The 263989-nt window shown below is 42.3% G+C and overlaps 1 protein-coding gene across 4 annotated transcripts; it reads right to left on the reverse strand.

Moving 5' to 3' along the window:
* Positions 1-1031: 1031 nt before the first annotated feature.
* On the reverse strand, positions 1032-110578 carry SYT9 (synaptotagmin 9). 4 transcript variants are annotated; one of them, XM_073347692.1, is made up of 7 exons: positions 110074-110578; positions 59702-60053; positions 55435-55981; positions 10176-10296; positions 8667-8838; positions 7764-7893; positions 1032-1715 (listed from the first exon to the last, which is right to left on the reverse strand). In XM_073347692.1, exons 1-7 carry the CDS (start codon positions 110495-110497, stop codon positions 1641-1643), a joined length of 1821 nt encoding a protein of 606 aa, XP_073203793.1. In that variant the 5' UTR covers positions 110498-110578; the 3' UTR covers positions 1032-1640. The 4 variants fall into 4 exon arrangements, with proteins under 4 accessions (XP_073203793.1, XP_073203794.1, XP_073203792.1 ...); XM_073347693.1 differs by having other exon boundaries at positions 1032-4931; XM_073347691.1 differs by having other exon boundaries at positions 1032-7218.
* Positions 110579-263989: the final 153411 nt, after the last annotated feature.

Genomic DNA, 263989 nt, shown 5'->3' on the forward strand with positions numbered 1-263989 from the left:
CGTTCTGGGGACTAGTCCATTAATGTAGTGGAAGCGGGTGGGTACAGATCTTCCAAATGAGTTAACGGTGAGCTTGCCCGATGGATTCTTGTTTAATCAGGTTCAACGCTGGGCCAGTCATGCATGTGTAGAACTCTCATTGTGGGGAATGGAACATCTGGTTCTTTGGGCTCCTGTCCTTGGCCCAGGCAGGGAGCAGAAGCTGCCGCCGCCTCCCCAGCTGGGCTCTCACAGGCAGCTGCTGTGCCACACAGAGCAGCAATCCAGAGCAGCCGACATGAGAAGCAGCTGGTCCTGCCCCTTCCACTCCCCGTCTGGGCCCGGCTGCCAGGGACAGGGGCCGAACGTGCCGGAGGCAGGTGCAGTGTGAGAAGGACAGAGCCCCTCTTCCCCCCTCCCCTGGCAGGCCAAGCAGAATTCTGGGGGGAGAAGGGGCACTTGCCCTTGCATGTCCCCTCTCTACATGTCGCCGATGCTGCTAGGTATAACTTACTTAGTCATGCCAGTTTCTTATTTCTATACACACTTTTCCATGTGTGTCTACTCTCTACCTCAGCACAGCTGCCAGTTTCCCTGGGCTGCCTGTCAAGCTCTGACAGGAAGAATACTGGTCTGGTTAATTTAAAGAAGAAAATCATACTTTGCCACTCTGAAAATTACATGAAAATCTGAAATATGGTGGATATAGCAAAGTCAGGAGGCTCTTAACTTGCGAGGAAATTATGCTTCACTCTGCAGAAAGCTTTCTGTAGCCATCTGATGTTCCTCTTTGAACACCCTATTTGTGTGATATTTTACTTCATCTACAAGGTGAGCTCCATGCCCATTTTGTTTTAAAAATGAATGTTCAGAACTGTACTAGAGAGGTTTTCCATTGCTTCCTGTTGATAAACACTGAATTAAAACATCTCTAAAATATTACCCGTGAGTTCTTTAAACATTCACTTAAACTTTAATATATAAATACAAAATAGGAATAAATAACAATTGCACAATGTCTTATTAAGAACAAAAGTATTTGTATAGACTAGCTCTATATAAATAAATCAAAGTACATTTTACTTGTGTTTTAGAAGAATGATAAACTTTTTATAAAATTAAGAAATTTTAAATTTATTTACTTTATCCCTCATACCCTTACTGCAAAGGAATCATGCATTATCTCTACTAAACAAAGATAAGATCCACCTAACTGAATGAGCCCTGATAAAGATGTGGCTCTACTTTCCAAAATTAGACATGAAACATAGACATACCAGGACTACTCATTGAACAAGAAATAGTAAAGTAGAATACAATGTTCATGTGTAGTAAAATCAAAGTTACTGTATATCAAAACTATGTCCCTTTACATACCTTTGTGATGAGTATTAAAAAAAAAAAAAATGACGACTGGCCAGCATGCAACTGACTAAAACATTCCAGTTTTAGGGATGTCTGAGTTTGGCCAAAGGAAAAAAAGAACTAAAAGAAACAGACAAAACAAACAAACATCCCAGATGCTTACAGTCCCTTTTGTGTTCTTCCTCTCTGTGCCAGGTCTGTTAATGCTTAGTTTGCAGCTGAGATGGGTGTTCCTGATGTTATTCTTCCTGTATGTGGTCCATCGTTGCAATTTGGAGCATAAATTTCATATGCCTTCATGGAGATGGTGGTCCTTTCAGAGAATTGCAGGACCCTGGAGTGCTTCCAACTGTAGTTCCTTGCCCAACCCACTGTATTAGAAATCACCTTTTAATGCAATTCTCGAAGACATTCAGCAATGTCCATAATTGTCACAGTTCCATTCACACAGTATTACTCACATTTACACAGCTTTGTTGACATGCTGTAAAGTTTCACTTCAGAACAGAATTATGATGCAAGCAAGGACCTTCATTAATTACAGCAGAAAGAGAGAGCTTTAAACATCTGTTACATATCCTGTTCTACTTCCCTTTTCACCTGCACAAGTGCTTCTAGTAAATTCTACTATACCATGGATTGCTCACTCTACATTTTTTTTCCTTATAATAATGCCATTTTTCCCCATTTGATTCTAAGGTGTAATTTTATAGTTTGATTCTAAGGTGTCGTCATTTTACAGTGAATTGTTCTAAACAGAAGGTAAGAACATTTAATTGAGAACAATTCTGTTGGTTTCAGCCTAGTTTAAGTTCTTCTGTCCCCCCTCCCCCCCAGTTGAAACACACAATGTTTTAACAATACACTAAATTGCACTGTATTTCTAATTGGGTCAAACAAACAAACAAAAAATTAAAAATCCTGATTATGTTTTTTAAATCAGTTGATATTTTAAGTTTTTAAGAGCATTTTCAGAAATTTTGTTTTTATAGCAAATAGGCCCCCTTATGTTTTAAAACTGCTGAGTGGTGTTGGTGTGAAATATCTCTCTTGTACCTCTTGGTTTATATCTTGTGTGATAATATGGGTCTATATAATCCTAGGTTTAAAACTCCTTCTAAATTCCCCTGAAGGAAATGTATCCTTTTTCAGTGATACCCACCCCTGAATGGGGAGTGACTCTCATCCACTCAGTCGTCTTGTAATTCTTTGGATCTCTCTCCTTTCATGCCTCTCTGAGATTGATCCAGCTTCTGCTGAAACCAGTGGGTCTCTGTTTTCTCCAGTGGGAGTTAGATCAGGCCCTTGTCTAACAGGCTGTCATTACCTTTTTCATGTTTACTGCTCTTAGCTGATCCATGGATCAGCTAGAAAGAATGCTGAAATGCACATGCACTGGTACCATCATCTTGAGACACGTGTGTCTCCTCAGCCACATGCTGGATTTCTGCTCTGGAAGCAACTGCTGCCCCAGCAGTGGAGTTCTATATGCACTCATTCACTGCCAGGTACTTTAGACCCACATTTACGGTTTGTTTAGGAAAAGAGGGGAAAAAGTTTATAAAACTATATAACAGAGAGGTTTTTTTGCTTTATAAGTTAGTGAAAAGAGAGGGTGTTTTTTTTTTTTTAATTTTAAAATTCATGTGCAGCAGCGATGTTGTGTCAATTTATTAACATGGAACTTCCACAAAAATTCCCTTCTAGTCCGCAACAACATGAGTGTCTTGGAAGGATTGAAATATTTATTCTTTTAATTTCCTCTTTAAACAAAAATGCTCTCTTCTACCAAGGAAGTGAGGCAATAGGTGCAAAACTCCCATGGACTTCAGTGGGACCAGGATTGCACCCATAATCTCTTGGTGATCAAATTTATGTTATGGAAGTGTTCCTGAAAACTATGCTGACTGTATAAAGTAGCATTGCACAAATGTACAGTGTAATCTGAAGTGGCAGTAAGGTGTTTGGGGAGGGAGTTTTCTCTCTTGAGGAAGTATTTTGGAAATTACTGTACCTTCCATTTGAAGCAATTTGTTCCATTCCAAGGTAAATATACAAAATTTTAAAAAGAGGGCCCTAGTGACAAGTTACCTCTGGGAGCAGTGTTTCAAAAAGAGGTTGACTGTCAGGTTCATGGGTAGTCACCCCAACTCTCCTGTTAGTTCAGTGGCAGAATTTAAACAGGATCTTTGGAGTACTCCACCCAGTATAATGCTGCCCTGCAGAGTTGGAACCCCAAACAAAATAGTATTGTGCTAATGGGAGAACCAGAACATGAAATTGACTGATCTAGTGGATTTCGTTGTCCAAGGGGGTCCAAGAGGTAAACAGAAATTATAAATGGTGTCACACCAGTTATGAAAAAGAAATAATGTTAATATTCACAGTATGGTGCTAACCTACTGTGAGCATCTTTTATATAGTACTGCCACCCCCAACTGTTCAGGCATCCTGAGTTGGGCACCAAAAAATCATGAGAGTTAAAATAAATAAATGTTGGTTTCTTTTTCTTTGCCTTCTGGTTTCTGAACCTTTTAGGGTGCACTCAGGTCAAGTTTCCAAGCACTTTCTCCATAACTGAGCCAGCTAGAAACACCTCCCCCCCCCAAATGAGACTGCATGCGAATCTCAGCTTTCTAGATCCCAGCAGCTGGGGCTGTAAGTGAAACACCAAATAGTGTGAAAATGGCGATAAAATAATGAGAGCAGGCAATACTGACTATATAACTTTTATGTCTCTAAAGGTGCCCCTTTAACATGCTGGAGATGCAGAAGCTGTGTGAGAACTTCCATATCTACCCTGAAAGTCAATCTCTCTCTCTCTCTCTCTCTCTCTCTCTCTGCAGTACAGGTGTTTCCCTTTCCACTGCAGCTACCAATCCTGGCACTACACTGGGGATAGTAGTTGCAGTGGGTAAGTACACACCTGTCTGCTTTGCATTCCAAGCAGGGATGCCGGCACTGACTTGTCCAGGGAATCAAAATGTTTTTGTTACAGGACCAAATTCATTGACCCCCATGGGAGTTTTTTGTTTGAATAAAGAGGAGATGCCTGAAATGAGGCTCATGCATGAGAGACTAGAATACTGTCACTGTGCCACAGTCTTGCTGATACCAAGGAGCTGCTCAGACAGCTTTTGTTGAAAGTAACAAGACAGAAACAGACTGACACTTTTTGCAAATTTTGGGCCAGCCTTGTAAGCATGTGCTCAAGACTACCTACTTGTATTTGCATGTGCTCAATTGTAAATCCAAAATGCCTAATGAACATGCAAGATGGTATGTGGACACAAAGGAAAGTCTGACTATGCATCAGGTATTTTGCTTTGACAAATGTATACAAGTTTGCATGTGTATGTTTTAACATTAGGGCTTTTACTAAATCCTTGAAATTAAACTATGCTGGAAAGGCTTTAGACAGTTAATTACATGCACAATTGAAGAAATAGTGAAAGTAGCTTTTTATCCCAGTGGCTCTTGTTCCTGGATGTGGATTTCTTAGTGTGGTACTGCCCAGTACAGTGATCACCTTTCAACATTTGTCAGCAGTTACCACACAGTGGCATCTAAGGTACTCCAGTTATTTCCTGTATAAATTATAGAGAAAGCTCCTATGCATTAACCATTCGTCAATTAATTTAAAATGACAACTGTGAGGGTGTTATGGGGCAGAGCCACCTCTGCCCTGCACCTATTTTTTACAGAGGTGAACAAATCTGTCTTATGCAATGTTACCTATATAACTGAGGCAGCTGTTGAAAACTGATCTGCAAAGAGCAATGAGGATTTACAGGCTACATAAAATACAAACACAAACCTACTTATTCTCCTTCTTGCTGAGGGAACATCGTGTCACTAAGGTTGCCGTACCTGTCTCATTCTTGCCCTACAGACAGTAGCTCCTTTTTTAATTTCTTAAAGTGTAAGGTCTTTGGGGCAGGAACCATGTTAACCTGGGTTTTTGTACAGAGTGAGGGGGGGACACCAATCCTTACTGGGACCTCAAGGCATGACCACAAGATAAAGGTATAATGACAATCAATCTTGAAGAAATGTATTTGCAAGAATATCCAGAAGAGCACTCTTTTTTTCGTTTGTTTGAAAAATATTGAATATATTAATCAAACTAGTTGCTGCACCCAGCTGCAAATCACACTGCTTGCAGATTTCCGTTGCTATCAGGCTTGCTGTTAAAACCAAACAGTTCCATGAATCTCTGGAAATGGGCATGAATTTGGCTTGCCATCTGAATTTGGGCAATAGTAGTGGCTGTACCAGTAATTTGTAGGTACCACCGAAACTTCTGGCTGTTACTGTTACTCGTGGATACCGTTAGACTATCTAAACAAACCACTCTTCACATAGTTGAAACATTTGTTTGAAAACTGAGGGTCCTATTCAGCAAATAGAGTCTTATGGCTCTGGCCACAGAGGCTCTAGAAGCTTCCAAAGCTCAGCTATCACTGAGCCTAATCCTGATTCAGGACCCAAAATTATACGTTGTTTGTATAAATATTTCTCTGCACAACTTGGATGCTTTGGGCACCCTCCCTCACTTGATTCTTGGGAATTACAGACATATGCTTCTTTGTAGCTCAGGTAGATGTAAAGTGACTCACATTAATGACCGCTGAAGGACTCAACTGAGCATGTGCTGAGAGAATAGTGATGTCAATTAGATTCTGACAGCCCTCTCTTTTCTATGAACAAGACTTCTGCAGCTCATTGCCCTCAAAAAAGGAAACACAGGTTTGATGTAAGGGCGTGCATAACCTCTGCTAACAGACATTGTCATGCTGGTTTATAATGCTCCATGAGTGTTCTGTCAAGCCACTCGTGTCATTGTTTGACTACAGTTAAGAGCAAGGTGCTCTGTTTTCCAAGCCCAGCTCAATCAGAGCAAAGCACAATTTTGGCTCTTGCATTGTCATGAAAAGGATAAAGTGCCCCTGGTCATGTCTTCAGCTTCTCAGTGAGCCCAGAGCTTTGTGTGCTGAACTTCACCACCTTGTTTGGACTATTTCCAGGTGCAGTCTTCCACTCCATTCATTCAAGCAGTTTGTGGGCACTCAGAGGTCCCAGACATGCGGACTGAACTGCAGTGGGACCCATTACTAAACATGATCAGTCAAGGAGATGCAGTCCCAGTAGGATACTGCTATCATTGTACAAGGGCTTCCTGGTACTTGCCAACTGTCTACTGAAGCCATCTATGGTTGATACCTATAACTTAGCAAAACTGCCATATCACTGTAAGCATCCCCAATTACATTCTAATCAATACGACACACATAGAGAGGCTGCCCACTAATCATATCTTTGGATAACTAATGGGCATTGTGGCTGCTGGCTAGAAATATCAATATGGCAGGCCTTCCCATCCTTCTGCGCTGAGGGTTAGCATGCTAGTTGTTAAACAGGCTACCATATTTCTATCCATAAGCCTCTGGAAATGGGTGTGAACATGCATTGCCATCTGAATTTAAACAATACATGTAACAATAAAAGTAATTCCTAGGTTACAGCAGAGACCACTATTATTGTTGTATGTGGATAACAGTACCTTTGCCTAGATTAGAGCTAAATGGTGGTAACTTTCAGAAATCAAGATATAGCTGTGTCTATGATTTTTTTTTTTTTTTGTCTCCTGAATCAGGATTAGTATTCCCTGGGGAGGGAAGGGAGTGAGGGGGAGGGGTTAGAAGGATGTCTCTACCCTCTGGACTCTCTGCGGAATGGCCCCTGAGGAAATGGCTAAGAAAGAGATCAACAGGAATGCCAAATTTCTGCTGAATAGGTTAAAAGGGTGAGGAAGCCTCTTCGGCAGCCATCCATGTGCAGAAGGCCTGCATAACATTTCTGCTGAATAGGGCCCTAAATGAAGACAAAAGAAACATAGGAAGCCAGTCGTAACTTGAAGAGCTTTTTCGATTGTGCCGTTCCTTATTTTTACATTTGCTAATATCCAAGGACATTTTATTATTTTTGGTGCAATTAGACATCCCTTTGGACATGCCAGTGGAATGGAAATAGAGTCATATTTTTATCTGATATATAAATGTAAAACAGCCTATTTAGTTAATTATTCCTTAACAGCTCTAGACAGATGGATACGGTTTAGCCAATATACAGTGAACTCAACATTTTATGTTATAAAAATCACCCTATATATAATGCCTGAGTTTTAAGTTTATATATATATATTTTAAAGTTTGAAGTAGTTTACATCCCACTAAAACTGAGAGGAGCTGCTATGTCAGGCTCACTTTAAAAACTGGAGTTTCAGTTTAGTCTTTTCTGGGTTTAGTCTACAAATGTGGATCCTGCTATTTTGTTCTCAAAGATTTTATCCATCTTCTAGTTTCTCATTTAAAGAGCTTTTACAATTAAAGTAAATACTCAGGAAATGGAAATCTTACCTCTGCAAGGGGATGCCAATGAGCAATCGGTTTCCGAGGGTACGAAAGCATTTCATTCCAGTGGTCCCGGCCTAGGCTCTCTGCATCGTTGCCTATTTGACACACTCCAATGACCTCATTGTGACCTACACTGTGAAAATGTGCCATAATATTTTTTTCTTAAAATTTTACATTTGGGAACAAATGCCATTTAAATTCTCTATGACAAATAATGATCTAGGATGCTGGGAAAACTTGATGAGCTACACAACACAGATTTGAGTTTCATCCCTATCTTTTTCATTAACCTAGATAATATACTAATAGTTTACTCTTTTCTATCATATTAGTTCACACCGTGTGTGTTGGTTTTCTACGGAGTAAATTGACAGTTGGACTTTTATTTGTCTACACTCCAATTTTAACCAACAGAAAAATTCATTAACATTTGCAAAAGAGAAAAATAACTATACATTATACGTGTTCTGACTCCAGCCCACCCAAAGCATCTGACATGTAAAGACTACTATGTGAAATGGAATATCTGAACAAGCAGGACATCTCTTCCAAAGCAATTATTTGCAAATAGAATATATAGTGGGCCACATTTTCAGAAGAAATCTGAGGAATTAATGTGATGGTGCACAAATGGCCGTTCAGAATGCAGACTGTTCATTGGGATAGGCAATCATTACAATTTGAGTAAATATGTATGCAAATTAGGCATACAAAGTTCTGGATGCAATTCTGTATCTCAAAAACTAAGAAGTAAATGCTGTGTGATGGTACAGAGAATTGTAGCCTGCTGCTGAGACCTGCACCACAAAACATTTTATGACAACTTGTGCCAGCTTTTTACAATCTCTTGCCTCATAAAATCTTGCATAGTAGATTTGTATTCAGTAGCAGCTACAGGTATCTCACCGGTCATAATCCATAACTGCTATTGACAAGTTAATTTGGTCAATGTTTTCCGGAGGGACATCGAAGACTATGGCTTCATTGTAAACGGGATTGAGGGTATTCCTCTTGGTGGATGTTTTCCTTTTCTTTAGCCGCCGTCCTTCGCACATTAAAGAAACCTTCACGTAGGGATCTGGGTGAATCATGATAAGCAATTTTGTTGATTTAAAAATAGACACAGATGGAAAGCAAATGGAGTAAGCTTAATTTATGCCTATATCTATATACATAATTTATTCACCGTTACCTACATTAGAATCTGAGCTCCTTCAATAATGACACGCGCTGGCAGTTAAAAGGTCTTCCTGGTTGAATGACTGTAATGAACCATTAGATGTTCATTTAGGAAGCTGGGTTTTTGTATTGTGTCTTCTCAAAGAATGTAAAAATTTCCATTAAGACACAATATGGATTCCCATGTTAGTAACAGTCTGCAGGGCCGGCCCACAACATTTTGGTACCCGAGGCGAGGAGCTCAAATGACACCTCCCATGCTCCCTTGCTTGGGCCAAAACTTTGAAACTCTGGGTTTTTGTGGTGCCCCCCCCCCCCCCCCCCCCGGCAGTCTGGCACCTGAGGTGACTGCCTCAGTTCGCCTCATGGTAAGGCCAGCCCTGATAGTCTTTGTAACTGATTACAGCTATAGCACAAGTAGAACCCGGACACAATCAGATAATGGGGTCAGCGCTAGTGTTTGCTGATATGGAACTAGTTATGTTAACACTTTAGAAGTATAATAGTTTGAGTGGTGTACAGTTACCGTTCTCTTTAGAAGTACGGTTAAAGCTGTGGGTGTAGTAGAAGACTGTCCTACGTGGGGCACCTGTTTCATTGTTGCTCCTTTCTGACAGTACTATTACCACCACCACCCCGCCCCTTTGCCAGTGGATTGAAACATGGCATCTCTGACCCCTTTGTAGCAAAATCCCAAACGGGTTTCATTTTGTTTTCAATACCAACCCTGAAAATGGTTGCTACAATGGACCAGTGAGCTTCATAATCTTGGCCCAAGCATCATTTGTATCACATTAATGGCTGTTGAGCCTCTCCATTGTCGGTGTTGGTTTGTATTGTACCCAACATATACCCCAACAAATAGCAGGCAGTGCAAAATTAAATTCTGTGGTTACCATCATAGGATGGCCACCTCCAAGTATTCAAAAGCCAGGCCCCCAAAATTATTGAGGTCTTTACGATGATAAACTTTGGGTTCTTTTAATTTGCCGTGTAGTTTTTGAGCCTTTAGAGTTCACATTTTTTTAAGCTTTTCTTTGCAACTAGCTAAAATCCTAAAATTTAGGATGGCTAAAATTATTTTTTAATGAAAGAATCTCCTATAATCAAATAACTGCAGAAACCAGGGCTTTAAAAAAACACCAAATATCAGAAGAGTTGGACACACTGTACCATTTCTTTAATTCAAGGGGGAGAAGATGAAATTGTAATGTTGGGCATGAGAGAAATTCCTACCTGATGCTCCTGTTATGTCCATTGCCTTTAAATTCCTAGCCTTTATTATGGTAATAGTTAATCTGCCAGCTGTTGGAAGGTAGCAGAGTGAGAACATCAAGTCACCAAGATCCACATTGTCCTGTAAAAAAAAACAAGTTTGTGAAACAGTAATAAAACTCTCTCTCTCTCCCTCTCTGTGCCTAGAAACGAATGATAGAGTATGTGTATTTAGGAGCGCTGGTTATTCCAGAGAACTTAATTCTCCCTTGCAGAGCACGTGGCAGGAAAAGTATGCACTGTATGCAGAGGTTTGCCCAAGCTGCTGAGTTTGTAGGCAGAGTTCTGAGTCCCATGAGCTGTAAACATCATTACAATTTTGTAGCAGTCAGTAGTGAGAGAGGAGCCATGTCCTAGTAGTAAGAACAGTGGTAGGTACCTGGAGATCTTTGTTCTACTACTGACTAGACAAGTCTCTGGAGCTCTTTGTGCCTCAGCCTCCCTATTTGCAGGGAATTTACCATAACGGGGTTCATGGGAGAAACCGCAAATTGACAAGGTAGGATGAGGTTTCATACAACTGCCCAGGATTTGTCAGGCCAAACATTGCAGTAGGGAAGGTCGGTGGAGGGAGCACCATCAGGGGTAAAGTAACCTGGAGCAGGAGGGAGTGCAACTCTCCCTTTCCGCCAAAAGCGGAATGAGAACTTTTCTCTCCCTGGTGTGCAGGAGCAGCTCTCCCCCTGCAGCCCTCCCTCCTCCTTAGCTGGTGCAGTGACTGCATCCCTTTTCTGTTTCAAGTCACTGGGTACCATCCGGGGTTCAGAAAGGTAGCTGAGGAGGAAGTCCACCGGATCCCAGATGTAGATATTAGGGAACAAACACAATTTTTTTCACCTGATCACAAAGGAAAAATGTTGGTAGATTTTTATTTTTTTTTTATCTAGCCACTTTGGACGAATCTGCCAGCTTCATCCACTTTGGACGAATCTGCCAGCATTAGAAGCCGTCCAGTAGGGATGATGCATTAGAGCAAGTTGTAAGGCACATCTGTTTACTCAGCTTTTGCCTTAAGGAGTGGGAAGAGATGGCTGAGTGATAGTTCTTTCCTGCAGTTGTTTTTTTGTTGTTGTTGTTGTTGAGGGGGGCATTCATTAATTGACAACATATTAATTTAGATGACCATTATTTGTGATAATAAGATGTTGGAGTTGTGATAGGTGAATTTTGTAATCTGTGGGGGGTGGGGAATAGATTTTTGGGAGAAAAGCAGGGATTTACTTTTTAATTCTTTGTAGTAGTTTGGATTTAAGGCAGTTTTCCCACAAGACAGAGTGGGGAAAATGCTCACTGTTTTTCTGAAAAAAATACAGTTGAGCATGAATTAATAAATATTTATTGACACCAGCAGATAAATATTTGTTTTGTAGCTGGAGCAGTATCTATGAAGTATTTCAGAAAGGACTCAACATTTTATTTATTACTTCCATTCTACCAAGTTTTTGATACATAGATACATAGATATTTAGGTCAGAAGGGACCATTATGATCATCTAGTCTGACCTCCTGCAGAACGCAGGCCACAGAATTTCACCCACCACTCCTACAAAAAAAAACAAAAAACCTCACACCTATATCTGTGCTATTGAAGTCCTCAAATCGTAGTTTAAAGACTTCAAGGAGCAGAGAATCCTCCAGCAAGTGACCCATGCCCCATGCTACAGAGGAAGGCGAAAAACCTCCAGGGCCTCTTCCAATCTGCCCTGGAGGAAAATTCCTTCCCGACCCCAAATATGGCGATCAGCTAAACCCTGAGCATATGGGCAAGATTCATCAGCCAAAAAATTCTTTCCTGGGTAACTCGGATCACACCCCATCTAATAGCCCATCACAGGCCATTGGGCCTATTTACCATTAATATTTAATTACCAAAACCATGTTATTCCATCATACCATCTCCTCCATAAACTTATCGAGTTTAATCTTAAAGCCAGATAGATCTTTTGCCCCCACTGCTTCCCTTGGAAGGCTGTTCCAAAACTTCACTCCTCTGATGGTTAAAAACCTTCGTCCAATTTCTAGTCTAATTTTCCTTGTGGCCAGTTTATATCCATTTGTTCTTGTGTTCATATTGGTACTGAGCTTAAATAATAATTTGAGTGAGTCTGGAGATGCTTTTTGTCCATTTTACAGTTTTGATATTAATGTAAGCAGATGAGAAACCTTGTTTATGGATGAAGAAAACTCTATTTATATTTTTGATAGATAACTGTGACTATCTGGCGGGGTGATTTTCTTTGGTTAATAATGTCTCCTAATTAAGCAGCCCTAGAGATCTTTCTCTTCATAGGTTACACACTTCTTCCTTTTGGATTTTCAAAGGAAACTTTTCTATTTATAAAAAGAAAAGGAGGACTTGTGGCACCTTAGAGACTAACAAATTTATTTGAGCAAAAGCTTTCGTGAGCTACAGCTCATGAAAGCTTATGCTCAAATAAATTTGTTAGTCTCTGAGATGCCACAAGTCCTTCTTTTCTTTTTGTGGATACAGACTAACACGGCTGCTACTGTGAAACCTTTCTATTTATACATACCTTTTTCTGTTAACAGTGTATGTGTTTAATCAGCTGAGGTAGTGCAGGTTCAGTGTCTCGTAATATTCCAAACCCGTTGTTTTTCCCCTTATTGTGATATAATTGTTACAGTAACACCTAAGCTTCAAGCAAGATCAGGGTCTCATTGTGCAAGGCAGTATGTAGGTATATGGTAAGAGACCATCCCTGACTGACAAACAGGACAAAGAATGGGAATGGAACAAGATGTGAAAGGACCTGCCCAAGGTTATACGTGGCAGTTCAGGTCTCCTGAATTCCAGTCCAATGTCCTATCCACTACTTATACTGTCCCTTTCTTTTTTTTTTTTCTTTTTGCTGTGACCCTGTCTTCCCCCTTAGCTTCTTAGCCCTTTAACTGGTTATAGCTGACCTTTCAAATTAAAAAGGTCATAGAGCAGTTTTTAAACTAAGGGCTGGGGGGGAAAGCCAACAGGTGCAGAGGAGCACGTGGTTTGGACAGCACCATCTCTTAGGGGAGGATCTATTAATGGAGATTCTCTGGGTCCTAATAAGGAGGAGAGAGTGGAAGATGGTAAAATACAGGTAGGATCTGATGAGAAACAGTCAAAGGAAAAAAAAAAGTCCCATTCAATTACATCATGTAATGGCAGACAGCTAAAAAGTGACAAGTTTTTCAAGGGCTTATATACATCAATACTAGAAGTCTAAATAATAAGATGGGTGAATTAGAGTGCCTCATATTAAATGAGGATGTTGATATAATAGGCATCACAGAAACTTGTTGGAGTGAGGATAATTAATGGGTCACAGTAATACCAGGGTACAAAATATATCAGAAGGACAGAACCAGTCGTGCTGGTGGGGGAGTGGCACTATACACAAAAGAAAGCATAGAATCAAATGAAGTAAAAATCTTAAATGAACCAAATTGTACCATAGAATCTCTATGGATAGTAATTCTATGCTCTAATAATAAGACTATAGCAGCAGGGATATATTACTGACCACCTAACCAGGATGGTGATCGTGACTGTGAAATGCTCAGGTAGATTAGAGAGGCTATTAAAATAAAAAACTCAATAATAATGGAGGATTTCAACTACCCCCATATTGAATGGGAACATGTCACCCCAGAATGGGATGCAGAGATAAAGTTTCTTGACACCTTAAATAACCGCTTCTTGGAGCAGCTAGTCCTGTAACCTGCAACAGGAGAGGCAATTCTTGATTTAGTCCTAAGTGGAGCACAGGATGTGGTCCAAGAGGTGACGATAGCTGGACTGCTTGGTAATAGTGACTATAAAATAATTAAATTTAACATCCCTGTGGCGGGGAAAACACCACAGTGGTCCAACACTATAGCATTTAATTTCAGAAAGGGGGACTACACAAAAATGAGGAGGTTAGTTAAACAGAAATTAAAAGGTACAGTGCCAAAAGCGAAATCCCTGCCAGCTGGATGGAAACTTTTTAAAGACACCAGAATAGAAGCTGAGCTTAAATGTATACCCCAAATTAAAAAACATAGTAAGAGAACCAAAAATGTACCACCATGGCTAAACAACAAAGTAAAAGAAGCAGTGAGAGACAGAAAGTCATCTTTTAAAAAGTGGAAGTTAAATCCTAGTGAGGAAAATAGAAAGGAGCATAAACTCTGGCAAATTAAATATAATTAGGAAGGCCAAAAAAGAATTTGAAGAACAGCTAGCCAAAGAGTCAAAAAGTAATAGGATTTTTTTTTTTTAAGTACACCAGAAGCAGGAAACCTGCTAAACAACCAGTGGGGCCACTGGACAATCAAGATGCTAAAGGAGCACTCAAGGACGATAACACCATTGCGGAGAAACTAAATAAATTCTTTGCATCGATCTTCATGGCTGAGGATGTGAAAGAGATTCCCAAACCTGAGCCATTCTTTTTAGGTGACAAATCTGAGGAACTGCCCCAGATTGAGGTGTCATTAGAGGAGGTTTTGGAACAAATTGATAAACTAAACAGTAATAAGTCACCAGGACCAGATGGTATTCACCCAAGAGTTCTGAAGGAACTCAAATGAGAAATTGCAGAACTACTAACTGTAATCTGTAACCTATCATTTAAATCAGCTTCTGTACCAAATGACTGGAGGATAGTTATTGTGATGCCAAGTTTTAAAAAAGGGCTCCAGAGCTGATCCCAGCAATTACAGGCCTGACTTTAGTACCAAGCGAGCTGATAGAAACTATAGTAAAGAACAAAATTGTCAGACACAGAGATGAACATAATTTGTTGGGAAACAGTCAACATAGTTTTTGTAAAGAGAAATCATGCCTCACCAATCTACTAAAATTCTTTGAGGGGGTTAACAAGCATGTGGACATGGAGGATCCAGTGGATATAGTGTACTTAGCTTTTCAGAAAGCCTTTGACGGCTCCCTCACCAAAGACTCTTAAGTAAAGTAAGCAGTCCTGGGATAAGCGGGAAGGTCTTCTCATGGATTGGTAACTGGTTAAAAGATAGGAAACAAAGGGTAGGAATAACTGGTCAGTGTTCAGAATGGAGAGAGGTAAATAGTGGTGTCCCCAAGGGGTCTGTACTGGGCCCAGTTCTATTCAATATATTAATAAATGATCTGGAAAAAGGGGTAAACAGTGAGGTGGCAAAATTTGCAGATGATACGAAATTGCTCAAGATAATTAAGTCCCAGGCAGACTGTGAAGAGCTACAAAAGGATCTCTCAGAACAGGGGGACTGGGCAACAAAATGGCAGATGAAATTCAATGTTGATAAATGCAAAGTAATGCACATTGGAAAACATAATCCCAACTATCCGTATAAAATGATGGGGTCGAAATTGGCTGTTACCACTCAAGAAGGAGATCTTAGAGTCCTTGTGGATAGTTCTCTTAAAACATGTGCAGCAGCAGTCAAAAAAGCAAACAGAATGTTGGGCATCATTAGGAAAGGGAAAGATAAGATGACAGAAAATATCATGTTGCCTCTACGTAAATCCATGGTATGCCCACCTCTTGAATACTGCGTGCAGCTGTGGTCGCCTCATCTCAAAAAAGATATACAGGAACTCCTCACTTAAAGTTGTCCTGGTTAACGTTGTTTCCTTGTTATGTTGCTGATCAATTAGGGAACGTGCTTGTTTAAAGATGCACGATGCGCCCTTATGTCATTTGGCAGCCGCCTGCTTTGTCCACTGCTTGCAGGGTTCTCTGGAAGAGCAGCCCTCCCCCCACCCTAGGGATTAGAAGCAGGGGGGACCAGCAGCCCCCCTTCCCCTATCAGCTTCCCTAAATTCCCTGTAAGGTATGTGGCTCGGTAGCTGCCCAGCAGTAGTTCAGGTGGCCCTTCCCTCACTGCCGTGTTGCTCCTGCCCTGCCCTCTGCCTTGGAGCTGCTCCTGGGAGTTTCCTGCTTGCTGGGGGAGCGGGATGCTGATGTCAGGATGTTCCCCTGTTCCTACCCCCCCCCCCGCTTCATACCCCCTCTCCACAAAGTGGAGGAGGGGACAGTCACAGGGCTCAGGGACAGAACGGCGGGGTCGGGGGTAGGGAGCTTGCAGGAAGCTGTTGCTTCCTGTCTGAACTGGCTGATCTGCTTAAAAGGGCAACATACTTGAAGTGATGTCAGCATATTTAAAGGGGCAATGCACATCTCTCTCTTTCTGTCTCACTCATGCACACACCCTCTTACTCCACCATCTCAACCAAGCTTTACAATCATTCATTGCTGTGTACACTATTAACTGGCAAAAAAAATTTCCTTGGAACCTAACCCCTCCCCCCCCCGCCATTTACATTAATTCTTATAGGGAAATTGGATTTGCTTAACATTGTTTCGCATAAAGTCGCATGAGTGACTTTAACATTAAGTGAGGAGTTCCTGTATTGGAATTGGAAAAGCTTCAGAAAAGGGCAACAAAAATGATGGGGCATGGAATGGTTGCCATATGAGGAGAGATTAATAAGACTGGAACTTTTCAGCTTGGAAAAGAGATGACTAGGGGGATATGTTAGAGGTCTATAAAATCATGACTGGTGTGGAGAAAGTAAATAAGGAAGTGTTATTTACTACTTCTCATAACATAAGAACTAGGGGGTACCAAATGAAATGATTAGGCAGCAGTTTAAAACAAACAAAAGGAAGTTTTTTTTGCACAACGCACAGTCAACCTGTGGAACTCCTTGCCAAAGGATGTTATGAAGGCCAAGACCATAACAGGGTTTAAAAAGAACTGTATAAGTTCATGGATGATAGGTCCATCAATGGCTATTAGCCAAGATGAGCAGGGATGGTGTCCCTAGCCTCTGTTTGCCAGAAGCTGGGAATGGGCGACAGGGGATGGATCACTGGATGATTGGCATTGGCCACTGTCAGAAGACAGGATACTGGGCTAGGTGGACCTCTGGTCTGACCCAGTATGGACGTTCTTATGTTCAGAAATAAAAAGTTGACATAGAAGAACTAATGAAGACACATTCTAGGTAGCACTCTAGGATCTTCTACTAATGGAATCCTCCTTACTCTTTTCATTAAACACTCCCATTGATAGCAGCAGTCCAGATGTCTTCACTTCTTGGCAGTAGAAGTGAACACTGTGGATAAGTTGTTTGTGGTGACTGCGAAGCAAACAATTAAAGGGTGTGACACTAGTGCAAGATGTCTGGGGTGACTCACCCTGTTTAATGTCTCTAAATAGTTCCCAGTGTGGAAATAGACTGCTGCCACACTGTGTGTCACTGACTCATTTGAACTGCTGGAAGATCAAAGTGGTGTTTGACAAGGTGATGCTTAAGAAGCCCTGAGGACTATAAGTGGTGTCACCACACTCAGAGGAAATACTCCTTTGCTAAAATCTGCATTCAGCTCTGGGTGAGGCATATCTGCTCTATCCGATTTCACTGATGAATACTGGACATGATTACTTTCTCACTGAGAAATTTTCCCTGAATGGTACATAAGTACTGTACTGCTGCCTCTTCTGATTCTGGGGGAAATGTTTCAAGAGATTGGCGGGAAGTTTCCCAGCTCCATAGGGATTCTGAGCTGTACAGTTTTCCCTCTTGTGATGCAAACTATGTAACTCTTTGGGGGTGACGGGGGGGCCGAGAATTCTATGGTCTATTTACAGTAGTTAGTGGCACCTTTTTGTGTCTGTATTCTTCAAGAACTTGTCCCCATGAACCAAAAAAATTGAGGAAAATTCCAAAGGAGGGATCATCCCTATCAAATTGCTCATGAGCTATTAGGAAAATCTGGCACACTAATGAAGCATGTAATTTGGCCTTAAACACCACAAAGAAGCCCCTTTACTTGTTTGTTTTAGTTGCAGATAGGATTTCCTATATTCTTTCAATCATAGCAGTGTCATTCTGTATTCATCCCTTGTGTTCTACTTATTGGCTATATAATTCATTGTTTTGTTACTGTCACTGGTTTATTGTTAACAACAACAAAAATCCCACCACCCTCAATTCCCCTATTTTCTCTAAACTTATTAGCCTGCCTGATGCTTTCAAAACTTCAAAACCTTTCAGCAATTCCTAGCCAGAAGAAAATATCATCTCAATGAGATACTGTGAAGTGGTTTTGAATTTGAGAACTTCCCAGAAAAGACATACTTTCCAATTCAGTATGCTCTATTTACAGTTGGCATAGATATTAATAATGGATCATTAGTTCTAGTGGACAAAAGCTGATTTCTGTAACTAAGTTATTAAATTAAATATATTTTCCTTTTGTGGTAAACGGAAGTCACAGTAGATAGAACTCGATAAATAAAAACAATGAATATGTTTCAGTGGTATTCATTACCTTTTAGATTTGTTTTCTACAAACATTTGTAAGAGCATCTTCGCTCACAAGAACATTCACAGAAAGTGAAATCCTCATGAGAATATGTTCTCTGGAGGCTTCAGGCCAGAAGAGTTCACCTTTAAATTTCTTTATACAGCAATCATGATTGAAACAATAATCAAATCAAGAAACGATACTGTCGCAGATTCAGGGTAACTGCATTGTTGACCCCCCTATATGGTCTGATCAAGGAATGCCATCTCAGGCCTCTAGCTGTCACCTGCCTCTGGGCAGCACTCCAGGTCCTTCTCTGTCCAGACCAGGGTTTTAGGCTGCAGCTGTCTGCAGTTGCCCTATGATTATCCAAAGTAGATTCTGACTGATGTCCAGCCTCTCTGCTTTGCTTGTCCTCTGAGAGCTATGACTAGGGAATGCCATAGCTTGCAAGTGATCACACAGCTCTTCCAAAGCAGAGTACATTTATTTAAGGACAAAAGCTACAGAGAGAACCTCGCAAAAGGTCTAAATGCATCAGATGTACCAGAAGTCACCCATCAGTCCTATGGGGATCCTGGCAGGTTCAAGTCCTCCAAACTCTTCTGGTGGGTTTGGCCCTCATTTGGACTAAAGGTCAAGTCCATTTACTGAATCAAACCAAAGTCCCCTGTGCTGTTCCCTCTGGCCCTTTATAGCCCAAGTTCTTTCTTTGTCTCCTGCATCTCTTGGAACACGGCCTGCACCAGCATATGTAACCCAGGCCACGGGTTGATACTTCTCAGAGCTGTTTATGTCCCCAGAGACTGCACTAATTACCCCCCACTGGTTTTAGTTTTTGGAGGAGCTGTGGTAACTCTCCCCTGTGGAGTAGAACACAATACCTGGCCCACAATGATAAATATAACATTCATAAAGTTAACACAATAGTCCCCAAATATATTGCATGTGGCTGCAATATCTCTCAGATACCATGTGACTTACCACATGGTACCAAGTGGCTGAACACACATCACAAATAGTAAAGGATACAGACGAAGTAAACAATCAATGAATAAACCTTAAAATGAAAATAGAACGTTAAATTATGAATGATCCATTGTTTGTGAGTGGTTCATGAAAAGAACAAAGGGGGTAAATTTAAAGAATAAATGATTGTCTGCAAATAGCTCTCAATTCTAAGAACAAAGAATTTTTAAGGTTTTTAGATTACAAATATGCTGAAGTAGGAGCACTGTTGAGAAGAACTGCAGGAGAAGAGATTAAGAAACTACCCTGAGTGTACTTCAGGAAATTATCCTATAAAACATTTATCTTCAAGCTTTGTAAACTTCCTCACATTTGAAAAGAGCTCTTAAACTATAAAATTATATATTTTGAATCAAACAGCCTCAGGAACAAATAGAGCTAGTTAAGATTTTTTCAAAATTGTGAAATTTCAATGATATATATATATATATTTAATGTTGACAAAAAACAGCAAAAAAATCAGCATTTTTACCTTGTGGTGCGGTATTTTTCAGACTGCTGTAGTAAAAAATACACTCCTCATCCCAAGTTCTTGCCATGCAGGAAACCTCATGCACAGTTACATGATAGACTTTCTTATTACTGTGAGAGGATTCCAAAAATAATTTGATGCTAAATGGTGGTAATTACAACAAAACTGTGCATTTTCTATAGAATCTTTTTCGTGTGAAGATCTCGGAGCAGTTTTACAAATGTTTATTAAGCCTTAGAATGGACTAATGTGTGTGTGCGCGCACAAGTCACCCACAACTCTCGTGATCTTTTCAAGCTTAAAGTGAAACAAGAATTTGAAATCTAGTCATTTAAAAAAAAAAAACAGCTAGTCATAGTTTCAAGTACTACTTCTGCCTCTGAGACAGCTTGCCAGTATATGTAAATATGTAAATATTTATATGTACATATGTATATGTAAATATACACAAATGTTTTCTCTCCCTTCTTGCTGTGTGAAAGACTGACATAAACAGGTGGAATATGAACTGTGGTTATAGGGGAGAAAGAAGTAAACTGACTCATTGGAACTCAACATAAAATGCTGTTAAATGCACAAAGTAAGCAAACTGAAAATAAAGAGAACATAGCGTTTCTTTTCTCTGATCTTTTTCAGTTCTAGTAATTTTAGAAGTTGTTTGTAATAATGGTGGTAAAAATTCCATGCAGAAAAGGTTATTTTTAAAAATATTGATGTTGTCTCTTTTAGTAGCACACAGTAACAATACATTACAGTTTAGCACATGGATTGAAGACTAGTACAATAACTACTTGAACCAACAGAGTCAATTAAGGTAGGCAGAATGTAACTGCTTGGAATTTGGCCAGGAAAACATGGTTATAATATGCAAATTCTAGTGAAAGAACCCTGACATCTTTAATAATCACAAGTGGTTAAAATCTGTTTTCTGTCACCTGAAAGATGGCTCCTCCAGTAGCATAGCGCTGTTCTGCAACACTGATTCAGTACTATTTCTGAAGGTACATAATGATTACCAGTCTACATCCTAGATGTTCTTCAGTCTTCTCCTCCTTAAGTACAGATTCATGCTAATCCTGATTTAGCTATGAGATCCCATGGAATCTCAGCGCACAAATGTGCTCACCAATCTTCCCAGTCTCATCAAGCACTTTTATTTTGGTGACCCTGGAGTTAAAATATTTCAGAGCACTGATTATCTGGGAAAGATTAAATTATTAATCTTGCTATTGAAATCTCAAAAGATAGTAAATTTCTGGTGTAGTAAGCCTCATAATCTCTTTCCCATTCCCACTGAGCGAACTGCTATTTATTTTTACTGCGGGGTGTTATATCTTATCATGTGAGAGTGCTGTTTCTATCTCAGTCCCAGATATGTTAAATTTGCTTTGAGGTTTTCAAGCCCTGACTGCTTATGAGACGATTCTCTTATACTGAACCAAAAAATGCAGAGAATGTCTAGAGCAGGAGTGGCCAACCTGAGCCTGAGAAGGAGCCAGAATTTACCAATGAACTTTGCCAGAGAGCCACAGTAATACGTCAGCAGCCCTCCATCCGCTACCCCCCTCCAGCGCCTCCTGCCCACCAGCAGCCCCGCCAATCAGTGCCTCCCCCTCCCTCCCCACGCCTCCTGCCCGCCGCAATCAGCTGTTTTGCAGTGCACAGGAGGCTCTGGTGGGGAGGGGGGAGGAGCGAGGGCATGGCAAGGTTGGGGGAAGGGCTGGAGTGGTGGCAGGACCTGGGCAGAGCAGGGGGTTGAGCAGCGAGCACCCCACAACATATTGGAAAGTTAGCATCTGTAGCTCCAGCCTCAAAATCAGCGCCTATGCAAGGAGCCGCATATTAACCTCTGAAGAGCCGCATGCGGCTCCGGAGCCAGAGGTTGGCCACCCCTGGTCTAGAGGATTATTGCATATCTTGGGTTGGTTTAATATCGCTGAGCCTTAGGGCTTTGTGCCATGTACCAGCACCCAATGTGTGCTGTAACTGTCTAGAAATGAACTGCATTTTCAGCTTAGAATTAACAAACTTAACTGGTAGGATTTTGAGTGAAGATTGTTTTCAGTATGACGTGGGTACTTCTATATTACTATGTATGCAAAACAAAAGATGGCTGTATAAATGGTATACTTTCAGGGCATTGTTTTATATTCTTGTTGTTAAAAATTACTCAATAAAATAACTCTTTTGGTTTGATCAATGAATGTATTTGTATGGCACTTCACAATGGGCAAACATTTATTTTGAAATAGCTGACATATGAGTTAATTTTGGATTCCTACTTGAAAATAGTTCTGCATCAGTTATTGCAAAAATAGCTACATACTTATTTGTACAGTGCCAGGACAGAGCTAGATGTTTGGAATGAAGTTATCCAATGGTCTAGCTATGTTGTTTATCCTGCCCATGTTTGTCGATAAGCACTGCTAGCTAGATCCAGCCAATTACTCCAGAGTTGGGGAGCCCGAAGTTCCTTTTCTGAAAGGTAGTTCTGAAAAGGTCTCCTCTGCTTTGCTAGCCCACCTGTGGAATTTAGATTTTCTAGGTTAAATACATCTGTTTGCTAGGGTAACTGCTGGCTGGAGAACTCTGGCAAGGGTTGCTGGGAACTGAGCACTAAAACCTTCACCATTCTGACTGGTGGCATTTCTAGTCTTACGTTATTCCAGATTTGTGGAGCTCTTTGCAGAGATACAGTTTTCAGGCAAGGACAAAAAATTCCGTTTTGCAAATACAAGGAAAACATTAATTTTTGCTATGGGTCAAGGGTTAAGAAATCTTATCTACATCCCCACCACCATTTCACACTCCATTTTTACAGCCAACATTTGATCTACCATCAGAATCAGTTTAGAAGCTATGCAAATGACTTGACCACTGGCAGTTTATTTCAGATGATTCTGATTTACCCAGAAATGTTTTCCTGATTTCCTTACGTAAAGCTAGTGTAGTGAGCACCCATCTTTAAATGTTGAATTTCACTGGTAATTCTAATACCTTGTTAGTTAATCTGTTTTTTCACACATTAAAATTATTAATTTTGTTGGATGTTAGCCTTCAGACTGAGTCATCCCCTAGTACTATGTCAACTGTCTTCGTACTGGCTCTAAGATGAGTATAGTTCAGCATTACAAACAGTGAAACGTGTGACCATAAAGAGAGCTGTGACAAATGTACTCCTTAATGGCTCCATTTCTGATTCCCTTGGGGCTGTGTTGAGTCAGATTTGTGCTCAGAAATCTGTAAATTACATAGGAGTAGGAGGTTTTTTGACAAAATGGAAATAGCATTGAGGATCAGGGGTCCCTGTAGATCAACTGCCCCCTCCTATGAAATCATTCATGTCTGGGTAGAGTGGATATGCAGAATGGGAAGAGACTGAAGTCAGCCTTCCTTCTCTGATAGTGTTTAAGGCCTCAGGGAAGGTGCACTGTGCTGTGAGGTGGGACACCACATGTTCTAATCTAGACTCACCTATTCCACAAGCTGCTTCTAATATTTCTATAGTTCACAATGCTTATCAAGCATTCTCTACATACGGTTGGTATATTGTTCTAACTACTTTGGTTAGGGCTTTGATTTGTGTGTGTATGCTGAAATAGTTGTACTGGTACAATTTCCCCCCTTAGTGTGGATGCAGTTTTATCAGTTAAAAGGTATCTTATACCATCGTAGCTTATTCCTTTTGCCATACAGGAGTAGCCATACCAATATAAGGCACCTTTATATTGATATTACCAGGAGGTTGTACTGCTTTGACTACACTGGTATAGTGAAATCTATATGACTTGTGTGCGTAGACAAGCATGTACCAAGGGAGGGCTTATATTCCTTCTGGGAATAGGAATACAACCAGAGTCTTATTCCCTTGGCCACATTGTCTTTCAGAACAAGCATGCCCAGGGTTCCTGACACCCAGCATTCCACTGCTGTTTCACCAAAGAGTTGTTTAATCCACAGGCAAATACTATGTTGCATCTGCCTTTAGGGCCTACTCTACTTAAAGCATAACAGCCAACACCTGTTACCTTTAGCTCAAGTAGTAGAACTGTTTTGTATTCAGCTGAAGGTCTTATAGTTCAAACTATTTATTAACAGAGGGTTATGGCTATGCTAATGAACCATGTGAGAAAAATGTGGTCACGTAATTAAAGACTGTGTCATAATCCATACACACAACTGCCTTAAGATTTGGCAATCAAGTTTGAAAAAGTCAGTCCATAATCTTCGATGCCTTAGAGCACTTATAATGTTTCTCTTGGAAATAGAACACCTTACTTTTTCTCCTAGCTGTTAAGATCTTATATTGCCCAGAATCTATTTCCAAGAGAAACGTAAGTGCTCTAAGGCATCGAAGATTATGGACTGACTTTTTCAAACTTGATTGCCAAATCTTAAGGCAGTTGTGTATATGGATTATGACACAGTCTTTAATTATGTGACCACATTTTTCTCACATGGTTCATTAGCATAGCCATAACCCTCTGTTAATAAATAGTTTGAACTATAGGACCTTCACCTGAATTTGCTATAGGCAACATAGAATCTTGGAATCGTTGGACTGAAAGGGACCTTAGGAAGTCATCTAGTCCAGTCCCCTCCACTCTTGGCAGAGCTAAGTATTATCTAGACCATCCCTGACAGATATTGACAGATACTGTCAATTCAGCTGGCATGCTTGTGCATCCATGCAAAGAAGCCAATATTAAAACTGATATGAGAGGACAGGATTGATTTCCTAGTGTTTTATCCATTGGTTTGGCTGTAGTACAGACAGCAATTATTACCCTCTGGGTAATAAAAAGGTAGTACCTTCTAATAAAATGCTAGACATGGAAGTTTCTTGTGTGACAGACATCACAAAATACATGGTTCAGCACAATGCATGTTTTGAAACGGCATGGAGCATCCTGGTACTCCAAAACAAATGCAGTACAGAATAGCAAGCACCTCTGATGTGTGACTCGTTCTTGGAAATGAACGAGTCACCCGAGGGAGCATGAGCATTTGAGTATGGAGATGATATGACATGGACAGACTCAGTGTTTATTGATCCAGTTTCTAATTACGCTCGGTGTGCATAAGAAGTACAAGTTTTGTGTCATTTTTGGTAATGTATATTTTTGTCCATTATATAACTGGCTAAAGAGCATTAGCAATGAAGGAATGAAAAACAGAGAAATGGCATGTGGACAATCCTTGATTATGGTGAGCAACAGAAGTTATTTCACAAAATTTCCATTCTATTTATACATGGGGAAAAAATACTTTCCGTCAGACAGAAAAAAGCTCTACCTCATTATTCAATACATTTTTCCAGAGTGAAAATACCTATTTTTAATTCAGAGTTTGTTTATCTAACAAAAAGATGATAATGTCGCACCTTTCAGCATCTTTCATCAGAGGGCCTCAAAGTGCTATATAGGCACTAAGGGATAAATTCTGTCCCCCATGCCAAGTCTGAATAGCTGAGCTTGATGTTGGGAGTTCCCAGGGGACTGGAGGAGGAAGGAATCCTTCCTGCAGACTGTGATAGTGGATCTGCACCATGGCTGCCCCCTCAGCTCTGGGACTCTCTCTTACCTTGCGGTTTAATACCCGTCACTCTAATATCTGAGCACCTTTGATGTAAAATCGATAGCAACAGCAAAGTCCCCAGTGGATTTCATGGAGTCTGTGGCACTTTTCCTTTTTTGGGGTCAAGATTTTACTTGGGGAAAGGCTCTTGCTGGCCTTGTGCTTCCTGTTCCTTTGGTGACTTTGGTTGGTGGATGTGCAGAGCACAGGATCTACTGGCCTCATTCCAGCTCCTTCCCCAGTCTGCCTGTGCCCCACCTCAAACCCAGCTGCATGGGAGCCCTCAAAGAGCAGTCTTCCAGAACATGCAAAGGATGCAGACCTTTGGGCAGGCTCCCCATATCCTTACCCTCCCTTCACTGTAGAACCTCCTGCATTCCACTGTGTTGAGGGTGAAGGAGCAGGACTAGGCCCTAACTGATTTTAGCCTCTGAACACCCCTCTGAAGTGGATATTTTTAAATAGTAGTATTCCCATAGTCCAGGATGGGAATCTGAGGCACAGACAATTAAGTGACTTTCTCAAAGCCACTCACTGAGTCAGTGAGAGAGGGGCAGGATAATTCCCTGCCATGCCCTTTCTCATTTGGTGTAAGAAGTACAATGGATTTAACCCACCTCTTTGTCCTCCAATGCTTTCAATTCTGGTGGCCTCCTTATTCCCACCAGAGCCCGCAGAACCGCCTCCTTCCTCAAAGGGTTTTTTTGTGTTTACACCCACCCATATCACGACCACTTTCCTTTAATAGGCAGCACCTTACAGCACAATATCAAAAATCCTCCAGTACAGAATTCCGTGACCTGTCATGGCTGGTCAACATAGAAACCTCAAGATTTCTGCAAGTGAGACCCAGGGATATGTTCTCGTAATGTATATACATTTGAGAACAAGTCCAGATAATACTTATGAGAATAATATGCACATAACCTGCACTTGCCATAATGTCATTCATAAATGAAAAACAAAGTTCCATTCTCAGAGCCACAAGATGGATCTTGATGCTGATATTCTTTTCTCTTGACATACACAAAACCTCCATTGTCATAAATTTATGTACTGTCAGAGAGCTGAATATTGCCTTTAGTGGTCCATCTGCACACCGTCTGGTTTTGTCATAGATCCAGCTAATATTCTGATAGCAAATTATTCTTCATTAAGGGCCTGATTCATAAAAGCATCCCTGTTCAGCAAAGCACTGAAGCACATGCTTAAATCCCATTGACTTTAATTGGACTTCAGGGTTGTGCGTGCTTTGGTGAGTCAGGGCCTAATAGTGGATTTTAATTGGTTACTTTGGAGCCATGAACAGAGATATATCTTGAGGTGTTACAAGGTAAAATGGTGAGTTGAGGAGCCAAAGCTTCCAGTGAACAATTCAATGCAAATTGGCAATCAGGTGTGAATAAAAAGATGGAATTATTCATTCTGTTTATGTGTGTCACACATCAGGTTATAAAGTGAGTCCACAGACATAACTGGTAATGGAGAATTCTGAAAACAAACTTCTGTAGAGATCTAATAGCTCTAAAGTAATCTTTATCTGCCTCCTGAACAAACCGAGATGTAAAGAAGGTTGGTGAGAAAACTAATTGTTTTGTAAGTTATTCCATGTATCACTGCTGAAGTCAGAAGGGGAGATCAGTTAAAAACAATGTGATTCAAAAAGGCTGATAAGTCTCTCACTGAATGACATCTATGTTGTGTTCAATGAGTCTTAAGGTGTTTTGCTTCCTTAAATTTCATGTTTTAGTCCCACATTTTGTTACTTGCTGCCTTCCTGCCAATAGTGTGCTGTGTTCGATTTTAAAAAAACAAAACAAAACACCCTCATTTTCCAGATACCACAATGATCCTTTGATCATTTTGGTTCTCTCTCAGGGGAAAAAGCAGAGAAAACTTTCAGGGGAAAACAAAGTGTCTACCTGGTTATACGATTCATTTAAAAATGAAAATGTCATGTTCTCGAAGACATGAATTAACAAGTGAGATTCTGGGGAGGGATAACTGCTCCTCCTTCTCTGCAAATATCTCTTGCTTCACATCCCTTCATAAATGCCTATATTTAAAGCTGTCCATTCTTTGGTATTGTACTTCACAAGCCTTTAAAATGGAACCACCGTGAGGGTGGATTAAGTGGTTTCATAATGCTAAACCTTTTAAAAGAGAGCACTTTTCATGCTGAAGTCACTGTAATATTTCTCTTTGTAGACATGAGTGTAATGCTTTAGAAATGTTGACAAACTGAAGAAGAAACTGCAGCTCACTTTGAAATGTTAAGTGTTCGAGTTTGGAAGAGATGTTTAGAGAACAACCATTTTCTTGTAAAGAAAATTTCAGATGGGAAGCATGAGGGTTTTGGTGTTAGGTCGGTAGAGATTGTGAGAGAATGCATGGGGCAAATGTATAGCTCCAGGTTCAGGTAGGCAATAGCTGCCTCCCAGATGTCAGTTCAGGTAAAAATTCCCAAGGGGGAGATCTGAAAGAGTATGGAATAGTTTCCCAAAACAAGTGGCGGTAGGTCCAAGGCTTGAGACATTTAAATTGGGTCAAGTACTGAGGAATATACAGTTGTGTACAGAATAGTTACACGTTGGTAGACACTTGGACAAGATGGCCTACTAAGTCCATCTCTAACTTCTATGAAATATTAAGCTTGAGAAAAGAGAGGTTACTTCGATTGTGGCACTAAATATCTTACAATACAAATTAGCAGCTGACCTATCATAGGTATCTTAAAAGAAAACTCTCAATGGTAGTCATACAGGTATAAGGAGAGAAGATTGTAAACTCCTGTGGTTTGAGGGCCAAATTCAGATCTGTTGTAATTAGTAAGGGCTTAATTTGAGTTTAAATTTTCACTATCACTAAGAGGACTGGAACTTGTTCAAAATAAAGCAGCAAAACCACCCTGTAGCTTAAAATCTACTTCTGCTATATATTCAGGTACATGTTGTTCTTTGCCAGTTCCTTCTCACTTCTGTTCTGGTACAAGGTGGAAGGAACTTTTGTTTCTCTCTGTATACTATTAATTATACAGCTAAGAAAAAACATGTAAAGGAGGAAAACGTTGGTGAAAATTAGTTTATCAACATTTGGTACTGATGAGCTAAACTGAAGATGCTGAGATCAGTTAAACTTGTATGTGGACAAATGCAGTGACCTATCACACCGCCCAAAGTTGAGTGGCTCTATATGAATGTACACACCTACCAAAAACTTCACACAGTGCTCTGCTTCCTAACCAGTCTCTACTAAGAAATGAAGGAACCTGGAGATAGAATTACCCTTTCACACCTGGGGATTGAGAGTGATCAGTTTTTATGTAGGGTGAAGTCTAATGGAATGGCAGAGATGTGTGGAAAAAGCTTATGTTAATACAGTTATGCTACTAAACCTGGATAAAACAGAAGCTGTGGGCTCCACTGTTGACAGTCACTTGCCTTTTGTTAGCATTGAATTGCTTCCTCTGTACTTGCCACCTGTGTTGAATAAAGCAGCCTACTTACCCTTATTCCATTTGTAAAAACCTAATTTGAATCAGATCACATTGAAAAGGATAGGAACTAAATACTTGCGTAGTACTGAGTGAGATGGAAAGAGAGGCAGCAGTGGAGAGGAATAGAGATGTCATTTTCAACCTTTAAAGGCAACTTTTGTAAGTGCTAAAGGATGTATTCATTATGCTTACATTAGGATAATTTCTTTTCCACTCAGACCTAGCACAGACTCAACTTTGAAGGGCTAATAAAGAGTGAATCCTTTGATAAATATAAAGTTCTCTTCAAAAGTAATAGAATTTGTACTGCATTTACACAGCTTGACAGGGAAGAGGTTGAGTAAGGGTCCAAAGTAATACAGAATTCTAAAGTTAAAACTAAAACTGCCCTCTTCCATTGCATTAAAAAGTCTAGACCATGTGCCATTCTCATTGTACCACAAAGAAAAGAAACTTTACTCTTAGGGTTTTGTTTTAAAAATGCAAGAATTACCAGACATCTCTCAGCAGATTTCATTCATCTGCTTTTTGATTCAGTCTGTATGCCAAATTTAAGGGAGGATATAGAGAACTAGGGTGCACTTACAAACTTTTCTGGGAAAGTACAGGATAACCATTTTGTTTGAAAATGGATGTGTCTGTAGTGAATTATCCCTGTTCTCTTTTCAAGTTACAGGCCAAAATCCTGGTCCTACTGCAGTTAATAGCAACAATCCCATTGACTTCAGCAACACCAGGATTTAGCCCATTGTGTTTAATCTCTCGTTGTTATTTTACCTTAGTAAATTGATGAGAGATCACTTCATTCGTTCTTTTCAGCTGAATAAATCCACAACACAGAGTCATATGCAGTATTTATAGTAATTATAACTGGTCAGTCAAGCAGTATTCTGCCTGGGTTTGGCATATCCTAATTGTGATGGCCCCCATCACAGACTGCTGCAGGAAATTTATTAATGAATAATGTACTGACACTTTTACAGGAAACGTGTATGTCTCATGTACGCTGTGGTCAGTTCATATCCTAGCTATGATACTCTGAAAGCAAAGTTACAGTAATACACAATCCCAGGACTTCCGATTTGAAAGCAGAAATACTATGAAGGTATAGAAAACTATATGTAGGTGTCTTGAAACTATGTAAATGTCCTGAAGCTACTCACTTGAAAGATCTGGCTAAATTCTGTATTTTGAAAAACATACATACAATAGGAGAGTTGGTATAGTGAGTAGAGCAGAGCATAAGTCTCAACATATCTTCAAGTAGAGGAAGAGTCTTGAGATGTGTCAAATGTTCAAAGCCATGCATACTTTCTTTCTGTTGTTGTGACTGTTTTAGCAGCTGCATTGAACATTTATTGCCACATCTTCCTTCTAGCTAGCATAATTAGGAAAGGGTAAAGAATGGGCACAATTAAAAAGTTTATATCTGATCTTTTTAATGGTAGGTAAGATATTGCTGCTTTGAACAGGTATTCCTTAAACAATAGAACCTCAGAGTTATGAACACCAGAGTTACTAATTGACTGGTCAACCACACACCTCCATTTAGAACCAGAAGTATGCAATCAGGTGGCAGCAGAGACTTCTCCCCCACCCCTCTAAAAAGCAAATACAGTACAGTACTGTGTTAAACGTAAATTACTAAAAAAAAAAAAAGGGGGGGGGTAAAAAATGTGACAAGTTAAGGAAACTCTTTGTGTTTGTTTCATTTAAATTTAAGATGGCTAAAAGCAGCATTTTTCTTCTGCTTAGTAAAGTTTCAAAGCTGTATTAAGTCATGTTCAGTTGTAAACTGTTGAAAGAACAACCATAGCATTTTGTTCAGAGTTACAAACATTTCAGAGTTATGAACAACCTCCATTCCCAAGGAGCTCGTAGCTCTGAAGTTCTACTGTGTTTACAATGGGAGATAACTCTAGAACCAGTCATTTCTCACCTACTGGGAAAAGGCACTTGGGGAATTTTAGCTATACCCACTGTATCCTCAAGGATTGTAAATGCATACAGTCATCTGACTTATACAACACATCTGTACTCTGTGGGTCCTTTAGCTACCCAGACCATATGTCTTGTACAATGATGGTGAAACTTAGGGCTCTTGTGTGTGCAGAGGCCACAAAGAACATCTGAGCACAGCCTCAAGTGACAAACATTGTCTGCTTCACATGGCACCTTCTCAGTTTCCTTTGTTCTTCCTTCTCACCTTCTGTTCCTTTCTCCACTTCTTTCTTTCCTAGTTCTGTCCATCTCCCCCTACTCCATTCTCTTCCATTTGCTCTCCCTAATTCATCCTTCTCACTGTCTGAGGCTTTTTCCACTCCCACCAAAACACACTCTTACGTTTTGGAATAGTGATGAGTCATGTCACATACATCATGCTGACCACTTTCCGAGACACAACCTTCAAATAGTCTTGAGCTTCATTCCCCACTACATTTGGGACAATGGATTACACACCAGGCACCAGTTTGAGCCTGAAGTTTGTTATTCCTGATCTAGGATTTTGCAGACTACACCTTTACTTGTAGAAGCCAAAACTGCTGCTCTCTTAGCTATTTCCACCATGATCAAAACATATCTAATCAATCTATTCATCTATGTTATTTAGTATGTGAGGGTTACCATAGTATCTAGGTTCAGAATTTGAAAAAAAAAATACAGGTGTTGTTCAGCTTTGATGTCAGTTCTACAAATACATTAGAAGCAGGAGGAAGACCAAGGACCGAGTAGGCCTGTTACTCAATTAGGGGGGGAAAGATAATAACAGAAAACGTTGACATGGCAGAGGTGCTTAATAACTTCTTTGTTTCGGTTTTCACCAGGAAGGTTGGTGGCGATTGGATGTCTAACATAGTGAATGCCAGTGATAAGGAGGTAGGATCAGAATATAAAATAGGGAAAGAACAAGTCAAAAATTACTTAGACAAGTTAGATGTCTTCAAATCATTAGGGCCTGATGAAATGCATCCTAGAATACTCAAGGATCTAACTGAGGCGATATCTGAGTCATTAGCAATTATCTTTGAAAAGTCATGGAAGATGGGAGAATTCCAGAAGACTGGAAAAGGGCAAATATAGTGCCCATCTATAAAAAGGGGAATAAGGACAACCTAGGGAATTACAGACCAGTCAGCATAACTTCTGTGCCCAGAAAGACAATGGAGCAAATAATTAAGCAAACACTTTGCAAACACCTAGAAGATAAGGTGATAAATAATAGTCAGCGTGAATTTGTCAAGAACAAATTGTGTCAAACTAACGTGATAGCTTTCTTTGACAGGATAACAAGCCTTGTAGATAGGGGGGAAGCGGTAGATGTGGTTATCTTGACATTAGTAAGGCTTTTGTTTTGACACTGTCTCGCATGACCTTCTCATAAACAAACTAGGGAAATACAACCTAGATGGAGCTACTATAAGGTGGGTGCATAACTCATTGGAAAATCGTTCCCAGAGAGTAGTTATCAGGAATGGTTCAAAGTCATGCTGGAAGGGCATAATGAGTGGGGTCCTGCAGAGATCAGTTCTGGGCCCAGTTCTGTTCAATATCTTCATCAATGATTTAGATAATGGCATACAGAGTATACTTATAAAGTTTGCGGATGATACCAAGCTGGGGGGGGGGGTTGCAAGTTCTTTGGAGGATAGGATTAAAATTCAAAAAGATCTGGACAAACTGGAGAAATGGTTTGAAGTAAATAGGATGAAATTCAATAAGAACAAATGCAAAGTTCTACTTAGTTCTACTCTACTTAGGAAGGAACAATCAGTTGCACACATACAAAATGAGGAATGACTGCCTAGGTAGGAGTACTGCGGAAAGGGATCTGGGGGTCATAGTGGTTGATCACAAGCTAAATATGAGTCAACAGTGTAATGCTGTTGTAAAAAAAAGCAAACATCATTTTGGGATGTATTAGCAAGAGCAAGACACAAGAAGTAATTCTTCTGCTCTACTCCATGCTGATTAGGCCTCAACTGGAGTATTGTGTCCAGTTCTGGGCACCTCATTTCAGGAAAGATGTGGACAAATTGGAGAAATGTCCAGAGAAGAGCAATAAAAATGATTAAAGGGCTAGAAAACATGACCTATGAGGGAAGATTGAAAAAATTGGGTTTAGTCTGGAGAAGAGAAGACTGAGAGGGGATATGGTAATAGTTTTCAAGTACATAAAAGGTTGTTACAAAGAGGAGGGAGAAAATTATTCTTCTTAACTTCTGAGGAAGGACAAGAAGCAATGGGCTTAAATTGCAGCAAGGGCGGTTTATGTTGAACATTAGGAAAAAAATCCTGTCAGAGTGGTTAAGCACTGGAATAAATTGCCTAGGGAGGTTGTGGAATCATAGAATATCAGGGTTGGAAGGGACCTTAGGAGGTCATCTAGTCCAAGCCCCTGCTCAAGGCAGGACCAATCCCCAATTTTTGGCCCAGATCCCTAAATGGCCCCCTCAAGGATTGAACTCACAATCCTGGGTTTAGCAGGCCAATGCTCAAACCACTGAGCTATCCCTCCCCCCATCATTGTGGATTTTTATGAGCAGGTTGGACACGGACGATCTAGATAATACTTAGTCCTACCTTTGGAGTGCAGGGGACTAGACTAGATGACCTCTCGAGGTCCCTTCCAGTTCTATGATTCTATGGTCTAACACCTTTGGCAAGTACTACTTTTGCGAGGGAGCTCTGATTATTTTGCCTGTTTAAGATGAGATTATCAGTCTAAAGAGTCTGTTTGTGAGAAACTGTCTGATACAAGTCCAGATTTCTTCACTTCCCTTTTAAAATTTAATTTTACTTTAGGTGCATGGCTCTCTGTCTAGATTCTACCTATCACCAGCACCTATCTGATCCCCTAACTAAAGCATCTATCAAATGTACACATAAGGATTATGGTTTGTTTCCTCCTCCCCCAACTCCCCTGTGCGTCTTTATCATTGTGGAAAAGCTAAGTGCAACGACCAGTGCATGGGTGGTCAGGTCTAGTGGTCAGAACTGACGACAGTGTCAGCTTCAAAGCAAAGATCAGAGCCACAGTCAGGTGCCAAGCCAGGGGTCAGAGCTGGAGACAGCGTCAGGGGCACGGTGTAGGGGCAGGGACCTGGAGTAAGGCAGGACAGCAGGGACTGGAAATAGATGGGAGTCTGGGAAAGGAGGACAGGAACCAGGAGCAGGTGGGGAGGCAGGAACCAGGAGCCGGCAGGAATGCAGGACTCAGGAGGGCTCCAGACCTAGAAGCCAGCCAGGGATTCCTCTAGTTGCTCAGACAACTTCCTGTGCTACTTTCCAATTTATACAGAGCTCCTCAGCCAGCTGGGGGGTTCTGGATGTTTTCTCCAATCAGGAGCTTGGGGGATGGAGCCCTCTGCACACTCGCTCTTGTCTGGTTCCCCTTCTCTGGTTACTCAAATGAGCCGCTGGGTGGCCTGAGCACTGCCCACGGACATGGGTGTGAGGCTCATGCTAAGTAAAATAGCTGTGTTTTCCATTCCTTCTTAAGATGGTGAGGTTCGTTGTCCTGATTTTCACAGACAGTGAGTTCTACATTTGTTGGCTGGCTGCTGAGGAAGCTGCCCTGCCTTGGCCATCAGTCTCTAGTCTTCTGCCACAATCATTTTCGCAGCACTGCACAGCTGAACTTGTTCTTTTTGATAGACTTGTCTCAAGTCACTCAGACTTAAAACCATTTCCTTGATAACAAATGCATGGATACAATTAAATGATACATTTGTAATGTTCTCTCTTGTTCTCTTGCCAATGTATTCAGGAAATATTTGTTCAATATTGTGGTTATCCTGGTCCTTGACGACTACATCCTGAATATTAAAATACCCATCCTGACAGAACTTATTTTGATTATGCTGGAAAGCTTTTGTTGAGGAGTGTTTGGCATCTTTAACTACTGCTACAATCAAAACCTCTTTGCATTTCTAATATTCCTCTTTGGCAACTGGGAATATATGCAAACACTTCATGCTAACCCTTCTATTTCAGCTGTTCAGAATGTTCTCCAACAAAACCCTTATGGGTTGAAATTCTCCATGTTTGGTCTCTTCTAAACTCAGGGGTGAGGGTTGTTTTTTAAGTTTTGCACAATCCATCTGGCCATTTTTGAGTTCTTCAACTCTAGAATATTTTGAGTTCTCAAAAACATGCTAATTTCAATGAAAAAACATTGCATTATGAATATTTTGCCCAGTTCTAGAAGATGCCTTGCATGCATTTCTCTTTCTCTCCCTCTCCCCTGCTCAATAAAATTCTGATCACTTTTATTGAGGTGAAAAGTTACAGAAGTGTTGCATAGCTAATAAGGCGCATTCAAGGCAGGTCTTGCAGTGGTAATGTATTTTTTCACACCACGTGTCCCTTTAGTTATTAGTACCCATTTCTCACTTGAGGCGAGGATGGTGATATTGTGTGTCTGTTTCTGTAGTCTTCTTCCAAGGTTATACAGAGATTTTATTCCTCATGTTTTAGTGGGAAACCTTTTATTCTTGAATAAGTATCTTTCATGTACTACCTTATATTTTATACAATAGAGGAGAAAGTGTCTCTCAGTTTAATCTCTCAGACCTTTGTTTGGTCTCCTTGGACACTCCCATGAACTGGTCTCAATCTTTCACAACTACTTTCCTGGCAACAAATAATTTCTTCCTAGAACCTTCTTTTTATTCCATTACATTTGAAATTGTTACTTACTTACTACGAAATGGACTCATCGAATGTGCCAGAGTTGGCTGATGACATGTTGTAAATGCTGGAACTTATAAGCAACAATACTGGTGCCACACCATACTTAATTAAATGTGCAATCCACTGAAAACTTCAGTAAAAGGGAGGAAACCATTACAGTTTAAAAACGTGTCTAGTAGCATTCCAGGCTTTCATTAGATTGTAAGCAGAATTAAATTGAACAACATTCATTTTATCAGCAAGATTTGTCTGTAAAATGACCCATTTTTAACAAAAGTAAAGCAATTTCCATCAGGATTTCATTTATTTTTTAAGTAATATGTTCATATAGAAAAGAAAATCTCAGTATTTCGAAGTTAGAATATAAGGGCTGGAAGGGACCTCAGGAGGTCATCTAGTCCAACCCCCTGCTCAAAGCAGGACCAATCCCCAATTTTTGGCCCAGATCCCAAAATGGCCCCCTCAAGGATTGAACTCACAACCCTGGGTTAAGCAGGCCAATGCTCAAATCACTGAGATATGACCAGCCTAAACGAATTACAATGATAGCAGTACTCAGTGAGTGGGTTATTGAGTTAAAAGTTGTGAATCTAACTATGAGATAATCAAAGAAATATAAAATGGAATGAACAACCAAATTATCAGTACACTAGGTGGAAGAAAAAGTCACAGAATCCAAGGCTAGTCATTATGTCCTACCAGATCAGGTTTGTTAAATGGCAAAATCCCAGATGCAACACTGAGATTCCAAAATACTGAAAGGAAAATCTCTTTCTGTTGAAATGTAAAAGGAACCAAAATAGCAAAAGTTAGAAAGGAGTGAGAATGAATTTAAAATCACTGACAAGGAGAGAGTCTCACTCCAAAAGTGCAAATAACAGGACTGATGAATTTCATCATAGAATTTAAGTTCCCATGGTATAAAAAAACATTACCACCTCAATTAGGAGAAAAAAAATTATTCTTCCTCTAACAGTTACTATAACTAATTTCATATGTAATTGTTATTAGCCTTTGTTTGCTGCATAAACATGCCCAGTACATGATGCCAAAACCTCTCATCAGTGCACACATCCCTTAACCCCTGAAAAAATGCCAGCATTTGTGGAACTTTCATCTGTGGTGGTTAACAAGCAATGGGTTAATTTAACCACTTGTCTGGGAGGGCGAGGAAATGACTTCAGTGATTCTACTGATATAAATAGGCTGGGCAGAATTTGATTTTTACTTTTGTCATAATTTTGATAATATCAATGTTTATTTTAAAGTATTTTTTAATTTCTATTGATTTTAAATTTTCACAATTGCAGGAAATTGGGGGGGGGACAGACAATAGTTATTGAGATTCAAAAAGTTAAAGTTTTATAGCCATTAAAACATAAATTGTCAACATCACATGGCAAAATATACAAAGTAAAATATCCTTCAATCAAACTCTAATAGCACTTTTCTTACTTTGCCTATCTGAAAATTTCAGTTCTTATAGGTGGAAATATTTTTGGGTCAGTTAGTGTGTGTATGGTGAAAGCAACATTTACTGACGTTTACCAATAAAAATCGAATCCTTCCAAGCCTAGATGTAAACAAGTCCAGGTTGGCGTCTTGACGTGGTGTTAACTGAAAGGCCAGGATCCTGGAAACTACACTGCTCTGCTGTTCTCAGAAGTGGTTCCTCCAAGTCAAAATTAAGTTACATTAAGCCACAGGAAGGGGAATTTTTGCTGCCACTGTGTGTGATGAACCTGATTTACAAATAAATAGACGACTTCACTCCCCAGGCACTGTACCAATCTAGCGCTAAATCCAGTTTAAAAACCTGTCAATAAAAAATATTTCAAAATAAAAAAATAAAGACTCTGAGGAACTTGCCAGGTGTGGGGGGGAGAAGAAAGAAATCTAAATAAGAAACTGCAATCAAGTGAATCACCAGCACGCTCCAGGTGTCTACAGCACAAGCAGGCGAAAATGTGATTATGTGGCGTGTGATAGCAGTTCTATTTCCATAATACTTATACCTTAACAGATGTACTTGTCTCCACATTATATTTAGGCATCTGTGGCTGGCAATTTTAGGATTATCTCAGCTGGTCAGCATTTTTCTTCCCTTACAGACCACACAAGAGGCTGTATAAGATGTGGGATAACAAGAGTGCACTTAACATAGGCAAAAGGATCTGATTGTTGTAGGTACCGAAAAATGAATCGAGCATTCTACATGTCAGAATGTTCTCTCTCAGAACAGGTTTTATCTTTGTGTACTTGACAGAGCCAAATTACCAGCCTGGGAGAGGGAGTGTTAAGAATTTTTACTGTTCTTCTAGGGGCAAGTGAGCAGACCTGTTCAGGTCATATTTTGTGGGAGCTGCTCGTGTTACTCCACTGTTTATATATAGAACAACTAGTTGTTGTTATGGATATGAGTTTGTCACAGTAAAATTAAGCAAAATTCAAGGAACAGTCATGGGATAAAAGGACAAAATCAGTCACGGTGGGGCTGAAGCCAAAGCTGGAACCCCACTGCCCGTGGCTGACAGCCGGAACCAAAGAAGTCACGGAAATCTGTTAAAGTCAGAGAATCCATGACCAAACCATATCCTTAATTATTATTTAAGTGCCCACTATGCTCAGCACTGTTCAAGAAATAAGGAAAATACAGGGTTACATTTTCAAAGTACCTATGTGATTTAAGAGTAGATCTGGGCAAAATTTTTGGCTGAAACATTTTTCAGGGCAAAATGCAAATTCAGTGACTCTGAAATGTTTTGCCAATTTGTGTTGGTTCGTAGATTCCTAGGTTCCAAGGTCAGAAGGGACCATTGTGATCATCTAGTCTGACCTCCTGTATAACACAGGCCGTAGAAATTCCTCAGAATAAGACCTAGAGAAATGTCCAATCTTCATTTAAAAGTTGCCAGTGATACAGCACGCGGGTGCGCACATTCAAGGATCTGCAGAGAAAGATACTACAGCCTCAGGCTGCAACCCCCCTTCCCTCCACTTCTGCTTGGGAACCTCTGGTAAAGGTTGGCCCAGGGGCAGCCACAGGATGTGAAAGCCTTGTCAACACAGCTCCACTGAAGCTGTACTCCCCGGGGAGAGGGAACCAGCACTTGGCACACACAGGGGCTCAGAGCTCTGGGGTACCCCGCGGCAGCTCGGCACTTCTGGGTGCCTCCGCCGCCCACAGTGGCTCAGAGTTCCAGGGCCAGCAGCTCAGAGCTACGGGGATCCCCTGCTTCCCACGGCAGCTGAGAGCTGCAGGGAGCCCCTATGGCAGCTGAGAACTGCCCCTGCCAGATGAGAGCTCCAGCCCCATCACCCCAGGGGTATGGCGGAAAATGTCAGAGGTCTCTGGAAGTCACAGAATCTGACCTCTGTGACATAGCTCCACTCTTACAATGATCAGCACCCCCTATAACACACCTTTCAAGATCCATAGATCCTGCACATGCCTATCACAACATGTGGTCTACCGCTCTGCAGTGCTCTAAATGTCCCAATAACTGCTATGTAGATGAAACCAGACAATCACTATGCTTTCAAATAAACTCACACAGGATAATGATAAAAGACAAAAACACCCTATCACCTGTGGGTGACACTTTTCACAAAGTGATCACTATATTTGACGTATCAGGCCTCATCCTCAAAGGAAATCTGCACAGCACTTTCAAAAGACAAGCCTGGGAGCTTAAATTCATTACTCTGCTAGACCCTAAAAATCAGGGACAGAAGAGAGACACTGGATTTATGACTTATTAGAATAATCTGTAACCCACTAACCACCTCTTTTTGTCCTATGACTGCAGAGGGGTTAACGGGCCACCCCACTTTGAATGGTCCCTTAAGATATGTGCTAACTACTTATACTAAACAATCTGTTCCACCTTACAATTAGAAATGACTCAGGGAGTGCCTTTCCCAGGCCTGAAGAAGAACTCTGTGTAGCTCGAAAGTTGGTCTCTCTCACCAACAGAAGCTGGGCCAATAAAAAATATGTACATGAGAAAGGATTACTTGCGTTAGTGAATTTAAAAGGATATTAACACCACAGGAGAGTTATTAATCTTGGGCCTGATAGTGTCCTCCCATTGAAAAACTGTGTGAGTCAGGCTAAGGGTGCATCTATCATTCCAATTGTTACTTCAGGCCAGCAGGTTTTCTGTGACCTCTCCCAGCAGAGCAGGCTCTGACTGTCCAGGGTCATCCACACAGAGGTACGGTGTCCCTGTCATGGTTCTGTGGTGCCCCCTCTCCCTGGGAATACAGCTTCAGTGCAGCTGTGTTGACAAGGCTTTCACATCCTGTGGCTGCCCCGGGCCAACCTTTACCAGAGGTTCCCAAGCAGAAGTGGAGGGAAGGGGGCTGAGGGGGGGTTGTTTGCAGCCTGAGGCTGTAGTATCTTTCTCTGCAGATCCTTGAATGTGCTAATGGGTTTTGGGGCACTGGGGAAAAGCTGTTGTGCAGGAGGCTGACCCTCCTATTGCGTGGGTTTGTGAGATTTTGCGTGGTCAGTCAGGCCCTGAGTTGCTTGCTGAATTTATAATTGGGTTTTAACTGACTGTGTTGAGTGACTGGTTAAATATGTTCAGCTCTGATTTATGTTAACCCTGTCTGCTCTCATTTCCCCTCTTTCAAAATTTGATTCAAAATACATTATCAGTTGCTAAAAGCCTCCTGGAAGAGAAGCTATAAATAGATGACACCTGATCAGAATTCCCTAACACTTGGCTGGGACAGCACGTTTCTCTTTCTACTGCTCCCCTCCCTGCTGTTTCCATTCTTTATCTCTGCTATCAAAGGCAGTATCCATTTAAGTGATGCTAAGGTGCCACTCTGCTGCAGTGTTCTTTACAATACCACCTCCTCAGCACCACCGCATGTTCCAGTTGCATGTCTTAGTTCACTGCATCCGATGAAGTGAGCTGTAGCTCACAAAAGCTTATGCTCAAATAAATTGGTTAGTCTCTAAGGTGCCACAAGTACTCCTTTTCTTTTTAGTTCACAGAGAGTCAGTTCAGCACTGAATCACTCCTTCCAAGATCCCTTCCACACACAGAACAAGCCCCCTTTGAGAGCCCATGAGCTTCTGCTTGGACCAGAGGGAGAGCTTGCTCTCATAGATTACTTGGTGAATTGTATGACCTCATCATAAGCACAGCACGCTCTGCAAGTTAGCCTATTAGCATGCCACCCTGGTTGCCAGTGTAATGGTTAGGGTTAAATAATTCCTTTCTGTATAGAGGTCCACAATGGACCAATTAGGCACGCATTGGCATCATGAATTGCTTAATTGTGAGATGCCTTATGCCCCCCTACAAGAGTGTAAAGAGGGGGAGTAAGGAGCTCCCTTATTCCTTTGCATGAGCCACCTGCTTGTTGGTGGGGAGAAGAGCCTCGCAGGGCTGCTACTCGCCTTCCTGTGCATATAAGCAGGCATGGAAAGTGGATGATGGAGCCAAGCCTCTGCACCACGCATCAAATTCACCAGCCAGTGCATCTGAGCTGGTGCACTGGGGAAGTAATCTGTGTCAATGATAGGATGACCGCAGTTAAGTCGCCTTCCCCATGCCCTGGAGCAAGGGAAGCACCAACCAGGAACCAGATTGCAAGTCAGTCTGTTTCCTGGTTGGTTTTTGGAACCTCCTGCTCAGAGCCACAGTAGAGCTCTGAATTAATAATACGTAACTAGAACAAAAATGTGCCCATTGCTCAGCATGTCTGTGAAAGCTAAGGAAGAGTCAAAGAAGAATAAAATTTGAAAACTGGAATAACCAGAGCATTGACTGTACACAGTAGATCTGAAATCCTAAATCTCTAAAGAAGTCTATTTAGTGGAGAAGGAAGACTGATGGCTCTGATATCTTGTAGGGATTAAAGATTAAAAATAGCTTGAGGCATTTCAGGTAAGTACAATATGTGCAATTCAATGGGAAGAATACATTCAAGTTTGGCCCCAGTTATTGAAACTGACTCTACAGAGCAGGTATCTTTCAGAAAATCTGATGAATTCTACGGCTATTTAAACAGTTTCCATAAGCTCAACTGAAAAGCAGCAGAGTCAGAAGTCTCCGAATTATTTAATAATTAAACAAATGTTGGTTTGAAGTGGCTTTTTTTCACCTGGCTAAATACATGTTTTAGGTTTTAAAGATATAACTTTGTGCAAATATTAATGCAACAAAATCTAGGTCTCTGAGTAACATAACAGCTGCCCACTGTGCAAAGTGACACCAGCTGAGGCTCCCTTAGCATAGCTGTTTTAGGGTCACAGCTAGGGGAGAAGCTCTTGCTTGGTTGGTAAAACTGCTGCCTATCAACTGCAAATTTTTTCCCCAGTTACACCTGTGCTGTATCATTAAAATCACTGGGATTGTATGGTGGAATTGAGGGTCAGGTATGACTTGTTACCATGCAATACTGGAGGGTGCCAGCAGATGGCATTTTGCTTCATTTCTGTATAGATTAGGGAAGGATTATGGAGAACAGGGTAAGGAGGAGGTGGGAGACAGAATGAGAGAAAAAGATGCTGACTACAGAATTAGCTACATCTTGTTTCTGTAAAATCTGGACCATCTAGTAGAGCACGGAACTAGAACTCAGTCTAACTTTATTATTTCTATTAATTTGTGACTGTATATGGTGTGAGGAGGGAAGTGTTTCTCTCATATCTTCACACACTGCCAGTTACAGGACTGCTCTATCAGAGAAATGTGTATGTACACATATGTAAATACCAAAGTGCCTGCCATAGATGGGCTCAAAAATATGCAGCATTGCTCCTGGGTAAAGCTGAATGGGAACTAGATTTTTCATTTTGTGGGAAATCCTGAGAATTAGAACAACAATACAAGAAATCTCTTCGAAAACAGAACTAAAAAAAGAAAAGAAAAGAATTTCCCCACAAAATAAAATTTTGGGGTTTTTTTTGTTTGGGTTTGATCAAAACATTTTGTTCTGATAAAATCAAAAACATGTTGTTCTGATTTTTATTTTTTATTATATATGATATTATATCATAAAATTTTAAAAGCATGAAAAATAATTTTGAAACAGAAAATTGGAACGGTCCATTCTGAAAAAGTCAAAATGGAATGTTTCGGCCTTCTCAAAATTATTTTTTCCCCCCAAACTGACTTTCATCAAAATTGTCACAGCTAAATATTTTGCTTTAGACAGATGGGCGTTTTCTGATGGAAAAAGTTCTGTCCAAAAATTTCTTACCAGCTCTATGCCTGTTTTTTTGTAAGACCAATAAAACTTCTTAACTTCTTAACAATGAGGTAAAACTTCTTAACAATGAGGTAAAAAAGAAAACACAAAACCAACAGACAAAATCCAATCTTGGAAAATGAGCCTGCTTAAAAACATGAAAACTGTAGAAAGAACACTTTGCAGTGCAATTAGCTGACAACGTGACAACTACTGTAGCTGCTGTGCTAAGCGTGAAGGCCAATTAAATGTTTTCCTATCCACACTGGGTTGATCCTTGAGAAATCTGGAGGATTCAAGCATCTCCAGTTTTTCAGACCTTTTTTACCCCTGACATGATATCACCTATTGCCCAAGGACTTTGTTTAACCTTTTTGGTACTTTTGATTAAGCAAGTATAGGCAGAAACAAACAGTCCCTCACAAATAAACAGTGATCACTGCAACTTGATTCTTATGGGGTGGATTTTTTTTTTTTACCTGAGTCTTTAAAGACAAAAGTGTAAATGAACATGAATACCCCATGATTTACTACCTGAAACTTATTTAAACACTTCCATTTCACAAGGATGTATATATGGTTGGACTGATTCTTGTCTCCAGTCTCTTCGGGGGTGTGGGTTCGAATCCCACTGCTAACACCAGTTGTCACAAAGTCCCCGGGCAATGCTCTGGAACTGCTCCCTACGAAGCCAGTCAGGAACTGGTGAAGCCGGTCTGGTGAACTCTCCTCTCTGTGAGACTGTCTTCAGGGCAAAAAGCTCACACAGCTTCCACCTTCCTGGGTCTGACCTCAGAGCATTCAGCATCCTCTGCCCCTCCTTGCGCTTCCCACAGCGAGTCCACTCAGGGGGGTCCTGGGGAAGCCAGAGGGTCCTTCACCTCAACTTCGCAGTCAGACGTGACTCTTAGCCAGCCAGTAAAACAGAGGTTTATTAGATGCCAGGAACACGGTCTAAAACAGAGCTTGTAGATACAGAGAACAGAACCCCTCAGCCGGGTCCATTTTGGGGGGCAGTGAGCCAGACAACCACGTCTGCACTTCACTCCATGTCCCCAGCCAGCCCCCAACTCACTCACCCTCCAGCCCCTCCTCCTATGAGCTTTGTTCCTCTCTCGGGCCAGGAGGTCACCTGATTCCTTTGTTCTGCAACCCCTTTAGCTATCACTTTAATATATACAGTTGTGGTTTGTTTTCTATGGCTGACATGCAGCAGGAATTATTTGGACAGTTTGAAAATTGTTACAGTGAGACTGAAAATATAATGCAGTTTAGTCCAAGTGAAACAAACTTATCTAACCAAGAAATAACTGGCAGTTTTCTTCTCAGCCTTCTGGCCCATTTTAAAAGTAGGTTGAACATAATGATTTACAAGTCTACCTTTTTACTAGCTGATTCACACCTGCAAATTGGATAGCTAAATGCCTATAAGTCCACTTCAATAACTGATTGCCCCAGTGACACTGACGGTTGGCTGGTTTTAAATGTGTCCCTAAATACAGTGTTGGTTTAATATTGGATATGTCCTCTGTCATGAGACCACTTCAATCTCTCTGGTCACGCGATTACAGACATGAAAGTTGCGATATTACAACAAAAAAACTTCAAATCCAGACCCCAGCGAGAAACTGTTGAATTGGAATTCATTTGCAAATTGGATATAATTAACTTAGGCTTGAATAGAGACTGGGAGTGGCTAAGTCATTATGCAAGCTAACCTATTTCCCCTTTTTTTTCCCAACCCCATCTCCCCCCAGACGTTCTTGTTAAACCCTGGATTTGTGCTGGAAATGGCCCACCTTGATTATCATACACATTGTAAGGAGACAGATTTCAGAGTAACAGCTGTGTTAGTCTGTATTCGCAAAAGGAAAAGGAATACTTGTGGCACCTTAGAGACTAACCAATTTATTTCAGCATAAGCTTTCGTGAGCTACAGCTCACTTCATCGGATGCATACTGTGGAAAATACAGAAGATGTTTGTTTTTATACACACAAATCATGAAAAAATGGGTGTTTATCACTACAAAAGGTTTTCTCTCCCCCCACCCCACTCTCCTGCTGGTAATAGCTTATGTAAAGTGATCACTCTCCTTATACACACAAATCATGAAAAAATGGGTGTTTATCACTACAAAAGGTAAGGAGAGTGATCAGTAGGTTTCCGGTATAGGGTGGTGTTTATGTGACCATCGTTTATTAGCACTGTAGTGTCCAGGAAGTGGATCTCTTGTGTGGACTGGACCAAACTGAGGTTGATGGTGGGATGGAAATTGTTGAAATCATGGTGGAATTCCTCAAGGGCTTCTTTTCCATGGGTCCAGATGATGAAGATGTCATCAATACAGCGCAAGTAGAGTAGGGGCGTTAGGGGACGAGAGCTGAGGAAGCGTTGTTCTAAGTCAGCCATAAAAATGTTGGCATACTGTGGGGCCATGCGGGTACCCATAGCAGTGCCGCTGATCTGAAGGTATGCATTGTCCCAAATGTAAAATAGTTATGGGTAAGGACAAAGTCACAAAGTTCAACCACCAGGTTAGCCGTGACATTATCGGGGATAGTGTTCTTGACGGCTTGTAGTCCATCTTTGTGTGGAAAGTTGGTGTAGAGGGCTTCTACATCCATAGTGGCCAGGATGGTGTTATCAGGAAGATCACCTGGATTGTAGTTTCCTCAGGAAGTCAGTGGTGTCTCGAAGGTAGCGGGGAGTGCTGGTAGCGTAGGGCCTGAGGAGGGCGTCTACATAGCCAGACAATCCTGCTGTCAGGGTGCCAATGCCTGAGATGATGGGGCGCCCAGGATTTCCAGGTTTATGGATCTTGGGGAGTAGATAGAATATCCCAGGTCGGGTTTCCAGGGGTGTGTCTGTGCGGATTTGATCTTGTGCTTTTTCAGGGAGTTTCTTGAGCAAATGCTGTAGTTTCTTTTGGTAACTCTCAGTGGGATCAGAGGGTAATGGCTTGTAGAAAGTGGTGTTGGAGAGCTGCCGAGCAGCCTCTTGTTCATATTCCAATCTATTCATGATGACAACAGCACCTCCTTTGTCAGCCTTTTTGATTATGATGTCAGAGTTGTTTCTGAGGCTGTGGATGGCATTGTGTTCTGCACGGCTGAGGTTATGGGGCAAGTGATGCTGCTTTCCCACAATTTCAGCCCGTGCACGTCGGCGGAAGCACTCTAGGTAGAAGTCCAGTCTGCTGTTTCGACCTTCAGGAGGAGTCCACCTAGAATCCCTCTTTCTGTAGTGTTGGTAGGGAGGTCTCTGTGGATTAGTATGTTGTTCAGAGGTATGTTGGAAATATTCCTTGAGTTGGAGACGTCGAAAATAAGATTCTAGGTCACCACAGAACTGTATCATGTTCGTGGGGGTGGAGAGGCAGAAGGAGAGGCCCCGAGATAGGGGACAGCTGCTTCTGCTGGGCTGAGAGTATAGTTGGATAGGTTAACAATATTGCTGGGTGGGTTGAGGGAACCATTGCTGTGGCCCCTTGTGGCATGTAGTAGTTTAGAAAGTTTAGTGTCCTTTTTCTTTTGTAGAGAAGCAAAGTGTGTGTTGTAAATGGCTTGTCTAGTTTTAGTAAAGCCAGCCACGAGGATGTTTGTGTGGAAGGTTGGTTTTTTATGAGAGTATCCATTTTTGAGAGCTCATTCTTAATCTTTCCCTGTTTGCTGTAGAGGATGTTGATCAGGTGATTCCGCAGTTTCTTTGAGAGCGTGTGGCACAAGCTGTCAGCATAGTCTGTGTGGTATGTAGATTGTAACGGATTTTTTACCTTCAGTCCTTTTGGTACGATGTCCATCTGTTTGCATTTGGAAAGGAAGATGATGTCTGTCTGTATCTGTACAAGTTTTTTCATGCAGTTGATAGATTTCCACTCCATACGGCTAAAGGCAGTGTCTTGCATAATCACAGGTTTCAGAGTAACAGCTGTGTTAGTCTGTATTCACAAAAAGAAAAGGAGTACTTGTGGCACCTTAGAGACTAACCAATTTATTTGAGCATAAGCTTTCGTGAGCTACAGCTCACTTCATCAGATGCATACTGTGGAAAGTGTAGAAGATCTTTTATACACACAAAGCATGAAAAAATACCTCCCCCCACCCCACTCTCCTGCTGGTAATAGCTTATCTAAAGTGATCACTCTCCTTACAATGTGTATGATAATCAAGTTGGGCCATTTCCAGCACAAATCCAGGTTTTCTCTATTTGTGTTTTCCATCTCTAATGGCTATGATTCTATAAAATAGAGAGAGGCTCAGATCTTAACTTCTCTGGGGTTTGAATTAAAATCTGGAATAAGAGACATATTTTGTTCCTGGTTTCTCTCAGTTTGTCAAACCAAAATCCCAGGCTCAACCATCCTAAACCTTGGGGCATTTAAAATCCAGATCTGAGATCTGCAGCTCAAGCCCATCATTTCTGTATACAACGCACTTGCCAAAACAGGAATTTTTTTTAAATGGGCTAAAATTTGATGCCACACTGAAGGTTTCTCTAACTACCATAGGTGGAGTTGGATGGTTTGCTGTCAGCATCGCTGTTTGTAAACTGAGGGAAAGAGGCAGTTATATAGTGGATTAAACCTGGCACTCGGAGCAGACACTCCCCAGTTCCAGTCTCACCTCTGCTACTAACTCACTATGCTGCCTTGGGCAATTTACTTATCCTCTCTGTATCTGTTTCCCTTTCTGTAAATTGGGGATAATATTTACTAACTTCCCTCAAATAATGTTTTGGATTAGTTCATGTTTGTACAGAGCTTTAAAAGTGTAAATGCCAAACATGTGAACCATAAAAGTCCCACATATTATTAGTTCTTTCTGGAAAGATTTGCTCCTCGGAAAGAGCTTGCTGTGTGTATCCCAGTGGGCTAATATTCTTCCCCAAAGTGCATGTTATTGGAGAAAATTAAATTTCTCATAGCATATGAGTAGGGCAGGTTTGTGGGGTAACCTTTAGAAAAGTCCCTTTTGTTTGGGAGGTGAATGCACTTTTGAATTTCAAGGAAGCCTGGCAGATTTCCGGTTACACTTCAAAAACTCACACCTGTAACTATTTTCCATAAATAGAACCCACTGACATAATTCAGATCTCAGTCCTTCCACATACAATGGAAGGAATCTGTAAATATATTGTTCTCACTTACCCTTAATTATAATTAAGGGGGGGGAGTAGCTCAGTGGTTTGAGCATTGGCCTGCTAAACCTAGGGTTGTGAGTTCAATCCTTGAGGGGGCCATTTAGGGATCTGGAACAAAAATTGCGGATTAGTCCTGCTTTGAGCAGGGGGTTGGACTAGATGACTTCCTGATGTCTCTTCCAACCCTGATATTCTATAATAATTATTATTATTTATATGTATTGTGATAGTGTCCAGGGGTTGTAATCATTAAAATGGACCCCAGTCCTAGACATAACTATATAAACACATAACAAAAGATAATACCTGCCCCACAGAGCTTACAATCTAAGAAGACCAGGGATACCAGGTGGATACAACCGACAGAGGGAGCACATGGTAACAATGAATTGATAAGCATGGTAAGCAGTGGTCACAGCACACCGGATGACTAATCACAGAGCAGAGTTTTAAGGAGGGATTAGAAGGACAAGGAGGAGGGGCTTTGTGGATGCTTATGAGGAACTCCTTCCATGTGTGGGAGTGGCATGGGTGAAAGTGCATAGGTGCTCATCCATACTAGAATTTTAAAATACATATATTAGTGTTGGGTTAACCACTCAGAATAGAAGAATCTTACAGACACTGAATATCTAACATCCAACTGCACTTACCATACCCAAATCTCAAAGATAACTATATTTGGAAGCTGAAAAGATACCGTCAGTGTCATGAGCTCTCTCTCTTGCCACAGCAATTTATTACATCATTTAGAAAAGATTTCTACGTCGAGGTGCAATTGGTGACAGTATTGGTTTATCAAATGGCTGTACCATGAAAAATATCTGGCATTTAACACTAAAGTAGGCAGATAGTGAAGAGGGAAGTAATGCTATTAGATCATACAAGAGACCATTCCTGTTGTGTTCTGTGCTCCTGGAGTTATTCTGTCTTCTTTTAGGATTTATCTGTCCAGTAGGAAAACTGCTTAACAAAGCCAAATAGGCAAGTGCATTGTAATACTTCACCATTGTACGTCCAGCACCTAACAACCACTAAATTGTTTATCAGACACGATACCTCTGTGTGACAGATAGGTATTTACTACTTTCATACCTGCTAAACTTGAAGCACCAAGAGTTTAAGGTAAGAATATTCAGACATGCCCACTAGTTTTGTGTGCCCATCTTGAAACACCTATGGCCTGAATTTCAGAGATATTGAGTGTCTGCTGCTCCCACTGATCTCAGTAGAAGATGTGGGTACTTGGCACATTTGAAAATCATGTCCTAGGTGTCTCAAGTTCGGCATCCAAAACCTCTTTTGAAAATGCTAGCAGAGCTGGGAGTAGAAGTGAGGAAGTCACAGCTCCCATTTATTCCCCTCCTTTAAGTGGAAATCATCACTCTCCAGTTCTAATTTTTGTTTTGTTCTTAAAGAAAGAAGCTAGTGGAAGTATCTGCTACACAGCAGGGTGACAGAGATAAAGCCGTTAGGTAACAAAAACAAGTCATTATGAAACAAAATGTTCACAGTAGAAACTGGTTCATCTAAGATTTGTAATCTTTCTGTCTGCCTGTGTAGCAGCATGGTCATGTTTAATAGGTTATTTCCTTGAAAAGAGTTTTTTTATTCTCTGATACATGGCATGTTAGTAAATGGGTATTTAGTATTTCATGGAGAAGGTGATTCTCATCTATCCAGAATGCTGTAACATGGGGTTTCATGTCTTGTGCAGATAAATTAATTATTTTATTTTATAGTTTAATATGTTTTCCCCCTTTTCCTGAGGCCCTATGCTACTCCTGAGGAAATATGAGTTTGAGGATAGCACTGTATGTGGGGAATGTGTGTGCATGTGGAGGGGGTAACAAACAATCATGCCCTCTTCAAAACATGCCACTGGTCTGTGAACATTTAAAGAAGTCTTTTGAATACAAACTTCAGAGGCTGCTGAGTGCATTAGTTTGACCTGTTAAACTCAGACCTAAAAATAGAGATGACAGCAACCCCTTCTCCTCCATCCTAACAGTCAGAAATCAGACTAACTTGCCCGATAGATGTACAAAAAGCAAATCAAACTTGATTTCACGTTCATCTAAGGCTGATCTACTTAATTACATCTTCCATTAAACAACCCCGCTGCTGGTGCCTGTAAGACAATCCCTTCTGCTTCTCTCTGGCTGGAAAAAGCAGTGTGACAGAAGATATTCAGTTTTATGCTCAGAGGGACTAAGATTAGAAGAACCGTCATTTGAATATCAGCTTGCTCTCTGCTTAGAGGCAGTGCTCACCATAGATTTTTTTTGTGTGTGCTATTGAGGTGCTTTAAGCTACCATATGCATATTCAACCCTGTTAACCTAATGGACACTAAGCTATTAGAAAAGAATCATACAGTCTGGGATTGTACTGCACTCTGGAAGAAGAATTGAAGCTGCTGTGCTTCAGTGGAATTGTAAGCCTTCCGCCTTGTTTGAGAATAGCAAGTAGACACATTGATGATGTGATCTCAGGGTGGATAAAAATCAATTATTTTTTTTATTTAAATTGGATTTTTTTGGGGTAAAATGCTTTTTGAGGAAAAAACCTATCTAAAGATAGTTTTAATTAAGATATATTATAGTTCAAAAATATCTCGTCATGGAATAGGGAATATAAATTCTAATTCTAAAGTATGAGACAATATAGTCATGTAATGTTTAAGAAAAGTTTTGTAAACGAGTTCCAACAGTTCATGGATCAGGGACCCAATTTTATGGGATTCCAGGGGCTTCTGATAGATTATTTAGGTTAATCTTTCTATCTACCCAAATGGGACTGAATGCTCAGTCTAGAAGATACCATCAGAGATGCTTAGTTTTGCAGTTCTCGAACTGTGGTTTTGTGTCTCCACAGATAACATGCTTGTTAACAGCAAAAATGTTTTTAAATAAATAAATAATATACAGAGGTGACAAATAACAGACCTCAACCCTATTGTCCCTCTACAAATTTGTGTACATAGAGTCAATCCCTTACGTCTCTCTAAAAGTGCAAAGTTTCAAAAAGTTCAATGAATAGAAGATTGTTGGGGCGCAGAATAAATCTGGACAAGGAGAAGAAGTCTGGAGATAAATGTGAGAAGGGAGGGATGGGCAGTAATAACAAAAATGAAACTGTTTGAGCAGCATATTCTAGAAGTCTTGAGGTCTTTCTGAGTGTAGCCTTCATTGATTTGAGATCTACCATATCATTCTCTCACTAGAAGGGAAAACCTATAATGGCAGCAGGCCACAAAAGATACCCAGTTGGGGAATAAGAACCATTCAAGAAATATTTGTTTGGTAATAATGTTTTAAAGAAAGTCACACCAATGAACTGGTGGAAGTCACTTAAGCACTTGGATTCAGAGACTGTTGAAATGATTATCTCACTTTTAATAGCAGTAGCTTCTTCTGCTGGTGTAGAAAAAATATTTTCTTCCTTTGGAATAATTCATTCCAAATTGAGAAATCGTTTGGGACCTGAAAAAGCAGGAAAGCTTGTTTTTCTTTTCCAGATTATGAACAAACAGGAAAATGAAGGTGAAGATGATTGAGTTAGCTGAAGAAGCCAATATTTTAAGTTTCTCATGTTGACCTGGCTGACATAGTCAATTTAATTTTTTTTTAATATTTCATTTATTTATTTTACTTAAAAACAATTTTAACAAAAACAAACATGATTTTAAAAAACTTGCATGTTTAACTAAATTCAAAAATTCATATGCTTGTTTTGTTAAAATATTATATATTTGCTGTTGAAGGAAAAAAAATCCAGAATACATAATGTTGTTGTTTTAGTTAAATAAAACAATTTAAATGTCTGTCTGGTGATGTTCTCCTGCTAATACAGCACGGCAAAATACAGCAAGAAAATCCTCCAAATATTAATAATTAACCTGTTGAATTGGAGATAGTTCACCTCCCATGACTTTATAAATATCTGCTTCAATTACCTTTGGTATATGAAATAACCAAACAATCATTCATTTTCTGATATAGCTGTAAAACTAATCTGAAAAGTTTTCAGAATAAATCTCTTTAAAAATGTATAGTGTGTACCTTCTAAAAATGAAACCTGTATCTATCTCTGAGTTGTGAAGAATATGTATTAAGGTTATAGCAACCAACAAGAATGCAATTTTATGTAGAAATCCATGATTAAATCGAGTCTTCCTGACTAGTGATTTAAATCAATTTGATTTAAATGAAATCCACCCTGCGTGGTCTAATGGGTGAATCGAATGGCTTTGTTTGTGGTGAAGCTGATTTATTTAATCTATAATCTGCAATATTCACTTGAAATAGACCATTTTGCTAGGTATTCAGTAAAGTCTGATTTGATGCGCTATGTTATAGTAATGTATCAAATTGGATTAGAATATAATAAAATAGGGAAGAATGTAGATAATGGGACATGAAATACTTGGCTATATAATGTCATGAGATGCATCAGGAACAGAAGTAGATGCAGTTTTGCTCAGATGCAATACCAGAACTGTGGGTAACTTGGCAGGTTTGGTTGTATAATGCTTACTTCTGCTCTTTGCTGGATTCTTTGATGATTTACACCCTCCGAAAGTCCACTGATTGCATTTGACAAAAGGCATTTGGTCCCTTTTAAGTTTGATGTTTGAAAAACCGAGAAACTCAAAGTTCAACTGCTGCCAAGGTTGATGCAATTCCTGCTCACAACCATTAATAAACTCAGGTTTATTTGTAACTCAGCCCAGTTTTGCTTCAAAGATTCATGAACCTTGTCCTGTGATCAGGTTTGTGATGAAATCAGGTGAGTTTTGTACAGCAATGTTGAATTCCCAGTAGGATTTGAGATTTTGCTGCCAGTCCATCTGGCAGCTAGGAGACGCAGATAAAAAGAGTTAACTCGGATTTGCTGCAACTCAGTGCAACTTCTTGAATTATGCTGGGTTAGTTTGTCAATATTTAATGTGCTAAATCTAACCGTTTGAATTTTTGGAAATGTTAATTGGGAGAATCAAGTTTATAATTTATCCGAACCCCTTATCTGGAAACAAACACTAACTGAAACTGGATTATGTTTCCTGCTGAGCATCATTTACATTGAAAAGTCCCTGTTTATCAGAATGAATTCCATGTCCTTTGTTCTGTTTGGATCAATGTATTCTACTGTACTCTGAAATGCACTTTGACTAAAACTCTGAGGACTATAGAAGGGCCCATACCTCAACCCCCATGCAGAACATGTGGAACTTAAGAGTTTTAAAAATTTGAACTCAAACACAAAAAGAAATATTGGGAGGGGACGAGGGGGGCACACATCTCCTTCACATAATTTGTGCATGCTTGTGGGGGAAGCAGAAGCAAGAGAAGGACCTACAGGGGCTGGAATGGGTCTGGGAGCAGGTAGGAACCCCCAGGACCCTCCTTCCCAGCCTGGAGCTAGCTGCTGCCCTCCAACCTTCCTGGGCAAACTTAATTCCCTCTCCTATTCTTGCACTCCACCATTTGGATGGAGCTTCTGTTCCACCCCATTCGCCCTGCCAGGGTAGCCAATGCCTACTATGAACTTCACAGATAAGAGAGTTTAAAATAATGACAGTCAGTGTGAATGCCAACATTTTCAAAACAAAATCAAGAAAAAAATGAATTTAGTCCTTTTTGCTCTATGGCCAGTAACATGGCACATTAGCAGGTTATAGTCTAGAAAGATTAAAGTGCTGACTCAGGAAAGAATCCCTGTTTAGAACAGCATTTAGCACATGCTTAACTTTAACTATGTGCGTAAGTCCCACCAAAGTCAAAAGGAACTTTTAAGGGGTGCTGGAACAATTTGTATAGTGGGGGTACTGAAAGCCATTGAACCAAACAGTAAACCCCTATGTGATGGGAACAGTCAACCTGTGAAACTCGTTGCCAGAGGATGTTGTGAAGGCCAAGACTATAACATGGTTCAAAAAAGAACTAGATAAATTAATGGAGGATAGGTCCCTCAATGGCTATTAGCCAGGATGGGCAGGAATGATGTCCTTAGCTTCTGTTTGCCAGAAGCTGGGAATGAGTAACAGGGAATGGATCACTTGATGATTACCTGTTCTGTTCATTCCCTCTGGGGCACCTGGCATTGGCCACTGTCGGAAGACAGGATACTGGGCTAGATGGATCTTTGGTTTGACCCAGTATGACTGTTCTTATGTTCTTAAACCACTTCAAACCAGGGGATACAGCATAGTTCCAGCACCTATGACTTTAAGCACATGCTTAAATGCTTTTTAGGATTGGGGCCTAAATGACTTACACTCTTTTGCTGTTATTGACTTGCTGACACTAAAAGGTGGAATCTGCAAGACTACAGTTCCATAAAACAAATGCAACCAAAACCAAATAAAAACAAATAAAACCAATATTTATTGGCTTCTGGAAGCAGTAGTTTCACTTTGTGGGCTCTGAAATGCATAGGGCTCTTTTTTTCTACTGGAGAATGCTGAAGTCCCATTAACACTAATGGGAGGTTTGCCTGTGCCATGAGAGAAGTATAAAGCCCCTGGCCTCTGAAAGTACTGTCTGTTTTGTAGCTGGTGCCCTGAGAGTGTTTCTATGTAGGCCCACATACCAAAGGCTGTCAAGACAGCAGGAATATTAGTAGATTATAGTAAAGATGTTCCCCTGCTTCTTTATTTAAAAAGTTTTGTTCAGAAAATGCCCCTAGCAGGACAGCACTACACAGATGTAGTACCTGCGACCTGCCTCCTGAAATGTAAACTGAGACGGTCCTTGTATGGATTTGAGTTTTCAAATCCTGCGTGACATCTTCAAACTTTTCTCTCATTTTAGGCTGTGGCTACTAACTGCTGGTGCTAGGTTTGAACTCACATATTCCCCTTGGTTGTAGGTGCAAGGTCAGCTGACTTTGTCAGAATGAGCTTCTATGGGAGGTTGACGGAAGCCATGCAAAAGTCTTCAATTTCCAAACTGAGGCCGATAGCATCCTAGAATACATGTGGAAAATAATGCAAACCACAGAAAAGTAGAGAGAGAAAAGAAAAAATAACATTCCCTGGGGTAAGTGAGGGATAGAGAACAGATTTTTGTGGCTTTCCTCCCCTACAAACAAGATAATGATTAACCTTCAGCATAAAGGACATTTCTAATGCTGTCCAATAAAGGTAAAATGATTGTGGATTGTGGTCAAATGCTGAGAGAGAGATAATTTTCTCCATAAATCTACCGTGGAGAACTTTTATCGCCAGTTAAAAAAAGGTAGAGGTTATAAACTATTAAATTACTGTATAAAATCTCAAAATGAAAAGGTGTCATACTCACATTGGTGACATACTCAATATCCCTCCAAATATTACTTTCCCTGGGAAAGTCTGCCAAATCTAAAAAATTATCCACTATCACTTGGCCAATCAAGTCATGCCTGGAGAATCTGTCAAAGTCATACACAGAGAAGTGGAGTTTCCTTGTGGTCAGATCATTGTACGGAACGGGAAATAAAAAAACCTCATCAAACACTGGGTTTAGGGTCTTTCTATGCACTTTAGTCTGTTGTTTTGTTTTTCTATCTGGAAGCAAATAGATCTTCACGTAAGGGTCTGAAGTTCCAGAAAAGTCCTTTGCTGGCAGGTTGACAGCTTTGTGAATTTTCACTATCAACTGCTCTAAATCACAATCATATTTCAGAATGAAGTTGAGTTTCCCACAGGCCTTGCTGTTATTCCTCCGGCCATCATCGGTATCCACTGATCTTTGCTTATACAACTCTGGCTTAATGCGTCCAATCCCTGTCAGCTGCTCCTGTTTTTGAAGCTGCTGGATGTTGAAGTCAGGGTTCGAGAGATTGAGCTGTCTTCGGATTGAATTGTGCCTTAAGGGAAAAATGACAGAAACTAAACTGATTATATTGTTAGGTGTTGTGTGATTCTGGTTTGTATAAAAGACCTATTATTTACTTTCATTTGTCTTTCCTTAGCCATGATTTTGGGTTGTATGGTGCCACAGGGTTTGATTTTTACTTCTTTACACCTATAAAGCACAGTATCCCTTTTAATGAGTAGAAGGATACTTATATTAGCCAGATGTTACTATAGTTCTTCTTCATCATTGGATTCATGGTGTTTGCATAATTTTCAGTTTCTATACCTCGAGCTGGCAATAAGTACTCTCCAAAATTGGTTGAAACTCATAACATCCCCTGTTAGATAGAACTCACAAGAATGCTGCAAAATCACTGACTCCCAAGAAAAGCTTAGAAGTGTATACTATTCAGTCCAACTACATATGTAGTCCATAAAGGAAATGGACCAAATTCATGCCTGGTGCAAATCCACAGAGATCAGTGGACTTAAGTACACCAGGTATGAATTTGTCCCACTGACTGTAATAATTATAATAAATACTAATACTTAGCACTTGCTTTATAGGGGCTTTATAAATACTGAGACGAATCCCATGAAATATAAGGGTGTAACACCAATGTAACTGAGAGCAGAATTGGTCCCATAAACTAAGTAATGGCTTACTTTGAACTTGCAGATATCTTGTATACAGTGACGGGAGGAGATATTTCCCAACATCTGTATTTACTGATGGAACCTACTACTTGGTTCACAGACTGGTTATTCTAATTTAAATGATTTTGCTGCTTGTTCCTATCAAGCTGGTTTGCCTCTCAGAACTCCTAGCTGATGTGATAAGCGCTGTAATACTTAGAATGAAAGACTGCTTTAGTTTCATTGCTCCTAGGAGAGAAAGTTACTTTTAGTTTCAGTCCAGTGAGATTTATTATCTAGACTTGGTTATTGTGATTGAAATTTCCACTCTACAAGAAGATTGCAGAAATCAAATTTGTAGTTCTTGTATGGGAGTGGGATGTGAAAGCTGGATTAGGTAAAACCTTAATCCTATACAAGTTGGATTTTACGTTTCCCCCCAATTAATATACAGCAATCATGCAACATATTGTAGAAACAAAATGAAGTGAACATGAAAAGTAAAACCTGGGAAAATCTTAGCATAGGATTCATTAAAAACTATGTTGAATATAATCAGCATTATTTTCTCTGCTGTTATCATTTCCTGAATGTGTGTGCATTAAAACAAAAGCATTGTCTCTTATAATCCATCTAATTTTTTCCCCTTACTGCACAATAAAAGCATAATTATGTTGTTGTGCATTAGTAATTTTCATGACAATATATTATACCACAAATAAGGAGTTATACAACTTAACCCCTAGCATTCTCTACAGATTGTCAAGATGCTGTAATAGAGACAGATAAGGGTTGTTGCTGGTGTGGGGGTTAATGTATTATCTACATTGTATAGGTGAGGAAAGTAAGGCATGGAGACTTGATGAAGGTCACACAGCAAGGGCCGTAACTGACCAAAGACTAGAATCTTGGTTCTCAGTTCTGTGCTTGCTAGACTGCATTGCCTCACATACAATATCTTATACAGCTTGCATATCTGGGAGCCCCCCCCCCAAAAAAGGTAGTAGGGGATCAAATTGCATGGAAGGATCAAATGAGTATCGTTCTTTTCTTGTACCCCACGCAGGGTTTATTTCCAAAATTGACTTAAGTGTGACAATGTTTCACCAATGGCAAAAAAAAAAAAAAAAAAAATTTAGTGATGATGATGATAGTAACATTAATCTCTCAATTTCCTCTTTTTACCTTTCCCTGGAGGATGTTGCCTCCTGCCCCTCCCCAGCCCTAAACTGTCTTTTATCGAGCACCAACAAGAGGCACTGATTTAGTTGGGTAAATTTCACTGCCTTCCTTTTTTGTGTGTTCCTGATATTTTCCCTTCTACCCATCCACTCCATTATTTGTCACTGATTTACCCCTCTCTCACTCCCTTTTGCTGTTCTTTTGCTCCTGCTTTATAACACTCCTCCATTTTACTGCTGTCCGAGAGATACTTTGGGATTAGACACTCCGCAGTGCTATAGCCATGTGCTTCCCTGCCATACTCCCTGTGCAATACTGTTGACTTCTGTGGCATTGTATGGCCTGTTAACCAGTACAGAGGTGGCCTTCTGATAGTGAATGTGAGGCCCTTTTCAGATCCAACATTTAATGCTAGTGGTATTGCTAGTGAACCACAGAACATGGGGCAAACTACTTTTACAGGGATTTGAAAACAGAACATTAGCTCCGTACCACAGCTTTCGACTACAATGCCAGTCTGAAATCAACCTTGCATGTGGCTGTGTGTGTGCAACATGGTGTCCAGCATCGACAGTTATGGCAATGCCCTCTCCACCAACTCCTAGAAAAGACTCTCAAGGAGCCTCCCTTACACTGATCGTACAGCCAGTGGAAAAAGATTAACAAAGTGTGTCCATGTACCTGGAGCCTTTGCTCTGTAGTATGTGTGGTGTTTGTTGGGCCTTCTGTTCATCTAGGCCTGGGGTGGCCAACCTGTGGCTCCGGAGCCGCCTGCGGCTCTTCAGAAGTTAATATGCGGCTTCTTGAAAAGGCACCGACTCTAGGTTTGGAGCTACAGGCGCTCACTCTTGCACGCCACAAAATAGCTGATTGGGAGGTGCGGGGAGGGAGGGGGAAGGTGCTGATTGGCAGGGCTGCCGGTGGGTGGGAGGCACTGGGAGTCAGGGGGAGGGTGAGCTGATGTGGCGCTGCTGAGGTATTACTGTGGCTCTTTGGCAATGTACAGTGGTAAATTCTGGCTCCTTCTCAGATTCAGGCTGGCCACACCTGATCTAGGCCAAGCCTTCTCACACCTAAACCTGGGTCTGTCAGCAATTATTCAGCTTTAACAGCTGTTACAGCACCTTATCTTAAAGCTTTTGCCAAACCCACTCCAGTCAAATGGCCAGACGAGTTATTGAGGAGCAATGGAGAGAGTGCTGTACCTTCTCCAGATCCAGTACATCTGCATTAGCTCAGAAATCCACTAATTGGCTGTTCACGTGCTGATCCTTTTCTGGCTGCATGCAGCCTAATCCTTTTATCACCTGCCCCTAAGCACTCTCACATTCTCCCCTTCTCCCTTTCCTGTTCCCTTATATGCTGGCACTCTGGTTCCTTTGCCATCATCTAATCTTGCTCATTCAGTTTCCCCCCACAGTCAAGGCTGTAGCTAAAACTTATCACCTTTAATTCTATTTCTAACTTTCAAAAGTGTTTCATTAGCCTGCCCTATTTTTCTCTTTTGATGGTTGTTGAAATCTTTGCGGAGCCCTCGGCATTGATGGTAAGTCCAAATGAATGTGATTTACAAGATCCAGTGTAGGCTGTTCTTTTGTTCTACGGGGCATTAACCTTCCTGGCTATTTCCCCAGCTTATAAGGGGAAGACACAGATGATGCTGTAGTTGTTCATGTTGGAAAACATGGATCGCCACTGTGGCTACTATGGAAGCACCTTCCTAATTTTAAAGCCATCCATCATCCAGTACACCCCAACATACAACTGATTTTCTATGATCATTAAAGTAAAAGAATGAGGCAGGTACAATATACATCTGCAGTCAGGCTCTGTGTTAACTAATAAAGTGTAACTCTCTTGGTCTCATCTCCATTCATAATGATTATCATTAGAAAGAAATTACAGCTACTGACCGAGCAGAAGAGGTTGGTTCTGTGATTTGGCGATGCATTCGGACATTGTGCACACAATTCTCCTTGGTCCCTGCCTGAGCATCTAATGGAATATCAGGGGAAGTGTGACTAATCTTCAGGGAGGACTCCGGGTAGGAAGTGGGCTGCCCCAGGTAATCCTCACTGTATTCATGGTCATTGGTCTCTGTGTCTGTATAGTTCAGCGATCCCTGCTTGTTGTCTTTGCTCCCAGAGGGCAGGCCACGTTCTCGCCAAGGGATCCAGCAAAGCTTCCAGGACACAAACAGAGACACACCAAAGAGAGCAAGTCCACAGGCTGTGACAACTAAGGACAGCAAGCTTACTGAGATATCTGCAAAGAAGAAAAATACAGAGACATGTCACATTTTTCCTCCTGTTCGGATATGGCTCTCTGCAGCTCCAAAGGGGCACACATTATGGAACTAATCGTTCATTACATAATGCTTTTCTACTGGATTGCAAAAATGAAGCACTGGTAGCTGCAGCATTCAGGTCACAGAAACAGAACAAAATGTGTTTCCTCCATTTCCCCCAGAAAAATTAACTTTCATTAATGTCTTGCTGTGAATAAAATATTAAAGAATTATAGTTTTGAAATGTATTATTAATATTGGACACAGGCTCTGTGACTTCTGGCCTTCACTAATGCTACAAGAGAGCATTAAACACCATTTAAAGTGATTTTCATCAGCCTCAACCACTCTCCATTCTATCCTGGTGGTAAATGCCATACGTGGGAAAACTTCTCTGTCTCACTCACAGAAGCGGGTCCAATACAAGATATTACCTCATCCACCTTGTCTCTCTAATATCCTGGGACCGGTACAGCTACAACAACGTTGCATACTTGGGAACATACATTGCTGTGGTCTTCCTGGCATAGACATAAGGGAAATGTACAATATTTAGACTTTTCAAAGGATGTCTTCCATTTTATCTACAGAGAGAGATTTTTTTTTAGAGAAATATCACTTAGAAGAGTAAAATGAAAAAAAAATCCTCTATTGCCTTTCAAAATGTTTTTATGTGTCAGTTGCCCCTACGGCAGGTGTTGAGCTTCATGTGCCCTCTTTGCCCTGGGAAGAGGTTCAGCAGCCCTCGTATGGGTTCATCATGAGGTAGTGTAGAGGTTGTGTTTGTGTTCTTTTCCTGCGTAAAGTTGGGGAGGGGGCATGGCTGGTGGAATGAGGAATCAAACTAGAGAAGGAAGAGGCGTGTTCAGTCATCTGTTCATCTTCCTGCCAGTGCAGGATTGTTCGCTACAATACACTTTCTGTTGCCTTGTTCAGTTCAGTTTCAAATGCCTCCTTCATTGGGGCTTTCACCACTTGCCTTGTGGAGAATATTCCACAGTTTAATGTATATAATACCTGTCAAGATATTTTCCCCAAAACTCACCAGAAATGTTTAGTATTTTAATTCTATTCCTTTTAATTCTAGCCTCTTTCTCTACTTTGTGCGTGTGCACTCTTCACATATGTTTACATGGTAATCTTGTGTCTCCCCCCAGTCATCATTTAACTATGGTACAACTACGTGTACAAGGTCAAGTGTCTTAATTTTTGTGCTCTTCTCTGAAACCCTTGCAGTTGGTCTATATCCTTCTGGTCCTCAGGGGATGTGGAGGTGGACTCTTTGCAAATCTTTCACAGATCTTAGCATTATCCTGTCCTATAGGTACTATTTGGAGGTTGGGTTTTTGTTTTTTAAATTGTACTTTGGGAAAATGACTGACTGAAACAGCTGTTTTGATGGTGATGGCATTTTCTAAATGAGTTTCATTAAGGGTTACACAATATACCGTGCCCTAAGCACAATTAACAGGGACTCCATTTCATTGCATCAAACTGCAACATAGCCTTATCACTGCAATTTTCCAGACTGTGTAAAAGCACTATATGTCACTGTAATCTCACCTCTCCAGTTTACTGTTAGAGTAAAGTTTGAAACAGCTGCACAAGATTTAGTCATACAGCTCCCAATACGAGTCACTTATGTAACTGTGTGTGACAATTCAGGTGAAACAAACCTCAGCCAACTCTAAAAGAGAATACTCTTCTCTTCCAAGGAGAACGCTAGAAGATACAGCCACTCCCAAAGGCTGGGCAGGTTAAATCTCTGCTGTTGCTGCAAAAGCCAGTCTCAGTCAGCCCTGGTCTATACTACAAACTTATGTCAGTATAACGAGCTCACTTAGGAAAATCCACACCCCCGAGTGATGCAGCTATACTGACCTAACCCGCAGCGTAGACAGGACTACGTTAACAGGCATTCTCCTGTCCACATAGCAACCATCTCTTGGGGAGGTGGAGTACCCACACTGCTGGGAGCAGTTCTGAACAACTCTGGTGATGACTTTGGGTAGAGCACAGTCAGCTAGAGAACCGAAATCAAGAGAAGTAAGTTATAGCAGTAATAACACTTTGCGCTTATTTAATACTTTTCATCTGAAGATCTTGAAGTGTTTTACAAGCACTTAATAAAAAAGCATCACAAGACGCCCGAGAGTAGATGGGTAATACATTTATACTCATATGACCTGAGGAATACACAAGTTAAGTGACTTGCCAAGGTGAGTCAGTGGAGAAACAGAACCTAGGAGTCCTGAGTTCCAGTTCCCTGCTCTGATCGTTAGGTTACACTCTCTACCAAATGTTCTGGCATCTTGAATTTAGTAGACATTGTCTGATACTGATGCATATTCTCTCTTTCTAAACAACTGTGGGTTTCTTCCTTGAGCCAAATCAGCTGGCTATTGACAAACCCAAGATGGGTCCCTGCATATGCTAGTTTCAAACTGCTGCCATGTGTTCAGGAAAAGCCCATCTTATACCAGGTGTTTCCCCAGCTATTTATTATTCAATGTGCGTTGGGAGGAGAATCCGTCAGAAAGCGAAAGCGCACAGCAGAATGAGGAGGTGTGAAAATCGCTTCCACTATCCTCCTTTTATATTCTACCTGCTCTCACTCATTCCTTATAATTTTGTTTTGTAGGGTTTTTTGGGGGTATGAAGATAGTTTCACACTTCCGTGAAGTTGCAGTGGGGCTAAATACTATGGCCAAGGCATTGAGTGACCCTAGACAGGAATTTGCAGGTAATCAATGCAGGTACTTAACAGTTGAGTAGCATATTTTCAAGTACGAGGCGGATCCAGTTCCTTTGGACAACTAGGGGTACTATAACCCCTGTGGTACTGTGAGCAGCTTCAGGGACTGTAGCCCCAAGTAATGAGTATTTCAGCTGCATCTTCCTTCTGATTGTAAGAGAGCGAGGCTCCCATGGAGGTGTTCTCATATTACTTACTATTTTGTACTGATTTTTCTCTAGTAACTTTTCCTCCATTTCTCCAGCTGTTCCTCCATTTTCCTGAGCCTATTTAGCGATATTCCCATGTGCTTTTGTTCTTCAGCCTGATATCAGTGGCTCACTCTGCTTTTTGATGAGAGCAGAAAGCATCCTCATTGTGTGTATTTGCAAAGATTACAGCCATGTAGTGCGAGCGAGTACCAGAATTGTGGTGACACTCAGGACCTCAGAGGCTAGTCTTTTCAGTTAGCTCAGCTTTCACAGGAATTACGGCAACATGTGTGTGACACTACTATTGGAGATAGGCCCAAACTGCAACTGCAAAACGGAGCTCTTCCAAGCATGGTAAACTGGGTTGTGGATTTACATACAAGCCTGAATTTGGTATTCGTGTGGAAGAGCACTGGATTGGATTGTAATTCACAAGGAACAATCCCTCTACCAGCTCATCAGCATGCAAAGATAGTGTGCATATTGCACCGTTCCTTTGGATAGTGGAGCCTGGTGCCTATTAGCTAGGGTCCTGCCTCCTTTGCACCCCCTTTGGGGTGATCTGCGCTCTTGGAGCTCGAGAATGGAGAAATCTCCTGAATGGATTGCTATTGTGCCTGAGTAGTAGAAATGGCAATGATAGGGGAAAAGACTTCTTTCACCCTTCCCTCTCCTGGTGCAACCATGCTTGAGCCAAGGATTCTGTGCTATACAGGAGGTCAGCCTAGATGATCACAATGGCTCCTTCTGGCTTTATAGTCTACACTGCAGAACAACATAGCCTGTAGCCCATTTCATCCTTTGTAGTCAGACAGGTTATTAACATCTTTATTTTCCTACCTTCTCTTTCTGAAAAAGATTTCAAACTAGACACAGCTTTTTAAAGCTGGATCTATTTGTTTGCAGTCTCGGCATGTGCCTAATAATTTTGCATGCAGCGTTTCCTGGAGTCAGTAACAGTAGGGAGCTAGAACTGTGCTATTTCTTCAGCAGGATTCTTCTGCATTTTAGTCTCATGTTTCTTTATTCCTGCTGATTGAAATCTTCTGTAAATCACCATTATTTTATTTTTTGGATCTAAGTTTTGGAACTTTAGTTAATTTATTCTAATTTTCCAATAGGACAATATTTTGACATAAGAGGATATAAGGGCCAGCTCCTGGCCCTGCTTTACATAGAAATAAGCCACACATTAATCCCTTTCTCACCACAGATACAATACTGTGCTAGGTTAATCAGGCCCAGTACAGCAGTGGAAGCAGAGAGGTTTCATGCTCACTCTCTGGTGAGGACCAGCAGATCTCCTCCACAGCATGTGAGCTCCTCATATCCAAGCAGCCATCCACAGAACTCTGTCCCCTTTCTCCCTACACTGGGCACACAGGGGTTAGTGTGAGCTGTGGAAAGGGGGTGGAGGCAGAAGGCAAATGAAATTACACCTCCAGACAATCCACACCCTCATAAAACACAGAAAAGGGACCTCTAGAGAGGGCCTGGGAGAGTGTTGGTAAGGATTTTTCTGTCTGCCCAGCTCTCAGTTGCCATTGGGTTTGTTAGCCCGAGATACCACTGCATTCACAGATGCAGTTCATCACTGTCTGCTGGGAGGTCCCTGTCTTAAGTCCAAAAGTTCATTTACTCTCCTTGCCTGATTAAGAGATAGAATTGAGGTGTGCACATCCTCAGTCCTTTCCTGACCTCACAGTCAGCTTGGGCCTGGGGAGGGCAGAGTCACTATGATTTATGGTCCTTGAGAATCTGATTAGTTCTCCATGGCTGCAGATAGTACTGGGATTTCACCGTAAACAATCTTTTGTAATACATAATGTTAAGGGACTTAGCTGTCCTTGGATCAGGAAGTTACAATAATAAAATTCAGGAACCACCTATATGCATTTCTTGTTTGATTTAAAACATATTCCAATCTAAATGAATTCTCAGATTCCTGTCATACATACACACGCAAACTGGCCTCTCTAAGGGATTTTCATGCATATTCCTCAAGGGACCGGTCGTTCCCCCACTGAAATCAATGACAAACTTCTGGCTGATTGTCGTAAAACTACCCCAGGCTTTCCGGAATACCACATTCAGTTCTGGACACCTGAACACTAAACAGAGACACACACACAGGAGGTAATTTAAGGGAAACTAAAATGAACAGATGCTTAAGGGTACTGTGTTTATTGTCTTACGAAAAAAGATTAAATGAGCCAGAGATGACAATTGGAAGAGCTAAGCAATGACTATGGATCTTATGGGGAAGGAGACTGGATAATAATCTGATAATATGTAAAGGGTGTAAACACCAAGGGCAGCATTCTGATTCAAATTATGTTTGTATGAAAAACAGGTCTCCTCAGACCTTGGGTCCAAGAGCATATTAATAAACAGGTCTTAGAATCATGGAATATCAGAGTTGGAAGGGACCTCAGGAGGTCCTCTAGTCCAACCCCCTGCTCAAAGCAAGACCAATCCCCAATTTTTGCCCCAGATCCCTAAATGGCTCCCTCAAGGCTTGAACTTACAACCCTGGCTTTAGCAAGCTAATGCTCAAACCACTGAGCTGTCTCCCCCCACAGTGTATTCCTTCCTGGAGCAAGTTGGTGGGAAATAACCCCTGTACTCATTGGCCAGGTTACCTGTGCCAGAGCATGGGCTGGACTGGGATGGGTATAGGCCAACAATAAATTATTACCCGCTGGGAGTGAGGAGCAAGCAGGGTAGGATTTGCCTCTACACAACCCCTGGCAACTCCTTTGAATGTAGCTCCAAGAAGAGAAAGGAACTGGTAATGGTGGGACAATGGGGTATGTAAATAGGAGATCGGGGTAATGGGAATACAGGTAAATTTGATAAAAATTGAGGCAGCAAATGAGAAAATACCACCTTCAAGTGATATGTTAAAAATGGGTGCTTTACTGATTGGGACATTTAAAACCAGACTGAACAATGCATTAGTGATGGACTCTAGGAGACACCCTGCACCCCAGACAGGTGACCTGGAGGAACTAACAGGGTTTTTTCCAGCTCTATTTTTTATTATTCTCTGACAAGATCAGCAGATCTGCTTCGCTCAGACCCCCTATGTTGCTCTCTCCCAGCCTGATGACCTTGCTTTTTGCAAAAATCCTCATTTATTCATTGGCTTTTAGGAGGCTTCAGCTGAGTGAGGTCATCTGCTCATTTTAGGGATCAGGAATATTTTTATCTACAAGTTTTTTTTTTAAATGTGGGGAAAACCTTTGGAAACTGAGTGAAAATGGAAACCTTTGAGACTTTTTCTTGTTAAGGTACAGCAGAGTGTTGCTGTCCTTGGGGGTTCAAGCGTGAATTTATAGCAGAAAGCTATTTTTTCCTTCGTGCATTATGAGAGAGGAGAAGTAGTATGCTGAAGGCTTCTGTAGACTGCTTCTGGAAGGTAATTTTGAAGATCTGGCCTTTGTATTTCATTTTCTCCTTTCCAAAGGGAGAAATGCTAAACAGATGTGAAAGGAGAGAGACTAAAAGACGCAAATAGATAAGATGGGGAAAAAGTCTGAAGAAGTGAGACATCTTAAAACTGTCAAAACCAAAGAATCTATTAGAACAAAACTGAACATTCAAGCCTCTGTGCTGCTCTTTTATGCTTCTGAACAGTAGTTGGCCTTTGTAAACCCATGATGCTGTCAGCCTCAGGCCTTCCCTAAATTTGGCAACTCAAAATGTAGAGAAGAACCTCAGCTTGCTTGCTTCCTTTTAGTAAAAGTAAGTTTCAAGCCCTTCCCATTGCCAAAATACACTTGAAAATGTAACCCGATCAGTAGAGTTGAAAGCGGTCAATGATTTTTCGTAAAGATTTTAGATTATTCACAGTTTGTAAAGGGCTACCTAGAACTCCTAAAGTCACAAATCCTTCTGGCAGGAGGAAGGCTAGTGGCTCCAAGAGAATACTAGCTTAGCTGGGGATTTCTTCTTTGTAATAGTTCTCTAAATTTTTGCAGCTGAAAACAGAACCCAGCACAAACAACTAGGCTCCTATTCTCTTGGAACAGGAATTAAGGGGAGTGGAGTGGGGGAAAAGAGAATTCAAATTTCTCCCCCCCACTGCTCCAGTCTCTCTCACACACACGTTACATAAATCATTCCTGTCAGGATGATGATAGCGCCGACAATGTGCTAGGTGTGTCCAAACTTACAGAAAGACAAAGCCTCCGCCCTGAAGAACTCACAACTTAAGAAAGTAAAACTCAAACAAAACAATGGGGAACGATGGGGAAGATGTCAGCTGTCCCCAATGGGCCCTTGATCTAGTCATTGATTGGCTAATATTTGGTTGGCACCTCTGTAGAAGTGGGTCTTGAGGAGAGGGCTCACTTATGAATTAGTTCAGGGCAGGTATTCCATGCATAAGGGAAGAAAGGGTGGAGACAGTTGTGGGAAAACAGTCATAGAGTGCCTGATGCAGGCATCATTGGTTTACATTTTCATGTCTTTTTTTCACAAAGGGTAGACATTTTTTAAAAGTGAAAGGCGAGAGTCCGCCTGACAGGGTCTTTTGGCCTGTGGTGCTAAATGTGGGCTCATATGACCCTCCCCCCCTACAAGCCCCTCCTGCCTGGAGTATGCAGGTGTTGGATCTCCAGGGTCTGTGGGGAGAAGAGGCTGTGTAGGCACAGCTCGAATCCAGCCATAGAAATGTTGTCCTATATAAGCAGATCACGTGGGACATGGAGGAGGGACCAGCAGCAGTGCCACATAAAAGCCAAGGAGCTGTGGCAGGTGTTCCAAAAGGCAAGGGAGGCTAACGATTGCTCTGGTGCAAAGCTGCAGACATGCCACTTTTACAAAGAACTGCATGCCATCCTCGGATGAGACCCCACCACCACCCCTTCCAAGAGCCCCGTGGATACTTCGGAGGAGTCTGAGTTGGAGGCCCCCCACCCTGAAGCATGAGGGGGAAGTGTTGGACAAGAAAGAGGAGCAGGAGCATGGGGGACAGGCAACGTGTCATGGGATCCAGGTGCACAGGAAGCCAGGACATGTTTTTTACTCCAGCGCAGTCCAGCCAGTCTGTACAGGCCAGCACGGGTGAGCCTTATGCAGGGGTAGGAACCTCCAGTAAGTATGCTGTTTGCTTTGAAATTACAGGGATGGAATCCCCAAAGTAGCAGAACATATCTGTTGATTTGCTCCTTTTTACTTATGCTAAAAGAGGCAGTGAAACAACCAGTAGAGGTGGAGTTCCTGTCTGCTTCCCATCCCACTCTAGAATTAGGCAGAGGGGGCCCCCGCAGAACACTGTTTATGTGCACTGGGATGTCTGGTGAATCCTGGTGCTGGTCCCTCCTCCATGCCCCGAGTAAGGGGTGGGTGGTTCCTGGCCAGTTGGCCACTGCGCAGCAGAGTTCACAATGGCGACCAGAGCGATCAGGGTGGTGCATTGTGGGGGACACCTCCAGGGGGCTGCGAACAGTCAATGCAAGTAACACACCATCTACACTGACACTGTGTTGACGTAACTACATCGACCTTGACTCTATGCCGGTTGTGGAGGTTGTGTTATTAAGTCAGGGTAACTGGGCAGTTATGTCCGTGGGAGTGAAATTGAAGTGTAGATGCATACACATCTACATCGACGTAAGCTGCCTGCATTGACTTACCTGTGTAGTGTAGACCAGGCCTCAATAAGGTTGCTATAATTTTGTACCTAAAATATTTAGATTTGTTTAGATTAGCTTTTAGATTATTAAAATAGTAAGTGATTCAGTCAGCCCACTGTACTGGGTTTACCTGGTACACCTATTTTCTCATCTTCATCTTAACAGTTTTATCCTTCAGACAGACTTTGGTGGATGGTATAGGCTGCATTTAGGCCATGATTCAGCAAAGCACTTAAGCATATACTGATTTAAATGGGACATAAGCACATCTTTAGAGTTAAATGTGTGCTTAAATATTTTACTGAAGAAGGATGGACTGAAGCAGTGCTGTGCTGAATTGGGGCCAAAATCTGGGTAATGTTTTGCCATGCTATATGAATACTTTTTTTATATACAGTCAGAAATTCAAAGCTGCCATTGTGGTTTTTGCTATTTATTATAAGGACTATTTTGTATATAATGTATTCCTTACCTGTGTTACAATTACTGTAAATTATTAAAACTGAAAGAATTTTAAAAATCTTTATTTTTCATTAGTATGGCTGTTTGCTATCTATAACTCCCTTGGCTTGAAAAATGAAACTAGATAATTCAGTTTCAGTTTTGCTTATAATCACATTTTAATCAATTTTACTTTCCAGTGCTCATCCCTAGCACATTATACCATGACATTCTTTTAGGCATCAGAACCATCTGAAGGATTCATGAAAGGAAATAGAAAAAAGTTTAAAACAAGCAGAACACACATTTTAATCAATAAAATACAGACAACTAAACAAAATATGCTGTAAGTGGTAGGAGTTTAACAAATATGGATTTCTTTTCCATGATGTAGCACTGTATGGTCAGTCATTAAAAGGAATCCTTAAAAAGAACCAACAGTAATTACTATCTTTTGCAATTTTCATATGAAGTTTACAACGTAATATTCAAATTTTTTCATTAAAAGGAGGGTGAAGCTAGATCATGGCAAGCTTGGGATTTTTTCTGTGATAGGACACTCCCTCATCCAGTTGATAGATAGGCTAACGAGGATTCCTGCTCAGCCAATGCCAATTAAGCACACCTGCAGAACATGCTCCACCTGGAGAAGAGGAGCTTAAAAGGGTGAAACTTGCAACAGAGAAGGGGGGAAGTTTGCCCAGGAGGGCAGGCTGCCAGGGACTGCTAGTGATATCCAGTAGCAAGGGAAGCCCAGCCTGAGGCAGTGGTTGGTGTTTCCTTCTCTTCCCCCGACTCATTTGGGGACAGACTAACACTACAAGTCTGATATGGGCGAGGGGCCCTGGAAGGCTGATCTCAGCCAGCAACCTATGGTAGGACCTGGGGAGTGCCACCAAAGACTACCAGCAATAGCAGTTGGACTCAGAAAAGACCCCATGAATGAGCTGAACTTCCCCCAGGAACAGACAGATTGCCCAGGAGAAGTGGATCTGATAGGGGACCCAGTGGCAAGAGACTTGGAGTGACTATGTCCAAGCCCCAGCTAAGGGTTGGACCACTACAACTGGTGGAGAATGTGGGCATGAAGCCTTATGCCTTATACAAGGCCCCAAGGCAGAAACAGAATCCACACCAGTCCGTTCAGAGGGTGCTTCTGCTGAGAGGGGCCCCAAACGCTAATGCAAGTAGATGGTGGAGTGGCAACAATAACAGGCCAACCAGCAACAGCACTTCCAGCAGCAGATGTTGTAGCAGGCCCAAGCCCAGGCAGCTGCAACAGCTGCTGAAGGAGGTTGTGTCCCAGCAGCAAGAACTCCAGAGAGTCTTTCTGCAACAGTTAAAACCCCTGGCCCCTGCCCAGGGAGACCTCAGAGTGGCCTTTACATCAGGGGACCTCTGTCACCCATGCTGGTGAAGTTCAATAAAATGGGCCCCGATGACAATCTGTTCCTCATCACCTTTGAGAGGGTGGAGCTGGTCTCTCAATGGTCTCTGGAGCCCTGGGCATTAGTTTTGTTCCCTGCCTGATGGGACAGGGACAGCTGGCCTAGAGTAACCTTGATCCAGAGCAGGCTAGAGACTACAGTTGGGCTGGATATCAGCAAAGAGACACATCAGCAGTGCTTCAGAGCAGAGATGTAGCCTTAGGGGGCATGCCCTCGGGTGGTGGCGCAACAATTAAGAGCATTGCTGGCAGTAGCATTGCCTGGAGGAGTACTTTGGGACCCAAGTTGCAGAGTTATTTCAAATGGAGCAGTTTGTGTCCATGTGGGCATTTCCCTGAGTTACTGTCAGACGCAGTACAGCTGATGGAGAATTTGCTCAAGGCCAATGGGCTGTGTCAAGCTTCCTTCCCCACTCTGAACTCTGGGGTACAGATGTGGGGACCTGCATGAAAAAAACCCCTAAGCTTATTTCTACCAGCTTAGGTTAAAACTTCCACAAGGTACAAACTATTTTACCTTTTTCCCCTGGACTTTATTGCTGCCACCACCAAGCGTCTAACAAATATATAACAGGGAAAGAGCCCGCTTGGAAACATCTTTCCTCCCAAAATCCTCCCAAACCCCACATCCCCTTTCCTGGGGAAGGCTTGATAAAAATCCTCACCAATTTGCATAGGTGAACACAGACCCAAACCCTTGGATCTTAAGAACAATGAAAAAGAAATCAGGTTCTTAAAAGAAGAATTTTAATGGAAGAAAAAGTAAAAGAATCACCTCTGTAAAATCAGGATGGTAAATACCTTACAGGGTAATCAGATTCAAAACATAGAGAATCCCTCTAGGCAAAACTTTAAGTTACAAAAAGACACAAAAACAGGAATATACATTCCATTCAGCACAACTTATTTTATCAACCATTTAAACAAAACAGAATGTAACGTATATCTAACTAGATTGTTTATTAGCCCTTTACAGGAGTTCTGACCTGCATTCCTGCTCTGGTCCCGGCAGAAGCATCACACAGACAGAGAGAACCCTTTGTTTCTCCCCCCTCCAGCTTTGAAAGTATCTTGTCTCCTCATTGGTCATTTTGGTCAGGTGCCAGCGAGGTTATCCTAGCTTCTTAACCCTTTACAGGTGAAAGGGTTTTTCCTCTGGCCAGCAGGGATTTAAAGGTGTTTACCCTTCCCTTTATATTTATGACAGGCTGCTAGACATGGGACATGTGTGGCCTCTGCCCATTTACCAGATATGGTCACCAATAGCGCCAGATGCCTGTCAGCACATGCCAAACCCTGGGCATGATGGAAAACATGTACAAAACCCACTGCAGAGACCCAAGCTATCTGCACAGAGATGGGAAGACTTTGGTGAGCCACGGGGCTGAGTTAGGATGATGTATTGCATGAATAAATACCCGGTGATGCAAACAACCAGGCTGAAGGCTTTGAGTTCAGACAAAGGTCCCCACATAATTTGAACCAGGAAGGAAATCAGGGGAATGAGCCTGGCAACCTGCTACTCCTGTGGGCAACAGGGACATATGAAGACAGGGTGCCCATTGAAGAAATGCCAATATACAGAGGGCTGAATGGCCGAAGAAAGAGTCTGTAGGAAGACTCCTGCCAGGTGATGGTTCCACTGTGGGTCCAGGGGAAGAAGGTATTGAGGCTTGTAGACTCGGTGTGTAGCCAAATGGTGATGCAAGCTTCCTAGTGGGCGAGATGATCAACCCAAAAGGAACGATTTGCTTGCAGCGTATACAAGGCCTGTGCGGAAGGTGATGTTCATGGATGGAGAGGCAGTGGACCCCCAGTGCATGGGACAGTACTCCCCACTTTGTCCAGGAGAGAGAGTGGCTGTATTACGTGGAAGGAAACCCACAGTTGGCAGTAATAAGAACTCAGCTCCTGGTGTCCTGTAACCATGGTCGGGCTGTAATCCAGCTGGCACATGAGATGCCTTGTGCAGGGCATATAGGGTGTGAGAAGACTCTGGAGCAGGAACTGGTTCAGTTTTTCTGGCTGGGGGTGCATCAGGAGGTAAGGGAGTATTGCTCTCCCTGTCCTGAGTGTCAGTATGTGGCAGCTAAGAACACCCCAAAGGATCCTTTGGTCCCAGTTCCATTTGTAGAAACCCCATTTGAGAGAATAGAAATAGATATGGTGGGGCCTTTGGAAAAGAACTCCTTGGGAAACCAATATATACTCATAGTGGCGGACTTTGCCACATGCTACCCTGAAGCCATCCCCTTGTGTTTGGCAAAGGCAATAGCAATCACTCCTGAGCTTTTGAGACACTTTGCCTGGGCTATGGTTCCCATGGGAAATACTGATTGATCAGGTCTTCAACTTCCTCTCTCAGGTGATGTGTGAGCTATGCTCTCTCCTTAAAAAAGGCCCTGAGAACACTGATGTGCCATTTGCCGTGTGGTAGGTAGGCAGGCCCTCAAGCCCACCTGACCCTCTGGGTCTGAGCTTGGATGACTAGCCTGAGTCTCTGCTGGAGCTGCAACAGCCACACCGCTATTTTTAGCATGCTAGCCCAAGCCAAGCCAGTGTGAACCCATCTACCAGGTTGGGAGGTTTGCTCTAAGCTGCAATGTGGACTTATCCAAAGGCCCTGCAACCCCATGACATTTTGAATCCCATCTCTCTTCCCTGTTGTCACTCTGAACTCAGAGAAATGAAGAAATGTCTAATTCAAATGTCTAATTGTGGCATTTTACACAAGTTCCATAATGGTACTATGTCCAGAGCCTTATCTCTGACTTGTAAATAGAAAAAAGACTATTCAATCCTGATGAGACGAAGAGGTAAGGAGAGCGGAATAGTGATTGTGACATCCACAGGACACTGGCCATGTCTCACTCTGTGAGCCTGATCCTCAGCTATGCCAGAGTTCTGTTCATTGCTGATGAGAGGGAGACACGGGTCAAATGTTGCATTAAACCACATCCCCACCATCAGTTCTTCGGAAAACTGGAGCCATCTCATCCCCTAGTGCTATGGTTCCCAAATGTTTCAGTACTGTGGCTCCCTTACAGATATTTTTTAAAACTTGGTGTCTCCCCACAACCATATACCCCTTTTAAAACAATTTAAAGCATTAAGATTCAAGAGGGACACAGAGTTCAGATGGTTTTGTGACTTTATTCAATTTTATACAGTTTGTTTAATTATACAATTGATCTAATTTGGCTTTTTAAAACTATAATTTGAAAATATGGATTTTTGGGGGGCATTTGGACATGCCAAGATCCCTCAACAAAAACCCAGAATTCCTGGTTTGTTAGATTTGAAAACTTGGTCTTCAGCATGTGATTCACTTGACAATTCTGAGAGATTTTCTTGAACTAGGTGAGATATTTAAGGGTGGAATGGAGTCAACTGTTATCTAGAACAGGTTTTGAATCCAGTTGGTAGCTGGGGAGTCATCTTCAGCAGCAGGAAAATATAATCAAAATGGGAATACAATCCAGAAAAAGAGTTAATATTTGGTGTTTAATAGCATTTTGAGCTCTTTTATTCTGTGTTTTAAAAAGTCTGATAACACTGGAAACATCTTGGTCACTTCCTTTTCAAAGTGGCATCTCCAAAAAGAGAGCTTCTTCATGAATCCCCTGATTTTCTATTTCATATCTAGTATATTTGTATTACCACCTTGAAGTGTTAGGTTCAGTGTATTCAATTTGCCATAAATGTCCACCAGGTAAGCTAACATAGTCAAGAAGTCCACATTGCACGTGTAATTTGCAAGATCTGTTTTCCCAAGGAGGAAATTTCTGATCTTATCATGCAATACAAAGACATGTTGTAATGCTTTCCCACATTACAACCACACGACTTCACTGTGAAACAGAGACAGAATGTGACCTGGGCCTATCTTTTCTCACAGCATACTAAAACAGAGTGGGTTCACTGCCTGGGATTTTATAAAATTAACAATTTTAATAACAATGTTGAGGCCCTCGTGTACTTTATATCACAACTTCTTTGATGCCAAAGCTTGGTGATAAATCACACAGTATGTTCATATTGCTGCTGGCACCACTTTCCTTACTTGTGTTGCAACCTCTCTGTTCTTTTCTGGTGGTGGGTGCTATGCCATCAGTGCAGAGCCACACACATAGCCACACAGTTTAGAGCCCCACACTTAAGACCTTCATCCACACTGAATTTATTGACGATCTTGAATATTTTCTCACCAGTTGCTCAGGTTAGGATTTTTTTGCAAAATAAAAGTTCTTCAACTATAATACTGCTTTGACAAATCTCACATAACACAGAAGTCGAGCCATGTTGACTATGTCTGTGCATTTATCAAGCTACATCTTCATCTTCATCATCTTAACTTGGTCTAAAGACTGGTCCTGGTCATTAATGTGTTGATGGATGATACTATTTGACATAGGAATGGTTTTCAGTGCCATGGCTGCTTTGTCTCCAATCATAATTCTACATGTCTATTGCTGCTGGAAGTAGAAGGGTCTTGCCAATGGTGTGTGCTTGTGTGCATTTTGCAATTTTTATAGCCACAACATAAGGTACTTCTGAGGCCTTTTGAGGAACAGTTGTTTCTTTGGACATGGCTTTTTTTCTGATTTAATTCTTCTTGTTTCGGAAGGAAAAAAATTGCAGCTCTCGTTTACAAATTCCAGGTGTTTGGTTTCTCAATGTCCCTGTGGTTTCCCAGACCTCAGGCTTTCATTTACTAACACTAGAAAGTGATGCATTGTAGCTGTGAATTTTCTGCAGTAATCAAACATAATATAAGTATCATTGTATTGTGTACTTTTCTTCCTTTTCTGTTTAACTTTATTAAAATCTTGATCTTCTTCAGCTGAATGTTTGCTACATGTAGGCGTAGCACTGGGTAAAAATCAATCTATTATAAAGAGCACCTGTCTCTTGCTCAGCACCCTTCCTCTATCCATTAGTACTGGTGCTGCTGTTGATGGCACTGGGAGCCTCTCATTGCCCTTTGCTCCACCAGGGGGCTTTGAGCCAAGAGACTCCCTGCTGAATGTTTCCCCCAGCAGGGAGTCTCCCTGCTGAAGTCTCCCTACAGGAGTGGAGGGCACAGAGGGGCTCCCCTCTCCAGCAGCAGCAGCAGCAGCACAAGATGCAGATCCATGGATAAGGCACAAGTGACTTTTAAGCCTAGTTTATTAGTCTCTTAATTAGAAAAACACAAAAATGGGCATGTTGATTAAAAACGTTTCCCAGACACTGGTGGCTCCCACATGAACCCTTTGTGGCTCCCTTGGGGAGCCACAGCTACAGCTCCCAGTTTGGGAAGCACTGTCATAGTACAAATTAAAGCAACCTCAGAGATGCATCAGGGGAATCTTCCTCAGATATCTGTCTTGGGTAGTTTTAAGGCTCCTTGTCACCACCACGGTGACCTTAGAACGGGCCAGAATCAGGCCATGTGTTTTATATAGGGATGAGTGTACTAGGAATATTCTGCAGCAAGTAATTAAGAATGAGAACAGAAACACCCGTGATAACATTACCTGACGCCTGAGTCAGAGAGAATTTTAAACAGAGGTTCAAATCCTTGTCCTTGCTTTCCAGAGTTCTGTATTTATAGACTATACCTTTCTGACACAAAATGTGACCTTTATTCTGTTCCTCTCTTGCTGTACCACCTGCCTTTCAATGGAAGAAAGGAAGAGACATTAAAAAAGAAGTAGTAGTAGACACATTTTCTCCAGTAACTTCCAATTTACCAGAAGGTCATTGTGAGCCTAACATGAAGGGAAAGCCAAATCTGGATTTCTGAGAGAAATCTACGAGCAATCATTTGTCAGAGCTTGAATCTCTATTTAGCAGCTTGCTGACCTCTGCTATATATAGGGCCAGAGTCTCCCATTGGATACATATACATTATTCTTATTGATGTCAGGAGGAGCTGCATTCACGGGAGTGCAGAATTTGGCCCATGGTACATAACTTTAAAGATCTTCTTGTTGCTGTCACTCCACAGATGATAATTCTCTGGCACTTCTATTAATTTCCTCAAAAGGTATTTTCTGGAGTCAAAATTTTGGTAACACTTTATTTAATATTCCCTTTATAACAACAGTATTACTTGGTAATAATGATAATATTTTTTGAATTTGTTACTAGATATGTTTCCTGTATTTGTTTATTATCCTAGTACCAAAACAATCTAGCACAAATAAGCAGACAGAGGCAGAAGGAGCATATTAGAGATGAAATAAAGATAGTTTTGGACATCACTGTAATTAGATATTAGGCCATAATTTCTACTGTTCAGGTTATTCCCACACCTGAATGGAAACGCAATTCTCCTCAGAACAAGTTCCATCCCTTAACCAGCAGATCACCTGAGATCAGCTTGAGGCCAGAAACTTCTGTATGGAGGCTGCTCGTCTCTCCACTGGCTACGTCCACACTGCAATTAAAAATCCCTTGGCTGGCCTGTGCCAATTCACTTGGGCTTGTGGGGCTCAAGCTAAGGGGCTGTTTAACTGCAGTGTAGATGTTCAGACTTGGGCTGGACCCTGGCTGTAGGACTCTGCAAGGTGGGCGGTTCCCAGAGCTCAGGCTGAGCCAGAACATCCACACAGCAATTAAACTGCCCCTTAGCCCAAATCCCGTGAGCCCAAGTCAGCTAGCACAAGCCAGCCCCAGTTGTCTAACTACAGTGTAGACAGACATACACTTAGACAACAAATGCTCAGCTAGCATGGCTCCTCTAAGAGTTTCTCTGACCACAGCTGCCCCTGGAACTATCCTAAATCCCTGTTCCAGCAGCAGCAGGGCAAGCAATTAAGTTAGTGCAAACTCTGTACAAGTAACTCTTTTTTTGAATATGTTGCAGCCACAGAGCCATCCTGTAGGACAGGGGTGGGCAAATATTTTGGCCCGAGGCCACATCTGGGAATAGAAATTGTATGGCAGGCCATGAATGCTCATAAAATTGTGGTTGAGGTGCGGGAGGGGGTGAGAACTCTGGTTGGGGGGTGTGGGCTCCAGGGTGGGGCCAGAAATGAGGAGTTCAGGGTGCAGAAGGGGACTCCAGGCTGGAGTGGGGGAGTAGGGTGTGGGGGGGGGGAAGGTGAGGGCTCCGGCTGGGGGTGCGGGTGCTGGGGTGGGGCTCGGGATGACGGGTTTGGGGTGAAGGAGAGTGCTCTGGGCTGGGATCGAGGGGTTCAGAGGGTGGGGGGGATCAGGGATGGGGCAAGGGGTTGGGGCATGGGGAGAGGCTCAGGGGTGCAGGCTCCAGGAGGCGCTTACCTCAAGCGGCTCCCGGAAGCAGCGGCATGTCCCTTCTCCAGCTCCTATGTGGAGGCATGGCCAGGCAGCTCTGCCTGCTGCCCTGTCCGCAGGCGCCACCCCTGCAGCTCCCATTGTCCACAGTTCCTAGCCAATGGGAGCTGTGGGGGCGGCGCTTAGGGTGGGGGCAGTGTGCAGAGTGGAGCCTCCTGGTTGCCCCTACGTGTAAGAGCTGGAGGAGGGCCATGCCGCTACTTCCGGGAGCCACGTAGAGCGGCCCCCGACCCTGCTCCCCAGCTGGAGCGCCAGAGCAGGGCAAGCCCCAGACCCCGCTCCCCAGAGGGAACTTGAGGGCCAGATTAAAATGGCTGGCGGGATGGATCCAGCCTGCGGGCTGTGGTTTGCCCACCTCTGCTATAGGAGCTGCATTGCCTGGCTGTACGTCAACGGAATCTTTCTGAGCAGTACTGACAGGTAACGTGTGCTGCTCTGTCAAGCACACCGTTCTGTGGATTGAGCATAGAAACAGCCACCCTTCCTAATCAGCCCTGAGTTCTTCTCTCCCTTTGGAAGCCAATCTTAAGCTTTGAAGCAGAAGGAAGGAGGGAGGATCAGTGTGGCTCTGTGGAAGCAGTATGGTCAGAGAGCAAGTTACCTTTGGCCTGCATAAATATCTAGAACCATTTCTACTTTAAAGCACAGAGTTTTCTAGTGGTAGGTTGCCTGAATTCCAGGAGCAGTGCCTCAATTTAATCACAAAGTACCCAGTATACTGGATCTAAACCCTAGCTGCCGAGAAGCAAGGTGAAGAGATTTGGAGAACCACCCAACCAGGGGCACTGGAATGGTGGCCCAGGAGGCCATGGTCCCATCACTTTTTACCTGCCTTAAGTGCAAGTGAGGGGAGACGGTAGAGAGGAGCAAGTAGGGGGCGGGGCCTCAGGGAAGAGGCAGAGCTGGGGCTGTGCCTCGCAGGAAAAGGCGAAGTGAGAGGGCAGGGCCATGGTTCGGGTGCTGGTGGTCCCTTCCCCACTTCCCCCAGGAGGAAGAAAGTGTGTGACTGTTTGCTGGGCAGAGCTAGAAAATCTGTATATCAATCTTACCATGCCTGTCCTGGCACAACCAAGATTACTCTGGCTCTCCCTAGAAAATCTTCCTCAAGACTTTGTAAATGAAAGAAACATAGGAGATACTTAGTGGAATCCCTTTCCCTAGTGCAACAGGAATGTGTCTGATATGAACTGAGGGTCCTTTCCTGCTTTGGAGACAAACCTTGTTCACTAATTGCTTTGACTTGTACCAAACAAATCCTTGTCTGGTGACCCCACTTGCCGGAAGTCAAGATGTGCCATTGATGGCTTGCGTGACCATCCCTGCTGATCTGTACTTTTTCCACCGTAGATCATTAGAGCCTGGGCTATTTGTACAATGCAGACAGTTACCCCATTCTGAATGTACCATCCTCTGCCTCCTGACATAATGGAGAGGACCAAGAAACCTGCTTGCCCCATATTCTGCGTGTCAGGTAATTTCAACCATATGGGCTATGAGAATCTGCAATAGTTGTCCTCTTGCTTTAAGGAAGAAAGGACTTGAGGACTGTTAATTAAATCACATATTAAACCTCAGTGGTTAAAATTTACGTAGATTATATGATCTTTGGGGACAGGGGACATCTTTCTGGGTTTGTACAGCGCCTAGCACAATGGAGTCCCAGTCCATGACTGGGGATCCTACATGCAACGGTAAGAGCAAAAGGAGTCCAAGGGGAGGCCATTGTCTGCTGCATTCTATTATGGAAGCACTATCTGTACAGACAATGGCCTCCTCTTGGGAGAGAGGGAGGGGGAAAAAAAGAAGAAAAACCTGAGGGCTGTTTTGTTGTTTCCTATATATGCATGTTAAAGAAAGCTGTTTGCTGAAGAGTGTTTTAGCATGTGCTGATAATGACTCCTCTCCTCCTCATCACCTTTAATCTTACTTACTTTCTAGTGGTATGAAATGTTAAGTATCATAAAAAATACCAATCCCAAACCTATGCAGATATTTCTGTAAGAAACCTTTATCATAATGAAGGTTGAAAATATGCAAATATCAAGAAAATGTAAAATGAGTTTACCATGCTAGCCTAGTCAAAGAGAAATTGCATTCTGAAATCTATCCACCTTCACATTAGAGAAGAAGCCTTTAATCCTCACTGGTGCTAGAATAGAAAAATGCATTATGTCCCCATGAACTGGATCAATGGGAATAGTTGACATTACTTATTCAGGAGACAACTTCTTCTGTCTTAGTTTTCTGAGCAAAAATGTGAATGAGCCAGAAGCTGGGAATAATATAAAGTAGACTAAAACAAAAAAGATTTTATAATTGATTAACCTTTTATGCATTCTGTGGATACACAACAATTGCTCCCTAAAGTAGCATGCTTACAGTTTTTATGGACATCCATCATTAGAACTGGCAGAATAATTCATAACATATAATTGATTTTCCCCTCTTTCTAGTTACGGAGTGTCTGTGAACCCTCCGCCATTTTCTCAAATGTATTGTTATGCAAATCTATTTAACATTTTCTGGTGTATGAATTTTGTTTCTTTTCTGGCTTGCTATTGGAATTCATTTTCTGAAATTTCAGTTATCTTTGATTAGTTGCAATTAGCAATGTTTCCATTCCTGATTTGATGAGTGTAATTCTTTAAATCAAGTAGCTGGAAAGAATTGTCTCAGAAATGGAATTTAAAATTCTGCACGTACATTGTGCAAGGATCTGAGATGCAAATTTTAAAAATTGGTAGTAAATCTCAATCTGACATTCATGGAAAGTGAACATGATGAAAAAGTATTTGTATTTGCAGAATTTTTTGTAGTGTGGTCCTACCTGTATCTGTCTGTTATGTAGCCTGAAGAACCGGGTCACTAAAATATCACAGTGATGAAACTATTTAACACTTATGGAACACATCCATAGATCTCAAAGGAATTACAGGTGGGTTAAGTATCATTTCCATTTCACAGATGTGGAATGGAAACTGAGATGCAGCACAAGGTCACAAAGCAAATCAGTGGCAAAGCTAGGAATGGAATCTGTGTCCCCTGACTCCCTAGATCATATCATATAACAGCACTTTCCTATTAAACACTCACACAGCTATATCTACTATGTTAGGAGAACAAAATGTGATTCAATGGAGCAGCATACATAGAAATGTGATAACACTGTTTAATGCATATCCATGTTTATTACCTTTAGGAGTTCACTCGTTGCTTTCCAATTGGGGGTGGTTTGTGTGTGTGTTAATGGGTTAACTTTAATATTCTAGTTTTTAGAGAAGTTGTTATCATGACTTTGCAAGAGGCATATTGGCACCACAGTTAAAGTACCAACTGACACAATAGATATAGGAAGAAAGAAACCAAAAACAATTGAGAAGTGATGTCATCACATACTGCAGTCAAAAGTGATTGCTGACTGTAAATTAGAAAGTTGTGAAATATAATTTGGCAGATTTCGGGAAGACTGAAATGAAGCACAAAAGAGATCATCTACTATAACTCATTAGCTACTGTAATAAAATATAGTACAGGACTCATTAAAGATACGCATGCTGCTAGCTGAAGAGCTCAGCAATAATATTTATCTAAAAACTCCTATCCTTCCTACCAACAAGCCAATAGAAAAGATTCCATTAAGAGGATCTAGTTTATATACTGTGTGTGTAAAGTTATGAGTCCCTTAAATACAGAATTTTGCAGGTTTCAAGCTTGCTGAGTTATCTTTCCTAAAACAAACTGTGCAGTAATCCCTTGTATTATTTAGGATTGCTCTACATGTGACATGAGAACATTAATCTGACAATTAAACGAATGGGGAATAGCAAAATAATTAACTGAATTAAAAGCTCCAAAACAGTTTAAATGTTCTTTAGCTCATCTCCCTATATATGTGTTCGGACTTGTCTATCTGCGTAAAGTGGGAACAACTAAGTAATAGCAACGAATTGAACAATTTCTTATCTTAAAGCATATGTTCTTTTGGAACATTTTTTAAATGTTTGGAAAATCTCAATATTTCCAACATGCATTCTCTGCTACTTTAGCGGAGTTAATTCACCCTGGTTTATGTCTCATGTTGGCAACAAACAGGAACTAGACTTGTTTCTTTAATTAAATTAATCTAGCTAGACCAGTAGCTTATCTACGGAAATTATTTTTACAGGAAAAAGAGTGTCTCATCCTCTGTGCTTAAGAAGTAAGAGGACGTTTATTATCTGCTATTCCCTGAACAGCCCAGTGAATGGAAAAAAAGGAATGCTCTCAACCTAAGCTTGGAAAACAGATCCATGCTCCAAAACCAAATTTATGGTGCGTCAGGTGACAATGTAGCTCTCCATTAACTGGTAGGGAAATTTGATAGATGCCTGTGCTCTTTCTGAGATTGTGCCAGAGTTTTCTTTGATTTCCCAGATAGTTTTGTGAGGAGCAGTCAGTCTCTTCTGTTGAGGTTTGTAGCCAGTCCAGAGTAGCCTTGGCTATATAAATGGCCAGATGAACTCATGTGAGCAATTTAGTGCTTCCTCCACTTTTTAAGCTATGATATTTTTGGAAAATATACTCCCTTCCAGGTGTACTGTGGAATTACTCATGCTGCACGTCTTCTTTGGCGACCCAGCCACATGCCTCTGTTGATTCATCTGGTGGATTGTATTCCATTTAATCATTTGCATTAGGAGAGATCATTTTGTGATAGGGAATTTCACTGGTGTTTAAGCAGTTATTCTATTGCTGGGAATTCTGAAACTACTTTAGATTGTTACACCCTTGCCCTGAAAGAGTGTACACTTCTAGAGTGTACATCCTTTATGTGGGCGGGTTCTATGGCCTTGTAAATTTTACTAATCCGATAAAAATAATCTTCCTTATGGCAACATCTAGCCGAAGAGCTATCAGCTTAGGAGGAGATCAGGAGATACGGGAGCATCCCAAGGCCTTAGTTCAGCAAAGCGCTTAAGCACGTGCTTAGCCTCAAGCATGTTGTTAAGCCTTCCTCTGTTCAGCAAAGCATTTTCACACATGTAGTTATCTTGAAGTCATTAGGATTTAAACATGTGTCGAAGGCGAACTGCTGTGCCAAACGGACGCCAAAGTGAGATGATGGCTACACTGGCACTTTTCAGCACTGCAACGTTCTCGCTCAGGGGTGTGAAAAAACACCCCCCAGAGAGCAGCAACTTACAGTGCTGTAAAGCGCCAGTGTAAACAGTGCCCCAGGGCTGGAAGCTGTGCTCCCAGCGGTCTAAGATAATCCCCTCGTGGAGGTGGAGTACCAGGAGCTCCCTCCCAATGCTTGCGCGCGACCACACTCGCAACTTCAAAGCGCTGCTGCGGGAGCACAGTTTCGAGGGCAGCCCTGGCCTGAGTGTGGTAGGTACAGCTGGCTGGGATTGTTAAAATTTTCAGTGAAATTTAAAAAAAAAAATCATGAAAAATATTTCCTGCTTGAGCAAGTTTATGGAATGGGTCATAACTTAGTTTTAAAAAAAATCAATTCTGATGAGAGTTTAAAAGAAATCATAAAAATATTTGCCATTTTCTAACCAGCTCTCTTACTAAGTAGCTTATCATTGTTCATGCTAGGAGAGTGTTAGGCCCTTCTGCCCATGGACTCTGGACAAAGTAACTGTTGAAGTGAAGGGAGTGACATCACCTGTTTGACTTCTGCCTATTCCAAATAGAGTGCAGGGCTCCCAACTCATACTTGGAGTGAGGCTCCCCAAACGAAGAGGCACCATGTTGAGAATGCATTTACCTCTGCTCTTCTATTTAGAAATTATTCATTCATTTTGTTCAAAGGGCAACACTCACTTCCCAGTGTTGGATGACAATATGGGCAGAATTTGTCTTAATATCTGTAGGCTCCAATTTTCCCTATGGTATCATGTCTTTGTGTGTAAGTAACTCCCTTTTAAGTACAGAAGGACTACAGGATTGGGCATTACATTTGTTTGTTTTTCATTCTTTTCTTCAAAATCTGAATATTTATCTAACTCGAAAAACACTCACACAAACAAGACTGCTCATTCGGAATAATTTTTACAAGCAGTTTACTCCTCAGTTTTATGAGTTCCCAGCAGAGGGATATTAACGTATCATGTACTTTTAGAATAGGTACAGTATAGCAATTACTGTTAATTGCAAGAGCTAGGAGGAAACAAAGGAAACAAGTTATTTAACAGACTGCAGTTTCAGTGCCAAAATCAGTTAAAGCATTCTGATTCCTGTACGAAGGGGAAAGTTAGTAGTAATTAATAAGATACATGTTAATGTGGATTCGTGATTTATTTCCAGCATGTTAACTGTCTTGCCATATTTACTATTAGAGAAGATTTACTTATTCAGTTTTTGTGCATACAATTTCCAATGTGCATTTTGGAACAGGGACCATGTCTTTATATGTGTATGCACAGCTCCTAGTGTAATTATGATTGGGCCTCTGGGTATTAATGGTAAAAACCTTAATAATAATAATTTTTAGTGCTAATCAGAATAGCAGGAATAGATTGAATGAGGATATATGAAATGAGCATGAAGGAGAACATGAAATGGAGCTTGGTATTCAAGTGACTCAGTACTAGCTTACTTTGCTTATGAGAGGATTAAAGGTTATTTTGTAGGAGACTTCAGCCAAATGTTGAGTGCCTTATTTCTTCTAAAACACATTTTAGAATGTATTATGCTCATTAAAGCCACAGGTAAGATAAAGAGGGTAGTATATATCACACCTTCTTTAAAGAGAAGCTCAGTGTAATCATCAAAAAGTGTATTTGGTCAGAGAATGAGGGCCTGATTAGGGTTGCCAACATTCTAATTGCACAAAACTGAACACCCTAGCCCTGCCCCTTCCATGAGGCCCTGAAGGCCCCACCCTCGCCTCGCTGTCCCCCAACCTCACTCACTTTCGCTGGGCTGGGGCAGGAGGTTGGCGTATGGGAGCGGGTGAAGGCTCTAACTGTGGGTGTGGGCTCCAGAGTGGGGCCAGAAATGAGGGGTTCAGGGTGCAGGAGGGGACTCCAGGCTGGGGTAGGGAGTTGCGGTGCAGGAGGGGGCTCCAGGCTGGGGTAGGGAGTTGCGGTGCAGGAGGGGGCTCCAGGCTGGGTGGGTGGGGTTGAGGGATTCTGAATGTGGGAGGGGGCTGTGGGTTGAGGCAGGGGGTTGGCATGTGGGAGGGGGCACGGGCTCTGGGCTGGGTATGTGGGCTCTGGGATGGAGCCAGGCATGAAGGGTTTGGGGTGCAGGAGCATAGGCCCGGGAAGTAGAGGTGGGGGGTGCTGCAGCAACTAACTTAGCCACTCCCACTTCCCAGCCACTAACTCAGAGCAAAAATGTGCGGGTGCTTCCTGCACCTCCGTCCGGTCCTCCACGCGCACTCTGCTCACCAACCCCTCACCTCACCTGGGGCTCATGTCCTGGCCGCCGGCCCCAACCCCCGGCCACTGGCCCGGGGCCCCGTGCCCAGCCCCACCCCCTGCTCCCAGCCCTCCGCTCCCAGGGCCCCTCCCCATTCCCGGGTCTGCTCCTGGGGCCCCGCCCACCAGCCCTGCTCCCCAGCCGCTGGCCCCGTGCCCTGCGCCTGGTTGCCCGCTGCCAGGGCTCCACTCCTGGGGCCACGCACCGGCCTCACCGCTGGGGCGCTGCTCTTGGCCCTGCACATGGGGTCCCGGCTGCTGGCCCCTGCCCAGAGCTCCGCTCCTGGCCCCACACCCGCCCCCAGCTGTGGCCCCAGCCCCCTTACCCTTGTCCAGGTCCCCCCTCCCAGAGACACAGCCCTGCTCCCAGCCTCAGCGAGGGAGGGGGGCGGACTGGGGTAAGGGGCCTGGCTTTCAGCACCCGCACTACTGTTATTGAGGGGCACCAGGAAAACAACATGGGGAGTTAGGCGAGAAATAACGCAAGCACATGGGCAGAGCAGTCTGCAGGGTATAATAAAATACCACATGTTCAACTTAACTTGCAATCAGCTTCACTATTTGCTAATAAAACACACAGCATGCTTCCCTTGAGCCTGTGGATGTCCTGCAGACAAACGACAGGATCTGGGCTCCCACAGGCGTGGCTGGGGAATAAGCATTCTCCAGCGTGCATCCTCAAAGCTATGGAGAATATGCAGTGTAAGAAACTGCTGGCTTTATCAGCATTGATGAGGAACTGAGGCAGCAGCCATCAATGAGGTCATAGAACCTTCACTCTCAAAAGCCATAATGCCCTGGACAAAGAAGTCTCCAGGAAATAGCACAGAAACATGGGCCTCTGTAAATGTGCCTGTCTTTTTCACAACCTTGATCTGCTGGAATACTTCACAGATCTGGAGGATTCCTTGGGTTCTGAGGAATTCCACGACTCCTCCCTGTTCTGAGGGAAGAGGGGCAATCCGCGGCAGGATAACCCCATGTAACCACAGTGAGCTGAAACTTGTCATTCCCTGGCCTCTTCATGATAGTTTCTTTGCATGGGGGAAAATACAAATGAAAACAGGTGGAATCTTTTTCTAGATCCCTGCAGTCATTGCAGTCAACAAACCTTCCTGGTGTTTGCCAGAAGCTGGGATTGGGTAACAGGGCATGGATCACTTGATGATAACTTTTGGGGCACCTGCCATTGGCCACTCAGAGAGGACAGGATACTGGGCTTTATGGACTTTTGGTCTGACCCGGTATGGCCGTTCTTATGTTATGTTCTTATTAACAAGAAGCTAATTTCAAAAAAACACTACATGAATCCCTGCCTAAACTGTCTCTGGTTTGGTTGCTCCTATACTTCCTTACCTCAGAACTTATCTGAGAGAACCCTTCTACCTCAGATCTCCTCCCACCTCTCTTATAGTCAGGGTGGTATTGAACAGGCCATCCCTGTCTCAGTGAGTCATTAGATTAACTTGCAGTTCCTTGTAGGATTCCACCATTTGCTTCTTCTTGGTGTATGTACAATGTGCCTCAGGTGGCATGTGACCAGGATTCATTATCGAATTTGGTCTGCTGATTGGATTATTAGCTTCCCTCGTCCGGGCCGGGTACTGATGGGGAGCGTGACATGAATGCTGATCCATGCCCCCCACCATCTTCTAAAAGGGCAGAGCAAGAGGAAAACCCTGCCACTCTGATATTGTAAAGGAAGAATTGTACATTCTTGTATTATTATTATTATTATTATTGTTTTTTTTATTTATGGTACACCTAGGAAAATGAGGGTGAATAGGGAGATAAAGATGATGACTCAGTGTAATCACACTGAGTGAACTACTTTTTATTTCTTTGGATTATCAGTAGCCAGTCTTTCCCTTTCTTGATTGTTGGCTGAATAGCAACCCAAGCAAAAACATCAGTGTGCCAGCTAGGGCACACACAACCATATGTATATAGCCATTGATACAGTAAGACGTGACAGGTCCTGACAGAGGTGAGAGGGTTATCTTATATAGAATTGGAGGCCAAATTCTGTTCACAGTTACACCTATGCAGCCTCATTGAAATTAATGGTCAGAAGAATCAGAAAAGAGAAACTTTCCAGACCCCATTCTGCTTTGTTACATTTGTGCTACTCTACTGAAGTCCATGTGACTGTGTCTTGTGTTGGGTTTTCACTTTCCTCTGTAAGGTAGTGGTGTGGAACACTAACAATGAGAGGTTTCAGAGTAGCAGCCATGTTAGTCTGTATCTGCAAAAAGAAAAGGAGTACCTGTGGCACCTTAGAGACTAACCAATTTATTTGAGCATAAGCTTTCGTGAGCTGATCCATCCAGTGAAGTGAGCTGTAGCTCACGAAAGCTTATGCTCAAATAAATTTGTTAGTCTCTAACATGCTACAAGTACTCCTTTTCTTTTTACTAATGATGAGGTTTGCTTATTTTAGGATTATTTTCACATAGCAATTTTAGGATAACTCTGTAGGATGCTTAATACGTACCATGAATCTATTCACACTGCTGTACTTGAGCAAGTCATTTCAACTCATCGCTAATAGAAACAATCAATGATTGTTCTTCTATACCCTTATATAATTTAAAGCTTGGATTTTCAAAGACACTTAAGGGAATTAGTATCCAGCTTCCATTGAATGTTAGTGAGATTTTGGGTGTTTAACTCCTATGAACATTTTGAAAATCCCAATCTAAAAGACACTTCTGAGTTAAAAAAATGGTGCCGTAGTCGAGAGGCCAGATTTAGTGGCCCCTGATATAAACTGATATGATGCCACTGAAGTAGAGTTACATCATGGTTGAATTTGTCCCAAAGAATAGATAAATTCAGAGAAGGACAAGCAGAGGAAATATCCCTTTGAATTACCAGACAAATGCAATTTAAGAGAGCAGAAAATGTCTTACTTGCTATCCTTCTCAATTAGGAAAATTGTAAGGATAAGATTTTATCCACTTTGATTAAAAAAATCTAATACAATTATATCATTAAACCCGATTAAACAAAAGAAACTTGAAGAGCTGCATGTTCTAAATTTCCAGAGATTTATGAAAGGAAGCCGGAGCATGAAGGAGCTTGCTCAGTCGAAAGCAAGTTACACTGCCATTCTGCAATTTTCCCACAAGAATTTCACATGAGGGAAGCTTGGTACATTTTAAACAGCTTATTCAAACATTACAGGGATATTGAGGCTTTTTGGTAGAGTTTAAAGACAAATATGTAACTTAAAGAGCAAATAAATCAAGACCAAAATAATTGGTGTGTGCCCATTTAGTTCGCAAGTGGTATGAGTCAAGCTATAGTTTGTTTGCTGAAATAAAAGGATTCCATATCTTGTGTCTCTTTATTCCCACAACTGGAACAATTTTGCAAAGATGATAACAGTCCTCTCAGTTTTTGCTTCAGCTTGGTTCATACAGGAAGTGTATTTACAATGGATGTTTGACAGCCTTAAACCTCACAAAAATAGGAAGCAATCTGCAAAATTAGTTGGGTATTTAGAGAATGAGTGAAAGCAAACCCAAATTCCTATTGTATAATCAAAAATAGGCCAGATTCTGAAGCAGAATGGTTCCTACAAAACATTCCATTTGGTTCTTTAAACACAGAGAGCACAACGTGCAAATACATGGGCACCTAAATTCCACAACCAAATCCACATCTGGACATTCAAACAAATACAGAGGCAGATAAATGCCTCTTTAAGTGCCTAGTTTTTTTTCAATGCCCAAACGTAGAAGTTGATGTCCTATTTAGTGCCCACATTTGAATATTGCATCCAACCTCCAAAGTGTATCCCACCAAAACTCTAAACCTTTGTTCAATTAGTACTTATTGCTAGGAATGCCAAACTCTGCATAATCAAAAAGGCTGACAAAGGAGGTGCTGTCGTCATCATGAATAGGTCAGAATATAAACAAGAGGCTGCTAGGTAGGTCTCCAACACCACTTTCTACAAGCCATTACCCTCTGATCCCACTGAGGGTTACCAAAAGAAACTACAGCATTTTCTCAAGAAACTCCCTGAAAAAGCACAAGAACAAATCCACACAGACACACCCCTGGAACCCCGACCAGGGGTATTCTATCTGCTACCCAAGATCCATAAACCTGGAAATCCTGGACACCCCATCATCTCAGGCATTGGCACCCTGACAGCAGGATTGTCTGGTTATGTAGACTCCCTCCTCAGGCCCTACCAGCACTCCCAGCTATCTTCGAGACACCACTGACTTCCTGAGGAAACTTCAATGCATCGGTGATCTTCCTGAAAACACCATCCTGCCCACTATGGATGTAGAAGCCCTCTACACCAACATTCCACACAAAGAGGGACTATAAGCCATCAGGAACAGTATCCCTGATAATGTCATAGCAAACCTGGTGGCTGAACTTTGTGACTTCGTCCTCACCCATAACTATTTCACATTTGGGGACAATATATACCTTCAAATCAGCGGCACTGCTATGGGTACCCGCATGGCCCCAGAGTATGCCAACATCTTTAAGGCTGACTTAGAGCAACTCTTCCTCAGCTCTCGTCCCCTAGCACCCCTCCTCTACTTGCGCTACATTGATGACATCTTTATCATCTGGACCCACAGGAAGGAGGCTCTTGAGGAATTCCACCATGATTTCATAGAATCATAGAATCATAGAATATCAGGGTTGGAAGGGACCCCAGAAGGTCATCTAGTCCAACCCCCTGCTCAAAGCAGGACCAATTCCCAGTTAAATAATCCCAGCCAGGGCTTTGTCAAGCCTGACCTTAAAAACCTCTAAGGAAGGAGATTCTACCACCTCCCTAGGTAACGCATTCCAGTGTTTCACCACCCTCTTAGTGAAAAAGTTTTTCCTAATATCCAATCTAAACCTCCCCCACTGCAACTTGAGACCATTACTCCTCGTTCTATCATCTGCTACCATTGAGAACAGTCTAGAGCCATCCTCTTTGGAACCCCCTTTCAGGTAGTTGAAAGCAGCTATCAAATCCCCCCTCATTCTTCTCTTCTGTAGGCTAAACAATCCCAGCTCCCTCAGCCTCTCCTCATAAATCATGTGTTCCAGTCCCCTAATCATTTTTGTTGCCCTTCGCTGGACTCTCTCCAATTTATCCACATCCTTCTTGAAGTGTGGGGCCCAAAACTGGACACAGTACTCCAGATGAGGCCTCACCAATGTCGAATAGAGGGGAACGATCACGTCCTTCGATCTGCTCGCTATGCCCCTACTTATACATCCCAAAATGCCATTGGCCTTCTTGGCAACAAGGGCACACTGCTGACTCATATCCAGCTTCTCGTCCACTGTCACCCCTAGGTCCTTTTCCGCAGAACTGCTGCCTAGCCATTCGGTCCCTAGTCTGTAGCTGTGCATTGGGTTCTTCCGTCCTAAGTGCAGGACCCTGCACTTATCCTTATTGAACCTCATCAGATTCCTTTTGGCCCAATCTTCCAATTGGTCTAGGTCCTTCTGTATCCTATCCCTCCCCTCCAGCGTATCTACCACTCCTCCCAGTTTAGTATCATCCGCAAATTTGCTGAGAGTGCAATCCACACCATCCTCCAGATCATTTATGAAGATATTGAATAAAACCGGCCCCAGGACCGACCCTTGGGGCACTCCACTTGATACCGGCTGCCAACTAGACATGGAGCCATTGATCACTACCCATTGAGCCCGACAATCTAGCCAGCTTTCTACCCACCTTATAGTGCATTCATCCAGCCCATACTTCCTTAACTTGCTGACAAGAATACTATGGGAGACCGTGTCAAAAGCTTTGCTAAAGTCAAGATACAATATATCCACTGCTTTCCCTTCATCCACAGAACCAGTAATCTCATCATAAAAGGCGATTAGATTAGTCAGGCATGACCTTCCCTTGGTGAATCCATGCTGGCTGTTCCTGATCACTTTCCTCTCATGCAAGTGCTTCAGGATTGATTCTTTGAGGACCTGCTCCATGATTTTTCCAGGGACTGAGGTGAGGCTGACTGGCCTGTAGTTCCCAGGATCTTCCTTCTTCCCTTTTTTAAAGATTGGCACTACATTAGCCTTTTTCCAGTCATCCGGGACTTCCCCGGTTCGCCACGAGTTTTCAAAGATAATGGCCAGTGGCTCTGCAATCACAGCCGCCAATTCCTTCAGCACTCTCGGATGCAACTCGTCCGGCCCCATGGACTTGTGCACGTCCAGCTTTTCTACAATTTCCACTCCACCATCAACCTCAGCCTGGACCAGTCCACACAAGAGATCCACTTCCTGGACACTATGGTGCTAATAAGCGATGGCCACATAAACACCACCCTATACCGGAAACCTACTGACCGCTATTCCTACCTACATGCCTCCAGCTTTCATCGAGACCACACCACACGATCCATTGTCTACAGCCAATCTCCAAGATACAACTGCATTTGCTCCAACCCCTCAGACAGAGACAAACACCTATAAGATCTCTATCAAGTGTTCTTACAACTACAATACCCACCTGATGAAGTGAAGAAACAGATTGACAGAGCCAGAAGAGTACCCAGAAGTCACCTACTACAGGACAGGCCCAACAAAGAAAATAACAGAATGCCACTAGCCATCACCTTCAGCCCCCAACTAAAACCTCTCCAACGTATCATCAAGGTTCTACAACCTATCCTGAAGGACGACCCATCAGTCTCACAGATCTTGGGAGACAGGCCAGTCCTTGCTTACAGACAGCTCCCAACCTGAAGCAAATATTCACCAGCAACCACACACCACACAACAGAACCACTACCCAGGAACCTATCCTTGCAACAAAGCCCGTTGCCAACTGTGTCCACATATCTATTCAGGGGACACCATCATAGGGCCTGATCACATCAGCCACGCTATCAGAGGCTTGTTTACCTGCACATCTACCAATGTGATATTGCCATCGTGTGCCAGCAATGCCCTTCTGCCATGTATATTGGTCAAACTGGACAGTCTCTACGTAAAAGAATAAATGGACACAAATTAGACGTCAAGAATTATAACATTCAAAAACCAGTGGGAGAACACTTCAATCTCTTTGGTCACTTGATTACAGACCCGAAAGTTGCAATTCTTCAACAAAGAAACGTCAAAAACAGACTCCAAAGAGAGTGCTGAATTGGAATTAATTTGGAAACTGGATACAATTAACTTAGGCTTGAATAGAGACTGGGAGTGGATGGGTCATTACACCAAGTAAAACTATTTCCCCATGTTTATTCCCCCCACCATCCCCCACTGTTCCTCAGATGTTCTTGTCAACTGCTGGAAATGGCCCACCTTGATTATCACTACAAAAGGTTCCCCCCCTCCTCCCCCGCCACTCTCCTGCTGGTAATAGCTCACCTTAAGTGATCACTCTCGTTACAGTGTGTATGGTAACACACATTGTTTCATGCTCTCTATGTATATAAATCTCCCCACTGTATTTTCCACTGAATGCATCCGATGAAGTGAGCTCTAGCTCACGAAAGCTTATGCTCAAATAAATTTGTTAGTCTCTAAGGTGCCACAAGTACTCCTTTTCTTTTTGTGAATACAAACTAACACGGCTGCTACTCTGAAACTAAAAGGTGTTATACCAACCCATTCTCTCCCCTGCAGGCACATGGGACAAATTATTATTCTTTTTATCTGTATTACACTAGTGCCTACATGTCAACCTGAGATCAGGGCCCCATTGTCCTAGGCACTGTGACAACAGATTGTGAGAGACAGTCCCTGTCCCAGCGAGCTTACAATCAGTACAAAGGGTGGACAGAGAAACAGCAGCATAGAGAGGTGAAGTGACTTGCCCAAGGTCACACACTTGGTGAGTGGCAAAGCTAGGAAAAGAACTCTGGTCTCCCAAGTCCAAGTCTACTGTCATAGCTACTAGACCATGCTGCCTCCATATAACCTCATTGAATCACTGGGTTTGCACCCACATAAGAGAGAGCAAAATTGATGTACAGGACATATCCAGCACACCTACAGTGTAATTTTGAACGTATAGCATTTAGAATTCCAAACTGCTTTCTGTATATCTTCCTTTTTCCTTAAACTAACCCTGTAATTTTCATCTCATTACTTCATCTTCTAAGCATGAGTCAGCAAACACCTTTGAGGAACTTTTCCAGTGGCTAACTGCTGGCAGGCAAATAAGAATAAGAATAAGCAGTGTTTAGGGTTTTTTAATCAAATACATTAATATTGCAATTAAGAAAACTACCCCTTTCTCTGTCTAATATCATTCACTGGGTACAATACATTGTGAATTTTTCTAAAAACAGTCTTATGAAAGTTGCCTGATAATCATTGGTTCGTTATACAGCAGTTTGTATGTACAGTGGTAATTAAATTCTCTTCCTGCTTTTAAAAAAAATTCTCTTATTGGTAGCAACAATCCCAGAGTCCTGTCCCAGCCTTGTGGTATACTGTTTATAGTGAAGTTGATACATGTAGCTTATGGTTTGGGAAAGTGATGACTTCTTCAACATGAAACATTCACACTAACTCTACTGTGCTTGAAATTATGGTTTATTTAATGCAGCCATGTTGCAGCATACTAGTGTAACCCACACATCTCCTGGGTATGGTGTTCTGTCCCAGCTAGTGGCACTGAGATCACTTAGAGAAAGAGAGATTAATGAGTTTGCTCTACAGCTTTAGCTAACAGCCAGTTGGCTTTGAGCTCATGCAGTAGAGGCTCATGCACTAAGCTCCAGAGGCCCCAGGTTCAATCCTGCCTGCCGATGACTGGGGTCTGTCAGCATTACCTTTATATGGGAATCCTAGTGTAAGAATGGTGAAAGGTGGCCCATCTGTTATAGCCTTGGGTACACTATAATGTGGGGAAATATCCACAGGAGACAGGACCGGCTGTACAGTTTTTGCCACCCCAAGCAGTGAAAAAAACTTCCGCTGCGAACGGCAAAAGAGAGGAGCTGCCGCTGATTTGCCGCCACGGCCAGTGGAACACAGAAGCTGCCGCCAAATTGCTGCCACCGCCAAAAAGCAGCCACCCCTTTCAAACTGCCGCCCCAAGCACCTGCTTGGAACGCCGGTGCCTGGAGCCGGCCCTGACAGGAGAGAGTTGTTTTTATTGCTTCTGGCCTGGTATGGTTGATTTTTCTTGCCGTCATATTTTATGTTGTGTTCTTTTAATAACTGGTCTTTCATATTTAGTTACACATAGCTTTCAGATAACATTTTAAGGCACTTATTTTACAGCTTTTTGATCTGTTTGGTTACTGAGAGAAGAAAGGGGATATCATATATGCATACAGTACAGATGGTGGCTGTTTGTCAGCAAGACCATATTAAGAGGAGAGACTGTCCCAGACCTAACTTGGTGGAAGGACCTGGTAAAGGGCAGTGCTGGCCAGTGGTTTGGGGAGAGCCTGATTCCCGCTACAGCTCCTTACAGTGGCCACTTCTTATGGCTTGATCTGCCCAGGCTAAGGGAAGAGCCCATCATGAGATTAGACCCTGAAATCTTTTTGGTGCAGGCACTGTCTTTATTTTGTGTCTTGTACAGCTCCAACCCCCAATGTGAGAGCTTAACCAATAATAAATATCATAGCCCTGGTTATGGAGAAGGGTCTCAAGGAGAAAGAAGAGGGATAGAGCAGGCAAAGGAGGACCACTGAATGAGTTTGGGGCTAAAGAAGGATTGAAGTGGGAATGAATAAAGGGGAAACATTCCAGAGCAGGAGTGATAGGAGGCAGAGATTTACAGACAAAGAAAGGAGTGAAAATGACAAGTTAACTGGCAGGAAAAGACACTGAAAAAGACTTAAAGGAGAATTCTAGATATGGGGAAAAAAAGAAACTGGAATGATGGAAGAGAGAGGGAAGAACAAAGTGTGAGATCTACATATTGTAGTTTATTGTAACGTTTTAGCTTTATGAAAAGTTGATTGTTGAAGCCTGTTAATATATATGCTAATAATGATACTGTGCAAATACATTGGCCTCACTTTCTATTTTGGTCAACCTCTGCTCAGCTCAGGAAGAGAGCCGGGATGGCTAGGAGCTAAAAGGGCTGTGAGCCACGTTTAGTCCCACCCCTTTCTTGGGCCCAGCCAACTATCTACTCAGAACTTGCCATAATTTAGAGCAGCCTCAGGTATGCTCTGTTTTGCACTAGGTTGCCCCTGGCCCCAAGAGGTCTTTTCAGCAGTTGAGGATTGATTTTGGTGGGAGTTAAATGCCTAAATACCTTTGAAGATCTGGGCCACAGTGCTGTGGCTATATCTCCTTCAGTGGGGCATATAAAGGATGTAGCAGAGTTCAAGTAGTGGGCTACACCATGTATATTCCCTGGTAGCCAGATCTACAGGTTTTATGATTCCTTTTTGCTGCTCCAGCAACATGAAGAGTCCAAAATGTAATGGATGGTCAAGCCTATTATATTTTATTTATGGTGGGACACATATGGTGGGAAGACAGTTGCAATAACTTGCCATTTATCTTGTTATATCCCAAATCTATCTGGGCGGAAAGATAAAAGAACTTTCTCTCTTTGACATGTAGAAAGGCTTTTTCTCTGCTACACATAGAAACATTAGACTGTAAGACTCTTGGTTTTGTTGATACCATTATCAGAGACAGTATATTGTCCCTTTTTTCTGGACATTCAGAATTCTCACTGGGATATTTCAGAGCAAGTTCTAATTAGTTTTAAGCTATGACAGATGTCAATAAAACATTTAATATGTTGTCTTATGAAACCTTAAATTAACCATTAATTCAATAGGCCAAACTCTCATATGAATTGAAAACTGACTCCAAAGGGTAATGATAAACAGAATTGAATATTGCTGAGGAGTGGTGTCTGGCGGGATAATGTAGGGAGTGGCGTAAGGTCTGGTCTTATCTGTCATCTTCAGTGATGGAAGAGGGATTCAACAGCACAGTAAAGAACTTCTTAGACAATGCTAACTTTGAAGGAGTTGCAAACAGCACTAACGACAAAGAAATAATACAAAGAGACCTACAGAGATTAGAACCATGTGTAGAAAATAATAAAATGAGCTATAGCTTGGACAAACACAAGCTCATGCATGTGGGGAAAATAATCTGAAACACAGATACACATACAAATCTGGCAAACCAATATGGGATGGTAAAGGATAGCATATTTGACATGTGTTTACAATGTGCTATAGCAGCAAACTAGGCCAATTCAAATTTGTGCTTCTCAAAGGCAATAGAGCAGGGAGGTAATAACCCCTTTCTATAAGGCTCTGCCTGGGCACCATATTACCAGAAAATTATTGGCAAACTGGAGGGAGTTGAGTGAACAGCCACAAAAATTATCTGGGAGCTAGGGGGATTGATTTACAAAGAGAAATTACAAGAGCGAAATATGTTGCGCTTAGCTAAGAGATGGCCAAGAGATGGTGGAGTCACACTAACCCGCTACACCCAGCTAGAAAGGCACACTGGCAGTGATATAGAATTAAATGTACTGACTGAGATTTATCACGCTGAAGAAACAGTCTCCCAAGGGAAGTCTTGAAAACCTCATTGCTTCGAACTTGTAAAGCAAAATTGGCTAAAATGCTAGAAAATATACTGTAGGGACCATCCCTCATCCCATCTCAAATGTCTTTTATTCTATTCATTCTTTGCATGTCTAAAATCTGGAATTATTAGTGCCACTGGATTTTTTTCTACCATGTGGGAATAAATAATAATAACCATCAATAATCCAAAAGGTTTTTCTGAGGGAGTTTATGCCCTTGAACCCCTTCTACCACCTACAGTCTGATATATCCCAGGTGCTGTATATTGGCTCAAGGCATACCTTTATGTGTCAGTTTTGGCTACATCCACTGCCTCCATGGATCCCTTTTAAGCATATCAAGCATATTCTATAAATCCTAGCTGTGGACCTGCTTGTCAGGGAAAGCAAAACTTCATTCTTCTTTCTTAACAAGTATTCAGTATGCTGCTAAACACAGTGAGCACCTAAAACACACTGATTTGGTGTGATTACAAAAGCCAGTGTTACAGATGTACACAGCACCAGCTGGTATGGAGAATGTTTTCTCTACTTCATCCATTTATTGGATAAGAACAAAACCCCCTGTACTTGCTTGTAATATATTCATTGTGGTCAATACTAAAGAATATGTAGATAATTATTTGTTTTGCAACAAACTCAGCGATCAAATACTTTATAAATTGTGATCAACAACGTTCTTTATAAAAAACATTTCTACGTTTAATTTTGCTGATGACCCAGTGAATGAAGGATTTGGCTTGTACGCTCACTTATTTTTTTTCTCCATTTGAAAGCAGGCACTGTCACAAACATAGCATCAGAGTAAAGCTTTAAACTAAAATAATCTCCCTCTATCTGTTCCGTCTAAATAAAGCCATAAAAGAGCTTAAATTAATGCTAAAGTACAGCAAAAACCCACAACATTATAGGAAAGTTCTTGACTACAGTTCTGTAACAAACCACCAACAATGTTCATTATCTCCCAAAGGAAAATTTAAAAAAAAAAAAATCAAAATGTGTGTTTACAAATGAAATATAAATTAAAGAACTCGTCGCAAAAATATAACGTTAGTTAGAAATATGAGCTAGCATTGGCGAAGCAATTATGAGTTGGTTCTGATTGCTTAGTAAGGACACAGTCATTATCCTGGTTACTCACCAGAGCAGTAGTGTGAGGTGTAGCCTTAAACCCCTGCCTGGGCTACCTCTATGGCTGGTATCAGCACAAAGCTGCCTTCCCTCCTGTGCAAATGGTGGGGAGTGCGTGGTGCAGCTTTGGCTTCACCTGCCCTACTCAAAGAAGCTGGTCATTGCAGCCACGACGGTGTGGAGGTAGAAGCAATCTTCACCCAGTGAAAGGTTGGCGCATCTTATTGCTCCCTGGAGCGTGTATGTGTGCCTCTTTGCGGGGGGTGGGGGGAAACTCAGAGACCAAACTGAGACTCTGAATCTCAGTTCAGACTCTGGCCTGCTTCTGGAACAGCACAACTATGTGCTGCTCCTTTGGCAGGGCTTGTGGCAAAGCCACTATTCAACAATAAATTTAAAGGCTACATCCAGGCCTACTTTGATAGTTCAGAGCTACTGTAAAGATCAGCCCCCTGAGGACTGCTCCTGCTTAGAGGAATAATCATGTACAGCTCCTGTGTCACCCCCATTTCCAGCCCAGGTGCAAGGGGCCTAGCTGGGAAAAAGGAAGCTGCACTGGAGCATCCCTAAGATCCCTCAGAGATGTCTGGGGGCCAGAGAGGTCCCTGAGGTCCATGGGCAGCAAGGTATAAGAGAGAACATCCCTGACATACACAGGGCTATGACTAAGAGTAATGGGATCAAATTAAAAAGGGAAAATACAGTCTTTTTTATGACATTCAGCCTATCTGACCACAAGAACAATTAGGCTGTAGAACACTCTCTCAAGGGAAGTAGTGAAAGCCTTATCACTTAAGGTTTTTAATACGGACTAGATAAAAGTTTTTCATATCTAATGCTGGAACACATTGAGTCTCATGGCAAACCATCATATTGGAGAGGTCACAGAATTATGCATTACTCCAGCAAGCCAATCAGTGCTGTGGGAAAAACATGTATGTTAAAATGTATTTTTACATTTACTGCCTCCCCACAGCCCTATCAGTGGTGCATTCAAGATATAAAACTGCACTTAAATCCATGTTCATTTAAGCTTTTCCATTCATATGCAATAACCTTGCAATGCCCAATAAAAAGAAAAATAGGACAATTACATATAGGAAGTCAAATCTGTAGAAGGGACCTCCTTTGTTTTTATAACTGAAATCAGTTGGGATTATACTTCTGATTCTGATTATTGGATGCAATCAAAGAATTAGATGTCTAAATGCAGACATCTGCATGCACTATTGATTCAGGAAATTAGAAGCCATTTTGTGGCGGGGGAAATGTGGCCTATTATTTGCACTTTGGTCACTCAAATTAGCACAAAACGTAACAATTTAGAACGCTAACATTACGTATCAACAGTACAATATGTTCACAAAAAGTTTTTACAAGGAACTAATAACCCATACAGCCATTAGAAATGAAGACCTCTACATAAGTGATTGGGGCTATGTGCCCTATAAATGTAAATGACTGCCTGTAGAAAATAAACTCATGAATATTTCTTAGAGACGTAATAAAGCAAATTCTGCCCTCAGTCAAGAATGTGCAAATCCCATTGAAAGAAAATGTTGTCACTACTAATGTGATGGTAAGGGCTCAGTGGGAATTACAAGCATATAAAGGTGAAAGCAGAATTTGATCCAATTTTTGAAATCTACAGAATATGCAAAGGCTTTTAAGGTTAGAGTCTTGGAGTAATAAAGAGGGATTGGACTGTAATTAATCCAGACTCCTGAAAATGTTGGTACTTCTTATATTTCTCTTTAGGTAATTTCCCCATCATCTGTATTTTTCCATTGATTATCCTAATTTTCTTTGACAGTGATAGTACATTATAAAAAACTTGCTTGAGTAGTTGGATGTTAGTGGACAAATAATTTCTGATTTGATTTTGTATATGATATGCTAATCCAATTTCCAAGAATGCTTCACAAACCTGCTCTCTAGAATATATTAAAAACACATATAAAATGACCTATATACAGGTCCCTCATATCCTTTCCCTCGAATGTTTCTGTAGGTTCCTAAGATGCATTATTAATGACAGTACTTGCTATTTATTTACTCTGGGTGTATTTCCAGGAATCAAACTCAGTTGCTTTCAAAGATACCATAGGATGAGGTTCTGTGCCCTCAGGAAAAATCTTTCATCATGGAGACCATTGGCATATTCCTCCAGCTCACTTAAAATAAACCTTGCGACCATATTTTCCAGTATATTGCAATGCTATAGTAATTCAGAATATAGACCAATATGCAGGTCCTAATTTTAAGCATGTGCGTAGTTCCATAGAAGTCAATGGGACTACTCATCCACCTAACTTCAGACATGGCTGAACAGGGACCGTATTTGGGAGAGAACTGAAAAACACTAGGGCAGGAACACTGGGTTTGTATTAATTTCTTTGTAAATTTTAAAAGCTCATAAATTCAAGGAGACCTTAAAGAATTTAAAGTAAACAGAGGAAGAATGAGTAAAATGGGTAGCAAAATATAAATAAAAAATAGGAAAAGAGAAGTTATAAAAGTGAGAGGAAAATAAGTGTTATATTTCTTTCATGTGCATGCCTTCTGTTAGAGCCCCCTAACTAAAAACCACAATGCCCCCTGAGAGAGGCAAGCATTTTTCTGATTTTACAGCTGGAGAAACTGAGGCACAGAGCGGGATATTGAAATAAGTGTAAGGATGTGTCATATCATATACTTATAAAAACATATGCTACGAAATGCAAAGATAACCTGGGGAGATGAGCTGTCTTAAGAAAACTAGTGCAAAGGGATCCAGTTGTGACTAGGTATGCGAAGACCTGGGGTTCATTTTGACTCAATGTGCATTTTTGCCTTGGTTGTTCGTGTCATAAAGCAACTCTAATTTTGCAAGTGAATTTCTTTATGTTTGTTATAATTTTAACAAGTCTGGCTGAAGTATCTCCTATTTAAATACAAACAGGGATCAGATGCAGTAATAAAAATGGGAAGTCATATGGGGAACTGATTGAACTAGCAATGGGAAGCTCTGATAAAGTGATTCTCTCTCAAGATTTGTGCTGGGATTTTATCAGGTCACTGCTAACAAATCAGAATGCTTAGCAGCTTATACCAATTGGAGCCTAAAATAATACTGTGGAAGACTGGATACATTTGTTTTCTCTCACAGAGTATTAAAAAAAAAACCCACCCCAAAAATGCAAACTGCAAATGTAGTTAGCAGCACCCTATACTGTACAGCACACCACTGTGTACTTTAAAGGACTACTTTGTAAACTGTGCAAGTCCGATGTAACTCCTGGGTAGTTCTAGGATTACTGCAAGGATAATTTTAATGAAGACATTTACAGCCCTGTCCCTCCCCTCTCCCTCTTTCTACTTTAAGAAAGTCACCTGGACTCCTTTGTAAGAATTTCTGCTTTTCACTTGCTACATTAAATATTTTTTCCCTATGGTCATTTGGTGGGTCCAACTTTTTACAGGTAATTCTCTGCAATCTTGCTGTTTTCTGAGCATGAAGAATTTACTTCAGGTTAATTTTTTAAGACCCTAAATCAACAATATGGGGACGGTTCTCAACAGCTCCGATCTCTTACCCAGCACAGGTGTGGGGAAGAAGGGGAAAGTGGCTAGGAGCCACCTTTACTCCTTCCTCTCTCCTGTGGCCAGCAAGGGGCCAACTGACCTCTCAGAGCAGCCACAGGGAACTAGTGGAAGGGGATGAGGGTGGAAATGCCAGGAGAGGCTGGAGTAAAGTCAGCCACACCAGCTTTTGCCAGCTCAGGATTCCTCAATTTGGAGGAATGCTCAGTTGACTCTTTTAGGGCAGTTTTAAGGTTGCTTATGCAACCCTGGCAGTGCACAGTGACCTTAGCTAGGCTGAGGATCTGGCCATACATGTCTGTACAACATCTACAACAACTAGGCTAAAATCTGAGACCTCTGGATCCCACTGTAATACATCCAATAACGACATCTGAAGCATCTATACATACACAGAATATTCATAAAAATACATTTCCCATAGTATAGGTCTGTAACGGACTGTACAGTTGTTATATTAAAGCAGAACCTTTGTTCAGAAAAAATAATATAGTAACTTGTACAATAATTGTCACCATCTTCTTTAGTTTGATTCACATTGTATCACTGGTTTTGTAAGGCAACAACTAAAGTCCCAAATCTTTGTTGGTAAGCCTACGTGTAGTCCTTCTTGTCTTAGCAGATACATGCTTTTTTGTTTCCTCTTTCTCAAAGCACATCATTTTTACAGTTATCTGTTGAACGCAGCATTTTTTCTCTCGTAACCTGAGTACTTAACCCTATTAGCATCAATGGAAAATCTCTGAACGCCGAGCCATTTACAGTAAATGTGCACTGACACCAATTAAAACAATACACCATCTCAGATGAAAGGGGAGCAGCAAATGTTTCTTTAAATCCCCAAAACTTGTGCCTGACTTTTCAAAAGAGGAAAACAGTGTTCAGCTCCCATTTAAAATATGTGATTAACACTCTATTTGAACAAAGTTTAAAACAATATTTTGGTTTCTGAAATTCAAAGGAATCTGAGCTGCAGTCTCCCTTGTTCATTTGCCGTAATGTCAGAGGACCTGGTTTACTGCTGCCTTACATTGTGTGGAGTGATTTATACTGATGGGAAATGTGTCAAAAACACCATCAGTTCAGAATTGTAGCATTTTACCTTTATTTGTACTGGTGTCACTGGCTACAAAATATGCAGGGCAATGGTGAATCTGGCCCAGAATGAGTAAAAAGCACAGCGACAATAAATGTACTATACCTTGAAAGGGTTATTCCCCTTTTTTTCACTTCATGACTGTGTAAATTGTTTTTTCCCCCTTGGCTGAAATTTCTCATGCTTAAACTAATCTTTTTCCCTGATACTTTTCATTTTTTGGAAGTTTGAACAAAATCAGTTGAGTCACTTTCATGTTATCCAAGCATGAAAAGTTAGATGTGTGCCTCTTAAGAAATTAAGCTACGTTTTTGAAGCCTGGTTTTTACCACCACCACTGAAACCAACCAAACAAAACGCACAAAAGTTTTTAGTTAATGTCAAACTTGCTGGGGACTTAGCCCTAGTAAAGGACAAAGGAATGACATGTTTGAAGAAACCTAAGCTGAGGTTTTCACAGAGGCCCAAAGGGGTGAGGACTCCAGCTCCCACTGAACCACAGCTCCTTTAGGTTCCTGTGAAAACCCAGGCCCAATTCACCAATTTTTTAAAAAAGTGATTTAATATAAGGGCTACAGTTTATTCAGAAAAATGCAAGCCCCCATGATGAGATTGGTTTTAAGATGAGGTCACAACATGTTATTAATCATAATATGGGGTAAAATGTATAGTCCATGTTGAAAAGATTTTCTGTGAGCAAGGGTGTGTCTAGACGAACAGTTAGCCTGTGGCAAGCTGGGGTGTGTATCTACAGCACACTAGCATGCCACATACTAAGTGGCAGTAGCAGGGTCCACACAGCCAGTTAGTGTGCCACAGGCTAGAGCATTGTAGATTTACACCCTGGCTTGCCAAAGATTTCATTTATACAAGTCCCAAGTTTGGCTTCTGTGCTCACGTGGTTGGCTGAATGCCAACCAGTCCAGACATCTTTGCTGTTTTCCACTTTTGTTTTTCCTATCGATAATTTATTATGCAGCTAAGCCACCTATATCTGGTGTAGAGGAATCAAGCAGAGTTAAAAATGCACTTAGTTAAGTAAAGTATTGATGAAGAGGACCGTTAGCTTCCACTGACATAAATGTAAATTGTACCCTTTCACACTGTTCCTTCAAAAACCATCACATTTCCATGGCCAGATTTCTTGGTTTCTTGATTGCAATCAACTATTTTTAATTTGATTAAATAATAAAGTCTGATTTTTCCATTACTGTATAAAATCCATCGCTTTTGCTCAAGATGTGTAGAGTTCTTCATGTCTAATGTCCATCACTAAACCACAATATTCACTGTTTATTCTATTTTAGCAGATAGTGATAATTTTAAAAGGACGTAATTAAGAATAACATCTGATCTTATTGGCTTATCCTCAAAATGTGCAATCCAATATGACAGTCAAGAATGGGCAACTTTATTTAGTATTTCTACTGTCATTATTCCACTCAGTGTGACATTAATGAAAATTCACCATGATTAATGGTCTAGCCCTTTTATATAACTCCCTTATCTGCATAAACGTTTCCTGATCATTCTTCTCATCCTCCTCCAAAGGTCCACAACAGCTTCCAATGACCTTTTTAAATTTTTTATTGTAAGTTTCTAGTGCTGGATCCTTTCACTCTTTTATCTACAGGAAGGGTGAAGAATCCAATCCAGAATGTGCTGTAGCGGCATAATGTCTTTTTTGACATAATCTCCAACATTTTATTGCAGAATTTCCTAGTCCTTTGACTAAACGCTTCATACTTATATTTCAGTAATTATCAACAAACTGGAAACCAGGCAGTGAGCACTCTGTGGCTGCAGGACATGCTCAGTGAGGAGCACATGGAGAGCAGAAGCTGTGGAAAAGGTGGGGGTAATCTGAGAAGGGTGAGACATGCCACACCAGAGGACCCTGCAGAAATGTGCAGAGACAGACACATCTACCAAAGAACTATGACAGACCAACCCTGCCAAATGACTGGTCCCTGGAGAATTCTCTGGCGTGTTGGACTCCAGCAAGAAAATGGGTGAAAAGATATACAAACAAAACAAAAAGCAGTGGCAAAAAAACCCGTAAAAATTGCCATCTGATGTACGGGACTTTGTCATCCAAAATATACATATTGTCCTATTTGTAACGGAAGTGCAAACCACAGTAATTTGCCACAAAATTCACCATTCTGAGAAAAGCAACATTGTCTCTAGTGGACAGAAGAAGACCACTATCACTTACCTTCGGTGCTAAACTGTTAACGGTCCTAAACCCAAAATCATAGTACACTTTTGACTGATCTTCTTACAAAACACCTGCTTCTCTGGCAATCCAGAGTCACATACCTGTGTGACAAAAGTATACAGCTGTTTCTACAGACTCCTAAGACATGCCCCACATCAGATGTTTGACTTGGGAAGTGATAAAGGACTGGGAGAGGGATCTACTAGAGGAAAAGTCCACAAAGAATCAGCACATACTTGCTGTTGCCCTGATTCCTCTACAGCAACCGAACACCCATTCCTCAACTGCAAAATTTTTGTTGGTTTTAATTAAACTCACTTTCCAGGTGACTATCTCAAAGACCCCATAACTCCACGTAAGATGGTTTTCACGTGCATATCTATCTAAGGTACTGATGTGGCCCTCATTACCATAGTATCTGAGCATCTCAGAAGTCTTTAATGTATTTATCCTCACAACACTCCTCTGCGGTAGGGAAGTGCTGTTACTACACCATTTTACAGGTGGGGAATTGAAACAGAGAGGCTAAGAGCCAGCTTGTTAATGGTATTTAGATGCCTAAAGATGCAGATAGGTGCATTTTTCAAAAGTGCCTTGGAACCTAACTCTCATTGAACAAATCCTAGTAGGTGCCTATCTGCATCTTTAGGTGCCTAAATACTTTGAAAATCTGGTCCTAAGTGACTTGCCCAAGTCATTTTACACATGAAGTCTGTGGTGGAGCAGTGAACTGAACCTGGATCTCTTAAGTCCCAGGTGTGTACCCTAACCAATAGACCATCCTTTCTTCCATATAGGGAAAATTATGTAACAAATAAAGATATTGTACATCACCATTTTTTCCAGGTTGAAGAGTTTAGGTAAGCATATAATTTACTGGGAAAATGCATCTGAGCATGGAGAAACTTTCTAAAAATAGCATTCACATATTTTTGTACAAGAACTGCCATAATGAAAACAGTAGCATTACTAACCATCAGCCACACACCACATATATTTTTCCTTTATAGCCACACTCTTGTCAGCTCTATTTACTAACAAATGTTTATGTATTTTTAAATGGTTTTCTTTTGTGTCTGGCTTGACAGGATTTTCTGCTATCTGAGAGGAACATAGTTTGGGTGGCTGATGTAAAACTTGCTTACATAGTAAAGAGAGTATGACACAATTAAGATGACTTCATGCTTATTTTTGCCCAGAAGAATCTGTCCCCAGCCCTATATTGTAGCCAACATCCTTCCAGTCCTTGAAAACTCATGAGTCTCTCTTCAGAGCCCATAAATTCCATTCCACCATTAATTCAATGGTATTTCTTATGTGAGTAAATCAAGCTGGATTTGGCCTGTCTGCTATTGAAGGGGTACTGTCTCCCTCTTTTGGGAGTTGAATGCACTGTCTTCTTACCATCCATGGATTTGACTGGGAAACCAAACTTTATGGGGAATTCATTTTCTTGACAATCCCACATTTGAACGATAGAAATGTGAGTTAAGTGCAAATTAACAGCTTCCTAACATAGTAGTTACTCTGTAAAAAGAAAAGGAGTACTTGTGGCACCTTAGAGACTAACCAATTTATTTGAGCATGCTCGGGGGTCGCATAACTAGTTATGCGACCCCCGAGCATGCTCAAATAAATTGGTTAGTCTCTAAGGTGCCACAAGTACTCCTTTTCTTTTTGCGAATACAGACTAACACGGCTGTTCCTCTGAAACCTAGTTACTCTGTGTAATAGATCAGGTTTGCAGCAAATACTGAAAACTCATCCTACCATAATGGTTTAAGAAATAATGAGCTAAAATAAGAAATACAGAAACAGTTTTCTTCATTATGGAAAGTAATACAAGAAGACTAAGAATCTCATATTCTTGCAGCGATGTATGCTCAATGTATATAACTTTACTGAGCACGGTATGTTTTTAAAATGTTCCCAGACAGAATGCCAGACATCATGTCTGCATGATACTTTCATGAATAGTCAGGTGTCTTCTACAAAAAATCTCAAAAATGCTTGTTATTCAAAGTGATTTAGGCTACCTCTTTACATATGGTTCAAATAACTCACAATTCTAAGTGATAATTGACTTAAGCAGCGGTCCTTGGGAATCATTACTTAGGATACAAGAATGTGATTGATACCTGAGTATATACAAACTAGAGAAACTAGAAATAGACACAATCACTTCTTGAATGCTTTTTGACAGAGAAGTGTCTGTCACACACAAAGTATTTATTTGAACCAAATTATTCTTAAAATTATTAAATGCATGTGTATAATATTTATTTGGTGAGTTATTCTACCTATCTTTTAGCAAATTTTAAAGTTCTTGTTACAAATGTCTGCAATCTTTTAAAATTAGAGTTGTTTTAAGTGAATGAAGTTATCACGGCTGAAAATAGATCTTAATACAAATAACCTAGACATATGAAAATTCTGCTTCGTTTATTTTACATGGAAGATTTTTTTACCTAACCAGTTTTATTCTCCTTATTGGATTGCTCAAGCTATCTTAGTTTACCCAAGTATTTGTCAGTAATTTACATCATGAAAGCTGTCTCATATTAATCAAGTTACTGCAAAATCTTTGTTTGAAAGCATTAGACATTGAAGAATAGACTGAAATTGGAATAACTGAACTAACTACTGTAAGAATAGTAAATACATCATTATTACTGTGCAGTGACGAGTAGCTGAACTGCCAGTACAATTTAGAGTACTGCAAATACTGTCCAGTTCTCAGTTATTTTAAATCTTTCTAAAAATGGTTCTGCTCATTTTAATTTTCCTTCACACCTGTGAAACCTTGATTTGACGCAGTATAGAAATTGAAATATAGTATTAGAAACGACAATATCCACCTGCTGAAGTGAAAAAACAGATTGACAGAGCCAGAAGAGTACCCAGAAGTCACCTACTACAGGACAGGCCCAACAAAGAAAATAACAGAATGCCACTAGCCATCACCTTCAGCCCCCAACTAAAACCTCTCCAATGCATCATCAAGAATCTACAACCTATCCTGAAGGACGACCCATCACTCTCACAGATCTTGGGAGACAGGCCAGTCCTTGCTTACAGACAGCTCCCAACCTGAAGCAAATACTCACCAGCAACCACACACCACACAACAGAACCACTACCCAGGAACCTATCCTTGCAACAAAGCCCGTTGCCAACTGTGTCCACATATTTATTCAAGTGACGCCATCATAGGACCTAATCACATTAGCCACGCCATCAGGGGCTCATTCACCTGCACATCTACCAATGTGATATATGCCATCATGTGCCAGCAATGCCCTTCTGCCATGTACATTGGCCAAACCAGACAGTCTCTACGCAAAAGAATAAATGGACATAAATCTGACATCAGGAATCATAACATTCAAAAACCGGTAGGATAACACGTCAGCCTCTCTGGTCACTCAGTAAAAGATTTAAAGGTGGCAATTTTGCAAAAGAAAAGCTTCTAAAACAGACTCCAACAAGAAACTGCTGAGTTTGAATTAATATGCAAACTAGATACTATTAACTTGGGTTTGAACAGAGACTGGGAGTGGCTGGGTCACTACACATATTGAATCTATTTCCCTATGTTAAGTATCCTCACACCTTCTTGTCAACTATCTAAATGGGCCATCTTGAGTATCACTACAAAAGTTTTTTTCTCCTGCTGATAATAGCTCATCTTAACTAATTAGCCTCTCACAGATTGTATGGTAACTTCCAACTTATCTGTATGTGTATGTGTATATATATATATATATATATTCCATTCTATGCATCTGATGAAGTGGGCTGTAGCCCACAAAAGCTTATGCTCTAATAAATTTGTTAGTCTCTAAAGTGCCACAAGTACAGATACAGACTAATACGGCTTCTACTCTGAAACCTGTCACTGAACACTGAGATTCTGGTTTGATTGAACTCAGTAAAGCTACTTATAGGTTCAAACTGCTATCTGGAAGCAAACATTCTTAAGCTTTAAAACAAATGAAAACACTGAACAACTAAGATGAGATAATTTAAAGTAGTGAATCTATGATTCCTGGTTTCAGACCAGCAGTCACAATTATATTTCACTGGAAATACTGTTGAAATTAAGATTTGCTAAAATTGATGTACATACATGCTTTTGTCCTAAATGAATCCAGTTTCAAGGGGAGGAATCTAATCATATGAATAGTGTAACCACCTGAAAGAATGGCTGGAAATTGATGACACCAGTTGTTGATTTCTTCAAAAATCCTAATGATTTAGGAACACATAAAACCCCATCGGGTTTTACCTTTTAGCAGCCTTCTACATTACTCTGCAGAAAAACACTTAGATCAGGTCGTTGCTTGAAACTAAAGAATAGATTCTGTGACTGAGTCCACTCCTGTCCTGAACAATCAGAGCTATTGCTTTTATCCTACGGGAATGTTTCCCCTCTGAAGTTAGAGCAGAAGGGGTGTATATGCCCTGGGGAGTGGGTATGAGGAGGGACACATTCTTCACCTCCCTTGTTGTTCAGTGGAGGTACCTAGGGGTAGGGTGAGGCTGTTGATTTAGCATCTCCCCAGGGCTGGGGTGTGATGGGAAGTATTGATTCCTCACCTCCCCATGGCTGGGTGTGATGGGGGTATTGATTCTGCGTCTCCCCATGGGTGGGGCGGGATGGGGGGTGTTGATTCTACGTCTCCCCATGGGTGGGGCAGGATGGGGGTGTTGATTCTGCGTCTCGCCATGGGTGGGGCGGGATGGGGGTGTTGATTCTGTATCTCCCCATGGGTGGGGTGGGATGCGGGGTATTGATTCTGTGTCTCCCCAGGGCTGGGGCGGGATGGGGGGGTGTTGATTCTGTATCTCCCCAGGGCTGGGGTGGGATGGGGGGTGTTGATTCTGCATCTCCTCATGGGTGGGGCGGGATGGGGGGTATTGATTCTGCATCTCCCCAGGGCTGGGGTGGGATGGGGGTATTGATTCTGCGTCTCTCCAGGGCTGGGGCGGGATGTGGGGGGTGTTGATTCTGTATCTCCCCATGGGTGGGGCGGGATGGGGATATTGATTCTGCGTCTCCCCATGGCTGGGGTGAGGAGCATTGATCCTGCGTCTCCCGGACTCCAGACACCGGGGAAGGCGTCTTGGGGGAGTGGGGTTTCGCCCCTTCCCAGTAAGTTAGCGACACAATGAGGGTGGGAAGGAACTAGGGAGTATTGTTTTCTCCGAGCATCCCCCGCCCTCCGGCCTGAGCAGCAGCGTGTACCTGAGTCCGTGAGCCGGGGCCGGGCTCTGTCCCGCAAGTAGTAGATGAAATCCAGGCAGTTCTCGTTCTCCACCGCCCCGCTGGAGCAGAGCTCGGCCAGCAGCTGCAGCGCTTTCTGGCAAATCTCGTCCTCCCTGCCGCCAGGCATCGCCCCCCAGCATCCTTGGGAATGGAGCCGAGCTCTCCGCTCACACTGCACGCGGCGGCTGCCTCTGCCCGCCGCCCGCCTGCAGCCGCCGATGCCACTGGGCAGCCGCCTGCATAGTTGGGAGCCAGCCGCAGCGGAGGTCCTCCCCCCCTTTGCAAGCCCCCGCGCCCCCTCTGCTCCGAACTGAGCCTTTCTTGGGGGCTGCCCTGCTGGCTCTGCTCTGGAGGGAGCACCAGGCTGCTCCTGGCAGCAGGAGGAGGATCCCACTAGTTGCATGCGGTGCGATAGGAGGCAGGGAAGCGGCCGGGGCTCTCTGAGCCTGTCCCCCGCCTGTGCTCCGAGCGGCGCGGGCACAGCTCTCCCCAGCGGCGGGAGCGCTCAGTGCACAAGCGCTGCCATCCTCCTCCCAGTCGTGGCCGAGGGGCGGGAAGGGGCCAGGGACCAGCCCAACGCCGGATAATGACACCCAGCCTCTGCTGGGCTGGGCTTAGCCTGCTCCCCTGGGGGCCTGCTCCGGAGAGCGTCCCACTCCGGCACAAACTTTCCCGCCCGTCTTCCAGGGGAGGAAACATGAACATACTTGTTGTGGCAAGTGATGGGCGCTGACACACGCTGCCTTGCTTGCGGCCAGATGAGGGGCGCGGGCCCACACACACGCACACTCCAGCACATATACTCAGTTACTGACATCCAGATCTCTCTCTCTCTGTCTCACACACACACACCCCTTCCCCACACGCAGCTCATAGGGGCCGCACCCCCTGGCTTGAAGTGGTTTCCATCATATACAGGGTTTACAGTTTGGTTCAGTGGCTCTCAGCACCCCCGCTATACAAATTGTTCCAGCACACAGAGGTGAAAGGGGCGGGGGTAGGGGGCGGCGGGAGCCCCCAGCCCTTTAAAATTGCAGCTAGAGCCCCAGGCAGCAGGGGCCAGGCAGTGTGGCTGGGCTGGCTGGCGGAGGCTGACCCCAGCCCTGCCCCCTTCCATGTGAGGCCCTGTCCATTCCAGGGGCCTGGAGCCAGGCCCCCATACAGGTAAGTCTTCTATGTTACTTTCACCCCTGCCAGCACTCCTCACACACGCACACACACACACACAAAATTATGTCCCACAAACCCCCCACCCTGACACACAGTTAAGTCCATCTCTCTCTCTCTCACACACAGAGGCATATATACTCAATTACTTAAGTCCAGATGTCACACTAACACAGACACTCAGTTACTTATGTCCTGGTCTCCCTCTCTCTCACACACACACACACACACTTGCTTATGTCCAGATAATGGACGCACGCACACACACACGTACACCTACTGATTATCTGCTTATTTCCAGATTTTAGGCAAACAGGAAACACACGCATACGTATATGGGGTCCATATACTCATTTGCTTATTTCAGTCGATGGACAAATACAAAATTCTGAGATTTGGATGTGTAAATTAATTCAGTGAAACCAAGAAGTGTAAATCACAAAGATGAAGCCATGATTAAGTGTGTTGAGCAGAGGGTGATGGGACAGAAGATCAGGAAGGAGGGAGAGCACAAAATGCAGGTGGGGAAGAGGAAGGAAAAAATGAGAGAAGAGCAGATAGGTACAAAAATACAAGGAGTAAGGGTGAAGAAGTGTCAACATGGGACAACGTCAAAAGCTCTGCAAAAATAGAGGGACAGGGAGAGAGGTGCAAAGTCCAGGAGTGGCAACAAGGTTAAAAAATGGGGGGAGGAGGAGCGGAGAAGGAAAGGAATAGGCAATAAAATGGAGGAGGGAGTAGTTCAAAGAGGCACAAAAAAGAGGAGGGATGTGAGGAGAAGCCCATAAAAATGATGGTAAGGAGGACAGAAAGAGTTCGGAAAAAAGGAGGGGGCAAAAATGAAGGCAGATATGAGGAGAAGGTGGCACAGGGATTTCAGGGGAGCATGAACAAGCCTTTTTCCTCAGGAGGCTGTACACAGGAAGAGAAGGGGTATATCAAATAAGAGAGAGATGGAGTGGAAATGTGGGAGGACAAGAAAAAAGCAGAGTGGTGCTAAGAGGCTGTAAATACTGCAGGCAATCCATCTCTTTGGGTAAACCTCATAGGAAAGCAAGGGATGCACTTTAAGAGAGTTCTGGGTCACATTTCATTGTATATCTGGGTTTTCTCTCTGGTTGGAAAGCCAAACCTGTCTTCTGTCAAAGACCTCAGCTTCTAAAGATTAACTAGAGAACAGAAACAGGAACACTTTGAAATCCTAAATCATAGTTCAGAGATGTCTGTATTGTAGGAAAACATCAGAAGTGATATAATGTGTAAAAATAAACCTTAAATGAAGGGCCTGATCAATATAATCTCTGGCAAACCCTTGGGAAAATTTCTTTTCTCTTCTTGTTCTTGATGAATCAAGTCTATGCTTCTTTTCACTGCCTTTAATTTTTATAAACAGTTTGTAAAATACCATATGCTTTTTGTGTCTCACTACCTACTCCCATTCAGAAATGATTACGTTCACTGAGCTAATTGTCTTGCAATTATTTTCTATAAATAATGCATGCACTTACTGTCTGGAACCAAGTGGTAGAGAAAATATTATAGTTTTATGACTGTATGGTGGGCCTATTTTCAGTTAGTTTAGAAGTATAGGCAAGAATGACTTTTCTGAAACTGCTGAATGTGAGTTAGGAGCAGATTTCATACTGTGCAACCCTTATTTTTCTCATTTCTGGTTCTGTAGTGCTTGCCACAAGCTTCCCATTGGAGATTTAACACTAGCCACAGTCCATAGTCTCCATTTAAAAAAAATTCCAGCATCTTTAATGGGCTAATGATAGGCTCGCCGTTTAAAGTTTAACAGTTGCTGTCATAAATATAAAGGGAAGGGTAAACCCCTTTGAAATCCCTCCTGGCCAGGGGAAAGCTCCTCTCACCTGTAAAGGGTTAAGAAGCTAAAGGTAACCTCGCTGGCACCTGACCAAAATGACCAATGAGGAGACAAGATACTTTCAAAAGCTGGGAGGAGGGAGAGAAACAAAGGGTCTGTGTCTGTCTGTAGTCGTCTTGGCCGGGGACAGAACAGGAATGGAGTCTTAGAACTTTTAGTAAGTAATCTAGCTAGGTATGTGTTAGATTATGATTTCTTTAAATGGCTGAGAAAAGAATTGTGCTGAATAGAATAACTATTTCTGTCTGTGTATCTTTTTTGTAACTTAAGGTTTTGCCTAGAGGGGTTCTCTATGTTTTTGAATCTAATTACCCTGTAAGATATATACCATCCTGATTTTACAGGGGGGATTTCTTTATTTCTATTTACTTCTATTTTTTATTAAAAGTCTTCTTGTAAAACACTGAATGCTTTTTCATTGTTCTCAGATCCAAGGGTTTGGGTTTGTGGTCACCTATGCAAATTGGTGAGGCTTTTTATCCAACATTTCCCAGGAAAGGGGGGGTGCAAGTGTTGGGAGGATTGTTCATTGTTCTTAAGATCCAAGGGTCTGGGTCTGTAGTCACCTAGACAAATTGGTGAGGCTTTTTACCAAACCTTGTCCAGGAAGTGGGGTGCAAGGTTTTGGGAAGTATTTTGGGGGGAAGGACGCGTCCAAACAGCTCTTCCCCAGTAACCAGTATTAGTTTGGTGGTGGTAGCGGCCTGTCCAAGGTGTAATATTTTGTACCTTGGGGAAGTTTTGACCTAAGCTGGTAAAGATAAGCTTAGGAGGTTTTTCATGCAGGTCCCCACATCTGTACCCTAGAGTTCAGAGTGGGGGAGGAACCTTGACATGGTGGCAGGGGTGGGATTAACCTGAAATCATTTTGAGATCCAGTTGAGATTTTTTGAACTAGAAATACAGATTTTAAAAAGGAATTTTTAGGAAGTCCAGAAGGCAGCTTTGAAACTGAAAGCAGCTTGGTTTCTCTCTGCTTTGTGGCCAAGCAGAGACAAAAGGGGATTATCTTGTGAATTGCAGGTTTTCTTTGCCTGGAGGCAGGGTACTTAACTCCTGCAGGGAAATTCAGTCTTCCAACCCAGAGGTTTTTTTTTTTTCTTTTCTTCCTAAAAGTAAATAGGGGGTGTGTGCTCTACCCATTTGCCTGGAGACAAAAGTGGCAGGGTTTTTTTTAGGATTTTGATTTTTTTTTTGTTTTACAAGGAGCACAGGTTTGAAAAGAAATTTTTTTTCTTCTTTGGGCTGGGTAAGCAGGTTTCCAAGTAGTTGGAGGTTTTTTGCTTTAATTTGGGCCCAGAGCAGAGACAAGGGAATTGTCTTTTTCTGTAGGCTGACAATCACTATCAGAGAATAGGTATTCTATTCCAGCACAGCAAAATTTTACAGCCAAGTTTTGTTTGTTTATTTCTAAACCTCGGGTGTAAAGTTAGTTAAAAACAGAGAGGTTAGAATGGCCAAATCCTCAGCTCGACTACAGCTGGAATTAGCCAAATTGCAGGCTGAGGAAAAACAAAGGGAACATGAAAGACAGATAGAACTCATGCGGCTGAAGGAGGAGGAGAAGGAAAAAGAGAGGAAGCATGTGGAGGAGATGGAGAGGATAAAGGCCCAGCAGAATATACCAACAAACCCTAGCAATCCTTCTCCAGGTACCACTTCCCATCCCAGAAAGTTCCCCACCTACAAGGCAGGTGATGATACTGAGGCCTTCTTAGAAAACTTCGAAAGGGCCTGCCTTGGGTACAACATCTCTACTGACCAATACATGGTAGAGCTGAGGCCGCAGCTCAGTGGACCCTTAGCTGAGGTGGCAGCTGAAATGCCTAAAGAACACATGAACAAGTATGAACTGTTTAAATCCAAGGCGAGAGTCAGAATGGGGATAACACCCGAGCAGTCTCGTCGGAGGTTCAGAGCCCTAAGGTGGAAACCAGACATGTCATTTACCCGACATGCCTACCACATTGTAAAACATTGGGATGCCTGGATATCAGGAGCAAGTGTTGAATCTCCAGTAAATTTGCCCTTCCTAATGCAAATGGAACAATTCTTAGAGGGTGTTCCTGAGGAAATAGAAAGATACATCCTAGATGGGAAACCCAAAACTGTAATTGAGGCAGGAGAGATTGGAGCCAGATGGGTGGAGGTGGCAGAGAAGAAGAAAACTGGTCGCAGTTGGAGCGGAGACCAGAAGGGACCACCCCAGACCACACCCTATTACCGGGGGCCGCCCAAAGCCCCACCTACCTCCCAAAGAACCCTCCAGACCCCTTATCGTCCCACCACCCCGTTCTCCAGCAACCCTCCTCGCCCCAGTGACCCGTCAGCTGGACGATGTTTTAAGTGTAACGAGCTGGGGCATGTAAAGGCCAACTGCCCCAAGAACCCCAACAGATTACAGTTCATTGCACCGGAATCACACCAGAGGTCCACAGGCCCAGATACCTCCCAGATACCCTTGGAGCGGAGGGAAACTGTGAGTGTGGGTGGGAAGAAGGTCACCGCGTGGAGGGACACCGGAGCACAAGTGTCAGCTATCCATGCTTCCTTAGTGGACCCCAATTTAATCAACCCAGAGATCCAAGTGACGATTCAACCCTTCAAGTCCAACTCTTTCAATTTGCCTACAGCCAAGTTGCCTGTCCAGTACAAGGGCTGGTCAGGAATGTGGACTTTTGCAGTCTATGATGATTATCCCATCCCCATGCTGTTGGGGGAAGACTTGGCCAATCATGTGAAGCAGGCCAAGAGGGTGGGAATGGTCACCCGCAACCAGGCTAAACAAGCCGTGAGGCCTAGCTCTGTTCCGGAAACTTCTATCAGGACCCAGTCAGAGGTGATGGACCTGGACCCCAGGCCAATGTCTGCAACAGCAGTAGTGGATCCAGTCCCAGAGACCCAGACGGAACCAGTCCCAGAACCGGAACCAGCCAAACAACCAACACCAGACCCCGTGTCAGCACTGAATCCAGTACTTGCAACCTCAACACCAGAGGGCCCCACCGAACCTGAACTGGCAGCAGCCGATAACCCTACACAAGAGGCTCAGCCGGAGCCTGAATCCCAACATAGTGCACCAGCGGAGAGCGGTTCACAGTCAACAGAAACAGCTCCATCCCCTATATCGCTTCCAGAGGGACCAAGCCTAGGTCCACAATCCCATGAGGAACTGATGTCTCCAGCATCAAGGGAACAGTTCCAGACCGAACAGGAAGCAGATGAAAGCCTCCAGAGAGCGTGGACGGCGGCACGGAGCAACCCACCGCCTCTCAGCTCTTCTAATCGATCCAGGTTTGTTGTAGAAAGAGGACTTTTATACAAGGAAACTCTTTCTGGGGGACACCAGGAAGACTGGCATCCTCAGAGACAGTTGGTAGTTCCAACTAAATACCGGGCCAAGCTCTTGAGCTTAGCCCATGATCACCCTAGTGGCCATGCTGGGGTGAACAGGACCAAAGACCGTTTGGGGGGGTCATTCCACTGGGAGGGAATGGGCAAGGATGTTTCTACCTATGTCCAGTCTTGTGAGGTGTGCCAAAGAGTGGGAAAACCCCAAGACCAGGTCAAAGCTCCTCTCCAGCCACTCCCCATCATTGAAGTTCCATTTCAGCGAGTAGCTGTGGATATTCTGGGTCCTTTTCCGAAAAAGACACCCAGAGGAAAGCAGTACATACTGACTTTCATGGATTTTGCCACCCGATGGCCGGAAGCAGTAGCTCTAAGCAACACCAGGGCTAAAAGTGTGTGCCAGGCACTAGCAGACATTTTTGCCAGGGTAGGTTGGCCCTCCGACATCCTCACAGATGCAGGGACTAATTTCCTGGCAGGAACTATGAAAAACCTTTGGGAAGCTCATGGGGTAAATCACTTGGTTGCCACTCCTTACCATCATCAAACAAATGGCATGGTGGAGAAGTTTAATGGAACTTTGGGGGCCATGATATGTAAATTCGTAAATGAGCACTCCAATGATTGGGACCTAGTATTGCAGCAGTTGCTCTTTGCCTACAGAGCTGTACCACATCCCAGTTTAGGGTTTTCCCCATTTGAACTTGTATATGGCCGTGAGGTTAAGGGGCCATTGCAGTTGGTGAAGCAGCAATGGGAGGGATTTACACCTTCTCCAGGAACTAATATTCTGGACTTTGTAACCAACCTCCAAAACACCCTCCGAACCTCTTTAGCCCTTGCTAAAGAAAACCTAAAGGATGCTCAAAAAGAGCAAAAAGCCTGGTATGATAAACATGCCAGAGAGCGTTCCTTCAAAGTAGGGGACCAGGTCATGGTCTTAAAGGCGCTCCAGGCCCATAAAATGGAAGCATCGTGGGAAGGACCATTCACGGTCCAGGAGTGCCTGGGAGCTGTTAATTATCTCATAGCATTCCCCACCTCCAACCGAAAGCCTAAGGTGTACCATATTAATTCTCTAAAGCCCTTTTATTCCAGAGAATTAAAGGTTTGTCAGTTTACAGCCCAGGGAGGAGACGACGCTGAGTGGCCTGAAGGTGTCTACTACGAAGGGAAATGTGCTGGTGGTGTGGAAGAGGTGAACCTCTCCATGACCCTTGGGCGTATGCAGCGACAGCAGATCCAGGAGCTGTGCACTAGCTACGCGCCAACGTTCTCAGCCACCCCAGGACTGACTGAACGGGCATACCACTCCATTGACACAGGTAATGCTCACCCAATTAGGGTCCAACCTTACCGGGTGTCTCCTCAAGCTAAAACTGCTATAGAACGGGAGATCCAGGATATGTTACAGATGGGTGTAATCCGCCCCTCTGAAAGTGCATGGGCATCTCCAGTGGTTCTAGTTCCCAAACCAGATGGGGAAATACGTTTTTGCGTGGACTACCGTAAGCTAAATGCTGTAACTCGCCCAGACAACTATCCCATGCCACGCACAGATGAACTATTAGAGAAACTGGGAAGGGCCCAGTTCATCTCTACCTTGGACTTAACCAAGGGGTACTGGCAGGTACCGCTAGATGAATCTGCCAAGGAAAGGTCAGCCTTCATCACACATCTCGGGCTGTATGAATTTAATGTACTCCCTTTCGGGCTGCGAAATGCACCCGCCACTTTCCAAAGACTTGTAGATGGTCTCCTAGCGGGATTAGGAGAATATGCAGTCGCCTACCTTGACGATGTGGCCATATTTTCGGATTCCTGGGCAGACCACCGGGAACATCTACAAAAAGTCCTTGAGCGCATAAGGGAGGCAGGACTAACTGTTAAGGCTAAGAAGTGTCAAATAGGCCTAAACAGAGTGACTTACCTTGGACACCAGGTGGGTCAAGGAACTATCAGCCCCCTACAGGCCAAAGTGGATGCTATCCAAAAGTGGCCTGTCCCAAAGTCAAAGAAACAGGTTCAATCCTTCTTAGGCTTGGCCGGTTATTACAGACGATTTGTACCGCACTACAGCCAAATCGCTGCCCCACTGACAGACCTAACCAAAAAGAAACAGCCAAATGCTGTTCAGTGGACCGGAAAGTGTCAGAAGGCCTTTAACAAGCTTAAAGCGACACTCATGTCTGACCCTGTACTAAGGGCCCCAGACTTTGACAAACCGTTCCTAGTAACCACAGATGCATCCGAGCGTGGTGTGGGAGCAGTTTTAATGCAGAAAGGACCTGATCAAGAATTCCACCCTGTAGTGTTTCTCAGCAAAAAACTGTCTGAGAGGGAAAGCAACTGGTCAGTCACTGAAAAAGAATGTTATGCCATTGTCTACGCTCTGGAAAAGCTACGCCCATATGTTTGGGGACGGCGTTTCCACCTGCAAACCGACCATGCTGCACTAAAGTGGCTTCACACCGTCAAAGAAACTAACAAAAAACTTCTTCGGTGGAGTTTAGCTCTCCAAGATTTTGATTTCGACATCCAACATATCTCAGGAGCTTCTAACAAAGTGGCTGATGCACTCTCCCGTGAAAGTTTCCCAGAATCAACTGGTTAAAATCGTCCTTGAGATGTGGAAAATATTGTTAGTCTTTATGTACTTGGTAGTATATTTAGAGATGCATGTGTCTTATTAACTCTGTTTTCCTAGAGCTCCAGGAAGAAATCCCAGCCAGTGTTTCACCCTAGCTGAGATTTGGGGGGCGTGTCATAAATATAAAGGGAAGGGTAAACCCCTTTGAAATCCCTCCTGGCCAGGGGAAAGCTCCTCTCACCTGTAAAGGGTTAAGAAGCTAAAGGTAACCTCGCTGGCACCTGACCAAAATGACCAATGAGGAGACAAGATACTTTCAAAAGCTGGGAGGAGGGAGAGAAACAAAGGGTCTGTGTCTGTCTGTAGTCGTCTTGGCCGGGGACAGAACAGGAATGGAGTCTTAGAACTTTTAGTAAGTAATCTAGCTAGGTATGTGTTAGATTATGATTTCTTTAAATGGCTGAGAAAAGAATTGTGCTGAATAGAATAACTATTTCTGTCTGTGTATCTTTTTTGTAACTTAAGGTTTTGCCTAGAGGGGTTCTCTATGTTTTTGAATCTAATTACCCTGTAAGATATATACCATCCTGATTTTACAGGGGGGATTTCTTTATTTCTATTTACTTCTATTTTTTATTAAAAGTCTTCTTGTAAAACACTGAATGCTTTTTCATTGTTCTCAGATCCAAGGGTTTGGGTTTGTGGTCACCTATGCAAATTGGTGAGGCTTTTTATCCAACATTTCCCAGGAAAGGGGGGGTGCAAGTGTTGGGAGGATTGTTCATTGTTCTTAAGATCCAAGGGTCTGGGTCTGTAGTCACCTAGACAAATTGGTGAGGCTTTTTACCAAACCTTGTCCAGGAAGTGGGGTGCAAGGTTTTGGGAAGTATTTTGGGGGGAAGGACGCGTCCAAACAGCTCTTCCCCAGTAACCAGTATTAGTTTGGTGGTGGTAGCGGCCTGTCCAAGGTGTAATATTTTGTACCTTGGGGAAGTTTTGACCTAAGCTGGTAAAGATAAGCTTAGGAGGTTTTTCATGCAGGTCCCCACATCTGTACCCTAGAGTTCAGAGTGGGGGAGGAACCTTGACAGTTGCCATCTAATTTCTGAAGAATAAGGATAAGCTTCTTATTCTCTAGACCTACTCAAGCAAGTGATCAGATACCAGGATGATGAGTGAACTATGAAAGCCTAAATCAGGATTCACACAAGAAGGCAGCTCTTTTATGCTGCCTTCTTGTTTTCCAGAGTCTAAGATATATTTTTTTAAAAATGAAGTCGCTAACTGTTACAATGGTTGCTGAGATACGCTCAGGTCACACTTTTGAGGGTAAGGGATGCTGTGACATCAGCCTGTGTTTGCAGAACCTGCAACAATAGTTCTGAGAGGTGTAATCTGACCCATTCATCTCAATGGGGACTGAGATGCCAGTGTTAGTACTTTAAATGTTAACATTGTTAACTCATTGCTCATCAGAGCATTTAAGAATGGAGAGGGAAGATAATGTTAGATGAAGACAATGAAGGTCTATTGTGCATGACAGCTTATTTTGGCCCCACCAAATATGACCACTTTTCTCTACAGCGCAATCAGAAAGGAGCAAAGTGCAAGGAACCCAGCAAATCCCAAGTTGGGCATCAGAGCCCCCTCGAGGGAGAGCCAAGCTCAGGAATCCCAGCAAGGCATGTGAGCCTTATGTAAGCTCCTTGGGGCAGGGACTGTCTTTTTGTTTTGTGTTTGTACTGTGCCTATGGATCCTGGGCTATGATTGGGATTCCTAGGCACTATGACAATACACATAAATAAGGCTAGTAATAAGGGAAGTGTGGGATAGAAAGAAATAATTTTAAATTGTTGGACGCCAAGTAATTTTATTTTAAAAATTACTAAAACAATTTAGTTTAGAGAATCAAGAAATGGTAGGCCAGCTCTTTCTAATTGTGTCTCTTATTGCCATCTTGGGGATGTAACTCTCACTATTTTAGTCACAGCGTTATTTTTTAAATTACCTTACAGAACACCATGATTGAGACCAAACAAAATAATCACAGCGATTAACCATGGCTATTTTATCATTCAGAAAAGGAAAAAAAACATTAAACGAAACAACACAAATGATAGAACACAATTGATAAACTGGTTACTTTGGTTACAATCTCTTCTTTATTTCTGTCTGTGAAGACATTTTAGCAGAGTTTACACCTTTGAGAAGGGACTAGCTAGGGGGCAGTCTTCATTTGGTAAGTTAAGACCAAAGTATATTGTTTCCCAAATTACTGTGAATTCAGTCTTAATATCTTATTAGATACTTTAAAACTGTTCATGTGGAGGCAAAATAATTTAAGGGCAAGTGAAACCTGTCCAGTTATTAATAATAATAATCAGTCAGTTTAGAGATGGACACAGGAAGCAATTGTAATTAAATCCTATGACACTGAAGGAGGTATATAAATCAGTACTTAGAAGAAGCCATTTAATGAACTGTCTTGAGACAGGCCAAACATGAATATTAAGAAATTTATATTCAATTAAATTCCACTGTTTTTTCTCTGTTTGCCAATGTTTAGCCTTGTCTCCTCTTCAGGACTATATAGTCTAACCATTTGGTGATTAAAATAAGAACTGTAAATATTTTAAGTTACAACAGCATTTCCATATCCCAACAAGATTATTACAAGCATTTTAAATCAAATTTCTTGGCAGTGTTTTAGCTAACTTTCTCTTACTGTAGCAGGTGAGCACCCACTCCAGCCCTGAAAGGATTGGAAAAGCCCTGCAGAGGGCTAGGGCTGGGGAAGGGAGTAAAACCCCAGCTGATTGGGGGAAGTGGTGGCCGCTGAGGGCCACGCCCCAATCAGGGCCCCGCTGGCTCTATAAAAGCTTTGAGCCAGCAGTTCTAGCAAAGATTCTCTTTAGCTTGGACAGAGAGGGACCTGGCTGTAAGGGCTGAGAAAGTACCTAGATTGGGAGCAGAGCTGGGGAGCTTGGGCCTAGGAAAGCCCTAGGCTGCAGGCCTGGGAAGGCCTATTAGGTACGGGGGTTGCGGGGGCAGCCACTGGTAGGCAGAGGCAGCAGGTCTAAACCCCCTTGCCTGTGATGAGTGGCTTATACTGCAGTCTGCCCCAGGGAGAGGGGGCTAGTTGGTGACTGGCAGTAGCCTAAGACTGAGGTGAGGTGGGGATAGTGGGTGGGGGTTCCCCTGGGAAGGGGAGACCCAGAACTGTGGGAGTACTGCCTGGGGGCCTGGGGTGGTGAGATACTGGCTGGAAGAGGGTGCTCTGGAGGCTGGATGCTAATTCCCTGAGATGACCAGCAGGAGGTGCTGCTGGGTAAGTCTGTGCCTGTGATACTTACCAATCCATGTTGAAGTATTGGAGAGGGTTTCTTGGGTTAGCATCTTCTTTAGTCTTGGCAGCTTGCTTGTAGACATAATCAGGATAAGTTGATGAGTGCTTTGTGCTTCCTGTTAATGCAGGTTGGCAGAAGGGGTGTATGTGTGTGAGTGGTGCTTGCGTTGGTGTGTGTTTTTTATACTTCCTTCCTATTTCCATGAAATTAGGAAAATACACTTCTTACAGGCTGGGTGATTCAAAGTTGGTTGCTGTCATTCTTTCATTGGCTCCATGCCTTTGGGGTTTGCTGAGGTGACACCTTTAGCTCCTGAAGATGAAATCTGCCTAATGCATATTCAACATTTAATTGTCTTTTTTCTACTTGTGCCAGGAAAGCATCAAATAATTTTTAAACTTAGTTTTAACTCTTTTTTATTAAACAATTTTCTGAGATAGTCTTTCAATTTCATTAGAATTTGATAGGAAACAAAATTCTGTTTTCCGAATGTCCAACTTCCTGTTCATGTAAAAGTTTTCAGTTTTTGAAGCAGTCTTTTAATATTCAATAATTTTTAAAGAAAGTCAGTAGTTTAAGTAGTTGTTGAAACTAAATGATCACTTTTGGAAGGATGATTCTTCCTGTGTTGGATTAGAGAGTTATTTGAGCAGTGCCAGTATTTAATTTTTTTTCCATTAATATAAATATTCTATACTTAAAATGGCTTCTTACATTAGTAATTAATTTAGCAAGGTCCTTAGAATCCATGTTGGAACATAAAAGCATTTTGTAATTTACATGGCAATGATATTAGGAGCTTTGCATTTAGCTAACATATTTGGAAGCATGCATTTCATAAAGACGTTTGCCATTTAAACATTTAAGAAATAAAGAAAAGGTTTAAAACATTCCAACAAATGTTTTCCCTCTAGAGGCTTAAAGACACAAGAAGCGATTTTTCTTGCAAAAGTGTGGAGGTTGATAGAGGCACAATTTACCTGTGGATTTATAACACAACTCTACATTCCTTTTTCCATCAGGTTTCAGAGTAACAGCCGTGTTAGTCTGTATTCGCAAAAAGAAAAGGAGTACTTGTGGCACCTTAGAGACTAACCAATTTATTTGAGCGTAAGCTTTCGTGAGCTACAGCTCACTTTGAGCTGTAGCTCACGAAAGCTTATGTTCAAATAAATTGGTTAGTCTCTAAGGTGCCACAAGTACTCCTTTTCTTTTTTCCATCAGGTCTTTCATGTTTTAGAGAATGTTTCACATGATTTGCTTTCTTGATATAAGGATTACATTTGGACTAGTTGGTATCTTATACATAGGGACAGGATCTGGTCTAGATAAGACACTGTTAGTGTTTGTCTCTTAATCCAAGCTCCTTAGCGTTACAATCTGTTATAGCAATTAAAATTTTATTAAATATTTTGTGCCAAGCCTACATTTCAGTAGCCAATATATCTTTTTAAACATAGGACAAAAGAAAATAGTATAAAATTAAAGCATGGTAAAGTGTAAAATGCAGCTTTTTCTAAACATGGTTTTATGGCTTTACAGCTAAGGAAGGAATATCTTCCTGACATTCGCTTATCCTTGGGGACAGAGTAGACACTTCCTGCCATTTCTTTAAGTAGCCTGAATATTTTATAACATAATTAACTAAAAAGATACACTGGTATTATATTTTCAAACATCCTGGCTACAACTTGTAGCTATATCTCATATTAAATTAAGATACAAACAGATTTGTAATTACCAACTATTAAAAGAATAAAAGTTGTATTAATATAATTTTGGTATCAATATTGTGTCTCTCCTCACAGGAGTCAAGCTTCAGGAGCCCAGCAGAACCCAGAGGTGCATTCAGACCACACTAAAGCACAGCTGTTTCTAGTCTTGTAAGTGGTATTTTGTGTGAATGAATGATGACCCAAAACCCAATTTTTTTTAAAGATGAGAGAGGCTCTGAAGTGTGTGTGTGAGAGAGATCATTTTGTGGGATGTTACAAAAACTTTATTGGTGCTCAATTGGGATGACCTCATAATTTACACATGGACAACCATTGTGTGTGTTCTGTATGCTTTACAGAAAGCTTTATACATTTTTACTGGGGTACCATTTTTTGTAACACTTTGTACTCTTTCTAGAAGCAGAAAACAGAGGAAAAATTATAACTGGTGCCACAAAAAACTCCAAAATCTCAAACAGTTTTACTATAATTAATATTGGGCTGTTATGATCTAATACCTCATCCTCTTCAATGAGATAGTGTAATTTGTTTCTATCTTTGTTAAAGGGGGATTCCCAGCTCTTTTTAGCCCTAATAATTCTTGAGATGTGGGACCTTAAGCCATCATTAGTCCAGAACTGGACATTGCATATCTATCTAGCTAGTTGAGATTCTTATACAACCTCCATTGCTGTAGTACCTGAGCACCTCACCATCTTTTATTTATCCTCACAATACCCATGTGAGGTAGGGAAGTACTACTTATGCCCATTCTATAGTTAGGAAACCAAGGCACAGAGATTCTACGTGACTTGTCCAAGAACACACAGGCATCTATGACAGAGCTCTGAAGTCCTAAGCTAGCACCCTAACCTCTGGTCATATCTTATAACACAAACTATTGTAATTTTATTGGTGGGGGAGGAGAACAGGGAAGAAAGAATTTCATCATTTGGCGGAAAGGAGGAGACTGTTTTATGGCAGCTCAATGAAGCTGATGAGAGGTTTGGAATGTTAGAGGTAGATCCAGTGGAGATGGATTAGCAAGCGGAGTGCAGATAAAGAATTAAAGGTACATGATCAGTGCAATTTATCATATTGTTCCACAATTGACCTCTTAGCTACCACCATTTTATTTAGGACACATTTAATGTGTGTATGTATATACATATATACACACAGAGGCTTTGCCTACACTAGCCTTTTTTTCCTAACACTATTAATATTTTAATGGTGCTAACACTGTAAAACTTTGCATTGCTTGTACCATGTCATGTAAACCTGGGCTTAAAATAGCTGTGACGGCCTGGAGCCTCATCTACATTAGTGCAGCACTAGGGGTTCAATGGTGGGAAATTTTTTCAGACAGAAGGCCAGGGGAGAAAAGACCATGAAATAGTTTGTTTAGAAGCCACAGCTTGTATTTAATGTAATAATGACTTTTCCCTGCTGCTTGCACAGAAAAAGTGAATTGTAAAGGTAATCCTACTAAACTAAGGCATCTGTTCTGAAAAGCTCTAAGTAGATTTTCAGTGTGCTGTCCACAATAATGCCCAGGCCTTTTTCCTGAAGGGGTATGTTAGAGTTGCCTGCAGAATCTGAGTAATGGAAGTTATTCCTTCTGATGTGCTTTACCTTGCATTGTGAACATTGAATTACATCTGCCACTGTGTTTTCCAATCACCTGTTTTTTTAGTCTTTTCTAGCCTTGACTAACCTAGTTTTGTGTCATCTACAGATTTTGCCACTTCACTGTCTTACTCACTTTTCAAGATGATTAACTGGGTTTTAAAGCACCACATAGATTATACAGTGCTTGCTACCTCTGAAAACACAATGTTTCCTGTGTGGTGACATTTGAGGGGTTTCTGCCCATGCACTGCTGGTTTGGGTCCCTGGTAAGAACATGGGGCCCCAGGATAGTGGGGAGGGGGCTGGAATGTCAAGGGACCATCAGGACACCGAGCCTGCACTGCCAGTTTCTGTCCCTCCATATGTGGTCTGCCATTGTACAGGGAGCAGCCCCCCCACCTACAAGAGGAACCCTCAGTTGTGACCCCATCACTTCCCTCCTGGAGGTTGAGGAGCACCTCCCTGCAGAGAAATCAGAGGTTCTAGAGATGGGGGTGAAGAACAGACTGACAAATTAGACTTATGTGAGACTATAAAAGGGCTAAGACTTTGGAGGCCCCTAAGCTGCTGGCAGTCGCTGATGATGGAGTGCTGTGCCCTGAGAAGGAGGATAGTGTTGTGCTGGGTGGTAGCTCCGTGTGAGGAGCTCCCAGTGGGGTACTGTCTTCCCAGAGCATGGTGAGTCCTCAAGCTCCTGATTCTGCATGCTGCAGTGATGACACTGGCTCCCAGCCTGGGGCTGCACTGCCTAGCACTCTTGGGAGCAACTGGCATATCCATATTCCCAATGAATTTCTGATTCATGAATGATGGGAATGTTACAGTGGTGGCTCAATGTTCTACTTAGTGGGTGGAGTCTGGGAGAGATGAAGAGGATGACTATGATCTCACTGGTCCCTGATGTCCCAGTCAGCTATATAGGAAGGCTGGGTACAGTGTGAAGGAGATTAAGGACTTTTTGGAGAGCACTAAAGGGAAGCGGAGACCTGAGGTCAAGGCCTATGTCCCTGTTTTACAGCACTTTGTTCATTCAGCTGCCCTTGTCTTGAGACATACCTCGGCTGATTGTAGGAAAAATTTCCTTCTCAAAGTTGTTGAGAAAGGTGAGGAACCTTGTGTGGATTTTTCAAGATCTGTAGACCTCCCAACAGCTCATTTTGTTCCAAGTACTTCTACTTTCCATTGCTTCTCTCTTCTGTTCAGCTCTCTCCTTCCAGTCTCTATGGTGCTGCTCAGTTTTGGCTCTGTATTAATGCATGTGGGGATGTCATAAAAGGGCACAACTCTTTGAATTTCTCGGACAAAACAGGTTGTCTCTTTGCAAGAGATGCACTCAAACCCTGACAATCGGGAGTTGGTTGAAGGAATGGGATGAGGAAGCTTTCTTGAGCCATGGCTTCAATGTCACTCCTGGGTTAGCAGTTCTTCTCTTCTCTTTCCCTCCCTCCTCCTTCCCCCTCCCCAAATTGCAGGGGCACAGATCTCCTCTGTGAAGGAAATTGTGTAAGGCCAGCTCCTCTGGGTAGAGACGCATACTGACGCTATTGTTTTTCATCTTTTTACTGTGAATGCTACTACTCTGGGATGAGATCATGTCTCTTTTCTGCAGACACTTGCACATGCTGTGCTTGGATGTGGCCCTGATACTATTATTGTCCTGGGAGGGAATTTCTATTGAACTGTAGATTGTTTTAGACAGGAATCATGAGGAGCCATATACTCAGACAAGGAACTGTCATCTCCTGCAAACCTTTGAGCTAGTAGATGTTTGAAGGTTCTTTCACCCCACTGTTAGGCAGTACTTTTGGCTGAAAGCTACTCCCAACCAGGCCTCAGGGGCTAGACAGGATCACTTTTATACCATGAAGGTCAGTGTGAATATATTTGTTCAGTCTTCCATGTCTCCTACTCGCTTCCATGTCTGATTATCATTGTTTGTCAGTGTGTCTCCCTCTTCCTGCCTGTATTTCCCACTGCCATTTAAAAACCAGATTATTACAGGACTTGAATTTCACCCAGATATTTGCTGTGTTTTGGGAGCTTTGGCAGTAGCACTAGCTGCTGCATGAGTCCCTGAGAAAGTGATGGGATGTTGAAAAGATCCAGATCTACCTGTTCTGCCAGTAGTATACCCAGGCTGCCACATGGTCCTTGTGCCCTGGAACAAGACATCTTGAGTCTCTGTGGCAACCTTGATATGGGAAACCCAGTGCAGATTCACCAAACCTTAACTGAGGTGCTTGTTGGAAGAGAATGTGCAAGGAGCCCTGGTTTAGGCCCATTTTATGCATTTTTCTGGGATGGAGAAAGTGCACAGACTGTCAGCAGATTTTTAGCCTCCAGCTGCCAGACGTTTTCTGAGGCTGATGCTGCTGAGATCTGGAAAGCAGCTGTTTCTTTTTACAGTACTCTGTACTTGCCTGTTGCCTGTGTTGTGCTGGCAATGGAGGCTCTGTACCAGGGGTTACCCATCTGACTGGTGAGGAACAGAGATGTCGCTGTGGGAGCTCTCTGATGCAGTCCAGAAGCTGTCTACAGGCCAGGCCCCAGTGAGTGATGGGCTGCCACCTGAATTCTACAAGCGTTTCTGGCATCTGATCAGTCCTGACTTTTTTTCTAGGGGTGCTGGAGTGTATCCAGGAGAAGGATCTGCCCTTCAATTACTGCAGAGCTGCGATCACCCTGCTGTACAACAAAGGGAACCTCTGTGACTTACATAACTTGAGACCTATTTCTCTTCTCTGTTCTGATTATAAGACTTTATCCACTGCCTTAGCCAATTGACTCCCGGACTGTTTGATACACCCGGATCAAACATTGTATTCCTAACTGCTCTGTTTTTGATCTGTTTTTAATTCATGATGTTTTTACTGTTAGCACACTTTGTAATCTGGGTGTGCAGTTTGTTTCAATGGACCAGGAGAAGGCCTTTGATAGCGTTAACCATGGTTATCTTTTAAAGAAGTTGGAAGGTTTTGGTATTGGGCCAGTCTTTTTGGTGCCCTAAAGATAATCGGGGTCTTAACCATTGCTTTCCAGTCTGCAGAGGCATTTGTCAGGGGCATCCTCTGTCTGGGAAGCTGTAGGCTCTTAGTTTGGAGCCATTCCTGCACCTTCTCTGAAGCTGTCTGGCTTTCTGTGTAAGGGTACGGGATGTTTTCCCAGTTCATTTGTCAGTCTAAGCTGAAATCAGTTTTTTATCACATCTGATGGTGACATGCAGGCACTCTGTGCTTATGTATACATAGGGCATCTTCTGCCTCCATTTACTGGGCTAAGAGCAATTTGATCTTATTGGGCTCTTGGCAGTGTAGGGGTCCCTCCCTTTGTTGCCCCAACAATTGCTATAGGGCACCTCTGGGATTAAAGTGTTGGGGGTTGTGATGAGATGTTGGCCCCACACAGGTGTAGGAAGGGTTAACCTTAGCAGGGACCAGTGGAGGGGAGTCCTTCCTGGCAGCCCAGAGAGGCTGTGTGAGGTCCAGCCAATCAGGGAGGAGTTGCAGGGAGCCACCAATGCAGGTCCGGCAGGCTCAGATAAGAGGAGGTGCAAGGCTGAGTAGGCTTAGTAGCAGCCTGGAGCCCAGGGAGTGAAGGCTGGCTCCCAGCAGGTGGAATGAGCACTAGCACCATGGACAGTGCAGTGCTTGAAGGCCCTCTGGTAAGGGCAAAGTAGGTGCAGCGAAAGAGGCCCAGGGAAAAGTGGTGGCCAGTTCCAAGGAGAGCATTATGAGGCTGCCATTGACACGGTCCCTGGATCAGGACCTGGGATAGTGGGCAGGCCCAGGTCCCCCTCACTCTCCACTGGGGAAGTGGCAAGTTTATTGGACTGCGATACTGACCCCTGGAAGGGGAAACATGGATGGTGACATGGCCGGAGGGCCCAGCCATGAAGAGGACGTGGTTCCTGAGGCTGCAAGAGGCAGAGACAGTGATTGTGTGCAAACTGTGGATGGATGGGGTGGGGTGTTGCCCTTGAGCTAATCCTCTGAGTGACCAGGAGGAGGTGCCAGACCAGTGGTGATTGATGTACCCTGTGACAGGGAACTTTTTTGGATCGGAACATTATATTCTAAGGAACTGGGAGGTGGCTGAGGAGAAGGTGTAAGGCTGCCTGCAGAAATGGCACTGGCTCCTTTCTAGAATCTTTCAGAGATGGGTTTTGATTGCTGACAATCTTGTGTCCTCAATGTTGTGGCACTGGCTAGTGTCTGGATACTCCCCTGGGCCTTTTGGGCCAGATTCAGAGGAATATTAACTATTTTTTTAAAACAGATACTACTGGTTGTCCCCTGCTTTGCTGTTTGTGCTAGTACATGAGGGTGGCCAGGACTTCATTGATTTAGTCAGCAGGATGGTGGCCTTTCCCTCCAGTCTGTTGAATAGTTTCTATATGCTGTTCCTTGCTAGCCTGGAAGTCCTTTGCTTTTTCTCTCTTCCTTCATGCTGCAGGGATTGGGCATTGACTCCGACCTATTTTTGTTGACAGCTGGTCAGTTACGGAGTCTAGATTTGCTTCCATTCTATAATGGTGTCTTTTAATGCCTGGCAACTTCTGTGAAGTGCATGGCCTTTAGCTGGGAACAACTCAGTAATGTCTTAGGGTGGCAGCTTCTTCAGAGTTGGCTATTATCTTTCACAGAATGTCTTAGGGATGGTTTTTAAGGGGAGAGGAATTAAGAAATGGATCTGCCTTTGGTTTGGGGCTCTTTACTCAATGTGCTACCTTCAACTGTCAAAAAGGTCAGATATAAATTGAGCTTAGTTAACTGAGACCCTTAAATAGTTATTCTCTGATATAATTAAAGAATTTTGCTATAGCAATGGGGAACCTGGATTTCATAGGTTCCCATTCCCAGGCCTGTGTTAAGGGGTGTACTGGGGGAGCTGCGAAGGGAATGACAGTCCATTTTTGTTTGTTGAATACTTAGCCTCCATTATGTGGAAGCAGGTGTCATTCATTACTATCATAGAATATCAGGGTTGGAAGGGACCTCAGGAGGTCATCTAGTCCAACCCCCTGCTCAAAGCAGGACCAATCCCCAACTAAATCATCCCAGCCAGGGCTTTGTCAAGCCTGACCTTAAAAATATCTAAGGAAGGAGATTCCACCACCTCCCTAGGTAACGCATTCCAGTGTTTCACCACCCTCCTAGTGAAAAAGTCTTTCCTAATATCCAGCCTAAACCTCTCCCACTGCAACTTGAGACCATTACTCCTTGTTCTGTCATCAGCTACCACTGAGAACAGTCTAGATCCATCCTCTTTGGAACCGCCTCTCAGGTAGTTGAAAGCAGCTATCAAATCCCCCCTCATTCTTCTCTTCTGCAGACTAAACAATCCCAGTTCCCTCAGCCTCTCCTCATAAGTCATGTGTTCCAGTCCCCTAATCACTTTTGTTGCCCTCCGCTGGACTCTTTCCAATTTTTCACATCCTTCTTGTAGTGTGGGGCCCAAAACGGGACACAGTACTCCATATGAGGCCTCACCAATGTCTAATAGAGGGGAACAATCACATCCCTCGATCTGCTGGCAATGCCCCTACATATACATCCCAAAATGCCATTGGCCTTCTTGGCAACAAGGGCACACTGTTGACTCATATCCAGCTTCTCGTCCACTGTCACCCCTAGGTCCTTTTCTGCAGAACTGCTGCCTAGCCATTCAGTCCCTAGTCTGTAGCAGTGCATTGGATTCTTCCATCCTAAGTGCAGGACTCTGCACTTGTCCTTGTTGAACCTCATCAGATTTCTTTTGACCAAATCCTCTAATTTGTCTAGGTCCTTCTGTATCCTATCCCTACCCTCCAGCGTATCTACCACTCCTCCCAGTTTAGTGTCATCTGCAAACTTTCTGAGGGTGCAATCCACACCATCCTCCAGATTATTTATGAAGGTATTGAACAAAACCGGCCCCAGGACCGACCCTTGGGGCACTCCACTTGATACCAGTTGCCAACTAGACATGGAGCCATTGATCACTACCCGTTGAGCCCGACAATCTAGCCAACTTTCTATCCACCTTATAGTCCATTCATCCAGCCCATACTTCTTTAACTTGCTGACAAGAATACTGTGGGAGACCATGTCAAAAGCTTTGCTAAAGTCAAGGAACACATCCACTTCTTTCCCCTCATCCACAGAGCCAGTTCTCTTCATAGAAGGCAATTAGATTAGTCAGGCATGACTTGCCCCTGGTGAATCCATGCTGACTGTTCCTGATCACTTTCCTCTCGTGTAAGTGCTTCAGAACTGATTCCTTGAGGACCTGCTCCATGATTTTTCCAGGGACTGAGGTGAGGCTGACTGGCCTGTAGTTCCCAGGATCCTCCTTCCGTTTTTTAAAGATGGGCACTACATTAGCCTTTTTCCAGTCGTCCGGGACTTCCCCCGATCGCCATGAGTTTTCAAAGATAATGGCCAATGGCTCTGCAATCACATCCACCAGCTCCTTTAGCACTCTCGGATGCAGCGCATCTGGACCCATGGACTTGTGCTTGTCATATAATATCAGGGTTAGAAGGGACCTCAGGAGGTCATCTAGTCCAACCCCCTGCTCAAAGCAGGACCAATCCCCCATTTTTGCCCCAGATCCCTAAATGGCCCCCTCAAGGATTGAACTCACAACCCTGGGTTTAGCAGGCCAATGCTGAAACCACTTGTCCGGCTTTTCTAAATAGTCCCGAACCACTTTTCTCCACAGAGGGCTGCTCACTTCCTCCCCATGCTGTGCTGCCCAGTGCAGTAGTCTGGGAGCTGACCTTGTTCATGAAGACAGAAGCAAAAACCTGTCAGGTTTCAAATATAATACATCAGGTTTTTAGAATAGCAAGGTTTGCAGTTTTCAGGATTTCACTCTGCAGGAGGGCTGTAATCTACTTGTGTGCCAGAATTAAATATCCTTTGTGGGGTTTTGCTCAGTGACTGATGACCAGGCTGCTCCATCACAGCAGGTCCTGAAGGAAGTGCAAAAGGGCTGTCCTGTATCAGGCAAAAAGGTACCAAAATCCCTTAAATGCTGCCAAGCATCACTGAAAACCCTGCTGTACTAGAGGTTTACGCATATTCACCTGATAGGCCATATCTTGGTATTGGGATTCAGCTACATTTCAGAAAATAATCCTAAAGAGGACTGGTAAAGAAACCAAATGACCTGAAGGAAGGTTATGAGGAAAATCCATGCAGCTTCTTGCCTAGGTCTAATAAAACTAGTCAGTGATTCAGGTCAAACCTCCCTGACCTGGGGCAAAGAAAAATACAGAATCCAAATCATTTAGAAGATTTTAAATGGCATAGTATGAATAGGTCATCTTTTACTCTCATGAAAGTATTCCAGGTGCTAGCTCATTTTCATAAACTCTTTACAGCTGGATAATTTTCTTTTTTTGATTCTCATGCATTTCCTCTGCCTAATGGAGAGGCCTCTGGGTGCTGTGGCTCACCCTCCTATGCTGTTTTCAGCTCCTGATACTGCCCTTAGGAAAGTCTATCAAAGCTGGAGAAATCGGGGGGGGGGGGGGGGGGAGGGAAGAGATTCTTACGTTTGACTAACTTTGTGTTTTTTGACTAATTTTGTGTTCTCTTCTTGGTGCATCTGGCACACACAGATTACTGCTGAAGAGTGCTGCTTGGGGAGCAGGGAAGCACTCAAATGCCCTGCTTCCCAAAGTCCATGTTCTTTTAGTCTTGAGCATCTGCAATGGAGAAAAGGATTTACATACAGTACTGTTTGGATCCTATCCACAAAGTCCTTCTCCTCTTTTCCCTTCTCAGTTCTGATGCTGTGCGCCCTGGGTTTGATCCATCTCCAGCCTACATCTGCATTCAGAATGTATGCATTACAATGCTCTCCCTGTTACCTTATTTAGCTCTGCTAGCTTCCACACCCAGAGCAGTTGGAATCACTGTTTTTAACCTCACTAACCATGAGTTTAACAAGTGCTTTCAGGCTTGCAATGAAAAGCAAGTCTTGGTGGAGAAAGAATAGCATGTTTGAACTCCGAGCTGCTTCACCAGTATTCTGTGCTTCAGTCAACAATTGATTGCATAATTCATATCCATAATACAAGCTAAGGCTACAGAAGGGAGTCTCTGGGACCTTACCCTGACGCTTCACAAGTTCTCTGTCTTCCTGCCTGCAGAGGGGTATGCCTTCATTCCCTTTCTCTGTCTTTACCTGGAAAAACTTATCATTGTGACAGTTTCCCAGTGAATTCACCTGTTATCTACAGAATCCTGTCTTATTTTTCTCCAATCTATGGAAAACGCTGCAATTAAGATTGTCATGATCTTCCATTCCAAGCACATCCATCTCCCTCTTTTAGCCCCTTCACTGGCTTCCTCTTCTCTTGTGAATCAAATTCTATCTCCTAGTCTTCACCTTGCTGCTCCCCCTCACACCAACATCTGAGTCCTCATTCCTTTTCTGCTCTCTCTGGGGTCTTACAGCCTGCTCAATCTCTTTTCCTTAAAGCTATTTTTGTCATGTTCTCCCACTCTTCATTTCATACCTTTTTCATGGAGAGCACTTTAGTTGGAACCAATTACCTCTTCCCTTCAAAAGGTGATCTCTATCTTCTCCCTGCTCCTTCAAATCTGTCCTTTTGCTTTCTGTCTCTGACCTCAAACTTTAAGGGCAGAAGTAGCTATCATGATCCTCTAGTCTCACCTACTGCACTTTGCAGGCCACAGAACCTTACCTGCCCACTCCTGAAATAGACCCCTAAACTCTGGCTGAGTTTGAAGTCCACAAATCTTAGTTTAAAGACTCAAGTTAGAGATGCCACCATTTACACTAGTTTAAATGCACAAGTGATCCATGCCCCTTGCTTCAGAGGAAGGTGACCAACCTCCATGGTCTCTGCCAATCTCACTGAGGGAGGGGAGGATTCCTTCCCAACCCCAAATATGGCAATTGGACTCTAAGCATGTGGGCAAGACCCACTAGCCAGACACCCTTCTGCCAACTGTCTGCTCTTGCTCTACAATTAAACACAAGAATCTATAGAGGGCCTGCAGGTACTGAGGGAGGCAGGGGTGGGCTGCAGCAGTAATGAGTCCCCTGAAAAGCCACAGCCAGAAAGGAACTTCTACACTGGGGGGAAAAATCCCACTGAAGCAAGTCTGAGCCCAGGTCAACTAACTTTAGTCCCATAGCAAGAGCTCCAAGTAGGAGCATAGACCTTTCCACTCAGGTTGGAGGCTGGGTTCTGAGACCCTCCCTCCCCGCTGGGTTTCACAGCTCAAGCTGGTCTACGCTGGGGGGTGGGCGGCAATCAATCTAAGTTAAGCAACTTCAGCTATGTGAATAACGTAGCTGAAGTCGATGTACTTAGATCTACTTACCATGGTGTCTTCACTGCAGTAAGTCAACAGCTGATGCTCCCCTGTTGACTCTGCCTGTGCCTCTTGCCCTGGTGGAGTACCAGAGTCAACGGGAGAGCACTCAGCGGTCAATTTATCACATCTAGACTAGAGGCAATAAATTGACCCCCCCCGGATCAACCGCTGACTGTTGATCCAGCAGGTAATGTAGTCAAGCCCTCAGACTCTAGTCTAGACATTTCCACTCAGGCTGCTGTTTTAGTCCTGTAATGTGAGCCCTGTGACTCCTCCCACCCCCAATCAGTTGACCTGGGCTGAGACTTGCTGCCCTAGTTTTTATTTTTTGTGTGAAGACATCCTTGTACACGTAACCCAAAACCAGAATTTCAGCCTATGTCTGTGCCTTTGAAAGAGTGACTGAATCAGCTGACTAGGTGTGGTTTTTTTTTCCCACCCTCAACCTCGCCTGGTTATCTCTTCCACCCAGACCATGCTATTTATGAAACTTTGCCCTACTGTTTGCCTGTCAATTGATGCCTCTTATTGCTCAACTTTCTTTAAAAAAAAATTCTTATGAATATACATGAAAAAGCTGGTAAACAATCTGAAAATGTAATTCAGTTTAAATTACATTTGTTTTGCTTTGTTCTGTAACCAAAAGTGCCGATAGCCAAATCATGTGTTTATGGGGTTTTTTGTGTGTTGTGTTTATGGGTCTATGGGTTTTTTATTGCTAGCATGTTTTGCAAATCACTTTTTGGGATTTTGAGTAACAACTGGGTTTCTACCTTTAGCAGATAATAAAAGTTTAAAAATAGTATTTGCTGTTGTATTTTAGCAGGGAAGATACATTATTCTATAGTAAGAGTAGAAATTAGAGATCTTTACAACAGTTTGTAATATGGCTTACTGACCTTTTATGCTGTCTCAGCTCCAGAGTGGGCCATTATTACTGCCTTTGCCCAGAGCTGAGGACTTGCAGTTCCTAGGAAGCATCAGAACTATAGTAGCAGGCTTTACTTACAGTCCTGCTCCCTTTAGGCTGAGAACAAACTCCCTTTCCTCAGGTTTCAGAGTAGCAGCCGTGTTAGTCTGTATCCGCAAAAAGAAAAGGAGGACTTGTGGCACCTTAGAGACTAACCAATTTATTTGAGCATAAGCTTTTGTGAACTACAGCTCACTTCATCGGATGCATGCACCTTTCCTCAGTGTGAAGGTGGTTGGAATTGCAATGGGGTGTCTAGCTGAGGGGGAAGGAACCTGTGAAAAGGCCAAAGAGGAGGTCTACAAGCAGGCAGAAGAATGAGGCACATTTTTCATTTGGTAAAGTGTGAGCCCTGTACTGAAGAATGAAGGCTTGTGTTCATGTACAGTGTCTGTTTTGCTGGGTTCTTGCTTATGCCAGTAAGTGGGTGAGTTTTTTTGGGTAGGGTAAGTTTAGCCCTTCAATCATGAGAGGGGAAACTGAGTCAGTGGCACCTCCCTCTACAAGGTAAGTGTCTGAGCCTAAATCCCTCAGTGCCAACTGACAGGGCTCACTGTTCTGTGACAGGAATGCCTGACAAACTTACTACACCCAGTACATTGTTTTCAAAGGGGGTCAAGTACAATATCTAATAACTTGGTATGCAGACCTTGGTATCACTCCAGATATCATCCTGTGCATAGGTGCCAAGTTTCTAATCTGCTTGGGGGTGCTCCCCCCAGTTCTGCCCTGCTTCTTCCCACCCCCACCCTGCCTCTTCCCTGCCCAGTTCTGCCCCCTCCCCCAAGCATGCTGCACCCTCATTCCTCCCCTGCCAGTGCCTCCTGAGGCTGTGAAACAGCTGATCTGAGGCCAGCAGTAGGTGCTGGGAGGGAGGGGAAGGCACTGATTGGTGGGGCCCACTGGTGGGCAGGAGGTGCTGGGGAGAGGGGGAGGTTCTGGTAGGGGGGCTGCCGGTGGGTGCACTGCACCCACCATTCTTTTCCCATGGGTGCTCCAGCCCCAGAGCACCCACTAAGTCACCACCTATGATCCTGCATATGGTTCAACTATATTACCCCTCTCGTTGGGATCTGGTCTCTCTCAGGAATCAGAAGCACATAATGTGGAGAAAGAAACAAGACCTCATAATCAACTAGGAATAAACAGCTCGGAGGAAAAGCTTCTTCCTAACACCAGTGGTTGGCTTATAAACCCTCATGATTCAGGGCAATAACCCTTAATCTTTTAGGTTAACAGCTACTTATGTTCTTATCTATAGATATGAATCCTACTAATTACATATTGAACACTGAAACTATCCTTACACAATTGCTTATGAGTAAAAACTTAAGGATAAGTGGTCCCCTTCATAGAGTATACAAAGGATTTGAAAGATGATTAATAGGGGGACTGACTTTCAACTTTTTGTCAAGTGGATTCTGACACCATGGATTACTGAAACCATGGGATGTACTCATTTTACAGTGTCAACAGACATGTGGCCCACAGTAAAGGTAGATATTTGGATTGTATGGTTAGGGGATGCATCTTGCCCACTGTGTGGCAGTCTCCTTAAAATGCATAGCAAGCAACTTCACACTAGGAAGTTTTATATGCAAATACAATTAGATGGTAAAACTCTACATATTCTATTTCATAGTCTTTTTTTTAAAAGACTATACATATATTGCATACTAATTCATCCAAACCATTGCAGAAATACTGTTATGCTGGCCATAAACAGCAATGAAGGATGTTACTGGCTGTAGTCAAGAGAAGTATTACTGGGTATAGTCAAGGGCAGCAGGGACCTGATCCGCTTGCTAATATACATACGGGCTCTGACTTTACTATGGCTTCTACTTACAGCATCTTAAGTGTTTTTACTCCCTATAGGAATAGATTGCTGGGGGTGGGAGAGTCAGGAAGCTGTGAATGGGACTGCTACCATCTAAGGATATAGGTGCACACTCTCATTTTACTGTGTCTGCATGCACCCATTTGGTTGAGCACCATAACTGTTTGCAGGTACCTTCCCTAAAGGAGGAGAGGACTGACTGTTTTGAGCCACAAAGACTCAGGGTAAGCATGTTCATAAGTGCATTATCAAATATATCTAATCTGTGCCTTTTCTCATACCTTCCATCCTGACTGATTGCTTACTAGTCATATCCATTGCTTGGGAGTGAAACTGGCAAATAAGCACATGAGTGACTACTCACAAAATTAAAGTAAAAGTAAAGTTAACATTAATGGGAAAAGTTATTTATGGGTGGGTATTTGCTGGATCAGGTCACTGGCTTGGAAGCTCTCTGGAACAGAAACCTCTCTTCCATGAAGTACCAAACACACACTTTAACTTTTTTTTTGTTCTATACCTAGTATAATTCCTATACCATTCAACTTAAGTAATCATAGAAGGAGCCTAAGTTCTCACAGGGGAAATGAGTTTAATAAATGTTAATGGGAAAGTACACCCTGTGGAAAAATGGAAAGGACGTTGGCATGTGGAAGGTGGCCAAATAGGTTTCTCTCTCAATGCTGAATTACACACCTAAAACCCATTGAATAGAGAATGTTACCCCCAGAATAGGACTTCCAACTCTAGAAATAACTTATCCTAGCATCACTGCAAAAATGAAAGTATAGCATTAGTATCTTTTACTAACAGTGGGACAATTCATATGAATTTAGGGCTTGTCTATGTGTTGACTTAGTGCACTGCAAGCTGGGGTGTAAATATACAGGGCACCAACCTGCCCCACACTAACTCATGTGGACCATGTTACTGCACACTCAAAGTTCCATAGTGGATTTTGATGTATCTACCTCTATTTAATGACTGGGCAAATGGGGGCCCTTGGAGTGATCTATTTGTTTACTTCTATTTAAGATGTCAGACTACTAAGAGCAAAAGATAAACACTGAATGTAATACATTAAAAGAATAAACACTTATTCAAACCGAGGTTGACCAGATGCCCTGATTTTATAGGGACATGTAGTGGGGTGCTCACCCTGCTCAGGTTTGGAAGGGGTTAAAAACAGCCCTGGGAAAGGGCTGCCCCAGGGAGCCAACCATGAGTGGGCTTGAGGCAGCCAATCAGGGCCTGGCAGGGCCAGTATAAGAAGAGCTCCTGGGGGTAAAGAAGGCAGTCTTCATTCTAGCAGCCTGGTAGAGACAGGGATACCTTGGACAGAGAAATACTAGGAAAAGGCAGGCTGAGCTGGGGAGCTCTGACCTGGCTACTTCCCAGGCTGAGGCCTTGTGTCAAAGGCCTGAGGAGGTACTAGGGCTGCAGGGAGGCAGCCAGGGCAAGAAAAGGCAGCAGGTCCAACCTCCTTGCCAGTGATGAGTGGCCATTCTAGACTGCAGTATTCTGCTGAGAGAAGGGGCTAGAAGATGACTGGCAGTAGTCACTGAGGCAAGGTGGGAATGGGGGGGGGTTGGGATTCCCCTGGGAGGGGAGACCCAGAATGTAGGGACGCTGCTGTAGGGCAGCACCCCAAGGTATGGGGCACTGTGGTCTGGGAGCGATGCAGGGCCTGAACTGGTGGAGAGGCAGGGGAGAAACTGGCCGGAGAAGCTCACTCCTAAGCTAGATGAGCTAATTCCTGGACTAACCAGCAGGAGGTGTTGTGCCAGTGAGTGCCCCACCCTCCTACAGAACAGTCCTGATATTCATAGCTTTTTCTTATATAGGTGCCTATCACCCTCCACTCCCTCTCCATATTTTTCACATTTGCTATCTGGTCACCCTATTCAAACTCAAAATGAAACTTAAGGGTAGCAACCTAAAAAAACTAAAAATACAGTACATAAAAGGTTTCTATGAATCTGATAACCAAATTGCTGGATTTGCTCCGCCATGCTAAATGGTAGCATCTTATTGGAATCTGAGTTGCTAACATCACACAGTAGTTTAAGAAACAAACACCAAAGCAACTTTACAGTAGTGGTGTTTTTTTCCCCCTCATTAAAGATTAAGGGACCAGGACATAGGTGGTTTGGTCTAGCAGTCAGAGCTGGCATCCACCAATCAAGGACAGTCACAAAGCAGTAGTCAGTGAGCAAGGAATCAGTAAGCAAGAGTTAGGTCAGGGTCAGAGAATGGAGATCAAAAGCTGTTACCAAGCTAGAACCAGGAGGCCAGAGATCAGGAAGCAAGTACAGTCTGGAATCATAATAGACCAAAAATCTGTGTGGTTTCCCAGACCAGTTCCTGGGGTATCTTCCAGGGTTAGATAGTTTGCTGGGCCTAGGGTGCTGTCACTCTAGACTCTTTGGGCCATATATCCTGCAGTGCCTGATCTCTACAGTGCTCCTTGACTAGAGTTCTACATAGTCCCACATCACCACTGGGACAGTATCAGGTATCCCTGGCTCTACAGACATGGGTGCTTGACCCATGGATTCTTACAAAAGAATTCACTGTTTAACCGGCACTTGCTGCTCTCCCTCCTTATGTTTTTATGATCAATGGGACCTAAAAATAAAATCCAGCAGGGATATTTATTATCTGCAAGGCACTAAAGTCCATACTAATTGAACAGTTGCATCTACTTCTATACATAGTGTACTTAAAATGATGATTTGGACAAACTGTAAGCATTTCACTTAAATGGTTACTATCCTAATGCCAAGTGGGTGCTTGGCACCTCATGGTGTCAGGCCTGTAGGTCTCTGCTGGCTAGGTTTCACAAAAAGAGTGATATAGCATCTCTATTCTTGCTTCAGGGTAAATCAGGAATATAAAGCATAGTACCAATGTGACACATCATTCAGCTGTGATATCAGCTGGGCAAATGTCTCCCTCTCAGCTTCAAAATCCATTCCTTCATGAGGATCAGGCAAATCCTTTACCTTTGACCACAAGTGATGTTGCATGTGTTTTAATGATTTTGCATTGGCTATAATAAAAGCAGAATTTGGTTTGTAGTCGCTTTCTATCGGGGGGGCATATTATAACATGATTATTTGTATATAGTAATGGGAAGCAGAACAAAATGCTCCAAAGCAAATGGGTTGCTTTAAATAAACTGGACAACTGAACTCTGGTTCCAGTGTCATGTCAAAACGTTTTTTTTTCCTTTTCACCCTCCACCTTCCCCATTGAACATGTACTCAGCCATTCCTAGTGAGCACATGCAGGATGTTAGTGCACTGGGGAAGGGAAGCATCACTGAGGAGCCTGCCCTTTGCATTTCACTTTTGACATGACAGTAGTATATTGGTTCTTGTGCTGGCTACTTCCCTAAGTATCCACATCTCCTTGTGATAGTTTCCCTAAGCATGCCTTCTACTCAATCTGTAACAATGGGTTGGGTCCATCACATTTCAGGATCAGCCTTGCCCCTCTTACTCATGTGGGTAGGCCCAAATTCAAGTAGGTACTTAAACATCTGCCTAACTTCAAGCACAATAATAATTCAATTGACATCACTGGGGCTACTCATCTGCCTAACTCTAAGTATATGCTGAAATATCTTCATAAAACAGGGCTGCTAAAAATACTAATGACTCCAGTAGGGCTAATGGTGTGAGCAACTTACTTACTTGGATGAATAAAGATTGTAGGATCAGGTTTTCAATATGCATTTGCCTGTTAGAGGAAGATTCCATTAACCCAGATCTGCAGGATGAAAGGCAAGCTGCAATGAAGATGGCTTAATTAGTCTGCAACTTTAACTCCTCTGGGAACTATCTGACCATACCGCAGATGGTACAGATCATCATTTCTTCCTTAATTGTTTGCACATTTGGGGAGGGGGGGAACGGGAGAGGCTGCCATCAGTGCTCCACCCCTCAGCAGCTAGCCCCATTGCTGGGATCCCACTGCCCTCCTGTTGTGCAAAGGTTAAGGGAGTTGTCCCATAGCTATACCAGATATGAGAAGCCCCAGCCCCATTCCTCTACCACTGCTGCCTTGGGGATCCTGGGATAGCCCTAGCTAGTCTTCACTGGGACCCTTGCTTTTGTGGGGATCCAGGATCCCCAATCTCACATGGTGGGGGTTGGCAGCTGCATGTAACCATGGCAGACCCCCCTCTCTTTGCAGCTGCTAGCTAGGTGTGAAATGGGGCTCAGGCTGGTGAGGGAGAGGGTTTATATACCTTTCCTTAGGTGCCTGGGGCCAATGGCTTACTGAGCTTCACTGACCTGGCCACTATCTCTGGTGATCTCAACCTCCACCCTACAGGGAAAGGGTACTCCTAAAGGAGTCACTACCATTTTTTTTTCTGCCTGTCCAGACAAAGCCTACCCCTCCCCACATCTTGATGTCATGGGGGTTGCATTGGTTGAGAAGTTTGATAATTATTTTTAGTTCAAAACCCCTGTGGAATAACTCTTTGTTCAAAAGCTTTTCTTCTTTATTGACTCCACTGGGGAAAAAGACAGATTAGGGAGCACCTAGTGAAGACTGGTCTTTGGTCAGTTGTAAATCACAGTGCCTAGACACCACGCTGGTGTCCATGACTGGACTCTATGAACATGCAGAATCAGAACAACCAGTGCTTAGCAGACAATTGCATAGTCTATTATTAATTATTTATTTTATTTTGGTCAGGACAACTCAGACAGGTGCTTTCTCAGCAGACTCACTAGCAAGTCATTTCTTTGTCTGTCTGAAGTTAAAACAAATCCCAGAGTATCAGATGAATGAATGAACTCTGCTGCTATGCTAAACAATAGGGGAAAGAGTAGAGTTGTTTCATACATTTAAACGTTTCATAGATTATCACTACAACACACATGAATAATTTAGCTTCAGATAGCTAAAAGCCATATCTCAACATAGAATTCTATATGCAGGGGCTTAGAAGGAATGCAGTGATGAACATTTTGATAAGAAGACTAGGTAGCTTGTTTACATCTACAGCACTGTTGAAAGCAATATACAATAAAGTATGTGAAAGTGGTGATAACAGCTCCAAGTTAAAAGAGCAAACTGTAACCACGCAAAACACTGCTTTTCCCTCTCTTCCCTCCTCCCCTATTGCCCCAAGCCAGCCAGATAATCTCCATTTCCTCTGACTTTAACAAGCCGCTGTGAGGATATCCTGTTGGGATTGATGCTGGGCCTGGACCAGCTGCCCTGCTCAGACCTTACACAACTTAGGGTTTCCTTGAGTTATACCTCCCAGATGTGTTGCCCCATGAATCCAGACATGCCTTGGAGCTGAATATTGAGATGTCAACATAAGAGAATTTTTCACTTGAAAACTTTGACAAAAACCCCTTTGTTAAAATAAAACATCTTGCAGGAAAAACTTCATTTTTCCCCAAGCATTTTGTTGTTTTACTTTTCTTCCTCTTGAATCACTTTGCATAAAGCTTATCACTTTCTGACCAGCTCTCATAGACATCCTGATGCTGATATCAGCATTTTGTGGCTCTGCATGAGGAGAAATGAGGGTAACTTATTGCAGCCTCAATTCAGCAATGCACTTAAGGATGTGCTTAAAGTTAAGTACATGCTTAAAGGCTTTGATTTGGGGTCTCCAACAGTTCTCAAACTTAAAGTTCACATTCAATTTGATTTCAGTCTAAGTTTTCCCTGGTTTTATTATTTTTGAATCAGTTTATCTTTCTAGAAATAATGTGCATAATTTTGTAGGAACTATATAATGGATGCATTATCACTCAACTTGGGCAAAAAAGATTCCAAAACTCAATTTCTGTAATACGTATTTGGAAAACATCCCATGCCAAGGTACTTGGGGTCTAATCCAAAGCCCACTGAAATCAATGGAAAGCCTCTCATTGAGTTCCAATGGGGTTTGCAGCAAGGCCATGCTGTGTTGTTCAACACATATGACAACCTGACCTCATAAAAGTCAAACAGGTAAAAAGCAAAGGAGTCTGTTAGCTGAAGTGGTTAGTCAAACCTTTTTTAGATTTGTTTCATCCTGCCTTCTCTTCTTCCCTGTTCTCTAAATCATTCTTATATCCCTTTCCAGACTATACTTCTGTCTTCATACGTCTCCTCAATTGACATTCCCTCTGACCAACAGACTTCCAGGGCTATCTACCTTTTCATACTCCATCTGTTATCAAACACTGATGATACTAGTGGGACACCCAAGGTCTGTTAGCATAGGTTTGCTGAGGGTCTCAGACTGTGACTGTATTCAGGTGTATTCCAGAGCTTCTCCAAGTACATGATGGGGAGAGGTCCAGACAGCAGGAGATCTGAACATAGCAACAGCCTGAAGACCTGGCAGATGCTCTACTATTCCATCTGGTCTCTTGTTTATGGCCTGATCCAAAGCCCACTGACTTCAACGGCAAGACTCCCATTAATTTCAAAGATCGTAGGGGAAACTGAGGATGGTAAATTAGAGGGCATGGGGGAGAGTCTGGCCATGTGGGCTCCCAGACAGGGAGGTGGGAAACTGCCTGAGAGGTTGCTTGATCCAACTCATTATGAAATGCTTGTGTGTGTTTGGGGAGAGGCATGATCATCAAGCCATTTTTAAAATGAGCAGGTTCACATATTTGTAAACAAAATTGTAACTGTAACCAGATTAGGAGATAGGCCTTTTTTGTTCTTCTTTCCAAACCACATTTTAAGATTAATTTTAATCACGTCTCTTTTTTTACTCTGATAAACATTAAAATATTCAAACAGTCAAAAAAAATTTAAAAAGCATATCTGCTTTCAATTTATACTCTATCAGAGTGCAGATGTAGGCAAACTAAGCCATGAGTGATCTGATTTCTTTGATGGCCATCCTTATTAAACTGACAGAGGCAATTTAGATTTATCCCTATTTTTTTTAAGTAAGGAGAATGCTAGTAATTTTGGTTGGTCTTGCAAGGCAAATATATTCAGCTGCTGTCCATAATAAGATTAAATCTCTATAGCCTTTGTTTCATAAAAAGGATCTGATCAAAGAACCTTTTGATTGGCAAAAAGTTAAGAATAACAGAATTCTTGTCGGATGAACATTAGTGAAACAAGTCTACACGGAAGGCGAAATCTCCATTAAAATATGTGAGAGCAGCATGTTTCCTCCAAGTGCATGTTCATATGTCACTGGAGCTCTCTGACATATGATCAAAGTGTCTAAAACTATATCATAGAGACCTTTAGTTATATCTCAGTTAACATTTAACTTATTTAACAAAACTTGGGTGAGTGTGAAACTGAAGAATTTCTATGTTACTTCTCAACTTGGATCTGAAGATCAAAGCTTTACAAATGCTAATTAACTTGCAGTCATGTCAACCTTTGAGAGTAGTTTGGTATAACTACCTACTATCTGGCCTGAAGTGACATACTATCCTACAGGCATCCAGACTTCTTGCTTTCACTTACATGGCTACAGCCTGTAAACCTGTGGCAGAGTTGGGAGTGGGACCTTTTGATTCTATTCCAAATCCTAGTCTCATGCCTTGCCTTCAAGATTCTTCTTTCTCACTTAGAACATATGACCTCCTTTGTGTTTATACATCTAATAAGGTTTACCTGGAGACATGATCAGTTTATCTGCATTCGTCAGGAGTTTTGAACTTTTAAATCACTGTATCCTTGCTGCTATTTGGTCAATAGGGCTGATCTGAGCCTGTTTTTATTCCTGGGTGGCTTCATTCCACATTACCTCACTACTCTTCCCTCAAGCAGCATGGAGAAGGAGTAATGAACCTTAGCCCACTACATCCTCTGTACTTTCCTACTGTGTTTCTGTTCATACTCAGACTTTTCAATTTTACAAAGCCATCTTTTAAGATTTCATGTAATTGTATCCTTCTGGGTCAAATGGACTACTTCTGTGCCAACTGCATCATTAAAGGGAAAAGATTAAAGCATTCACCCTGCTGCTTGCTTTCATGCCTACGAATCCCATTGCAGATGTAAAGGGATTAAGCATTCTAAAACATTAGCCAGACCAATGATTATTAATTCCATAAGTGCTGCTGATTATAGTAGAATTTTCAATTCCAAAATGCCCAGGAAAACTACTCTTTTTCGTAGGCATAACTATAACCAAATAATACATAACCACCTGGACCTTCTTCAGCATGACCTGATTTTGTTTTAGTACATACCGTGCCCATGCACCCACCTGCATAGCACATCAAACTTTTACCCCTGCTAAATTAAACTTAACTCCTCCTCTTACACTGTACCTGTTAGATCTAAAGCAACACAGTAAACACTTCCTGTTTGATTGAACTAACAACCAGACACCAGCAATGAAGAGCTTAGCAATGATTAGTAGTATCTCTTCTGTCAACATAGGGGCTCCTCTTTTTCCTCAGTAATAATTACCCTAGTGGGAGACCTCTGGGCCCTTTTCCACTCATACTGACTCAGTGACACTGCAGCCTGTGTAACACAACGGAATTTGGAGGAATGTCTTTGCTAGTTCTAAGGTCTTTTCTCTCTTCTAGCTAACATTCTGTGTGTCTTTCATACTAGCAGTGTGCCTCTTGCTTTGAGACTGTATTAGTCTGTCAGGAGCAGCTGGCTTTCACTCTGAAGTTCAGTATCATATTTCTATAGTAATTTCCTATTAAATGGATTGTGCTCTGTAAAATTATCGAGGCTTACCTTTCATACATTCATACTGCCAATGAGGAAAAAAGGGTTCACTTAGTGCTGCTCCATGGTGGAGGAACCATGTTATCTCAGCAACATTATTTTAAGGCCCCATGGGTCTAGAACCCAGTCCTGTAAAACTACCAGGCAGCTGACAGGTCCAAACTGGCACTAGGGTGACCAGATGTCCCGATTTTATAGGGACTGTCCCGATTTTTGGGTCTATTTCTTATATAGGCTTCTATTACCCCCCACCCCCGTCCCAATTTTTCACACTTGCTGTCTGGTCACCCTAACTGGTACCCAATGGCAGCTGTAATCAGCTTGTGCTCCACTTTCCATGACCCACAGTGGATACAGACCATAGGAAGTTCCACCTCAAGGTTTTGACAGACAGACTGCAGCCTCATGGCTCCCAGTTGGCTCCCTGCCCTATATATACCCAACTGGTATTCCAGGAAGTGTCTAGGCAACAGTGATTCTGTAGCTCTTATAGCCAGGCCCTGCTCCTGAATTTTTGGCTTGGTATCAACTTTGCCTCCTACTTGAACCCTGAAATCTGCCTTGGACGGTGACCCTTGGTATCAACCCTGCCCTAGAACCTGACTTTGAACTCCGCTGCTGTTCCCAGACTCAGGTTTGCCCTGCTCTGACCCTTGGTCCAGACTGCCCTTGTTGCTAATAAGCATGAGGATCCCATGTGTCTAGCATACTTTTCCTGACCAGTATGCACAGACTCCCACCATCCCCCAACCAAACCACATGCTGACCAATGCATATTTATGGAATATATTTGCACCATATATATTAGAATCATAGAATCATAGAATATCAGGGTTGGAAGGGACCTCAGGCGGTCATCTAGTCCAACCCCCTGCTCAAAGCAGGACCAATCCCCAACTAAATCATCCCAGCTAGGGCTTTGTCAAGCCTGACCTTAAAAACTTCTAAGGAAGGAGATTCTACCATCTCCCTAGGTAGCGCATTCCAGTGTTTCACCACCTTCCTAGTGAAAAAGTTTTTCCTAATATCCAACCTAAACCTCCCCCACTGCAACTTGAGACCATTACTCCTTGTTCTGTCATCTTCGACCACTGAGAATAGTCTAGAACCATCCTCTTTGGAACCGCCTCTCAGGTAGTTGAAAGCAGCTATCAAATCCCCCCTCATTCTTCTCTTCTGCAGACTAAACAATCCCAGTTCCCTCAGCCTCTCCTCATAAGTCATGTGTTCCAGACCCCTAATCATTTTTCTTGCCCTCTGCTGGACTCTCTCCAATTTTTCCACATCCTTCTTGTAGTGTGGGGCCCAAAACTGGACACAGTACTCCAGATGAGGCCTCACCAATGTCGAATAGAGGGGAACGATCACGTCCCTCGATCTGCTGGCAATGCCCCTACTTATACATCCCAAAATGCCATTGGCCTTCTTGGCAATGAGGACACACTGTTGACTCATATCCAGCTTCTCGTCCACTGTCACCCCTAGGTCCTTTTCTGCAGAACTGCTGCCTAGCCATTCGGTCCCTAGTCTGTAGCGGTGCATTGGATTCTTCCGTCCTAAGTGCAGGACCCTGCACTTATCCTTGTTGAACCTCATCAGATTTTTTTTGACCCAGTCCTCCAATTTGTCTAGATCCCTCTGTATCCTATCTCTACCTGCCACTGTATCTACCACTCCTCCTAGTTTAGTATCATCCGCAAATTTGCTGAGAGTGCAATCCACACCATCCTCCAGATCATTTATGAAGATATTGAACAAAACCGGCCCCAGGACCGACCCTTGGGGCACTCCACTTGATACCGGCTGCCATCTAGACATGGAGCCATTGATCACTACCCGTTGAGCCCGACAATCTAGCCAACTTTCTATCCACCTTATAGTGCATTCATCCAGCCCATACTTCTTTAACTTGCTGACAAGAATACTGTGGGAGACTGTGTCAAAAGTTTTGCTAAAGTCAAGAAACAATACATCCACTGCTTTCCCTTCATCCACAGAACCAGTAATCTCATCATAGAAGGAAATTAGATTAGTCAAGCATGACCTTCCCTTGGTGAATCCATGCTGACTGTTCATGATCACTTTCCTCTCGTGTAAGTGCTTCAGGATTGATTCCTTGAGGACCTGCTCCATGATTTTTCCGGGGACTGAGGTGAGGCTGACTGGCCTGTAGTTCCCAGGATCCTCCTTCTTCCCTTTTAGTATGCATTAAGCATGTAATAATGTTCTATATAGGCCACATTGGCCTATACCTTTGAAAATTCTGTTTACTTGTGCTAAGTATCCCATAATGACCTGCATTAGCTGAAGTAAGTTTTGGCTAAAGTAGATAGGAAACTGTCAGCATCAGAATGAGTGTTTTTTGCCATAGCAACAGGTAGGGAGTTACTCTCACAGGCCAGTACTAGAATGTCTGAAATTAAAAGGACAACACATATATATATATATATATGACTGTTCTACCCTGGTACAAACCTAGGAGGTGCTTTCGTGGACCAGTACCTGGAATGCTAGTGTCCAAAAGAAAGATAAGCAAAGAAACAGAACAGGAGCTGGGACCAGCTGATGGGTTAGATTTTAGTGACATGTAAAGAGATGTGTAACTTGTAAAATATCCTTAAATATTCTGTAGTACACCTTCTGTGTAAGGTGAATGTAACAACACTGCAGGGGACAGATTTTTGGAGACTGGTATCCCATTGAACCACTTTCCTGCACTATATGATTGGTTTTTAGTAATAAACCTGACTGATCTTGGTTATTTGGTTTCTTGAATATGTCTGATAATGAATCAAAATGTGGTCAAGCAACTGACTGTACAAGTGATCAACACATGCTACAGACTATTGAGCGATAGATGACTCTTTAGGTTGTATATAACATGATTTTATGAGGTTCTCAAATCTGGTCTACAGTGGTCAGAAAAGCCATGCTAGAGCCTTTCTTAAACCCACTGGAAGCTGGCATGGTCCCTGTGATGGGATGTACAAATTCCACAGTGGGCCATAGGGGTTAAAGGACAATGCTGGGCCCAAGTAGGCCCACCCCTCAAGACCAGCAGAGCATGCTCCAACTGGAGAAAAAGTTGAAAAGGGAGCAACTCAGCCCAGAAGGGGGAAGGCTGGGGAGGAAGACAGACCTACCTGGAGAGCTGTGGGACAAGCGTGCTGGAGAAGCCACTCTGAGAGGAATAAGACTATGTGCTGAGCCCAGTTGGGCTGAAGTTTTCTTTTTCTTTTTACCTTATATTGGACTTGGAGCTGCGGGAGGAAGTGGATGGTACGAAGTGACCCAGGTAGGCTAACTTAGAGGGCACTCTAGGGTGCCAGACACTGACCCTTTTAAGGTCCTGGGTTGGAGCTTGGTGCAGTGGGAAGGCCCAGGTTCCCCTATCAATGACCCCTGCTGCAAGAGGGGCATAAGCCTCATGCCCAACTTGCCTCCCCTCTGGTAAGAAGAGTGACTGGATGGAAAGACCTTCCAGCTGTGAGGTGGCACTACGTGCTCTACCCACTAGGCCATCTAGCCTGCTGATGACTCTGTTACAGTCCTGCTCCCAACAGACACCGTTCTGGTCCTGCTACTATTTCTCTGATCACTACTTTGATAGAAGTCCTGCAGGTGGTTGCAGCAGAAACCAAAGTAACTATTACAATGCTTCCAATCCAAATCAAGCATTCAACAATCAGGAGTCAGGCCCTTTTAAAAAAATTATGAGATTGGCTCTAAAATCATCAGATTTTAGAAAATAATAAATTAGGGATTATTTTATTTGCTTTCCTGGTGTTTTAAGGTTAAGATTTTCAAACTTTTTTCTGTTACCATGAGGACTAGGAACTCTTTCAAAGTGAAAACTAAGATTCCAGGAGCTAGGGCTTTAGGATAAACACCAAATATTGTGCAACTTCTGATGAAATCAGGGTTGACAACACAATTTTGTATATACCTCCCAGGGTACACGTTCACTGAAGAAAAAGGTGTGTTAACTCATATCAGTTTTCACAAGGTGAAATCCTAGTGGAAACAAGGTGGGTTTGTAATTTTCACATGGGTTAGCAGGTTGAGGTAAACATTAGGCCCTTTAGCAGGTTGAGGTAAGGACTATGAGCATGCCTAGGTTTACTTCAACCTGCTAACTCATGAAAACTACAGACTGCCTTATCTCCACTAGGATTTCACTTAATGTCACCTAACGTAAGAAAAGAAAACACTTTTTTTCCTAGTGAAGAAAAGATCACCCAGACAAAATGAGACTCAGGCCCTAGTGTAATCTGTGGCAATCACACTATGGAAACTGGCAGTGCCAGATTGCTACCAGCCAGTGGGAAGTCCCTTTGACGTGGGAAAATCCACTGTGGAGGCTACTTTGAAGCAAGCTTGCAGGGCCATTTCTCATCTCCTGTTACCCAGGCCTGTGACTCTCAGCAATGTGCAGGATATAATGGATGGCTTAGCTGCTATGGGGTTCCCAAACTATGGTGGAGCAATGGACAGCACTCACATCCCTATTTTGGCCCCAGAGCACCTTGCCGCAAAGTACATCAACAGAAAGGACTATTTTTTTCATGCTTATGCAATTGCTGGTGGATCACTGGGGATGCTTCACTGATATCCACGCTGGCTCATCAGGGAAGGTGCATGATGCTCACACCTTTGAGAACACAGGACAGTTCAAAAAGCTACAGGTGGGACCTTCTTTCCCAACCGGCACATTACCATTTAAATGCCAAGAGTCATCTTGGGGGATCCAGCTTACCCTTTACGCCCCAGCTTATGAAGCTGTGAACTGGCTACCTCAAGAGCACCAAGGAAAGATTTAGCTCAGTCTGAGCAGGTGCGGAATGAAGTTGAACGTGCTTATGGTAGACTCAGAGGGCGCTGGCATTGTTTGCTCACCAGATTGGATCTCCGTGCAGAAGATACCCCCAGAGGTTATAGTGGCCTGTTGTGTCCTGCATAACATTTGTGGCAAGATTTCACCCTTTGCTTCACAAGGGTGGAGGTAGAGAAGCTGTCTGCTGAATTTGAACTGGCAGATACTAGAGCTATCAGACAAGCGCAACAAGGAGCTAAGGGAGACTTTGAAAGAACACTTTAACAGCTAGCTGCAATAATGAGCTTTGTTGTACTGGGCTGAATCTTGGCACTGCAGCTTGGGGAGCCCGTTATGAATTATGGTGCTTGCTGCACATCTGTGCATATATCACTGACAGTGCACCTACTAATGTTGGGGTGCTTGCCATACATTTATGGTGACTACACTGTTTGGCACTGATCCAATAGGTTGTGTGTGTACAAGACCACTACTTTCACTGTCAGTAGGCATTACACACTAAGTGTTTGCAAACTGATAGATGAATAATTTTCGAAACAAGTTTTATTCACTTACAGGCACAACTCCAAAAAAGTCTGAAACTTAAAAGTAAATATGTTTTAACTTAATTCTTTAAAAGAAATCTTAAATAAAAGGAAGGAACACTGATGTCCATTATACCTACACATACATCAGCTGTGGCTCTCACAGGTCAGTGTAGGTGAAGCAGTGAATGTTCATGCTTTCCCCTGGTTTGGCATGGTAGGGATAGGTGTGCAGGCCTTGAGGTCATGTGCAATGCTGAGCGGAGGGAGCGTTATGCTGCAGTTTTACACAGATTCCAATGGGAGATGGGCATGGGATTGTTGAACCTGTAGGGCCACAAGAGGCTGCACCATCTGAATTTGCTGACAGAGAAGCTCCATTATGTCCACATGCATGTCCCGCTCCTTTTCCTCTGCCTTTCTCCTGTCTGCTCTTTCCCTCTCCATACAAACTGCACTATTGACCTTGCAGGCCCTTTTTCAGGATCTGATGCAGCACTAGCTTGCAGGATCTCACAGAACATGTCCTCCCGTGTCTTTTTATTTTTTTTAACTCATCTGGGTCAGACCCTCCTCTAGTGTGGAGGGCAAACCCCTCATGGCCAACACAATTATGGATAAAACACACAAAGGAACTATTGTCAGGATAGTAGGAATGGAAAGTGAAACTAAAATTTCACCTCCCCTCTTCTGCCTAAAGCAGTGGTGGGCAACCTGCGGCGCATAGGCTGCACACAGTCCGTCAGTGTAATCCGCTGGCGGGCCACAAGATAGTTTGTTTACATTGGCCGTCCACAGGCACGGCCGCCCTCAGCTCCCAGTGACCGCGGTTCGCCGTTCCCGGCCAATGGGAACTGCGGGAAGCAGCAGCCAGTACGTCCCTGAGGCCTGCACTGCTTCCCGCAGCTCCCATTGGCTGGGAACAGCAAACCGCAGTCACTGGGAGCTGTGGGTGGCTATGCCTGTGGACGGTCAATGTAAGCAAACTGTCTCGCGACCCGCCAGCGGATTACCCTGACAGGCTGCAGGTTGCCCACCACTGCCCTCAAGTGTTTAACAAGACATGCTTATTGACACTTGACCTTTGGAGTGCTTGTGCCCAGGGCCACTCACTCACCATGGCTTGAGCTGAATGGCCCACCAGGGATGAGGGAAAGGAGGAGGGAATTGCTCAGTTGCATGAAACTATGAGCAGAGGGCACTGGCATTGAATATTGGCATCATTTTCCACAGGCAGTGGTGATTCTAGCTAATATCTCATTCCTGAGGGTAACATAAGGCACAGAGACTACAGCTGCTGCTGGCATCCCAAAGCTGCCCAAGCCTGAGTGCTGCTAGCCTGTTCATGAAAATGGTGCCTGCCAAAGTTATTCCTTTCTGGTGTGGGAAAGTATTCTTCTGTGGCAAAAGAAACATGGCTGCCATCCCTAGAAACCTTCAGGAGGATTGCAGTGTACCTCCATGGAAGTTTCATTGAGATCTCAGGAGGATTCAAGGGACAACCCTGTGTACAACTCCCCTGCATGCCCCCCTTGCCTAGAGGGGAATCAAAAGCAAGTATCAACTTCACCTCTTTGTTGCACCACTACTTCTTGTTGTACGAGAAAATTAATTAGAAGTCAATAGTTGTGCCCTGCTTAGTTGGTGGCACCATTGCAGTAATGGGAAATTTATTTACACATTATCCAAGGTTCCTTCTCCTGCATCAGCCTCACCTGTGTTCAATTGCAGGGACTGGCTGGATTGTGGTGGAGTCAGTCCTGGCTCCTGGCACAACTGGATCCCCTGGTTGCCTATACCCCATACTCCTCATCCTTGCTGTTCATGGCAGGGGCCTGTGACTTGGACACCTCAGAGGTATCCATGATGGCATGTGGAGTGGTGTGATCTCCACCAAGTATGGGATGCAGCTGTTTGTAAAAGCAGCAGGTCTCTGGTTTGGTACTGGATTGATTGTTGGACTCCCTGGCCTTCTGGGGTACACAGTACCTTAACTTTCATGGGGCACTGCTGCTGTTCCCTGTTGTACCCCTTTTCCTGAATTCCCTGAGGAATCTGCTTGTTGATGTTGATGTTTCTATGGCTGGTTCAGCACAATGCCTGCACAGCCTCTTCTCCCCACAAGCTCAGGAGATCAAATATCTCCCATCTATTCCAGGCAGGAGCATGACTGGAGTGTGTAACCAGTATTGTTCGCTGGAAAGTTGCGCACAGTAGAGAGCAGCTAGCGGTGTGCTCATGAAGCTAGATAACCAGAGAAAGGAATTTCAAAAATTCACATGGTTTGTGTGTGACAGTCTGTACGCTATGCTCACCTCTTTTACAGGACTATGCAAATTTGTAGAAAATTATTTCTTGTAAGGTATCATTTGAAAATTCATAATTTGCTGATCATTATTGCACTGCTAAAATGTGTGTCAACATTGTAAGTAAAGTTAAGATTCTATTGTATGATATTACTAAGACATGTTTGAACTGAGGAGCAGTCACAAACCAATTCCCCCAGAGACAAAAGACTAGCCAATGCCTCAGCCAGGTGTCAACAAGATCAGATGGACCATCATCTGGTTAAGTGGCCATTCTTTGCCAGGAAAGAGGGTGTGAGTGAAAAATGTCTACATCTTGACAAAGAAACCTCCTGTCCACACAGATTTTGTCTCCTGAACCTCAGCTGGAAATGATTCTTGAGGAAGAGAAAGAACTATAAGAAACAAGAGCAGATGCACCAAAAGATCTCTCCTTTTTTAATCTACTCACGGCATCAACAACACCAGAAAGAACAAAGAAAACAGTTTTGGACTGGGGGAGGGATCCTGACTAAAAGAAATTCAGCCAGCAAGTCAGCTGAAACATGTGGTAAGAGAGACTTTGTTTTGAATTCACTTAGCTTGTTAAGTTAGACTTTAGTTGCAATTTACTTCTGTTTTCTTGTAACCAATTCTGACTTTTATGTCTCATTATTTGGAATCATTTAAAACCTATCCTTCTGTAGTTAAACTTGTCTTATTGTTTTATCTAAACCAGTGTGTTTGGATTGAAGTATTTGGAAAACTCCATTTGGGATTACAGGATTTGTGCATATCATGTTCTACTAATAAAATGACAGACTTTATATGAGCTTGAATTGTCTAGGAGAGAGATGGGCAATACAACACTCACATTGCTGGTGGAGGTCTGGGACCGGGAATTTGCTGGTGTTACTCTACAGTGTAATTCAGGAGTGCTTGGCTATAGTACTCATACAATATAACTGGGAGTAACTTACGTGCTGGAGGCTGTGTGAGAGCAGACCAGAAGTGATAGTTCTTACAGCAAAGCAATGTAAGAGTCCCCCCAATTCGGAGAACTGAGGGGACACAGCTGTTCATCAGTCCAGATTGTGCCTTGGGAAATGTCACAAGCTGGAAGCACCCATGGGACTCCAGGCAGTGGAGTTCACAACTGTGACCAGAGCAATCAGTGTCAGGCATTGTGGGACAGCTGCTGGAGGACTGTTAGATTTGACACAAGTAACTCAATATCTCCACTCATGCTGCATTGACCTCAGTACATTGATCTTGGCTCAATGCTGCTTAGTGAGCTGGTGTTACTCTGGCGTAAGGGGACCCTTACACCAGTGAGAAATGAATTTAAGTGTAGACACATGCACAACTAGGTTGACACAAAATGGCTTAGTCTCCCTGCTCTGCCCCCACCTCTGCTGCAGTGAGGTTGGAAAGCTCTTTTCAATTTCATTACTGAAACTGACAAAGACTTCTAAGCTGGTGGCTGGGAAGCCAAAAAATTCCCTTTTGGGTCTCCTGAAATGGAATTTTTCTTGAAAACCTGTCCTCTGGAAAAAAAAATGTAGTGGTTTTTACTATTGTCCCACTTTAGGATGATTATTTTTTTCAAAAATGCAAAATTTTTCATGGGAAGGGATTTCCATGTTCTGATCAGCTCTAATTAGAAGTTTACTTGCTGACAAGGACAGCATCATAAGTGATTCCTAATGCTCCCATACAATAGCTTGCTTAAGTGTCTGCTGCTGTATGAATTTTATTTTCTCATTAGAAAGAGCTTTAATGTGTTTTTAAAGAACACTGAATCTTTATAGCATGTTTTGTTATTATCAACTTTACTAACACATGAGGGATAGAACCATAACCATTAACCTGATTTAGCCAATTTAAAGCTAAATTGCTCTCAAGTCCCTTCCTGTACAAATGAATGAATCAATCATATTAATGTGTTCACAGCATCCTGAGATTTCAGGCAATTCTCCTGTAACATATGAGTGTTTGCTAATGTTAGTGCTTCTGAATAGCATTATTATCTTTTGTGCCTTAAAAAAGAAAAATGATTTAAACTATTTGTTTCTTCGGGGGGCAGGACTTATTCTTCTACCAACTCCTTGAGATTCCAGAACTTTTTTTTTTAGTAACTTTCACTAAGCCTACATTTCTGGGTGAGTCCTTCTTATTGTAAATCTGGTGATAAGACTGCTTTTACCTTCGTGGCTTGTGTACTACTTTTAATGTAGCTTTCTGCAAGATGAGGCAGCCTATTAAGGCTAATGATACTTTACCCTCCTTTTGTAAAGTGCTTTCAGATTCTCTTATCAAAGGTGCTGTAAGTACAGAATATTATTAGTAATAATAGTATTAATAATATTACTAGTAATTATTATTTACAGTAGTTTTGCCAGCTTGTTGCAATCCCTAATGGCAAACTTCTTTTGTCTCTGTCTCCTGTGGATAATGTCCTACTTCACCTGAGACACTCTCTAATTCTGGAATGTTTTCTTTTCCTCAAATCCTTTGAACATATTTTTAAATGTTGATGCTGCTTTACCAGTTTGTTCTTCCACAGCCCCCACCAGACACTTCATCATTCATTCATTCTTCATTCTGTTTATTGCCATTAGTAGGAATATGTGAGACTTCACCATGGGCATTTAAGCCCCAATCCTGAAAAGGTACTAAACCAGCGGTGGGCAATCTGTGGCCCGTCAGGGTAATCCACTGGTGGCCCACGAGACAGTTTTTTTGTTTACATTGACCTCCCGCAGCTCCCAGTGTCCGCGGTTCGCCATTCCTGGCCAATGGGAGCTGCTGGCAGCCGTGCCTGCGGACGGTCAATGTAAACAAACTGTCTCGTGGCCCACCAGCAGATTACCCTGATGGGCCGCAAGTTGCCCACCACTGGTTTAGAGTATATACTGTGTACCTTCAGAACATGGAAAAACCACCCACAGTCCAGTTGTGCTGCTGATGCTCTTTATAGTTTGACATACTGGTAATATTTCTAATTCTGTAACATCACTCTGCTTTGAGAAGCTGTTAGGGCCGAGAGCAGCATGTTGCTTGCTTGCCCTGGCAGGAGAGGAGAGTCCTTTGTGAGGACAGCATGACCGCTTTCAGTTCTGCACATAGTAAAACCTTTTATGACTTATCAGACCAAGAGGGGTGGCACCTTCTCCTCAGGTCGTGTGACTCATCTTCATAAAATTAGTTTTTGCCCTGGGCCTTCCACTGTCTCAGCTGACCCTGCTTCAGTAAGAGCGGTCACTCAGCTGAAGCTGCAGCAGGTACTGACACGTTCTATCTAGACATGTCGGCATCTACCAGTGTAGAAGTTTGCATGATAGTAGTATTGAATACCTACCACCCCGGGTACATTGTAAAATGTCCTGTCACCACAGAGTTTGTCCACCTGCCCTGTTTCCTGTCTTGGCTCTGTGAGGCTGCCACACACCTTTTTTGAGAGGCTGTGCTATATAGACATGACTGTGCTTGAGAAAGTAAGAAATAGTTCACTACCTTGGAAAGGAAAGGCCCTGCTTTAAGGAAAGATGTGGTCTCAGCATGTGACTGTGAGTCAGGAGCACTGATCCTTACCTTCCTCCCTGCAGAAACATTGCTGATCACAGGAAGACAAATTACTTAACATCTTAGGTTCAGGTTCCCCATCTGTGGAAGGAGAGTGTTATTTGCTTCTGTGATACTGTGCATAAGAAAGGTGACCATTTATATCACTGGTACACACTTTCCGTAAATCTTATACAAAGTATCATGTAAGGTGTAAATGGAAAAGTTATGATTTGCTAAGAATTATTTTGTGTTTATGTGCATGTATCATCTTTGTATTTGAAGTTATGAATAGTGGCTATGCTATGTACTTGTATCTTAAACCTGTGTTGTAGTCCTGGATGACACCCTCTATATCAGGGATCGGCAACCTTTGGCATAAAGAACAGGAGTACTTGTGGCACCTTAGAGACTAACAAATTTATTTGAGCATAAGCTTTCGTGAGCTACAGCTCACTTCATCGGATGCATTCAGTGGAAAATACAGTGGGGAGATTTTATATGCACAGAGAACATGAAACAATGGGTGTGACCATACACACTGTAACGAGAGTGATCAAGTAAGGTGAGCTGTTACCAGCAGGAGAGGAAAACCAGCTTACACTCAAATAAATTTATTCATCTCTAAGGTGCCACAAGTACTCTTTTTCTTTTTGCAGATACAGACTAACACGGCTGCTACTCTGAAACCTTTGGCATGCGGCCCATCAGGCTAGGAATGCTAAACTGCAGTTTGAGCAGCTCTATAGGTTCTTATGAAAGCCAGTTTCATTCAATAAAAATGGAATCCTCGCCTGTTACTTGCCAGCGTGTGGTACATGCTGGGGTCAGACTGGGAGGGAAATAGGGTGATACTCTTCTAAGTTCCTCCTGCAAAATAAACTATAACAACATGCCTTGCCAAAATGACACACTGCTTTCTGTGAAGATTTCAAAATAGGATGTATTCTTTAAGATTCATTAGGCTTCTTGAGCTTGGCTCTCTGGAGTTGAATAAGGCCACAGACTGTGCTAGGCTACATGGGCTTGGCTTCTTGACTGGTGGGGGAAGAGCAATAAGTTGGATCTCCCAAATGCCAAAATGAGATGTCTTCCCAGTTCCTCGCCTTTCTTACATGAAGACTGAAATAGCTCACAATAGTGACATCTAAATAATCACTGGGCACCTGAGAACAACTCAGAAGAGCATCCATATGAGGAGAGATTCAAAAGACTGAGACTGTTCAGCCTGAAAAAGAGATGACTAAGGGGGGGGTGGGGATAGAAGTATATTAAATCATGAATGGTGTGGAGATAGTGAATAGGCAAGTATTATTTATCCCTTTACATAACAGAAGAAGTAGAGGTCACCCAATGAAATTAATAGGCAGCATCTTTAAAACAAACAAAAGGAAGTATTTCTTCACACAATGTGGAACTCATTGCCAGGGAATGTGGTAAAGACCAAAAATATAACCGGGTTCAAAAAAGAATTAAACAAGTTTGTGGAGGTCCATCAATTGTATTAGCCAAAATAGAGACACAACCCCATGCCCTGAATGTCCCTAGCCTCTGACTGCCAGAAGCTAGAGCTGGACACTGGGGATGGATCTCTCGTTAGTGACCCTGTTCTGTTCCTTCCCTCTGAAGTATCTGGCATCAGCCACTGCCAAAGACAACATACTGAGCTATATGGACCATTGGTCTGACCGAATATGGCCATTCTTATGAGATAACACCACACTGGGACGAATGGGGCAGTTCACACTCTCAGAGTTATTGTTGCAGACTCTAGACACCTTTACATTGGTTAAACTGTGTTCACAATTTCGAGATTTTCTTTGCACCCATATCAGCTACAGACTTAAAAAAAAAGCTGAGATTTTGGAGAACAAGATCATATGAACTTCAGAAAATTGCTAATATATCATAAAGGTGCATGCTGGCCATTAAGGAGCCCTAAGCATGAGGAGAGAGAGACTCTCTCACACACACATCACTCCTCTTCCACAGCTCACAATCTGAGCCTTTATCTTTACATCAACTCTGTATGTGTGTGTAATTTCCTTTCTTGAAAGTGAAGAATTACAGAGTAAATAGCTCAAGCTTACTGCAATGAAAGATTTCTTAGAAGAAAGGCAGTGAATTCACTATCAACACTGTAGCTATAAGGATAAAATCCTTGAACTGTATGCTAACTCTCAGGATAAATTTTGTTGCAAAGAGTTGACCATCAGTAAATGTACCTAAGTATCTCCACTCACAGTTGGCAGAATGACCTCACTATAACATAGCGTGGTGCTGTCTTATTGTGGTTTTCATAGCTTTACTCAATGTGATTTGTCTTTGAAACACTTGTTAGGGGAAGCATATGCAGGGCACAGGTCTCCATGGAAACTAAAAGATAAAAATGACTCTGGCTGTATCTGTTGCCTGTATTCTGATATAAACAATTTTATATTTCCCAAGAGACTGCTATCCAGAGACTGACTGAAGCATTAACCATTTGTAACGATTTTCTGTCCTCTGAAGCAAGGAGACTTACAGTAGGAGAGCAACAATGCCCTTCCTAATTTAGCAGCTAGAATGTGCTATCTGACCTAAGCCTTTCACATTCTGATTAGAAATCAAAACTCCCTGCAAGGCGCTTCACTTTGCCTAATAGGGTGATAAGCTAAAGCTCCTAAGAGTCTGGGAGTTCCCTTCTTCTTGCACAGCTTCTGTGTTCCATGTAGCTCTATTTCTGCACAGGACTTTTAGGCAAAAACCTTGCAGAATGGCCCCCTCAATTTTTATAGGCTGCATATGATAAAGTAACCAACTTGAAATGTATCATGTAGGAAGCTGCTGGTCCTGTGGTAGGACAGAAAGTGAAGGAGTTACAAAGGTCTCCTTGTAAAAAGAATGAACCAGAAAGGTAAAGGTCTTGGTTACTTCATTAGATCTTAGAAATCAGAGACCGTTCTTTCATAGGCTAGATATACCACAAGTCAGTTGACTCTCAGTTGGATGTGTTACTAACTGATGGCAGTGGAGTAGTGTCCATCTGAGGCTTTGTCTACACTGGCACTTTTGTCGTTAAAATGTTTGTCCCTCAGGGGTGTGAAAAAACCACACCCCTAAATTACAAACGTTTTAATGATGAAAAGCTCCAGATTGCTTCGTCGGTGGGAGCCGCGCTATTGCTCCTTATTGGAGGTGGTTTTATTTTGTCACCAGGAGAGCCCTCTCCCAGTGATAAAGAGCGGCCACACTGCGTAACTTACAACAGCATGGCTGCAGCGGCGTTGCTGCACCGTTGTAAGGTGTGCAGTGTAGACATAGGCTAAATCAGGGGTTCTCAACCTTTTTCTTTCTGAGCTCCCCGCCCCCACCCCACAACATGCTATAAGAACTCCATGGCCCAGTTGTGCCCAAGAACTTGTTTTCTGCCTATAAAAGCCAGGGCCAGCGTGAAGGGGCAGCAAGCAGGTCAATTGCCTGGGGCCCTAGTGAAGCTACATTGCTCATGCTTCAGCTGCAATCCCAGGGGTTTCAGTCCCATGTAGTGGGGCTTCGGCTTTCTGCCCTGGGCCCAGCGAGTCTAACACTGGCCCTGCTTGGCAGACCACCTGAAATCTGCTCACGGCCGCCCAGGAGGCCCTGGACCCCTGGTTGACAACCACTGGGCTAAATGACAGCAGAATATACCTGTCTTTGGGAATTGTTCTACTCTGTTCACTCTGTATCCTTTACAGAATACTTGTCACTTTCAGTATCTAACGCAGAAAAAACAGACACCTCCAATGACCATAACTATCAGTGTCTGAATTATTTGATCCATTGTTATTCCTCTACTTTTTCACACGCTGTAGAAATAGAATACTTGCAGCTCTCCATTTAAATGCGGGACAAAGGCCCCAAATGACAGATATTATAAAAGAACAGAGGAAGGCTGGAATGAAGTAGGATTTGCTGGATTTCAAGGTGGGGAAAGGAATCATTCCTCTCATCCCTAAGCTGTGGAGCGGCAGCAGACCCACTATGCAGCTGCTCCTACAGCTTTCAAGTTGAGTCTGTTTGTTCTAAGTCTAGGATGGAGCGTCAGTGTTCGTTCTAACTTCGTCAGCTTCTCTGTAAATTGTTTTTTTTTTAAGCGTTTAGTCTCTTAGTTAGTTAGTTCTTAGTATAGTTATTTAGGAATTAGGGTAATAAGGGGCTGGTTCCTTATCTTGGAACTCCCCTCCGGGGCAGACAACCATTGCCATACACCACCCCACTCTTCTGACCCTCCTTGGTTGTGGGGATGCCAAGAATCCCTGACATTTTTAAAGCTTCAATATCTGCCACAAGTTGTTACTGGTCACAGACTGCCATGTCACCTGTCGGTACTGCCAGGGGAGGCATACATCCCTTCTTGGTGCAGTATCTGCAGGTTGTTCCCAAGTAGAACTGAGCAGTCCAGGGAGTTTTGGTTCTAAGTTACTCATGGAGGAAGCCATGAAGGCGGGAACAACTTCTGTCTGGGGAGACCCCCTGTATGCCAGCCTAAAGGTAGGAGTGGCCCCTTTTCTTCAGTCCGTGGTGGCTACAAGACCTCCATTTTCCCCACTCTGGCTCCAACAGATTCTGGACAACAGAGCCAGAACAAACAGAGAGGGAAGGGACACATAAGCATTCCTATAAAAGTAATGAGGTTCCACTGGAGTCCCTGTAAAAAGAGGCATAAATCCCTGTCCCACACAAGGCAATCGGGAGCCCAGTGCACTAAAGCAGGGCCACTGGATACTGGGGAGGACCAGAATGAGACTTTGAAGGGAAAAACCACAGCATCATCTGGCATTGGGACTGCTTCTTTGGCACCGAAACCATTGTGGAGGTTCAGGGTGCTGGATCCCACCGTATCAATGACCAGAGTTGTGAAAATGATGAGTGACTCTGGCTCACTACTTGACTCTAGAAAACCTTCTATTGCTTCCAGAACCAGGGTCATTTCTCTTTTCCAGACCTCAATGCGCAGCACCAGGACTTCATCCAGTACCAATATCATTATGGTAACTGTCTCCATCCCCGCCCATAAGAAGGTGTGAATCCAGATTGTCACTGGTACCATCGACACATAAAGGCCGGTTACCGTTACCTTCCTTGGTACTGAGGGATGCCCTCTCTGGATGTGGGATCAGTATCCTCCAAGTCAAAGAGGCCTATGACAGAAACCCAGTCCCAGATTATGCCCTGAGGGGGACAGCCCTCTGAGGGGATGGAGCACAGACAGAGCATCGAGATTTTCCAGGATATATTATCACTCCTGTATGAGAGACTATAATCCCTATACTCATTGGTATCATCTGTGGCTTCTGAGCATAGCCCACTAAGATACTGTGTAAGAGATTTGTGGCCAGTCAACACTATCAGTACACAGTTCTTCCCTTTGCACTCTCAACAGCACCAAGTGTGTTTACCAAACTACTGTCAATGGTAGCAACACACTTTCATTGACAAGGGGTGACAGTTTATCCTTACTTATATGACTGGCTCCTGAAGAGAGTATTTTACCAGGAAACATGGGAAGCAACCACTATGCTTCTACATCTGTTTGAAAGTCTGGGCCTCAAGGTGAACCTGGGGAAGTCCACCCTAGAACCATCACAATCTATAGAAATAATTGGGGCAAAGTTGGCAGCTGTTACAGTCAGCAGTTACTTACCTCTTCATCACCAGGCTCATCCAGTGAATCTGTTTGAGCCTCAGAATGTCCATATGATCCTGCCTGGCACTGTTGAGCCATACAGTCATGAGTACTTACATAACCCTGTTCATGAGGGTTCACTTCAGATCCTACAGGCTTTGTTATGGGCCACCTACACTCTGTAGCAAAGACAGTTTTGACCTGCTTGTTACAGTTCCCTGAAGAATCTCAGCCTCCCTTACTGGTAGGAGGACAGAAGGAAGTGTGTGTGTAGGGAGGGAGCTGGGGGGAGGGTACCATTCAACCCCTCACTTCCAACAAAGACTGTGCTCACAGATGTGCCCCTCTTAGATTGCCCACATAGAGGGACAGGTTGCCCAGGGGATTTGGTCCCCTCTCAAGTCTACACTTCACACCAATGTGTTGGAGCTGTCAGCAATCAGATTAGCCTGCAAACATTTCCTTCCTCACATCTGCAGCCAGTCAAACCAGGTATTATTGGACAACATGACAGCAGACAAACAAGGAGTAGCATCCTTTGACTCATAGCTCCGCATGGAAGCAATTGCTCGTTGGAAATGGATCATTCCCATACAGATTACCTTAACCACCATTCACCTGCCAGGGATCCAGAACACTCTGGCAGATTCTCTGAGCAGACACTTCACTACAGAACACAAATGGGAGTTGTATGACCTGGTTTTCTCTGGGAGGTCTCCCATCCTCCTCTCCTATGTGAACAATAACTACACAGAGTTCTTCTTCAGAGTGGGTCACAGCCAGGCTGTCTGGGTGACACATTTCTCATTTAGTGGCCAGGAGCCCTGTGATATGTATTCTCTGCTCCTCCCCCGCCCACCCCAATTCCCCCTGTTAAACCTCATATCATGAAAAAACTGATAGGACAAGGTACAACTCATCCTTATAGCACTGTGTTGGTATCCGATGCTTCTGCAACTATCTGCCTGACTTCCTCTCTGCCTTCCCCTAATACTTCAACCTTTAAGTCAGGGCAGATGGACTTGCCACCCCAACCCAGCCGCCTCCTTATAAAGACACTGCTTGTGACTTCACATAGGGGCAATCACTTGTAATTACCTTGTAGGTTACCTACCAGGAACTAGAGGTAGAGAAGGAACTAAGATGGTGGTGGTCTGGAAGCCCCATTTATTTTCTCAGTGGGGGGGTCACAAGGAGAGCATGGGTGCATACATGGATCCCGGTCCTGGGCGCATGGAGTGCATGTACATTCGGAAGTGCACTACACATAGGGACAACACATCTTTAGCTCCTGTTAATACAAGGTGAGCAGTAGCGCTGGAACTGGGGGTGCTAGGAGTGCTGCCGCAACCCCTGGCTTGAGGTAGGAATAACAAACATCAATAGGTGGTTTCTATCAGCATCCACTGAAGGTGAGTTACTTCTCTGTTTGTTTCTTCACCTCTGGAGGAGGCTGCAAGATTTGCCTTCTAGAGGTGGATGTTCGAGAGGGATAGAATGAGCAGATCATGTATTTAATATCTGCCACTGTCTGTGCTCCTGCATTGGTCTAAACTTCAGCCTATTCTGTTTCCCAATTTCAAGAGTTTTGATTAGGAGGCCCCTTTTTTCTGGAAAGCAGAAATGCTGGTGTCACAATTGCAACATAAAGCTGTGGAGTTGAGTTGTATAATATCTAAGGGTATGTCTACACTACGAAATTAGGCTGAATTTATAGAAGTCAATTTTTAGGAAACGATTTTATACAGTCGATTGTGTGTCCCCCCACTAAACGCATTAAGTCAGCGGAGTGCGCCCACAGTACCGTGGCTAGCGTTGACTTTCGGAGCGTTACACTGTGGGTAGCTATCCCACAGTTCCCGCAGTCTCCGCTGCCCATTCGAATTCTGGGTTGAGCTCCCAATGCCTGATGGGGCAAAAATATTGTTGCGGGTGGTTTTGGGTACATGTCATCAGTCGCCCCTCCCCCCATGAAAACAATGGCAGACAATCGTTTTGTTGTGCCTTTTTTCCGTGCAGACGCCATCCTGCTGTGAGCAGATGGTGCAGTAAGACTACTAACCATTGTCATCCACTGCTTCCGCTGCAACTCTGCTCTTCTAGTGCCATGAATCCAACTCGCAGGTCCTCTAGTTGTTCTGTATAAATATCTATTCTTGTGGCATCCGTCGTCATCCACCAGAGCTTCCTCTGCAGCTCTGCTCTTCTGCAGACACCATACCATGGCAAGCATGGAGCCCGCTCAGCTCACTGCTGCTGTTGTGAGCATTGTAAACACTTTGCGCATTATCCTGCAGTATGTGCAGAACCTGCAAAAGCTGGCGAGGAGGCGACGACAGCGCGATCACGATAGTGATGAAGACATGGACACAGACTTCTCTCAAAGCATAGGCCCTGGCAATTTGGACATCATGGTGGTAATGGGGCAGGTTCATGCCGTGGAACACTGATTCTGGGCCCAGGAAACAAGCACAGACTGGTGGGACTGCACAGTGTTGCAGGTCTGGGATGATTCCCAGTGGCTGCGAAACTTTTGCATGCGTAAGGGCACTTTCATGGAACTTTGTGACTTGCTTTCCCCTGCCCTGAAGCGCAAGAATACCAAGATGAGAGCAGCCCACACAGTTGAGAAGTGAGTGGGGATAGCCCTCTGGAAGCTTGCAATGCCAGACAGCTACCGGTCAGTCGGGAATCAATTTGGAGTGGGCAAATCTACTGTTGGGGCTGCTGTGATCCAAGTAGCCAATGCAATCTCTGAGCTGCTGCTATCAAGGGTAGTGACTCTGGGAAATGTGCAGGTCATAGTGGATGGCTTTGCTGCAATGGGGTTTCCTAACTGTGGTGGGACAATAGATGCAATGCATATCCCTATCCTGGGATCGGACCACCTTGGCAGCCAGTACATAAACCGCAAGGGGTACTTTTCAATAGTGCTGCAAGCACTGGTGGATCACAAGGGATGTTTCACTGACAACAACGTGGGATGGCTGGGAAAGGTGCATGACATTTTGCATCTTCAGGAACTCTGGTCTGTTTGAACAGCTGCAGGAAGGGACTTACCTCCCAGACCAGAAAACTACCGTTGGGGATGTTGAAATGCCAATAGTTATCCTTGGGGACCCAGCCTACCCTTTAATGCCATGGCTAATGAAGCCATACACAGGCACCTTGGACAGTAGTAAGGAGCAGTTCAACTATAGGCTGAGCAAGTGCAGAATGGTGGTAGAATGTGCATTTGGACATTTAAAAGCTCGCTGGTGCAGTTTACTGACTCGGTTAGACCTCAGCGAAACCAATATTCCCATTGTTATTGCTGCTTGCTGTGTGCTCCACAGTATCTGTGAGAGTAAGGGGGAGACGTTCATGGTGGGATGGGAGGTTGAGGCAAATCGCCTGGCGGCTGATTATGCACAACCAGACACCAGGGTGATTAGAAGAGCATGGCTGGGTGCCCTGTGCATCAGAGAAGCTTTGAAAATGAATTTCATGACTGGCCAGGCTACGGTATGACAGTTCTGTTTGTTTCTACTTGATGAAAACCCACCCCCTTGGTTGACTCTACTTCCCTGTAAGCCAACAGACCTCCCAGCTTTGATCACCACTTGCAGAGTCAGTAAAGTCATTATTGTTTCAAAATCATGCATTCTTTATTAATTCATCACACAAATAGGGGGAAAACTCACAAGGTAGCCCGGGATGGGTGGGTGAGGAGGGAAGCACTGGGTGGGGTGGTGGATGAGGGAAGGACAAGGCCACACTACAGTTCAAAACTTATTGAATGCCAGCTTTCTGTTGCTTGGGCAATCCTCTGGGGTGGAGTGGCTGGGTGCCTGTAGCCTCCCCCCACGTTCTTGGGCATCTAGGTGAGGAGGATATGGAACTAGGGGAGGAAGGCAGGCAGTTATACAGGAGCTCCAGTGGTGGTCTGTCCTCCTGCTGCCTTTCCTGCAGCTCCACCAGAGGCCTGAGCATGTCAGTTTGCTCCCCCATTAGCCTCAGCATTGCATGCTGCCTCTTCTCAGCGTGCTCCTCCCTCCTCTCATCGCGTTCATTTAATGCTTTCCTGGACTCTGCCATTGTTTGCCTTCACGCATTCTGCTGAGCTCTTTCAGTGTGGGAGGACTGCATGAGCTCTGAGAACATGTCATCGCGAGTGCATTTTTTTCACCTTCTAATCTGTGCTAGTCTCTGGGATGGAGATGTTAGGGGGAGCGTAGAAACATTTGCAGCTGCAGGAGGAAAAACAAGGGAGAGTAGTATTTAAAAAGATACATTTTAGAGAACAAAGAGAAGATTATTTCACACTGAATCAAGTGATTCACATTACATAGCACATGTGCTTTTGGTACAAGGTCGCATTTTGCTTCTTATATTACATGCCTGCCAGTTTGGTATGAGACATCACACACGCTCGGCTGGGCAACAGAATTCGGCTTGCAGGCAGCCATGGTAAGGCAAAGGGTTTTGGCTTCTTCAACCTTCATAACATGTGGGAACGGTTTCAAACAGCAGTGCCCTCCTTTACCATACCAAGCAAAGCCTGTTGGTTGGCCATTTAAAAGGAGGGGCTGCAGTTTTAGGGTGAATGTGCAGCACAATCCAACCCCTCCCCCCACCCAATTCTTTGGGATGATTGCTTCACACACCTCCACCACTGCATGGCTAGTATCAGGGAAGATCCCTGTCAGCCAAACGCGAACAGCTCAGCATGAACGGGCCTCCCCCCACCGCCTGGCTAACAGCGGGGATGATTTCTTTTCAGCCAAAGGCAAACAGCCTAGCAGGAACAGCCACCTCTGAATGTCCCCTTAAACAAATTTCCCGTATTTCAACCAGGTGACAATGAATGATATCACTCTCCTGAGGAAAGGAGTACTTGTGGCACCTTAGAGACTAACCAATTTATTTGAGCATGAGCTTTCGTGAGCTACAGCTCACTTCATCGGATGCATGCCGTGGAAACTGCAGCAGGCTTTATTTATACACAGAGAATATGAAAAAATACCTCCTCCCACCCCACTGTCCTGCTGGTAATAGCTTATCTAAAGTGATCATCAGGTGGGCCATTTCCAGCACAAATCCAGGTTTTCTCACTCTCCACCCCCCCACACAAATTCACTCTCCTGCTGGTGATAGCCCATCCAAAGTGACAACTCTTTACACAATGTGCATGATAATAAAGTTGGGCCATTTCCTGCACAAATCCAGGTTCTCTCACCCCCTCACCCCCCTCCCAAAAACCACACACACAAACTCACTCTCCTGCTGGTAATAGCTCATCCAAAGTGACCATTCTCTCTGCAATGTGCATAATTAAGGTGGGCCATTTCCAGCACAAATCCAGGTTTTCTCACATCCCCCCCACCCCCATACACACACAAACTCACTCTCCTGCTGGTAATACCTCATCCAAACTGACCACTCTCCAAGTTTAAATCCAAGTTAAACCAGAACATCTGGGGGGGGGGGTAGGAAAAAACAAGAGGAAATAGGCTACCTTGCATAATGACTTAGCCACTCCCAGTCTCTATTTAAGCCTAAATTAATAGTATCCAATTTGCAAATGAATTCCAATTCAGCAGTTTCTCGCTGGAGTCTGGATTTGAAGTTTTTTTGTTTTAAGATAGCGACCTTCATGTGTGTGATTGCGTGACCAGAGAGATTGAAGTGTTCTCCGACTGGTTTATGAATGTTATAATTCTTGACATCTGATTTGTGTCCATTTATTCTTTTACGTAGAGACTGTCCAGTTTGACCAATGTACATGGCAGAGGGGCATTGCTGGCACATGATGGCATATATCACATTGGTGGATGTGCAGGTATACGAGCCTCTGATAGTGTGGCTGATGTTATTAGGCCCTGTGATGGTGTCCCCTGAATAGATATGTGGGCACAATTGGCAACGGGCTTTGTTGCAAGGATAAGTTCCTGGGTTAGTGGTTCTGTTGTGTGGTATGTGGTTGTTGGTGAGTATTTGCTTCAGGTTGCGGGGCTGTCTGTAGGCAAGGACTGGCCTGTCTCCCAAGATTTGTGAGAGTGTTGGGTCATCCTTTAGGATAGGTTGTAGATCCTTAATAATGCGTTGGAGGGGTTTTAGTTGGGGGCTGAAGGTGACGGCTAGTGGCGTTCTGTTATTTTCTTTGTTAGGCCTGTCCTGTAGTAGGTAACTTCTGGGAACTCTTCTGGCTCTATCAATCTGTTTCTTTACTTCCGCAGGTGGGTATTGTAGTTGTAAGAAAGCTTGACAGAGATCTTGTAGGTGTTTGTCTCTGTCTGAGGGGTTGGAGCAAATGCGGTTGTATCGCAGAGCTTGGCTGTAGACGATGGATCGTGTGGTGTGGTCAGGGTGAAAGCTGGAGGCATGCAGGTAGGAATAGCGGTCAGTAGGTTTCCCGTATAGGGTGGTGTTTATGTGACCATTGTTTATTAGCACTGTAGTGTCCAGGAAGTGGATCTCTTGTGTGGACTGGACCAGGCTGAGGTTGGTGGTGGGATGGAAATTGTTGAAATCATGGTGGAATTCCTCAAGGGCTTCTTTTCCATGGGTCCAGATGATGAAGATGTCATCAATATAGCGCAAGTAGAGTAGGGGCTTTAGGGGATGAGAGCTGAGGAAGCGTTGTTCTAAATCAGCCATAAAAATGTTGGCATACTGTGGGGCCATGTGTATACATAAAGCCTGCTGCAGTTTCCACGGCATGCATCCGATGAAGTGAGCTGTAGCTCACGAAAGCTCATGCTCAAATAAATTGGTTAGTCTCTAAGGTGCCACAAGTACTCCTTTTCTTTTTGCGAATACAGACTAACACGGCTGTTACTCTGAAACTCTCCTGAGGCTAACACAGAGAGATAAAGAACTAATGTTGCTTCAATGCCATCAAAGCCCAGGCCCATTCACTGCAATGCTTTGTTCTGCAATGATTGCAGACTACTTGCTACTGGCTTGGCATGGTAAAGTGTCCTACCATGGAGGATGAAATAAGGCAGCCCTCCCCAGAAACCTTCTGCAAAGGCTTTTAGAGTACCTCCAGGAGAGCTTCATGGAAATGTCCCTGGAGGATTTCTGCTCCATCCCCAGACATGTTAACAGACTTTTCCAGTAGCTATACTGGCCATGAATGCATCCCAAGTCTTCCGGGCAAATGAATCATTAAACACACTTGCTTTTAAACCCTGTATTATATTTACAAAGGTACACTCACCAGAGGTGCCTTCTCCGGCTTCATGGTCTGGAAGCCTGCCTTGGGAGGTTGGGAGGGTATTGGCTCCAGGGTGGTGAACAGTTCCTGGCTGCCAGGGAGAAGGGATTCTCCGCTTGTGTGCTGTGCTCTATCCTCAACCTCCTCATCATCATCATCTTCCTCATCAACAAAATCCTCATCCCTGTAACGTGAGACTCCCCCCTTGCAGGTGTCCACAGACAGTGGTGGGGTAATGGTAGGGGTCCCCCACCCCCAGAGTTGCATACAGCTCATCATAGAAGTGGCATGTATGGGGCTCTGACCTGGAGCGACTGTTTGCATCCTTTGTTTTTTGGTAGGCTTGCCTCAGCTCCTTAACTTTCACGCGGCACTGCTGTGTGTTCCTGTTGTAGCCTCTGTCCATCATGCCCTTTGAGATTTTGGCAAATATATTGGCATTTCGTCTTTTGGAATGGAGTTCTGCCTGCACGGATTCTTCTCAGCGATCAGATCCAGTACTTCCCATTCTTTCCATGGTGGAGCTCTTTTGTGATTCTGGGACTCCATGGTCACCTGCGCTGATCAGCTCGCCATGCTGGCTAAACAGGAAATGAAATTCAAAAGTTCCCGGGGCTTTTCCTGTCTACCTGTCCAGTGCATCTGAGTTGAAGGTGCTGTCCAGAGGGGTCACAATGGAGCACTTTGGGATAGCTCCTGGAGGCCAATACCATCAAATTGTGTCCACACTAACCCAAATTCGACCTAGCGAGGTCGATTTTAGCACTAAACTCCTTGCCAGGAGGAGTACAGAAATCGATTTTAAGAGTCCTTTAAGTAGACAAAACAGGCTTGGTCTTGTGGATGGGTGCAGGGTTAAATCAACCTAACACTGCTAAATTTGACCTAGACTCGTAGTGTAGACCAGGGCTTAGATGCTGCACACTCCTTCTTTGGAACTGATACGCTTATAACCAGGTGCAGAGGTGTGAATAGGTGACTGAACTATCCCTCACCCTACCTACCACCTTCCAGAGAGAATTTTATTTGGTGGTTTATTTGAAACAACTAAACACACTTCTGGATGAAAAGAGCCAGAGTTTATTTCCCAAGAATGCTCCCTGCTCTGTTAGAATCCTGATTTCCCTATTAACTCTTAATTTTCCTTAGTATAATTTTATGAATAGATCAGCAATGACAGATTTGTACCACAGCAGCATTTAATCAGTGCAGGGAATCTAAACAAAGACTAAGTTATGCATGTTAGTGTAGGTTGGCACCTAGAGTTAAAATGTTACTACTTCTAAGATTGCTGTAAATTTCCTGATTGACAGTCTGCATAAGGTATAAATTTGGGTAGTACTTCATGCCAAAAAATGGTATAAAGCTAATTAACTTTGAAATGTTTGTTTTTTCTCTTTTTTCTAAGAAGTCAGATGAGCTTTGAGTATGTGTGTTTGAATCAAAACCTGCCATTTCATCTCATATAATACCATGGATATTCAAGAGTTTTATAGTGGATACTGATTTTAAAGGCATAGACAACTTGCATTTAATTTAAACTTTGTTATTATAAAATGTAATCCATTCCCCACATATACAGCTCCAGATTACTGTAAAGGACGAGCTGTACAAACTGGTATGAGATCTGATAGACACTGAGGTTAAAGTGCAATTTTACTGTGGAAAGTGACTACATAAAAAAAGGGATCATAGGGTTTCAAGCTTGTTTCTTAAAGACTCCATATCAAATATACTCAGTTCACAAGTGTAAAGATGTTCTAAGAGCCAGCCCTGAAAACTCAATCTGGGCTATGATACTCAAGCTGAGTATTTCCTTTATTAGTGTAACTAATTGGAACATTGAAATGTAAGTGATTTTTGTTTATCCACAAGCAGGTGCAGAATACAGCTCATTCCTTTCTAACTGAGTTGTCTCTACACGGGTAAAATTCAGTAACAACTCATTTTTTGTCACTAAATAAACAATTATAACTCCACATGCACACAGGGAGTAGATTAGTTGCATGATTAGATCATGTCATTTTTATAAAGTCACGCTTCAGACTAGAACTGCACTTCCACGCAAGATTCTGCTGCTGTTCATGCATCTTGGGATTGATCCTTCTTCAGTCCTTTTGGCCATATTCTGCTTGGCTTACTCATGTGAACAGTCAATTTCTAGCCTAACTTCTGCAAGTAAGATTTGGTCTTCTATCCTTAATCAGGAAAAAATACCACTGAAATCAACTGGAGTTCTATCTGGTTACAGACTGCAGTGTTGGACCGATAGTGAGTTCACATTCCACATTTAAGGACAGAAATGCAGTTCATTAGGGTAACATTGATTAACCACAGTTTTAGCAAGCTCCAAATTTCACTTTGATCTAGTTCTTCTCCAAGAGGTTCAGTGTATGACTAGGGGCCCTGCATACTCAAATACAACTTTAGTTTCAGTAAACTTCTACTTTATCTTTACTGTTAATATAAAACAAACTGAAATTCACTATTAAATCTCACTATTCTTGGTGGCTAGTTTTCATAGGCCCTGAATTATATTGTTTGCCTTGCACTGACGTATTTTTTGAGATGGCTGAATGAGTACTGATCCTCTTTAGACCATCCTGAAAAAGTGTCTGCTGCGGTTATCATTCAGTGACATTTTAAATGAGTACAATGAGTCATAAATACAGATGACTTGCATGATGCAGGGTGAAGGAGGATTTACAGAAGCTGCCAGGGGACTGTCAAAAGAGGCACTGTCCTCCTCCCCACCCCCAGCATATGGGGAAAAATAGCTTGGTGGCAATGATGTATACGTAGATAGATGTATCATAGCTCAGAAGGGCAACAGCATGCAACATCAACAGGAGCAGTGAATTGGAAGGTGGGAAGAGCCAATACATCTGTTACTCAGGACTTCCACTGTGCTTTATGCATTCTTCCACCTTACACACCAGTTTCCAACCAAAGGTTTATGCTCACAATATCCCTGTAAAGTAGGGAAGTATCATCCCACTTCTCAGATGGGCAGCTGTCACCTCTGGAGACCAGGGGTGGGAAATTCAAAAGTGATTCTTAATTAGGCCAATGACTCCAATGTGAGGAGAGTTAGTCCAACACTGAGTACTTTTGACATCCCATCCATAACTGATTTGCTCAAGGTCACATAGGCCAGAAATTGAACCCATGTCACAGTCTAATACTCTAAACACAAGCCCAAATTTCCTTGTTTGCATAACTACCCATCTCCTGCAATGTCTTAAGCTGGAGGGCATCATATGCCCCACTCCATCTCAGGGCCCTAGCATACAAGCCTAACATACAGAATTTGCAACAGAGAAATTCAAAACCAAAGACAAGGTTGAAGAAGCTGTGCTGAACTGGGACTATGTCTGTACAACTTATGAATTCTGGTTGATATTGTGCAGCTGTATTATGAAACACTGCTGCATCATGAGTGTCTGTGTATGTGGATCCACCATTGCTGACCATTCCTATAGCAGGTACACAATGTGGGGAGGGGTGCTAAGGACTCAACCACCCTATTGAGGTGCAAACATCTGAACAGTGAAAGAAGTGCATGCTTAGAAAACCAGTTTAGCTGACTCCTCTGAAGGGAGAGGGAATGAAGAATAAATGGAAAGTTACCCAAAAGATAGAACAAAGGAAGCCAGAAGGGTTTTAAAAGCAAGCCAGATGGAAAGAGACAGCATGGGGCAGGAGAGAGCAAGGTCACAAGGTGTGTAAGGGGCTCCTGAGGGAGAGACCATCCACTATATAAGAGGCTGGGGACACTCTGCCTGTCCGGCTTCCTGGACACTGATGGAAACCTAGGTACTCCCAAGGGAAGGGCGAGATAGGAAAGGGACTGTGTAATATTTCATTGTTTGTATCATCTGTACAGTCCTGTGCTTTACATGATTAAATATAAAAGAACATAAAGGTGTTGGACTTTTTGCTCTGTGTGTGTATGTAACTGCTTCACAACTGCTGCATGCCTTTGAGACAGTTAAACTGTAAACCAGAAGTTTAACACCTTTTGGAAAGCATTCTGGGACTGGGTGTGTGTAGGTACTGTGGAGTCTTCAAGTCTTCAGTGCTGCACCCTGAGGGGACTAGGCAGCTGGTCAGTGGGTTCCAGCTCTCAGATGGAGGTGCCATATGGAAAGTCTGTGACCTAAGAGTGCTAGGGACCCCAGACTGGGGCAGTGGCTGGACTTTGTTCAGACCCAGGGGATCTAGAGCACAGAGGCTTGAATTCCCTGCACAGTAGTCCTGTTGGGTGGCCAGTGGGATTTGTGACAGAACCTATTTCAATATTGAAGAAAACTGATAAATATAAATGTTTCCATCTAAGTAGCATCATACTGTTACTGAGATTTTCCTAAGGTGACATTAAATCAGCAAAATAGGTTTAAGAACTTTTGAAATCATAGAATTGCTCCTTAGCTGTAATAAACCAAAATTAAAACACAAGTTTCAATATCTTTCTTGTCAGGTTTATGGATTTTTAAGTGTCACTAGCCATTGTTCCATCTGTAACATAGGGTCTCTGAACACCATTTAATCAAAGATCAATACTGTTTAAATATCAGGAGTATAATATGAAAAAGACTGTTAATGAAGAAACATTTCACTGCTCTAGTTTGGCTTGCCTTGCAGTAAAAACAGAATTGTTTCTGTCACTAGCAGGAAGACTAAAGATTTCTCATCTGAATCAAACCATATGCTTTTATAACAGTACTGTAGCTGTTTTTGAACAAAATGTGAGTGTGCACTGGGGCTCAACTTTTCCTAGGCAGCAGAAACCAATTTATACCACTTCCCATTAGGAAAAACTCCCAAGCATCATCATCATCATTATTATTAATATTTTTAGGTCTTTGAACCAATGCAGCATGGAATTTGCAGTGTTCAGGGGGGTTTGATGCAATATGACTCACTTCTATGAGCGTAATTGATGTAGATACTTTGGAGATCTAAGGAAACAGTCACTTCCCCCATCCTTAAGCAGTGAAACTTTCTGCAAGCATGTCAACTTACATCTATACTCAAGCATGCTGGCTTTTAACAGAAATAAATGTATTGATATTCTCTGGAAAAAAACAAACATCAAGTAACTTTATTTCTTTCAATGGTTGTTCCTATTTTGTTCTGTTACCACATGTTTTTTATCATTCTCTATTTTGTATTTGTTTCATATGGCCGCACCCATTTCTCTTATGCTGGACATCCAGTTTTATCCAGAAGAGCTGGCAGTTATATTTAGAAGTGAGAGCATTGATCTGGGGGTTGGGATTCAGGACTTCTGGAGTCTCTATGAGTTTGTCATGCACTTGATTCCTATTGGAGAGGCAAGTTAATCACCTAGTGCCTCATTTCCCCATCTGTAAAATGAGAACAGTAATACCTACCTCTCTGCAAACCCACATGAACTCCATGGGAGTCTTTCCATGGACTTCAGTGATGTCTGGATCAGGCATTGAGACTTAATTAGTGCTCTTTGGGTGAGAAGAGTACTAACTGCAAACTATTTACATGACAATTTTCCTACATGCACCCCCCACACCCGTTCCCCCCAAAAAGACAGGGAGGGAACTCTGAAGCATCCTTCTTAGAAATGGTAGAATTAGGATGTTTAGCAGATTAAAATAAGGTGCAATTATCCTTGTGTACACTTTTTCAATCCCTCTGAGGGTGCTTGGGTGCAAGGATGCAAAATTTGGCCCACAGGCTTTTGTAAACATCCTATTTGTTATGTATATATTAGGAAGGCACCCAAACAAAAAGCCTGAAGGTGAATACCCTGTATTTGTGTGAGAGAATCTGGATCTAAATTTCAAATATTGCAACTGTCTTTTACACTCCCTTATGGAAAAGTCCTGTTGAATGCAATAGAAAATAATTACCAATCCATATGTCTTGAAACATAATAGAGAATGTGATTGGGAATTATTCCGTGCTATAGAATTCTACAGGGCGATGTAAAAATCCCTCTTGGAAGAATTTCCTTTTCCACTACATTCTATACATTTCAGTCAGTTCTATAAAATCTGTGTTTTCACCTGGGCTTTTCTATAAGGGATGGGCGTAGGTTGTTCAAAATCTGCATCCAGGACTGAATTTTTGGCTTAGCCTCTTTTTACTTATACTGAAGAGGTTTGGCTCAGATCCTCATTTAGGCTAGTGTTTGGGTTCAGATTTTGAAGGTGCTGAACTCTTGTGAGTTGTTCGTTCTAAGATCTCTTGTCATATTGCAGCTAAGAATTCATGAGACTGTTTGTTAGTTCTCATGGGACTTCAGTAGCATCCAAACCAGAACTGGAAAATAGCTCCTTTTCAGTTTTAGATCTAACCACAAAACAAAACAAAGTTTATATGTGGAGATCCAAGTGTGACCCCTTCATTATTGTAGAGGTTCAGATTAGATGTTCTGGTTTTGGCTCAACTGTCACTATACACATACTAATGCTTTGTGCAGTGATGTAAGCCCTTGAGGAATAATTATGCACTTGAGTTTCAGATCCTCTTTTTCCAAGCACACATGATACTGCATGATTCAGAATGTGTTTTTTTTGTTTTGCAGTGATAGGAAAGGAATGACAGGTCATACATCACATACTGCAAAGCTATATGTGCTATATGTTTAGGGTTGTACGAGAGCATGCGATTTTAGTTGCTTGGGAAGCTGTACAGAAACCTGGGATTTCATTATTAGAACAAGATTACTGCAAATACAACCAGAGGTCAAAACACAATCAGGATGGAGTTATAATAATGCAGTAGTGTTGTTGCAGTTACAGTGTGTTCAGCTCTTTTAAAAAAGACATTAAATTAATAAAAACCTTAAGGGAACTAACAGTAACTTGATACTGGAGCTGTGGAAGTACTTTGACTGATTTCACTTTAGTTTTAACTCACGAGAGACACTCCCCTCTTATGTCATGGATGACTGCAGTAGGAGTCTACAAACATTACTCATTGCCTCTGATATGCTTATGAATTTAAAGCATTCACTGTCCCACATCACATTGTCTTATTTAAAATAAACATAAATCTTAGAGAACAGGCTTCATTTTTAGATATTGAGAAAGGGAAGAGCAGTTAATAATCCCTGCCCTGCATTAGGATTGGCACCCATCTGATTATTTTATAATGTTATTTATTGCCAGACTACATTGCAAGATTCCACTAGTAAGATATGAAAGCAAAACATATAACTACACTCTCTTAAAAAGAATCAGTGGTTTTAGTAAACTTATTCCTGATGCAGGCCCTAAGAAGACTACATACACATCAATTATTTTGTCTTGCAACATATATTTAGGGCCTGATTCAATATTCATTAAAGTACGTGAGTGACAAATATCCCAGCACATTAGACTTGAGCAAAAAAAAGAAATAATGGTGAACTTCTAAATCTAAACTTTTCCTGCAGCTCCCATTGGCCAGGAATGGTGAAGCGCGGCCACTGAGAGCTGCAGGCGACCGTGCCTGTGGATGGTCAATGTAAACAAACTGTCTTGCGGCCCGCCAGCAGATTACCCTGATGGGCCATAGGTTGCCCACCACTATTTAAACAGAACTGAACGCACTAAGGCTGTGTCTACACTGCAGAGTTTTGTCGCTAAAAATTATGCTCTTTTAATTAAAGCACTTTAGTTAAACCACTGTTGCATGTCCACACTATGCTCCTTGAAAGCGGCAAAGAGTCCTGTGGCATCTTATAGACTAACAGACGTATTGGAGCATACGCTTTTGGGGGTGAATACCTAGTTCGTCAGATGCATGTAGTGGAAATTTCCAGAGGCAGGTATAAATATGCAAGCAAGAATCAGGCTAGGGATAACGAGGTTAGTTCAATCAGGGAGGATGAGGCCCTCTTCTAGCAGTTGAGGTGTGAACACCAAGGGAGGAGAAACTGCTTTTGTAGTTGGCTAGCCAGTCACAGTCTTTGTTTAATCCTGAGCTGATGGTGTCAAATTTGCAAATGAACGGAAGCTCAGCAGTTTCTCTTTGAAGTCTGGTCCTGAAATTTTTTTGCTGCAGAATGGCTACCTTTAAATCTGTTATTGTGTGTCCAGGAAGATTGAAGTGTTCTCCTACAGCTTTTTGTATATTGCCATTGCTAATATCTGATTTGTGTCCATTTATCCTTATAGGGACTGTCCAGTTTGGCTGATGTACATAGCTGAGAGTCATTGCTGGCACATGATGTCGTATATTATATTGGTGGACGTGTAGGTGAATGAACTGGTGATGGTGTGGCTGATCTGGTTAGGTCCTGTGATGGTGTCACTGGTGTAGATATGTGGGCAAGTTGGCATTGAGGTTTGTTGCATGGATTGGTTCCTGAGTTACTATGGTGCAGTGTGTCACTGCTGGTGAGAATATGCTTCAGGTTGGCGGGTTGTCTGTGGGCGAGGACTGGCCTGCCTCCCAAGGCCTGTGAAAGTGAGGGATCGTTGTCCAGGATGGGTTGTAGATCACCGATGATGCGTTGGAGAGGTTTTAGCTGAGGACTGTATGTGATGGCCAGTGGAGTTCTGTTGGTTTCTTTATTGGGCTTGTCTCGCAGCAGGAGGCTTCTGGGTACACGTCTGGCTCTGTTGATCTGTTTCCTTATTTCCTCGTGCGGGTATCGTAGTTTTGAGAATGCTTTGTGAAGATCTTGTCTGTATTGGTCTCTGTCTGAGGGGTTGGAGCAAATGCGGTTGTACCTCAGCACTTGGCTGTAGACAATGGATCGTGTGGTGTGTCCGGGATGGAAGCTGGAGGCATGAAGGTAGGCATAGCAGTCAGGGGTTTTCGGTATAGGGTGGTGTTAATGTGACCGTCACTTATTTGCACCGGGGTGTCTAGGAAGTGGACCTCCCATGTAGATTGGTCCAGGCTGAGGTTGATGGTGGGGTGGAAGCTGTTGAAATCGTGGTGGAATTCTTCCAGGGTTCCCTTCCCATGGGTCCAGATGATGAAGATGTCATCAATGTAGCATAGGTAGAGAAGGGGCGTGAGTGGACGAGAGCTGAGGAAGCGTTGTTCCAGGTCAGCCATAAAAATGTGGGCATATTGTGGGGCCATGCGGGTGCCCATAGCGGTGCCACTGGTCTGGAGGAATATATTGTCACCAAATTTGAAATTATTGTCCGTGAGGATAAAGTCACAGAGTTCAGCAACCAGTTGTGCTGTGGCATCATCAGGGATACTGTTCCTGACAGCTTGTATTCCATCTTGGGATGTTTGTGTAGAGAGCCTCTACATCCATGGGGGCTAGGATGGTGTTTTCTGGAAGATCACCAATGCATTGTAGTTTTCTCAGGAAATCAGTGGTGTCACGGAGATAGCTGGGAGTAATGGTGGCGTAGGGTCTGAGTAGAGAGTCCACATATCCGGACAGTCCTTCAGTGAGAACTATGCTCCTTGTGTCAGCAGAGCACATCCACATTAGCAGCTCTTGCATCGACACAGAGAATATTGCACGGTGGGTAGCTATCCCACTCTGCAACTGGCTGCAGGATGCTTTGGGAAGGATTTGCAATGCCTAATGGAGCAGGTACAGTGTCACATGATGCAAGTTTCTCAATCCCATTGTTCCATGGGCATCCTACTAGATTGCCATCTGCTTTTCAGCTGAAGTGTGGGGAGGAGCTGAGGGAAGTGTGTGACAGGGGACCAGAGAGTGTGTGTGGGGAGAGACAGAGTGTGGGTTAGGGGAATGTGTGTGCTGGGGGGAGAGTGAATGTGTCAGCATGGTGTCTCTTTTAAGTTCAGACAGCCACCAGAAGCAATCAGTCCTGAGGCAGGGGGAGAGGGACACCCCCGGCATCAGCCCCCGCTTCCCTGCCTGGCTCTGCACAGCACAGCAGTCTCTCTCTCTCTCTGTCACCCCCCTGCCCCTGCCTGCCTGCCTCCCTCTGTGTTCCTAGTGCAGAGAGAGCAGGAGCGTTCCGCTAATGGTTTGCTCTTTGTTGCCGGGAGCAGAGCAACACACTGCGCTGTCAGAACTTCAGGGAGCTTTGAAAGGAGAGAGACGCATGTCTGCAGGGCAGCCAAGTTCAAAACAGTGAGCAGAACGGTCAGGGCAGGCATAGTGGGATATTGGGAGAGGCCAGTTATGGCGACATAACAAACGGCAGTGTCTACACTGACACTTTGTTGCTTTAAGTTTGCTGCAAAAAGCTTTATGCCTCTCACCAAGGTGCTTTTCTTTTGTCACTGAAACTGAAAAGTTTTGTCACGAAAAGTGGCATTGCAGTGTGTACTCCTCCACTGTCTTGTCTCCAAAAGCTGCCTTTTGGTGACAAACTCTGCAGTGTAGACAAGGCCTTAGGAGAAGAGCTCCAAGGGAGAAGAACAAGGGGAGTTCCTTCTTTGGGAGGGGTTTGGGGCAGTCAGGCTAGAAGACCCACAGGGAGCAAGCTAAGCTCCTGTGGGGGAACCCTGAGACAGGGATTTCCCTGCTCTTTGCAAGCCCGAAGGGAAGCTGACACAGTCTCTGTGGATGAGAGACCATGGAAGGAAAACTTGCTTGGAGGAAGCAGCATAAGACAAGCTCTGCAGGGGTCAGGGAAATAGAAAGCCATGTGAAATGAAAAGATCAACAGGCTAATGTATGCTAAGCCTTAGAAAGGAGTTTTCACTCGTTAAGTATTGGCATTCAGAAATGCAAAAGCTGGACCAGATTCTGCTCAGTCATAACATAGCCCCATTGACTTCAGTGTGCAAAGTCTGCAAGGTCTGGTATGTGCTGTCACTCTTTTCAGGTTGTCCAGAAAAGAGGAGCAAGAGCCTTAAAGTATTTGTGTCTACTTTATGAAACATGAGAACCTCTCTTCAGCTCATCCATAGTAAATCCACTAGAGCTTCTGTACCAATTAAATTTTCTCCAGGGATGTTGGTGAGGATGCAAACTGAGATTTTTCAAAGGCACTTGTTCACCTGACTCTGCTTTTGTTACGGTCAAAGATAAAATTCCCATTGATATCAGTGGGAGCAGACCTAGGCCAACAAGTGCCTTTGAAAAATTTCAGTTTGCATTTTCTGTGAAAGTTATCCACTATTGATCTTATCCTTATTCCTTAGAGTAATTAATATGGGAAGAGCTCTGGTAAGGACCATAATTTAATTCTATCGAAGAATAATATCAGGTTTTTAATCTCACTAGGAGTAGCCCTCTCAATGGTCATAGCTCAGCCAATGTAACCACTGACTGAGACTGCGTAATAAAACATCTTTGTCTGTAGGGGAATGAGTGTTTTCTCAACTTCCATATACAACATCTTGTGCATGTTAATCAGTGTGGATTTTTGTCTACTGTAATTGAACTTCAAAGGGAGTGACAAGAGTATTCATCACTGTTTGTACAGAAACTAGATGTATTGTATAATGGAATGATAAAATTGTACTATAATGGAATAATTCTGAGAGAATTTATGCTTGGTATGAATTTAGGTATGCGTGGCAAAAAGTTTTGATCTATTTTAGTTATACTTTACAGTAGCAATGTCCGCATGAAGATGGATATGTTGGGCATCTTACTGCTCATGTCTATATCCTCAATGTCATGGAGAATCTGCTTTGCAGCTAAATGTAGTTCATGGAATGAATTTATTTTGATCTTTATGTGCTTATGGTTGACTACAAAAATAGATTGGTAACTAGATGTAGGCAGGCTGAAAAGATCTTATGCCAGATTATTACTGTGATCAGAGCTAGGCAAATAATTAATAATGAATTTTTTATTCAACTAATTGTGCTTATTTTTCTGTTCATGAATTGTCCAGACTTATTCTCTATCTTGCAGATAACTTCAGCAAATATTTCTCTCTCTCTCGTTTGCAAGCACTTAGCTGCAGCATTTAGATATCTGAAATATGAAATGTGATCTGCTTTTACTGGGATGCTACTTGTATTTGAAAATATTCTCCAATATTCACTTCAAATTTTGCTTTTTCAGCAAACTTTCTTGCCAGTAAACTCATTTGTCAGAACATTTGAGGAGAATGAAAGCAGTCAAAATAAAACCAAAACTTGAATATTTATGCAAAACTTTATTTACCATATTTATGCTCTAACTAGTCTATGATATCCTTACTCTCTGGGAGTGATACCTTACTCTGTATATAATTCCACTGCCTTCAGAGGAACTACTTGTGTAATAAAGGACTACTCCAGGTGAGTAAGGAGGCTTGAATCTGGCCATAACTGCCTTATACAGAGCTTCTCACATACTGGACATGAGTCACTTCACCTGCCACCTGAACATATCATTTGGTGCTGTAACATCTGCTAACTTGCATATAGTGTTGTCTACTGAAAAGTAGTGGGAGGAGAAGTCTTCTGCTGGCATTTGCAGCAGCTTTGGAACTCATGAACAAACCACAGACTTGCTTCACGATCCCTGCTACTTTTCAATAAAATAAATACATTGTTAGATCCTCTACACACTGGATGAATTTGTGACAAGATTCTGTAACTTGATGAAAGAGCTGGGAGAATCTATTATTCTAAGATATCACCCATTAAAAAAGGGGAAGTTTCTTATTCATTTAAAAGAAATGTAAATTAATCTCAGTGCTAAGTGGACATGGCTACTATCAGTCCTGCTGGGAAATGGCATCACAGAACTGTGAGTTTGAGTCAGGAAAGCCATTGCAAAAGCTCCACTTACTTTACTGTTCTAGGACTGGTAATGACCTGGTCTGTTGGCAGCAGCTCTGTGGAATGCAAGTGGCAAAACAACCACAAGTTGATAAGTGCTCAGATGTTCAGAATTAGCCAAACTTGTCTGAACTAATTCAACTAATCTGTTTTACTCTGACACCATCACCTGCATGCACTAACACGACACATCTGGAGTCACAGAAATAAAGAAAGGAAAAAAGGATATTTTGCTGGTCTGAAATAGTTATTTTAAAATATCATTATTTCAAAATGTTAGTTTATTTTTAGCTCTTTGTGGTTTCTTGTTCACATGCATTTTTATTCTATATAGAATAATAACAAATACTAGCAGTACCCAACTCTGCAACACTCCATTTTACACTACATGTATTCTTAAGGCTATTTATTGAGGGCTAGGTGGAGCCTTTGGGGTACATCCTGAGTATGGGACAGTGCAGAGGTGTGCCACTCAGAGAGGAGTCCTGGGAAGGAACTTGTGCCTCAATACACAATTCCTCCATAGGCTGACCTCTTATTTTGGAGGTGAGTGGGGTATTGAGGGGAATAAATCACTACACCCCTTCCAAGGTGCAGCATAACTTTTCACCATCCTGTCCCCCTTCTCCCCTCCCCCTGCCTGCCCAGCCATGGTTTCTCCCATGCCTTGCCCCTCCCTCCCTACTTATTTCCCACTGCAGACACTAGGTGTGCAGCCCCTATTCTCCCACTCTGTGCTCAGAGTTAGGCAAGTCCTCCATGGTCACAGTGGGAAGCAAGCTGAAGCCTTACTCCCATGCAAAGCTGGATAAAATCAAAGCACAACCTAGCCTTGGGTTAGAAGAAATGCTATATGCATTTTTGGCTTCTTCTTCTTCTTCTTTTTTTTTTTTTTGGCAATCCTCATGATCTCTGATTATTTATTGGGTCTGCTTTTTTTCATGATCAGTAAAGTATGTTGAGCCAACTTAAAATACAGTAAGGTTTAAACCTTCAAGGTTTATAATTTCTCTTGGATGTGACCTGAGTACATAGTAGAGTCAATCCAGAATTTACTAATTTCACGGGTTTCTGAAGTGTGTGATGGAATCAATGGATTGTTTCTTTGATTCATCCTGTCCCAATGAGAAGCAAACTGAGATTAGTCTTGAATGATAAATGCAACCATTTTGTAAAGTGATCTTGGGAAGAGCTCAGCAGTAATCAAATGTAGTTTAAGAAATTATTCCTATACATATTCACCATTTCTCTGGAGAATAATGTTATTCTTGAAAGGGCTATGCTAAACTGAAAACCTTCCTATGATTAAGGAATCCAAAGTGTTTTTTAAGTTTTCTAATGGTTTGTATTACATTTTAATAAACCAGAACATGTAGCAAAATTTAAGTGATATATATGCAATTTAAGCTACAGTAGTCTTAAATCATATTTCCCACTATTGAAATATGAATTAACAATAAAATAGGTTTTCCTCTTCTGATCTGTCATAGAAAACTTCAAGTTAGCAAGAATTGTTCAACCTAGCACTTAATCAAATAGTCTGAAATCAATGAATGCTAATGGAAACAAAGCATCACTTACAGCTTGTGATGGGCAAACAATTTGTAATACAACTTACTCAAAGCCATGTTCAGAGATCAATGAGATTACTCATGGAGAAAAGTACTAGTCAGCCTGACTAGGGCACAAACCCCAAACCGGTTGTGTTCTAGAATTTGATTGCACCAACCAAGTATCAAGCGTGAACTCCTCAAGCATTTTAATAGCCTTAACATGGAGTTGCAGACAGTCCCCTGGGGCACTCTGGTCTATCTTGCCACCTAGGCAAGCTTGCCTTCTGGTCAGGGATTTTTATTCCCTTCTCCCAGAGTTCAAATTGATGGAACAAGTGTCAGTTCCTGTCTCCTCTGAATGGTTGGGAGTAGGAGTGGGGGGCAATCAACAGTCTTTCTCCTTTGTTTCACAGAGGCTCATTTGGTTTCAGTGGGCATTCCTGTGTTCAGGACCAGCACTTTACATTAATTAATGCTGCTTTTCTGTTTGGTGAGTTATACAATTACAATGCAAACGCTCAATATAACTTTATACCAAGGAATACAGATGTTATAAGTGAGCTCAATACGTGTAGTATCATACAAACATCTCATCAAGTCTAAACATATTTTTATAAACTTAACATTCATCTTAGCAGTGCTAAAACATAGGTGAGCCAGAGGGCTTCTAATTATACATTTGTGAGTGTTCAGTGAGGCCTAGGAGCCTTGGCATGAGCTGGCACCTGGTCTCCCATGGTCGCACTGGCCATTGGTGACTTTCTTATTTGTGGATTGTCCATGAACAGATTATACCCCTCATACGTGGGGCATTACAACTGTCCATACATCAGCCCTACCACATATCCGAGCTTACATGTCAGCATTTGGCAAGCAAGTGGCAGAGGATGACCTCCCTCAAAGCTTAGCCCAGTGGTTAGGGTACTCATGGGAGACCTAGCTCAAGTCTTCCCTCCAGCTGGGGGGGAGAAATAATTTGAACAGGGATTGGCCACCTGGCAGGAGAGTACACCACCCACAGGTGCTGTAGGATGTTCTGATGTGGGGCTCCCTCACTTTCCCCTGTTGAAGCTGTTCCACTGTGGATAAATAATGAAAGAGGCACTGTATCAGAGAGAGAGAGAGTGATACTGTAGCCTGGTGGTTAGAGCACTCACCTTGGAGATGGAAGACCCAGGAGCCAGTTCTTGCTCCAATGGATTTTTTTAATCTATCAACAATGTAACAGCTTCATCAGGAGAGATTGAGGGAGCTCCCCCCCAACAGAATATCTGATAGCCCAGTAACTAGGGCACTCACCTGAGAGGTGACAGATCCCTGTTCAGATCCCTTCTGCCAGAGGGAGAACTTGACCCAGGGTATCCAAACCACTGGGCTGAAAGCTATGAGGGAGCTCCTCCTCTGTTCTGTGTAAGCTCATCCGTAAGGGCCTGATCTGGTAGGTGAGGTCTGAGTATGCTAGCCAGATCAGGCCCTGCAGGTGAGTTAGCTGGAGGCACACCCTTCTTCCCTTAGTTTGTGCATTGCTCTAGGTCTTGGGCGTCCAGACAGCTGGCATGGGGCTTCAGTTTGCATGCCCACAGGCAGAAACATAGGCACCTTGGGAACTTTTACTGCAAACATTTAGGTGCTGAGCAAGTTTAGGCACCTGTAGGGTTTGGCAATGGCTCAGCAGGGGCCTTGTGAATCCCAGGGGGGCCTGATTCTGAGGTCTAGGCACCTAAAGTGCCAGCTAAGCACCTCCGTCCTTTTGAGAATCTAGCCTTCAGTTTTTAAATCCAAATAAAACTGGAAATAACCTCATTCCAAATGACAGAGCAATATATTTATGCCCAGATTTCACTGGCACGTGATTTCATCCATTCTCAGTGGACGGTTTCACCAAGTGCAGATGCCGTGAGAGAAAAAGAAGTTGCCTGGGCTTTGAAAAATACTTTCAGACTGTCCAAGTGGCACCATGTGGCCCGCGCCCCAGTTCACTCCAGTAGCTCTCTTCGGAATGTGTCCTCCTGTTATTGTGAAATGGGCAAGAATTTGTTTTGCGGAAGCACTGACATAGATAAATCCGAAAACACTTTTTTCAAGATGTATGACCTTTGTGTGTTTTTTATTTAGCCAGTGCAATAAATATTTTATTTTTATCATATTCTCTACATATTGCTTAACTAAACGCAATTAAAAGTGTTCACTGTCGCAGAACATTAGAGCTAAAATTAACTAATGGCCAGTCTGCTGTCTGAAAAAAGGCAATGCTGCTCCAGCATCTACTCCACGGAAGTGCATCATCAGCTTCTCATACAGCTGGAGCTAAATCCAACTCTGCTGTACTGGTATGCCGAAGGGGATAGGGAACTTCTACCCTGGGGCCAGCACTGACATAGAATCCCTCAGTCTCTCTCCTGAGAGAGCTGGTTAGCTGATGTGCTAGCCCACAGTATCTCCAGAAGAGCATAGTGTGGGGGGTTGGTTAGGGAGAATTCCATCCATACCTCTCCTTGACTAGTGAACATGTTGCTGCCAGAAGCAGAGCTGATTGAAAAACAAACTAGTTGTCACTAAATCCTTTCCCCTAAAATAAATAATTGCAATCCACTCTAGTGGTCAGCAAGCACTAGCTGGCAGGAGCATGGTGTACTCCCTTCTGTAAAGACTGCAAGATGCCCTCTGAGGCATGTCCTCCCAGCTAGACTGGCTGAATATTATAAAACCTGTTCCTGTGATTCAAACCACTTAGAACTCATGCTCTTGGTGAGGACAGTAGATATTGTTGCCCTTTTTCCATCCAAGTGGCTAGCCAAAATTTGGAAACTGGTGATTTGGCAGTGAAAATTGGTGATAGGTATTTCTTTGATTTGATGCCATTTTCTTTATTTACAAAGAATGTCCGAAGTCCTGGGTCTCTGAATTCAGAAGGAATCAAACAGCAGGAAACAGCACCACAGTCACTCTTTTTTTCAGCCTATGGCCCAACCCAGAAACCTCTCTCCAGGTTTCTTTTAGGGACGAATACGAGGTTTTCAGCTGCTCCTTCCGTCTGCCTGTCTGAATTCTCCCCCCGCCCCTTCCCCAAACACTCTGGCCCAAAACAACACTCAGCAAAAAGCTGCTCCACCAACCCAGTCTATAATTCCTGGGCAGGTTCACAATCCCTTTAGGTGGGGGGCTCTGACTAACTCTTCCTGACAGTTATATTAACTGAACAGTGTGTTCACACCCAGTTTCAAAGAGGTTTGTGTACCGTGCACTTATCAGTACCTCTCAGTGTAACAGTATTGTAATTGGCATTAAGTTAGGTGGGGGACCTCTGCAGGGGAGCTGGGAGAACAGTGTCCCTGGTTCTTGTCCTTGCAAAGTGCTCAAGGAAGCAGTTCTGTTGGGGGGGGGATTGATTGGGGAAACACCAAATCCCCTTTTCTTCACCAACACCAAGCTGTATCTGCTTGGTTTTCATCCCTTCTGACTGCAGAGATTGAGAAAATAATTAAGTCTGTTAATGAGGGTCAAATCCAGCAGAAAATGCTGCTGCGTTTGGTCCTAAATCTGTCATAAATACTATTAAACTTTGCTTCCTGACTTCTGAAGTCTGTATCATTTTTTTCTATTAATCAATTCCAGTATTTTTATTTCAAGGAATGATTTTTTGATCACAATCAAGCATTTAGTAAAAAGAAATTGTGCTCAATCCTGATTCTTTCTCGGGCTCCCTTTGCTGCTCTGTTTAGTGCAAAGTTGCCTGGCAGCTGGCAGATCGTTCCAGCTGAGGATTGCCCTTTCTTGGGGAAATCACTGGGTGCCTGCCACATAGCTATAGGAAGCACGCCAAGAGAAGGGCATGGACAGAGTGCACTATTTAGGGTAATCCCCCGATGGCACACCAGCCACCTGGGACCATAGCTAGCCAGGCTGAAGTGTCAGCTGCACCCAGTGAACTAAGACCACTTTCTGGTATTCCTTTTTAGGCAGATTTATCTCAGTGATTGAATTAGTAATAGATGGGAGCCTTGTCCATTACTATGATTCATAGGTTTAATTTACAGTGGTAAGCTCCTGCTTAGAGCCAAGTTTATGGATCAGCTATTTCTCTTTTTGAAGTTTGCTCTCTTAATGCCAGAAAATATTAGCTGAAAAGGGGGCATGCAATGTAGATTTTTGTGTTTATTGTATTTGTAATATTGACCTTCTGAAACCTGGATGGATCTTCCAGTGCAGTCTTGTGTGACTGTGCTGTTATATAAACTATGTGGTTTTTCAAAAAGAAAATTATCTAAATGCATATAATACAGCATTGGGTCTGTCAGAGAAAGGAGTTTCCAAGGACATAGGCAATACTGTTCCTGGGCAGCTATAGAAAAGGTTCTGGAGCTTCAAACTAGGAAGTCTAAATTCAGACCCTTTAAAGGTTATTTAGAATGAGGCTGATCTTAGATTGCTGGAAATGCTGCTAGAAGAAAATCTTCAAGATTTTTCCGATCAATTAATCCTGGTACCCTGGATGGGTGTGATTTTTCAAATGTATGTAGCAGTGAGACTATGCTATGCACTTTGCAAACCGTACACAAGGATGTCATGGAGATTTTATAATTAATTGCCCCAGTTCTGCAAAACCCTCACTCCCATGAATATCAACTTCATCAGGGCCACTCAAATGAAGAGAAGTTTACAGGTCCTAATAAGATAAGTTGGGTTTTCTTCTTCAATTTATCTTCCTATAAATAGTGCATATTTACTACAACAGCATAGTAAGTTTACAAATAAATATCCGCAGTTATTCGGCAGGCCAAGTTATACAGCATATAAACATTATTAATAGCTCAGACCCTTGAATTATGGTCCTGGAGAAATTGGAGGTAATTAGCAGAAAAATCTTGTTTGCGTTTGAGAAGTAGAACTTGAATTGATTTGAGGATGGTGGAGAGACTCAGCCATAGTATGTGGAGTGACAGTGCTCCTTAAATAGTAACTTAGAAGAGCAACAAGCTACAAACAAGACAAGATAGCTTCCCCAAGAACATGCCTCTTCTGGTACTCAGTACAGAATGGATAGCTAGCAACCAACCAGCACAACTACAAGTGGTACTTATGGAAAGAGATGTAAAGAGTGTAGCTATTAAAGAGTGCACCTGGCTTTTAGCGTATCTTTCTCATTGTTCCATTCCTGATGAGAATGGAGCTTTGATGTATAACTGACTCAGCTAGTCTTCATACTAGAGAGGAGGCTCTGATTTCTTCCTCCTGTAGATGACTGCTTTGACCACCTAAATGGAACTCTGAATCCCTTTTCAATCACTACCAGATAACGTTAGTGTTGATAGCAAGGGTCTGGTGGTCTTGAAATCTCCAAAGTATACCTTTTCCCAACAGATGGGACAGTCTGCAAAATGCACTTATCAAAATAAGGGTTTTGAGGAAAAGGTTTAAAGTAACAAGCAAATAATTTCAGTTATGTAAATATTTATTTCTTTAATAGCTTCCCCCACACCCCAACATATCTTTTCACGGTCTGATAAGTGAACTATGTGTGTCATTGTGGGTTCCAGGTAAAGATTAAAGGCTGCAGAAAAAGATACAGTTGACAGAGGCTACTGATACAAAAGATAAGTGAGCATCTAGCCCTAGAAGAGAAGTAATATGGTTTGGAGGTGGCCTGTTCTTGATTGAAAGGTAACCAGATTGGAAGTGCATTTCTATTAAATAGAATCAGTGTAAAGATTTTTAAGTTCCAATTTTCCTTGTGTTATCCAGTATCATGAGACTTACAGTAGGTAAATATCCTTCTCATCCTGATAGCCAACAATACTACATTAGCCAGAGGACATGACCAGAGCTGAACAAATGGACTTTTTTTGGTTTGAGGACTAAGCTGGAAAATTTAGTTCAATTCAAACCTAAACAATTTTTCTCATCAACTCAAAACATTTCATTTTCGTTGTCTCAGTCATTTTTTTCCTGAGTTTTTCATTTCATTTCATTTGTGCGTGCTTAGTAAAAAATAACTTCAAAACTTAAAAATTGAAATGCTGTTTTGAATGGAAAAGTCAAAATGTTTTGACTCTTCTGAAGTTTTCTCCCACAACCAGATCTATTCGTCATATTCAACCCACATTTGGCAAATGGTTTTGGCCCTTGCAAAACAAATTAAAAAAATTGCCCATCTCTAGTCATGACTGTTGGCATGGTGTGTTAATATTCTATTATGATGTTTTTACAAGATGAAGTATATTTTTAACTGGATATGTTGTTTCTGTCAGGGTGGTTAAGCACTGGAATAAATTGCCTAGGGAGGTTATGGAATCTCCATCATTGGAGATTTTTAAGAGCAGATTAGACAAACATCTGCCAGGAATTGTCTAGATAATACTTAGTCCTGCCATGAGTGCAAGGGACTGGACTAAATGACCCTTCCAGTCCTATGATTCTATGATTCACTACATAGAACAGATTTTGTTTCAAGTTCCCATACATTAGGAAGAGCGTTACCTTAAAAACATCAGCATTATCCAAGAGAGTGTACATTTTTCCTGCTACATCCTAGTGGTTTTCATATTTTTACATTATTTATATCCCATGAATATTCTAATGCAAGGAGATCAAACATATTAGCATATACATGAGCAGTATGTCTGAAGGAAAGAAAAGCAAGGAATCTATACACTGCTTACTGCTGTATATAACTGAGAACGGTATTTTGTGGAGGGATGTCTTAAAATAGTTGTAAAAAACTTTGCAAAACCATGCAAAAGCAAATGGGTGGGTGGTTTCAGCTGAAAAGTAAAATATACAATTTTAAAATTAATATTCATTATAATTAATGGGGAGTAGGAACTGATTTTACTATTTCTTAGGTTCAAGCTGAACAAGCTAATAGTAGCCATTTGTATGTCTGATGTTGCTTCATTTAGGATCTGGGCAAGACAGACAAAGGAGAAGGAACTGAGACAGACTGACAATATCCAGATCAAACTTTATGGAATTAAGTTAAACCTTATTGAATTAGGGTTAATACCTTTGGGAGGCATATTAAAAATGCAATTTTATTCGGGTTGTGGCATTGTGTGTACCTTTTCTAATACAGAGGGGGGAGGCTAATGTACTTCCTTCATTATCTCCAGAGAGTGGCCTCAAAGGGTTGTTAGTTGCATATACTAGTTCAAACTAGATTCTCCAGGGATCAACTGACAAATAAATGCGTTTTGGATAAATAGCCTGGTTTTAAACTGTCTCAGGGCCTTCTTCGTGTTCCAGCAAATGGACAGGACATCTGGTTCATGGAGGGCTCCAATCCTGAGGTCTCAGAAGGCTGTGTACTTGATCTGAGCTGAAGCTGTGATGAACTGGTAACCACAAGAAATCCCCTTATGTGCGGGGATTGAAGGATGGCTCCTGCCAGCATTCATGTTAGGGTGATGTCTGGTAAGCTTATTAATGTGCATAAGTTCTTTTGTTGTTTTTAATATACCTTCTCTGTAGTGCTTTTTACCTCAAGGATAAAGTAGGCTTGCAAAGAAGTGCTGCCGTGGTACCTTATAAATGTAGCAATTACACCTGTTAACTGTCTCTGAAGAGAAAGCGAGCAGGTGTCTTAGGGCAACCTGAAGGCAGGGAATATGCAGCCTTGAAATACCCTTGTCAGAAGAGGGAGAGATACATGTCTCCACCTTAGAGAGACAATAGTTGGGGAGCTGGAAGCCTGAGAATCCATGGCCCTGCTGGACCACTGCGGGGAAATACAGGGGGAATATATCACTAAACTCAGTTGTGCATCATCTCATAGATGATAACCGAAGAAGTCTCTGTACTAATTGTTAAGCTTGATGTGGTTTTTTAAAAAATATTTTTATGAATATTTTTTGTTAGAAATATGCACTTTTCAGTAGAGTAAAACTATTCATGAATTCAGGTCAAATTCCGCAAAAGCAGTTTTGGTTGAATAAGAACTGGAGAGAAAAAAACCGGAAAAAGCTTTATATCATGGAGTCAAGTGAATACTTGAGGTGCTCAGCTTTCATTTTTCAAAAAAAATAAAAAGAATGAATTTCTAGCCTCCATGACTGAAGAGGAGAGTAAAAACGTGAAGACGAGGGCTGACTGAAAATTTTACATCAAAACTGTTTTTGACCAAAAACTGAATTTTCAGCTAAACAGATTTTTTTGGTGAAAATCATTTGCTTTCTGTGAAACTTCTGATTTCCCAAAAAAACTGAACACCAGAATGTTCTGGTTTTGGCCAAAACCCCAACATTTCATTCTGGATATGCCATCAATATGTCTCATGGGGGTTGTAGTTTGGTTGCATCCTGGCCTCTTCTCCTTTGAGGGTCAGGCTCCCCACCTGAATTTCTTCTCTCATGATGTACGATGGCCACGTGACTTCCATGGTACACGATGTCCCCTCACCAAGAAGAAAGATGGTGGATGGTACATGGGAGATGCAGTCTGACAAGTGAGCCTGGTCTGTGGAGAATAAAGGGAGCATGAGGCACTCAAACTACAACTCCTATGAGGCACTATGTTAGTCGATATTCGCAAAAAGAAAAGGAGGACTTGTGGCACCTTAGAGACTAACCACTTTATTTGAGCATAAGCTTTTGTGAGCTACAGCTCACTTCTTCAGAGCATTTTGGAATGTAGGTAATTCGGTTTACTGAATCTAAATATTTGCCCCAAAATTTGAAGTTTTCCATGGATCCTTCCCTTATCTTCTGCCCAGTTCTAGTGAACATTAAAGGCTCCAAAGCCAGAAGTAAAATAAAGTCAGTCCCGAATCTATTTTAAAAATCTTATGCCACTTCTGAGGCCTGACTCCTGACTTTTCCAATAATTGGGTTTGCCAACATTGCCTTCTGGCCCTTAAGCCCTGATCTGAAAAGCTACAGCCTGTCAGTGTACCTCTGTATGGGTGCAGGATTCTGCATGTGCAGAGCAGCTTGCAGCACTGGGGCATAAGTATGCAAAATGCCTTCTTGCTAGGCAGGGAGCACAGAACGGGGGAAAATATACTAGTAAAACTACCTGCTGCAAACTGTCTCACTGAAAATGTCAGCACTGAAGGACATGCCTAGTTCATGATATAACTGGTTACATTGATTTGTGCCACCACATACAGATTTTAAATATTTCATGACTGGTTTTGGATATACATCATTTTGATACCCATACTAGACAGTCAATAATTTCTTCCCCCAAAATCTTTCAAATGTAGACAGCATTTACAACTTCCTTGTTGTCTCTGCCCTGCACTCCTGTTATTGTCTGTTCCCTTCACTCTCACACAGGTAACTCCTCAACACTGTCACATGGCTTTCATGATACTAAGCTTGGCTAGTACAGTTGGGCCTGGGAGTTAACCCCTTTAGCTGCTCTGTAACACAAAGGAACTACTCAAAGGCTCAACTGTAACAAACATCACTGAAACCAGCTTCCCAGTCATGTAGTGAAGGATAACATGGGTAAATGGAGCTTACTCACATCTCCTTTTAGAAATAAGGTATTTACTCACTTCTGCTCTCCTGTGATAAGCAAATCCTGGATGCAGAACTGCCACAAATGACATGCATATCTAGTGGTTGGTTATGTTCTAACACATCAGTCGCAGAACTGGGATGTCACCCTAGCCTAAGCCCAACTCAAAATAAGGGCATCTCTACTCATGCATCTTGCAACTTCCTTTACACTCCATGCAGATGAGTGCTTACTGCCAAAACAATTCCTGAATGGACGTCTGGGTGTGGTTGCTTTAACCAATCCTTATGGAATCCTTTGGACAAGATTCTCTGGCCCTGATTTTCAGATGCTAGGGCTGCTTTGTGACAATGTGGCAGCACAAAGCAGACAGCAATGTTCAGCAAATGCTATGGGCACTTCCATAGTCTAAAAATATCATCACCTCATGTCAGAGTGAGAAATATGAAAACAGAAGGGGTAAAGAAAAAGGTACCCATCAACTGATCTGTCATTTGGTAATTGAAAGCAACAGTATATTAAAAACAAACAAAATAGCCCAATTAAATCAGTGCTATAAAAAGTGTTTTGGGAGTATGGACAGATGAAGCAAAAGCAAAAATAACTCAATGCATTTTGTAACATCTTGGGATGTCCAGAAGGCAGCAAGAGTCTTTTTTCTCTCAGTTATTACAGCATGGTAGAAAACATGCTTCAATGGCCACTATTTAAGAGACTTATTGAGCAGATCTCAATGTATCCATCCCACCTAGGGTTTGCTAAAGGAGGGAAGGATATGCAAAGCGATACAGAAGATGAAGAAGGTCCCATCCTCCGTATGTTATGGAATAAGTGAGAAGGATTTCAAGACATATCATGGACCTAGAAGAGAGGCAATGGAGTAAGAAAGGGCAGTGAGCCACATATGCATTAGATTGTGGCTTACCACCCCAGACTACACTGGATGTGAGAATGCAGTGGGGATGTGCTACCCTGTGGCACCCAGGAAGGAGTTCTGGTTGACTGAACCAGTAGTCCTCTGAAGACTGTAGCTTGCTTTGCAGTGACAGCTACACCATCTGTGAGAAGGTGCAGTTTGTCCTTTGCACTGTGGGTCACCTTCCCTGTGAAGCCAGTCTGTTTTGGATTAGTGCTGACACTAACCATGTTATACTCATCTGTGCAGATGGGTAAAGGCCATAACCTGACCCAAAATGCAGGGGCAGCTGGTCATCAGAAGCTGATTGGCTAAGCCCCAGCTGTCTGCCACACTGTTGACATTAGGCTTCATTTTTCTATTGACCTGCATCTTGTGGAGTCATTTACACCTGTGTCAACTGAGTGTAAGTCTCTGCCAAATCAGAATGGTAACATTTTACTGTCACTTGGCACAGGTGAACAAGACTCAACAAGGAAAAGGAAGTAGAGAATAGGGCCCATAATGTGGTATGCTGTACTGTAACAGTATGCAGTACCACCTATTACCGCCAGGGGACTCTCTGGAGGATGCAGTATTGGTTTCAGAATTTGGCTAGTGATGTCATCTACCTCTCAACACCTGGCTAATGTATGTGTCACTGAAATGAGTGGCAGCTTTGCTCCCTAGATAAAAAATGTTTATTCCCAAAAGTTCTTCACTTTTGTATTTGAATAGAAAAAGTGCTGATACAAAGCAATTTCTACCACTTCAATATATCAACCTTGAAAGTGGAACTTAAGAGCCTTATCTTCTCCGGATTATTCTCTTTGGACCTTGTACATCTTTAGAGCATTTTATAGCCTTTGTAGTCCGGTATATTGATGAAAACCCACGTAGGAAATATCAGTCAGACTCTGATGGTAACTTGTTTTTGTACTAATGCTATATAACTTAAAACACTTGACCCAAAATGCTAATTATAGGACACTGACAACTAATGTGTGTGAGATTACCACTCTGATTTCCAGTGCACACAATCGCCAAGCAGCCCACCTATTAAAAGGGTGCTGGTGTGCAATACATCTTGTTCCAATTTTGTTTTGGATTCAGTAGTTCAACTTACTTTCATCAATACATTTATCTCTCTTTGAGACTGATATGCACAAATAGGAAAGATAGTGCTAGTAAAGTCACTTAAACTTTAAAAACTGGATGAAATGCCAATGCACGTTTCACTATTGAGATTATTACATAGGAAGTGGGTTGGGTGCTGTAGGCAAGCAGAAATCAAATCAAATAACTTACATAACTCCATGGCTGGTGATTTCCCATATTAAAACCATTTTTGTCAGGATGCAAAGGCAGTTGGGTAAGCCCCGCAGGCAACAGTCTTGAAGAAGCAATCGCTGTCATTTTCCACAGTCTCCAAAAAGGGATTTATCATGAATTTTTAACGGTGTTACAAAAGGAAGAACAGTGGGATAAATCTGGCAAAACATTGATCAATTTATGTATCCTTATTACAGGAGATGATTTTTAATTAGGGAAGCGAAGCACAACTGAATTAAAAATTGTGCCATTTCTTGAGCTTCTAAACAGTTAGAAAAAGATTACAGTAGATTAAAAAAAAAATGGGGGAGGCATTTGTGAAAGACATTTTGCAGTATATAACATCTCTAGATCCTAAACTACCATTAGATTTATGACCTTCTGTTTGAACTATTGGTCTTTTCACTTCTGATAAAAATGTTTTGATCATATGCCCATTAAAGTAACTGCATAGAATAACATTTGGCAATGTCCTAAATAACTAATTTAGCTATGGGCCTGGTATCACTTTTATTATTTCATTTTGACAAGGCAACACAACTTCACTGATTTGCTCTAGTTCATAAACTGGGTTTTTAAGGATTATACTGCTGAACTGATATTCTCATTATATTTTTCTAATACTCTGGTTTAACAATATGTTCAATTACTTCATGCTCTTTTAAGTTACTAGAAATTTCATTTAGTTAGTAGGTTAATATGGCAGAATAGGAACAAGGGGAGCACTTAAACATTTTGTCACTTTATTTTACACCTTGAGAAAATCCATTAATAAGTTTTATCAGATGTGCTATGGGCTTCTCTGGTTTAATTAATGTTATAAATAATGTTAATGAAGTTCTGATTCAGTAGGAAGTGAGCTTATAAACTGAACAAGAAATAAATTCAGCAGGAATTAGTAAATTCAGCAGTTAAACTGAATTGGTTAATAATTATATTCTGCATTTCTAACACCTTCTCATGTGAGGATCATAAAACAATTTACTAGCATTAATTAATGTCTGTCAAACATATTTATAGGGCACCAGATCTTCACAACTCTCCACAAAGTAGGCAAGAATTGTTAGAGTAGAGTAAATGCTGAAAACTGCTAATGTTTTAAAACTGCTTCAGCCACACTTGTACTCCTGTTGTGAGATTTTTCTGTGAACATTTGAGCAATCAAATTTGAATGAAACAATGTTAGTAGAAAGTAAAGCTGGTCATTTTTTTTTATTTCCCATGGAAAATTTCAAGGAAAATAAGAAAAAATAATTTTCAACATCTTTTTCAGAAAACTTTTATAATAAACTTTAAAACTTTAAAACTTTAAAATAAAACCCCAAAACATTTTAAGCTAAAATCCAAAATGTTTTGCTTTGGAAATGTGACTGTGATACCTCATAGGTGGTATAATTTGGGTGCCTTGTACTCTCATTTTCCTCAATAAACGAAACTCAGTCGTTGGACTACATCTCCCATGATGCACCACAGTATCCCTTCTTGGTGGGGGAGGCAGTGAGTCACGTAAGTCCCATGGGAGTGTATCAGAGGAGACAAAGTGTGTCTGGAGGACCTGATCCATAAAGGAGAATCAAACTAAAATTCCCATGCAGTACTTATAGCGGCATATCCAAATCAAAATGTTTTGGTTTTGGCAAAATGTTTTCAGTTTGGCCAAAACCAAAGACTTGGGTTTTGGGGCTGTTGGTTTTTGATGAAAAATTGAAATTTTCCACAGAAAGTCATTCTCACTCAATGAATTTTTTGTCAAAAACCCAACTTTGCATCAAAATGAGTTTCAGTGGAAACTTTTCAACCAGCCCTTGTAGAAAGCAAATTTCAAAGTCATATGTGAACAGTTCTGAAATCACATTTTAAATTCACATTTCTGAGAAGTCACATCAGAAATTACTTGCTGAGGTCACTGAGAGACTAAGTGCCAGAGCTGGAAACAGAGTCCAAGACTCCTAGGCCCCTAGTTCCCTTCTCTAACCATAAAGTAGGCTCTTAAGAAAGACATGGTAATTATAGAACTACTTAAAAAAAATAAAATAAAGTACCATGGCTATAATCATTTGAAACTATATCAATATGCTCTTCCTATACTTTTGTAAGGTCTGAACACCTCAAATATCAGAAAGAAGTATTACAACATACGCTGTATGTAATAGAAATGATTAAGGATGAAAGCAGAATAAAGGCAAAAGTATTCCTGAAAGCTGCAAAGTTCACACTCTAGATTTCAGGTAGTTGGGCACAATCATAAATGTTTTTATATTTGACATGCTGATTTATGGAGAGAAAGAGAAAACCAGATAAATTAAAATCAATAGACTTGGATATGCAGAGTAGCACTAGACAGTTTTAGATGTGCACTGTGACTTGCAATAGAAGAAGCATTGATTTGGTAACTTAGAAAGCAAAACCTTGTAAAAACCAGTTGAGGCAGAAACTTGAAAATCTGTAATTCTTCAGAGAGTGCTACCTCAACCAGTATAAAAACTAGGCCACTACCACGACTTTGATGGATGGAATTTCAGATTATTTTAAATGTCATCCAATTTGTGCTAAGATTGCTAAATAGCATTCTTAGTGCTGGTTATACTGTACTAATGGAGAATGCAGGTATCATGAATTTGTCTCTGGCATATCTTAATTGGCGATATTTTTCTGTTAGCCTTCCTGTCCTTTTTCTTAGATATTTTCTTCAGCAAAGAAAACACTTTACTAAAATAATTATACCAAAAAAGTAACAAACATCAAAGTAAAGGCAACTATTAGGCAACAGAAAATACATGTAACTTGTAATTTATACGTTTTGAAGTGCAGACGAAACTGGTTTTTGAGAAACTGACAAAATACTGCCAATCTCCAATGAACAAGCCCAATTTTATTATTATAATTTTTTAAAAATGTGGTATTTTCCAAAGAATGTACTTAACTCTAGGCAATCTCGTTGTGTAGGGCCACCTTATTTAACATGCTTTTCAATATGATCCCTTTAAAGACATTAACAGTGACTGGAGCCTCGGGCATACAGAGTGAAAAAGCTCTCGGTGGGAAAGCTACCAATCAACTAGTTGGTATTCACTGTTCAGAAGATCAACTGGAAGTCACCTGCTGAATGGAATAACCAATCCCTAAATAGCTGAATCTAATCCATTTTGCTGACAAATATATTATTAAACAATCTACAAAAATCTCTACCTAGTATGAACAGATAAACTGCCAGTGGTCATTCATAATTGGTGTGAAATAGCGTCTCAATTTGCCAGTAGTGTATTTGCACTCAAACAGAAAACAAATTAACAGGACATGATTTTTTTTAAATACTGCACTCCAAATATGAGCGTATGTTTCTTGTATCTTATTACCTGCACATAATATTCTAATTGTCCTTAGTTTTACACAGTGGTGCAAGTAGAAATCATGTCTTGCCGGTACGCTGTACTCGTGGGAGGGACACAAATGAGGGGCACATGACCCCCCCATGTGACTTTTCCCCACCCTGCCCCCAGCTCGAGACACCCATGCCCTCCGTGTCCTCTCCCCATGATCTATATCCATCCCACATTACCTGTGGATGGGAGGGCTCTGTCCTCTTCCCACTGTGCCAGAGACGTCTGCTGTACAGACCCCAGGCAGGAGAACTCAGGAGACGCAGCTGCATGGAAGGGCTGGTCGCTGGGCTGCGTGCAGTCTCCTCCTGTGTCTTTCCAGTGTGCTGTACCAGCAACAAATATCTTACCGGAATGGTGTACCGGATTGTACCACCATACTTTCACCACTGGTTTTACATCTGGGCTCTCTACTTAAAGTAGTTGATTTTTTAATCAATGACTCACACATTCAAAACAGTGCAAAGATTTTTCACTTTAAATACATTTTTTACATGTATTATTTGTTGGACTTTTAGGGCCTCTCCTTTTCTGCTCTCTATCTTTTGATTATTACTAACTGCCTTAATGCTGGACAGATTGAAAAGTGGGAGGATTTGTCCTTGGGTGCTGTGAGCTGTGGTTTGTCTGTTACATGCTGAGGGTAAGTCTACACTGCAATTCAACACCCACAGTCAGCCCGTGCCAGCTGACTCAGACTTGCAGGATTCAGGCTAAAGGGCTGTTTAACTGCAATGTAGACATTTGGGCTTGGGCTGCAGCCTAAGCTCTGGGACCCTCCCCCCTCACAGGGTCCTAAAGTCCAGGCTCCAGCCTGAGCCCAACCATCTACACCACAGTTAAATTGCCCTTAGCCTGAGCCCCACAAGCCCAAGTCAGCTGGCATGGGCCAGTCATGGATTTTTAATTTCAGCATGGACATTCTTTTAGCAGGAGTGGCATGTGTCTTCACTGAGGGAAAAGAATGGATGTCAGTGCTTGTTGAAGAACTGACAGCGCTACTGGTAGAGGGAGAAGTTATGTCCCACTCTTCACACTGGCAGAAAGGAGGACGGGGACTTAAGGTGCTCCTTACACCAGTGTGCCATACTGTAATTTCATGTGCACAATGGAGAGCAGGCTCCACGTAGCCACTATGCCCAATACCTTATGAAGGTCGGGGGGAGCTTCACCTGGGGGTGAAGCTACATGAGCCTGTTGGGAGCATGTGCTGAGCTGGGTATAGACCTTCACAGTTTACTGTCACCCCAGAGTCTGAGTCACAGTCTCCCTCCATAGCTGCTGCAGGGGCAGTGCACGGGGGGCATGGATCAGTGATCATGTTGCACTCCTTCAGTATCTGGCCTGGGCCGGAGAAGCTAATTATCCAAATTCGGATCAAATTCGGTGATGAATTCTGGTCACATGGCGCCTGAGACACGTTGTGCATACACTAAGAAGAAGTGTAGCAACACACTGTCCCTTGCCTGGGGCTAGACTATAGTGCATGGTCTAGCCATTAGTGATTGGATTACGCTACTCCTAGACATCTCACTGTTACCTTGTGCTTCTCCATCAGTTGTGCTCACGTGTTGTCTCTCATCTTATACGTAGATCGTGAGCTCTTTGGGGCAGAGGCCAACTTTTCATTATATGTGTGGACAGTGCCTAGCACTAGTGGAGGAGTCTTGATCCTGACTGGGGTCTTTAGTTCCTACTGCAGTGCAGATAACAATGAAGAATGTGTCGAACGAAGGGATGGTAGGGAGGAGGGACTAAAAGGAAAAGAACCAGAAACATGATTTGTGATCTTGAAACAGCCACATTGGAGTGGATTGTTGACAGTGAAATAATTGGATATCCTAGGCCTCCACTGAGCCGAGGCTACCAGTTACTGTTAAACCTGCTGAGCTAGGGGATTGCATTATTTTCACATTAAAATACCAGTCACTTTAGTTGGATACTTAATTTCTTATCCTGCCCTCAAAAAATGTCTGTTGTTGATGGTTGCCATGTAAAACATCTAGGGCTATACATCTTTACTGTTGTCATTTTACTGCACTCCGAGCTATCTGAACCTTTACATCGGAGCCTTTCTTCACCTTGACACCTGCACTTTTGGACCCCTCTGTCTGATAATTGGCTATAGTCTTACAAAGGGCATCAACTGAACTTTTCTGTCTGGCTACTTCAAAGAGTATTTATTACATTAAAACATCTCTCTTCCTAATTGACAGCCTGCGTAAATGAACTGTCAGCCACGCAAAGGAGACAACTAGGGATCAGAGTGGATTCTGACAGAGGGGGTGCTCCTGGCTGAAGTAAAACCCTGCCCTAATCCTTGGTAAGAGGTTAACCCCATATTCAATGTTATCCATATCTAGATTAGCTGTGTGTTAAGATTAATTAGCTCCAAATTTGGGTTTTTGCCTGGAGATTTGTGTTCAAAATGTATTTCAGTTCATTATTCAATGTTTATGACTAAATCCATGGTATTTTCTAACTTGATGGCCATTGTTTGGTATGCCTACCTTGCATTCCTTTTTATTTCATTATGATACAATGTTGCAAGATCTGCCTAATCTCTCAGGCTTTGAGAAGAAAGAAGGCTTTGAGAAGAAAGAGGGCTAAGAATGATCGTGGCAATTTGTTGTCTTGATAAGTTGATGGGAAAGGAAATGCTTGTTTGTTTAGTACTATATTTTGTGTATTTATTGTGTCCATGCATAGAGAAAGAGAGAGGAAAAGGTATATTCTATGTGTCTGTTTGAACAGATGAAACCTGTGCTCTCCAATCTGCACTGGCTGCATATTGGTTTCTGGGTTGATTTTAAAATGTTGGGTTTTGACATATAAATGGCCTTGAGAGTTCTAAGACTTCCTCTCTTCCTGTAACCTACTACTACAGCTGTGGTCAGCAGAGGTGCTTGAGCTGAAACCCAGTTGGGATAAGAGAAGGCAGCTAGTTGAGTGTTCTCCATTAGAGATCTATGTTTTGGAACTTGTTTGTCAGAAACAGCCCTTGTTTGCTAACCTTGAGGGTGCAGTGCAGGGCCTGCCTTTTTTCCCTGGCCCATGAGATGGCTGTCTGGTAGTGGTGGAGTGAGGATTCTTTGGAGAGTTGGATTTTCTTTTTTATGTATGTTGTTGCTAGGTTATTTGATGTGATTGGAGGTAACTGATGGGTCTGTTTTAGTGATTGTCAAAGGCTCCCAGAGCATGAGATGGGTGCATTTTGGTTCCAGAGCTGTAAAAAAAAACAAAATAAATGTTTAAACACTGTACCATGGAATGTCTTCATCCCAGCATTTAAAAGACGGATGCCACATGGGCTGTGCAATGGCCAGATGGAAGAATGCAATGATTTCTGTCTAAATATCAAGTGTCATGAAAGGCAAAAGATACAGGGAATAAAACCTGGCCTGTTTTTTCCCCCTTTTGACACAGTGTTTGTCTTGCTGTATGGTTAAGGCTGAGGTGAGTTTTGTCCTTATCACAGGAATTCAACCTTTTTGTTTGCTGGAAAAATACACGGTATCCTCCCCAAATTTTAGCACGTATTTTCTGAGTTAAAATGCACTGAAATCTCATGTACTGGCTATATTTAAAGAAGCTTTTAAGGATTAATATTTTTGTATTTATTCCTTCCTAACTGAAAGTTTATGCTTTAGCATTTGCTGAAGAATAATGATCTAAAGAGAATTCCACAAAGAATGTCCTCTCTCAAAATGGCCACAATTGCCTATTGCTGTCAATGTGACCAGGGCAATAGCCTACCCTCAACTGAAGGTAATCTATAGCCTCAGTCATTTAGAAACTTTCAGATTAGAAGACAAGATCAGGAAGTGAGAGGCTTTACGTCCTATTGCCAGTTCAAAAAGCCTTCACAAGCAATGGACAGTCAGGCCTTCCTGTCCACATATCTTGATTTTTAAGGACTCCGTTAGGGTCACTGGTTTTATATTTTTGTTTTAGCTTTTCAAGACAGATGTTCATTCTCTTTCCCTCCCATCACCATTATTCTCTTTTGTGTCATGGTGCGTCTGAAAAAAGCCATCCTTCATCATCTAATGCTTCAGAGATAGTGGAGTCACACACATGATTTTTAAATCACCAAGATGTCAAAAGAAAAATTGCAAGGCAACTACAACAGTTTCCTGTATTAACTTGTCTAAGATTCTTCAGTGCCTGGAGGAAAGAATTATACTGATGGTCTTCAGGGGATCTCCACTTCAGCTCTCTCTAGTTTGTGGTTTCAGGTTAAAGGGGCTGGCAAATCTCCGTAGAGTTGTTATTTAGAGAGAGAAGCAAGAAAGAGAAATGTGCTGGGGTAGCTGATAAAAAGGTTGCATCATACAGGGAAAGCAAAAAAGGAATTAGAGTGTAAAAAAAGAAAATTAATAGCTCTAAGGGTAAATAGCTAAATTCTGAAATAAACGAGATAATGTAGGTAGCTGGAGAGAGGCTAAAAATAGAAATGTGGTAATAGTGTGAATAGGGAAAATATAAAACAGGGCAGAAATAAAAAATAAGGAAGTTAAAAATGAAAAGTAAAAATGTGATAAAAGAATCTAGAGGAGGGCAGGTTCAGTATATGCATTTTAAATAACCAGGTGGGAAGCGAGGTACATAACACCTTTGACACTAACAACAAAGCAGAGGAAGCTGAACCCCTCTCCCCCCCTCCCCCTTGAGTATGACAGTATAACACTGTAGAGGAAAAGATTTAAATAGCCATTTTGGATTTGTCTGTAAACTCTTCTGAGCCAACGGCCTCATTGCTTATACTTTCCTGTAAGCTCTTCCCGTTTAATGCAATGTTACTTACAATTCACTGAAAGAAAGAGGCCACATTTTGTTACACATTGTATACATTCTATAGTTTCCTTGTAATTGCAAGGTTTTTTTCTTTGTGGATTGCTTTTGTATTTACTAAATATAGCTTTGCTTTCCCTAAACTTATTTTGCTAGGCTGACACCCTATCAATAGTAACAAATATATTGGTACAAAGAGAAACCATCAAGACTCATAAAACCACTAATGAGCCTGTTTCCTGGCTTAAATGTAATGCAATGAAGGTACTGAAAGAACAAATGCTTCAGTCTTTAAAAAATATTTTGCTTTTAGTAATCCATTTTGCATTTGTGTTCCTAAAAACATTTAGTGTATGCTTAATTTGGTTTCAAAGGACTTATTTCACTATAAAAATTGCTATGATTCATCACTTCAGTTGAAATATTTCCCCTCTGTACAAAACAGGGGATTTAATTTAATGAGTCCAAATTAAAAGTTAGCAACAGAATTAATATATTTTAAATTTACATCTCATTTATATTCTTAGTGTAGAGAAGATCCATACAATTTTTATAAACTAAAGGTTGGCTAGTTATGAAAGTGGCAATGTACATATAATGTCCTGTTACGAAGTGCGCTTGGAGTGAGGGGTTCTTGGTTTGATCTGATTTTTATATCAGAGATCAAATTTCATTGAATCAAACAGTCTTTGGTGGAACATCTTAATTTTGATAACTCCATTTTAAACTCAGCTGATGAATTTTTGATCAGATCTGAGAAGGAATAAAACACTGTCTCCAATGTGATGTCACCTTGGAAGAGAAGTCCTGGACATGTCTTGAACTGAACTCTTATAAAGGCAACACATGAATATATTCTGATCTCTTGCAATGTGAAATTCCATATCAGCACACGCTTCCCTAAAAACCCCTGCTTGTCCTCCATTCTCATGAAACTCATCTTGGATACCTCTAGCTGCCTCATTTCCATTGATCTTGGTGGTTTTTTTTTGGTATCCTGAAGAAGGAGAGGTAAAGTTCACAGAAAAGCCACAAGTATAATTAAAGAATTAGAAAACATGTCTTATAGCATTAGATGCAAGGAGCTCAATCTGTTTAACTGAACAAAGAGAAGGTTAAGGGGTGACTAGATGACAGTCTAAAAAGTACCTAATGGGGAACAACTATTTAATAGCAGGCTCTTCAATCTAGCAGAGGAAGGTATAACATGACCGAGTGGCTGGAAGTGGAAGCTAGACAAATTCAGACTGGAAATAAAGGCATATATTTTTAAGACTGAAAGTGGACCAACTTCTCCATCAGTGATAATTTTTGAATCAAGACTAGATGTTTTTCTAAAAGATATACTCTAGGAATTATTTCTGGTGAAGTTCCATGGCCTGCGTTACAGAGGAGGTCAGACTGGATAATCACAATGATCCCTTCTGGTCTTGGAATCTCTGAATCTCTGATATTTATTACTAATGTCAGCAATTTTCTCCACAATTTCTCCATATACATGAAAACTGATGAAAAATATTTCCATCAATAATAATCTAAATTTACGGATAGTCAAAATAAGAAAAATGCTGCTTGAGAATTTATTAGAGTTTAACTTCAGAATGTTTATTCTGTATATTTTGACATGTGAGGTTGACAATTTGTGTTTAAACAGTTATAAAGCTTTAACTTTTGGAATCTGAACATCTGTCATTAAATAATTGTCCCAGTATTTGGTTTGCCCTGCCATAATTGCCTACAACTGTGAAATTTAAATAGATTTGAAAAAAAAAGCTTAAATATAAACATCAATAGAATCTGTCAAAATTATATATATAAAAAATTGATTCTGACAAGTTTACTCATAGTGATGAATGCAAGAGTAGTGGTGAGATGTGCTGTAAATAAAGAAAAGACGATCATAGTTCATGGTGTGAATCCAGGCCCTCGCTCAAGCCAGCTGGGAATTGCTTTAGCTGTCTCCCTGGCCTGGTTTTACTAGTGTTCAAGCACTGGTGGTCAATTCCCAAATTGGGCTATTGAATGTCTGGCAGCATGTAGCAATATTCAGAGCAGTGGTAGGCTCTCAAATCTGAAGCCTTACATTAAATGGGGCTTCTGAGTCTGAAATGATTCCTTCCCCTCTAGTTTTGGTTTTGTAAAATTAAAATGTGACTAAGATCTTGCAAACCTAAAGCCACCTTCAGTTTTGCCTATAATCCAAACCTACCTTCAGCACCAGGAGATTTTAAGTCTGCTCGTCTACCACTCTTGCCTTCTTGTTGACTTCAGCAGGCTTTGGATCAAGCCCTGAAAGCATTTTCTTTGTTTGAGGACTAAAACCTCTGCCTCTTGCCAAGATTGCTAATTAAAACTCTTAATCAGATACATGTATTTTCTTAGGAAAATATCATCATGAAGCAGGCCAACGACAACAACATTCTTACTATTGGCAAGGATGCACTTCAACAGGGTAAATAACTCAGATGCACTTTAAATTTAATTATGAAATTTTTTTACAAACTTCCTGCTGTAGCTTAATTTTTACTGACAGCTAATAACTGTAATCTAAGTTACACTGCCTGCTTTGATTTTTATTAACTTGCAGCAGATAAGAAGAATGGGCATATTATTACAACATCGCAAATATCTGAAAGTAAAGCAGTCTTCATAAAAATACTACAGCACGCTACAAGAATGGTCCAAACCACTGCTACTTATAGTAGTGAGTCCGCGTTATGGCTCAACGTGTTTTTAATGAAAATGCACATACTTTGCTCAGCAATCTGAATGTCTGAAAATCGAAAGAGCATATCTGTGCTAACCTGTGAAAAATTTGACATGCAATTTAGATTGAGACCTTAAAGTCTATGCATCTGAGTCAATGAGCTCAAGCTGGAATGATTGGAACTAGATTCAGATCACCCCAAAGTCTGAAGGTGTTCTTATTTGTGGATTTGGTTTGGCTTATTAGAGATGGATTAGCTGTGATATTTGGACCTGGCTCCAAATGTCCTCAAAACATAGGTATTTGGCTCCCTGTATTTGGTTTGAGCCCATTTCTACAGTTAGTGTTTCTGAGCCTTGTCCTAATGTCAGCCATCTTGCTGCACAGAGTGTGGTCATCTGTGACCCTGACAGTAGGGAAGACCAAAGAACAGCAAGAGCCTAATTTTTTGGAAGTGCTAACTACACAAATCCAGTTAACAACATCAGTGGAATCTGAGAATACTCAGCACCTCTGAAAATCTGGCCCAATGAGACTGAAATAAATTTCCCTTCTACTTCATATTGGTTTAGCAAACACTTCTTGTGTACTCTAATCTAGAGACACTTTCCGCTGGAGCAGAAACAAAGAAACAGGGCAGTCACAGTCTGCAGCTATACAGAGAAGAAGAAAGTTTATCTCATTTCTGTACATAGTTCTGTTAATAATAATAGGTTATCTTGACACCAGTCTGCTCAACAGTAAGATACCATGTGGCATCAGAAGTGGAAAGCATAGTGTGCTAGAAGACCGAGTAAGGGAGGTAACTTTGATATGGCTGCTACAGAGCTTGTGTAATTGGAAGTAACTCCCCCATCAGCCCTGAAAATAAGGGGAAATGCTGGAAAAGGTTCAAACAGCAATTTGAGCTGTATATGAAAGCTACAGGGTTAGCTGTAAATTGTAAATTGGAGGATGAACAAAAGATTGCTCTGCTCTTAGCAGTGGCAGATGCAGAAGCCCTACATATACACAAAACACTCCATACGGATGGTAGTGGAGAAAGAGAGAGAGAGAAAAAAACTTTGAAGACATAATGAAAATGTTTGAGGATCACTGTGTCCTTGGGAGGGTGGGGGGGAGAGTTACGAGAGAGAGAGAGAGAAGCTCAGGATGAGAATGCAGAATGAAGAGGAAATAATAGAAGAGTTTGTCACAGACTTAAAACTAAAAAGTCAGTCCTGTGAATATGCAATATTAAAACACATCCCCAGAACAATCTGGTTTTTAGAGGAGTAACAATAAAAAAAAGTCACTGAACGGCTACTAAGGTTATTAAGGAAGATGGATCTGACATGAAAGGGCAATTTGTATATGCCAAGCAGCAGAACAAACACACACAAATAAAAAGTCTAGTGCATGACTGGGCTTATGATAGCTAAACCAACAAGGGAAAAGTTCAAAGAAATTAAACTGGCCAAGGACAGAAACATGGAAACATGGAAAGCAGGAAACAATGCCGACAATGTGGCAACCAGCATGAGTATAGGAAATGCCCTGCATTCTGGCAAATCTGTAGAAACTTTAATAAGCCCAGCAATTATGCTAAAATGTGCAGAAAAAGCAGGAAGTGCTTGTATTAACTAAAGAAGGGGATTCTTCAAGTGAAGAAAAAGAGGTGTTCTTATGCACAATAATGGAGGAGGCTGAAAAGTGAAAAGATTGGTTAATTAAAATATACACAAATAGCACATGAGATATACAATATAGACACTGGGGCACAAGTAAATATAATTAAAACTGAACTAGACTGGTGTAAAGAGCACATAATTAGGGAAGAATAAAAGGTGCCTGTGAAAAACTATAATGGAGGAACAATCCCAGTGTTGGGAGCGTGCACACTGATGCTTAAATACAAAGGGAAAATGATAAACAAGAGTTTGTGCTACTATTCAGAGGCAAGCAATCAGTCATGGGTGTACCTATGTATGAGGTGCTTGGTCTCATTAAAAGGATGTCTATAACAAAGAGACAGAAAGCCAACATAGAACTAGAGATGAAAATATTATTAGTGTCATATGAAGATGTACCACAGGAAATGATGCCTTCCAGTGACATACAAGATATACTTAAGAGAAGATGCCAAACCTGTTGAACATGCTACAGTAAAAGTTCCACAAACCTTAAGAAAGAGGCTAGGAGAAGAGCTGCAAAACCTGACAGCAAATGGTTTCATCTGGAGAATAGAAAAATCACAACCGAGTATACTCCTTAGTAATTGTAGAGAAAAAAGAAAAGAGGGGGAGGGGAAACTACTCTTGTGTATGGACCCTAAGGAGCTGAACAAACACATAAAAAGAGAACACTTCCACTTGCCCACACAAAGTGAACCGTTGTCTGCGATGGCAGGATCCAAATTCTTCAGCAAATTAGATGCATTGGCAGGTTTTTGGCAGGTACCCTTAGACACTGAGAGCTCCAAGATGTGCACTTTCACCACACCATTTGGCAGATTCTGTTTCCTAAGACTGCATTTCAGAATGTTCAGCTCCAGAAGTCTTTCTTTGTACAATGAGCCAGATGCTTGAGGGTCTAGCAGGTGTGAAAGTGTGCATTTATGACATAGTAATCTGAGTCACCACTGGTACTGACCGTCAGGAATGACTGAAGAGAGTACTGGAAATCGTGAGAGCTAATAATCTTAAACTGAATAAGCAATGTCAATTTCAAACAATGGAAATAACATACTTGGGAGAGAGACTGACCTCCAAGGGGAATCTTGCCCAATGAATGAAAGGTTCAAGCAATACTGAACATGTCAAGACCTGAAGACAAAAAGGGAACTCGAAGGCTGCTAGATGTTTGGAATTATGTCTGCAAATTCCATTTTTCCATAAATCTTTCCATAAATTTCCATTTTTTACGATGAAAAGTGCTTTTTAATGTTTGGTCTTTCCCAATGCTGAGCTGAGTGAAACGGGCATAATTTTGTTAAAAGAAAATAAACTTTAATTTTTCTCTGACTTTTTCATACCATGAACTTTTATTGGATATCCTATTTTTAAAAAAAATTAAATGGAATTCTGAATAACTTCCTATCAAAACATTGAGCAACAAAATTAAAGGTTTTAGAGTTTGATAATTTTATAAAAGGTTTTGTGAAACCTAGAAATGTTAACTTTTTTCCCCACATACATTCTATATTGCAAAAATGGTAAATGCTAACAGCTTTTCTTCCAGTTGTCAAGGTATTGGATCATCCAAAATGGCATTATGATAGAAACATTTATTTCCAGTTTAAACTCCACTAAGGGATCAAAAATTATTAAGGCTTAAAGTGCAGTCCTGCTTTGAAAAGTGACTCTATCAATGGCATTGCATAGGTGCTATGTTTGTGTCTCAATGACTGCCAATACTTTATAACTAAAATATTACTTTAGTATCTGCCAGCCCTGCAAAATTCAGCCTGAGATCTGAAAGTGAAGCTGGGATCTTTCCAGTGCATCATTGCTATTAATAAATGTCAATTTGGGGTGTTAGTTATGCCTTTGCTAAACCAGTGGCCTTTCCTTGATTTGGCCTATGTGTAACAGATTCCATTCCTTCTTGTGCAGCATCAATGGAATTGTTTACTAAGACGATGTCTACACTCTGCGTCTAAATCAGCACCACTGCAATCAATGCAGTGGCATCGATTTAGTGGGTCTGGTGAAGACACGCTAGCTAAGGTCGTCTGTAATCCACCTCAATGAAAGGCAGAAGCTATGTCACCGGGAGAATGTCTCCTGTTGACACAGCATAGTGTGGACACTGCTGTAAGTCTATCTAAGGTACATTGACTTATGTTACTTACATAACTAATGTAACTTAGATCAAATACAGCAGGGGTTGCCAACCTTCGGCATGTGGCCCATCAGGGTAAGCCCCTGGCGGGCCACGAGACATTTTGTTTTCATTGACCGTCCGCAGGCACGGCCTCCCGCAGCTCCCAGTGCAAAATTAATGCAAAAATACTGTATATATTGTCATGTATCTATGCTTTGTTTCTGTGTGTCTTGTTATTGCTAATTAAATAATTACACAGATTTCCTTTCTTGCAACCGGAATTAATAGAACTTAAAGCAAAATATCAGACAATGTCTGCAAATTGAAATGGGTACTCAAACTGGCATAAGTTTTTCCTCCAATAAAGAATAAAGCTCTTGTCTTCCCTAAGTGCACTGCAAAGCTGTTAAGAACATAATAAAGTATTTAAAATTTCTACAGCATTTTATGAGCTGCATCCATTATTCAGAGTGGTAAAATGAATAAATAATAACTTATGCCAACAGATTGTACTTTTTTGCTGGCAAAGAGACTACGCTAATGGGGATTGCTGTTAGCATATGTTATGAAAACAAGTATGGCAACTTGAGTTGTGAATTAAAATTCAAGCACAAGATGGTCTGAAGTAAAGCAGTCTGAAAATTCTTTGAAATGACTTATTTAGGGCTGAGAGACAAAGTGGGCGAGGTAGTATCTTTTATTGGACCAACTTCTGTTGGTGAGAGAGACGAGCTTTTGAGCTTAAACAGTTCTGCTTCAAGTCTGGTTATTCAGGTCAGCTTGTTCAGGTTATTTAGGCTGCATGCTTTTTTCCCCTTTGAATACTTGTTACTATAGTAGTTCTATTTTAGAAGATCGGTGATTATTGTTTTGATCTAAATCAGTGTTTGACACTCAGTTTCTTTGTTGTTGTTATTATTAATATTATTTATTCCCCACTCCTTTGTGTATTCTACAGTACATTGTGGAACACAGAATTTTCATTCTTGTAACATTTTACAATTTCTATGGAGCTTTTGAAATAATTCAGAGCAATAATCTGGAGAAGTGTACAGGAATCTGCTCATTTAAAGGTCATATATATGGTTTTACCTTTATAATTTTCTAACTACCAATGAGATATGCCCAAGCAAATTAAAAGAGTGTTAGTTGCTTTAAACTCTTGAGCAATCCTAGACTCCTCAAGCATGAATGTCTTTTACACACAAAGATGCCAGTTGCTGAAAAAGCCTATTATATATAATAATGCAGACGAGATAGGAGCAAACCATGGTGATAAAAGGTTTAGAAAAACTGATCTATGAGGAAAGGTTAAAAAAACTGGGCATGTTTAGTCTTCAGAATAGAAGACTGAGTGGGGACCTGTTGGCAGTCTTCAAATATGTAAAGGGCTGATATAAAGAGGCTAGTGATCAATTGTTCTCCATGTCCACTGAAGGTAGGACATGAAGTAATTGGCTTAATTTGCAGCAAGGGAGATTTGGGTTCGATATTAGGAAAAACTTTCTAACTATATGGGCAGCTAAGCTCTGGAAGAGGCTTCTGAGGGAGGTTGTGGAATCCCCATCATTGGAGGTTTTTAAGAACAGGGATGGTCAGGGGTGGTCTAGGTTTGCTTGGGTCTGTCTCAGTGCAGTGGGGCTGGACTAGATGACCTCTGAAGGTCCATTGCAGCTGGACATATCTATGATTCTATTCTGTTTTTCACTGCCCAGTGGGAGTGGAATGCACACAGCAAACTGTTATAAATGCTAGAAAATACAACAGATGTTAAACATTAATTGAATTTTAATATTCTAAGCAGTGGCGGATTACTGTAGAGGTCTGTGGGGTCCATGCCCAGGGGCCCTGACCAATTGGGGGGCCCCTGCAGGCTGGAACTCTGGCCTGCCCCCTGCTCCTCCTCTCCCTCCCCCCGGGACCCTGCCACCCTACTCCTCCACTTCCTCCTTGAGGCCCTGCCCCCTTGCCAGGCTGGATGCAGGAGCTGTGTAGGGTGAGCACTGAGCATATTTCCCCTGTGCGGAGCTGGCTCCCCGCTCCTCCCTCTCCTTCCCGTGCGAAGCTGCCTCCTTCAGCCCCTCTTCTTCCCCCCATTTTACACAGTGACACACAGAGGTTAAGTGAATTGTCTACAGTCAAGTATCACTGCTAGTTAGAGAACTCAAGAGTCCTGACTCCCAGCCTCCAACGCTTACCAATAGATATTGTTTTAATAAAAAAAAAACCTTCATGTCTCAGCTGTTACAATGTTTGGCACTTAGGCAGAGTTCTCTGGCACAATGCTGTATTATGTGTACAGTCAGCCTCAGCTGTCCACACTCACTCACCTGAAACTACAGGATCCAAAACTACTGTCGCAAGTATCAGCAGGAAGAAAGGGAGTACTTGTGGCACCTTAGAGACTAACAAATTTATCAGCAGAGTTATTAATTCAAACCCAAAATTCAAAGCCAAATAATTTATTGACAAGATGATAACTTTAAGATAGCCACATTTTTAGTGCATTGAACCGTTTATTTTCATTCATATTTATTTCTATGCTGCCTATTTTATATTAGTGTTTGATTCTTTGACATGTAAAGAGACAAGGCTCCTGCCCTGAGCAGCTTACAATCTAGTATTTTTCCAATAAATGTGTAACTTATATTTAGTGTTTATAAACTTCAAGCTGCTTTATAAAAGCTAAATAATTAATTCTCACTCCTGCTGGGAGGTTAATAAGTAAAAATCATTTTATGATGTGGAAACTCATAAACAGTGCAAAGTTATGCAATTAGCAAAGATCATCTAGCGAGGAAGAGGACTCATTCTTCTGGCTCCACAGCCTATGCTCAGATGCTCTGACTACATCAGTTTCTCAAACCACTTAAAAAGGAAAATGTACATATCGTATGTAAGGTAAACAGGAATAATTGAAGTATTTTAAATCATAACATGTTTTTCTTTATTAAACCAGTTTCAATAAGATAGGCAGTTCTAACTCATTTAAAACAGTAAAGGCGGTAAAATAAAGTGCAGCAACTGTACACGGTTCCTTTGTTGTCTTCAATAAATAGCTGTTTTTTCCCCATAGCTGTTTTTTTAAAAAGACTTTTTCAGCCAGCCCAGTACATTATACGTAAGCTGTCTAGGCTTTTCGCTGCTCCCCTCTCACCCTCACTCAGATTCATTCCTTCCCTATTTGAATGGGCCTTTTAGACAGCCAAAATTTCCCCTCTCTTTAAACATATACACCGGGGTGGCCAACCTGAGCCTGAGAAGGACCCAGAATTTACCAGTGTACATGGCCAAAGAGCCACAGAAATATGTCAGCAGCCCCCACATCGGTTCCCCGCTCCCAGCGCCTCCCGCCCACTGGCAGCCCCACCGATCAGCGCCTCCCCCTCCATCCCCGCACCTCTCAATCAGCTGTTTCGTGGCATGCAGGAGGGTCGGGGGTGGGGGGAGAGGAGTGAGGGCATGGCAGGCTCAGGTGCAGGAAGGGGTGGAGTGGGGGTAGGGCCTGTGGCAGAGCCAAAGGTGGAGCAGTGAGTACCCCCCGGCACATTGGTAGCTCCAGCCCCGGTGTCGGTGCCTATATAAGGAGCCACATATTAACTTCTGAAGAGTTGTATCTGGCTCCGGAGCCACAGGTTGGCCACCCCTGATATACGCACTGCTCCTTTGCTCTCTGTATTTGTAAACAGACTTTCCCTTCTAGGGCCCCCTCAGAGCTCTCCCCGCACATGGAGCTGCAGCTGCCTGAGTCCCTTTTTGGCAAAACTGGGCATTTGTCCCGTTTGCTCTTGTCAACTGATGATGGACAAATGTCCAGTTTTGCCAAAAAAGTCACAATGTTTGGAGCAGGGCTTAAAAAGGGGACTGTCCTGACCAAAATAGGATGTATGGTCACTCTAGACTGTAGTAAGAGCCTCCCAGGCAGCTGTGAGGAGCGCCGGACCCACCACCTGTCCTGGGCGAGGAGCCCCTGGCCTGTGTCCCTAACCCCCCAGAGCATGCTGTCCAGGACAGGTGCAGAGTCCAGAGCTCCCCACAGCAGCCCAGGCTCCCTGGGCAGCTCTTACCATGGCCTAACGTCTGGCAAGGCCAGGAGACAGGGCCATGGGAGGACGGTTGGGGAGAGCAGGGGGCAAGGCCCCATTGTGTGTGTGTGTGTGTTGGGGGGAGGGCAATGTTCTTTGTGCCCAGGGCCCAAGTAAAACTTAATCTATCTCTGATTCTAAGTATTATTGCGAACACAGGGCAAAATCCCTATGTTTAATTTCAATAATTCTGCTCTCAGTGACAATCCTAACAACCAAAAGCTTCCCTAAGTGAGGACTGAATAATAATTTGAGATAATCTGTATGTATTGAATGAATGTAATGCAATATGGAAAGAATGTAACATAGAAAAGAATGAATTTCCTTTTCAACCTTACCCTCACAATAATAATATTACAGTGGTGTGTTCACCGTCATGAATAACACCCAATTCATAAGCCAGCATACCAGGGTTTTAGTTTTAGAAATGCTGTTTTATAGAGACATGAGCTTTCATTTAGGCCCTAATTCCACATCATTAAAGTTAATGGGAGCTAATGAGTGTATAGGATAAAGCCTGAAATCATGTTAAGTGTGCTAGTAAAAGATGTCAGTAGTTGTAGGGTATAAGTCATTATTTGTTTATTTTTTACTCAAACCTGTGAATATAGATCCTCAGAGTTTTCTCCTGGTATGGTGCACTATGAAGCTGATCTAGCTATGAATGGATAATGCATTTTTGTCCAGGGTAACTAATGTAAAATAAAATGATATTCCACAAACACTATACAATAAATAAGAGAGTGGAATGCAAGACACTACCACGCTCAGCATAATTGAATAGTGCTGTAAATGTCTGAACAGCTAAATATAATGAATAAGTGAGGAACATGTGTTGATTTGACGGCATTAAGACTGTTATTGATGCAGTACTGCTGGTAATATTTCTTAAGTTTGGCATTTATAAGCTCTGGATTTTAAATCACAGCAAGATAAATAAAACATGTGATGCAATTAGATATCGGTAACAAAGTCTAATACCATCCTGTCAGCTCAGCCACTCGGTGCCTTAATGAAACCTTTGGGGAAGAGAACAACATTTCTTTAATTATTTTCTATCAAGTGTATATATCTATATCTTGTAATGCAGTTTTGCCCTTTCTTGTAAGAGAGAAATAAACTTGTTCTCTTCAGTTAAGTGTTGCGTATTCATAATAGTACTTAGGTACTATAGTGATGAGTGCTGTAGTAAGCCATAAAATACATAGATAGACTGATATTCCAGTTCTAGTCCAACCACTGACTTTGTTCTGAAAAACTCATGTTACTTTGTATTCACTTGATCAAAATGGTTTTTGCTATTCCCTTTTCTGGATTTTAAGAAACAAATGTTTGTATTTTTTAAAAGAAATTGTAACATTTATTTACAGAAAACTGATTTTTTAAATTTTAATGTGAAGAATAGTACCTGCTCAGAACAGCCTTACCAGCTGGAACAGCAAGATGGGTCTGGGGTAGGTTATTATTCAGGATTAGTTGTTCCCAGATACAGTGATGGTGGGCATGTTAGAAATGAATAGATAGAACAGACAGATTAGAGAGGAAGGAGATTGTGCTTCATTTGCTGTTCACTGCAGTAGCATTTAGCCACACAGTTTTCAAGAATAGGGGATATAACAATTATTTGGTTCCATATGAGGATGGAAGTAGAAAAAAAGCCAGTTACTGAAACTAGGGAAGAATCACATTTGTATGAGTTCAGAACACACTATGGGACAAACTGTGTCCTTATTTACCATGCATAAGCCCCTCATATTCTCCCATGTGTAGTTAGTATATTGGTAAGTATTGTTCTCGCTCAATCATTAGCAATCCTTCTGGACAAATCTTGAGGTGCAGGATGACTGGAAGAGGGAAAATCTGGCTTCAAATAATTTTTAAAAAGAGACAAGAAACTTGATGCAAATACCCAGAGGATCCATTTGTAAGTATTGAGGGGTTTATTCAATATGAATATGTTTTGATAGCCACTGGTTCAACTTTCCTTGGCTTCGCAGCAACAGACAATATTTTATATTTCAAATTAAAAATGTCCAATTCTGGCTGTCATGGAGTTCTGCATGTTACCTGCTGGAGCTGCCACCTCTCAAGACAGTGTTTGACTCTGCCTACCCATAATCACAATCATGGCAATCGTGTTCATGAGAATGATGCCAATAAGTCAATGAGTACATGTGGATGCCGTAACACAAGGATGATTTCTTCCCTTACTGACTATTAAGAACAAGTGAAGCTATATCAATAACGTGCAGTTCAGCCTAACAAAATTCATGTCTCTGTCTAGCAAGATGCTGTGATCTATTTATCAAAAGCCACACTCAGATAGAACAGAATGTCAGACAGTATCAATAAATTAACAACCCTGTCTAAATCTCTGTAAGTGTTGTGAAAATGTCTGATGTCATCCTGACAGTCTTCAGAAACTTATTTCCAGCCATTACTATTAAGCCAAGATAATAGCAACTTTCAGTGCTGCTGCACATCACCTGCTGTCCGACTGTTACAGAGCTGAAATAACACGACTGCGTTTCATCCAAGACTCTCAAAGTGCCTTAAAAATATAAATTAAACCTCACAATTCCCCAAAGGGTACCATAGAAAATGTTATGCCAGTTTTGCTGATGGGTAAACCAAGCATAGAGAAATGACATTAGCAACTTGGCCATGGTCACAGGGCAAGTCAGTAAAAGAGCTAAGATTATCAGTTCTGACTCATGTTCCTCTGTTCTTTCCACAGGATCTGAGTGAAGTATCAGAAAGACACTACAATGTCTGCTAGTAAACTGCAGATAAATTCACACACAGCAGTTCTGCTAGGAAAGATTGCATATCGTCTGTTTGATTGCTATTACTCATCTGCCTAGGACATTTTCAATCAAAGTTCAATCATCTAAGGGTATGTCTACACTACGGAATTAGGTTGAATTTATAGAAGTTGATTTTTTAGAAATCGGTTTTATATATTCGAGTGTGTGTGTCCCCACAGAAAATGCTCTAAGTGCATTAAGTGCATTAACTTGGCGGAGTGCTTCCACAGTACCGAGGCAAGCATCGACTTCCGGAGTGTTGCACTGTGGGTAGCTATCCCACAGTTCCCGCAGTCTCCGCTGCCCATTGGAATTCTGGGTTGAGATCCCAATGCCTGATGGGGCTAAAACATTGTCGCGGGTGGTTCTGGGTACATATCGTCAGGCCCCTGTTCCCCCCCTCCCTCCGTGAAAGCAAGGGCAGACAATCGTTTCGTGCCTTTTTTCCTGAGTTACCTGTGCAGATGCCATACCACGGCAAGCATGGAGCCCGCTCAGGTAACCGTCACCATATGTCTCCTGGGTGCTGGCAGACGTGGTACTGCATTGCTACACAGTAGCAGCAACCGATTGCCTTCTGGCAGCAGACGGTGCAATACGACTGGTAGCCGTCATCGTCATGTCCGAGGTGCTTCTGACCACATCGGCCAGGAGTGCCTGGGCAGACATGGGCGCAGGGACTAAATTTGGAGTGACTTGACCAGGTCATTCTCTTTAGTTCTGCAGTCAGTTCTATTGAACCGTCTTATGGTGAGCAGGCAGGCAATACGGATTGCTAGCAGTCATACTGTACCATCTTCTGCCGGGCAGGCAAGAGATGAGGATGGCTAGCAGTCGTATTGCACCATCTTCTGCCGAGCAGCCATGAGATGTGGATGGCATGCAGTCCTTCTGCTACCAGCCAAAGATGTAAAAGATAGATGGAGTGGATCAAAACAAGAAATAGACCAGATTTGTTTTGTACTCATTTGCTTTCCCCCCTCCCCCTGTCTAGGAGACTCATTCCTCTAGGTCACACTGCAGTCACTCACAAAGAAGGTACAGCGAGGTAAATCTAGCCATGTATCAATCAGAGGCCAGACTAACCTCCTTGTTCCAATAAGAACAATAACTTAGGTACACCATTTCTTATTGGAACCCTCCGTGAAGTCCTGCCTGAAATATTCCTTGATGTAAAGACACCCCCTTTGTTGATTTTAGCTCCCTGAAGCCAACCCTGTAAGCCATGTCGTCAGTCGCCCCTCCCTCCGTCAGAGCAATGGCAGACAATTGTTCCGCGCCTTTTTTCTGTGCAGACGCCACACCACGGCAAGGATGGAGCCCGCTCAGATCACTTTGGCAATTAGGAGCACATTAAACACCACACGCATTATCCAGCAGTATATGCAGCACCAGAACCTGGCAGAGCGATACCGGGCGAGGAGGCGACATCAGCGCGGTCACGTGAGTGATCAGGACATGGACACAGATTTCTCTGAAAGCATGGGTCCTGCCAGTGCATACATCATGGTGCAAATGGGGCAGGTTCATGCTGTGGAACGCCGATTCTGGGCTCGGGAAACAAGCACAGACTGGTGGGACCGCATAGTGTTGCAGATCTGGGACGATTCCCAGTGGCTGTGAAACTTTCACATGTATAAGGGCACTTTCATGGAACTTTGTGACTTGCTTTCCCCTGCCCTGAAGCGCATGAATACCAAGATGAGAGCAGCCCTCACAGTTGAGAAGCGAGTGGCGATGGAAGCCACTGCCCTGTGGAAGCTTGCAACGCCAGACAGCTACCGGTCAGTTGGGAATCAATTTGGAGTGGGCAAATCTACTGTTGGGGCTGCTGTGATGCAAGTAGCCCACGCAATCAAAGATCTGCTGATATCAAGGGTAGTGACCCTGGGAAATGTGCAGGTCATAGTGGATGGCTTTGCTGCAATGGGATTCCCTAACTGTGGTGGGGCCATAGACGGAACCCATATCCCTATCTTGGCACCGGAGCACCAAGCCGGCGAGTACATAAACCGCAAGGGGTACTTTTCAATAGTGCTGCAAGCTCTGGCGGATTACAAGGGACGTTTCACCAACATCAGCGTGGGATAGCCGGAAAAGGTACATGACACTCGCATCTTCAGGAACTCTGGTCTGTTTCAAAAGCTGCAGGAAGGGACTTTATTCCCAGACCAGAAAATAACTGTTGGGGATGTTGAAATGTCTATATGTATCCTTGGGGACCCAGCCAACCCCTTAATGCCATGGCTTATGAAGCCGTACACAGGCAGCCTGGACAGTAGTCAGGAGCTGTTCAACTACAGGCTGAGTAAGTGCAGAATGGTGGTAGAATGTGCATTTGGACGTTTAAAGGTGCGCTGGCGCAGTTTACTGGCTCACTTAGACCTCAGCGAAACCAATATTCCCACTGTTATTACTGCTTGCTGTGTGCTCCACAATATCTGTGAGAGAAAGGGGGAGACGTTTATGGCGGGGTGGGAGGTTGAGGCAAATCGCCTGGCTGCTCGTTACGCGCAGCCAGACACCAGGGCGGTTAGAAGAGCACAGGAGGGCGCGGTACGCATCAGAGAAGCTTTGAAAACCAGTTTCATGACTGGCCAGGCTACGGTGTGAAAGTTCTCTTTGTTTTTCCTTGATGAAACCCCCCGCCCCTTGGTTCACTCTACTTCCCTGCAAGCTAACCACCCTCCCCTCCTCCCTTTAATCATTGCTTGCAGAGGCAATAAAGTCATTGTTGCTTCACATTCATGCATTCTTTATTCATTCATCACACAAATACGGGGACGACTACCAAGGTAGCCCAGGAGGGGTGGTGGAGGAGGGAAGGAAAATGCCACACAACACTTTAAAAGTTTACAACTTTAAAATTTATTGAATGCCAGCCTTCTTTTTTTGGGGCAATCCTCTGTGGCGGAGTGGCTGGTCGGCTGGTGGCCCCCCCACCGCGTTCTTGGGCGTCTGGTTGTGGAGGCTATGGAACTTGGGGAGGAGGGCGGTTGGTTACACAGGGGCTGTAGTGGCAGTCTGTGCTCCAGCTGCCTTTGCTGCAGCTCAGCCATACACTGGAGCATACTGGTTTGGTCCTCCAGCAGCCTCAGCATTGAATCCTGCCTCCTCTCATCATGCTGCCGCCACATTTGAGCTTCAGCCCTGTCTTCAGCCCGCCACTTACTCTCTTCAGCCCGCCACTTACTCTCTTCAGCCCGCCACCTCTCCTCCCGGTCATTTTGTGCTTTCCTGCACTCTGACATTATTTGCCTCCACGCATTCGTCTGTGCTCTGTCAGTGTGGGAGGACAGCATGAGCTCAGAGAACATTTCATCACGAGTGCGTTTTTTTTTCTTTCTAATCTTCACTAGCCTCTGGGAAGGAGAAGATCCTGTGATCATTGAAACACATGCAGCTGGTGGAGAAAAAAAAAGGGACAGCAGTATTTAAAAAGACACATTTTATAAAACAGTGGCTACAGTCTTTCAGGATAAACCTTGCTGTTAACATTACATACATAGCACATGTGCTTTCGTTACAAGGTCGCATTTTGCCTCCCCCCACCGCGTGGCTTCCCCCTCAACCCTCCCCCCTCCCCGTGGCTAACAGCGGGGAACATTTCTGTTCAGCCGCAGGCAAACAGCTCAGCAGGAACAGGCTCCTCTGAATGTCCCCTGAAGAAAAGCACCCTATTTCAACCAGGAGACCATGAATGATATCTCACTCTCCTGAGGATAACACAGAGAGATAAAGAACGGATGTTGTTTGAACGCCAGCAAACATACACTGCAATGCTTTGTTGTACAATGATTCCCGAGTACGTGTTACTGGCCTGGAGTGGTAAAGTGTCCTACCATGAAGGACGCAATAAGGCTGCCCTCCCCAGAAATCTTTTGCAAAGGCTTTGGGAGTACATCCAGGAGAGCTGCGAATGCCAGGGCAAATTAATCCTTTCACACACTTGCTTTTAAACCATGTATAGTATTTTAAAAGGTACGCTCACCGGAGGTCCCTTCTCCACCTGCTGGGTCCAGGAGGCAGCCTTGGGTGGGTTCGGGGGGTACTGGCTCCAGGTCCAGGGTGAGAAACAATTCCTGGCTGTCGGGAAAACCGGTTTCTCCGCTTGCTTGCTGTGAGCTATCTACAACCTCATCATCATCATCTTCTTCGTCCCCAAATCCTGCTTCCGTGTTGCCTCCATCTCCATTGAAGGAGTCAAACAACACGGCTGGGGTAGTGGTGGCTGAACCCCCTAAAATGGCATGCAGCTCATCATAGAAGCAGCATGTTTGGGGCTCTGACCCGGAGCGGCCGTTCGCCCCTCTGGTTTTCTGGTAGGCTTGCCTCAGCACCTTAAGCTTCATGCGGCACTGCTTCGGGTCCCTGTTATGGCCTCTGTCCTTCATGCCCTGAGAGATTTTGACAAATGTTTTGGCATTTCGAAAACTGGAACGGAGTTCTGATAGCACGGATTCCTCTCCCCATACAGCGATCAGATCCTGTACCTCCCGTTCAGTCCATGCTGGAGCTCTTTTGCGATTCTGGGACTCCATCATGGTCACCTCTGCTGATGAGCTCTGCATGGTCACCTGCAGCTTGCCACGCTGGCCAAACAGGAAATGAGATTCAAAAGTTCGCAGTTCTTTTCCTGTCTACCTGGCCAGTTAAACTCTGCAGCTCTGCACTGTCTGTAGCAGTTCATTGAAGGCCCAAATTGCTATGTACAAATGCATATTACGAGACAGTTCCTGTCCTGCAGAGATTAAAATCTAAATAGATGTGACTCTTGATGATTAGGAGAAAGGAAGTACTATTAGCCCCATTTTACACATGGGGAGCTGAAGCGCAGGGAGTCTATGGTGGAGCTGGGAACCGAATAGAGATCGCCAAAGTCCCAGTCCAGTCCCGTAACTACAAGACCATAATTCTTTTCCACTGCACTTTCTGTATAATTAATCTGAAAATGTTTTTAGTGGAAAAAAATTGATAGTTCATTTTTGTTGAAATTTTCAGCAAAAGAAATAGTCTTCTCTTGGGGAAAAACAAAAACAAAATAATTTGACAACTGAAAACAGGTAATAGAATTTGCTTTTATCTTTTTCCATTAAAAATGGAGGCAATAATATTTTTATGTAGTTTTTTGAAAATGTAATTTAGGTTGCAATGCCAGACTTATAGTTGCCAATGCAACTTTAATTCTGCACCTTTGTATGTACGCTTTATGTATATTACATGATCATTTACATTTTATTACATGATCACATACATTTTTTTCCACTGGGCCTCTGTTCATTCATAGCAAAATTGTGAAGTGAGATCATTGGTCCAGAGATTGAAGCTGAAGGAGGTGAGTAACAGGTGCTGAGAGGGCAGTAATGGCAGATTGATTGTTGATGTAGGGATTCAAGTATCCAAAGATGAAAGTGGGAGACTGTGAGGAGATCCACGTGTCAAAGGTGAATGTGGAGGGAAAATCAGAGGGCAGACGATGATCACCTTTAAGGAGAAGAAACAAACAACGTATACAGTACTATTATTGGTTTCCCAGACACCCCTCCTCCTTACAGGCTGTCAGGGAGGAGATTTTGGCTCTCTGATATGCTGTCCTACCCTGGCCCAAGATGCAGGTTTGAGCATAAGCTGTGGGGCTGCAATAATATTTAGAAAAGCTGGACGTGCACAAGTCCATGGGGCCGGACGAGTTGCATCCGAGAGTGCTGAAGGAATTGGCGGCTGTGATTGCAGAGCCACTGGCCATTATCTTTGAAAACTCGTGGCGAACCGGGGAAGTCCCGGATGACTGGAAAAAGGCTAATGTAGTGCCAATCTTTAAAAAAGGGAAGAAGGAAGATCCTGGGAACTACAGGCCAGTCAGCCTCACCTCAGTCCCTGGAAAAATCATGGAGCAGGTCCTCAAAGAATCAATCCTGAAGCACTTGCATGAGAGGAAAGTGATCAGGAACAGCCAGCATGGATTCACCAAGGGAAGGTCATGCCTGACTAATCTAATCGCCTTTTATGATGAGATTACTGGTTCTGTGGATGAAGGGAAAGCAGTGGATGTATTGTTTCTTGACTTTAGCAAAGCTTTTGACACGGTCTCCCATAGTATTCTTGTCAGCAAGTTAAGGAAGTATGGGCTGGATGAATGCACTATAAGGTGGGTAGAAAGCTGGCTAGATTGTCGGGCTCAACGGGTAGTGATCAATGGCTCCATGTCTAGTTGGCAGCCGGTATCAAGTGGAGTGCCCCAAGGGTCGGTCCTGGGGCCGGTTTTATTCAATATCTTCATAAATGATCTGGAGGATGGTGTGGATTGCACTCTCAGCAAATTTGCGGATGATATTAAACTGGGAGGAGTGGTAGATACGCTGGAGGGGAGGGATAGGATACAGAAGGACCTAGACCAATTGGAAGATTGGGCCAAAAGGAATCTGATGAGGTTCAATAAGGATAAGTGCAGGGTCCTGCACTTAGGACGGAAGAACCCAATGCACAGCTACAGACTAGGGACCGAATGGCTAGGCAGCAGTTCTGCGGAAAAGGACCTAGGGGTGACAGTGGACGAGAAGCTGGATATGAGTCAGCAGTGTGCCCTTGTTGCCAAGAAGGCCAATGGCATTTTGGGATGTATAAGTAGGGGCATAGCAAGCAGATCGAGGGACGTGATCGTTCCCCTCTATTCGACATTGGTGAGGCCTCATCTGGAGTACTGTGTCCAGTTTTGGGCCCCACACTTCAAGAAGGATGTGGATAAATTGGAGAGAGTCCAGCGAAGGGCAACAAAAATGATTAGGGGTCTAGAACACATGACTTATGAGGAGAGGCTGAGGGAGCTGGGATTGTTTAGCCTGCAGAAGAGAAGAATGAGGGGGGATTTGATAGCTGCTTTCAACTACCTGAAAGGGGGTTCCAAAGAGGATGGCTCTAGACTGTTCTCAATGGTAGCAGATGACAGAACGAGGAGTAATGGTCTCAAGTTGCAGTGGGGGAGGTTTAGATTGGATATTAGGAAAAAACTTTTTCACTAAGAGGGTGGTGAAACACTGGAATGAGTTACCTAGGGAGGTGGTAGAATCTCCTTCCTTAGAGGTTTTTAAGGTCAGACTTGACAAAGCCCTGGCTGGGATGATTTAACTGGGAATTGGTCCTGCTTTGAGCAGGGGGTTGGACTAGATGACCTTCTGGGGTCCCTTCCAACCCTGATATTCCATGATTCTAATATGTATCATTTGGCAACAGTCCCCAAAAGTCCATCTGCCAGCTGAGGATAGCCAGAGGCATGCTTTCTCCCCTCCTCCAACATTCCCTTGCACTAGGGCTTGTGGGGAAGGTGGCAAGGTACCTGATTCTGCCAGTTCTATGGCTGCTTGGGTCTCTTCAACACTTTGGGTACAGGTGCTGCCAGTCTCCTCTTCCTTTACAGGGCCCACGTGGCACAAAGGTGCTTGAAGGAGGGGTGGAGAAATTGCACAAGTTATCTTTAATAAAATGCACCTCATGTTCCTTTGTACAGGGGAAGAGGGGGACGGGAAGAAGATTCAAATGAGGCAAGTGGGTAAAGAAATTTCAAAAACCAGGACTATTAAAGCATTCTCCTCCTCCTCCTGATGAAGTTAATAGCAAAACTTCCATGACTTCAATGGAGCAGAAGCAGGCATAGGAAACGATATCCTTTTAAAATGTTTTACGTGGTTTGAACAAATTTTTTTTTTAAATTGCTAGAATTGTTCAAGCCCTGACCTTGCAGATTCAATAGTGGTCTCCCATATTCTGTCTAGACATTTACAATCCTGCCATTTAAAAGAAAAAAGACACAGAAAGGAATGACTTTGAAAGTATACCAGAAATATAAAGACATGAGTCCAGACTCTGACTAGGTATCCCACAGAGTACAGAAATTCTGAAGCCATTTCTATGGTATTTCTTTGTTCCAAGATTTGTTTAATTCACAAGTGCAGAGGCAGATTCATACTGTGAAGAGTAACTGTTTGATTTCCACACTGTGCTGGTGTAAAACATCAAATTTCAAGGACACTTATGTATATCCCTATGAGCCCTTGTAATAGAATCAGAAGGTACAGTGGGTGTAGAGTGTGGGAACCTTGATTGTTACAGATCTGATTCCTGAGAATTTCATTTTGTTGTTCTTGTTATAGCTTTAATACATTTCATATATGCAAAATACAGTTTTCTCACCAATTAATTTTGCCATATTCAGTTTTCCCATTTGTATCCAAGTAATGCACATTACTGGAGTGTGGCAGTCTGTGGAGTCTCTTGATGTCATCCGCTGCTCTTGATTATGGACAGGTGAGAAACTTCCTAATCTGCTTTTGTGCTCTTCTGAGTTAGTTTCTGTTACTGTTCATTCTGATTTGAATGTTGTGGGTTAGAAATGACTCCTGAAAAAAATAAGTTGTCAGAACCTCTCCAGCAGAAGCCACGGATAGCCTCTCTTAACTTCAAACTTGAGGTATAGTCCTGTGGTTCTCAAAGTGTGGTCAGTGGACCACTAATGGGTCTATCTGGTCACATAGAGAGCTATATTTCTAGCTGCTAGTTTGCCATAAAAGATCACTAAAACAGAGAAACACTTTTCCATTTAAGCAATTACAGGGGTGTTATTCAATAGCAAATGGAAAAAAAGGCGAGGCACATGGTTGTAAATTGGAGGGATGATGCTTTATATAACAACAATTTGTCTAAGTTGTGGTCCATGCTATAAAAATGTTTATGTACTCCTGATATAGGAGGTACTTGAGAGAGAGCAAGTCAAAAATTACATTTTACCTGCTTGTCACTTTCCTGTTAGCAGCCATACTGATAAGATATAAGATCCCGATTTAGGGAAAGGGGTTTTGGCTGAGATTATCAAAGGCCAAACCTTTTGGGTTTTGGTTTGCAAGAGAGATCTGAAGATCTGGATTTTACTAATAACACTCAAGCTCTTTTAGGAACTATTCCAGGAACAAAATTCAACCTACCATTATTGGTGAAGAAAATCTGTCTTCACTTGGGCCCAGCTACATGGTCATTTCCATGATCATGATCCTTTACAGTTAATTACATGATCATATGCCATTGTTTCCACAGGACTCCTGTCTCGTTCAATGCAGGTTATTGTTGTTGTTGGTGGGGCGGTCATTAGTCCAGAGTTCCAGGTGCTCTTGCTGAGCCAGAATTGTCCTTTGTAGTGTGTGACCCAGCAACCTCTTGGTGCCAAGCTGGAGATGCAGAGCTGTACCTAGGCATTTTAACACCTGGGGTGAGCAAGCGTGTTTGTGCCCCCTACTGTTTTTTTCATTATTTTTCTGCCCTTGTGGCTTTGTGCCCTGGGTGGCTGCCCCACTCACCCCACACTGGTTATGGCCCTGGACAGAGGGCACTAGAGGTGCATAGAGTTTTTAAAGGATTTCCTAGGTCAGATATTGCATAATAATTCACTAAAGGGTGGCATATGACTTCTCTACTGAGAGCCAGTAGCCTACTGGTCATCATAATCATTGTGATGTGTGTACGGATAATTTTTAAGGAATTGTATCTATACTAAAAATACATTTTTAAGGCAGGTAACCTTTAGGAGATGATGGATCTTGGACAAGTTCCCTTCAGGCAGGGAGTAATGGGGATCTCCCTGTGTAGTCATATGTAAAGTGGGTATTGTCTGCTTCAAAATGTATGCCTATTTGCATACTTAGCCTGAGGACAATCAGGAGATTGCAAAATCAACAGGAGAGGAAAGCCACAGGAAAAAACAACCAGAAAGGGAGATCCTGTTTATGAATAAGGACATTGTTTGCACCCCCAGATATATCAGAACAGTCCAGACACTCTGACTCTTCCACAGAAGAGGCAAGTTGACAATATGAATTGTCTCATGCATGGAATATCACCGCCAAGCTTGGCTGTAAAACACTGGAAGGACTTTGGGTGAGCATAGCTTTATAAAACATGCAAATAACTAGTTAAGTAAGTCTAGGTTCTAGAAATGTTATGATTTTATTTTATATGTAACCATTTGATTCCAATACTTCTATTTGCTATCACTTGAATCTCTATACTTTGTTAAATAAACCTTTACTTTAAACCTGTCTGTGCGCTATGTGCTAAGTGACAGTGATATGAGGTGCAACTGGTAAGCTGAGCTGTACTGCTTCTTTGGGAGCAGCGAATCTGTGAATACTGCATGTGTCCAGTGGAACAGAGTCTGGACACTTCAGGGAGATGCTCGGAGGTCTCTGGGATTGGAGTGTGCCTACTGCTAACCTGTAGAGAGAGAATGGGACCTGTGAGGTCTAGAGGGAAGCGCTTCTGTTGCCCATGGTGGGTGGAGTTGGGGAGCTGACCCCTGGCAGGCATACACAAGGCTTTCCCATGCTAAGGACAGGTGGTAGTGATGTGCCTCATAACCCAGGGTACCTCTGGGAAGCATCACATTATATTTTACACTTATTTATTTGATATCTATCATTGATAGAGATGTGTAATGACTCAAAAGAAAACTAAGAAAAAGGTCACTTATAAAGGGAAATACATACATGTGTTTCCAACAGGCTCTTGCATAGCTCAGTTCTAACACATACAAAATTGATTTTTCTGTTGTTTTGACTGATGTAACTCTTCTGCCCGTCAGAGTTGGCAGCAACAAGGGCTGGGTTCAGTATCTAGGGGTTTCATTCCAATAACACAATGCAAAGCGGCTCGAGCCCCCACCCAGTGACCTGGGACAAATATATACCACCCCCGCTGGGTGCCTCCAAGAGGCAATACTTCTCCTCTCGCAAGCACAGAGTCTGAATGTAGCAAAAAAAGCCTTTTAATAACAGAGAGAAACAATGTGGCATTATGTTGGGGAAACACCACCAACAGAATTCATAACACAACCCATGAGCAAATTGGTGCGTGTCCTTTCCCTTTGGTTCTTGAGTCCAGCAACCCAAAATCATCCAAAGTCCCAAAAGTCCAACATCCCAAAAGTCTCTGTCCCTGGTCAGGGCAGCTCCAGAGTTCGAAAGTTTATCTGTAGAGTTTTACCTCCCAATCTGGGTGGAGATTTGAGGGGCAGGATTTAAGGGGCACCTTACGTGGTCCAAAGCTGGTTGCCCCACCTCTCCATGCAGCTCTGCTCTGCCAGCCACCCCAATGAGCTGCTCCAGGCATCCAACAAACTGCTCTGCTCCGCCAGCCATCCTGCAAACTGCTCTGCTCCACCAGCCATCCCGCAAACTGCTCCACCGTATATCTTCAGGCTCCCCCACTACTTAACACAACACTCAGTGATTTCAGCTCTTAGTAAGTTTAGCTCTTTTGTGATTTCAGCTTGTAGGGGAGCCTTAGTTCTGGTACACCATTAGCCCAAAGTCAGTTCAGCTCAGCAGCCTGTAACTAGACTCCTAATAGAATCAAAATTAGCTCTGATATTCTACAGAAGAGAAAGAGGAGGAAATGCATTTAGCATATAAGGCCCTCACCAACGGGGCCATGTCACCAAGTATTAATACCTATCCCCAGGCTCTCTCCCTCCACTAGCTTTTGGAACCCATGACCCTTGCCTAGCGAGGGCTGCTTAGTTGATGGTGAGTCTCTCCATCATAACAAAAGGCCAAGTACAGTTCCACTGTCCTTGATTCACATAATCAGAATAATAACAGTTTATTCCTGCCCCAATAACAGAGAAACTGGGACTCCTACAGCAGCCAAAGTGACCATTTGGCAGTGTGGGTGTGCCTATGCAAATGAGATCAGCCCCTGAAGTTCTTTTCCACAACCCACCATGACTCACTACCAGATGTCAGGGTAGAGCTCATCCTGACTCTGCTTACATCAACAATTGATCTATTTTCTTTGACTATAATGAAGCCAAGATATTTGTGGATCTGAACATTTTAGCCTCCTAGGAACGAGAAGTTGATGAGAAATCTGGGGCCAACTCTTCAGATTTTATCCTAAGAAATGTATGTTTCTGGAGTTTTGGTGTGTAATGCCTGGTATTTTTTTAACATAACTTTCTCTCTTGGTAACTTTTTCACATTCAGGTTCTGATTAATCACTCAACTACTCCAGTTTTATGGCAGTGTAACTTAATTGACTTCATTGGAAACTGAGTTACACCAGTTTTATACCATAGTAAGAGGGTGGGAAATATAAAATATATTGTTAGGACATGTGCTGAATTGTTTTTTACAGTAATTGAGAATGTTTGAAATGTTACTGAAATATTTGAAATTCTCCAGTTTTTTTTTTTTTTGAAGATTATAATATTTTCCTGCACCTACGGTAGAAAACTGAAGGCCAAAAATTGGTGAGGGATTGAGACTATTAATTTTGTTCAGTGCAGGATATATTTCTGTGCACAGAATTATTACTCTTATAATTTTATTTATTTATTTATTTGCAACCCAAAATAAGAAAACCATCAGTGAGAACAAAAATAACAGGCAAGATGATGTAATGGGTTTTGGTTCATTTCCCAGGCACTTTCTGCAAGCCTGCAGCTGCCCTCTAGTATATTATTAATGAGCTTCACAAACAGTAGGTAATGGTTACAATCAAATTGCTGAGAGTTGCACTCTGGTTAAGAATTTATGAATAGTCCAGACCAAAATGGTTAAGTGTTTAATCCTTATTCAATCTGTTCTAAAGGCCTGATCCTATAATTTGCTCAGTTATCATAATCATCATTGTCATCATGGAAAATCCCAAAGGGACATGGCCTCTTTGCATATTGAACACCACGTGGCTCAATCTCTGTCTTCATTCTTAAGGTTATATCTGGCTGGATATTTAATATGCTCAGTAGAGCATTTTAATTCCCATTTACTGCAATGTGTTATGTTTCATGGCATACAAACAGAGACGTAGACAAAACCAAGATTGCAACATAATGCTGCTTCATTTCTGAGAATTCAGACCAACAACACAGCGAGAAAAACAGACTGCTCCCTGAAACAGAGGCACAATCACCACACCTTGCTTTAAATTGGCAGTCTGCTAACTGACTGCAATTGCATGCTTTATTACAGAGCCACCTACTCTGCAAGCAGGACCAGGGAACACCCCAGCCTTCTTATAAAGTGATAGCTTGCAATTCCATGCCGTCCTCAATACACCACATAATGTTTGAGCCAAACCTCTCATCTGAGCATTTGACAACACCCCTGTAATACACAATTATTCCCATTTTACAGATGGGAACGGAGCCACAGAGAGGATAAAGGACTTGCCGAAGTCTGTGGCAGTGAAGGAAATTGAAACCAGATTTCCAGAAGCCCAGGCTTGTGCTCTATCTAGCAGACCTTCTTCCCTAATATAATATAAACATAAGCCTTCCTTGGCTAAGCCAGAATGAACTATGGTAAGCTTGTTCAGCTGGAAGTTGTTTGTGACATAAATTGTTCACTTGTGTTAAACTTAAACATTAATTATACTTTTCCATATTAATGTTTAATAAATGTCACTACTTTAAAAGTGAGGATGAAAGTTGTAGTTAGGAAAATAACAATCCCGTTGTCTTCAAGCACATTTAAAGAAGTATGGTTGTACATGTTTGCTGTTCAGTGAAATTGTAAATTACAGCAGTTCTGTGGCAATATGGATTTACGTCTTCCATTCAGATGAATGAAGCAAGACTTAGCCGTGAAGGAGGAGTCATCCTATGCAAAATAACACACTCAGCCATAATTCTGAAATTCAGTGCTGGGAAGGGAGAAGATGTGGTACTCTGACTGTACCACATGCTACTTCAGTCTGCTGGAATACTAAGAGCAGCAAACAGAAAGTTTATGACTGCAGTGTTCTGAACTCCTGCAGTTTTATGGAGTTTCTTAATTGCCTAGCTTCTGGAGTCATGTGATTAAAGACTCATTTTTCATTTAAAATAAACAGTTAGTTTCTAGAGCTTCTGATTATGGAGAAAAGTTCAAACTCTAAAGGCCCAGAAAGAAGGAAATAAAACAATTTTTTTTAAAAAAGAAACTTACGATTTTTTTAATGTTTGGGGATGGCAATACTGCTCTTGGGAGTCCAATTTACTCATCATTTATGAAAGTAACTTTATTTTAACTATATATTCTATGTGATTTAGTACAGTTATTTAAAGTCATTATACTACCCTTATGTTCTTGAAATCTTTGGCAAAATTTACAGTAAAGATGCAATGCAAAAGCAAATGTTGGTTATGTTATCCAAGAAAATAACCTACAGCGGAGAATGTGGATTCTGAGCCAACACTGTTCCATGGAAAGTCTATATAGTAAAAGCATATTTTACCTCATGCTAGGTGAATATAATGGGATATGCAGTCATCAGCAGCAACACCCTCTAAAATTGTTCACCATTTTCTGATCTAAGTTTGGCTAAAAATGTACTCATTATTAATTATTATTATTACCTGATCACTAATTTTTTTAATTCTGACAATGTTTCACACTGCAGAAACATACACACACACACACACCCCCCTGCCATAAAATACAGACATTTAGACTGAAGAGCTTACAATCTAAATAAGATAGAATAGATAGGAATGAAAAGTCCAAAGGAGAAAGCAGTTGTTTAAAGTATGTGCAGAGAGTTGATCACTAGATTATATAGCTTTTTCCAAAAATGGGCAAGTTTCATCACTATGAAGTGTATATGTGTGTGTGTATATATAATATGTGTGTATGTATATACACTTAATCAAAACCAACCAACCAAAACCCCCAACTCCTACAAGGTTTTACTGAGGGTAGGGGTCCTGTGGGGAAAAATAGTACATGACAGTGTTATTAAAAACTGTATCATAATTAGGGTTGGCAGAATTTCATTTTTATTTTTTACAATTTTGATGGATAATAGCAATGTATATTTTAAGAATTTTATTTTCATCGGTTTTAGTTTTCACAGTTGGGGGAAATTATGGTGGGTGGGTAGCATATCAGCAAATAAGGCTGAGGTTCAAAAAGTTAAAGCTTAACTGTGAAAACACACATTATCAGCATCACATGTCCAAACATATACAATAAATATCCTTAAATCAAACTCTACTCAGTTGGTGAGAGAGAAAGAAGCTTTTGAGCTACACAGACCTCTTCTTCAGGTCTGGGGCAGGTACTTCGAATGGCACCACTAAATTAGGGCCTGCAGCAGAGCTGGACCCCAGATAGCCTCAGCAGTACAGCTGGCCTGCAGCAGGGGGCCTGATTGGCCATGCCACCTGAGTAGGGTGACTAGATAGCAAGGGTGAAAAATCGGGATGAGGGTGAGGGGTAAATGGCACCTATATAAGACAAAGCCCCAAATATCGGGACTGTCCCTATAAAATCAGGACGTCTGGTCACCCTACACCTGAGTGGCTGCAGAGGCCAGCAGGCTGCAGCTTGCTTGCTTCTTAATGCTCATACTCACCACTGTGCCTGCTCCTGTGTTACTTTGTTCTTGCCTTCCGTCCAGCCTTGCCTCTGTCCTACCCCCGCTTTGAAGACTTCCTTATCTGATATCCTGCTTGCTCCAAGTCCTGCCCTCTGGTTTGACCATTGGCTCTGGCTTCTGACTATGGATTCCGGCTCAACCTTAGGCTCTGATAATCCAGTTTGACCCTTGGTTTTGGCTCCTGACTATTGACTGTGGTTCTGTCCCTAGTCCTGGGGGGCCTGATGACTGCTCCAACTACTGGACTAGTCTGCTCTCATCCGAGTCAGCTGATGTTTGCTCTCAGTTCTGGTGTCCAGAACCAAAGTGGCCTGCAACTGCAGCATGCTCAGTGCAAATAGAAACTCTGGAGAATTTAGCTGCCAAACTCTAACAAGTCTCAATGAGCATACGCAAACTGAGATTTTGGAAAGTTTTATAACTTTGCTAAACTTGGGCAGTTTTTCACAAGAGCAGAAAAAAGGTACCCATTGACATTAGCATCACCTTCCTGCCAAACTTCAATTCCTGCTCCAAAGCACGGAGGAACTAGAGCTCCTCAACAAAATGGTTATAAGAATTTTATTAACATAGGTGAAACAATGCATTTCCCCCAACCTCTTTTTCAGAAATAGCTGAACCATTTTTGCTGAAAATTTCCAAAAATATTCTGCCTGAGGTAGGCACCTAGCATGGAAAATTACAGCCAGACAATTAAAATGTAGCAAAGTTGTAAGACCCTGTTTTCAGTGGCTTATTAAACAGGAAGTGTCAGGCAATCTTTACTATTAGCAGTGGTACCAGCTCTGCCTATAATATATGGTGAATTTGTTTACCCTATTGAAGTCAATAGCAAAATTCCTGAAAACATAAATGAGGCCAGAATTTCAATCACCATATTTAAAACAGAACAAGATCTAACTGGTACAAAACCCAATGCTGTATCTTAGGTATTTATATGGCCCCCCATTATTGTAGTATTTGAGCTCCTCACAATCTTTATATCCCTATGAAGTAGGGATGTATTGACATCCCTATTTTACGGATAGGAAACTGAGGCACAAAGACTAATTTGATTTGCCCAAAGTGTCACAGGAACTATATATGGCAGAGCAGGAATTCAGGTTCACTGAATCCTGGGCTGGCTCCCTAACTAATGGACCCTTCTTCCTGTCCCGTAGCCTGTGAACATCCCTTCGGAAATGGCATCTGTCACTCCAGTTAGCCAGACCCCAAACATGATAGTTTTGCTCCTGATGATGATTCAGGGTACTTACTGAGTATGCAGTTCTTCTGACCGATGTTGACAGCAGCGACTGAAGCTCTTATTCTTTTGCTTTTTGTAGCAGGCGGAACTTCCCCTTGAAGCTATCCGACTGCCACAGAGACAGCATTCATGGCCCTCTCTAGTATGTTCTATGTTACGGTGCCACAGAGCTGTTCTGTTGGATCAGGCCTGTATCAAAAGAACGGCATGACCTGAATTTTATTCCAAGTGTCGCTGGCTTTGTGGAGGAAGGGTTACGCATGTGGCAGATGTTGTGCTGCTTTTGATCAGCAGCAAGGTTTCTCTTCCTGAAAGCATTTCTGGAGGTTCCAAAGGGATCAGACCAGAGACAAAGAATCCAACTGGCAAACGAAAGAGGATGTAAATGACAGGAACACAATTTTTGTTTTCAACCTCTCATTTTCCAAAATAAACCACAAACATATGGGAATAAGGCAAATAAATACAATTATATAAAAGTATCAAGATGTGGCTTACTAATGAGGTTCCAGAGAGATGTCTTGTCTTCCTGAAGAGTATTCTGTAATTTCTAAATCTGTTATACATTTGACTTGTGTGCTCCAGAAGGAATTTGACAGATGGCTGCATTCATGTCAGGGGAATAAGTTGGAATTAAATGTGTCTAAAAATAGTGCAGTGGTTTGGGATTCCTCTAAAGTTTAGAACTGAACTGTAATTCATTTAAAATGAAGAATCGCCTAGGACAGTGCTTGGCCAGTACAGATGCGTGTAAATACTGAAGTTTATGGACTGTCTTAAATTTGAGAAATATCAGCTGCTTGTTATGCAGGGATCACCAGATGACACTGCATAACATAATATCTGCTGCAGTTTCCACGGTATTCATCCGATGAAGTGAGCTGTAGCTCACGAAAGCTCATGCTCAAATAAATTGGTTAGTCTCTAAGGTGCCACAAGTACTCCTTTTCTTTTTCCAGATGACACTGTTACGCATTATCTTGCAAGTTCTGTTTCTTATTGTGCAAGTGAGCTTTTAGTCTTGGAAGAGATGCTGTGATCCTGATTATACTGTTGTGGGAGATGTGCCTAGCAACAAGGGAGTTTGCTGTCTACCTATCTAACTAGAGCCAATTCTTGAGGCAGAGTTGCTGCCTGGGAATCACACATGAGTGTTTGGCTTAGATCCCTGAAAGAGGGATGGCTTGCATACTGTTTGACCATCTTTATTCCAGGAATGGTGTGTTTGGGTATTTTCTTAGTGCAACTTTTTATTGGCAGACTGCTTATCGCTGATGTGTCCTTCAACAAAAACTTGACCTGCAAACTCCCAACATTTGCTGTCATTTGACTGAGAAGTGACAGTATGTATCTATGGGTATGTCTACACTGGAATAAAAGTCCCATGGCATTTCTGCAGCTGGCTCAGGTCAGCTGACTCAGACTTGCAGGGCTTGGGCTGCAGGGCTAAAAATTGCTGTGTAGACATTTGGGCTGGAGCCTGGGCTCTGGGACTCTCCCACCTTGTGGGAGCCTTGAGCTCACGTTCCAGCCTAAACCTGAATGTCTGCACAGCAATTTTGCAGCACCACAGTGTGAGCCCTGCGAGCCTGAGTCAACTGACTTGGACCAGCTGCAGATGTTTAATTCTGTGTAGATGTAACCTATAAGGTGTAACCTGAAGTAAGCAGGGCTGATACTCACCAGTACACACTCATTCTTTAGGCCCCCAATTCAGAAAGGTACTACAGCAAGCACCTACCTTTTAAGTATGTGAAAAGTCCTACTGACTTACATGGGACAAATCCTGTGCTTAAAGTCTCATGCTTCAGTACTTTGCTACAGAACAGTCTAGGATTGCAGAGGCAGGAAAATCACACACATAAGACAGGGTGAGAACAATAGACTGAGTCACATTGAAAAGATTCAGAAGCATGGGACCCAGTCCTGCAAAGTCTTACACAAAGAAAGATAAGCTCGTGACTAGTCTTGTTGACTTTAGTGAAACTACTTGTATGCATACTGTTTGCTGGTCTTTGCAGGATCAGGACCCTTTTTTAATGAAAGCTTAAGTTTGGAAGAATCTGGGAGTACCACAAGGCTTAGAAGAAACAACCAATTTTACCCTTGCAAAAATGTTAAATTATATTGATTTCATTTGTTCTTTTTTCCCTTCATGAAGAAAATAATGGATTAGAACAAATACAGGGAACCAATTTTCTAGTGCTAACCTTTGTTATTGAACTACATGGACTATCCATCAGGTGTATTCCAGACCCATTACACTAAGTCTTTCACACTAATTGACAATATTCCATTAATTTCTGCTGCTGAAAGGGATTGCAGTATTCCTTAATGGTGATATTTTCCTTTGCAACTCATCCACCACTGCATCCCTTTCAGGCTGTTTTTGTATCATTCTCTTCCAGTTTTAGGAAACATACATCACAGGATAGTAATTTATCATTTATTTAGCTACCTGCCTGCATCAGGACATCTAGTTTTACTCTGATCAGAGCAATATCTTGGTTATTTCTTCCATTAGCACTATGCCCCAAAACCAATGTGTCATCTTTTCATATTTCTGAAGATGAAGGTTATGACATTATCAGTTTTATAATATCTGCTTGGTTGATAACACCTGCCAACTATGTGTGTGTGCAGAACACCCTCCATGCATGAATCTTCACTTCCGGTGTGGAAGGGTGTCAACTACCTCTATTTTCATTACTGTGATCCTGAAATGCTGTTCTGCCTAAGAATGGCTATTCCTGGGAACACTATGTTGTAGAAAGTAAAGGCTAAAGGGAAACTGCCTGGATGTTTGGAGTAGAGAGGTGCTAGGCTGGACAGAGGGAGGATGATCTGCCAAAAAGGGATGAGTATTCACAGAAATCATCTTTTTGAGTTTTCCGGTAACACTTCTTTCTTATGTAAAAGCATGGGCAGGAAGCTTCTTTTTCTGAAACGCTGCTCTTTGTAAACAAAAATAGAAAAGTGTTAAACAAGGCAGAAGAAAGACATTTGAGTCCTGAGTTTTGGTATGAAAGAGATACAAGTGCAGTCTAATAGCTGTCACATGATTTATGAATTCTCAACTATGCCTCCTAAAACTTGAACATTAATTTAGCTTCTTGAACAGTTTGGAAAGCTCCGAGATTTCAATTTGCTGTTGAGCTCTAAGGAAAGTTACAAGAAAAACTATAACAGCTTCATTTGGAGTCTGCCAGGGATTCGACTGATGCCTTAAGAATACAGCATAAACATTTATAAAATGTCTCCCTGCCTTCACACACTTCATAGCCAGCCACCCAAAGGCATAGGGTGTCAGTTAGCAGTATCCACCAACCCAGTAAAACACAATGGCAGCTTGATGTCTGCCTTTGTCGGGGATAGACCAGGAATGCAATCTTAGAACTTTTAGTCAGTAATCTAGCTAGGTACGTGTTAGATTATGATTTCTTTAAATGGCTGAGAAAAGAACTGTGCTGAATAGAATAACTATTTCTGTCTGTGTATCTTTTTTGTAACTTAATGTTTTGCCTAGAGGGGTTCTCTATGTTTTGAATCTAATTACCCTGTAAGGTATCTACCATCCTGATTTTACAGGGGGGATTTCTTTATTTCTATTTACTTCTATTTTTATTAAAAGTCTTCTTGTAAGAAAACTGAATGCTTTTTCATTGTTCTCAGATCCAAGGGTTTGGGTCTGTGGTCACCTATGCAAATTGGTGAGGCTTTTTATCCAACATTTCCCAGGAAAGGGGGGGCGGGGTGCAAGTGTTGGGAGGATTGTTCATTGTTCTTAAGATCCAAGGGTCTGGGTCTGTAGTCACCTAGGCAAATTGGTGAGGCTTTTTACCAAACCTTGTCCAGGAAGTGGGGTGCAAGGTTTTGGGAAGTATTTTGGGGGGAAAGACGTGTCCAAACAGCTCTTCCCCAGTAACCAGTATTAGTTTGGTGGTGGTAGCGGCCAATCCAAGGACAAAGGGTGGAATATTTTGTACCTTGGGGAAGTTTTGACCTAAGCTGGTAAAGATAAGCTTAGGAGGTTTTTCATGCAGGTCCCCACATCTGTACCCTAGAGTTCAGAGTGGGGGAGGAACCTTGACATGGTGGCATAGTGGTGGGATTAACCTGAAATCATTTTGAGATCCAGTCGAGATTTTTTGAACTAGAAATACAGATTTTAAAAAGGAATTTTTTTTTCCTTTGGAGCTGCTGGAAAAGCAGCTTGTTTTCTCTGTGCTTTGGAGCCAGAGCTGAGACAAAAGGGGATTATCTTTGTGAATTGCAGGTTTTCTTTGCCTGGACTCAGGGTACTTAACTCCTGCAGGGAAATTCATAGTCTTCCAACCCAGAGATTTTTTTTTTCCCTAAAAGTAAATAGGGAGGGGGGTGTTCTACCCATTTGCCTGGAGACAAAAGTGGCAGGGGTTTTTTTTTAGGATTTTGATTTTTTTGTTTTACAAGGAGCACAGGTTTGAAAAGGAATTTTTTTTCCGTTGGGCTGCTGGTAAGCAGGTTTCCAAGTAGTTGGAGGTTTTTTGCTTTGATTTGGGCCCAGAGCAGAGACAAGGGAATTGTCTTTTTCTGTAGGCTGACAATCACTATCAAAGAATAGGTATTCTATTCCAGCACAGCAAAATTTTACAGCCAAGTTTTGTTTATTTCTAAACCTTGGGTGTAAAGTTAGTTAAAACAGAGAGGTTAGAATGACAAAATCCACGGCTCGACACAAGCTGGAATTAGCCAGATTTCAGGCTGCGGAAAGACAAAGGGAACATGAAAGACAGATAGAACTCATGCGGCTGAAGAAGGAACAAGCGAGAGAGGCAGAACAACACCAAGCGGCTGCTCACAGGAGAGCTATGGAAGCAAGGGACAAAGAACTGGAGGAGAAGGAAAGAGAGAGGAAGTATGTGGAGGAGATGGAGAAGATAAAGGCTCAGCAGAATATCCCAACAAACCCTAGTAATTCTTCTCCAAGTACCACTTCCCATCCCAGAAAGTTCCCCACCTACAAGGCAGGCGATGATACTGAGGTCTTCCTAGAAAACTTCGAAAGGGCCTGCCTTGGGTACAACATCTCTACTGACCAATACATGGTAGAGCTGAGGCCGCAGCTCAGTGGACCCTTAGCTGAGGTGGCAGCTGAAATGCCTAAAGAACACATGAACAAGTATGAACTGTTTAAATCCAAGGTGAGAGTCAGAATGGGGATAACACCCGAGCAGTCTCATCGGAGGTTCAGAGCCCTAAGGTGGAAACCAGACGTGTCATTTACCCGACATGCCTACCACATTGTGAAACATTGGGATGCCTGGATATCAGGAGCAAGTGTTGAATCTCCAGTAAATTTTCCCTTCCTAATGCAAATGGAACAATTCTTAGAAGGTGTTCCTGAGAAAATAGAAAGATACATCCTAAACGGGAAGCCCAAAACTGTAATCGAGGCAGGAGAGATTGGAGCCAGATGGGTGGAGGTGGCAGAGAAGAAGAAAACTGGTCGCAGTTGGAGCGGAGACCAGAAGGGACAACCCCAGACCACACCCTATTACCGGGGGCTGCCCAAGGCCCCACCTACCTCCCAAAGAACCCTCCAGACCCCTTATCGTCCCACCACTCCATTCTCCAGCAACCCACCTCACCCCAGTGACCCGTCAGCTGGACGATGTTTTAAATGTAACGAGCTGGGATATTTGGTTATCAACAGTGAAAATACTTGTAATCTGGGGTTGGGGGAGAATAAACCTCCACTCATATATGGAAATTGAGTTTTGTTAGACTCCAAAGTAATTTGGCTATCAAAATTAATTTGTAATCAATTGTTAGTGTTATTTAAAACTCATTACTAGAGAAGCCTGCCAGGGGCAATAATCTCAGTTGAGCAGATAATTCCTAATTTGTATTTTATGTGGCCTATTTTCTTCCTCCCTGTTTGCAAATGTCTGTGGGCACAGATGGCAATTTTATTTAGTCACTAAACTTTATTTTTCTTAGAGTAAATGAAATTCAAGTCTGGCTATTTGATACTTAACATTAGAGCTGTGTATCTTGTCATAGAACAATAGCGTTAGAAGGATAGCAAGGATCATCTAGTCTAACCCCCTGCCAAGATACAGGATTTACTGGGTGTAACCAGTGGTTCTCAAACTGTGGGTCGGGACCCCATTTTAACCCCCTACCAAGATACAGGATTTGTTGTGTCAAACCATCCTAGCCAGCCTCCTTTTAAAAACCTCCAGTGAAGGAGCTTCCACAACCTCCCTAGGCAGTCTGTTCCATTGTCCTACTGTTCTTACAGTTAGGAAGTTTTTCCTGAGATTCAATCTAAATCTGTTATGCATTGCCTCTTGTCCTTCCTTCTGTGGCATGAGAACAACTTTTCTCCATCTTTTTTACGGCCGCCTTTCTAGGATTTAAAGACCACTATCATGTCCTTCCTTCATCTCCTCTTTTCCAAACTAAACATACCCAGTTCTTTCAGCCTTTGCTCATATGGCTTGTATTCCATCTCTTTGATCATCTTTGTTGCTTGCCTCTGGATCCTTTCCAGTTTCTCCACATCCTTTCTATACATTGATGAACAAAATTGGACACAGTACTTCAGCTGAGGCCTAACCAGTGCCAGGTAGAGTGGTACTATCACCTCCCATGACTTGCATGCTATGCCTCTGTTAATGCAGCTTAAAATTGTATTTGTTTGTTTTTGGGGTTTTTTTGCAATAGCATCACATTGCTGACTTACGTTGAGGTTGTGATCCACCACAACTCCTATATCCTTCTCAGCAGTGCTGCTGCCAAGCCACTTATTTCGCATTCTGTATTTGTGCATTTGGTTTTACTTCCCTAAGTGTAGCACCTTATACTTGTCTTTGTTGAATTTCATTCTGTTGTCTATAGCCCAGTTCTCCAATCTATCACGATCCCTTTGAATTTTAGCTCTATCTTCACTTAGCTTTGTTTCTGTTCCCTTTATTTGGTTAATGTAACTCTTTAATGATGTTTCTGACATGAATGGCTATAGAAAGGAAAACTTAAAATTCCCTTCGTGTATTTGAGACCGAAAGCTTAACCTTTTTTTTTTTTTCAGTACTGATTGCAAAAAAAAAAAGCCAACACCTAGGAGTGTGAACATGGCAAATGAAAATTTTCATTTAAACTTACACTAATCAGTGGATTATGTGTTGCACTATTTCTCACCTCTTCTAATTCAGACACCAGAGCTGTTTTTAAGAATCAGAAATTAAGTCGGTGATGTATGGTGACAAGGGTAAAATATCACAGTCTCTTAACACTGAGCAAGGAACCCTGTTTCACTGTAGATTCTGCCTAGAACCTTCCCCAGCTGCCTGGCTTCAGACTGCAGATTTTAAGAAACACACACATTCCTCTCATTTCACTAGCCCCCAGTTCATACACCAGTCTTCCATAGAAAAAGCCTTTAACAAGACTTAATATTTAACCACAAACTGTAGATTCAGATGAGTTACTGGCTTTAGTACATTTTAAAGAAAGAGATGGGAAATTTGATCCCTATTTCTGTCTATTTTAATCTCTATTTAGATGCTCCTACTGTGATCACCTCTGAGCACTGGTCTGATATATATTTGGTAAGGTTAATAACGGGAATATGTTACTTATGGGGTTTTTAAAAGATTTTGAGGGGTATATTTCCATTTTAATTCTATCCTTTTTTTCTTTAAAATGTGAATGGAAACAAGACCCCCCCTAAAAAGCTGCTTTTTAAAAAAGCAAAACCCTTTCCTTCAAAAAATGATTAAACCCCTGCCCCTAAACAAACAACCTTTACCCAAAAAGAAAAGGAGTACTTGTGCCACTTTAGAGACTAACAAATTTATTTGAGCATAAGCTTTCGTGAGCTACAGCTATAGCTCACGAAAGCTTATGCTCAAATAAATTTGTTAGTCTCTAAGGTGGCACAAGTACTCCTTTTCTTTTTGTGAATACAGACTAACATGGCTGCTACTCTGAAACCAACCTTTACACAGTTTGTGAAAGAATGACGCAGAGGGGATCCTGTCACCTAGTGCTGAAGCACTAAGCCATTAGTGCCATGTTGCTGTTGTCAATCCTGTCCATCCAGTACAGGCAGAAACATGCCCCATGATAGCTTGCTCAGTGCTAATATTAGAAGGGAAGAGAAGTATGTCATAATAGAACTGGAAGATTGAATGCTGCCAAAACCACCATAGTGCTATATATGAGGCTAACAGAGTTTCAGCTAGCCGATGGGTTTAATATGGGGCAGCTGCTATGGCTGAACTGTTTTAGTGAGTTGCCGGTGCCCTACAAAATGAAATGAATCTTTTCCCCCCTTAGTAATATAGTGGTAGGTATTTTGTCAAAGGGCATGCTAGGTAGTGTTTTTTAATGAGGGGCCACAGGCAGACACGCTATGTAGTTTGTCCCATATGATCTTTCCTAATTATCGTAGTCTGAAAAGCAGTCTCAAAATACTCACAGATTTCCAGGTATGGTGCTACCTCAAATTAACTAAACATGGTGAGAGACATTGAATAAGACTGGATCACTAAGGGACTCTTCAATGTAATTGATAGACCTAAATCATAACAGACATGACCCTATTTCAGATGGAAGGGAATTTGGGTTAATAGAGGGTTGGATAATTGGGGTAATAGTTATATTACAGCAGTGCAGCAGACTGCAATTAAGTTGAAGATTTGGGAATATTACAAAACAGTGTTATAATGTTTAATCCTAGAATAGCTTGTTCTCAGTCTATCATCTGTGACGCCCGTATTTGATCTGAAAAATAGCACAAGATAAGCTACAACAGTCCTGATTCTCTTATACTTATCCATCTTGAGTAGTACTACAGTAGTCCCATAACTGCCAGATGAGACTACTTGCAGAGTAAGGCAATACTCCACATGTGTAAACACAGCAGACTTGGAGCCAGAAGGTATATCTCAAAGCTTTAGTTTATAATGAGTGGAACATGAATTTCTGAAATAATACTGAATGTTGCAAGATGTATGAACCAAAGCCTGAACTCCTCCATTGAAGACTGATTAAGGACTCCAGGATTTAACCCTATATATGGCTAATGCTTTCTGTCATTTTACTTAAAATTATTTCTGCAAAGCACAGTAACTCTGTTTTTGTGTGAGAATTGGCAGGAAAATTTAAACATTTTTAATTTAGGGCTGCATTCTAACCTTTATGTTGACTAATACCTTACTCCACAAGTGGACCCATTGACATCAGAGTAAGGGTATGTGAATAAAGATGTTGGAATCTGCTTTTTAAACTATTCAGCATGCAAGTAATCACATCTCTTAGTGTAAATTAGCTTTTAGAGAATGGGATTCTTCAGACTACTGATATCTTTTATGAGAGTGGATTTCAGTCTTTTTTTTTCCATGTTATAAATAAATCTTCATAATAAGCTTAAACTTTCAAAAATGATTTAGGGATAGATTTAAGGGACTCCAGACAAGTAGATTAACATCTTTGCATTAAAGAGGCGAGGGAGTGAAATGAGGTAACTGATTATATGAGTATTTGTCTTGTGTTTTTTGTTTTGTTTTCCCCCCAGGAAAACTTAAAAAAAGCTGAGCGACCCAAAGCCAGAGTCGATGGTACAAAACCAAAATTTATTCTTGTTTGTGCTAAGGTACACTGATCCATTCCAGAGGTGCCTCAGCCTGCTTACAGCTTGGAGGGCAGAATTAGACCTGTCAGTAACCAGCAACTGAAGTTCCCTCCAGTTTTTTTCTGCCTCCTCAGCAGCTGGTGGCTCAACCAGCCCTCCCTCCTGCAAAGCTTCTTTGATGAAAATTCCAAACTTTAGTTCCTATTTTTATGTAATCCTTCTGCCCCATGTTGTGGACACCAACAACGGCTGGGTTCTTATGTCTAGGGCTTCCTCTTAAAATTAACCAACACCGCCAGCTGAAGTCCCCACCCAAAAACCTGGGGAAATGAAATACCTTCCCCGGGTGTCTTTATGTTCCCTGTTCTCAAGCACTGCATCTGCATATAAAACAAAGGAAAGACCTTATTAGGGGACACAGTGCCACCTTGGGAAAACACAACAACTATATTTATAATATACAATGAATAATAAGTAAAACGTGGTAGGTTTGGCAACAATCCTTTAACTGGGACTATCCCACCCTTACTATTGACCCTCTGAAGGAAGTGTCATTATACTTCCTATTCATTAGAGTAGGCTTCCCAATGGCTACTATCTGCAGTAGAATGAATGTTATTTGAAGTTAGGAGTTTTCTCTAATGAGACCCAGTATTACACATTTAAGACAGACAGGTTGTCCTCATAACTGCCATAGCATTCATTCCCTAAGTAAATTCAAGAAATGTTCCTCATTTGGTTAATGATCAGAGTTCAATCCTTAGGCGCACTGACAACTTCAGGGCAAAGTAGTCATATGTCCTGTATTGAGATCTGCTAGAAAGTCATTAGTTCTCCAAATTCTGCATATTGGTTATCCAGGCTTAGATCTTTTGGCAGAAGACTTTACCACCCCTTAGAATATGTCTACACAGCGAAGCAAAACCCAGGGCTGGCCCATGCTAGCTGACTCGGGCTCGTGGGGCTCAGGTTGTGGGGCTGTTTAATTGCTGAGTAGACTTCTGTCTTGGGCTGGAGTCTGGGCTCTAGGACCCTCCCACCTTGCAAGCCACCTGTGAGTGTCTAGTTACTATGTAGACATACCCTTCGTGCCCAAGTGAAGATGGAAGAGATATGTATACATAATCTACTTCATTTTGGATGTCTGTCCTTAAAAGATGATCCTGCTTCCTACACTGGAGGCACATTACTGTGAAAATTTCTTTGTAACAGATCTGTGGCCCTTAGCCTAAAGAAAAGGAAAATTTGCCTGTATTTTATCTGAAAAATTCCTTTCTTTCAGATTGAAGTCCACAGATCAGGCCCACTCTGGAGACAAATGGATCATCCAGAATAGAGATGGAAACTGACATCAAAGGATTTGGGTTTGTTGTAATTAGGTATAATCTATCATGTTCTGCAGTAGGAAAAATGTGCTTTTTCTCTAAGTATATTTAACACGATCTGTAATTTAAGAAAGCAGATTTGAATTATGCTGGTGATAGATGTTATCTCAACTGGAAGGAATTTTGGGAGGCAGTGCATTCTCATGCTGCCAGTGACATGACAGGTCTGGTTCTGTCTCCAAACTCAAGCAGGCTGATGCATCATTGTGATGGATCTGGGGACCTTATTTCTTAAAGAAAGGAAATTTTCAGATAAGCGTGGATACCTTTTCCTATTCTTTATGAGGGCTTTTGTAAGCAGGGTATTTATGGAAATTTATAGGATTGCAGAAGGAAGAAATCTCCAAGTGAAATAGAGTGCTCTCAGAGAAGGTCATTGATGGCCTGTGAAGGTCCCATGCTTGTCATCGATGCTTTCCTAGTTAGATAACACAGAAAGTTACATTTTTATATTACACACTTTACCCTGATGTCTTTATTTTCTTGTATGTACATATGGTACTGCTTTGAAACATATCAAATTATCAGGAATTATTGTGTCAGAGTAACTTAATGTGATGTTTCATTGAGTAGCAATCAAAATTGGGGCATCTGGCATTGGCCACTGTCGGAAGACAGGATACTGGGCTAGATGGATCTTTGGTCAGATCCAGTATGGCTCTTCTTATGTTCTTATGTTCAATATGGCATTGGAATGCTGAAACATTATGAAGTAAAGTTGTCTTTCACAGAAGTATATAGCTGTAATAAAATCTGAGCATTAAAAGAGTGAACGCATTTGGATGGTGGTAAAATCAAGGTATATATATTCAGTAGGCCACTTTTTGAGGATCCAAATGCTTTGAGATCCATGGAAAAACTTACATTGACCTCATTGGTTTTTGGATCAGACCTAACATTTCTATATACAATTCTAGAGCTTTAAAATTGCACCTGGCTTGTGGAAAGGGATTTTTTTTTAAAGGAACTCAGTGGAATTCATGCTGCAGAGCAGAAAATAAGGAATGATAGGAATTTAAGACTCCAGGACAGTACACACATTTCTGCTTTGAGTGCATTACTTTTCCAGTAAAAAGGAGTGTATAATCTGCCACTTGTTTTTATTGTCATCCGCTAAATTACTCCTACATATGCAGGCATCCCTTTAAAAATGTGGCAGACTCTGGGCTCTGTGATGCAAGTTCCTGCAGCTGTTCCTTGCAGTTGCCATTTAGTGCATGTACCCCAAAGTGTAAGTTCTAAGCCTCATTTCAGTGGTTTATTATAAAACAGAGGTCGGCAACCTGTGGCACGCGTACCAAAGGCGGCACGCGAACCGATTTTTACTGGCACGCTGCTGCCAGCTGGGATCCCGGCCGCTGGCCCCACTCAGCCTGCTGCCTGCCTGGATGAACGGAACTGAGGGGGCTGAGCGGGGCCGGCGGCCGGGACCCTAGCTGGCAGGAGCCAGTGGACGGAACCCCAGACCGGTGGTGGGCTGAGCCGCTCAGCCCGCTGCCGGCCCCACTCAGCCCACCACTGGTCTGGGGTTCTGTCTGCTGGCCCTGCTCAGCCCACTGCCAGTCTGGAGTTTTGGCCACTGGCCCCTTGCCAGCTGGGGTCCCAGCCATTGGCCCCGCTCATCCCACTGCCAGCCTGGGTGAACGGAACCCCCGGCCGGCAGTGGGCTGTGTGGGGCCAGCAGCCAGGACCCTGGCTGGCAGGAGCCGGCGGAACCCCAGACCGGCGGCGGGTGAGCTGCTGCCGGTCTGGGGTTCTGTCCACCAGCTTGCTCAGCCCACTGATGGTCTGTGGTTCCGGCCGCCGGCCCCTGGCCAGCAGGGGTCCCGGCCATCAGCCCCGCTCAGTCTGCTGCCGGCCTGGGATACCAGCTACTAGCCCAGCTCGCCTCGCTGCTGATCTGAGGTTCCAGCTGCCCGGCCCCCTGCCAGCCGGGGCCCTGGCCACCAGCCCCGCTTAGCCCACTGCCATTCTGGGGGTTCTGTCAGGGGCTCCTGTAAATGTAAAATTTATTACTGACATGCAAAACCTTAAGTTAATGAAGATTTAGCATGCCACTTCTCAAAGGTTGCCAACCCCTGTTATAAAAAGAGTTTTAGAGCAGTGTCTATGTGCAGAAAGCACCTGAAAACAACACAGAGCTTTAAAGACTACAATTGCAGATTCCCTCGCAGAAGATGGTCCAAGCTAGCATAATCCCATGGGACACTGTAAAATCCAGCAGTTTGCTTTGCAGATTTTTAAAACGAGCTCACACTGTTGAACACAGATTAAGAAGAAATAAGCTCAGGATCAGGTTGTGCAATGTATGATTATGTGGTACTTTTCATGATATTATATATGGAGAAGGCACACATACCCTTACACATTCCAAACAACTCCTTATTCTAATTCATAGATACATGCTTCAGATGCTGAAGAAAGATTGGAACATGGAAGTATATTAATTCCAAGAGAATGCTATTCTTGGCATCAGGCTTATGTCAATGCCCTAATCTTTATATGATGACTATTTTACCTCTCCATTATCTCGTTTCTGTATACTTATGCACAAACACATGGCACCACCACCGTATCAGCTTCAGTGTTCTCCCTTCCTTTGCAACCCTTGTCTATTGATTGGGATTCTTTGTGCCTTGACTACCATGCCATACAACTGTCTGTCCTCCTGATTCTTACCTCATCCCGGACCAGTCCATCCAGAATACAGCCGCTAAAACAATTTCTCTCTCCAGTTACCCAGGCTAAGTTGCTCTCCTTTTCAAAATCCTTAATTAGCTGTGCAGTGCCTTCTGCCTCAAATTCAGGTTTGTGGTCTGTGATGGGTGTATAAACTCTATCCTGCCTCAGTCGCTGAGGGGTTAAGATACAGATTAGATACCTCCTTAGCTATGGTTAATTGGGCAGACCATGTACAGCTGGGTTAAGAGCCTGCAGAGCAAGCAGATGGGCTTTTCTGACAGGCGACTCTGTATCAGCTACAAACTGGTAGAAAGTGGGTCAAAGGAGCTGGAACCTCCAGGGACAAAGCACTGGAATGGGTTGCTCTGTTAAAGGAGCCGGAAGCAGATGGAGGTAGGACGTGGCACAGAGAAGCAGCAGCAGCAGCATGTCTGACATAGCAGGCTGTAGCTGCTGAGTTCCTACTGTGGTAGCTGGGGAAATGGTGGGCCTAGGCTGGAACCGAGCATAGGGGGTGGGCCTGGATTTTCCTACTGGCCTACCAAGAAAAGAGGTGGAAAAGCCCCTATGAAAGCAGGCAAGGACTCTTGAGCCCAGGGAAGAGCTGGAGACTTTAGGTGCTTTTTGACTCTTTATTACCCTGAGAGGGGTGGGAACTATAAATGAACCATGAGAAGGGGCAAACCCCATCAGGGTCTGAGTGGCTGTAGAAAGGGGGTGCTAGAGCTGATGAAGCTGCCACGCGTGGCCACAAGGACAGTGCCTGTGGCCAGTGAATGACCCCCACCCCCTTCTTTCCATCCTTACCTCCAAGGCACTGTGCAAACCTGCTTATGCCTAAATCTTTAATAGCTACTATTCCTTTTTTACGTGTAAGGCTGAGCGTCTAACTCGGGGTGGCAAACCTGAGCCTGAGAAGGAGCCAGAATTTACCGATGTACATTGCCAAAGAGCCACAGTAATATGTCAGCAGCCCCCCATCAGCTCCCAGCACCTCCCGCCCACCGGCAGCTCTGCCAATCAGCGCCTCCCCCTCCCTCACTGCACCTCCTAATCAGCTGTTTCCTGGAGTGCAGGAGGCTCTTGGAGGAAGGGAGGAGGAGTGAGGGCATGGCAGGCTCAGGTGAGGGAGTAGGAAGGGGTGGAGTGGGGGCAGGGCCTGTGGCAGAGACGGGGTTGAGCAGTGAGCACCCCCCGGTACACTGGAAAGTTGGCACCTGTAGCTCCAGCCCCAGAGTCGGTGCCTAGACAAGGAGCCGCATATTAACTTCTGAAGAGCCACATGTGACTCCGGAGCCACAGGTTGGTCACCCCTGGTCTAACTTGTCCTATCCTCCCTTAGTCCCCCGCTTGTTACCTGTATTGCATATAGCAGCATGGAGGGAAGAGTGTGAGGGCACTTGCGCCAAGTGATACTCGGACTACACTCAGGCTATGTCCGAGCCTTAAATAACAATACAATCAAATATGCGAACAAAGGCGAATTCCAGAAGAAAGTATTTGCAGTCTGTTACCTTATATTAGTTCCTCACTGTTGTATAAAATCGAGAGATTATAACCAAGCTACACATCCCAAAAATAAAGAACAGAGCTGCAGCATAATCAATGTTACTTTTTGTAACATGCTTTGCTTCACATTCTTCTCTCTGTGCAGCTGCATCTCTTTATCTCACTCAAATCCTGTAATCGCAAGGCTCACAAGCATCAGACCAAGCCATCATTCAGCAAGAGTTAATGTCAAGAGTGAGGTGGGTGTGTTTCACATAAATAATTTCTGTCTATCATCAAATGATCCCAATACATTTCCCACTAACACTTTATTATGGACACATATTGTCACATTGCCCAGCTGTTACATGGGTATAATCAAACTTAGTTGCCTTACAGGAGTGTTCTGAAGATGTTTTTCTTGCTTGTTTGTAAATGTTTTGAGAGCTTCACATAAAATGCTATATGTAAGTGAGGAGTATTGTAAATAAAATCATCGTTCTAAAGACTGTCTTATACTGTAGAGGTAGCTTGTTACATGGAACATTATTAACTAGTGCCTTTTTAAGGGTAGTATTCAATGGGATGAAATGAATCCGTCTTCTATTGAAGTCAGTGTCCAAATTCTTTAATTGGGAGCTGGACTGAGCCCTTCCATAAGAAAAATTCTCAAGGAATAGAAATACATTCTGCTCATGGGCATATCTAATAATTGTGTATGCTCTAATCAGATCATGTCTCTGAGGTATTTATCCCCAAGTGAGGGCTAATATTTATATAATTGTAATTTATTGCTTAAAGATTCTCTAAAGGCACAGAAAAATATCAAAGAACTTCATATCCTCAGGTCCCTGAATTATCTCTGGCTTCACATACCAATGCATGGTGGAAGCATTTTTTGTCACCAATTAGAAAGGGGAAAACTGAGCAAACAATATTTAAAATTTTATAGGCAGTGTTAGTGACTTTTAATGAATACAATTAACATTTTATGATGAGGACTTATTAATCCTATTGCTGGGCACAATATGCAAGTTTTCTGGAGTTTTTGGTTCAATGAACTTGATCTGATTAAAGTAATTGGTTACATGTTTGAGCAGGTTGTTTCTTCTAGTCTTTTATTCAAAAGCTTACTCTTATGCAGTGGTGTTTTCCTCAATGTTTTACTTCAGTGAATAAGCTACTGTGCTGTAATATCAATAGCCAAACCACAGGAGCAGCTAGATTGTTTGTATCCTTAAGCTATTTAACTTGTAGCAAGACATTTTTCTTCATATTTTAGAATTATTTCTCTTGTGAGTACACATACTGCATCCACTGTAAATTAATCTACTTTTTTCAGTCTGACTCATGCAATGGTTTAATTTGAATACATATGCTTTGTAAGTACAGTTATACTTCACATTTATATAGTGTCTGTTATCTAAGGGTCTCAGAGTAATTTAAGGCTTAAATGAATTAACTTCTCTATAGCACTGTGGTGAGGTAGAGAACTATTATCTTCACTTGAGGTATGGAAAGACTAAGGGAATTGTCTAAGCTCATAAAATAAATCAGTGGAAGAGCCCGAAAGAGGACCCAGGAGTTCTGATTCTCAGTCCTCTGATAGCCATTAGACAAGGAGTTCTCAAATGTGTTTTCCATAGCGTGTGAGCCTCATCTTAATAAAGAGATTGTCTCATAGACCCACCTCCCCTCCTGTTTGCAATTACATGACATCCTGTGGTAAGTACAGGAACTGCTTATCTGAAAAAGTTTTATATAGGAAAGTATGTCAGGAATAGTATTTTCAGTTGTCTTATAATGGCATAGCAGGTGGACGTTAGGAAGAAACCCAGCATTATGGGATGACCCAATTCCTGAAAATCACTAGCAAGTGTTCTGCACCTTGCTGCTGACCTACATATCAGGCTGATACCCTCTGCACTAGGTCATTTTTAATAGAGTTCATGTTAAACACATCTCCAAAAAGGCTGACAGTTGACATTTTATTTTTAACTCAAATAGACATTAAAATATCATTAGACCAATCCTCCTGTGCTTACCGGTCCTTACTCAAGCAAGTCTCACAGTGACTTCAGTGGCTTTGACAGAGGACAGTATAAACTAAGGGTTGTGGGATTTTGGCCTGTTGTATGTAACACATGAATATTAATAAATCTAGAATTAGGCCCCAGTTTAGGAAAGCACTTAAGCATACATCAAATCTGTCCCTGTTCACAAAAATCACTTAAGCACATGTTTAAGTCCGATTGACTTCAGATTAACGTTAGAACATGCTTAAGTGCTTTCCTGAGTGCAGGAGTAGTGTCTTGAATCTGCATCTCAGACATTACTGAAATTGACCAATTGAGCCCCCCTAAAGAATTAGCTACCATCTGTATGATTTTTCACCTTCATACACTCAACTACACTTTGAGAACGTAACTTAAACTAGTTTTTACAGATGACATTGCTAATGGAAAAATATTACTACAGAACAAATACTCCAAAATGTTTCTGCAGATATTTGTTTAAAATTTTAAACAAATATCTTCAGCCAAATTTATGCACCAGAGACCCTGATTATTAAAATTCTGCTCTTCCAGTCAAGGAGCAGAAACACTACTATTGACTGACTGACTTGGGTTTGGTTGGCAATATATCACCAGTTAAAATTTCAAATTCTGAAGAGAAAGCTTTAGAGAAAATGTAAAATAATAAATACAGCTGAGGACAAATGTGATCTCTTTTCTGACAATCTATGAACAGAAAAACTGAATTAAGAATTAATTTCTCAATCAAACTAAATAAAAATACTGTACATACAAGATGGCTTTTTCTGAAGTTTGAGTCCAGGGTCTTAAAGTCAACGTCAGAAGTCTTAATGGTTTTAATGGGAATAGACTTAGCTCTGTATTATTATTGTCAGTAACAAAGTTCTATGCAAGGAACATCAGTCAGATGCTTTCAAAGAACATCTGTCAGGTGGATTCCTTTAACCAGTACAGTCACTGATGCTGCAAAGAACTTAGAAATATGAGAAGAGGAAATGCAAAAGTTACTAACAGAACAGCTGAAAGTGATAAAAGGCTCACTTGAACTAGCTCAGAGCAAGGTGCAGTACATTGTTACTCTGCCCTATGAGCAGCTTGGAAGGGAGATTGTGATTCAGAGAATTAATCTCTCTATCAGTTACCTTCCTCTGCTGGGAAGGAAGTAAACTTAGTTTACACCCAGCACAGCTACATTGGGCAGTTCTCACCCCTGTTCACGCTTTCTTACCCATCTGCAAAAAGGAGGGGATGTTGCAGCTTTGCAGAGCTTACTTTCCTCCTGTGATGCTGGCAAAGGGATCATGGGGCTCCTCGTTACCACTTATGCCATTGTGCTAGTTGGGCCAGAATTTGGTCCTAAACTTTCACAGTGAAATTCTTGTTTTATTGATGTTAATGGGAGTCTTGCCACTGACTTTATTAGGGCCAGAATTGCACCCTGTATTATGTTGTTTGTTCATTGCCTTTGAAGAGAAGTCAATAAGCAGCATAGATATGGTGAGGATTTCTTGTGTAAAATTAAATATTGTGCATAGTAAGATCAAGATCTTTGCTTTATAGACTGAGTATATTTCCTCCTTTGTTTCTGTTTATTAATAGGAATAATATAGGCATGTTGTGGAGAATGACTAAAGCCCCAAAATGGTCTGGTTGTGTTTAGTTTTGAAGATTTGTATTTGTACTTTCAATGAATTTCATATTGCAGTAATCACTTCCCAGTGCTGAAATTTTTACACAGATTTAGTATCTAAAAAATTAACTTATAGTGACCCATCCTTAGACTAGGTCCCAAATATCTACTGAAGCATCTAGCTTTCAAAATTTAATTACTTCTGTAGTTATAGTATTTTACAGAAGTAATTAAATACTGTAACTTCCATTTTTTTTTAAAAAGTGAAAATACTATATGCCAATTTCCTATTAGCATGCATGTCACTGTAATTGTAAATAATGAAATTCATTATGTGCCTGATAACTCCTATTGAAGTCAATGGAAAGAGGCCCTTTGATTTCAATGCATGGTGGATTTGGGCCTAAAATGTGTGTCTCATTACTAACTTTGTCATATAAGTTTTACTCCTGGGGGGATTCTGTGCCAAAAAATTAAAAATTTTGCATATTTTATTTGTACCAATTTCAATTGTTTTGGTAATTTATTTAAACTATAATACAGAAAAAAATCACAACTATTCAGCATTTCCTAAACACATGAAAGTTAAGTTACAAACACTTGGTAACTAATACCCTGCATTCCAGTTATAATCCTGGATTTTCATTTAAATTACATTACAGAACACCAAACAGCAAAAATTAAAAAAAAAAAAAATAGAATGTCATTTTAAATTGCTCAGGCTTTCACAAATGAAAGTTTTCCAGTTTTGCTAATCTTTGTTCTGGACCTGGCTGGGTACTTTGGGAAGTGCTTGCTTCTGATTGTCCTGACATTTTATTGACTGCTTGGCAAATATTTTATTTGCCTTCAAAGTCTTTTTTTTTTAAGGGGTAAGTAAAATAAATCCTGAGCTGCAATCTAAACCATTGTGCCACTTTGGCACAGGAAAAAAGTGAGAAATCACGTAGATCTTCCTAGCTCAGGGGTTCTCAAACTTCATTGCACCACACCCCCTTCTGACAAAAAAGTTATCATATGACCCCGGGGATGAGGGGGCCACAGCCCAAGCCCTGCCACCGCAGGTGAGGGTGGAGCAAGTCTAATGCTTACCCTGGCAACCCCGTTAAAATTGGGTCACAACCCACTTTGGGATCCCAACCCACAGTTTGAAAATCACTGTCCTAGGTGATTTCCTTACTGTCATTTATAAGACTTTACATCACTCTGGCAATGGAGGGGCCTTAAAACTGTTACAGGTGTTATGCTCCTGGGGGAATTGACTGAGAATGGGAACAGTTAACTAACAATAGGAACATTAACAACGTTACTATTCAGGCAGGCTGCTACATTTCTGCCTCAGAGAATGAAATCAATTAACTAGCAGGCAGGTAGCTACATTTCTGCCTGAGGGACAGAGCCTTTCTCATTCGTAATAAATAGACTTCCCCCTCTATGAGTCTCTCTCGTTTGTTGACAGGCACACCCAGCCCCTCTCCCACTGCAGTGATTTGCATCTCAGAGACTTCTCCGGGAACGCTGGACAGACATGCTACCTGGGCTGCCAGGGAAGAGGCATGTCCCCCCGGCCCGCCCCGCAGATTTCTTTTGTATTTTTATGTACGGAGGACACACAGATATGCAGGCCACATGGATTCTGCACCCCTGCAGGGGCACACAATTCTGTCAGGAGTAAAGTTTGTTTATAGATCTATTAGAATCTATAGTATGCATCTGTATGCAGAATCTATATGCAACTGTTCAAATTCTGCATTAGAAAACAGGAGTTATGTATAACAACTTACAAAGTATCCCAGAACTTACCCAAGTATCCTTTGCAGAAAGGAGCCAACAATTGTCAGGCATCAAAAACCTGAGAACAATATCTAGCTTTTATGGCCAAATCTTGGGGAAAGAGGGCCCAACCAAGGTAAATAGCCTGATCACTCAGAAGTAATAGGACTGAGGGGCAGAGTATGACGTGAGGTTTGGGTCCAGGGTAGCTAGTGTGTTCCATAGGCAAAGCTGTTGCTGTATGGTGCTGAGAGAATAGCAGATGCAGCATGGTATGTTTCCTACTTCCCTCCTCCAGTGCAGAGGTGTGACTCAATGGAGCTGTGCTGTTCATTCACTCACTACTCACACAGGCTAACACTCTCCTGGCCTTCTCACAATCCCCTACCAGGGCTCAGAGTTTGGCTGTGCACTGCATAGGTGGACTGAAACTCACTCCTTTACAGAGGGCCAGCACAGGGCCTATGTACCACTTAGTTACTGCTAGTTGAAACTTTATCATTTTTCCCCCCATCAATTTCAAAAGCTTTACCAGGAAACAGAGTTTTTAAAAAATGGAAAAGAAAATTTTAGCCAAGCTTTTGTTCCTACTTTCTGACTAACTCTACGCTTCAGTGCTAGTATGATGATATGAGTGGTGCCTTGATCTTGTACAGGGGGTGAATTTCACCCAGCCAGAGTCCCCATCCATAGCTGTCCTCTAACTGACTGCCCCCACACAACATGCAAACATGTCCACTGCATTTTAAACCTTATGTTTCCCTACATATTGGAGGGCAGATGGGATGTGGGTACCGGTGGGGGCATTTCCCCTTCTATTTGCAAGATATATGGTTATTTCAGTCTCTCTTTTTTGCTTTAACATCTATTTTTGCTGATCCACTATCTATCTGTCACTTATATCTTTGTCTCCTGACCCTTTCCATTTACCGTAAGCTCTACTGAATATGCTTTTTTTTTTTCAAATTAGAACTAAGGCAGTGCAATCCTGTTGGTTTTAGAAACCATGTTACTGTTGTGTTTTTCCCACCTGCTGTACTTCCTTGCTTTGTGTCAACACTTCAAGGGTGTTTTTCAGTAAGCCCACTATGTGAGATGTGGCTGCCATGGATACGAGGAACAGAAGCTGGGAAGAAAATTGAATGATTCTGGATTTAAGCAACAGAAATAATAGGTGAATGTCCTATTTAGCTGGAGCATGAACTGTAACGGTGAAGCTTATGTAGACCAGGCAGACATCAGCAATTAATTTTCATGGTCCTCCAGCTGTAGTTTTATGTACATGCCATTGAATAACCTGGTTTGTTATTCATGGGAAGTAGAAATGTTTCAAGTAATGATTCTCTTTGACACTAATTTGCTTAACTACAGAACTGGTAAGTCATTGAGAATAAAGACTTTGAATCAACAGTGGCGCCAGTTAGTTTATATATAATGTAACCTTTCTGCCAGGCCAAGTTGATAGCAGCAAGGGCCGGGTTCAGTACACAGGGGTTCCCGAGTCTCGGTGTAGTAGAGAATCTTTAATAACATGAGGTAAACAACATCCGCATTAAATTGGGGAAACACCACAACTAATGTTCATTAACCAAACCATGAGCAAAGACCCACCCCAGAAAATTGGGCCACATCCTTTCCCTTGGGTTCTTGAGTCCCAGAACCCAAATGTCTCTTGAGTCCAGCAATCCACAAATCACCCAAAGTCCAAAAAGTCCAGCCCCAGAGTTCAAAAGTTCATCTGCAGAGTGTTACTCCCCAGTCTGGCTAAAATGTGCCTGTGTGTGGGGAAAGAGGTAAGGGGCACCTTACGTGTCCTGAAGCTGACTGCCCCACAGGGCTCTGCTCTGCTACGCTGTCTCACGAACAGCTCCGCTCCACCAGGACCGGCTCCACTCTGCACAGTTCGCCGTCTCACGAACACTCCGCCAGCCTATCCACAAACAGCACCGCTGCACTCTAGATCTTCTGGCTCCCCACTACTTGACACAGTGCTCAGTGATTTCAGCTCATAGTAGTGGGAGCCTTAGTGCTGGTGCACCATAAGGCCAAAGTGAATGCAGCACAGTACCTGTAGCAAGACTCTTAATAGACCCAAAATTAGCTCTGACATTCCACAGTGGAGAGAGACAGAGATGCAATTGGTGCTTCAGGCCCTCACAAAGGGGCCCACACCACCAGATACTAATACCTGTCTCAAGTCTCTCTCAATTCACAGAGTTTTGGAACCCATGTCCCTTGCCTAGCGAGTGCTACTCAGTTGATGGTGAGTCCCTCCATCATAACAAAAGGCCAAGTACAGTTCCAAGCACAGTTCCCACAATCAGGGTAATAACAATTTATTCTTCCAGCCCCAATAACAGAGACACTGGGGATCCCACAACAGCCAAAGTGACCATTTGGGCAGTTATGGCCTCATTCTAGGTGGGGTGGGTGTGCCTATGCAAATGAGATCAGCCCCTGAAGTTCTTTTCCACAACTTGCCACACCTCACCACCAGATGTCAGGGTGGAGCCCATCCTGACTCTGCTTACATCATGTAATTAATTGATGAACTGTGGAACATATAATATTCAGTTTCTAGGAAAGGAACAAGTAAACAGGCAAACACATTTTTAAGGGGAATAAAAAACTCAGTATTTTGGGCAACATTGTTAAAAGTACAAGTTGCACAATATACCAGTGCTGTGCTAGGTGATGAAGGAGTCAACACAATTAATTGCTGAGTCAATGGCTGAGAACAGCAACAAGATTACTGAGGCAATATGCCACATGCCCACAGCAGCACGCCTGATTTCCTTGGCAAACATACATCAATAAGAGAGTAACTAGACTATATCCTAAGGTGATGGGAGGGAAAAGGAAAATATCTGTGAACAATATGTCAGGATAGTCCATTCTGTAAGATAAATCAGAGTGCGATAAAAATAATTTGATTTACCTCAATCCATTCTCACAGCAGAAGTAATCTTGCAAGATCCAAATTCTGCCAACTTTTCTCACTGGGAGTAGTCCCTTGCTCCAAATTGTCTATTGGTTTCAGTGCGATTCTAAGGTATTACTCAGAATGCATAAAGGTTCTGGCTCTAAATGCTTCCCATGTTCTTCTGTTTTTTTAAATAATAGTAGTTTATGTAGTAAAATAGACTTGACCTTCTCAGGCAATAGGTTCGTTAGCACTTAGGCATTTTGTTTTGTATTTTTTCCCTTTAGACATGCTCTCATTACTATTTATTTTTAATGGTTTATGGCTTGCCTGACAAATTTGTACTGAATGGATCTGCAGCACTCTGCCAAGCATATCAGTATGACAGTGTGAAACTACTCATTTTGGCTTTGCAATTATTTGTAATCCAAAAACCCCTGAAGTTTCAGTGGTGAATTCACATGAATTTGAACATTTGATCCAAGGAGAAATTTAATTATTTCTGCCAGCACACAGAGCTCTTGAAAATTGCTAATTTTCCCAAGAGAGAAATTACACTATTTTTTACAAAGAAATTCTGACATTTCACAGCAAAACAGGGTCTTTGCTTGGCAGGCTGAAGCTTTTCTTTTGTCAAAACTGTCTCTTACTTTTTCAGAAACCAAGACAAATTCCAGGCAAGACCATAAGTGTTCTGTGATTTTTGTCAATGATGAAAGATTATTTTTGGACATAGCTCTTATGTTTGGGACCAACTAAAGTTCCTGCTCCATCTTCAGTGAATCTCACAGAAACTGTCATATGAGTGATTTTCAGTAGCAGTGATTTTTTGCTCCATGAACATTTGGTTGTACTAAATCAGAGGGTCTTTAGTTGCACCAATTGTTGCGATATCTCTGAAATGTGAGATTAGATATTGGCATATTGTAAATGGATCCCTCGATTACACAACAATGCAAATATGGCCATTTGTGGAAATTTTAAACTAATTAGCTTACTCCTCATCCCATAGGAAGTCTGTGGCCTTGATTAAAACCTAGTCTTTCCTGGAGATAATTCCAGTGTGTTAGATTCAAGTTCAAGCCTTATTCACTATACACTTTCCAACTTCTGCACTAAGGCCCTGATTCAGGAAACCATCTTTATTCAAGACACTTAAAGTGAAGTATGTGTTTAAGTGTTTTCCTGAATTGAGGTCTCTTTGAGGCAGGGGTCGGTCGTATGGGGGAAAAATATGTGATGGTAGAACCAGAAAAAAATACCGAGTTCTATTAGACTGTGGAGTGCCCTGCCCAGGGGAGTGATGGAAGCCTCCTCATTTCTCATTTTATAAACAAATTAGCCAAAGACCTACAGCAATATTTAGTAAACATTGCAGAAGTGACAGTGAGCTGGATAAGATGGATCTAATACTGCCTCTTCCATTCTGGCTTCTGCCAGGGGCTTTGCTAATGTTTGAATAATGTTATCCTGATCTATGAAGAAAATATTTGATGTAAATACCTGAAGGAATTCAAACATTTCAGTATTCAGATAAAATCTGTTACGTGATGTAGTTTCTATGAATGGTAATGCCTTTTTTGGCACTCTTTGGCAATCTAGGTCCACAGAGATTAATGGGCATGTTTTTAATCTTCCTTGCCTTTGCTTATATTTGAATTTGAAATCACTTCTGAAGCACGATTCCCAGCAGCATGAGCAGGGAGAGTTTGGAGGTTCAGATTCTGTGGTCTGGCCAAGAGATTTCAGGGGGGAGAAGTCTGCATTCCCTTGATCCTGGGTTCAGTCCCTCAGGCGACCTGATACAATTTAGCTGCATATGGCGCTCTGGGGCCATTTTGTCAGCTGGAGATTGCATGGCATAGAGATGTCCTAATCACCCTCCCTTTCACCCAAGAATGCCCCTTACACTGCAAAGAATGCCCCTATGTGGGGCTGGGAATTCTGAGGTTGCTATTTAAGCTACCTTCACAGTCCCTCTGCATTGTTAGTTTTACAGTGCTACGTGGCCGTAGCAGAGCCAAGAATCTGACTCCGTAAAGACTTTGGGTTGTTATCCTGTAAGAATAATTTCCTTTTCACTTGTGCCAACACTTTGAAAACCTGGGTGCCTTAAATTTGGTATCTAAATCTAAATTCAGATACCTAAATAAGTAGATTTCCCATTAATCACTTATTTAAGTGCCCCAATGTGGATTTAGCTGCCTAACATAAGATGCTCAAGTAGATGATCTTAAAGATCAGGATTTATTTAAATTATTCCTGGATGCATAAGCTTTGTCCTTATAAAGCCAAAAATGGGTGTAACCCCCCATTGCCTCAAATGTGAAGCCATGGCTTTTGCATAATGTTCCTTATGCAAGACCATTTTTACAGTTCATATAACTCCCCCTGAATTGTGAGGTGGATATTGACCACTCCAGCACTGAACCAGGACTCAGGAAACCTGAGTTCTACTCCTGTCTTTTCCACTGACCTGCTATTATAACCTGGGCAAGTCCATTTCAGTTCTCTGTGCCTCAGTTTCCCCTCTGACCTTTCATCTGTGTTGTCAATTTATACATAAACTCTCTGGGACAGAGGCTGCCTCTTATGTGTTCATACAATATTTAGCACAACTTGAGCCCAGTCTCAGTGGGGACCTGTAGGCTCAACTGTAATACCAATAATAATATGTTGGAGAAGCACTAGACGTTTCACAAGGTTAGGTCCTAAGTGTGTATTGAAGAGACATGCAGCAACATCTGTTGGATTGTAAGTAATGGGTCAGTGGGAAATTTTTAAACCTTATTGAATTGCTGCAAGAATGCTTTCAGAAACCCTAAGTCTCAGTGCATCCTAAAATATCCAAAAAACACACTCATATGCTTTAATTTGAAATGAGGCCCAACAGAAATGCAATGACATTTTTTTCCTATACCTTCATGTAAAAGACCTATGACTGGCTGAGCAGACAGTCTTTCCCAGATATATTGCTGGTTCCATTCCAGTCTAGGATGTTAGTGACAAAGGCCCACATTTTCACAATTACACATCCACAATAACAACGAGGAGTCCAATGCGTCTGCATAACTTGTACATTAGGTTGCTGTGATTGCACATGCAATTACATTAATTACACATGCAAGTGACCAGTTTGTCTAATTTGTCATTTGCATACACAACTGCAATAAGTGGGTGCAGTAAGCGTGATCTCAAAGACCAGGATTAAAATGGCCTGGAAGGTGAAGCAGCTTCTCACTTTGTTGTGTCCTTTCAAGTCCGGACTGAGGTGAACTGTGGGAAAGCTTGCTCTGCTGCCTATGCTCTTCAGGATATTATGACCACAATCGCTACGTTTTCAGAGTGACCGATGGTGTTTCAGAACGTGCCTCCCCTTAAAGGACTCCACTGTAATGTTACAGTCTGCCCCAAGTAAAGAGCAGCGTGTAGCTGTACTGCCCCAGGAGGATACTAGAGACTGTGTTGTGACTCAGAGCCACAGTTCAGTCCCTTGTTTCCCTTTGCTGCAGAGGGCAAGTAATCTGTGCCAGCACTTCTCCAAGGTGCAGATTATTTTCAACCACTGTAACTGCTAAACTGTGCTAGCTAGTGCACTCCTGGGTGAGGGGAATTGGCACAGTAGAATCAAAGCTACCCAATCCCCACCACTCACTTCCCACTCATTTGCACAGAAAGTCACTACCCTGCTACTATGACAAGTGAACCTGTACAGGAGAGTAAGGGGGCATTTGACAAATGATAATCTTGCCACGTGTGAATCAAAACAGTGTGGCTAACATCCAAACTGCTGCTTTGAGAAATAGTGGAAATGTTTTCCTGGTAGATCAAAGTAAATATATCAAAGCTATAGTCTGTTTTCTTAAGCATTATACTCAACAGCTTTAATGTTACTGGGTAAAACCCACAGTAGCCTGTATCTTGTGTAACTCTGTCCTTTACATGGCAGCCTCAGCATTTAGAGCAACACAAATAGCAATAAACAAGTTATTTTATTACATGTGTCCTTAGTCTGTGTAAAAATGTATTGACCGTATTATTTTAATACTATTTCCGTACTTCTAAGTTTTATGTAGAATAAAAGATTATCCAAGAATACACATGAAGTTTTAATGGGAAAGAAGCATACAGGGAAGCTGCTGCAGAAATGGATTAGTAATATAGATATGATTTTGACCATAGTAGTTTTCTTTTCATTTTCTGGCTCACTTTCCTATTTGGAAGAACTGTGCTGTCTAAACATCACTGCTTTAAAATACAAAGCCACTACTTTGCTAATATGACACTGATAACAAGTGGTCTTTGCCATTGAAATGAAAGCCTCCTGTCAGCTAGGATCTTTGGAACTTTAGTATGCAGAGAATTCATTTCATAAACTTGAAACATACTAGCTCACTGTACTGTAGCCATGATATAAAACAGTATGTTGTGGACCTTACTTCATTTCCATACAGTTGAACATACTTCCCAGTTGTTAGTGTTCTCTCTCTCTCCCATTGCTCACAGTTCCTCCATTAGATCTGAAAAATGAATACAGAGAAGTGGCTCACAATTTACTGATGAAACAAGATGCACAATAATCTGCTAGAGAACTGAATAGTGCCAAAGCCACTAACTGTGAGAAACTCTTGCTGTTCAGAATGGTGGCTGCAAGAAAACGGCCAAAAAATACTTAGTATCACGAATCAGTCAAGCTCATTATGCATTTCCATGTGTATTGTTAAATGGCCAGGTAGAGATGCTGCAGCTGGGTTTTGTGCAAGAACCTTGGAGGTGTGTGTGTGGTAAGTATGACACCATGAAATTGCTGAGAAGATGGAGCAGCGAATAGTTTATTTTAAACAAACAGGGCCTGATCCTCAGCTGGTGTGATGTTCAGTGGAGCTATGCCAGTTTACACCAGTTGAGGGCGGAGACTGTTACATAAAACTCTTTGATATGCACACTAAATCAGCTGATGCACTGGTGGGCAAATTTATCCAGAAGTGTGCTTGCCACAATTAGCACATTTTCTTGGTTTGCATATAAATACTTTGTGTTCTATCAGGTGTGACATTAAAATAACTCTGAATTTTCTTATGCAAAAATCATGTTGCATAAAGCTAAAATTGGAGAAGGAATGTGTGATGGGTTGGACCCGTTGGGAAGCAACCTGGTGTGCTGAGATACCACTGAGTCCACCTGTTCTGCTAGCATGGGCCCCCTTCAACCTGTCTTGCTGAGCCAGGCTCTGAAATCCTCCTCTAACACACATACAGGCAGGGCCACACCCAGCTGCAGATCAGCTCTGGGAAGACTCAGTTTAAGGGATTTGTTCCAGCACTCAGATGTCTACCTCCCTTGGAGTGCAGACCCAAAGATATATTATGAAATTTGCCCTCTCCCTCAATGTGGAGAGAGGTGTGTGTACACTTCTTGCCCCTCCCCCTCATTAGAAATTACAGAAACTGGATTTAATAATAAATAAAACACATTTTATTAACTATAAAAGGCAGATTTTAAGTGGTAAAAAGGGTAACAAACAGAACAAAGCAGATTACTAAGCAAATGAAATCAAACATGCAAACTAAGCTAGTTTCACTAAAGAAATTGGTTACAAATAGTATTGCTCACACTAGATATTGTTGCAGGCAGTTTGCAAAGCTTTTGTGATTCAGAGTTCCAG

Source organism: Lepidochelys kempii, chromosome 6 (genome assembly GCF_965140265.1).
Source record: "Lepidochelys kempii isolate rLepKem1 chromosome 6, rLepKem1.hap2, whole genome shotgun sequence".
Classification (NCBI taxonomy): Eukaryota; Metazoa; Chordata; order Testudines; family Cheloniidae; genus Lepidochelys; species Lepidochelys kempii.

Excerpts from the sequence above, each read along its gene's own strand:
- SYT9 (XM_073347691.1), bottom strand. The coding sequence starts at position 110,497 with ATGCAACTAGTGGGATCCTCCTCCTGCTGCCAGGAGCAGCCTGGTGCT. Across the intron at positions 60,054-110,073 it reads GCCCCGGCTCACGGACTCAG|ATATCTCAGTAAGCTTGCTG; the intron begins GTACACGCTGCT and ends TCTTCTTTGCAG. Across the intron at positions 7,219-7,763 it reads ATTGGCATCCCCTTGCAGAG|GGCCCTATTCAGCAGAAATG; the intron begins GTAAGATTTCCA and ends GTCTTCATTTAG.